Below are 288,358 nucleotides of genomic sequence, written 5' to 3'. Positions count from 1 at the left end.
AGAATGATTGTTGCACAAGACTGCAGCAAAAAATGTGTGCCAGCAAAGCAAATCAGCACTCTAGAAGGCAATTCTAAAAATGGGGGTAACCAGAATTATATATATATATTAGATATAACAGACTGGCTGTTCTTGCTCTGTGTCAGATTTGGGGAATCGTGGGAGAAAGGTTTCTGAGTTATGATTGTTTAAAAATTGAAACTGTTCCCCCATTCAGAAACAGGCAACCCTAAACATCTTCAGAATTCATTTGTTTGAAATGTGTTGCTGGAGGATAGCTTGGCAGATACCATGGATTGCTACAATGACTAACATGGAATCTGGCTTTAAATCTAATCTAAATCAAAATTATCTAAATTAAAATTGATGTCTTTAATTATGAAATTGGCCTTATTAATCTCTTGAAATTATTATTGGTCAATTATTATCTTATATGATAATTAATGACAGTGAAGGGGAAATTAATATACCAGTTATTATGGACAGAGGAAGGTATGGTGCTGGTGCAGCAGCAATTAAACCCAAAACAATGGGGGCCAGATGGTTGAAGGCTGTCCTAGCTCTGTTGCCAGCGACCAGAATTGAGGTAACTTGCTCAGCCAGCCCTCCACTCTATCCTTGATGCTGTTAAATGCCAGATTTGCTTTAGGTAAGGCCCAGCTAATCCAAGACTTGATCTTGGATGAAATAGCAGATCTGGCCTGTATTACTGGGTGGGCGCAGAGGGCGGTGTAGCCCTCTCATTAATTTGCACCTCATCAGGCTCTCTGCCTTGAGCATCCCGGGCCTTGAGACCCTTCACATGTTGGTGGGGACCAGGGATGGATTTGAGATGGTGCTGATTTACCATGCTCCCTGCGACCCAGCACTCTCCTTTCTAGAGCTAGTGGACTTCATCTCGGTGGCGCCGTTGAGGTCCCCCAGACTAATTGTCCTGGGTGACTTCAATGTCCATGCTGAGGTTGGGGCCACAGGAAACTATTGCTTCCTTCTACATGTCCCAATTTGTCAACGATCCCACCCATGTTGTGGGTTACACATTAGACCTGGTATTTTCAACATGCCAGGGAGAGTGGATCGATGATGACTGGCTCGGTATTGGTCCCCTTGTCATGGACGGACCACCACCTAATAAAATGTAATCTCCCAGTAGCACTCCCCCCCTGCGGGGTGCAGGGACCCATTAAGATGGTTCCCCCCCCCTCAGGCTATTGGATCCTGTGGGTTTCCAAGATGCAATGCGGGGGGATACTGGCTGATCTTGTTGGTACCCCTGTCAATGCTCTGGTGAATGAATGGTATGCGGCAGCCTCCAGGGTGGCTGACAGAATCGCTCTTAAATGCCATCTCAATTCTTGACCCCAGCCAGCTGCCTGGTATGACCATCAGCTGCGGGGAATGAAGCGTAATAGGAGGAGGCTAGACAGCATTTGGAGACAGGCCCTAATGGTAAAATGAATGAATGAATGAATGAATGAATGAATGAATGAATGAATGAATGAATGAATGAATGAATGAATGAATAAATAAATAAATAAATAAATAAATAAATAAATAAATAAATAAATACCATCTGGCTGCAAGAGCTAATCAAGCCTGAACTATTTCCAGAGACAAAACTATTGAAACTGAGGCTGTCCTGCTTTGGGCACATAATGAATTGGCAGAATTATCTGGAAAAGACAACAATGCTGGGAAAGTTTGAAGGCAGCAGGAAAAGAGGTGGACCAAATATGAGATGGGCTTGACTCTACAGGTGCTGAGCAGGGCTGTTTAGGACAAGGTATTTTGGAGATCACTGACCTCCCTGACTTTTTTATTTGGAAAGAATCTATGCTGCAGGAGCCGAAATGTTGATTAGAGACGGGATATTCATATTCGTGAATGAATACCAATATCAAGGACCCAGGTAATTGTGTTCCCTAGTCCCACCTCCATGAACCAACCTATTCACTTATGGGTTGCTGCGCAGCATGCATCAGGCCAAGCTCCGACAAAGCCCAGCTGCCACTTCTTGGCCTTCCTGCTCTTCTGGCCACTCAAGCCAGTGGGTGGGATGACAAATGAACTGGTCGATTTGGGGAGGAAGGACTGGGGATCCCAGGCACCTGTGCCCGGGATATTCATATTTGTTCACAAGTAAGAATATCCCATGTCTGATGCTGATCCTCAAAATAAGTCTTTCAAAATTGAAAAATAGCCACTTTGTTAAAAGAGGAAGCATGTGTGGTACAGACTTGGGAGCAGGAGCTTTGTGAAATGAAACATTGTATAAATTTGTATCGGGGCTGGGGGAAGGAAGTATTTCAGTAAACCTTTTCACAAGATTTCTGAGACCAAACAGCCTCCTCACATAAGTTTTCAAAGGATAAATCAGCTTCATGTCTGGGACAATCTGAATGTTTGGCTCTATCACTCAGGCAGTTAGCTGACTCTTAGCTAACTTTTAAACTCCATCCTGGCCAAATAGGCTTATCAGAATTATGCTTGCAAGGGGATTTTGTGTCTGGTTGTAAAAAGATATATTTAAAAATACAGATATTGAAAATATTGTTAAAATGTTTTTAAAATAATATAAAACAAATATTCAGAAGTTTGTTTAAGGTGCGAAATTACTATTTTTTTCTTTGCGGCTGGGGATTATTTTACTTTATGTTAGTAGAGCTTTACTGTCTAAGTCATAGTCTCCATTCCACCCATCTTGTCACTATACAACTGCTTGGTAATTTAAAAAAACTCAAAAGATGTTATGACATCAAATTCATTTCTGATGTGTGTGATAAATATATGAGTTAATGATCTCCTAAATGTCCTGTCATTAACAGCTCTGCTCAGATATTGCAAATCAGCAAATCACAGCATCTAATTTTAGGTTGTGCTCTCTTCTTCCCTTCCTAGCAGCCTTGTTTTTTTCCAGTAAATCCTCCTCAGATTTTGCAAACAGCAGTAGATTCTGTTCTTGAGTCAACCCATCTCAAGTAAGGTCTTCCTCTCTTCCTCCTGACCCAGACATAACTTTTCCCTGAAACATTCTTTTCCAATCAGGTCTGTATTCTCATTTTATGTGCAAGATAAAATAGCTTAAATTTACTCCTTTTCGCTCTGGTGAGAATTCAGACTTGACTTGATTGAGTACCCACTTTTCTGCCTTTCTGACTGTGGTATTTGTAAGGGTCACCTCCAACATCATGTTTCAAATGAGTTGATTCCCCACCCCCAGATCTTTCTTCACTGTCTGTTTTCTCTATAGTATCAAGAGATTGAAAAAAAAATGAGGGATCATATTTTCTGTTTCTCTTCTAGAAAATCAGACTTTGTAGTCTATGCCTAGGATGAGCTAATCAAAAGGGGGGGGGGAATCCACTGGTTATTAGAAGACAGCAAACACCTGCACCTTATCTCTGTGAGAAAGGAAACTTCAAGGCTAGATGGAGCTCGCCCTTTAGTACTGTGTTAATGAGCAGAATGGTTTCAGCTGAGTGACAGGGGGAGGAAGAAGTCATTCTCTTCTTCATGAAAATGCTGTGAAAAATGACACTTAATTGGCAGATCTTCTGGAAGGGTCTAAAAACTGGAGTGAGACTGGACTGAGAGATAAGTAGGCTAAACTAAACTTAGTTTAGCCTACTTATCTCTTAGGAGAATGCTATGTTCCTCTGCTGTTCATGACTTGCACTCTGTAAATGCTCTGGAACATTCAAGAGGAGGAGACTAAGGGCCACAGGTGGGAAGTGAAGCTGCATGTCCCAAGCACAAAAATCGCTACTTATTGCTCTGATCAAACATTCAGCCATCTTTCCTTCTTGGACTTTTCCCTTCTTTTGCTTTAATCTTCCAGTTGCTCTCTACCTTCACCATCAGATGGCAAAAGTTCTTAGCACTCATCCCCACCTTGATTCACTTCCAGCTCTGATTCACATGTGAGTCAACCTGGAGAGATCAGATGCCATGTCATCTTTTGCTGACTCATCCTTTTTTCCCGCTTGTGCTATGACAGGGTTACTGCCAACAACTCTTAATTTCTGTAATGCTGCCTGTCTCTCTCAACACAAGTTCATCCTGGCAGCTGCACACTACAGTATAGCCAACTCTTTACCATTTATTTAGTTTAGCTCATCTCTCCAGATCATCATGCACTCATTGCATAAGGTAAACATCAAACGATTGGTGAAGGGTGCCTAAAAATAAACACTGCTTGTGAGTTCTCACTCTAATTTAAAATGAGCAGGGAATGTCAGATAAAAAAATTTCCTCTTTCTGATAATTCCTCAATACACACTTCAGGTATGATCGCATGGGCATATAGCTTGCATTTTGGTCTTGTAACATGGTCCACAAGCTATTTCTGAGCAATCACATGACATACAGGAAATAGCTCTGCAGTTCAACCCTGATCTGGGCCCAAACTAGACCTTTCTGGTCCAGCAGTAGAGCTGCTACTTTGGGGGGGGGGGGAGTCTGGAGCAATTTCTTGGGAGATGGGAGGGTCACTTCCAGAGAGACTGCTGCCTGAAAAACACATTTCTGGTTCTATTAGATGTGTTCCATTCTCTCCGTCTGATCACACCCTTAATGCTTGGGTGATGTAAAAAACAGAACAGTCTGAGATGCAAGAGAAACATCTCTGAGATGGCTTTTAATCTTTCCATAAGATTGTATGGGTGTGCTCAATGAATGGCTGGAAGCATTTTAGTTGATAAATCATAATCACACATAAATATCTATGGGGCAAAATCTTGTTGCATAATGTTACACCAGCATAAATCAAATCCAGTAACAGAAATAATTTATTTGAACAGATTCAAAGCTTTCTATCCCCACCACCCCCTTTAGGTTCCGAGGCTCTTGGGGGCTCCCTTTTGCTCTGGGGAAACCTTTGGAAGCTTCAGGACAGAGGGAGGAAGCTTTAATAGTAAAAAGAAATTGCTGCCAGTGGTCCTGATCCAGCATAACTTTATGCAACAGGATTTTCCCCATTATAACCAAAGAAAAATTTTAAAATGTAAATGCACTTTGGATTGACAAGGGTGCAGTGGCACTGCAAGGGTAAAAATTTTTACAGTCTCTTCTCAGTAAGCACATTGTAAGTGTTCCTACATGCTTTTTTATTCTAACGTCCAGCAAAGGGGGGAAAAAGCTGTGTGGCCCCTGTAAGAGTTCTAGAAACAAGGTTGGCAATATCTTTAGTGGATCACTAAGATACTAATCAAAGATGTGTGTTCAAACTCAACAGGACCCTTCATTAGGCTGGCCAACACTGATAGTTAAGAATTAACTATCACACTAGCATAAAAGAATTGATGGCTCAAATCAGTTGTGATGGGGCAGAGAAGTCTATGAATCAATTGTGAAAGGGCAGCTGCTGGGCGGCAGCAGTAGAGGAAAGTTACACTTTCATAACCAATGGCAGTGACATTCATGCTGGTTCAGTCGAAAATAACATGGCAGAAGAAGGCAATGGTAAGTATGGTAAGTCACTTCTGAATATTTATCTCCAACCCTATGATGGAGCCCAAAACAAAACGAGAGACAGTGCTGGAAGATAAGACTTCCAAGTCAGAAGCTATTCAATTAATTTCTGAAGAGCAAAGGCTAAGTACAAATAGTGCCACTAAGGAAGCAAATGGATCAAAGCCAAGAGGGCATCTAGTTACTGATATGCACTGGGGGGGATCCAAGTCTGAAGCTGTACAACACATTTAATTTGAATGATTACAGAAAATACTATTTTGGAAATGATGAACCCAGAAGAAATTGTGTAGCCCCAATAGTGAGGCAAGACAAGCAGTCAGTGGCTATAATATTAAGTCTGATCAAACGATATCAAACAAACTTCATGGACAGCCTACCAAGATAACCATCATTCATCTCTATGCTCCAACCCTAAATGGTGAAGAAGGAGAACTGTAAATCTTTATCCACATATCCAGGAAGAGGCTGATCACACACCAGAATTGGATGGACTGATAATTGTAGGTGACTAGAATGTGAAAGGACCAAAGCACAGAATTCTATAAAGTCAGCATTTTGTTTATCTGAAATACATGTTTCAGGTACCTAACAGAAAATTGTACACAAAGACATCACCAGATGGCCAATACAGAAACCAAATAGACAACATATTCCAAGCAGAAGATGGAGAAGCTGTGTTTTTTCTTCAACTACATGACAAGCTGGCAATGGTATAACTCAGCCATGAAAATCAACAGGGTTAAGTTCTGGATTTATGAAAACCCTTTTCATTTTATTAAAAGAGGCATAAATTTTAATGTGCAAAATTTACTGTTGTCTGCATGAAAATATGTTTTCCTCATGAAACTATAGAATAATAAAATAAGAAAAATATATGTTTAAACTTGAAGAGGTGACAAGTTGTAGAATCAATAGAATGAGTATATACAGTATTGTATAACACTGCTGGTGGCTTCCTACAGTTAATTTTGTTGAAAGAGTCTCCAGGATTCCAGTAAGACCTAGAAAACGGGTTTGTAGCAGATTGTGAGGGATGACTTATTCGTCTCTGAGAAGTGAGGAGATATTTACCGCGCTGCATGACAAGCAGGAACTCAACAGGGAAAGCCATTTCCCCGTCTAGAGTGTCTCAAGGCTGAGCGACTGCAGTTCCATTCTTTATACCTCTGCCCAATGACTCAGCTGCTTTAAAAAGACGGGGCCGCGTTAGAGGGCGGGTAATCACATTTGGTAACGACGTAAAATATATACCCCGATTTCTTCACTGAAGGGGAAGGCGTGAGCATGAGCGAGCTTGGCAAGTCATGTGACTTTGGCTGGCGTCACATGACCAGAAGGAAACGAGAAAGGAGAAGTGTCTGCTGCTACCCGGGGGTTTTGCAAAGGGCTCGGGTCGCGCCATGCTCTCCCGGCTGCTGAGAGAGCACCAGGCAAAGCAGAGCGAGAGGAAGGAGTTGCAAGGTGAGCGCGGCCTGGTCCGTCTTTGGAAGCCTCGGGCTGGAGTTCCTCGACTAGCTGTCGTGATCCCTGGGCCTTGCTCTCTGCGCATCACCGGAACAGCCTCCGACTAACAACGGGCGTAAATGCCTCTAGGGTCAACTGTGGCCTGCGGTCTTTAACCCAAAGGCCCATTAATGGGGAGAAGGATTTTGTGTGTGTGTGTGTGTGTGTGTGTGTGTTTGCGCGCGTGCGAATCCAACCGATCCCAAAGGATTCCAAGCGCCTGACCGATCTCCCTTAACTCCCTTTCTACTTACTCCGCGTATCCTGTACCGAAGCTTTTCCTAGAAACGTTTTGCAGCTGTGCCCCCTCGCTCTTGCCCAGGGTGGCAGGCGGTTTCCTCCTGGGGCAGGAGACCCCGACGACGTTAGCAGGGCCCCGGGTTCTCCAGACTCAGCCCTTGTTTATAATCTGCCTGCACGTTTTTAAAAACAGATTAAGGGCGGTGTTGAGCATACATGCGAGTCCTTGAAAAACGGTGTGCTTCTGGGAAGAACTGCACAGTTGTAGGAGTGTTCACACGAAATGTGTTTTGCCCTGGTGCCCCTTGTTCACATGGGCACTATATGACTATACAGTATTAGGCCCTGCCTAATGGTAGTTTCTGATGCTGTCTCGCTGTTTTTTTTGTCCTGTGTCCACGTCCACTAGGCTGTATGAAAGTACTGAAGTGGGTGGAAAGGTACATTTGAAATATGTTGAGCACATTTAAGGTTTACTGATAACAAGAATGCCAAGAGGCAGCAGCGTGTAAAGCCCTCCCATCCTGGACTGTGAGGAGAACTACTGTAGTAGTGTCCATAGGTGCATTTGGTGGGGACATGGGTGAGGGCCTTCTCTGTTGCTGCACCCAGACTCTGGAACCCCCTCCCATAGGCATTTTTAGTGTGGTACTTGTTTGATTTTTTAAAAAAATTGTATACTTACAGTTTTTAGCTTTTGAATACTGCCTTTTAATGATGTGAGCCACCTTGGCTTCTTTTTCAGGAGAAAGGCAGAGTAAAAATACATTAAATAAATTTGTGCTTTGAAAAGTGTTGCTATCCCTGATATAGATGCATCCTAGGTTTGTACCACTCTCAGAAATCTGTTAAACTTTAAAAATACTGAAAGTCCTTGTTTTGTTGTCTAGAAAGGCGCCGGCGAGAGGCTATTGCTGCAGCTACTTGCTTAACAGAAGCCCTGGTTGACCACTTAAATGTGGGGTAAGTGATACTGTGCAGTCAAGTATGGATGGGTGTTACTGTCCCAGCTTGTCAGTTGGGATTGAACGATATCTTACAAGGGAGAGAACAGTTATGTTTTCTATTTTCCTTACTGAAAAATAAGCATGGGGAATTACATCAGGATCCTAGAATAAGGAAGTGTCTGTCATAGTAACAATTGTATGTCATTAAATTAACTCTGGAAACCTTTCCAGGGTATAAAGTATTCAAAAGTGCTTTACAAGTGCCTCCTCTTGAAGGCTTTCTTCATTTATGCAACTCACCCAAGGCAAAGAAGTGACATGGCTCATAACTCCATCACCTTGCAGTGATCTCCTCTGGCTAGTTTTACAGATGTTACAGGCAGGATTTGATCTCCTTGCCCTTGGGCATTCCAACCTACTAAGCTGTAGCAGAAGAACTGTAACCTTTTCTCCCCTACTGTCCTCCCTCTCTAGATCATTGTTTCTGATTACTAGTTGCTAAGGAACATGAACAACAGGATAATGTTGCCCATTATGTTGTGGTTAGGCCTTATCTTGAGTACTGTACTGCATCCAGTTCTGAACACAGCACTTCAAGAAGGATGCCAACAAACTGGAGCAAGTTGGGAGGAGGGCAACAAGGGTCATCAAGGGGCTGGAAAGAGCCTATGAAGAAAGACTGAAAGAAGTGGGCATGTTTAGCCTTGGGAAAAGAAGAATGAGGGGAGATATGAGAGCACTCTTCAAATACTTGAAAGGTAGTCATACAAAGAAGGAGGAGCATCTGTCCTTGATCATCCCAGTGTGCAGGACATGCAACAATGGGCTGAAGTTACAGGAAGCCAGATTTAGACTGAATATCGGGAAAAACTTCTTACCTGTTAGAGCAGTACAACAGTGGAACCATTTACCTTTGGAGGTGGTGAGTATTCAAACTCTACAGGCGTTCAAGAGAAAATCGGACAATCATTTGTCAGATCTGTTTTGATTTGGATTCCTGCATTGAGCAGAGGGTTAGATTTATAGGCCCCTTCCAACTCAATTATTGTTGTGGGTTTCCCATAGATATTTGGTAACCCACTGTAAGTATGGTTGCAGGACTATGTAGCCTTTGGATTGAACCCTGTTCCCATGATAGAGCCCTGCACATTTTTGTTGTCTAAAATGATCTGTTTAAAGCCATGGATCATTTTTGGTAGTGCAGACTACAGATGGAGTAGAAGGAGCGTTAACTTAGGCTGCGGTAGGAGGTGAAGGATTAAAGATCTCCCACTTCCTACTAGGCTTTTGATTTCCACCCTTACTTCTAAGTAAGGAGGAACAGGTGCTGGTGCTGCCTGTTATGTCAGTAAAATAATATATAATGTAACTCTTATTTCCCTCCCTCTGGGAATTAAAGGAAAGTATAATAGCTAAGAGTCTTAAATTGTGGGCCAGATGTCCCCAATTAAGTCCTATTACCACCAGCTTAAATTTATTATGTGGGATTTGATGAGACCCTCAGTCCCCCATTCACAATACGTATGGCGTTTCTAAGTATTCCTGGGAGAGCGTATACAAAAGGTTTTCAGTGTTATTGTAAAATATGAATGCTAGGTATCACTGTAACTCTTTGTTGCTTTGCATATGGGTGTATAATTGTTCAGTCCATGATTAACTCAGTTTTGCTTCACCAAAAGGATTGGGCTGTTCATTTACAAACAGGAAGAGACCCACTCCTCTTCTTGTGATCTCTCCATTAGTTCCCTCTAACTCATCACCCCAGGCCAAAGATCTTGAGACACAGCAAAAAAAAAATGATATCAGTACGCAGCATGAATTAAGACATTTAGCATCCAACTCGGCAGTTTTTGCTATCTGAAATAAGCAACTAGAGAATCATGCTATCATGTGGCGCACTCACAGCTCCTCTGTGACTATAATTGCAACAGCTTGGCTGCAGTGGGGTTTGGGGAAAACCTACATTTGCATTTTGAAAGGAAAGCCTATGTGCAGTCAGAGTTGTTGATTTGCTTGTAACTGCTGCCGTTTCCACAGCCAGAGGCCAGTTTCTGCAGCAGCTCCACTGTTTCATTGTGGGAGTTGCAACAGGAAAAAATACTGTGAACTCTCGGGTTTTATCCATGGTTCCCTTGCAAATTACTTTGAGTTATCTCTGCTCTTGCTGGGCCACACACCAGTAGATGTGGATTTTGGAGCAGTGGGGCTAGAGGTAGGCTTCTCTCAGTTGTTGAGCTTGGATGGTGGGTAAACAAACTGGAAGGCAACGACTGTCTCCTATCAACAATGCAGTCCTCCCAGACCAGACCTTGCCAGCCAGAGCCCTCTGGGAAGCCCAGAAGCTCGATAGGAGGACATGCGCCTTCTCCCAAGTGATGTTCAACCCTGTGGTGCCTCTGAATGTGGAGTTGCACATTGGCATCATGACTAGGTAAAGGTAAAGGTCCCCCTTGACATTTAGTCCAGTTGTGTCCAACTCTAGGGCGCGGTGCTCAACCCCGTTTCCAAGCCATAGAGCCAGTGTTTGTCCGAAGACATTTTTTGTGGTCACGTGGCCAGCGCGACTAGACATGGAACGGCGTTACCTTCCCACCGAGGTAGTACCTATTTATCTACTCACATTTTTACATGTTTTCGAACTGCTAGGTTGGCAAGAGCTGGGACAAGCAACAGGAGCTCACTCCGTCACGTGGATTCAATCTTACGACTGTTGGTCTTCTGACGTTGCAACACAGACACTTCTGCAGTTTAACCCAAAGCGCCACCACGTCCCTTTTGGCATCATGACTAATAGTCATTAATAACCTTACCCTTCACCTTCAGTATGTCTCACCTCCTTTTGGATCCCTCTAACTTGTGACTGTCAGGACATCTTGTGGACGGTGACTTGCATAGAAGGAGACATTGTGTCAAATGAAGTACATAGATGATGCATTCCTTTTTTTGTTGGTTTATTCTCTCACTGTTCACGCTCAATGGGACAACCTGGGGTCCTGGGACTAAGAGAGAGAAAAAAGAAACGTCTTCTGTCCGCTCTCTCCACACCACCTATGCATAATTTCATAAGCCTCTTTTGATGTTCCTTTACTTATTGTTCTTCTATACTGAAAATCCCCAGACATTTCCTTTTCCTTGTTGCAACCCCCTAATCATTTTGGTTGCCCTTCTCTGAATCTTGGTCTAGCAATGCTTGATGTCCTTGTGAGAACTATTAAACGTCATGTTTCCATTCCTACATGTCGTGACAAGTCTTGGAAGGGTAGTCCCAGGTCAACAAAACAAAAGGAATAATTGCCAAGAATAACAAAAAATATACCAAAAATATATTTTAAAGTTGGATGGAGATTTCAGTAACCAGGTATCTGAACCACTCAACTCCCTCTGTTCTGCTTTTGTACTATATTTATGTACATGGAAAGTAGACAGTGCTGGCGTGGTAGTGTTTATATCGATTGATTCTTGTCCTTGACTAGGTGTGTCCATGTCTTGGGTATTGGCACCATCCAGCTCTGTGGTCAGCAGATGGACAAGGGAAGAAGCTGCCTTTGCCATTTCCTCCTTCTGCCTCACACTTCCCTGGGGGATTTCATCAGCACTGCCAGCCTGTGGCCATTATGGGGAGTGATGGGAGAAATGGCTTTGGCCAGCCTTGCCTACAAGGCCTTTTCCTGGGTTGTAGCCAAACGATGTATATTCAAGACAGAAAAAGAACCAGGAGTGCTTATAAAAAGACCCGAAGTAAATTTTGAAATATTATTACTGCTACTGCAGCCAAAAGAAAAAAAAAGCATGCACGCTATTCACTTTCTTGTTTCTTGTCTGCAAGAATCACATGACTGCTCCTGGGGAGTTGCTGTGTTTATATGCTCTGGGAAAGTGACTGGTGCTCCAACTGCAGGTTATAAGGACACTGCTTTGGCCAACTAGTCACGTTGCCTCTGTTGGAAACTGGAGTAGCATAAGCAAATAGGGCTTAAAATCTAAATCTGCCACCATCACCCAGCCACACAGAGGTGGATGGGGCTCTTTGACTCTTAACATCAAGAGATGTTGATAGGGGGAAGAATTGCCAGTGCCTGTAACGGATTTCCTTGACCTGGTGCCATCTGAATGTATTGGATTCCAGTGCCCATTGGCCATGATGGGAACTGTTGGTAAACGCAGTCTATGGGGCACCCCTCTTTTCTTGTTCTCAACCAGTCCTTTAAGAGCACAGTTGAGAAAAGGCAGCTTCAAGAACCCCCAGGATTGCTGGGAGGCCCAAAGTCTCTCTGGTTCCACCCAGAGGCTCACCAGATTATATAGATTGTTGATGCTTAGAGGCTGAAAATGCAAACAGTGAAGTATGTAAGGTGGAAAATTTCTCGCTGGAAGAATATCCGAAAAACGCCAGTCTTAACTTCCTATGGACAATTACCTGCAACAGAGACATTACAGTCCTGTTTCCCAGATTTAATCCAGTTCTTTTGCCAAGTGTATACGTATAGTCATTCACCTCACAGTAGAAAGGAAATGTGTCAGCTTGGTTCTCTGTCTGGCCAGGCAAGAGACATCTGTCGGTGAGGCTGGGTCTGGCTGATAATAACCAGGTTCGACACAGCCCTGGCATGAACAGATACCACAGGCAGCCCAGGAAGGCTAGGAAGTGAGATGATGGCAGAGAGGCCCTTGCTGCTGTTCTTGCTCCTCTACCCACAGCCTCCTTTGGGGCTGTAGTGCTGATACAGACAAATCAAGGGAGTGTTGGTATGAGTGGCCTCTAGAGGCTTTGCAAGGGTCATGGAGTGAGGATGACACCTTTTTCTTGGAGGCTGTGTTCGGTTTGGGGAGGAAAGCAATTTCTAGCAGCTTACAATAGAAGACAGAGTGTGCTGAGCATTGGGGTCCCAGTGTTGTTTCTCTTAAATTGTTACATGATTTGTATTCTTGAAGGCTTTCATGGCCAGCATCCGACGGTGGTTGTAGATTTTTCGCGCTGTTTGGCAGTGTTCTGGAGGATGTTACATGATTGGTTTGTCCATTTCCCCCTCTCCCCAGCTCCCCATACATGCCTCAAGAATGGGCAACCAGTACCTGCCACAGGTTTTAGACTGCAGCTCTGTAGCTTCTGACCATTAGCCAAGCCCTGCTGGACAAAGCTGAAGTTGAAAACATGGGAGAGCACTTGTGTTTCTACTGACCAGACCAAGTGAAGGGTAAAGATTCAGGTATCCGAGAATGAAGGCAGCTCCCGGAAGCAGAATAGGGTATTCCTACCTCTGCTGGCTCTATACAGCTGGAATATAGAATAGTTCAGATTGCATTTCATGAACCACTTGTTTTGGAGGACAGAAAGTCTCAAGCTTGTGAATTGCACAGAACTATCCTTAAGGCAGGAAAGACTTCTTTCTTTGGCACCCATTCAGCAGCTAATCTTGTGGCTGCTGGGCGGTTTTTTTGTTTGGTTTACACCTCTTCATATTTTTGCAAAGTGGCTAGCTTGCCCTCTTCAGGCAATTCTTTTGCCTCCCTTAGTAAGGGAAATCTCTTGCGCATCCTTCACCTGCCTTTGCCTTAATAGCGATTGGATCCAGATGTTTCCAGTGCTTCATAATGATTGCCAGATGTTGCTTAGCCACTAAATCCGCTGCGGCTTGGGAACTTACCCAGCTACAGACTCCCAGCGCCTGCCTCTGCCCCTGGGGTTAGTTAGCTTACTCTGAGCTGGGAAGAGCTGAGCAGAAAATGCAGTGATGGAGAGAAACATCTAGGGTTCCTCCCCTGCTCATTCCAGTTAATTGATGAGCTTTTTCTTCCCCCTCTAGGGTGGCGCAGGCCTATGTGAATCAAAGGAAGCTTGACCATGAGGTGAAGACGCTGCAGATCCAGGCTGCTCAGTTTGCCAAGCAGACAGGCCAGTGGATCAGCATGGTGGAAAACTTCAACCAGGCACTGAAGGTCAGTGGGGTGCTAACATGAATGGGTGGGGGCACATGCTTCTTCCACAGTAATAGCAGATCATCCCACAAAGAACAGCAGATTCTCTAAACAGGAGAAACTACCAGCGGGTTTATGCAAAAGGAGATAAGGGAGATTAAGCATGGGTTCTGTTTTGTCCCCCATGTTTTTTTTAACATATACAGTGGTGCCCCGCAAGACGATGTTAATTTGTTCAGCGAAAATCGCTGTCTTGTGAAAACATTGTCTTGCGAAATACGGTTCACCATTGGAATGCATTGAAATCCATTTAATGTGTTCCAATGCGGAAAAATCGTCGTCATTTTGCAAAAATCGCCCATAGAGAAACCGTTTTGCGAAGCGCGGATCAGCTGTGAAAATTGCTGTCTTGCAAAAAACGGTCCCAAAAACACCCGTTTTGCAAGTCGCGGACTCAGCTGTCAAAACCGTCATCTTGCGAAAATTGGTTAAAAAAAAACCCCATCTTGCAAAGCACGATCCGAAACATCGTCCAACGAAAATTGCCCATAGGAAACACTGTTTTGCGAAGCGCTATAGCAATTGCAAAAACTCATCATCTAGCGAATTAACCGTTTTGCGAGGTAATCATCTAGTGGGGCACCACTGTACATAGTTTCTCAGGTCTGAGGATTCCTGGAGGAAACAGAAGATTTAGCATCTAGATTGGGGTTGGTGGTGTTCAGAGTGCTTCTGCATCCTAACTGTGTAACAAGAGTTGGTTTTGTCCATCTGGACTTTATTATTTGGAGAGCACGGCTTGCAGTTACACCTGAGCTCTGACAGAACCCAAACTTTCTAAAAACAGTAAATAAATCACCAGACATGGACATCGTTCCAGGCAGAAGAGCCACTGCAGAATGGAAGAGCATGTTGCTCCCATCCATAGTCTGGGTTCCTGGTGGATGGGCAAAGGGCATCAGGTGTTCTTAGTTAGTCACTGACTTCTCATCCATTGATCCTCCACAGTGAACTTGCAAACAAACTGATCAGTTTCCTCATGCTCCTAATAAGAGTGTAGTTTGTTGTGTTGAGTACTGGAACCCTGTAACTTTACATAGACAGGGGGATACTCCTTCCCATTTCATGTAGGATCTGAATATGGTCTTTGTGTGAATTCTTTGGAATTCTGTGCGAATTCTAGTTAGGAGATGAACTTCTCATTGCATTGCCGCTGCATGTACCAATTTCATGACAGCACCTTCTCCCTCTGCACTGGAAGAAGAAAGAGAGTGCTTAACTTGCTGGCAAAGAAAGGATGAACCTTCTCACTCCTCCTCCAGGCGAAGTCATCCTCTCTATAGGACACTAGGCAAAAAGTAACAGGCAATAGGTTTATTTGACCACAAGGCTTCAGGAGAGGCTCTTGTGAGCCTAGGCAGTTTCCTGCCTAGGTAGCAGTCAAGTCATCTGGAAACGTGAAGAGTAGAAGTCAAAAGGCATTAACATCTCTTGACAGGAGACATCCCTTCTGTCTTTTTCGGTGGGACCAAGTGTCAGGCTGTCTCTTTACCATTTGAGAGGAAACCAGGAGCTCCAGGTATGGAGGCAGAGTGAGAAGGCCCCGGACTGGAGCCATGAGCTGGCTTGGGGGTAGTGGAGGAAAAGTTGAACACTCTGAGAAAAGCAAGGTGTATGCTTTTGATATACAGTGTATCCCTTTTCACAGCTGTTTGTTTTGTTTTGTTTTGTTTTGTTTATAACAGTATAGACACCTTGGTGAGATAATTCCCATGGTAAATGAGCTTCTTGCAGCTACATGTGGCCAGTAATCCTGACAGTAACCAGTTGGAGAGCACCATCTGCTGGGCAGAGGCTGCCCAAAATTATAATGTTGAAAAAGAAACTAACAAGCCTGTGTTGCTCCCCCAGAATGGCTCAGATGAATACAGTACATGTGAAGTTTGTACCTGTAGGTTCTTCGGGCCTAGGCAGGATATATATGTAGCAGTGCTAATACCATATATAATATAAGGTAGTATGGCATAATTTACAGATACAAAGGACACTAAGGGAGGATGGGCAGAAAAGTTTTATTCTATTATAGACCTTATTTTCTTAATGCTTATTCTTCTAATTCTCTTGACATTCAGATGTTCGGACCTAACTAAATGTCTGGGACAAAGACCAAGCTTGGTCCATGCACATCTGCGTACCATGGAAAAACGGAAAGACTGATGGTGGGTTCTTCTCTTTTGGGCAGGAAATTGGTGATGTGGAAAACTGGGCACGCAGCATCGAGATGGATATGCGGACGATCGCCACAGCCCTGGAATATGTCTATAAAGGCCAGCTGCAGCCTTCCACTTCTTGAGATGGGCCCTTGCCTGTTGAGCCTCGGCGGCCACATAACTTAAGATTCCTTCTCTCGTTCTGTCGTGCCAGCTGAGGGCAGCCGTGGCGCATGTTTCCCTGCCTGCCAGCCTTTGCTCAGCTTCTGTCGCTGCAACGTGCGGCTGCTGTAAGAGTCACTGCTGGGCCTTATCTCTGGCCCCGGCTGTCTCCGAGGAAGTGTGGTTCTTTCCTGTTTCTGGGGAAATAGAAGCAGCCTGGCATGAGGCGAGGGGGAAAAGGTCCTCCTTACCACATTGAAAGGAGAAGGGTTGTGCTTTTTCCAGTGCAGCCCTTCGGGGATCTCTGCTGTGAAGTTAAGAGTGATGGATTAAAAATAAAAAACAGAATTTCCAAACAAACTGCAGATGTTGTGAGATCCACTTACGCGAGCCAGGTGTGCCCAGCCCCACTTCAGAGAGTACAAGCACGGGTGGCTTTCTTCCTTCTCTGGCCCAAAGAAGCCAGCCCCATGGAGATGGGAGTCCTTCAGAGTAGGCTTGGCCGGGTGCCCATTAGGTCTCCCAGCCTGGCCTCCTCATCCTCTTTAGTTCTTAAATCCCTCTCTGAAGGTCTTTTTCAAGCCTTAACAAAGGAACCCTTTCTCAGGCTAGTTTGTTTTTAATCTACTGTGATTCAGCCCACAGTACACGCTTGCTCAACAGGGTAACGTAAAAGGAGAGGAGGGTTCAGCCCCATGTTGTAACCTGCCCCCCTTTTGCTGCATAGGAAACAAAATATTCTGATATGGTTAAGGAGAAACTGTTGTTCAAGTAAGCTCTCCCATCTCCTTCCACTCTTAATTCTTACCAGATGCGTTACTTAATATGTCGTCTTCCAGCTTCTTAAAATGGGTGTTAGCTGGCAGGATTTCCTGCTTCCCCTCCCTTGTGTATGTGTGTGCAGATCTACCTCCCATCTGCTTCCATAGTTACAGGGATGAGGAGCTGTTGAATCAATAATGCCTTTTCATTGCATTTCTTATGGGCAAGAGCACAGAGGGTCACAAGATTAGGAGGCAGAATTTGGCAGTGAAATCTCAGCTTTTAAACACTCTCCTTCACCCTTCCTATTCAACTGTTTGTCTCGTTCATTTGTTGCAGCCGCTTTCTTGCCAACCCAGAAGGCTCCACCCCATTTAAAAACAGGGACATGGTGTGTTGTTGTCCTTTCCATTCTAGTTCTTGCAGTTCCCAAGAAGTCAAACTATGATGTTAGAGGGAGCGCATCATTTCAAGCTGGAACCTCTTTAGTGTTCCTGAGACATGATTATGGCAGACTTTCATGCCTTGAGCAGTCATACTACAGATGAAACCCATGTTCACATTCTGATGAAAAATTATACAACAAAGCTGGTTATTTTGTAAGCTACAAGGAGGCATGACAATCTTATGCCATGACACTTGTTCAATACATAACAAATGCTCTCTTCTAAGGATTTTCTGTCTTTAGCATGTTGTGGCAAATTTCCTGTTTGTCACTCGGTACTGCAGGAAATGCGTAGAAACCAGTTCCTGTGAGAAATGGTTGAAGGAACTCAGCACATTTAAACTGGAGGAAAGGGAGAGGTAATAGGATAGACGTGATGTGGCAACCAGGTTTTCTGCAGCTCCAGAAGGTAGTGGATTTAAATTGCAAGAAAGGATATTTCACTAAACATTAGGGGGAACAGCCATTTAACAGCAGGATGGATTGTTTGGGAGGTAGTACGCTCTTCTTAATCTGAGCTTTTAAAAAAAGAGATTGGATTGCAGGAGATCTGCAATCTTGAGGTGTGGATCTCCTTAATTGGTAGAGGCTTGGGCCCTTGGAATCCTCTCTGGCTGTACAATTCTAGGCAAGAGAAGTCTCAATATTTGGCAGCAGAATTAAAAGATGGAAAGTGTTGCTGGCTAAAAGTAGAGGAGCCCTTTTGTTTCTTTCAACAGACACCTGTATGATTTTCTTTCTAGTGTGTGGATGTATCTTTACTCTAAAGAGCATTGCTGAGCTGTTCCTCTCCCATTTTGGCACCCAGTTCATGAACATGTATTGTAGGACATCCGTGTACAGACAAGGTACATGATACATAAAGAATCTGACATTACTCAATGTTTGTTCAGAGAAAACGTGAGCACTCGGGCATCTTCCTTTGAATCTGGCAATGTGCTGCTCTGAAGCACGAAGGGGGCTGTTTTTCTACCACAAAGTCTCCTCCCTGCCCTTCACCACTTAAATGGAAAACCACTTCGGGAGTGGTCGCTTCCTCTGTGCTTCTTGCTTGATCGTGCCTCACAGATTGACTAATGAACAAACCAGAAGCATGCCAGCACCATCCAGACATGTTAGATGAACCACTCCCGTTCTCTGGAAGGTACCTGGTTTGAGAAAGCCTGCTGTGTGTATGTACGTATGTATATATGTTTATATGCCACTTTTCTCCTAATGGATCTTCGGTAAGTTAAAGTATTAAAAAGCAAAGTTAAAAGCTAAATAATAAGTTACAATATTTAAAACATTTTCAACATACTATATTAAAAACTCACAAATAAGAACAATATAAAAAAACACAGGTAAAACAAAGGAATAAAAACAATCCTTGAATAAGCTGACTGAAGAAGTTATTTGGATGAGCAGCAAAATGTTTAAACCTAACAAGAAAGAAGTCCAGTTGCCATGATTCAACTTCCAGAACTCTTTTTTAAAAAAATACACTTGGTCATTTAAAGGAAACTCTGCCTGAAGAGAAAGGTCTTTGCCTGCTTGCGGGAGGACAGCAAAGATGGGGCCAGCCTGGCTTCCCATGGGAGGGAGTTCCAAAATATGGGAGCATCAACAGAGAAGGCCCTCTCCCGTGTCCCCACCAGACGTATCTGTGAAGGTGGTGGGATCACGTGAAAGGCCTCTCCTGCTTATCCTAATACCCAGGTAGGCTTATAAAGGGAGATACAATCTTCTCAACAGCTTGTACCAAGCCATTTAGGGCTTTATAGGTTAAAATCAGCACTGGGCATTGTGGAAATGGATCAACAGCGGTAGGTGTTAAAAGACAGTGATTTTAAAATGGAGCTATATATCCTTACATGGATTCCCAGTGTGGTGCAGCAGACAGAATGATAGTCTAGGACTCTGGAGAACTGGGTTTGAATGTCCACTCTACCATGGAAACTCACTTGGGGGGACAGAACTGGTAAAACCACTCCTGAAATAGCTCACTTATCTTGAAGGCCCTATTCTGGTTGCTCTAAGCCAGTTCTAACTTGATGGCACAGAACACACACACATGCATCCTAACAGAGGAGTACTCTGCAAATATTGGGAAGCAATCCAAATACTGAGCAGCACCTCCTCAACCTCTTGCAGTGGTTCCTAATAGCCCCTGAGAAGAGCTGTGGTATACCATTCACCATGCCATGAGGGTAAAATCCAATATATCTTTTCTCAAATCCTTAAAGTGGCATAAAGTAAAAAGGAATTTCTTTTCCTCTCCTTCAGATGATCCCTCACCTCTATAATGAAACAGAAGTATAAAGGCCATTCCAGAAAGACAGCTCTGGGAGACACATTCAAATAAGGGGGAAATAGCTTCTGAAAAGAAGCAGTAGAAAGCTGACCTAAACCTAAGGGTAAGAAGTTGGCAGGCGGCCACAGAATCCTGTTGAAGGTATGCCTGAGTTCTGCATTTTATAAGCATACGTATCTACTATGAATAAACATACATATCAAAATAAGAACAACCCTCCTTTTCTGGAGTGTTGTTTTTAAGTCCCCATTTTTTACACCTGTATCTTAGCAGACATTCCATCAGACCAATCTGCACTAAAGGTGAAGAACCCCTGGGTTAGAGGTTGGTTTAGGGCTGGGAAAGTCTACCAAGATAGGCAGCTGTGAATTAACAGCTCTGTGAGTACAGGCTAGTTCCTGTCTCTCAGCCCGAACCTGCTACCTCTCAGGCTTGTTGTGAGGATCACTGGTTGAGAGGCAAACCATGCCTATGGTGGATGGAATATAAAGAGGAGTGAAAAACTCTCCACTGTTTCCAGATTGCATGGTTTGACCTCGTTTTAGCTTGCTGTGTGTGCCACACACTGTTTCTCAGGCAGGGTTCAAGGAGACTTGGTCCCTTTGTCTTGCTTCCTAACACATCAGTTTTTTGTTTTTTCAGTCAAGTGATCATTCCCTACTTCTTCACACAGACACACCTCTTGTTTTTTTCTTGGGCTCTCCAGACTTTTAATCGGAATATAGATGAGTGGAAATGGTCTGAGCAGATTTTCATTCAGCCGGCACCAAGAATTAATGCTAGGCTGAGTTCCTGCCCCGGGTCTCCGTCATCAGGGAGCTGATTGGGGAGGGCTCTGGCCTCTCCCCCTCCGTGGACTTTGGCTAAGAGCTGGACTTTTTTCCTGCTCTGTTGTGCAGCAGCAGCAGCAGCAGCAGCAGAGAAGCAGGGTATAGTGCCCCAAGCACAAGCGTGAGTAGCTGCTTTTTTTTCCAGGGTCTGGTTGAAGCTGTTGAGAAGGTAAGGGAGACCTGTGTGAGCGGGAGGGCGAACACTGCCCTGTTTAGTCCTATCCATTAAAAAGAAAAACTACAGCATGATGGGTGTGGAAGCTGGGCAGTAAAGAATGCTGATAGGAAAAAAAACCTGATTCATTTTACATGTGGTACAAGAGCTTTGCAGATAACCTAGATCAGTGATGGCGAACCTATGGCAGGTATGCCACAGCTGGCACACGTAGCCCTTTCTGCCGGCATGCAAGCCATAAGTCGCCAGATTGCTACTCCCCCACCCCCCGGCAGCCAAACCTGAGTAGGCAGCTGCAACCGCGGTACTGGTGCCCGGACAGGTGGCAGGTCAGGATCCAGAGCTGCTGGTGCTGGCTGCAGATCTGGAGTCGAGTCTCGAGGCACCTCAATGCTCATTCATGAGGTCACCATCAATTGGGAGTGACTTGATGGCACATAACAACAAACAGCATTATCTGCCTCTGCCTCTGCCTCTACGCTTGCAACACTGTGATCCATCTTGTGGCTGGGAAAACTGAAGGCATGATAGTCTGGTTATAGTTTTGACATCTGAAGAAGCTCTTCATTATTCAGATCTGCCTGAGGAAAGTCAAGTATTGTGTACTGAGAGCCTTGTTAGGAACAGAAGCTTGGAAGTTACAGCTAAAGAAAATGAACTATTGCTGATTAATTTTTATAAAAGCTTGATATTTGAAACCTTGGTGTGTTTTTTTCACACTTCTCTCATATGTCTCTAACTCATCCTATTATCATCTGCTGTGAGGTTAATGTATATCCACTTAGAGGCGTTCAATGTATTCACGAAGACTTTCACGGCTGGGATCTGATGGTTGTTGTGGGTTTTTTGGGCTCTTTGGCCGTGTTCTGAAGGTTGTTCTTCCTGACGTTTCGCCAGTCTCTGTGGCCGGCATCTTCAAGGACAGCCCCATTAGTACTACTCCCCTTGTGCTTGATTCTACACAGAGTGCTGTCCTCTGAAGATGCCGGCCACAGAGACTGGCGAAATGTCAGGAAGAACAACCTTCAGAACATGGCCAAAGAGCCCCCCCAAAAAACCCCACAACAACCATTATATCCACTTGTTTGCCACTTTGGAAGGACTTCATGCTTGCCATGGGCTGAAGAGCTGCTAATCCTCCAGTTGAGAAAGCAGGCAGACTGCATGCTGAGAGTTGTGTACAGTATTCTCTTTGACAAATCCCAAAGGGGTAAGAGTTGCAATGCTGGACTTGGTATGTGAGGGGGCGCAGAAGGGTGGACCCTTCAAGACAAAGGTTAATCAGCAGAGTGAATAAAGATCTCCGGTTTTCCTATTGCACTCCCCCCCCCCCATCTGAGTGTTATTCTGCATCTGTGATCTGGAGACTGTCTCCTTCTCCTCTATCTCCTTCTGGAGACTGTCTCCTCCTTTGGGGCAATTTGCTTCAAAATGACAATTTTTGCACAAAACACACTGATGAATGACAAGCCTGGGTGGCAATCAGGAGCCTAGGACTGCCTTAGGCTGTTACAAACAACACTGTGGCATCTTAAAGGCTAAGAAAAGGATTATAAATCTCATGGGTTTGTGCTCCAGAGACCACTTTGCCTGCTACCGTTTCTCTTTTCTAAATTGTGCTTGATCACAGTCCAAATATTTGTATTTATGCAATTTCTATGTTGCCTTTCTCCGCAGGGGACCAAAGGTGGCTCACAAACAATTCAAAATATAGAATAGTACAGTAGTGGTTAAAAACACCTAGGAATTATCATTAAACAATTTTTTAAAACATTTTAAAATAACATTATTAAAATCTCTAAATTTAATAAAGACAGCATTCCTAAAATCCTCATGTATTGCTTAAAAGCCTGCCTGAAGGGAAAGGGCTTTTGCCTGCTGACAGAAGGACACGAGGAAGGAGGCCAGCCTGGCTTCTCAGAAGCAGTGCCTTCCAAAGCCTGAGAGCAGCCACTGAGAAGGCCCCGCTCTCGTGTCCCCACCAAACGAGCGTGGGGAGATGGTGGAACTGAAGTAAGGGCTTCCCCAAAAGATCTTTACAGCTGAAAAGGTGCATATGGGGTAATATTGTCATTAGATAGCCTGGCCCCAAGCTGCATAGAGCTTTATGGGTCATAATCAGCACCACAAACAGTCACAGCTGGCACAGGTACTCGCCACTGCCAAGACCCTGTGTACCCTGGCTCAGGTTTGAATCCAAGAGCACACCCAACTTGATTTTTCTGGCAGAGTGTAACCCCATTCAGCACAGGCTGAACCACTAGCTCCTGATTTACACTTTGACTGACCAAATGCACCTCTGTCTTGTCTGATTTAAGTTTCAGGTTTTTGCCTTCAACTAGTCCGTTACTCATGTAACAGACAATACCTTCCTTGGAATCAGATGAAAAGGACAGATAGAGTTGTCTGGAAGTTGAGTCATGGCAACTGGACTTCTTTCTTGCTAGGTTGAAATGTTTCACTACTCACCCAAGTAGCTTCTTCAGACTGAAAAAGCTACTTGGATGAGTAGTGAAACGTTTTCAACCTAATAAGAAAGGAGTCCAGTTGCCATGGCTCGACTTCCAGATAACCACACCAGGATGACTGAGAATCTTCACAGAGAGGTAGAGTTGGGTGCCATCTGCATATCAATGGCATCAAACCCCAACACACTCCCAGCCATTTCATGTAGAAGTCGAGTAGCAGGGGGACCAGGACTGAACCCTGGGGGACACCCAAGTCAATGACCAGGGAGTTTGAACAGGACTTCCTCACCACCACCACCACCCGAGTCCAGCCATCCAGGAAGGACTGGGATTACTATAAAACAATACCTCCCAAACCTATCCCAGAAGGATACCATGATGGAAATCTCAAAAGCCACAAATAAGTCCCGTGTCCACCAAGGACATAGTTCCTCTGTTCAGTAACCAGCATCGGTCACCCACCCAGCTGACCAAAGACATCTCTAATCCACAGCCAGGCCTAAAGCCATATTGAAATAGACTTAGATAACCCACTTCATCCAGGAACTCATGGAGCTGAAGCACCACCACATGCTCCAATGTCTTACCCTGAGGATTTCCCTTGTTCCAGGAAGGTCTTTACTGGATCACCTGTCAAGATAGCAGAAAGCTCTCCAAGAGCCATCAGGAAACCACTGGGATCCATCAGCCCTCTAAGAGTGGGGCATCTTAATTGGTCCCCCCCAAAAGGGTGGGGCATCTTAATTGGTCCCCCCCAAAAGCAGAGTCTCCATTCCAAAAGTATAAGTCCCACCAGGCGGTGCTCTGTCCATGACAATGGAAGTGCAGAACACTGGTTCAAGAGCGTGGTTTGCAACAGGAGTGGGGCCAGATGCCACTTGGGACAGCCCTGTCATTATCATAGTTGACATGGAAGTCCTGAGCTGCTCCAGATAAAATGGCCTCTGCATGGATGTTGATGTCCCCCAGCATGATCCACTGAGGCAACTCTAGTACCACACCTGAGAGCGGCTCAGTCGGCTCAGGAAGGGAGGCTGCTGTTGTGTAGCAGGGGAGACAGTGCACCGACAGAATCCCTATTCAGTCCCAGGCACCCACTCTCCGATGTGAACACCCAGACCCAGCAGATGATGGAACAAGACACCCAGTGAGGGAAGTGGGATTTCAATAGATTATCACAACATTGCTTCCTCCCCAGGCCCCACATCTGACCTGCTGCTTTACAGAGAACCCAGGTGGGCAGAGCTGAGAAAGATTAGCTCCTCCTGCTTCATCTAACCAGGTCCCTGTAATATGGGGCAAATAGACACATAAGCGCTCTCTCTCTCTCTCTCTCTCTCTCAGATCATTCCTTTAATGTCTCCTAAAAGGAGGACAAACGGTTAACATTCAGGTAATATTTGACCTGCTCTACACATGCAACAGAACTTGCTGAAGTTTTATATGTAGAATGGCCATTTGGCAAGCTTAAACACCGGTGAGAACAAGATGAGTGTTATGTCTAGGAGGTGGATGAATGCACACATATTTAATGCCATGATGACAAAGTGCCTCAGAGGTGTGACAAGCCTATCAGAAATTTCCTAATCTTAATATGAAAGCTGCATAACTGAGGCTCATTTCAAGCTAGGGAAAACCAATCAATGTTTCCATCTCAGACTGATCTGATCTATGCGGGCAAACTAGATACAATGGAATTATTATTTGGTTATGTCAATGAACCCCGAATACTCTTCCCCCCCCCCGGACTTTGTAAACTGGATCATATGTAACACAGGCCACTCAGCTCCTGTCCCTGATTGGGACAAGGCCAGTTATAAAACTGGGTTACGAAACTTTCCTTGATCCTGGAATTCTGAAACTGGGAGATAATCCATTAATACCCAACCCTGAGAATCTCAACAGCAGGGACTCGGCAAGCATCCATGTGAGAGAAAGTGGGACATTGGTTTCCCAGGGGTTGCGTGGGATGTAATAATCCACTGCCGTCCTCTACAGCTCAGATGGCGGGTGTCAAAGAGATGCCACATGAGATGTTGAGCTGGTTCAGATTTGCGGGTCAGAGGCAAATGCGAGAACTGTTGAGACAGAGTTTTCAAAGGACCTAACCCCTTTGCTGATTTGTCATCTTGAACTTCCATGAGAATGAGCTAAGCAATGCAACAGGCAAGAGGCTATATTTTGGCCTTGATTTTCTGGTGCTGGTCCGTGGATTGGGCAGGGGATGGACAGAAAGACCAGGCCACGTTTGGAAGCACAAAGCCTTTGCATTAATTAGACTAGACTAGTCTCTTACTTTTATTTTTTGAATTTGCTGACACTGGTTACAATACCCCCTTTACTCATTCACATGCACTCAAAGGTGGGAAAATCCATCTACATCACCAACTGCACCATATCCATTGTAAATGTGAGGCCTAACACGATACCTGTGCTCTGTGGTATTCATCGGTCCAACATTTAGGTCTAAGGGTACACTGAGCAAATGGCATGTGGACACGAGCACTGGACTGGCTTACAAATACATGGCCGATGGAATGGACTCCCAACTTGTGGCTCGGAAATTCATTGAAAGCCTCACAGTTTGCCAAGAAGCCACTTGGGAGGCACAGCTGAAGTGATTTGCCAGCCTGTCGGCATTGGGTTGACCAGGAGTATGGTGAATGGGGAAGCCCCACCATATAGATCAACAGCAGAGAAAACCCTAAATGCTCTTTGTGAAGAAGGCCTAACCAGGGACTATCCTCCTGGGCCTATCTAAGGGACTTCCCTTAGATAGGCTGTTCAGTCCAGGTCTGCTTGAAAGATGAAGATTTTATAAGGGGAGATTTTGGGAATTAACCACGGTGAACACTTGGGAGAGCTAACCATTTCAGACACATCAGTCACTCAGTTTCATTTCCCCCTACATGAGATATTCTGTTTAAATTATTGAAAAATTATTTTCTGTTTTTGCATCTATTCTTATAAATTAGGATGGGCCTCAGTTTTATGGAAATGACTTTCCCCTTTTGCCTTCCTTTTTGAGGCTGCGTAGGCGGCCACCCTAATTAGCAGGCAGACCTTCATAAACAGGAAGCCATTTTCACAGAGTTGTGTTATAAAACACTCATTGCTCCTTATAGTGCAATGTCTGATGTGAACTAAGCTCAAAAGGAAAAAGGATGTTTCTCTGTTTATTATGTTTACAAGCTAAATTTCCTTATAGGTACTCAAGATGGTTTCTACAGAACAACCCCTTCCCTCTTATATCCTTATAATAAGGCCACCCAATGAGTTGGGGAAGGGGGCCCAGATCCTCAGCCTTCCCAACCCTTCTCCAACACTCTGACTGTTCTACTTTCTTCAAGGCTGTAAAGATTAAATAGTAATTAATCTGAATTGCCTGTTTTTTTTAAAAAATGGATAAAATAATTTCTGCATCAGATTTGTCCTCAATAAATAGCAAGACTCTAAGCTGCACATTCTTGCTTGTTTGAAGATCTAAAACACAGAGCAAGACATTTTCTCATGTAATTCTTCTCCCATTGTCTGCAAAGCATAGTGGGACCTTGTGGCCTTGTTTAAAAGCAAAATCTGCTGCTTATATACTGACCCATAGTGCTTAAAGCACTCTCTAGGTGGTTTACAATTTAATGATGATGGTTATATTTTCCTCCCCTCCCCCTGCAAGCTGGGTATTCAATTTAACAACCAAGGAAGGATGGAAATTTGAGTCTACCTTCAGCCAGCTACCTGAGCCCATGGGGATCAAACTCGGGCTGTGAGCAGGGTCTTGGCTGCTGTACTGCAGTTTAACCACTGTGCCATGAGGATCCGAGTTTAAGGCATGTTGGCATGCCAACCATGGACAATCCAGAACATGAGAAGGAAGTAACACGTGTAGCATCCCGGAGTGGTGCGACCCACCTAGGGCTGGGACAGGTATTCTCCCATAGAGGAAAACTGAAAGAACAAGACCTCTTGGGAAGAGTTCAATTGCGTCTATTAGCGGGAGGTTCTGTCTGGATAAGAACAGAAACCGAGCACTGCTTGCCTGTCTTTACAATGAGGTTGGTGAAACTTTGATGGCATAACTGTGCTGAGGACCCCCAGGTCTTTCCGTGCCTTGGATCCATTCAAAGGTTCCATTCAAAGGTTCTAATCTCTTGTGAACACGGGGCAGTAGAAGGGGGCCCTACACATCTAAAGTAGCTTCACCTCACATGAGTTTCAACTCTTTTAGTTCTTCCTTAGTGAAGAACGTCATTCCTTTACAGTGCTAAACCAGGAAAATGGGAACAGGGGTTGGAAGAGAAGCACCAATTGAGCATTGCGTATTTGCGTTACTGTTGACGATAGTTTGAAAGGACTCAAGTCATTGGCAGGACTGGAACAGGATCTTTGAAAAATGCGGCAACCCCCGCCCACCCGCCCATGCAATGGTGGAGATCAAATTTAGGGTACACGAGGCAAATACAAATACACAATGTGCTGTAGTGGATTGACTGATGGACTAGGACTCAAGAGGCCTGGGTTCAAATCCACACTTAGGCACTGCAGGTGTGGAACTGGTAAAATTGCTCCTTAAATATCTCCCTGGCCTTGTACTTTATTAGATTTGCTACAAGTGAGATGTGACGTATTAATACATAACAGCATGGGCCAAATGCGTACCACCCTTGTGTGCCTGAACTGGAGGAAAGGAAAGCAGCACAGCGTGGTGGATTGGAATTATACTGGATGGGGAGACGGGCCTTAGTCCTTTGCCCCCATCCCAGCCTGATCTAAATAGTAAGGGGGAGCATATATGCAACCTGCAATGGGACAGGCAGATGGCATCAGCAGCACCAATGAGAGTTTTCCTCCAGTTGCAAACCACAGGCGCAGCTCACCAGCTGGATTCAGTTTCAAAGTCTTATGGGGGAGAAGAGTCTCTATCGCCACGTGACAGTGCCACTCTGGTTTAAACCCCTTCCTCCCTCGTTATTTTTAAGAGCCAAATATGGTAACAATGTCAGTAATGCCACGTCTGAAAAAGTCAGTCTTTGGAAATACCAATATTTGGATAAATCATGGGATAACACACGAAACAAGGTATCTAATCACTTCTGAACAGCCCCTTATAACCTCTTCCCGAGGTGCAGGAAGGACAACCTTTCAGGAGTAATGAACACATCTGCTGAAATAGAGCAGTGTCCCTAGAAGGGTTTGACAGGGAGCCCAGAACCTACTGAGAACAGTACGGCTGATGTAATGATTGGAATGGATGGATCCCGTTCATGCCTTTAGGAGCCGCGAGAGGTCAGGAGGAGTCCTGGGTTCTCGACTTACCTGGCCAGTCTCTTCTCTCTCTCCCTGCAGGCCTCCAGCAAGACGTCAGGATGTGGTGCTCCGTGCTGCTCGTCAGCCTCCTCTGGATTGTGATCTGGTTCATTCGTGACCGTCAGACTTTAAGTTCCTTCAAGGATAAGTATGTTTTCATCACAGGCTGCGATTCAGGTTTTGGGAACCTGTTGGCCAAGCGGCTGGACAAGAAGGGCTTCCGGGTGTTAGCTGGTTGCCTGACTCAGAAAGGGGCCGACAACCTCCAGCGGGCCAGTACGCCCAGCCTGCGCACCATCCTGATCGACGTCACCAGTTCCGAGAGCATCCGCAAAGCCGTGGAGTGGGTGAAGGGCGAAGTGGGCGATAAAGGTGAGTTTCGCCCCAGCAGAGGTCACAGGAGGAAGTATTTGTTGAGTAGTTATTCATCCATCATATTGACATAGTAGCCCCTTGCCACCCCACGAGAATACCCACAAGGAAACATACCAAGGAAAAGATAAAAACCTTCTTTATAAAAAGGTGAAAGACAATTTTAAAATTCGTTTATCCTGAAAAAAAATCAAACTGAAAGCCAACATTTTTTTAAAAAATCAACCTCTTTTAAAATCCAGCTTTAAAACTGGTGAAAAGAGCTTATGATAGTGAAAGAACACCATCTTGGCGACAGCCGAAAGCTCACCAGGGAGGGAGCCAGTCCGATATCCTTTGGGAAGAAGCCCAGCAGGCTAAGTGCTGCTATGGAGAAAGACCTCTCTTTTATACTATCCACCAGCTTAACTCTTCTGGATGGGATGCACCACAGAGCCCCTGCTGGGGTTCTCAAATTCTGGGCAGACACACATGGGAGAAGGTGGATTTTCAGATAAGAGATGTTTAGGGCTTTACTGGTAAGAAGCAGCATCTTGACATGAGACTGGATGCAAAGTAGAATCCAGTGCACTTGCTAAATAGTGGTGATATATGGTCTCCAACTGTCTGGCTCCCACATTTTGCATAAGCAGGAGTTTCCAAAGACTTCTCAGAAGCCAGGATAGAGTCACAGCTAGATGTTTATGACTCTAACACAAGCTGCTAGGGAAAGGGGGCAATGTGGTACTGGAGTCAGAAGTCCACTGGCTGAGATACATCTTAATTTTAAAATAAAGCAAATGGTTAGATAGCCTTTCCAGCTTTGATTGTAGGATTGAAAACATGGCCAATATCTTGTAAGCCTCAGAAGCCAGACTTATAACCAAATAAGATTTTGTTATCCATTGGGGTGGAAAGGAACTCGTAAAAGGATTCCTGAAATAGCTCACTTCCCTTGAAAACCCTATTAAAGTTGCCATCAGAAAATGAAACAGCACTGAACTGACAAGCTATGGTATGCAATTGAATTAGTGCTGTATTACTTTAGTGCTGTAGTGCTAAAATAAGAGAAAAATAATTTGTAAAGTACAGTCTACAAATTGCATTGCAGTTATGGTCTTTACGAGTGCAAACAGAAGGCAGGCAAGTGGAATAAGGTTTGCTCTCAGACCATGCCCCACTCTGTGCATCATCAGTGATGTCATCTAGACACACCCAACAAAGGTCCTAAAGACTGATACAGGTGATCACCCAAGCCAAAAGTAAGATAAGATAATGTCTGTGGAAACACTAACAAGCAAACAATGCCCTGCCATGCAAAAAAAAAAAAAAAAAACATACTACCTATTTGTGCCAAAAGTTCTCATCTACTCACAATTAGTGTTAATGTCATGTAGTCAACAGACTAATTATCTGAAGGAACAGTGAGAGAGGTGGTACCAGCAACAGGACAAATAATTATCTAACTGCTTCCTCCTATGCTTTGAAAGCCTTACCAGGGTCACTCTAACTTGGTTGCCACCATGCAATACATAATGAAAATATCCTAGTATAGGGATAGGTTGCAATAGGTTGCAATTTCGCCATACGCAGAAAAGGTCTCAGACTCAGTCTTTGATATGTGTGGCTAAAATAGGAGGTAAAGCTGGGAAAGATCTCAGGGTGAAATTATGAGGACTTGTCACAATGGAAAGAGAGAGGAGTAAGCAGCCTGGTTCTCTCCAGGTGTTTTGGACTATAGGTCACAAAAATAATCACTGTTGGCTATGTTGGTAGGAAATTACAGAAACTGCAGTTGAAAACACTTGGAAGGTTCACATTGCCTACATTGCAGGAGTTGATTTGCTATTGACATAACTCAAAATAAAGTAACCTGATCTGATCTTGTTCTAGAATCCTCTCCAGCAAGTTGGAGAGACACCATATTAGTGTAAAGGAATGCAAATTCCGTTTTTGCCTCAGTTATGTCCAATATACAAGGAAGGAGAAAAGGGGACAGAGAGGTACAAGTGCCCATGGGGATCCCAGAGAAGGAACTAGAGGCACAAACAGCAAGCATTCAGTTGAGAAAGAGCAAGATGGGTTGTCTCATGTTCCCTTACCAAGTGGTCTCGATTCCTCAAGGGCTTTTTGGTCTGGTGAACAACGCTGGTGTGGCCAATCCAATTGGCCCAACAGAGTGGATGAATGTGGATGATTACCGCAAGGTCATGGCTGTCAACACTTTTGGGGTGATTGAAGTATCTTTGGCCTTCCTGCCTCTGCTGAAACGAGCACGTGGCCGTGTGGTCAACACCTCCAGCGTCTTGGGTCGCCTCTCAGCCAATGGTGGTGGCTATTGCATTTCCAAATACACCATCGAGGCCTTCTCTGACAACCTCAGGTAGGAGACTAGGTAGGGTTTCACTTGTGTTCATTCTTTAATTCCATGAATCCTGTACATTTTCTATCCTAGACTCATCTCTTAAATTCTTTTGCTTTGCCATCCTTCTAGTCTTCTCGTCCGTTCATTCACTTTTACCCACCCCTGTCTGGATTTTCTTATGTTTCCTTAATTCTACGATGCTTTCCCTCCTCCACTATTTGCATCTTTTCGACTTAAGCAGCCAGTCTCTCTTTTCTTTAACATCCTCCATCCTCTGCATTTCTGTTTCATCCTTAAGCTTGTGTTCCCCTTGTTGTTGGGAAAACTTGGGAGGTAGAAGAACAGGTTCACTCAACTCCTCCACCTGTCAGTGGGAAGAAAGTAATCCTTGCTTTTCCAAAAATAACACCATTCTGAATTTGCTAATGGTTATATTGGCAAAACTAGATGGTACAAAAGGGGGAAGGCAAAATCATGTAGTACAGTTGGACCTGCCCATAGCCACGGGATTGGTATCTATAGTTTCACTTATGCATGATCTGAAAAAAAATAATTATATATTTTAAGACACCCTAGAAATACTGTATGCATTTCTGTTATGTAATTACCAGAACTGGCCACTAGAGTCAGAGATAATGCTATGTATATAGGGTTTGCTATTATCCATGGTTTTTTGCATGAGAGGATATTTAAAAGCCACAATGGTGCTTGTCCCCAGCTTAAATTTAGAATTTTGGGTCAAAGGTTCACAGCAAAACAGAAAGAAAGATGTAAACTATAACCTCCGACTCAACCTTTCTCTCTGGAGGAAGAGGCACTTAGGAGTTCAATGTCTCTGAGGACAGCCTTAAGGTGATCAGTCCTTGGTCCTTGACTTCACTGAGCACTCTGTGCATGCATTCCCGCTTTGGTAGTCTGCTTTTACAGATAACAACGCAAAATCCTATCCACAAATACATGATCAGTTTTATGGGCCTAATTGCAAGGTCAGAAATAGCCCTGCAATGAATGGAAAACAGAGAGAAACACCCATGATTTCTCTTGTATTTAGACAAGTAAAAGATAGGGTCTGGAATTTGGCTTTAATGGAGAAGCTATCAAGACAAATACCTGCTAATTCAACTTCTCATAACATGTTATTTAGCAATGTGGTTCCCTTTTATCCATCCTCTACTTAACAACAATGCTTGATATCCTTCCTTACAGCCCTGTGAAAGCACAAGCACAAAGAAAGTCGTTGTTTTTATACCAGTCGTTTGTGACCACTCACAGAAAATTTATTCATAGACTTCTGCGAACATCGTGATCGTCTCTCCAGTAAATTCCACAATTTAATTAGCTGCAGCATTCTAGGCCTGACATGTACCATCCTAGTAGAGCTGTATGCTAATTTAACTAGCAGTTTTAAAATACAGTACTGTACAAGGGAAGGGGGAGCATTTTAGTCCTTCACTTCCTGGTGATTTAAAAAGGTTTTCACAGCAAATCATTATGTGTAACTGTAAAGAGTTTTAAGCCCTCAGCCTAAAGGCAAACAAGCTCTAGAAACCATGGGAAGCTGCTTAGGTGCTAAGTTGCCCTTTTTTAGGCTTGCTATCCCAGGGCACAACAGGCAGGAATGTAACACTAGTATTTTTTTAGGTTCCTGAGCTGAGATGATGAGGAAGGCATGATGTTGCCAATTAGTATGTTATGCAGGTGTTAGGAGAACCAAGATACTAGTCAGTAAACAATGTTGGAAGTCCCCCTCCTTGACAAACCACATGAGAAGATCACTTGAAACAGGCAGTAAAAATGCCCGTTAATAATTAAAAATTAATTCAGCCACAAGCAAGTGTCTGTGTTTTGCAACAGAGGATCACGTGTGTTATGCCAATGTGCAAAACAGGTTTTGCAGAAAGACTTGTCCAGACTGTATGGGTCGAAGGTGGTTCTAAAGTTTATAACGATGAATGTTTTGAATGCCTTCTTTTACCAGGAGGGACTTGTACCATTTTGGAATCAAGGTCTCCATTGTGGAGCCAGGCTTCTTCAAGACGGCCGTGACCAATCTTGACTCCATAGAGGCTTCCTTGCGGCAGCTCTGGGACCGCATGGATCCGGAGGCCCGACAGAGCTATGGAGAAGACTTCTTTTCAAACTGTGAGTGCTACGGCAGGCGCAGCTGCTAAGAGTGGAAAGGGTGGTGGTGGTGGGGGAGGAAACGCAGAGGTCTGGCTGCTGAAAAAGAAAGAGCCTTTAGATGTACAGTACCAGCCATTATCTTTATTAAAAAGATACAGGGCGGGGGGGGGGAGCAGTAAGAACATCCAATTTCTTAAATTAAACCCTTCACATTTTCCATAAGTCTTATAGCAAAATCTAGCTATCTTTGTTTTTGTTTGTTTCTTTGTTTTTGGCCAACAATTGGTAACTTTATTATGTACTAAGCACTTCAGTCCAAGGTATAGCTTTTGGACACTTTAACAAGGCAAGCCTTGCCTCTGTTCCATCTTCACTTTATAAACTGTTGGGGTTTACAAAGCACCCCCCACCCCCAACCGCACATACATACATATGTATATACTGTATATACTGAGAACTTCAGAACCTTCCACCATCTCAGGCTAAAGGGGGGCATCCTGGAGATGGGAGATGTCAGGCAGTTTCCTGTTTGGCTTACAAAAGAAGCCTCAAGTGTTGCTGCAACTGTCTTCTTCTGGTCATGTTTCCTTTCCTACCAGAGGTTGGGCATGTCCATTTTGACTTTGGAAGCAGTCGCTCTGAATGTTTTGCATGAAAAAACAGTCCCTAAGCATCTCCAGCCAATAAGTCTTCTGTCTTTCCTACACTTCTCCCTATTTAACCTGAATGATCAGGTATAACAATATGTATTTTTTTTTCCTTTCTCGTTACTTGGCCAAAACATTCTAGTTTTCCACATTTTACACTTCATGATTTCTTGATCTTTATTCATTTGCTTTAGTACTTCTTTGTAGACCACTCTCTTGATCCAATAAATGCTTAGCATCCTGTGATAAATCCAGATTCCAAATACTTTTAAAATAGTAGTCTGTTTTAATATTCGCTATTTAATGCCATACAGCAGAAACAAGAAGATACAACACCACGTAAAGGAACCCTTTTTCAATGCTCATTGTTATTTAGGTTTTTGTTGCATTTCCCATTCTTCATCCTAAGAAAGCTGCTCTGGGCCATCTCTATTGTGGCCTTTCTTGCATAGCTGATCCCTCAGTTCATTCAGCCAAATTTCAAGGTTTTTTGCTTTTGTCATCATGCGGGACATGCACATTTTGGATCTTTAACTGCCATTTTTGGAGGTGCTGGCTTTTTATTGATTATCCTGAACTTGGTTTGCTTCACATTCACTTTTAGACTGTTTCCATTGTTCAATTAAGACACCATCTACATTGTCAGGTAGTAATATAGTATCATCTGACCATCAGATGTTGTTGATAACCTTATCGTTGACAATAATACACTCATTTGCATCAGAAAATGCTTCTCTGAAGATGCTCTCAGGGTACAAATAGGAAATTAGTTCAGATGCAGATACCTTATTTAGAAGTACGTGCTTAGTAGAAACTGTCTCTTGACCCTTCGATGGAATGGGGAAGAGATAGTTCCTTCTTTCTAAACTATTTAAATATTTATGCTAAGAGTGTCTTATTAACTCAAAAAAGGGGAGTGTCATATAAATTATCTTTACAACATAGACTAGGTTACCAGAAATTGCAGGCAGTATATAAAAGCTTGATTTTGTTCTTCAAATGCAAGCTCTCCCTCTGGGTACAACAGTCCCTAAACAGAAACATTTAGAGAGAGAACGGTGGATAGTATAAAATGTTTCTTAATGACTTCAACTTCCTCTACCTGTCCCACAGATCTGAAAGTTCAGAAGTTCATAATGAATATCATCTGTGATCCAGACCTTAGCAAAGTGACGAACTGTATGGAGCATGCGCTGGAGGCCAAGCATCCTCGCACCCGTTATAGTGCTGGTTGGGATGCCAAGTTTGTATGGCTGCCTGCCTCTTATCTACCTGCCTTCATAGTGGACATTGCTCTGGCTATCATTCTACCAAAGCCAGCCCATCGGGTGCGCTAGACTCCAAAGGCCCTCCTTTTACCCAGGACCAAAGTCAGTGGGTCCAGCTCTCAAATCGGCCACATTTCCCAAGAAATATGGAGAAATAAAGATGATGATGTAATCAGCAAGAGAAAGCTGTTGCCGTCCGCTCCTCTTCCACAGGTTTATAGGGAACAACCAAAACTACCCATTTTATAAGAAGCCACAGTATTATAGATCAGGACTGGGGAGTGGGGGAGGAAGGTGGGTCATAGTGGGATGTGCAGCAACAAAGGTTTTAACTCCTAAATGGGTTAACAACGGCAGCAAGAAAATGATGTGCCCAAATTAAACTGTTGGAATGAAGATTAAAGTAACCAGTAGTCTATCTTTGTGTGACTTAATTGTGAACGACACTCATCCCCCCACCACCCCCGTCCTTTTGTCCTTCTAAGGAGCCTGCATGGAGGATATATATCCGGGATTTCCTAACAATTCTCCTGAGAATGAAGAAGCTACTTGGATGAGTAGCCAAATGTTTCAAGAAGTCCAGTTGCCATGAGTCAACTTCTAGAAAACTACACTCAGTTTTCATTCTCAAAACAAATTCCTGGGCTCAGACTTGTGTAACTCAGAGTGTATTTTTGCATCGACCCCTGGTCAGTTGTTGCTGAAGTTTTAGTTTGTTTTGTTTTCTTTCAGCAAATCCCTGAAGGTGTTCCCACATCAATCCAAGAAATACAAGGAATTGTGTTTCTAGTGAGCCTAGTAGAAGCAAACAATAAGTAGGATCAGAGGGGGCAATAAAAAAGAATTTGAGAATGATGCTAGAAAATCATAGCTACAGCATCCATCTGAAACGCTACAAAAAGGAAATCTGGACATTACATGGCAAATTAATAGTAGGAGGCTATACCAAGCCCGGCCAAAATGGAAGCCATGGGCTACAGGTTTTCCCCAGAGAATTTCTCTACCCATCTCATGGGCCTTTCTTTTCTTTAGCCAAAAAAAAAATCAGCTAATTCTGCTCCTTGAAGCATTCAGGGGCAACAAATTTTGAGGCGCTGAGGGGTCCTCCAGTTCCCCTAATCAAAGCTGATTATCACTTCCGGACAGTCCTGTCCCCCTGCCCTATTCTTGGCCATTTCAAGCATGGCTTAGTCCATGGCAGACGCTGCAGAAAAAATGGGGCTCCCAGACCTGTCAAAACTGGATGTGGGAATGTTGCTTGCAAAGCAGCATGACAGCAGCGACTATCTTAAGCAAGTTCTAATAGTTTGACAAGGCAGTACAGTACTGAACTGTGATAGTGAAACCACAGGGAGAGGCCCATAAGAATAGGAATACACAGTTGCGGGAAATACCAAGAGTGGCTATGGAGAAGGTAATTCAGGAAATCTTGTCTGCCTCCTTCTTCATTGTTGAGCCCCAAAAGCCCCTACACATTTCCCAAGAAATCACTTAGGAACCTATATCTTGTACAGTGAATGCAAAAAGTGACCAGCACTATTCAATGGAGAAAAGAGAGGACTAAGAGTAGTTGGTGAACATCTATAAATGCTGATACACCTGCAGTTTGGGTTAGAGGAGCAGCTTAGGCTCTCTCTATGCATAGGCCTAGTCCACATCCATCACAACTAAGCAGTCAGATCTTGCTATGTATCCAGAACCAGGAATAGTTTTTAGGTAAAATGAAGCCCCAGAGTTTGTCTCATATATGTTTTTGCGGACTCCAAGAGTTAGGCTGTATTTCAGCCACCATGAAGCTCTGTAAGGCATAGGATGCAGGAGAGGTATCAAACTGCATTGAAGAAATAGGATTTTGCAAAGGTGCAAACCACCCCTGGGATCATTGGCCCTACATCAGTGGCAAACCTGTCCCAGGCGTGCTTGCTGGAGACAAAGGTAGGCAAGTCCACCATCGTGTGGAAAAAGACAGGCTGATTCTGCACCTGTGTCAATGATGGCCTAAAAGTATAAAGTGGAATTTCTAGCTTCCATCCATTGAGAAGCACTTGCAATTATTTGCTTTCATGCAGTTGGGTGCACTAATCCAGCCATTCTCAACCTTTTTTTAGCCATGACCATAAACAGAGTATGAAAGAAATATAGGCCAAAGCAGGTCTCTATACGTTGCATAATGAACCTTATAGGGTGGTGTTTGAAGAACTGTTTCCTGTCTGTGGCCCCCTTCAAATGTGCCAAGGGTCCCTATAATTTCCCAAATACAGTGGTGCCTCTCTTGACGATAATCCATTCCAGCAAAATCGCTGTAGAACGAAATCGTCGTCAAGCAAAAGTAAAAAGAAACCCATTGAAATGCATTGAAAACCAGTTCAATGCGTTCCAATGGGCGAAATACCTCATTGTGTAGCGAAGATCCTCCATAGGGTGGCCATTTTCCGGTGCCTGTTAAGTGAGGAATCCATCCTAAACACAGCAGGGAGCCATTTTGAGAGCCGCAATCAGCTGTTTTAAAATCGTTGTTTAGCAAAGAATCAGTTCCTGAAGCAGGGAACTGATTGCCGTAAAGCAAATTTTCCCAATTTAAACACCGTTTTGCGATCGCAATAGCGATCGCAAAAATGTCATCATAAAGCGGATTCATAGTGGAGCGGGGTAATCGTCAAGCGGGGCACCACTGTACACAAGAATCTCTAGCAGTCCCAGCATAAATGTACTATTGTGTTCAGCATCCGTTCAGAAGGAAGGCATGACTTCTCGTCACATGATAGAACAAAGCCTGTCTCCTGCACAAGTTTACATATTGCAGACACTGAAGGGGAAAATGAAGAAGTACTCAAGAGTGAAACTAAGAGTGAAAAAAAGCTTACTGTGCCCTCCCACCACATAGCTGCCTTTCCTGTGACCTCACCACAGGATGATTTCTGCTGTACACAAGTTTCCGATTAGAGGCTGCGAAGTGATTCAGTCACTTACAACCCAGCCCAGTTTTATCAACCAAACTAAACTCCAGGATGGCAGTATATTACGTAGTGTGGATGAGTCAAATGTTTACAGCAGAAGGTGGGAAAGCTGCAACGCTAGGGGAAATGAAGAGGAACAAGGCTAGTCCCACTGATCTTTGGAAGAATTTAGAAGAGGGGCAGGAATTTATGGCCCTCCATCTCTCAAAGTACATAAGAAGAGCCCTGCTGGATGAGGCCAAGAGCCCATCTAGTCAAGCTTCCTGTATTTCACAGCGGCCCCATCAGATGCCTCTGGCAGCACACAAGACAACTAGATACCTGTCTCCTGATACCACTCCCCTGCATCTAGCATTTGGAGGTACCTTCCTTTTAAGCATGGAGACTATACATCCCCATCATGGCTTGTAACCTGCAATGGACTTTTCTTCCAGAAATCTGTCCAATCCCCGTTTAAAGGCATCTAGGCCAGATGCCATCATCACCACATCCTGTGGCAAGGAGCCCCACAGATTAACAACACATTGGGTAAAGAAATAGTTTCTTTTGTCTGCTCTGTCTCTCCCAACACTCAATTTGAGTGAATGTCCCTGGATTCTGGTATTGCATGAGAGGGAAAAGAGCTTCCCTTTATCTACTTTATTCATCCTCTGCATAATTTTATAGTCTCAATCATGTCCCCTCCCCTCAGGCCCCTTTTCTCTAAAGAGCCCCAAACACTGTAGCCTTTCCTCATAAGGGAGGTACCCCAGCCTAGTCATCATTTTAGTCGCTCTCTTCTGCACTTTTTCCAGTTCCACCATGTCTTTTTTGAGGTGCAGAGGCCAGAACTGTACGCAATACTCCAGGGTGTGGCCTTTCATCATTTTGTACAATGGCATTATAATGGCTGTTTTGTTTTCAATCCCCTCTTTAATGTTACCATCATTACCACTACCATCATCCTTCAGTATTGGCTATTCTGGGTAGGAGTGATGAGAACTGCACTCCAAACATTATCTGGAAGACTACAGATTGTCCGTCTGAGACAAACAAAACAAAGGGTGCTTATAAACCCCACCCTAGCCCTTAAATCACTCTCTAACAACCATTAGATCCCGGCCGTGAAAGCCTTCGCGAATACTCTCTGGGTGGTTTAAAATTAAATTATGCAGGCTACACATTGCTCCCCCCCTTCCCCCAGTGAGCTGGGTACTCAATTTACAAAACCTCGGAAAGATGGAGTGAACCTCGAGCCAGATATTTGGCACTGAACCTAGGCCTTGAGCAGAGTTTAGGCTGCATTACCACAACTTACTCGCTGTGTCACAAGGAATCTGTGTCAGTACCAGACAGCCCAGCCAACACCTGAGGCAGATGTTCTCCCTTCCTGCCCAGTAGATCAGTAGATTTGAGGCCACTTCCTACATTTCTCAAGCAGCTTCCACTTGGCTATATCCCACACTGCTCAAGTACTGTGCCATACAAACCAGTCAGAATCCCTGGGAGAAACAATGTGTCTTTTATTTTTTTCCCAAACAGCAATTTACTGGCTTAAAAAAAAACACCATCAAGCCCCACATGGCCTCTGAAACAACCGTGCCTGCTTGATTTAAGAGCCAGCTCTTTTTCAAAAGGGAAAAAGGAGTAACTCCAAAGCAGAGCACGGTCTGCTTTCTACCTGTGTGGTGTCAGGGAAAAGGCTGCAGCCTATAAGTCTTTAAGGAGTGTGAATCTGTGGAAATGAAAAAATCAAGGATGGTTGCTCAGACTTATCGAAGGCATTAGGGAAAATCTGCAGGAATACAAGAGCAGCTTCTTCTCACACGATGCCCACTAGATGGCGCACAAGAAAGGCATCGTGGGTTTTAAGGATGACGAGGAGGACTGGGGCTATGGAGCATGAAACCATGGACTCGGCCCATTATTATAAGGGCGAAGGAAGAGAGATAAGGCAACTTGTGAACCCTCTGAAGGCAGCATATATTTTCAAGAAAGACAACAGAAGAGGAAACATCTACCCAACCCTGATCCAATGGCATGGGATGGTCAGTTGAACCCCCAGAAAAGGAGACAGAAATATTCCAGAGTCCAGAGTGATTGCAGCTGCAATAATCAGGTGTAAAAGAAGAGAGGCGGCTACATAACCTCGTAGCCACTGCGGATTCCTTTCATCAGGCAGCAGGCAAATATGATGCCCAGGAGCTGAAAAGCAGTGACAAAAAAAAATGTTATCAGACAAATGACTTCATTTGCAGTTTGGCTGACCCCTGCAGGATACAAAACAGTTTGGAGATGGAGCCTCAAGCTAGTTATGCAAACATTACTTCTACCTTCCCTGGAGATGTAACAATTCTGTCCTCACTAGATCTTCTTTCTTCCTTTTCTAACTGACATGCCACATTTCCATCCAAACCTGGGAGCCAACCAAAGCAGCTTAATGATACAATTTATAAAACAGAATTAAAATGCACTGGCTGAAATCTTTTGTTTCTAGCTTCAACCAAGTCAGAACTTCCGGTCTGTTTCCTTCCTGGTAAACAAAGAACCCTGCCATGATTCTCAAAAACATGCATGCATTTCTCCCCGCGCACCCACCCCTGAATCATGGTAGGGACACCTTGTTTACCAGAAAGGGATAGACTGGAAGTTATGACTTGGATTTCAGCTACTGAGTTACAAATATAACACAATTAAACCTCTACTATTATTAAAATACAATTTAAGCTCAGACACTTTAAACTTTGTTGAAATACTGGTCATAGTTTTCCTGAAAAAGAGGGAGAACCAGCACATGAGCTAAAAATCTAATTATCTGGGGTTATTAAAATTAATAATAATAATAATTGTGTGTCATCAAACCAATTCTGACTTTGGGGCCACCCTTTCCAGGGTTTTCAGGTACAGAGTACTCAGAAGTAGTTTATCATTCCTTTCTTCTGGGGGCCTCCTGGGACTGTGCAGCTTGCCCCTAAGGCCACACAGGCTGGATCTACTTGCAGGAGGTACAGTGAGGAATCAAACTCCCGGCCTCTGGCTCTGTAGTCAGATATGTAAACCATTGAGTTATTCAGCCAGCTTACCAAAATTGCTGAAGCCTAAAAAGATCTTTGGCTAAGATGACAGGTAGGAGACAGACCTAGCCTTTCTTGATAAAGTTCAGAGCTTTGAAGTGGCCATGGAGAATGGCCCCTCCAGCAGATCTCAAAGCCTGGACAAGCTCTTAGATATACCACCCCTTCATCTTTGCTTGAATCCTCCTCTGCCATAGCACAACTGGCAAAAATTACGCTGGTGAATTGCCACAAGAAGTTACCAAAGGCATTTACCAAGTTGCACTCACAGCAATGCTTGAGCTAATTTCTTTGTTTGCAGCAATTTGTGAGTATGATTTACTCCACCTGGATCATGCCATTAGGTATAACTAATAAATTTTGGAATATATAAAGTGCATAATGCTTCATTTCATTACGTCAAAGCAGGATCCCTTTCCAAACTTCCAAAGATCATGAGTGAAAGAAAATTAAAATAAAACCAACAACTTCAGTCAACCAGTAATACAATGTGAAGACATACACTCCTTTGTTTCTGCTGAAGACATTTTTGCAGGAAGTTGTAATGTGGGAGGATAAGGGGATCCACAACTATAGACCTGCTCAAGTCATTCCGAATGTATGCAAAGAGTGCTCTCACCCACATTTGGGAGAACCTGGGATTATACCAGGGGTATAATCTTCTAAAACCACCACCACCCATGCCACCCAAATTGTTCAAGCCTGTAATAAATACCCTGCTGGTCTCTATATTGGAGGGAACCAGGTATGAAGACCCCCAAAGTTATTTCCATCGATTCACAACATAGGTGTGCCCTCTGGGAAACGAGCCACTGTTTCCGTGGACAGTTTTCATGCTCTCAGCTTTGGGTTTCCATGCCAGGAGCACAATCAATCACTCTTGAGATGGCAGCGGGCAGAACTCACCTCTCTTCCATGCAAGCTACCTGCCTTATGGAATCAAGCTTAGGCTAACACACTATTTAACCTTCTAAGGCACTGGTGGGAAGCATATACTCCCTAGAGCTGTATTTAGGCACCCCTGTCCCTGCTAGATGCACCTCTATTTAAAAAAACAAAAAACTTTCTTTACAGCTGAGAAAAAAGATAATCCAGAAAGCCCTCCCTCCCCACCCAACAACAAAGTGATGACTCTTCTTTAAAACAAACGGCAGGATCTCTAAAGCACTGCTTTGCCCCTTGAAAAGTTTTATAAGTGAACATATGACTAAGCCTGAGGGTGGTGGGGTTGCCAGTGGGGCCCTAGAGTGGGAAACTGGCATTTGCTCCCCCCTGCTTGGTAAGAAAGGCTTCAGATTCCGTGTTCGGAAGTGGGACTTGGCAAACTAACAATGTTCCTTGTTTTTTTAAAAAACAGGTAACTCATTACTTGCGCATAACAAGTGATAACATTGCACTATTAATATGTTATTGCCAACAAAAATGAATCACTAAAAATGGTCCAAAATGGCCAGTTCTGCAAACTTCCTCTCCCCATTTACCCTCAATAAATGTTACTCCTCATGCAAAACTGTAGGACTTTGTCACTCGCATTAGTAACTATATTGCCTCTTATTAAATAGGGGAAAATGGTAGCATATTATGAGTGATAACATCACTTATGCTCTGTTTCTTCCAAGTTTTGCTTAGGCAAAATTCTTAGCTTGGTCGAAGTCACTCCTGCTGTTTAAGAAGTTGTAGACTAGTTTGGAAGGTAGCAAAAACACTGTATCTTTAGGTAAATAGGTCAAATTTAACATCAGTGCCAATACAGAAATCAACTGCACCTGCCCAGATTTCATTTTGCTGCTGTCCCTTTCACCACCCCGTCCCATTTTGCTGCTTTGGGCAGACCCACACAGACTACACAACTGTTTAACATGCCCTAGAATGGCTGTTTGCAGCACCAGTACTGCTACTTTTCCACTGCAATTCAGCAGGGATGCATATTACAATTTGCTATAAATATGAAGCTGCTTACAAAGAGCAGACATTTAGTAGCCAGGAGCCAGATTTCAGAGTCCTGGCTAGCTCTTTGCCCTACCCCATTGATAACAGAAAATAAAATAAGGAGGCCATTTAACTGAATTATTTATCACTCATCTGGGTTCCAAATGAACTAACATTTTCAATGTGCAGGACCAATTTTGTTTAAAGCATGGAACACACAAAGACCCAAATTACTAGTCTGCCAATTTTAGGAATAACTTGTTATTAATTAACCTTGAATCCATAATCCGTTAATGCGTTAAATATCAATTGTACAAATATGTTACTTTATCAGTGTCAACATAAATACCTCCAAGATCTGACTTTGCCCCAGCAGAATAAAATGAGACAAATGTATATGCGTGCATGCACACACACAGTATCCCCAAAGGCTATGATAATGTTTTGTACCTCAAAGAAAGCAATGCCCAACGCCACTGCAGCCACAATTATGATGTGTTTCTTCATCCACAACTCTACTTTTTCTACACAGCCCTGTACAGAAAAAAATAAATTAGCAACAAATTAGTGTCTTAGAAGGTCATCTGCCAGTAGAGTCAAGCCAGGAGCCCTGGGACAATGCCTTCCTTTTTCCAAAATCCCCCCATACCAACCTTATTGTGGACATTTTCTGGAGTTGGGTTGTTGGTGCAGTTCATGCCAGCATTGCAGCATGACGGAGGTACCAAATGGGACTTAAACCTGGGCACATCGAACCAGTCTGTGTAGTTAAAGGCTCCACAGCAGTTATACTATAGTCAAGGGGTAAGGGTAGGAGAGGAGGGAACAAAGAGAGAGAAGTGATGATTTTCAAGAATGACTGGGTTGTTTTGTTATTCATCATTTTCCTCTCACCTTCCAAAATTTGCAACACACACACACACACACACACACACACACACACACACACACACACACACACACACACACACACACACACACACACACACACACACACACACACACCTCTACAAATATTCTGCACAGCAATCCCATTATTATTCCCATTCTATAGAGAGGAAACAGAGACCAGCCATGGCAAACTACCCAGCAAGTGAATGGACCTTGGTGAGATTCCAATACACTTCATGAACACAGTTCATATTGCTCTGCTGAGGGATGAATATTAAGGATATTTCTCTGGAAGAAGGTGTAGTGGATTAAGGTGGAAGGAACTGGACAGGACAGACAGGGAAAGACAGCTTCATGCAACACATGATTCATAGAATGTCCTGCAACCAAGAGGTAAAAAGTAGTAGAAAGCATTCTTCTGTGGACAACTATCCATAGAAACCTTTCTACATCATATCCCTGACCCTGGGACAAGCAGTGGCATTACCTTGATTGCCCTGTTGTAGGCTTCCCAGATATATCTGTCTTGCTGCTGTTAGATACAAGAGGCTGGGTTAAGCCAGTCCCCACTCTGAGCTAGTAAGGTGTTGCTAATCCTTGACTGCTTGAGTGGTGTAGCAGGTAAAGCTGAAGAAGATAACTCGGAGATTACAAACTCCTAGAAGCTTCACCCTACACTGCCAATGGTGAGGGACTGCCAGGACTGGTGGTCCAAAACAACTGGGAGGGAACCAGTTTGCCTGCATGATCTTGGACTAGTTGCCTTCTTGCAGCAGGAGTAACTGAAGATAAAATGAAAGAGGAGCCCGTGTTCTGCAGGTGATGGGTGGGGCACACAAAAAATTAACTATTATGTGGTCCAAATATGACTTTTTGAACTGGAGGCATTTTCAAAAGCACTTGGCAAGCTAAAACGGGACAGTGTGGGTCTGCTGAGGAACAAAAGCCCCACCAAAGCATACAGAAGACCTTGAGCATTTTTGAAGGTGTTCTTTTGAGTCCTGGCTCTCATTTGATTATTCCCAAACTCAGAATAACAGGATGGATAATTGTACAGGAATGATACCTTACCCATTGCCACCACTGCTGGTACCACAAAGCAAACAATCTAATAAAGGAAGCACAACCCCTTATGTTTCACTCACTTTTTCCTGCAAGTCATCCAGAATGTGGGTAACGTCTGTGTCATTTCCGTAGACCCGCATTTCTTCTTTGATTTCTGTTTCAAGCACTGCTCTGACCTGAGGGGGGGAAAACAGGCAATGAGTTTATACAGGACCTAACACAAATAAATAAGCATCGCTGATGAAGGCCAACCTTTTGCGAGTACAATGCCAGCTGATTGATGGCTTCTCTAACCATCATGCTGGCCACCAATGTAAGGGTCAACCTAGAGATCTCCTTATCAGCAAGACTGCCAAGGCAAGAACCACAGAACCTCACGAGCCATCACTTACCTTATCCTTGAAGACATAGCCAGCAATGGCAGCGGCAATCTCGAGCAGGAAGATGAGCGTCAGCAAGACAGCAAACTGTAGGATGAAATGAAGCGTTTAATGCCGAGGAGAGCCCAACAACCCCAAGCTCTAGGTACTCCCCTTTGACTTGGGTGATGTGGGTTAAGGAGCAGAAGAATAATCTATGGCCACTCTGACACACAGGTCCTACTTTCCAAAGCCAAAAGCTGCCCTTGTTCGAGCAACAGCCCTGGTCCTGAACACACCATCTTGCTCAAATACTCCTCTTCAGTTTCAGCATCCTATTAAGACCTGCCCATAAACAGAATATAGCAACTACCCCCCTCCCCTCAAAGGCTAGCACACACTACATGGGCTCTTTTGACTCATCCTTTCTTCACCCTCACATCTCATAGCATCAAAGCACTATTGCATATTCCTCCACCCCACCCCAAATCCACCAAATTCCCCAGTTCATAGTCTCTATTCTGCTCCCACAGTCTTGGGGTCATCGATATTCCTCAGTGGTGTTTTCCAACCTCATTCCCAGCCAAATCATTCCTGCTTCTCTTCTTACCAGAGAAGGAATTGGGGCTCTGGCTGTCTTCCCCTCCTGATGAACTCAATAGTCTTGCCCTCTGTGTTGAGTTCTGTACCTAGTCTTTACTCTTGTGATAAGAGGCCCAAAGGCATGGACAGTTGTGGCGGATATCCCAGCAGGGTGGGATGACTCAGATTCCCAACAGCCAGAGTTTTTCTTTGCTAGATGCAGTGGCAGCTGGCAGCCACTGTGGTTGATGGGGCAGAAGACATGATGGGGGAAGACAAGGCTGTTAGGTTACTGCCACCACTTGCTGATGCCTTTCCTGTTCTCCCTCTCTTTCTCTCCCTCATGCATAAACTGACACTCATACACCTACATAGAAGATGAGGCTGTTGAGTTCAGCAGGAGGGGAACACCAGCCAGATCCTCAATCCCATCTCTGGTAAGAAGAGAGGCTGGAATGAAGTGGTTGGGAATGAGGTTGGAATATGCTGCAAATGGCCTGATAGACTAGCCACCACTGGCCAGATGCGGTGCTCCCAAGATGTGGGGTTCTTAATACTGTCAGAGAACCCCCCCCCAAAAAAAAACCCAGACTCCGCTCTGTGGAAATCACAGGTTCCATCTTGATTCCACCACCACCACCACACTCTCAACAATAAATAAATGTGCCCATGCATGGCCACATTTCTGAGAAGGCCAAAACACACCAGAAGCACAAAGCCTAACATCTGTTTGGGGCACTCAATTTATTATTAATATTTCCTAAGTTACAGAAACAGAATAGGACTGTGTGCCATAGCTGAAGTGCCTGGGTTGGATGAAATGTTAAGTGCTGGATCTGGATCAATCTGCTATACCAGTTTGGTTCTCTCTTTGACTGTAACTTTGCCTGTCCATCCTGCCAAGGTCCATTTAGCAGCTCCCTGCTCTTTTGACTCCATTGCCCAACTCACCGTGGTGACCATGCAGTAGTTCTCTTTCATAGCTCCACAGCAACCAAAGAAGGAGATGAAGAAAACTATGATGCCCACAACCAGGATGACGATCGGGGCCCCGGAAGCAGAGGCAGAGGTTGTCACCAGTGTTTTCCTGAGCTCAATCTGCACATAGATCCCCAAGGCAATCAGCGCAATGCCACAGAGCTGTGCAAGAGAAACAAATGAACCAGTCATTAGTACTGCAAGGATGGGGAGAGGTGAATCTAGAGGATTAGCCTTGTGTGATGAACCAAAGCATTATGCCTATGAGCCTGATTGAGTTAGTTGCATTTAAGAAAACATGCAAACAGTAAAAAAAAATTCTCTTATCCTCATGCTATACAGCAAGACACCTAGAAAGGAAGTCTTCTCATGAGTGTGGCAACTTGCATATCATAATTATTACAGTATTAACATTTTTATTCTATCTTTCCTCCAATATGCTCAAAGTGGCACACTGGCCCCTACCCTTTATTCTCAAAACAGTCATCTGAAATAGGACAAGCCAAGATAGTGGGACTGGCAAAATGCCACCCAGTGAGTTTCATGGCTCAGTGGGAACTGCACCTGGAATCTCAACTCAACACTCTAACCACTATATCACCTGGCCTTCTGATTAATTCTCTGTGACTGGGCCACACTTTGGCTTAAGCAATTGGATGTATAGGGTAAAATGGGATCAACAACTTCCAGTTGCAGCTGTCTGGGTAAAACTCCTAACCTGAAATTCCCCCTGGTTATGTGAAAAAAAGAAAAGCCATCTTGAAATTACCTGGCAGTCTTATCTTTTGTTTCTTGACCTGAGAATGATAGCAGGTACAGGAAATCTCATAGATGACCTACACTACCAGCTGAAGAGCCAGTGTGTATTATAAACATCCCACCTGAAGTCTACACTGGCTCAACTATCATTATAACTGGCATGTTAGCAGCCATTTTGGCAACACATTCCTTAAGGGATTAAGGGATGCTTGGCTTTCCTAAAATGCTCTGCTGTGGTGCTTCCTTTGCTGAGCACACTCTACCCTGACACAGATTTGCAAATACCAGAATGCCTTAAACTCAAGTGTTCATGATCCATCTCTTACAACAAGAAGAAAGGGGATACGCTATGGCAGAAATCCAGTAGTAAGTCGCAGCTACAGGAGGCTCACTGCATCAGTGAAACTTAGGGAGGAAATGGTTCACCAAATTCCCAGATTCAATTGGCCTACTATAGTTGCAATTTACTACTGGTTGTCAGCCAATGTCACTTTCAATAACAGTTGAACTGCATCTACTTGAATTATGAAGGCATTTCAGACTTGTCTTCTTGGAAGAAGTAAATATCAAGTCTGGATTAGCTACCTGTTGAATTGGGCAAATTAAATTGGGGCTGTTGGTCCATTCATCATAACATTGGGGCAAAATAAGACAGGAAGATATCAAGGATTGGAACCACATTATAATCATGAGCATCACTCATATTTTAATCAGGGCTGGTGCTACCAATAAGCAGAGGAAGATGGTTGCTCCAGGAAGCAAATTTTGATCATCATGGAATGGCAGCATATTATTCATTATTGTGACAGCATCTGTACTGCAATGAACGTGGAGAGGTGTTTGTGAGACTGTTCTGTTTTAAAATAATCAATAGTACTGGGTACTGTATCTTGACTTTTGGAGAACACAATTTGCTGTTCCATTTCAGATGGCAAAGTGTCTCAAGCTAGCCCCTAGTTCAATTGAACACCAAACTTGTGGGGGGGGGATCCACTTAAAGCCTCATCATTGATAGACATTTCTTTATAAAAAACCAAAAACATCCTTCACATTTGACCATCCTCAAGCATTATGTCACTGGTTATCAAAACTAAAGTAGACTGACTCAATAAGCTTTACACAAGTATTCTATCACTATTCAGCAATTGATTTCATGAATCTACTCTGGCTGGGACTCGAATTAATTTTAAAAAATCTACTTGTCTCTATCTTCTAGTGTCCAGATGTTGTTTCCAGGATGTTTAAAAAAAACTGAAGGCAAAGGCTTCCTCTGGAACAGTGGTACAAAACTGTTTTAAATAACTAATCAATAAGGCAGGGGTGTTCAAAAAAGCCTTCTGTCTTAACATGGTGAAACTTTATTTCAAATGTTTCCTACTTAAAATGGTTAGTGCTCCCAAGAGAAATGAACAATCCAATAAACATTTCACACACGTGGCAAGAGAACGCATGCCCTCCCTCCCTCTCTGCCTCAATGCCTGCCCTCCCCTAATCTACACAATACTAGGCAATAAAATGCTTTCTCTGCTCCCAGCTCATGTATTCATTTACTTTACAGGAAGTTTGCTCTTAAATAGCTTCCAAAGTCAGTGACACAAGAAGTAAGCTGACCATGAGCTGCTTTTAGTAGGGAGTGGGGGGGGGGAGGGGCTCGGTTAATCTCACAAAGGATCTGGTTACATCCCTTATAGAGCTCCACTTCAAGGAAATTCAGCAATATGATGAGAACAGGTATATATGAAGGAGACGGAAGAGAACCAGCAAATGTGTTTTTTGCATGTAGCCGGAGCTGCCCTAGTCATATGGATTTAAATGTACACTTGTTCTTTTGATTATTAAAAAAAACCCCAAATATAATGCAGTTGTGGCAACAATTTACCATAATTAAAAGTTATTACAATTACTAACTGCTAATTACATGCTAATTACAGTTATTAACTGAAACCCCCCTCCCCACAGTGTATAAAACAGCAGATGATGGAGTACATGGCTGCTTCTTCATATGGACACACATGCGCTAGAATTAAGTGTCTCACAGCTACTTAAAAAATGACAACAATTTGGGATGCAGACAATGAGAAAAGAGACAGAAAGCTGAAGAATGCCAGCTGTTGCAAAAAAAAAAAACTTTAAAAGGTAAGAGTTAGTCTATGGCCAGTTATGTTTATCTGCTAGGGAGAGGCACTCCTGAAGTCAAGGCTGACCATGATAAATGGTGGTGACCCCTGGAACTTACGTAAAGCTCTCACAACTGACAAGGCAAAGTGGCAGACATGAGGCCAATGGGTGGCATTTCCCTTCCAGATCACAGAACCACTTTGCCTATCCAGCCTGTCTCACCACCCAGTTCCCAAACAGTTTGTGTGCTCCTTGGAGTCAGTATTTACCTTGCTCTATCATAGCAGGGTGTGGAACCACCCAAGGCAAAGAGACCCAGCCTATGTCCAGGTGGCATATAGTGCTTCCTCAGAAAGTTAGCCTTGAAAGACAGGTCAGTAGAGAGAGAGAGAGACCTATAACCACCTCTGCTACTCCTGATGTAAAATGAGAAAGGGCAGGTAGTCTAGTAGCTCTCTGTATTGAGCCAATTCAAGGGTGAGATGAATTCCAGTGCTTGTAAGTGGGTGGAACAGGAAGGCAACCCAAAGAGAAAACTATAAAACTTTCTTTTTAACATGATTGCTCACAACAGCTTCATTCGTTTCTTTTTCGTGGAGCAAACTGTCTTCCAACCTCTTGTTAAGGGTTTGAGAGACTTCACACAAAAAGGGCACCTACAAGGAGCAGGAAGGCTAGGGTCAACCACAAGAAGGGTCACAGCCAGTTTGCCTTACAGGAGTGGTTCAGTTATATACGTCCATTCTTTCCTTGAGTGTCCAGGCCAAGGGAAAAGTTTTGTTTACCCCACATGGACAGGGAGGAGAAGAGTAAATTGATTTAAGAACTGTTACTGCTCTTTGATGGCAGCCGTAGAAAGAAAAGATTTATAGGGTTGCTTCCAGCCACAGAACAGAGAACCCTTCCTCTCTCTCTCTTCACTTCCAGTGCACTGCCATTTATCTGGCTGTTTAATGGGACTGGCAACTATCACCAAGAGAACGAAGGATAGCACCAAGTACTCCCATTGCTTGATGTCATTTTGCAGTATTCTCCGCTTGCACACACATCCCACTCATTCTGTGAAGAAAGACACAACCTGGAAATAATCATAGACACAATACCTTTGAAAGGTTTTACTAGAGCAGCAACTGCCCCTGGAAGTGGGAACTGCTTAATCTTTGCCTCAAAAGACTTCCAGCTAAAGCTTTTTGCTCCTTCACTTTCCTCAGATTCAGGCAACATCAGGCTGGGCATTAAGCTGTATAATTTTTATACTATGAACACAACTGGGATTGCTTTCACAATCAATACCAAGTTGTTTTTCAACACACACACCCCGCTGCCCCTCCACAAACATTGGGGAGTTCAGAGATGGCCTACTTTGCCAGAGACATAAAGAGTTACCTTTGATTGCCAGGTCTATCTATCTATCTGTCTATCCCCTTTCATCCCAAATACATAGGAGGGCATAAATGCTTTCAAAGAGTTGCTAGAAAAGCAGGCAGGGCAAGAGATACAGTTGTAATGTGGTGAGACAGATATAAAGTAACCCAAGTTATAGTGTGACAGGACTTTCTTTCTACTGATGAAAAAAAAAGATAAAGTACTGTACAAGAAATAATCTTGAACACTCAAAGTGATACTGTAAACTACCTGTTGTAGCGAGGCAGCTACTCCAAGTGATCCCTACGGAGCTGGATTTTATGTGAATGAATACTTTAGCTGACTTCCAGTAAATGAGCATTATTTCAGTCCTTGCTTACACCCCCCTCTTTCTTTTACATAGTTACCAGAGGAAGACACTGCTCTGAAAGATCCAGCTCTAATCTATAAAACGTCACCCATAAAAGGTTTGTTAGTATTTAATGTACCCCAGGGTTACTTTTTGGTATCGTTAAAATAAAAGAGCACCCTAGGAAACAAACAGAAGCTACTTTTGTGCTTGGCCTGCACAGACTATTTCTTATTAATGTGTTTGGGGGAACATAGAGCACAGGAGCAGTAAAGCCATATGTGACCAAAAAAATGTTAAAAATGTACAAAATGGCTCCATAAGGGCATGACATCACTTCCTCTTATACAGATGTTCCATTACATTCTACGCAGAGATGGAAAAGAGGCAAAACCACATTTTCAGTTACTTCCTGATAATATTGCAATGCAATCACACTGGGAGGTGGGGATAAACTTCCACACCACACAGCAAACTGATAATCTTGGGTTTCTCGGAGTGTCTATATATTTTATTTATTTATTTTATTTATATCCCGCCTATCTAGTCACTTAAGACCACTCTAGGTGGCTTACAACAAGCGTGATACAATATAATTAAAACAATTTTAAAAAGGGGACAAACTTTGGACAAGATGGAACAAACACTAAGAGAGGAAAAAAGAGGGAAAATCAGGAATTGGTTGAGGGGAAGGCCTGCCAAAACATCAGTGTAATTGTTTTTTTAAAATACCCAGCGAGGGAGCCGCGCGAATGTCAGGGGGAAGGTTATTCCAGAGGCGAGGAGCCACCGCCGAGAAGGCCCGATTTCTTGTCTTTTCTTTCCGGGCCTCCCTCGGAGTTAGGCTCCTCAGCCTCACCTCCTGACTCGCGTGAGTGACACGGGTAGAACTTGGTGGAAGTAGGCGTTCCGCCAAGTATTGAGGCCCTAAGCCGTTTAGGACTTTATACGTGAGCATCAACACTTTGAAGTCGATGTGGAATCGGATATATATATGTCTTTTTTACAATTTAAAATCTGTACTTTTAAAGCCTACCTTTACAATGCAGGTTCCTACATATGGCAATGAAATTTCAAGAGAAAAGCAGGATTATTTGTTATTATTTTTAGTTCTAACCAAATAGGTCAAAACAAATACCTTCCTGTAACAAATAGCAGAAATCTGGCACAAAAAATTATGAATCATATATATCCAGTACGATTCCTACTATCTTACTATAGATAGCGTTTGTTTTCTTTTAATGTGTTTTATATGGTTTAAATATTTTAGCTATATGTTTTATAATATTTTGAAAGCCACCCAGAGTAGTGACATGCTCAGTAAATGGGTGGGGTATAAATCTAAATAAACAAAATAAATAAAAAGAGACCTCCAATTTCTTATGAAATATTAACAGAAAGAAAGAACTCCCGCACAGTCAAGGTTTCTGCAGAATATACTCATTGTTTTGCAGAGTTTTGATATTATTATCCACAAGTTGATGTCACCAAAAGGTAAATGGGTGCATCCATAAAAATCTGAAGAACTGCAGCTATGCCATTAAAATAATTGATTTTTGTTTAAGTTCATGTTTTTAATATGTAAACTTGGACCAGAGTAATATATTACTATAAACTATTTCAAATTCAGGAGCCCAGATGGAAACTTAGATTCTCCATCTTCATCAGGATCACATACAGTATACATCTGCCCATTCATAGCCAGGTGACTCACATTGAATCACATTAATGAAGAAGACAGGAGAGCCTGGTGTGCTTCGGTCCATGGGGTCACAAAGAGTCGGACATGACTTAACAACTAAACAACAAGAACAAATGGAGAGAGTAAACAGAGGGCTAACTTGGCTTTTTTGTGGTTGGCAGATGAAACATCCACAAAGAAAGGTATTTTTGTTTAGCCTGCCTGCCATCTTACCTATATATAATACCAGAGCTGTAATTTTTAAAAAGGTAACTGGGGAAGCAGCATGTGGAAGAACACCAGTGAGAGCACAGCCCGCTGCAAAGCATCACTATGACTTAAGTACATAAAAAGGCCAAGTTCAGTCACATTCTGAAAAATAGTTTCTTCCACTTATCTAGTCTAAGCAGAATGACTCTTCTCTATTGAGGAGATCAGTGGGTTAGTTACCATCTGTCCAGTTTTCCCTATCAAAAAGGTGCTGAGGCATTACCTTGCTGATAATGATGGGAGGAGTCTGACACGGCCTGTAAGACACTCTTGGGAGGAGTCATTTTCCAGTGCAGTGGACAAAACCAAACACTGCTATTCACTGGTCCTATTTTAAGAGTAGGGACTGGATAACTTCAGAGGGTCTGAAAGACAGTTTTTCCTACCTCAGTGATTCCCCAAATATGGGGAAACTACATACACACACGCACGTGCACACACACAACAAAAACTGGATGCTTCTGGAAGTCCACTTTAGGCTTTGAAAAAAATGGATACTTTTAGAGGCTGGAAACTGTAGAGAGCCACTGCAACATTTAAAAGGTGGGTGGCTATTGCTGGAGGTTTCCAAGAGCAGCAGTCTTCATTTATCTGTGTATTTATTTATGCCATGGAAAATCATTTTGGGGCAGGCAAATGTAATTGGGGTCAGAGACCTCAAAAACAGCTTTGGGGGCATAAGTGACAACAATGCTACACTGGTGGAGAAAGGATCTTTGGTGACACCTGCCCCCCCCATTACAGCACCTCCCAAAAAGGGAGAGGCAAGGGTACAAGTAGGATTAATTGTAATAGAACTTGATGATGAGAGATTCATAAAAATCAGCATCATCCTACAACTGCAGAGCAGGAAGGGAGGGACCCTAGAGATCATCGAGTCCAGCCCCTGTCGAGGAGGCACACAGTGGGGGAATTGAATTCCCAACCTCTGTCTCCGCAGTCAGAGAACAAAAACCAGTGAACTATCCACCAGTTTGTGGAGCAGTGTTTACTCTGCCTATCGTAAGGAAGGCGAGTGAGCCATACACTGGCTATTCCAGTCAGCTTGATTATGATGGCAAATATAGGTGGGTAAAACAATTCTGGGATTAGTCACTGCAGTAGGAATGGACAGAGGAGGTCTGTGATTGATCCCTTTGGAGATCAAGAATCCAGCCACCCTGGCCCTCAGCTTCCATTCTATAAACCTGTAGACAGAAACCCCTCACTCACTCACCCACCTCCATCCTTCTTAAGAAGCCCTCATTCCCAAGGACCTGTCGGGCTCCTGGCTAGAGTGATAGGTGGAGCTTTGTTACCCAGCACTTCAACCAGGAAGCAGGCTTTGTTTCTTTGCCTCATACCCTTTACAAGGGGAGAGGCTGGAGGAAGAAGTTCTCACACTGGGCACTTCCAGGAGCTCCAGGAAGTGCTGGTGAAAAGCAGGAAAGGATCAACTGTGGAATCTCCAATCAGTGTCTGGGGTTGTAGGATTCCTTCCCCCGCTCAGGCGAAGAGTGCTTCAAGATGGGGGGGGGGCATGGCACCTCCCTCAGACTTGAGGTTTGTCTGCTGCTTTGACCCACACAGGATTTGTCAGAGCGTTGGTGGGTGGAAACAAAGAAACCAAGTTTGCTTCCGTTCTTGAGTAACAAGGCATATGTTATCTTCACAGAATTATGTGTGACTGAATTACGTCATTAGGAATCCACATTAAGACTCTGAAGCCGCCGCCCCCCCGCTACAACATCTGTAGGAAGGGATCAACATGGTGGTCTAGCTGGAAGCAAATGAGGCCCAGAACGTCAGTATTCTCACTACACTGGTTATATTTGGCAACCTCCTTACCCAAGACCAAAGTGAAGTCGTCTCCAAACTGTCAGTTCAGTTGTGGGTTTATCCTTCCACTTCTCTAACGTCTTTGAGCCATTGCTACAGAATTTACAAAAGTTGGCTAAATTTGCATTAGGTTGACAATAAATAGTTAAGTGGTTGCCACACATACCATACTAATGACGAGAAGTAAATGGCTAGCAATACCCTTGTGAGTCAAACGGAAGCAACTTTTTCTAGACATACTGAATGATCAAGGTAGATTCAAAAGTTTATACTAACTCTCCATGAACAGTAACACCAGCATCCTACCCATCAGCCTCCTCCTGAATCATCCTGACAAGGGGAAGGAGTTAACATTACAAGTATTTAATCAGTTTGTGAACCAAAGAGTTACAGTACCTCAAGTTCTGCAAGGTGAAAGCACTACATTTACTATTTTGAGAAGCTTAATACAGGAAGCATAAAGACAAGTGCCTCAGATTTTATCATCTACACAAGAAGTCCTAGAGATAAGCAAAAACAAAAACAAAAAAAATCTAGCCTAACTCAGCAAAGGCACACCATTCTGAACAATAAATATAAGAAATTTATGTGGATACTTAAGAAAATCCTGTTACTTAAGGCAAACGGCCCTCTGGAATACAATCAAGCAAAACATCAAGAAAAGGAGGTAAGGATCAGAATTCAAGCCACTTGTTATAGGCAAATTAAACAGCTTCCTGGCCAAACAGGGATTAGCAGCAACAAACATACAGTACTTCAGTATTTTGGTGGGAAAAAGGAATCTGACTTCACTTTTTTTTTCAGGAACTAAGGTCTCCAATAAACTTACCCAGAAGATGAAATTGAAGAAAAAAACCAGGAACTTGACACACTTCATGCCACCTTCGACTCCCATTCTGGATATCTGTCCCTGGGGGGTTAAAAACAGAGGAAAAGTGGTGTCATATTGTTGCAGGGCTAAAGGGGAATTCAAGGGAAAAAGATGGACATTATCCTTTAAGGCCCGGTGTGGGGAGGGAGAGGCCTATTAATTTCAGCGACTGGCGGCAGATTTTTCTCCAGGAACTAAAAATCTGCTTTTTAAAAAGACGCCTAAATTGATAGACAGATATAGATCGATACACACACACACACACACACAGACACACACAAATACGTACACACATACCCTCAAAATAAGATCTCTTTCTCTAAGGCTGTTATCAGGAAGCAGGGCCAGTTTAAACCCAGCGGTAGAACAGGACGCACGTACCCAATTCCAAGTGAATTTCCCAACGCCCCCAGGCCGTGACTACGCACAACTTCGCGGTTCCCCCCGTTTCCTCGACACCCCCCCCACTACCCTCCCCGGAGGCGAATCAACCCGGGGCAAACTCCTCTCCGCCCGGCCACTCACACAGACCTGGGAGTTTCGGTGGGTGGGAGAGGAAGGAAGGAAGAAGAGCCCCTTCCTTGTACCAACGGGGCGCAGACCCACCCGAGCTTTCCTGAAAGCCGACGTGCCCAGCAAATGCTTTTGGCTCCTGGGGTCACCTCACGCGGCCGGGCTCCCCTTTCCCTATCGCCACCCTCGCCTCAAACGCCCGAGCCCCTTCCCGGACCGAAAGGCGTGGCGGGGAGAGGCGCGCGCGGGGGGGGGAGGAAGAAGAACACCGCGAATCCCCCTCAGGAGCCCAGCAGGCCCTGAAATCGACCCCCTCCCCTTATTTTTACCCCCTTTTGAACTTTGATTTACGCCCTTTTCCTTATTCCGTTGTTAATATAAAAACGTAATACTTTTCTAATGCTTTAAAAAAATGTTTGCACTCTTTAAGTGTTTTAAATTTTGTCTTTTTAACGCTGTGAGCCGCCTTGGGTCCTTTTTAAGGGGAAATGCGTGGTGAAAGATATTTAAATAAGTACGAAGGACATAGCTTCGCCCCACTCCTTACCACCACCACCACCCGCGGCTGGAGCAAAGGCAACCCCAACTTCCTCTCCTCTTCCCTCCAACCACCCCTTTCGGGCTCGTTTACCTTTCCACTTCCTTCTCCTGAGGGCGCAAAAACACACAACCCGGTCCCACGGGGCAGCAATGAACAAAGCGCCGCCCGCGCTCCCTCTTATACCTCTTCCCCCCCCTCGCCCCGCGCGCGCCTTTCCCTTTCGCCTCCGCTCCGTCCAACGCGGCGCGCCCCTCCCTCCTCTCCGCCCGCGTCACTCTGTGCCGAGTCCCCCCCCCCGGGCGCGCGCGCTCTCTCCCCGCCCCAAGGTGTGCAGCCAGCGGGGAAATGGCCCAGCTGCTAATCATGTGATGGCAGGGAAAAGCAGCGGCGGGGAATGACTGGGCTCAGCCAGAGGCTGCCCTGAGTCAACAGGAAAAGGGGCGGGGGCGGGAAGGGAAAGGACAGGACCGGGCGGGGGCGGCCGAGACGCCGAAGATAGCAGCCGCCGAGAGCACCAACTTTCCCCCGAGGATTTGCTCGCCTTCTCGACCCCACGCAACTCGCTTGCGGGCGCTTTCAAACCCTGCCAGGTTCTCCGTGGTATAAATGGAACACCGTCCACTTTCCAGAGGCAAGAACACGGTGTAATCCTCAACGGCAGCCATTGCAGACCGGAAACAGGGATGGGGTGGGAATGGAGAGGGTCGAGGTTAGGGGAGATCAAAAGGGAATGGCACCGACTGGCTAATGATCTCCACCTCCCGAACTTCAAAAGAGCCTTGCAGCACCTTGAAAACGATCAATGTTTTAGTGTGACATAAACTTTTCTGGACCGTGGCCCGTTTCGTCTCGTACCGCAATGTCATCTGCTTGGCAGTTAATTAGACCTACTCTTTGATCGGAGTGGAGTGCGAGAGAATTGTTAAACTACAATCCGTCATAGTAGCCACTGACAACCAGTAGTTGGGAGGCAACACAGATTTCCTCGCATGGGTGGCTAACACCAATTGAGATGTTAAAAGCTGTTGCTCCAGTTCGACCCACAAGAGACAGAGCAGAACCTCTCGATGTATTCTTCTCCAGTCGCTTCCGGATGAACTTTGTGCTCAAAGTTCTTCATTTCAAGAACGCCACCTCGGAGTTAGAAGAATTCTGCATCCCAGACCAGTTGCTTCCAGCCTTTGACCCTCTAGATTGCGGGCCTTCAACTTCCAGAAGCCACAGCCAGCATGACTAATGGTCAGGGATTTGGGAGTAAAAGTAAAAACGAAAAGAACTCACAAACTCTAGAGAACCAAATAGTGAAAGCTACTGCCTCGGGATACTTAGATTTCCCCCCTCCTTTCCCCCATACACTTCCGGTTCCTACAGCATTTTAAAAACATTCTAGCATTGCATGGTTCCTCAGGAGTCAGCCACACTGATTTCAGTGAGATTTATTCCCAGCCTAATGTGTGTAACATGGAAATCAAAACTTTGGTGATGATTATAAATATGGAACTAGAGTCTTTAGTTCCAGTTAACAAATGCAACCTTTGGAGGATCAGAGGCAATGGTTTCCGTACATTTAACGGTTGTGAAGAAACAAGAAATTTGACGGCTGTTATGCAACTGTTAGTATTACTGTATTTATTTGGATTTTTTTTTTAAATGCTGCTTTTTCTCATAGACACTTTAAGGGATTTATAATAAAGAATGTAAACAAGGTATTAGCGGACTAGATGATTTCAACACTTTTTTTCTTGCCAGCAATTGTTATGTGCCATCAAGTCATCTCAGACTTATGGCAAGCCTTTAAATGAGTGATATCCAAAATATCCCATCCTCCACTGCCCTGTTCAGCTCTTCTACATTCAAACCTGTGGTTCCTTTAGGGAGTTACTCCATCTATTCCTCTTTTCCTGCTGCCTTCTACCTTTCAAATCATTATATTTTCCTTTTTTACCCTGCCAGCAATAGCACCCCATTTCTTTACCAGAGAATATTTGCCAGCAATAGAACCCCATTCACACAGTTCTGGACTTAATTATGCTTAAACGGTAAATTACATTATTTTGCTCATTTCAGAATATGAAAACCAACTCTCTTCTCTTGAGTGGATGGGTGTGTCCTATTAATTATTTTGACAGGCATCCTGTACTGTCTACCTATATGTTAAGCTCCTCATATTGTCCAGTGTTTACTGGATCTTTTTGCTCTGTTCAAGTTACTCTAGAGCAGTAGCTCCCAACCTTGGGTCCCCAGATGTTCTTGGACTAAAACTGCCAAAAGCCTTCTCCACCAGCTGTGCTGGTCAGAATTTCTGGGAGCTGTCATCTGAAAACACCTGAGGACCCAAGTTTGGGAACCATTGCTCTTTAGACTCCATTTCCAGTCTTGCCAATATTCATAGGAATCTACAGTATTCAGAATTCTGTGTTTTGAAAAGCACTACTTGCTTTTGAATACAGTGGTGCCTCGCTAGATGATGATAATCCGTTCCACTGAAATCACTGTTTAGCGAAATCATCATCTAGCAAAAATCATTTCCCCATTGGAATGCATTGAAACCTGTTTTGCGAACCGCTGATCAGCTGTTTAAATAGCTGTCTTGCGAAGCTTAGGTCCCAAAAACACCCGTTTTACGAACACGGAGGGAGCTGTCAAAATCGTTGTCTAGCGAAAATCGGTTTGCGAAGCAGGGACCAAACATTGTCCAGCGAAATTCCCCCATAGGAATCACTGTTTTGCGAATCGCTATAGCGATCGCAAAAAGCCAATGTCTAATGAAAAAACTGTCATGCGGGGTAACTGTCTAGCAAGGCACCACTGTATGGCAGTCCTATAGTCCTCTTTTGATGCTGCAAAGTAACATTTGTAGGTACTGTAGTATCTTTTCACGACTGTAAAGATGCTGTGCCCAAAGTGCTGCCCTTTCACCATGGCTGAAGTAAGATTCAAGTACTAATCAGTTCGGCTTCTGAATGTGGAATACATGGTGGTTGTGATGCCATCTGTTCTTTTCCTCAGACAGCAAAATGCCTTCGGCTAGTATTTTGGTCCGTTCCCCCCCCCAGTTTGCCCAAGGAGTATATGGCACAATTGTTAGGAGGGGGTACAAAGGCTACCCCACCAGCTGCATAGAAAGACGTTCACCCATTCCGGCTGATATGCTAGCTGGGCCAAAAAATGGAAGAGCTCTTCACGATAGGATCTCAATAGGCATTTTGAAACTCTTTTGATGTCAATACAAGAATTATGTGGTGCCTGGGGTTTATCTGGGGCAGTGACAAGACTACACAGCCCCCTTATTTTAATAAATGGTTGAGGGCATCTGCCCCTTCTCCCCTGCATCTATGCATGTGAAAAGTAGAATACTACTATTAAAGAAGGGTTCCTGAGCCACACTTAGAAGTTCCTGCTTAGAAAACTGTGTTATAGCAGGCCAGACTGTTTGTCCATTTCAACTGCCTATTTTGGTCAGTGCTAGTTTTCTAGTGAGATCTAAGACAGAAGCTTTACTCAAAACCTGCTATAAAACCTGAACTGAAGATGTCACAAGCTGAACCAGGTATCTCCAGCATGCGAGTTAAAACTGAGGTACGTTCCCCCACCCCTAGCAGTGTGGAACGGCTATTCAAAAATGTAGATACAGCAGGATTTCATCCTCTTCTTACTTGAAGTTGTTCATCCAAAATATTTACTTCTTGGCCCCATATTCAGAGTCCAGTCTTTTTGGATTTATTATATTCCTAGCCTAGATATGTAATGAAGACACAATGATAGCAGCTTGGGCATACATATGAGACTGAGTAAATTGATGATTTAAGAGTCAAAAGAAAAAGAATACAAAGGCTAAAGACCTTTCTTTCAGTCCTAACACCCTCACAGGTGCATTTGGTTGAGACCAACGTGCCCTCAAATTTTCAGCCCCTTTCTCTCCCCCCCTCGGTCTGGAACCAAAGGGCTGAATGTGTAGGGGGGGCAGAGACGTGTGCACCTTACAGGGAACCTTTGTGGGGACACAGGAAAAGGCCTTCTCTGTTGCTCCTCCCAGACTCTGGAACTCCCTCCCACAGGAAGCCAGGCTGGCCCCATCTTTGCTGTCCTCCCACAAGCAGGCAGAGACCTTTCTCTTTAGGCAGGCTTTCCCTCAGCGATTGACTGACTGGGATACAATAAACAGGATAGTTTATATTTTATTGCTTCTAAATCTGTTGGGTTTTCTATAAAGCTTTTACCTGATATTTTTAATACATTTGATATTTGAATAATTTGCTGTTTTGAGCTTTTAATATTGTGTTTTTAATGATGCCTTGGGGTTTTTTTAAGGTGAAAGATGGGGTTAAAGTATGTTGAATAAATAAATAAAAGGGCGGGATGTAACAAGGAAGTCAGGAAACCACTTTTTTATTTGGCAGTGTATTGGGACAGTGAGTGGGTAAACCAGCCTGACCAGCATGTAATATTATCCACCACTGCTTATCTTTTGTTTAACAAAGCTTACTGACCTGTTTAATACAGTATTTGATGTCTTTTTTCCTAGCAAAAGGAAGGATGTCAGTGAGATTATCAGTGTTCACAGGATTTATCCACGAGTAAGGCACCCACTCTGTTAGCAAGGATCTCTGGACACACTAACATAATATTATTCCTGTATTCTATTTTTGAAAAATCAGACAGATTCTTAAGGCTGGCTGATTTTTAAAAATATTATCATTACAACTCCATCATGCATATTCAGTAGATTCTAGAAAGCTTATATGATTAAATTACAAGCATAAATATCAGCTTCCTGTTAAAGTTACAACAAAATAAGCCGCCACAACAGAACAAAACTTAAAATTCCTGCTAGAATCAGGAGCCAGGTATTGTCACTTAGGGGTGGTCTCACTTTTGTTGCCAGCAGTGTAGACATTAACGGCTGTGTGTTATGCTATTTTGAGGGCACAGCACATTTACACTGTTATACAAGCTGTATACTCACTGCTTTACATTGTAGCCAAGTTTCATTTCTTTAGTGTTGTCATATGAAAAGATATACTAAAATATTCATGAAATCAGGTGGTGTACTCACTTCTGTGATATACTGTATATTTCCTTTATTATCCACTTAAGTCTCAAAGCAAACTAGGTTTGTTTGCTTTTTTAGGTATGCAGGTCTCTTAATCAGGTTTGCATTAGAGAACTTTGGGATAAAACACGAATATCCAAAAATCATCCTGGACGGAGATGTAAAGGCCAGAGTCTCTTGGTTTAAAGTGAAGCTCCAGAATACAGATGGTTACTTTGTACAACCAGCTTAAGGTTTACTTTAAGGAATGTCTTTCCCCATTTCTATAGACAAAAGGCAACCAGTCATTCAGCTTCTGTCCCATGCTTTGTGTTGAAGTTCACAGCTTCTATTTGGCTGGTAACAGAGGCATCCAGAAATATGCCAATTCCCATATCAGAAAAGTTGATATGCATTATATTTAGGTCAAATTTAGCTTACATACCAGTAAAGGATATTGCTAAGTTATGAGTATTACTGTATCCACTATTTAGAGGAAGATACAGTCCTCAGATGGAGGAACCAGCAATTCCTCATTTGTGCTGGACCAGAGTAACCCCAATTGCAACATCTTCATGGCATAACAATTACTATAGTCCACCCTTTGAAATCCTCACAAAATTTGAAATTCTTAATAATGGGATTTAAAGCCTGCCCATGGAAGTCTTAACTGAAATTCCTTATAATGTGAAAGCTGCTCAAGGCTGCTGTTTGAAGCCATGAGTAAACTCTAAAGAAAGAAAAGGAAAAGAACACAAAACTAAAGTCAGACTTTAACAAATTTCTTTTTACACTAAAAGGAGAAATTTACGCCTGGGATGGGTCAAACTGTGGCTCACCAGACAGTACTGGACTGCAGTTTCCATTAGCCCTAGGGACTACTGTACATCTAAAAGCAAATAAGCTTGTTGTTATGTACCATCAAGTTGCTTCTTACAGCAATCCTATGAATTAGTACTGTATATTAAGAAAGTCCTATGCTCAACATCTGTGATCAGCTCTTTCAAGCCATATGTTCCTTTATTGAGTCAATCTACTTTTTTGCTCTTCTTCTTTTCCTGTCACCTTTTCCTGTCACCTTCCTGTCACCTTCAGCTTTTACTAGTTCCTTCAAAGCCATCCTACCAACTCTGTTTTCTCTTGATTTCTTGGCTGCAGTCTCCATTTGCACTGGGTTATTTTAATTGTAAACACTAATATTTCTTCTGTAGACATTTTTGCTTTAATACTCAACTGCTGTTTTTGCATTATTTCACCTTCATTAGTAATAATGTCGAGTTATTGCTGCTTTCTGTCAGTAATATGGTGTTATTTGTGTATATTTTACTCAGAGGTCACCAACCCCCAGTCCACGGCCCAGTGCTGGTCCGTGGCCTGAGCCGGACTGGGCCGCGGAGACATAACCCCAGCCCCCCCGCATGCACTCACCCATGCACAGCTAATTTGTACATGCACGCACGCTCCAACGCGCCTGTGCAAGCACCGCTCCACCATTTGTGCAAGTGCGCATGTGCTCATTTGTACATGCACACAAGTGTGGGGGGTGCCCTGCCTTCCCCAGCCGGTCCACAGGGTGAAAAAGGCTGGGGACCCCTGCTTTTACTGTACTGATGTTTCTCTTCCTTCAAATTAATCTAGCCCAGCTTTCTGCAGGGTGTGATCTGCAAACGGTTTGGACATGAAGATAAAATATACCTTTGTCAGACACCTTTGCTTATGGGAAATCATTATTTTTCGTCATATTCTGTTCTAACAACAGCTTCTTGTCTAGAGTACAAGTTAATCAGGTAACTGGGATGATCAAATGTTGAGGCACACCCATTTTTTTAGATCAGTCTATAGCTTCTTATGCATTAAATTGTGGTGCTGGAGGAGGCTCTTCAGAGTCCCATGGACTGCAAAGAGAACAAACCTATTCATTCTGAAGGAAATCAACCCTGAGTGCTCACTGGAAGGACAGATCCTGAAGCTTTGGCCATCTCATGAGAAGAGAAGACTCCCTGGAAAAGACCCTGATGTTGGGAAAATGTGAAGGCAAGAGGAGAAGGGGACAACAGAGGATGAGATGGTTGGACAGTGTCATTGAAGCAACCAATATTTGACCAAACTCCGGGAGGCAGTGAAAGACAGGAGGACCTGGCATGCTCTGGTCCATGGGGTCACGAAGAGTCGGACATGACTTCACGACTAAACAACGACAACATAGCTTCCTATGATCCACACAGTTAAAGGCTTTGTTGTAATATGTAAGGCAGAATGATTTTCTTCTGAAATTTTCAGTAGCAAAAATATAATTGCAAAAGGATCTCTAGCACCGCTCCTTTTTCTGCATCCAGCCTGTACATCAGCATTTCTCACTCCATATAGGGTAAACGTCTTTGTTACAAATCCTTAAGCATCACTTGGTTTGCAAGGGAGCTTAATGCAATGGTTCTATAGTGACTATACTCTTTGGAACTCCTTCTTCAGGAACTGGATTGCATAGCAAAAGGACATATGACCAATAGCAAAGGCATCTGAATCAAACTGTTGCTCCTCTTATTAATACAGTGTCTCTATCTGAAGTGAGAACAGGAGCCACCTGCAGATGACCACTCACAAGCTCAATTAGCATCTGCCTGTTTTTGAGCAGCAACATGGAATACCTGTCAACATAGTCCTCTTCCTTTGGCAGCAAGTCAGTTTGAGGCAGTGACATAAACAGGGAACATTTCTTGTTACGTTTATTTATAAGTTGCATTTGCATCCCAACTTTTTTTCACTGGCGCTAGACTACAGTGCACATGGGGCTTTTCTATCAACTGTAACCTCATAGTCAGCATGTTAGGTAGATCAGGCTGTGACTTACCTACGTTCACCAAATGAGTGTCACAACAGAGTGGGGTTTGAATCCATTTCTCAAGATTCACAGCGAAACATTTTTATTGTTAAATATTGTCTCTATTATGCACCGTTGGCAAGGAGAAGAGGAAGAAACATTGAAGATGCACGTAAGGTTCAAATTCTGTATAAAAGTGGAACTTTTCTTTGCCTGTTACATATTTTGAGAAAGACATATCTCAGAAAGAGAAATTAATAATACAACTATTCCCCTCTCCCACAACCAATATATCTTACTAATTTTATAGGGGGTATCAAACAGTTTTGGTGACTGCACTACCTATTCTGGAAAAGAGAAGAAACTGCATTCAAGAATCCACAATACATAAAAAGGAAAGGAGAGGGGGCTGAAAAGAGGGGAACAAAAAGAACAAAAATGAAGATGTTTTCCTCCACCATGAATCTGCTTGTCTCTTGACATCTAAGAAACTGCTCCTTTCTTCACCTCTGTATGAAATACATTGTGAATCAGAGACCAAAGTTTCTTTGTGATGATCCCAGCCTCTGGAATGTTGAGAAAGACAAGTTAACCTGTCTCTATCACTGTTCACTTTTTGTTGTTGTTATGTAATGTCAAATCAGTCTGGACTTAGGATGACCCTATGAATGAGCAATCTCCAAAATGTCTTGTCCACCATTGCCCTGCTCAGCTCTTTTAAATTCATGCCTGTGGTTCCCTTAGGGAGTCAGTTCATCTCATATTTTGTCTTTCTTTCCCTGTCACCCTCAACCTTTCCCAGCATTGGTTTCCCCCCCCCCAGAGAATCCTGCCTTCTCATAACGTGCCCAAAGTTGGACAGCCTCAGTTTGAACTTTTTTGCCTTGAGAGATAGATCAGGCTTTTCTGATCTAAGATGCACTTGTTTTTCTGACTGCCCAGAGTCTCTGCAAAGCTTTCCTCCAGCACTACTTAACTTCTTCAACTGGGTTAGGATTACAACTAAAACTAATCCCGGCCAGGAGCAAGGTAAGAAAAGAGTTTCCATTAAACGTCCTGGCTTGTTGAGAGTCAGGCTCCAATGATAACAAAGCTATACCCCATGGGTCTGCCATGCCTTCTTGCCCAGGGGTCTTCCTAGTGGTTGGTGGAAGACTGTCTGTTTAGGATTGGTCCCATGGTGAGACCCATTTGGTTCTCTGTTGTGAGCTTCTTTTTCTCTCTGTTCCTGCTCTTTCTTTCTCCTTACCTCTCAGCCATTTTGCCCCAGTATGGAGGTTTACGCACCAGTTTGCTTCACCATTCTTTTTTGGCTACCTCTCGGGCACCTTAAGTTGGACACACTCCCCAGTCCAAGGAACCTCTTTTACCAGGCAACCCAGTCATGTTCAGGGAAGTCTGTTCTCAATATCCTTTTCTCTTTCCCTTTGCTGTCTCACTCCTCCACCTTACTCTTCTGACCAACCTCCAGTCCATTCTTTCCCCCTTTTATCTTACTTCTCTCTGACAAAACAACCTCCCCCTAGCAGTTTCTCAATTCCTGGGTTTTCCTCTTCCTTCAGTTTAGCAATCCCGTGCATGCCTTTATTTATGACACATCTCCTTCAACATTTCTGTTTCAGGAGATAGCACACGGATGGGAAGGGTCTCCTCCCCATCCCTTTTCTCACATGGTGTCATCTGAATATCTTAAATTATTGATGTTCCTTCCACCAATTTGCACCTTCCTCTGAATCTAGTCTGGTTTCTGTGTGATATGTTCTGCATACAGACTGAATATATGAGGGTAAAACGCTCCCGTTTGACTCCTTTGGCTAGAGGAAAACATTGTCTCTTTTGGTATTCTGTCCTAATGGTAGCTTCTTGCCCACAATACATGTTACTTATCAGACCAATCAAGTGCTGTCATAGGCATTCTTCAGTCTTGAGAGACTATGGTAACGTGTTCTGTATGGAGGACTTCGACGCTGTATGCAAAGCTGGAATGTCCTCTCCAGAGCACGAAGCCTGGGTAAAACAATATGGAGGATAGGCTGTTACCCAAGCATCAAGTGCTGAGGCTCACTCATTTCTTCAGAACTCAGTTTCTCACAATAAAAGGCTTTGCTGTAGTGTATAAGGCATAGACTGATCTATTCTGAATTTTTTTGTGCTCTCCAGTAGCCAGCAGAAATCTGCAATATTATCTTGAGCATCCCTTCCTTTTCAGAATCCAGCTTGAATATTTCTTTCTGCATATAAGGTAAGAGCCTTTGTTGAAACACCTTGAGCATTACTTTGCCTGCATGGGAAATTAAAGCAATGGCCCTATAAATACTGTACTCCTTGGCAACTCCTTTCTTGAGGATTGGAATGTATATTGAGCATTTATGTGGGCCATTATATTGTTTTCCATGTTTGTTGACATATTCTTGTTAGTATTTTGACAGATTCTCTGCAGCTTGAAAAATATTCTATTGGTATTCCATCTACCCTGGTGATTTATTTCTCCCTAGTGCTTTCAAAGCAGCTTTCACTTCACTTTCTTGAACTTCAGGTTCTTCATCATAGGATTCCTCTTCAAAGGAGTCTGTCATCCTTTTTTCTGTATAGATATTTCCACATTCTTTTTATTCTAACCTGGTCAGATAAGTGTGCTTTCCTGTTGCTCATTCATTAATTTTTGATCTAGACTTGAATTTCCCTTTAATTTCTTGGATCTTCTGGAGCAAATCTCTTTTTTCCCTTTTGTTGTCTTCCTCTGTTTCTTTGCACTTGTTATTGTAGTAATTCTCTACTACAGTGACAGTCGTTAGTAACCTGTGTTCAGAGTTCTGACCCTACTTCTGTCACCTTTAACTTTTGCTCCTCATCCGTCCTTTGTTACTTCAATCATCCATCTAGGTTTTTCTTTTCTTTTTACTACAGGAACTGCCTTTTTGCTTTCTTCCCTTTCTGTTTGTTGACTCCTAACAGAGCCCAGCAGAGGGATAAAACTGAGACAGATCCCAGGGAGCAAGCAAACAAAAATTTGGTGGTGGAGGCCCCTAATTTTTTTCTAATTTAGTTTCAATCTGGGCAGTCTAAATGTTCTGAAGTATTCCATACCACAGTAGGAAAATGGGAGAACTTCTGCAAATCACAAGCAACTAGCAAGTTACCTTGTTAAATTAACAAGGAAAAATTTTATCAGTATTTCAAGAAATCCTGTTGTTCCATAACTTTATTTTATTCTTAAAAACTGATTATTCATCTTTCATTGTGTGCCACTTACTCAATATCATGTTAAATTTTTTAACTTGTTTTAGTCCCCAAACATGAATACATACTGCATACACACACAGATAAGGCTGTGACATCACTAATGCTATCAAATGTGACTCAAATATGGTTTATCTTCAGTTTCTGAATGAATGGGCAAAGAGATAAGTCATATTCAATCATTTCCTCACTAATTAAAAAAACTATCCATAATTGGTTGTCAGAATCAACAAAAACATGATTCCTAATTTGATAGGGAGACAAGTTTTTGTTGTCTTCTATTGCTGGTAGTTGTTAGAGGTATGACACAGTTTATTGTCTTCTTCCACTTACAAAGACCTTTGAGTGCACTCATCTTCAGAAAGAGACAGCATGCCACATTAAGGCACTGTATGCATCTTGTTTCCTAGCCCTTCCAGTAAAGTCTCTGGGGGGATGTTCCGTATTGGTACTACTCTGGTTTTGCAGTATAATACAGTGGTGCCTCGCATTACATTAATTCGTTCCAGCGAAATCGCTGTAGAATGAAAACGTTGTAATGCGGGAAAAAAAAACCCATTGAAACACATTGAAACCCCTTCAATGCGTTCCAATGGGCTGGAAACTCACCATCCAGCAAAGATCCTCCATAGGGCTGCCATTTTCAGAGGCTGTCTTGCGAGGAATCCGTCCCAGAAAACAGCGGGGAGCCATTTTATTTACCCGGTGGCCATTTTGAAACCACCGATCAGCTGTAGGAAAATCGTCATTTTGCGAAGAATCGGTTCCCGAAGCAGGGAACCAATCATCGCAAAGCGAAAAAACCCTATTCAGACCATCGTTTTGCGATCGCAATTGCAAAAAGATAGTCATAATGCGGTTTCGTCGTAATGCAGGGGAACCGTAAAGCGAGGCACCACTGTATGCAGTTAATTTTTTTTTAAGGTACCATAATTCAAGCATGCTTAGGCAGCACAACTTCAGATTTGGAACCCTTTTCTCCTAAAATATGCAACTGAATAAAGTTTGGCAGTACAGTATTTATTCAGAGAAATAGAAACATATTCCATATCTTACGTACATTTTGTCTTTCAAGAGGATGTTGCGTATGGAAGGGCAATCTTTTCAGGAGTACATCACAGGACAGGTTTGCTACAGTTGCAACACTCACATCAACTGTTTATGCATACTGGAAGACTTTATAAGTAGCTGTTAAGTAGACCTTTGTAAGCCACTGCTTAAGTATTTCTGGAACTGTTGCTAGTATTGTCTCTCCGCAATCATTGTCCTGGCACACACATTGCTCTCTGTGTAAGAGAGAGCAAGAGAGTACATTTCCATACATATGTACAAATGTCTAAATATGTTTTTTTCATTTCTAGAAAGTTATCAAACCCATTTCATTATTGTTGTCATTTTTAGTCCTAGATTTGATTCACATTAGCTGTACTTTGCACAAAAGGCAATGATATTCAAGAGAGGGTCCTTCTGGAAAATGTGGGCAAGGAGGAAATCTTTACCAGAAAACTCCACCAACACCTTGCATTTTCAATGGTGCTCTAGTTTCCACAGCAACTCCTTGGCAGGCACAAGTGGAATGCAAAGGGAAGTGGGAATCATGAAGGTCACTGTCCTGCCCACTAAATCCAATAGCAGCAAGCAATGCTATGCAATCTTGCAGCCCATTATTACTATGTTTCTTTACCAACAAGTCTCACCGTATTAAGTAGGATTCATTTTTGAGAAAGCATGAATAGTGGTTTTTATACACTTTTACAAATATATCTAACTACAACAAATAACTACATAATGAAGGAAAATTTGTGGCAAATATTTCAAAACCAAGTGGGATGAAAAATGCACAGACACAGGGATTCACTGATTCAAAGTTTTAATGAATGAAAGCAAGGTACACAATTTAAGTGCACTCATAAAAAGTGTTCCTCATAAAAAGAACAAACAGAAAAAGTCTGTCTCTGCATCTTGAATGCTTCATGAGTGCAAGTATAGACATTTATTTTCTTTACCAACAACAAGAAAAGAACTATATACTTACCAATCTGCCAGGTTTGAAATTAGCTCTCTCATTTTCTGGTACCACTGGTGTCTGCAGGACTACATAATTTGTGTTCATATGATCAGAATAAGGTTAAGGGCCCCTTGCGGTATCTGAACTAACAAAATACTTCAATAGTTGAGCTCACTGTGGTGATAAATATGAACTGCTTATTTATACTATGTAGGGTTATTTACAAAAACAAATGCACTTCTGTATCAACAGCTCCCCTCCCCCAAATTTAGAAAACATAGTTTTGAAATATGATCAGCACAGTGATACATAATAGTAATGAAATGCCTTTGGATGAATTACAGCAGCTATAATTTATAATTGTACTGGCACTCATAGTACCAAGACTGTAACTGTGTAAGTACTTAACTGTAAAGTTATTAGTTTATGTGAAGTGGGATCCCTCAACCCAAGGGGTATAACCAAAAACTGTATCAAGTCATGTTCCTACTACTTCACATAAGATAACAATACACTCAGGTGCCCATGTAAGCTTGGAATCCTGGTGACATCTGCATGAACACAGAATCATTATCATGGAACCTTCCTTAGAACCAGGAGAATTTAAAAGAACTTGCTACAACCTAAGACATACATTTCTTTTGCAAGTAAATTCTTTTAAAAATACCGTATTTTTCGCTCCATAAGACGCACCTTTCCATAAGACGCACCAATTTTTTAGAGAAGAAAACATGAAAATAAAATGGGCTATGTTAAAGAAAGTGTATCTTGCTTTTTGAATGTTTATAATTTTTCTTGCAGGTAAAAAGTATGTTAATCTTGGGCAATATATAACTTTTCACAGGTGGCTCAGGTCAACAAAAGCACAATATTAAACACAGAGTACTGATAACCTTACTCTTGTGACCTTACTATGCAAAAATGGAAATGTATAGAGATGCCAGTGTTTATACAGTATGACTCTTGACTTCTAATAAAATGAAACCAAGACATACTATAAAACTCAATTCCTACTTGTCCATCAAGGGGCTAATAGTGCTTAAAAACAGAGTAAAAATGTGTCGATGGCTAAAATCCTGTTGCTTTGTGTAGTAAGTTGCACTAAAGTAGGTCTCCTGAATCAGTGAGGATTTTGTGAGTCAACTGCTCTGCAAGGTCCAATGATTCAAATGGGTCTACTTTACCTGCAACTTACTTTAACGTAGTCACAAGTAGAACAGGTCCATTTGAATCACCTGCACTTATGGAGAAGGTGATTCACCAAATCCCCAGTGATTTAGTTCAGTGGGCATATTCTAGCACAGGGGTCAGGGAACTTTTTTACCTTTTACCCCCCAAAAAATTTATATACACCGACATTACCCCCTTGATTTGAAAGGAAGGAAATCATACATTATTTGAATTCAAAATATTATTGAATCTACACAGGCTGTGTACCGGACTAGCAGGATATATCATTTTTTTATTTGATTTATACCCCGCCTATCTGGACCGATGGACCACTCTAGGCGGCTTCCAATATAAAATTAAACAATAAAATACAACAGATACACAGCTAATACAAAACAACTAGAATAAACTAAAAAATAGGAAAATAAGAAGAAGAGAATCAACAATTGGCTGGAGGGAAGGCCTGAATAAATAACCATGTTTTTAATTGGGTTTTGAAGATGCCTAGTGTAGGGGCCGCGCGAATTCCCGGAGGGAGATTGTTCCAAAGGCGAGGAGCCACCGCCGAGAAGGCCCGGTTTCGTGTCTTCTCCTTCCGAGCCTCTCTCGGCGTCAGGCTCCTCCACCTCACCTCCTGACTCGCACGGGTGATCCAGGTAGACCTTGGTGGAAGGTCTATCAGTATCAATGACTGCCAGGCTATGTATCAAAATAGCAGGATGCACCAAATTTAATAAAGATGTGCACTATTTTTGCTAGAACACATTGCACTCTAGCCATGGGGTGGTATAGGGAGTAGTAAGGTGTCCAACGTGCCTAGCAAGTTGCATTAAATTTATACTAGTTCGCAGAAATGGGTGCCAGAGTGGTGCTAGCAATGACATGCTTGCTAGAGACTGCCAAGGCAGTTTTGGGGGGGCTTTTCCTACCACTTTAATCATTCTGTGTGTGGTGTGCAAAAAGGAACAAACCAGGCTAAAGGTCATGTGACCCACCCTGGTGCAACAGCCCAATATCAAAGGACCAGTGCGTTATTTTTTTTTAAATCACCATCAATGGAAAACTCAGAGGTGGCCAAAAGATTGGAAAAGATCAGTCTACATTCCAATCCCAAAAAAGGGCAGTGCCAAAGAATGACCCAACTACTGTACAATTGTACTCATTTCACAGGTTAGCAAGGTTACGCTCAAAATCCTACAAGGTAGGCTTCAGCAATATGTGAAGAACTCCCAGAATATGAGAACTCCCAGAAGTACAAGCTGGATTTCGAAGGGGCAGGGGAAATTTCCCTCCTCCTGCCTGTGGTCACCTCTGGTGGAAGCAGTCATTCACAAGTTGGATTGACTGGCCAGGGCTGTTCTACAGCTGTAACCAATTAAGCCACCTTATCTCCAATCTCTAAAAGAACAAAGGATTTACAAGTGCCACAACCAAGGAAGGAGGGAGAGGTGGTTTCCAGTTTGAGGTTCAGCTGTGGGGGGTGGGAGTGGGGGGTAGCACTCTGCTCATTACCCCCAGGATTTTCATTTTTACCCCATTTGGGGTGATTTACCCCTGTTCCCTGACCACTGTTCTAGCAGAATTACCTACACTAAGCAATAAGATTTCAGCCAACATGTTATCAAATAAATGTAGCTATATTTTAAAGCTTAGAAGCATTTTCACCAATGTCATGTATCTATAAGCATGACGCAAACAAAGCTTGTCTTTCACACCTAATAACAGAAGCCAGTACCGCTTACAGGTGTGGCCTATACCGAAAGAAAGGATAGCATATCTAAAACCACTGAAATAACCCATGAAGAAAAGGACATAATTAAATTCAAGTAAAAACAGAAACTAAGTGCTAGCTTAGCTCTCAGTCCACCAAAGCTACTTCAAACAGGAATGCTTTAAGAGGCATTCTAAAGTTGTTTGGGTGGGTGTTTTAGCAAGTTTAATGAGGGAAGTTCCATTACTATGGTGTAACTACTGCTGTCTGAACACTGTATGGAAACAGCATTAAGATGGAGATTTTAAATGAACATGAGTGGCAGCAGTTTCACACATTTGGAGAAATTACTGGTGTATAAGAGTGCACCAATATAATTCAGCATTCCATGTCAAGTCAAAAAATAAATCCCCCAAACAAAAAATGGTAATTTTGAAACTGGACCTCAGACCAGCAACAAATTGGGCACTGATACGGCATCTGCTCTTGCTCTGAGCCAAATCTGAGGTTGTTTGGACAAAGCTTTCCAAGTTATGATTTTTTAAAGGTACACTGTTTTACTCCTGTGCAGACGCTGGTGAACTTTTGTACCAGCAATTTAAAACAGACCAAATACATTGAAAAGACCAAACATGCTTACCTTGAAAGAGAATGGTGAGTCCCAGCCCCCCTCTTATTTAATTTGGAAGGAATTCAGGCATCCAGGGCTCTAATACTGACTTTGAAAATACCCATTTTAAATGCAGAGACAATCTGAACTTCTGGGCTTTCGTATAAACCCCAACATTCTAACATCAACAAAAAGCTTAAGGGGCTTGCTTTTTCAATGATGACCAAGAGAAAAACGTTTAACGTATTCCTGGCCGAACAATTAACTCCTTCCCATAAAAATATTTAAGTTTTTAAAAAAATATTCAGAAATGCATTAATTTAAACTGAAATTAGTGTTTTTTTGCTTTGTGGCTGTGGATAGTCTGCATCTGTATTAGAAGCTTGGGTGCCTATTCCACTCATCCTGTCACTATACAACTGTTTGGTAATTAAGAAAAAAACTCTAGATGCTACATGCTAACAAGTCATTTCTGATGTGTGACTATGAGTTAATGACTGCCAAAATGTCCTATTGTTACCAGCTGTGCTCATATCCTGCAAACCAACAGCATCTCACGTTAGGTTGCTCTCTCTCTTCCTACTGCCCCTCGTTCCAAACAATATTGTCTTTTCCATCACGTTCTGCTCAGATTTTGTAAACTAAGAGCTGCGGCTTCCTGTATTGAAACAACCCATCTCATGTTAGACCGTCCTCTTTGTCTATTGCTCCCCCCCCCGCCCTTTTCTAAGCAATATAGTATACTGTGGTCATTTCTGTATTTCCATTATATGCACATGGTGGGATAGGCTCAGTTGACTCATTTTTGCTCTAGTAAGAGTTCAGGCTTCACTTGACTAAGCATGCACTTTTCTGGATGTATTTAGTATCTATATATTTCTCTTCCAACTCCACATTTTAAATGAGTCTTTCTTCACTATCTTTCACATAGCTAAGATGATTTTGACCTTGGCTTCCAATGACATTCTTTCTAAACTCCAACCTCTTCCTTTTTTATTTCAGAAAGCAAAGGGACAGAAGCCACTGGCAATGGTGCGGCTAAAAAATATTGTAAATAAATAAATATTTTGAAAAACAGGCATACATGTTTGTAAAGCTTTTGATCTGATACACTCTTTCTTCTTCAGCTTAACCTTCAGGCTGTCCTTTGCTATGTAAAGCTTGGCATCCTTTCTCCTACAGGCAATGCCCGCATGATACTGTGCGGCAATATTGGCCCATTTCCTGGCTTTTTGAATTGTGGGTACATAAATGCAATATCCCACATTCATAAAATGGAAAGGGTGTTTTTTGTTTTGTTTTTTGAAGAATAGACTAAAAAAGGAACACCTAAGCTATGGGCGGTATATTGTTATTACATGCTGTCAAGTTATCTCTGACTTATTGCTACCTTATGAATGAGTGTTCTCCAAAAGTCCTGTCTTCAACAGCCCTGCTCAGTTCTTACAAACTCAAGCCTATGGTTTCCTGTAGGGAGTCAACTCATCTTGTATTTGGTTTTCCTCTTTTCCTGCTATCTTCAATCTTTCCCAGCATTCTTTTCTTTTCCTGATATTCTTGCCTTCTCCTGACACGTCCAGCCTTTCATTATTTTTGCATCTGATAGGTCAGGCTTCATTTGTTCTAGGATACACATGCTTGTCTTTTTTGGCAGTCTGGGGTATCCACAAAATCTCTTCCAGCACCATATTTCAAACAAATCAGGTTTTTTGTCAGCTTTCTTTACTGTCCAGGTTCCACACCAATATACAGTATGGTGTGGGTCTTAGGCAGTACATACATTACCTGAACTGTTTAAATGACTCCCAACAGCTTTTATGCGTTCCTTTTAGAGGTTGTTAGGGAAATATTATTCAGCGAAACTGACTAGACACAGCAGTAGCAAATCAAAAATACAGAGACATGCAGTTCCAATAAAACAAATACATTTTTGTACAAACCACCAGTTTCAGCAAAAAAACACTGAAGAAACATAATATACATAAATAATAAGACAAAGAACACTTGACACCGAGAGCTAGCTGAAGAGTGAAGAGACTGTCTAAAATAATTTCTACTCTTTAATGTGTAGAAATTCAAGGACCAAGATTTAGAGTAGCAAGCATTTGATGTCAATAATACTAACTGTAGGAAAAATGGACTCATAAGCTGAAAAGTTGTTGATTGGTGTCTGTAACAATTACTAAGAAGCAGCAGTCCACAATATGCAATAACTCCTGCTGTTAATGGCATAAATACAAACAGTATTTTCCCCCAAGCAACCTTCTTCAAATGCTCTCCCAGTTAAAAGAAATGAACTATAGTAGATCTGAACAAAATGAAATCATCTTAAAACCAATCTGGTTGCTTGTTGCAATGCCCCTTTACTTTCTAAACATGAGTAAGTGTATATTTCTTAATTTTTGGTGTAGTAAGATTTGATCACCTATAGATCACCTATGCTCCATCCTTATGTACTAACATGGTATTTGTAGTACAGGATTTCAAACAAACATCAGGTACTTACAGATTAAACTAACCTGTACTGGCAATGCTGTGGGATTTTTCTTCTCTACCAGTAAGAAGCAAATGCTGAAATTCTGCTGCTAGTCAACAAAAACATAAATTATATTAAACCAAAAAGGAGCATAATTCATAATTTTAAGTCTTAAAATTTCAAAAAGCAACCCCCAATCTCACACTTATTTGAATATATATAAAAGCAATGTCCAAGTGCTATGTTAAATTTCTGAAATAGACTTTCTGAATCACTATGGACTTTTAAGGGATGAAAATTAAGTGACTAAAATTGTATTAGTGAAATTCTGACATTGTTTCTAAGAGATTCGTAAATTCAACAACACTGTTGTGCTTAATAGATTTGGTTTATCAGAAAGAGAGGAAATTCCCTACTGCTTGCTGTCCTTTATTCTATGCAACTTGAAAATCTGCTCTGAAGGGCTGCGGACATTTTTAGCCTCCATTTGAGAAGGAAAGAATCACCCCACTGCTTTTGTGGACATCCATTAGCATGACACTGGGAATGCAAATATAATGAAGCCCACAACTAAATTACTAATGAGGAAAAATAAAATATCTGGAATTAAAAGCCAGGGGTAAGATAAATGGCTGACTTAGCTATTCTAAGATTCAGCTTAAGAATACTGTTTTACACTAAACTTTCTAACTTTTATCCTCAGAACTGTTCAGCACAGTCATGGCATTTTAAAAGCAATTTTTGCTAGACAGAAATCAATGATACCTAACTGACTGGGAAAGTGTGTTTGATATTTCTGAAAACAAAAAACAAACAAAACAACAACACTATGCTCAATGCAATTTTGACACTCATCAGAATACTCCATTGCAAATCCATGTTATCAGAACAGAAGTGTAGCAACTTCAAGTAAGATACACAAATTAATTAAAAGGACAGTGGTTCTCAGTCTCCAGTTCTTGTAAATAAAAATCAGTATGTTTCCCAGTCCAGCATGGGTCTTCTAAAGTGGTCTCTCAGGATAATGACAACAAAAATGAAAGGGGGGGGGGAAGCTAGCGTTCAGAATTCACTTTATTTTGAGAACAGTCCATGCACAAAATTTATCTCTCAAAACTTTAAGGCAGCATAGGTATTTTTTTTGTATTTGCATTCCAATAACACATATCTGATTTACTTTACTTGTATCAGTTTCAGGGCCAGCCTGTGCAGCCTTCAGCAAGCTGCACACTGCTGAAATGCCACCAGAAGGGAATGCTAAACTATTTTGGAGTACTTTATGCCTTGGAAACTCTGGCACAGGTCACCCGAAGTCTGAATTAATTTAGTGACATATGAATGTATTATTAATGCTGTTCATTAGGGGGAAGATTTCTATGACATGTCACTTTTCCCCCCCTGCAACCTATGTTTGAGCTTATAGATGAGTTTGAACATGTTTATGAGGAGTCTGGTGAGAAAGGCTCATAAACATGTTTGAACTTGATTATGGGTTCAAATGTAAGTTGCAGAGAAAATGTCAAATGTTCATTTTTATAGCTAAGAGAGATGCTGTAGCATATTTAGAACATTATCCTCCAAGATCTTAGATTTTTTAATGCTATGCAGTGGCTCAACATTTGATAAATAATTTTACAAGCTGCATTGTTCAATGGCTAGCCTTAACACAACTACAGCTTAAATGTAACATTAGGAAAAAACAACATTGTTTTCATCGGTAAAGTGACTGTGCAGTTTAAAAAGGGCAACATATATCCATGTACATGCAATTCTAAAGTCAGCTGTGTTCCTTTCAAACTGAAACTATATTTATCTAGTCACTGGTGAAAATCAATCAAGCTTTAGATTAAACAATAAATTAACTGGAAGTATGTTGAGGGTACAAACTTCTTATATTGTAATTACTGTCCTTAGATCTATAAAGGAAGAGTATCATACATAAGGTTCAAACAGAATAGTTACTTCTAATGGGAGCAATCTGGGCAAGGTGAAAAAGATTTCTTCCCAATTTCAAATGTATAAACGTGTCGTCACCTGTAATAATTTTTTTTCCTATCAAAAATTATTGGAAAGTTGTAAGATTCCAAGACTAAAATTTTAACTAAGATATGCTTTCATGACATCTAGGTACAACTGAAACCTAAACAAGTATTTCTACTGTACAGCTAATTTCATAGAAGTCTCAAACCATGGTTTAAAGTACTTTATTGAAAGATCAATTTGACAGTATGCTCTTAAAAGGGAAATCGGAGGAAGGAACATTATGTGATAATAACTTGCAATTCTCTTCCAACTGCTGGTGTAAACTTCACACATACACACATTTTTCCACATGACATTTTAGATATTCTGAAACTCTGAGTCTGTCTAAAATTTGGATAAATACATTTCAAGTTATGACTCAAATCCTAATTCTAACATTTTAAAATCTGAAATCTGGTAGCACATTTAATTTCATAATCTACAATGACAAAGATTCATCAGTGAGGCTGCAAGGAAAAAAGGAGTATAAACTCTGTCCTGGACAAATGCAGAGAACAATCCGGAGAGAGAAGTCAGTCACTAGCACCAAGGACAAAACAATGAAACAAATTTTAAAAATGTTTTAAAATGGTTTACTAATTCCTGTCTTTGGAAGTGCAAAGGGAAGATTTAGCTCATTCCTGGATAACTTTCTCTCTCTCATGTTGTGTGAGTGACAATCAACATCCCTAGAACCACAAAAAATGCTATTACTGAAACCTACTCAAGGTGTGGAAACATTCTTTTTGTTAGAACGCAAATTTATATTAGAGATTCAAGTATCAAAATCAGGAAAAGCATAGCAAATTAAAGTTCCAAAACTCATCTGGATATGCTCTGCACAAGTGGGATCAAATAGTTATATAATTTTTGGCTGTACTATTATTATAGATAGCACCAACATTTCAACATAAAATGTCTCTCAGTTCTCATTACAACCATGATTTTTGTTTGGAAGCACAGGTCATAAAAATGGCTACAGGTTAGTAATGTGTCAAATCACAGGCCTAGTGTGGGCGAAAAGGATATGCAATGCAATAGTTTGGGTTTTTTTTTTTTTTTGGCTTCTTCTCCTATTTATTAATTTACCTGAAATCATGTACTTAGATTAAGACACAAATTTTGCATCCATTTTATTGTGTGGTGCTAGTAGAGGCATTCTTAAGAAATCACTCTGAAAATAATTTTCTCGGGGACATTTAAATATACAGGTAACCATGAGTATAACTTCCATTTAAAGTCTCTTGAGTCAAACAGTATATTTAAATATTAGTGGGGGGGGGAACACAATGAATTAACACAGACATTTGAACAGCACAGAAGATTAGCTTTGATTCCTTTTGCAGAGTTATCTTCACTATTAATTGTCCACGGTTACATGTTAGGTACACTGACACCAACACTGACTAGTAATTTGAAAGCAATTAATTGTCAGATATAAGGCAGTCACACTGAACTTTCCAATTATAAGCCAGGATAATATGTTCTGCATAAAATGAAAAATTCTGCATGTGAAAAAAAAATGACAGGGAACTGACTACGCTACTGAGGCATGATAGTAAGAGTGTGAAACATTCTATAACGTCCTTAATGAAAACACGAGTTAGAGGTATCACAGAAAAGCAACTGAAGCTTAAGAACAGAATAGAACTTTGATGATTGTGAGGGAGATGGCTAGATAAGATGAAATCATCATTAGTTTACTCATGTTTTCCCTTTATGGAAAAGTTGTCATGCCAAATCCCCAAACTTTAGAAACCGTTAAATTTTAAATTAAAAACAGTTTGAGGCTCTGCAAGGGCAACTCAATGGGTCTACCAGAGAGTCTGGGTGACCATGCAGATGTGATGCACTCTTCTTCTCAGATGGCAACTTTATAATGTCACTGATGCTGTGCAGACACAGGTGCTGAAGTCTGGCTGGAAATCTTAACATTCCTTAGAGTCTTACATCTTACTTTTTTAAAAAACATGTAAAATATTTTTACATAAACTCAAGCAGGAAGCTTGTTATTAAAATAATCAAAAGCAAAAGCCTACAAGTATTTATTTATACTCCAATACAAATATTGTTTACTCTTAAAGACAGGCTGATGAAAAGAAGTTTCCAGAATCCTATTACTTATATATACCGTATTTGCCCGCGTATAAGACTGGGCGTATAAGATGAGCCCCCAACATTTCCACTCAAAATATAGTTTGTTATATACTCACCGTATAAGACTACCCCCTCTTCCGCACACCTTCCACACACCAAATAAAAGGTGCTATTCATTGTCACCATTGTACGGCCGCAGCATGACCACAGTGCCTCTGGCCCGCCCCTACATCTCCCTGTGACTGGCACTAGTGCGCAAGTGCGCATGTGTGAGCTCTGCGTAGACAAGGGGCAGGCTGGAGCGCCGCTGCTTCCCGCCGAGCAGAACGGGACGGTCATGTCGAAAAGGCTGGCACCCCTGTCTCGCTGCTGATGCTTGCCGCGGCCGTGCTGGATACCACGCGATACTGGACGGTATGTAGAATGAGGTGGGCAGGCATCGGGAGGCTACTATGGACACTGGGCGAGCATCGAAAGGCCACTATGGGCAGCTATGTCTATCCCAACTGAAGTGCACCCGGCATATAAGACGACCCCCCCACTTGGAGGCATGTTTTTCAGGGCAAAAAAATAGTCTTATACGTCAGCAAATACAGTATATATGCCAATAAGTCAAAAGGTATAAACTTGGAGCAGCAAACTGACATTAGTTAAGAAGGCAATCATTGTGTTCCTCATAGTGTGCCACGTCACGTGACCAGTATAAGACAAGGAATACGAACACTCAGTTCTTAACTGGCAGCAATGTATGCCATTTCACATGCCAACATCTGTAAATAATAGGCTTCTGACTCATGTTTCCTACTGAACATTAAGCCCAGTTTTCCATCTTACAAAACTCACATCTTCAGTTTTCTCCACTCTGTAGGCTCTACATTAATATTTATGTATCATAAACGAATAAAAATTATTTCACTTAAATTTAGGTTAAACAGATGTAATTGATTCCAACTATAGAGGAATAAACTAGTTTTAAAACAGATGTTTTCTTAACATTGCTGAAAACAGGCAACAAAACTCTTAACTTTCTTAAATCATGATACCATTTTAAAGACAAGTAATTTCAACATTAAAAGATGGCATCAGTGACCCATATTTTGGAGGGAGTGGTGACAGTGGAATAACTGAACAGCAAATGCTTGTCCCATTTGAAGATTTCTTAATCCTAGGTAGTAAACTGAAAACACCAAAGCCAGCATATCAATATTAATATAGAGCCCATCCAAAGATTATAAAAATCCTAAATTAAATTAAAGATAGGAGCCTTCACCAAACTTGCTGCAAGTTTGGGGACATGAATATCCAACAGCCATAAAGCTGTGAAAGCCCCTAGAATGAATAAAATAAATCCCACTTGCCTCAGACTGAACAGGGCAACACTGAGACTCTGCCTCAGCCTGTCCTATGGCAGGGCTATAGGAAGAAGAAAAATTTAAATTTTAGAAAAACAGAACCCAATTAAGTTAAAAATACATTCAATCAAAATTAACAAAATCCCAATTATCAAACAAAGCTTTGGTCTCAGTATTTTAGCTCCACATAGTACCATATATGGAATCTCCAAAGTAGAGTTAAAGTTTGGGGGAAATCCAACTAGTGTGTTCACCTCATGGTTTGACCATAGATACAACACTCAGTAGATAACTGGTGTTTCCCCTATAGGTAATGGAATACTCTGAATGAGTTTTTAAAAACATTACATGAAAAATTCATCTTTTATCCAGGAACACCACACTACTCTTTATGAAGTAGCTAGACCAGTACAATTATTAAGACAAATTGTTGAAAATATTCTCTTTTTTAAATGCCCAGACTACATGTTTGTGAGAATATTTATACTTCAAAGTTAATATCCCATTGCACTTTTTACTATGGCTGGGTTCACACAATGAAAGTAAACCACGTTTCCCACTATGACATCTAAATGTGGCTTTACATGCACTCTTCCAACATTTTTTCACAGCAACATTGTGATTCTGGTTTTAATTAAATGATTCTTTGATGCCAAAATTCAGGAGGCTATGGTCTGCTGGGAAGCAAGAATTTGAAACCATGGTTTGATTCAAGCTTGTTCTCATTTATATAAGCCAACTAGCTTCTCAAGTTCAGACATCATAAGAAATTGTGCTTACTTCAAAGATTAGAAGTGGACACTTTTGATCTACTTCTTTTAGACACAAGAGGAGATGTAATGTACACAAAACTGAGGATCACTTCATAGTGGGAAACCATGGTTTCCTCATTTTTTCTGAAACCAATAAATAAGCAAAACAATGAAAAAACAATTTATGATTTTTGCTTCCATAAATACCTTGATTAGACTCTAAAAATATAATTATATTATAGCTCTCATATTGATTTCAAATATTTATCACTCTTCAACCTACAGAAAATAATCAGATTCTTTCAGTGAAGGTTCAAAACTGGGTGATGCTTTTCCCCATTTGAATAGCTCTGTCTGGGAAAAGATGGAATGGTCTATTGGTGTCATAATGCTCTTTTTCACTGTGAAACAATCACAGCAATTCAAACATACTGCACAGAACTCTCTAGGGTCCCTCTGTGGGATATAAAAGAGCAGTACCAAGCTATACAAAACTGTTATACAAAACAGTTTTCTAAACAAATTCTGTATGTGCTACTAAGTAAATACTATATAATTGTTTAAAAAATTTTAAGTCATTGATACTAGTTAAGGGCTTGCTAATGGCTTATGAGACATGAAGCACGGAAGCAGAAAAATTCTCAAAGATAAATGAAGTAAAAATAATTTTTTTTTTTGCCATAGGTTCTTCAGAAAAATAATATTAAAATACTACTAAAATGAGTAGTAGCTTGCCTCTTAAATACTGGGATCTACTGTAACAGTAACAAAACCTTCTAGGCATGCTCACCATTTTAACCCAAGTGAGCATGCAAGTTATTTGGATCAGGCAATTGATATGTATAATTGCATGACAGCTGTACCAAAGTGCAAAAATAAGCCACTTGGTAAAACAAGGTGTAAAGTCACCCAAAGAATATCACTACATATTTTAAGAGTATCTTGTAGAAAACGGGCAGCTAACCAACAAAGATGCATATTTAGAGCATAAATGATACTGCTGCATGTTATTTAGCAAAATAAATTTCAGAAAATAGGAGAGATCTGTGAGAACTAAAAGGTATGAAGATGATAAAATCTAAATTTCAACTGTCAGGCAGAACATAAGCAAAATGTTTGAACTTGGAAGTACATGAAATTTATTTTTAACAGCATGTATGGAAAGCAGCAGAAAATGGTTAGCCTGAACTAGTTTTCAAGAATCAAGCAACAGAACTTAAGCAGGCTGTTTAAAACATTAGTTAAGTAATAGTTCACAGATTTACAGATAGACACATTAACAACAAAAATTGTTGGGGGAGTTTATTTCAATGACAGAATTTGCGTTCATAATCAAGCGAGGAAGCAAGAACAAAACCTAAGTGTGTTTTGTTTCTCCCATCTCTCATGCAAATACTTGGCCTTGCTAGTATCCGGAAGCTATTAAAAAAAGCTATGAACTAATAAATACAACACAAAAGAAAATAACATAATTTTTTCAGGCAAAACATCCCAAACATACAGTTCCCTTCAGTTCATAGTACTGTACTTGCTATCAATCCAATGAAAAAAAGAATCTTGATTTCCTGTGAAGTTTCATAAATGGGATTCAGCCTAGGTAAAATGACAGCTGAAGATTGCTCTTCACTTCCCATATCCTTCAACAGCCTCAGTGTTTTTAGCTATTTACAAGTAGAAATGCTTTTTCATGTCCTAAACCAAGGACAGGCTCAGAATGAAATTAATGATCTTATGGTGATTCTCATCAAATAAGTACACTACAATCATGCTACTAAATAACGTAGTCCAAATCTACCTGTTAGTCCCATTCAGAACAGGCCTGCTGAATAATTCAGATTTACTGAAGTGTTGATTTGCTATTCAGCAACCGATTCAGAATGACGAGAGCGGAAAGTGGATGTAGACTAGCTTGAGGTCCCCACCTTAAAACAAGGATGGTTCTAAGAGTCCAGTCAAACCAGAACAAGAAATGTGCTTTGCAATAAAATTTACTTAGTAGAAAGACATTAATGAACTGGAAACACAGGACACCAATAGGATGATAAAATGAGATATGAGACAGCCTAGAGGCTGCAATAAAGAAAGCTGCACTGATAAACAGAAAAAAAAGAAAGTTCTTTTAACATCATATTCTTCAGATTCTTTTGCTGGCAACTGGTTAATAAATGTACAGGTCTATGCCTACTTGATCACAAGTCAGCTACAACAGAAAGTAGTGACTTTTTGTTTAAATAACTCAGTATATCAAACAGCATAAGGATATTTGTGTTTATTACACCACAAGCTACCATTATGTGCATCAGTACAAACCTTCAGGGAGTTGTCCACAGCTGGTCATGAATAAAAAGACAATTTTTTTCTTTAATTTTATTACAATGAAGTTGAACAATACAGAAAGTCACATGAACTTAGTGGATCAATTTTATAAACCCTGCAACAGGAGAACTCTAAATACACTAAATATTGTTACACGTTCGGACTTAAGCATACAAGTAGATGGTAACAGTTAAAGCCCTCACCAAACTATTGTTGGGGACGTGAAGTCCAACAGCACCTGAAGTGCTGTGAAGGCATCATTTTATGAACAGCAACGTAAGGTTACAGAACTTGCCTTTAAGATGGTACGTTCATGTAATTCCAGCGCCTTCACAATTTAACGAACCATATTTACTATACTTCACTTCTAAAAACCTAGATGAAACATGAAAAAGAAGCCATACAGTGTAAATTGCAACATTAGGGAGAGTTCTGTTTTAATATTCTAAATAAATTTTCCCCATGTAAAATAAGAACGTCCAACAGTTCCTTGTATGTGGAATTGTTTTTTTTCCTAAAAGTCACAACGAAGTTTTAATTGATGGAAGCTTGGCTATATTAACAGCACAAGATGAGAAAAGGTTTAATCTCCAAACCTATTAGAGCGCTTGCAGTAGCATCAGTAGCGGCCACCTTGCGACATTACTGGAGGTCTCATTCCCATCGGTGGTCGGGGGGGTCCACCTTGAAAAGGAGGCACCATTGGGGGTCCTTGGCCATATGGAGGCATACCACCAGGCAGGTATCCTGGCATGCCTTGGTGATGACCACCATACTGACCTGTAAAAGAAACATTTGAAAGGAAAAGAAATAAAAAATTTCTTTAAGCCACTTTTCCTTTAGCTATGGTTTTAGAAGTTACTTAATGGCACGAGTAAACATCTTTCATAAAATTCTGAACAAAATTAATGGTAGTATTTTATTACCATGAGGTGGCATTGGTGGTCTCATTCCTTGTTGTTGTGGGGGAATTCCTGGCTGTGGTGGCATCATCCCTCCAATTGGTCCAACAGGTGGATTGCCCATGGATGCCTGTCCTGGTCGAGGGAGATTACGCTGATATTTAGGCAACTGTGCTCTTCTTTCTTCCTACAAAATACATGAAAGAGATGCACAAAATTTCATCAATATGAGATTTGATACAGTTCAAAAGCAGCATTCAAGCTACAGTACAGTATTTAATTATAATGTAGAAAACTCAACAAGATTCTTTGTTATATTAACGAGACTGAACAAAATATGAGCTCAGAACAAAGTAAAACTACATTAATATTTCCTAAATTCAGCTAAAGGGAAATTTAAAGACAGTGTAACTGCATGCTATCATATATATACAGAACAAGCAATGTAAGAAAGTGAGACTTAATGTCAACAGTTCTAGGCTTTGAAAGCCATAAAATGTTTAAAACTACTGTACAAAATGCATCAATTCCAACATTTTAGTCATACTGACAAAATGTTGAAGCAAGTGACAGAAGAAGAGCTTCTATATAAGCTATGCAAAAACTTCTGTGGAAATAAAAAAATTACACTAAAACAGAAATCCTGCTTAACTTACCAATGATATATCTTCATCTGGATGGATCAACTTACTGGTTGCGCTGGTTGTCGTAAGGGTAGCAGGCTTACTTGTTATAGAAGTAGCAGGTTTAGCTGCAGTACTGTTTGTTGTACTAGTGGTCGAAGTTGTAGACTGGGTGTAAGCAGGGAATGTAGGTTTGGGGGGTTCTGTGGTAGTTGCAGGCGCATTGTTCAAAGGTTTGAAATCTGTACCAACTGGCCCTGGAACAGCTGCCTGAGCCTGTAAAATACAACATTAAAATATAAAAACAGCACTATTTGAAATAAATATTAAACTTTGTATCAGTATACTCTACTAGCAGAGCCCAAAGTAAAAATTCAGCCTTATCACATAAAAAAGTGAACTGAAGGGAAAAAAGCTCAACACACCAGAGACTGACCAAAACAAGAACTATAACAGAAGCAAAACAAAGTGTAGTATCTATTTGTTGATGGGCTTTTTTATCATTTCACAGAAAACAATGTTCTTCTGATCTGTTTTACCACAAAACAGTACAGTGGTGCCTTGCTTAGCGATGTTAATCCATGCAGCAAAAATCGCTGCTAAGCGATTTCATCGCTTAAGTGATTTTAAAAAGCCCATAGAAACGCATTAAAACACGTTTTACGCATTCCTATGGGCTTCAAAACTAACCTTATGCGAAAATCCTCCATTGCGGTGGGCATTTTCGGTGCCTCTAAAGTGAGGCAACACAGCGGGCGGCCATTTTGTTTTTCCAGTGGCCATTTTGAAACCGCTGACCAGCTGGCCGAAAATGGGGGCTTTGAGATGATCGCTTCCCCGCGATCATCGCAAAGCGAATTTTCCCAATAGGAAACATCGCTAAGCGATCGCTCTTGTGATCGCAAAAACAGCGTTGCTAAGCTATTTCGTCGCTATATGGAGCGATCGCTAAGCGAGGCACCACTGTATTTTTGCCACTTAATCCAACATGTATTAGTTTATTTTAGAACTGTATTAGGTACATTAGCATACAAACAGAATTAAAATATAATTTTAAAAATACCACTAATATTGCACCAAATGAGTTCAAAAGCATTCTCTGCATAAAAACACACTGATGTTGCGACAAACCTCAAATAGTAATTTATATTTCTGACCTATACCCACTTCCTAAGAACTATGACACTGGATAATGTACAGTGGTGCCTCGCAAGACGATTTCAATTCGTTCCGTGAAAATCGTCGTCTTGTGAAAAAATCGTCGAGAGGTTCCCTATGCATCAGTCTCAAAAAATAAAAATTAAAAAAGTCTTGCGAAGCTTTGGTCTTAAAAAAAAAAACCACAACGTCTTGTGAAGCACGGTCATAGAAAAAACGTCTTGCGAGGCACCATAGTGATCGCAAAAAACAATCATCTTGCGGGTTTTTCGCCCCATGAGGCAATCGTCTAGCAAGGCACCACTGTATTTGAATACATCTTGAAAGATTTTAATTGTGTACATAAAAAAGCTCCCAGTCTGACTTATGAGAGAATGCTTTGGAAAGCAAACAGCATGTATTTTGAGCTGATTACTGAAGTCCAAACCAAAACTTATAGGATGGGATCTAGCACAATGCATTTTTTTTTTAAAAAAATCCTTACATTTATCATGATGCATCAGACTTTGGCAGCATAAACTATGAAAAATAAACCATGCATCAAGTAAATCACTGCCCACTAAAATGCACTTAGCTGCTTTCATGCTCTCTTTTTAACCCTTTAGAACCACAATGTAGAATTTTTCATTTCTTTTGTATTAATTCAATTCTGCTTGTGGCTTGTAAAAATTTGAAACAATTTAAAATTGGAGCGATCAGCTAAACATAATCAGGAATCTATAATTATCTGAAGATGTTTAGACATTTTAAAGTGTACATAACAGTCTAAAGGGTTAATCAGCAAAGTGATTTTAACTGCAACTTCCTGCGTACTTGTGCTGTGCTAGGAAACAGAGCTTTAGAAGGTGCTGACAGTTCTGAATTGGATGAAGCTGTACTTGAGCTTGTGACAGGTGTCCCCATCTGTAGCATAAAAGAAAGGAAACAGTAAACGGTCTCCAAATAAATGAGTGAAAAATAACTATGAGGAAGGATCTCAGATCAATTTTTGTAAATGAGTATTTCCGTGCAGACGTTCAAAATGCATTAATACATTAAGAAGAATTCTGCAACATGCTTGCAAATTATACAAGACATATTCATTTACAATGAATTTAAAAAAAAACCTAGAGGACATGAAACTCTCAAGCACTCTTGTAAAATTAACAACTCCCAGTTGAACCATCTATAAATTTTATGTTGTAACTGCACAGGACTTAATTTCCCTCCTACCTGAATTACCAAATAACTCAAAGTTTATTTTTGATTAATAGGGGGGAAAAGACAGGACAAAATTCACTTTAAAAAAACCACAGATTTTAGAATACACCCTTTTCCGTGCTTTTTGATTTGTTCTTACAAGAACAAGCATTCATAATTTTCACAATGTTAAGATGGCTACTAGCTGGTTATAGGAGCACAGTCCTAAGCATCAGCTAACAAAGATCACAGTGATGCTCAACTCTTCTTGAGGGGGGAGCCACACCCCACAAATTTCTAAGTATACGGTTGACAAAATTATTTACATTCAGAAGATGAAATACATGCCAAAATACAATGAATAAAAAACCTTGGGTAAGGATACACTGTACAGTAAAATCACCTGTGATGTACAAGAAAATAACAAGCAATGTCCCCTAATAACTTCAGTGTACTAATGTTCCTATGCTGAAATCAATTACTCCAATATACATATGAAAATAAAGGAAAACAACACACTAAAAATTTTTAGACTATGAGTGTAAAAAACAACAACACATACTTGTCCTGCACTGGGAAAAAGTGGTTTAGTAACTGGAGGCTGAGGGGTTGGTGCTGCAACAACAGGAGCTGGAGGTCTGTTCAGAACACCTTGTGCAGTCACAGGTTGTGCTTGTGTCATCGGAGGCAAACCTGGGCGAGGACCAACAGGTGGGGGCATACCTATAACATAAAAGATTTTAGTGTTGTTATTTTTAAATTGCTACTACATGTAACCTTTTCTCCAGGCATTCCTTTATCCTAGTGTTTTTACTTCTATGGCTGCAGACTCCAGCTGCCTGCATTATGCAGAGAGGATCAAGGATAACTAGGAAGTTGCCCTACTTTATACTATGAGGCTGGCCGGTCGTACCTTGTTTATCAGTTAAAGAAGGGCCACTATCAGAAACCTCATATAAAAACTTTGCACCTAACAATAAGTATTTGGGCTTATTTGCTTCCTCTTCACCATCTTTTCTTTTAGAAGGAACTTACTGTATTGTACTTTTTAGATTGTAAGTCTGATGGTAAGGAAAAGACTGTCCTATAAATCTTCAGAAGACTTTTTTTTTCAGTAAAGGAGCATGGAAAACATGCTTTACACAAATCACCTATTTCTTTATTAACATCAAGTAGTGAGAAGTTTATGTATGTAAGGCACAAGTAGCTAGTGTTTTTTTTTTTCTGATTTTTAGAATGGCGCCGTATTAAGCTCCCTTTACAACTGAAGTTTTGCTTTACAAATTATCTTTTGCTACACCTATTTAAAAATGGGACAATCTAGGTATTACCTAATCTGAAGAACTGGTACCTTCTTTCTTCTCTTCCCCTCAATTTCTTTTTCTGTTCTTTGTATGAATAGAATATACATAGTCACAGTGGTTTATACTTCAGAAGAATAAGCCAGCAACTTGGTATATGAGATTCAAGTTATTTAAAAAACTACTTTTGGTGGTGGTGCGGTAATCTTGTGTGGAATGACGTTGCTATGTAACAATGTCTGATGACACTTCCAGTTCAGAGTGTAACAAATAATTCTGTATGCTTTAAAATATGAGCTTCAGCCCTATTTTCAATCACATCCCTTTACTCATTAGCAGTTACTTGGAGAGAACAAATACAGTAAATTTTTACTCCACTACATTTCTTGCTTAATGTTTGTTAAATTTTACTGGGGACAGATGTTTTGAATCACATATTAGACCATCATTAATTCTGAAAGCTTATGTTGACACTGTAATCCGATAGGGTGCACTGTAAATTACTGTGGCCAATTCTGAAATCAAGAATGTAACCAAAAGTAACAAAATATACACAATAATGTATTGTATAAGCAAAATTAAGACAAAATTACAGTTAAATACTGTAAATTCAGACATAGACAAATAAAAGGGTTTTTGGGTACTGAACAGTATTTCAGTACAAGCAAAGAATGATTACAAATAATTTATTGTTTCATCTAGAAACAGGTCTGTAGTGCATTTACAGTTCATGTTTTAGACAGATTTAAAAGTATAAGCAAAAATGAAGGCAAATTTGGTGAAGAATTTGTAGTTTTTGCCTATAGGGTGAGAATACAGATTTCATGGCACAACTGGAAGTTTTTCTATGTTTCCATGACATATGAATGCAGATATTTTGGTACCATCATGGTATTGGGCAAAAAAGGCTATTATCCAAGTGACACATTTCTGTATACCAGTTGCTGAGGAACTCAAGAAGCAAGTGCAGTTGCAGTATGTCTCATTGGCAGGCTACCTATATGAAAATTACTGGCCACTATGTGGAGACAATTCTGGCAGAACTAGCATGGCTCTTTTTATATTCTTTCTTTGCCACTCAGGAAGACATCAGCCAAATCATAGATTTAGGTAAAGGATCCCCTTGACATTTAGTGTAGTCGTGTCCGACTCTAGGGCGCGGTGCTCAGCCCTGTCTCCAAGTTGTAGAGCCAGTGTTTGTCAGTAGACAGTTTCCCTTCTCACGTGGCCAGCTCGTCTAGACACGGAACGCCGTTACCTTCCCACTGTGATGGTACCTATTTATCTACTCGCATTTACATGCTTTTCAATTGCTAGGTTGGCAGGAGCTGGGACAAGCGACAGGAGCTCATTCCGTTGCGTGGATTCAATCTTACGACTGCTGGTCTTCTGACCTTGCAGCAGAGGCTTCTGCGGTTTAACCCGCAGCGCCACTACATCCCGAGGAATCATAAGTTTAGGAGACTTTATAGCATTGTTATCCTGACTCAACAGGAGATGAAAATGTACTGTCAATAGCTGTGATCAAAGGAAAAACTGCAAAGAGACCCTCGTGAATATGATTAACTTCAAGTAACCATCTTCTTTAACATTTGTATTAGGAGTTTTATTGGACACCAAATTTCATTAATGCAGTGTGGTGTGGCATGCAATTATGCTTGATATCAAGAAATCTACAGCTTAGATCCACAGAAGCACTTCTCTGCATCCCAGCCAATGTTACACTTCCAAAACTATATTTATATTAACATCTGGGATAGAATTGTATTTCTTAATTCTGAGCAATAAACGTAAGTTTGCAATTTTAACTTCTGCTGTTTGCCATTTCAATTACTTTACCCCTTCAATTACTTTGCCCCTTGTATTTTTAAATTCTACGCTAGCCATTGGTGTCATAGGCAAACTTTACTTAGGTCTGTTTAGCTATTACTTCCACTGTTATTGGTTGATGGTCACTGTCCACCTTAGGATGTACAGTAGTTTCTCCACTTACGAACATCCCTATTTACGACCATTTCGAGTTACGACCAGGTCTGGCCACAACATTTTGCTTCTACTTGTGACCAGAGCTTCCACTTATGAACAGAAAAAAGCACGGGAAAAATGCAGAAAATTCAAACTGCTAACTTTAGGTGGCGACAAGGCTGCTTCTTTGTAGCTCTTTCGCCCCAGCAGTTAGAGTGTGTGTGTTGGAGGAGGCTTGGGACTGCCTCCTCCTGCTTCTGAGAGTGCGTGTGTGTGTGTTTGCAGGGAGGCTTCGGGCTGCCTTGTAAGGTAAGGTGCTATTTTCTGCTTTTTAAAAACTGTTCTGTGTGTTTTTGCAGCGTGGTTTTGAGCTGGGGGGATTATGCTTCTGTGCCCTGATGGTTATTGGGGGGTTTGTTTGTTTTTTGGTTCTCCCCCCCCCCCGTTTCCAATGGGTCTTGGGGTTTTTTGTTGTTTTTTTGGAGTGTTTTTCCTATTTCAAATGGATCTTGGGGGGTTTGTTTGTTTTTTGGTTCCCCCCATTTGCGATGGGTCTTGTTGGGTCTGGTTACTTTTGGGGGGTTCCCCCCCATTTCCAATGGGTCCTGCATGCTTCCCTTGCTTTTTCCTTTGTTCTCTTTGCATTTCCAACCTGCCCCCTTTGTTTTCTGTGCATTTCCAACGAGTTTTGCACGCTTGATTGCTTTTCTTTTCCCCCTTTTGGACGGAAGGGATTAAATGCATTTCCAATGACTCTTGCAGTGATTTTTTGGTGATTTTTTCCTTCAGCCGGAATGAATTAATTGCATTTCAATGCACTCCTATGGGAAATGGTGCTTTGACTTACAACCATTTCGAGTTACCGTATATGCCGGCGTACAAGACGAGTTTTGGGGCCCCCAAAACATGCCACCAATTGGGGAGCCCATCTTGTACGCCGGGTGCCAGGAAGGAGCCGCCGCCGCAAGAGTGATGCGGGGCCGTGCTGGCCAGGGAGGGAGGGATGGAGGAAGGGAAGCGGCGCACGTTCGCTCGCCACCCGCGTTTCCCCTCTTCCTCCTCCTCTTCCTCCTGCAACCTGGGAGGAGCACAGGCAGGCAGGCAGGCAGGCAGATGGAGGGAGGGAAGCGGCGCACGTTCGCTCGCCCGCCTGCCACCCGTGTTTCCCCTCTTCCTCCTTCTCCTCCTCCTCGAGGCAGGCAGGCAGAGGGAGGGAAGCAGCGTGCGCTCGCTCACAACCCCCCTTTCCCTCTTCGTCCTCCGCTTTCCCTCTTCCTCCTCGAGGCAGGCAGGCGGAGGGAAGGAAGCGGAGCACCCTCTTCCCGGCGCCGCCCCCCAAGCCTCTTCCCGGCGCCGCATTTTTTGGGGGGGTCGTCTAATACGGCCCGTCGCCTAGTACGGCGGCATATACGGTATGTCCATCTTCTGGAATTGATTATGGTCGTAAGTGGAGGTACCACTGTACAGTTATACCAGAAAATAAATTAACAGAACCTCTTGGAACACAAACGTAATCTAGCATACTCTCTGACCTTTGGGAGAAATAAGAATAAGGGTATGGTGATCTATTATCATTATTTCCTAATATTTGCAGGTCAAACATATATGTTAACCTAAATATGTTTACACTTGAACAATTTATCCTTAAATCCTGTGATTTCCAATAATTCAAATACACAGAATCATCAAGAATCCCACATTTTTCTGCAACTTTTGACAGAGTGTTTCCAATTCTAGTATTAAAATCACCCAATAAAATAGGCATTGCATTTGGAAACCTTATACTCAGTTCTTCTAACAGGAGTTCCAGGTGTAACCAGACATCAGATTTTCACTACTGGGATGAAATTGGTGGAATATACACATTTACCAAGATAATCATCAGTTCTTGGGTCTTGATCTTAACTATCAGTACATTTTAGCTGATGCAATTGTCTCAGCAATGCTACCCTCCCATCCTAGATCTTGCTTCAGTAGTACCGCAAAACCACCTGTGGCTCTACCTTTCTCATTTAATTTCTCTGCAGGTTTTACCCAAGTTTTAAATCCTGGCACCATTAAGTTTTCCTTATCTAGGAGCCATGTTTCTTGAACTGTTGTTGTTGTTGTTTAGTCATGTCCGACTCTTCGTGACCCAATGAACCAGAGCATGCCAGGCCCTCCTGTCTTCCACTGCCTCCCGGAGTTGGGTCAAATTCACGTTGGTAGCTTCGATGAAGTGTTAATATTGAGTATTTAGATAAAAAGGAAATCACCTTCGTATTGTTTCCTCTCGCCTTCCACCCAGCTGTGTTCCAAGAAACAATACCTACTAATTTGTTTGAACAATCTGATTTGGAAATGTAGGGCTTTTTGGTCCTCCATGTAGAATTTGCTATTGGGGCACCATATGGTTGTTCAGCCATATCTAGCTCCCGAGGTATACTCAGTCAATTTGAAATCCTTTGAAACTCCCTCTGTTCACCCCTATCACCCACCTCCATCTCCTCCATAATTTCAATCAACTCTAATTGTGGGTTTACTGTGCTAACATTCGGCATAACGGGGAACCCTACATTTCCTGCTTAGAATTCATCATTTCTCACTTTTGCCACCAGTGTCAGTTCAGTATCCTCTCTATCTCATTTCAGTCCATGATTTAACGTTTAAGGGTGTGGGATTTGCAACTAAAACTTTGGGTGCTAGTACATTTTTATTACTTTTTAACCCATGGGATATCTCAGCCATAACTAAACATACAGGCACACCACGGTTTACGAATTTAATGCATTCTCCGGAATGTTACATAATGTGAAAAATTTGTAAACCAAAATGTGGTTTGCCATAGGAACAGGGGCGGCGCTATAAACCTCCAGGCACAATGTATCCAGGGGAAACTTCCTTCGTACTGCGGAAAATAATCTTAAACTGAGCCATTATTTTCAACAGATTTCCATTCGTAAACCAAAAATCATGTTAACCGAGGCGTTCGTAAACCAAGGTATTACTGTACTTGCTTATCAGACAATACCTTGTAGTTTCCTTTGTCCTTTTCATTATCTGCTGTTGGCTCGTTTTCTTGTGATTCAATTTTCTTTTCCAATTTCCCTTAAATAAGATCCTTCTCCCCCAAATTGAGCCACCTAACCTAACTGCCTATTTAATAATAGTCCTTTTAACGACAATAAATTTGTTTTGCGCCATTAATGGCAAAGCACTATAGGAGTCTATTAGAGCTATTGGGGCACAGATCAATATAACAGCTGTTGCTTCTACAGCAGTTATAAAATAGCTGGCCAACGTAAAACAACTGCACTAATATGAAAAATATTTAGCAGTCCCAATGAAAATGCTGCATAGAAAAGCATACACATGTTTACAATTCAAACAAATGGATACCATGGTGAAATGGAGTAGGTTTCAAGGTATCACCATTGAAGACAGACTGTGTGTTTGTGGCAATCCAGTCAAGGATTTGGCTCATTATATGCTTGACTGTCCCATATATACTGATATAAGAGAAAAATATCTACAGCCTTTTTTAAAGAATGTGAAAAGTAGGAGTGTCTATTACAATCACCGAAATTACACATAATAAACAGAGTTGCAATATTTGCAGTTAGAAGCTGTATTAAGAGATGGGTTATTTGTATATATGAATATCCCCTCACAGATGCCAATAATGAGGGTCCGGCCCCCTGGGGCCAGACTGACCACTCACCTGTCCGCCGCTGCACAGGCTCTGCAAACCCTTCCTATCACTCCAGAGTTCACGATGGATTAGTCACTCTTCTACCCAGCAAAAAGGCTCATCATCCCACTTTCTGCCAGGAGTGGCTAATCCATCGCAAGCTTTGGAGTGATAGGAAAGGATTTCAGAGCCCGTAGCAGCAGTGGAATTGTGAGTGGTCAGTCTGGCCCCAGGGGGCCGGACCCTTGTTATCTGCACCTGTGGGGGATATTCTTATTCGTATACAAATACCCTCATCTCTAGCCTCTATATGTAGATCCAAGTATTTGGAAAGTATTTGTATGTAATTGTACTAAAATAATATATTTGCTACGATCTCTGGATTAAGCAATAGATTCTGATTGTACAAAATGCCATAAAACAAAGCACAGTACCACTGCACCTAAGTGCCACTTTGCCTTCTGTGCAGAATTGTAGCAACCCCAGATCCAGATTAAAAGCATAATTAAGTAACTCTCACCACAGTAGGGATTCGTCATTCCTGACCTACCTGGTGGCATACCAGGCATGAGAGGTGGGATTCCTGGCCCTGGCGGCATCATGCCACCCATTGGCATCATCCTATGAAATAAAGAGAGCAGAATGAAAACTGAGCGTGCCATAAAGATTACTGATTTAAGATATTAAGATTACTTAAATAATTTCATCAATTCAGAAATAAAAGTTCCTGGTTTCAATACCCATCCATCCATGGCAGCCCTATCTGATCATTCAATGAGTAGAGGCAGGAATTCAGGAGAACCGAGAAGAGAGTGATCCTGCCCATACTGCAGTTCCTTCTGCAGAATCCTAACCTAAGGCCTTAAGGGCTAAAAATATTCTGGAGCTGGTTTTCAGGTGATGTGGGAAGGCAACAGGCCTTAAGAACAGACAAAACTTTATTGGAAATACATAATCAGTATCACTGGAAATGCAGTATCTGCCAAAATGTTAATATATGCAAAGCTATTTTAACTACTGTTGAGCCTAACAGTTTCTGCACTTTAGCAACATTGTTTTACCATATGAGTATGTAACATGTAGAAACAAAATGAACAAATATATCTTCTAAATTGTTAAATTATTAGAAAAGCACTCTATAATTATTGTGCAACTTAAAAAAAGTTCCCATGGGTTTAACAAAGATGTGAAATTATAGCATATGCTTCCTTAAGTATAAGTCATACTAACTGTATTTAACTACAGCTTATATTTACCCAGGTGGCATTCCAGGCATCACTGGAGGCATTCCAGGCATCATGGGTGGAACACCTGCCATTAATGGTGGTATACCTGGAAGTCAGAATGCTTGTTTATTGATAGTATACGGAAAAGTGACCAAACCAGCATTTGTAGTAACACCAATTAGTTCTTCAAATAAACTTTTCACATGTTAAATCCAAGCACAGAGCAACTGTTTATTAGCATGATCCACAACATCATAGTAATCCGCTTCTCTAAATGTAGCACAGCCAACTGTTTCTATCTTCTTTCATTAATGACAATACATATACCAGTTTGATCCTTGTACACTTTCTCAGTTTGAACCAGGGCTAAATGGATTTCAAGCTGCAAGTTACTTTCTTTGGAAAACACAACAGGGTTACTGGGTTGTGAAAGGATTTTGTTGCTAACAGAATCAGCATGGTACCTGTCACTTTATTAAATAATTTTCTGCCTGAGTGGGACATGCCTTAGCATAAAATAAGAATTAAAAACTGATTTTGATACCAAGAACAATTATCCCACTTAAAAAAAGTAAAGATGAGAACAACAGTCCAGACTAGTTGTTAAAAACCTAAGATAGGAGAGGACTGACTTTGCTAAGCTTTGAAGATTTCATATTTCACTACTACTCTTATCTTTTCAGGGCAATTTGTCTCCTTTGTCTTTAAAATTACTGGTTTTGCAGACCTCAGTCTAGTAATATGAGCATATTCTGTACACAACAATCTGATATTACAGAAACTGGTCTAAGATGGAGTACTAATCACAGTGATGCACTAGAACTCAAGAGAACTGACTCTGAATTCCTGCTCAGCCACGAGGCTCACTGGGAGATGGCCCTGGTAAAACCACTTCTTACTTATTGCACAAGCTTCAAAAACCCTATGAAGATTACTACAAGTCAGCTGCAACTTGTTGCCATAGAACAATGTAACATAAGGTTACTGTAAACAGTATCCCGCTATACGGATTCCCCTTAGTATATGAAACAATCATATCACTACTGTATTTCTGTTTTCAACAGCCAGCCAGATACCTGGAGGTATTCCTGGTGCGCCTGGCACAGGAGGCAAGCCTGGTTGTGCCATTGGTGGTATATATCCCTGCTGGGGTTGCACAGGTTGTGCTTGAAATGAGGTTGAAGCTGAAGATTCATCGTCATCATATTCATCAGAGTCATCTTGTTGTTTCTTTTTCTGGCTTTCAGCTAAAGAAGTTTTTACATTCAGATTAATATTAATTATTTGGTATTAGATCAATTCTATATTGACATAATTCTACTTACAATTTGAACTGAACACAAAATGTTCTCTTATTTGGCACACAATCATCCTTTTTAACACCAGAAATTTCAGCTACACTTAATTATTTCTCACAAATATTTTGAATAGTTCTGGAGTTTTGTAATTCCTATTAGGCAATGTTCATATTTTTGTGATGCTCATCCTCAACAACTTCTCACACATCCCACCACATTAGACAAGTTTTATACAAAACAGGGGAGAGCCCCAGGACTGAAAACCAGTAATAAACATATCAAAGTCTGACAGCAATTGCATGCACCACAACCTTCTGTGAAAACTTAATATACTCTAGAAATCAAGGCACAAATGTAAAATAAAACAAGGTCTCCAAAGTCCAACATCAATCATATATACAAATAATATAACTTAAAAAGTTATAATACAACCATTGGGCGGCAATAACACACAGTATAACTGACACTACTTTAACGTCCTCCAATCAGGTATGAAGTTCATGTGTGCATTGTGCCCATATTTACCACAGACAGAAGTGCAAGTGACCCAACAGGCACTGCAGTTTTAAAACAATTTTAATGAGATAGGAATACAGTAAAAATGTTATCTGTAATCTTTAAATTTGTTTCTGTTGTTCACAATAAAACATTATGAACTGGACAGCATTATTATGCTGAAATAGTTAATATATATATTAATTTACCTTGAGTTTTTTGTTCAAGCAACCTTCTCCTTTCATCCATGTCTTTTTCTGGAATGCCCTCCATTCCATAGATTTCCAGTTCAATGTCAGTTCTTCCAGGTATAGCATTTGGAACTGCATCTATTGTTTCTTTATGTACCTACATTAAAAAGTTTCATGTTAAAAACATTAAAAATGTTATTTACTAACACTGCAGTACAATTCTATATTTATTGAGAAGTTCTACACAAGGGATGTGGTGGCGCTGCGGGCTAAACCGCAGAAGCCTGTGCTGCAGGGTCAGAAGACCAGCAGTCGTAAGATCAAATCCACGCAACGGAGTGAGCTCCCGTCGCTTGTCCCAGCTCCCACCAACCTAGCGGTTCGAAAGCATGCAAATGCAAGTAGATAAATAGGGACCACCTCAGTGGGAAGGTAACAGCGTTCCGTGTCTAAGTCGCACTGGCCATGTGACCATGGAATATTGTCTTCGGACAAAACGCTGGCTCTATGGCTTGGAAACAGGGATGAGCACCGCCCCCTAGAGTCGAACATGACTGGACAAAAATTGTCAAGGGGAACCTTTACCTTTACCATTTACAGTGGATCACAAAATGAGGAATATGAGGTTTAAAGCAGCGGTTCTTAACCTTTGTTACTCGGATGCTTTTGAACCGCAACTCCCAGAAACCCCAGTCAGGACAGCTGGTGGTGAAGGCTTCTGGGAGTTGCAGTCCAAAACTCCTGAGTAGCCCAAGGTTAAGAACCAGTGGTTTAAAGTCAGGAGCTCACTAATTCTGGTAGAGTTCAGTAGTCGAACATTTTCCATTATGTCATCTACTTACTAACATTTACTTACAAGTAAGCAGGACTGCAACTATACATGCAAACACATCTTTAAGCTCTTAAAGAACTAGATCTAGATCAGAAACTCAAATAACTCTATATATCAAGCAACAGGGATATCTGGCACCGTAGGCCAAAAAAGCAAGAAAATTTTATCCAGAAAGCCTTACATCAGGCATTTTATACTGAAGCAATGTTCAAGTCTTGCTTTGTATGATCCAAGGAATTTGAAGAGAAATCTATTTACTGTAGTTGTTTTGAATATGTATCCTCCACCTTTTGACTTGTTTACATAAATGTACCAAAGCAATTCTCCAAATGGGAAAAAATAAAAACACACAGCAAATCAATTGATTAGAATCAAGCTACCAGATCTTTATTAACACCTGTTTCTACAATCTGACAGTACTATTTGCAAATACTGGAGGAGATCATTAAAGCTTTACTGTCCAATGCTACTTAACAAATGTTAAGAAATGGCACTATGTTCATTTGTAGCACAAATTTATTTATTTAAAATATTTTTATCCCGCCTTTTTTCTTAAAGAGAACCCACAGCGAATGATTGTTAACACAAAAAACGGTGTTTTTACAGACTTACCTGCATACAGTGTATAGCTAAACCAGGTCCAGTGTATAGTTTCTTATGACATATATGGCATTTAAAGTGCTTTGCTTTTTGGTGCTGAATAAGAATTTTCTCATCATCAAAATCCCTGTTACAATACCTATTCCAGGTTGTTAAGGGAAACACTTGAATCACAGCCCTTTTACTAGAACAAAGTATTAATAAATCAACAAATTATACATTAAAGGTTTTCTAACACAAAAGGAAGAAAGTCATAACTTGTTTATTAAAACAAAACATAATACTCTCAACTGTATTACTATAATTTATCCTCCGTCAACCTGGCGAGATCTAAAAGTATAAGAAGTACACCACCGACTAAGACAGCAGGAAATGAATCGTAGAGGCCTTGGTGGTTATCTGGGGAAAAACCACACAGCCCGGCCTCGTCTTCCACCATTAAGAGAAAGGTAGTATACGTAAGTAATTTACGCAAACATACATAAATACGCCTCACGCCTATACATGGAGCTATTTTTAAAGGCGTCGCTACTATCGAAACGCAGACAACCAGGGATGGATTGAAAAAGGCCTGCAAATGGCATAAACAGGTGGGAGGGGGGAACCACAGGCAAAAAAACCCGTCTTTCTTCCGGATTTAGAAACCCACTCTTGCGTTCCGATACGGCCCCACGGTGTTGTAATTAAATGTTCCAAGTAGGCCCCAAAAAAGAGCAAAGGGCCGGCAAGCCAAGTCTGCAAGTCAGTCGGGGGGAGGATGAAAGAAACTAGGCCGCTTGCGCGCTCTATTTCCAGAGGAACTCGGAAGCCAAACCAGGTCAGCCAGCCAGCCGGCCGGCCTTCCCGCTTCAAATCAGAGGCAGCCCGCCCCACGGAACAGAAAATAAGGATACCAGCACCAAGGCTTCAGCTGCTTCTTCTTCTTCCTTCCCATGACGACGGCTCAATGAGCGAAACTAAAAACGTCGACAACGCGGAACCCGCACCAGACCCTCGCCAACGCTGTCCTCAGGCAGACATAAAATGGCCGAACCCTGGGCTTCCAAGAATGCAATGCGCGGGCGCGCGGTTCGCTAGGAGAAACGTCACGCATTGTTCCGTCATGCGCGGCTCTCCTCCCTCCCACCCTTGCTCGAGAGTACCCGGCGTGCAGCGCGGCAATACTTGGCCGTGCAGTCAAGCTCTCTTGCCTTGTATTCATTATATGGCGGGGTTTAGCGCTGAGTTCAGTTGAGTTGTCGGTTTCTCAGCTGCTTCAGAGCGTTCGTTCGTTCGTTTAGTCGTGTCCGACTCTTCGTGACCCCATGGACCAGAGCACGCAATCTTCGGCAAATACAATTTAGGCCTGCATCCTGTTCCTAAGTATTATTTATTTGGAAATCGCCTCTACTGTGTTTGGTGGGATTTATTTCTCCAACAAAAAACAAAGCAGTGTCTCTTCATGCAAATTTTGGAAGCAAAAATGGATGATAAATTTATCGTTGTTACATGAAGGGGATCTCATGAACAAGCAAGTTCCGAAATGGCCTGCCTTCAACAGCCTTGCTCAGCTCTTGTAAACTCAAGTCTGTGGATTCTTTTAGGGCAGTGGTTCTTAACCTTGGGTTACTCAGGTGTTTTTGAACTGCAACTCCCAAAAACCCCAACCAGCACAGCTAGTGGTGAAGGCTTCTGGGAGTTGCAGTCCAAAAACACTTGAATAACCCAAGGTTAAGAACCACTATTTTAGGGAGTCAATTCATCTCATTGTGGATCTTCCTCTTTTCCTGCTCTGCTTTCCACATTTCCCAGTACTGTACTGTATTGTTATTGTTTCCAGAGAATCCTCCATGATGTGCCCAAAGTAGAACAGCCTCAGTTTCATCATTTTATCTCCCAATATAGTTTAGGCTTGAATTGACCTAGGACCCACTTGTTCATCTGAAGGTGAGTAGGTATTGAATAAAGAAAAGTAGTAAAAACAACATATACATAGTAACATTGTGCCAAATGTAGCTAACTTTAGCTGACTTCCACTCCTAGAAACAGATAAGGCCTGCCTGACCTCCAAACACATTGGAATGTTGTAAGATGTTACAGGGGAGGTGTGAAGAGGCCCATTTACAACACAACACATCCTCAGTCTTCAGGAAGAGCAACATCAACACGTAGAGACAGAATACACATCTGGGGTGCCAGGATATCTGGAAATTAGACCTGCAATGGGGGGGGCATCCATCATTCTCCATTCCCTGTCAAGAACCAATAGGTCACCAAATAACTGTCCTAACACCAATTAGGGCGAGGATCCAAACATGTTGCAGATTAAGCCCAATCAAGGTTTTGGAGTTTATTACTCGCTAATTGTAAATATTATATATGCATCTGACCAATGTATGTTTGGGGCCTTCTCACTCTTCATGAGAGAAGCCCCAGCTGTCTGTTTTGGCATATTTTGTTTTCTCAATAAAATCGTGTTGTATCACAGCTGGCTCTGTCTGATCCTCTGTTGGAGATTAGCTCAAATTTCAAGGTTAATGCATCTTTTTGGCCCTCCACTGTATCCACAAAGCTCTCCTCCAGCACCATATTTCAAATTAATCGGTTTTTCTGTCAGCATTTATTACACCACTAAAAATTACGACCATAATCTAGCTTTCAAACTCTGAAGATCTTCAGCAGGCTGAGTACCACAGATTTGTATGTGCTACAGAAAAAAAAAACACCAGAAGGATCAATAATTATGATCAGATGTCCATGCCAGGCTCCTTGGTAGCAATCAAGATTCCATATAGCCCCTTGCAGATCTAGGTGAGAAGTACAGGTTTCAAATTTTACCTCTGAAGTGTTTGAAGCACAAAGTTTTAAACCTCATTTTACAGTTTACACACCAAAATCCGGCAACAGCTTTATTTAGTAGGTCGTGTTGACCTATGACAGGAAACAACAGTTAGAACTATGGAACAACTGATGGGTTCAAAATTGGGGAAAGAATACGACAAGGCTGTATATTGTCTCCCTGCTTAATTTATATGGAAAATACATCATGCGAAAGGCTGAACTGGATGAATCCGGAATTAAGATTGCTGGAAGAAATAACAACCTCAGATATGCAAATGATACCACTCTGATGGCAGAAAGTGAGGAGGACTTAAAGAACCTCTTAATGAGGGTGAAAGAGCAGAGCGCCAAAAATGGTCTGAAGCTCAACATTAAAACATCTAAGATCATGGCCACTGGTCCCATCACCTCCTGGGAAATAGAAGGGGAAGATATGGAGGCAGTGACAGATTTTACTTTCATGGGCTCCATGATCACTGCAGATGGGGACAGCAGCCATGAAATTAAAAGACGTTTGCTTCTTAGGAGGAAAGCGATGACAAACCTCGACAGCATCTTAAAAAGCAGAAAAATCACCTTGCTGACAAAGGTCTGCATAGTCAAAGCTATGGTTTTTCCAATCGCAATGTATGGATGTGAGAGCTGGACCATAAAGAAGGCTGACCGCCAAAGAATTGCTGCTTTTGAATTGTGGCACTGGAGGAGACTCTTGAGGGTCCCCTGGACTGCAAAGAGAACAAACCTATCCATTTTGAAGGAAATCAACCCTGAGTGCTCACTGGAGGGACAGATCCTGAAGCTGAGGCTCCAATACTTTGGCCATCTCATGAGAAGAGAAGACTCCTTGGAAAAAACCCTGATGTTAGGGAAGTGTGAGGGTAAGAGGAGAAGGGGACGACAGAGGATGAGATGGTTGGACAGTGTCATCGAAGCTACCAACATGACTTTGACTCAACTCCGGGAGGCAGTGGAAGACAGGAGGGCCTGGTGTGCTCTGGTGTGGTCCATGGGGTCATCAAGAATAGGACATGACTAAACAACAACAAAAATTGAATTCAATAGGGTTGATAAAAGGGACGTGGTGGTGCTGTGGGTTAAACTGCAGAAGCCTCTGTGCTGCAGTGTCGGAAGACCAGCAGTCATAAGATCGAATCCACGTGACAGAGTGAGCTCCCATTGCTTTTCCTAGCTCCTTCCAACCTAGCAGTTTGAAATCATGTAAATGTGAGTAGATAAATAGGTACCACCACAGTGGGAAGGTAACAACGTTCCGTGCCTAAGTTGCGCTGGCCACGTGACTACGGAAACTGTCTACTGGCAAACACTGGCTCTACGACTTGGAAACAGGGCTGAGCACTGCGCCCTAGAGTTGGACACGAGTGGACTAAATGTCAAGGGGAACCTTTACCTTTACTTAGGGTTGATTTCAGAAATCAGATTTGTGGTGACTAGTATGAGTAAGCTTACACTGCCTCTTTGCAGATGATGCAGCCATTGTTGCCCACTCTGCTGAAGACCTCCAACAACTCATGAATCGTTTCAGCAAGGCCTGTCAAGACTTTGGACTAACAATCAGCCTGAAGAAAACACAAGTCATGGGCCAGGGCGTGGACTCACCTCCTTCTATTACCATCTCCACACAAGAATTGGAGGTTGTTCATAACTTTGTGTACCTTGGCTCAACCATCTCTGACACCCTCTCCCTGGATGTCGAGCTGGATAAACGCATTGGCAAAGCAGCTACCATGTTCTCTAGACTCACAAAGAGAGTATGGCTCAATAAGAAGCTGACGACACATACCAAGATCCAGGTCTATAGAGCCTGTATCCTGAGCACACTCCTGTACTGCAGTGAGTTCTGGACCCTTTGTGCACGGCAGGAGAGGAAGCTGAACACCTTCTATATGCGTTGCCTCCGACGGATTTTTGGCATCACCTGGCAGGACAAAGTTCCAAACAGAGTAGTCCTAGAACGAGCTGGAATATTCAGCATGTATACATTACTGAAACAGCGACGTCTACGTTGGCTTGGGCACATCGTGAGAATGGCTGATGGTCGGATTCCAAAGGATCTCCTGTATGGAGAATTAGTGCACGGAAATCGCCCCAGAGGGAGACCACAGCTGCAATACAAGGATACCTGCAAGCGGGATCTGAAGGCTTTCGGAATAGACCTCAACAGATGGGAAACCCTGACATCTGAGCGTTCAGCCTGGAGGCAGGCAGTGCATCACGGCCTCTCCCAATTTGAAGAGACCCTTTTCCAGCAGGCCGAGGCAAAGAGGAAGTCACAAAAGCAGCAAAACCAGGGAGCTGGACAGGGGACAGATTGGATTTGTCTTCAGTGTGGAAGAGATTGTCACTCTTGAATTGGCCTCTTCAGCCACACTAGACGCTGTTCCAAGTCCTCCATACAGAGCACGACACCATAGTCTTTCGAGACTGAAGGATGCCTAACTAACACTGCAAATGAAACAGAACAAAAATTAAATGGAACTTGGCAGCCCAAATGTTCACCTACTTGCTTCCAATTGTGTTCAGTGGGACTAACTCTCATGTAAGTGAGTTGTAATGTAGCCTGAATTAGAGATAGGTCCAGAGAGATTACAACTTTCCTAGGAGTAACTCCATTGAATGCAGTGGAACTTTTGAGTAGATCTGATTCTACTGTGAATTAGACAGTGGGGCATGTTGACACCAGCAAGTCAGGATACTCATGACTCCATTAATTTCCATAGGAATAAAATTATGTTCAAACCAAAACAATAAAGAGTCTCATTGCACCTTAAAGATTAACAAGTATTTGGCATATGCTTTCATGGACCGTCGCCCAATTCTTCAGAAGGTGCTACAACCCTTCCCCCCCCCTTCCCGTTTGCAACAGACTAATATGGTTTTCCTTCTAAAACAATATTCTGGATTGAATATTTTGGCTTGGATTGAATCTCGGAAACGCCCTTAAAGAGCAAAGGCGTAGAAGTGAATACTATTGAAGAAGCAGCAAGAGGAGACGTCTTCGTTGTGTCGCCTGCGGGTCCTGGGCGCCGGCTGTAGCGTGGCGGGGGTCGGAACGTTTGGGCAGGGCGAAGTGGAGGCACGGAGGACAATACGGTGTTGCACTCCCTCTACACGGCCCCGGGGGGGGGAGGAGCGGGGTGGGGGGTGCGGCTGTTCCTGACGCCCGGCCAAGAGCAAAGATGCTGCCTTCCCTTCAGGAGTCCGTGGATGGGGACGAGAAGGAGTTGGAAAGCAGCGAGGAGGGGAGCGGCTTCCCGGAGGAACGGAAACCGGAGCGCAGCAACAGCAACAGCTACTACTGCCTTTACGGCTACCAGGGACGCCGGTGAGGATGGGTGGGGGGGCGGCGGCTAGGCTTTCCCGCTGGGTGTCTCGCTGGGCTACGTGTCTCCGCTCTGATCCCATCAAGAGACGCCAGCCCGCCCTTCCCAAATATCCTGGGTCTTGCCAGGCATGAATCCTTATTTTACACTTCTGGTTTCCCTGTCTTCCTTTGTCCCACAAGCTCGTAAGAACCCGCTTTCATGCATTACTGGATCTTGCCAAATTCAGCTTAATTTCTGTAACCAGATGTTAGCGGCTTCTCAGGAACCTCCGCCCAGGATGTGCCATTCAGAGATAACAACCTGTCTTTGTGCCTGGAGGCTTTGTTTTGGCTGTTGTGGCTAAGGATTTGCCAACAACCCCGCTCCTCCTTTAATTTGCCCTCGTGTTGTTGTTTTTTTGTGGTTTAAAAGCAGGTGACAAGGATCTTTGCACCTTGAGTTACTAAACTCAGATAGCAGAATACATAATCCTAACTTCAACATTTTATTAAAATTAGCGAAACTAGGGCCAAATGTCATTCGCGTCATTTAGTTCTTGCACAGTTGTTCTGTGGGAGCATGGGGGGAAAGTGACTGTAACAGTGGTTCCCAACGGTGAGTAACCCAGATCCTTTTAAAGGACTATTGACTGTCTCCCAATCCACTCTCTAAATGCTGGGAGGAGTGAGGAAGTAGACAGGCAGCCTTTTCACTGGCCAACAGTTAACTGAAAGTTCAAATTTTGCACTTTCCCTTCCTCCCACGTGGTTTTTTTCCGTTCTTAACTCAAATCTAAGTATGTAAGTGTATGTGCATATGGTGTTTCAAAAATGGTTTGACTTTCTCAGGTTGCCCCAGGGAGTTGACAGTGATGATGGGAGTCCAAGCAGTACCTCAGCTGGAACTCCATCTTCTGATGATTTCAGGTATGCCAGCATGGCCCAAGACATTAACTGGGTGATGTGTGAATTCAGATTTGTATCCTTAAATGTCTGGAGGTCCAAAACCAGGTAGTACCATCCTAAAAAGGGTGCAGGGCTTTGTTTTTATTTTTAGTAGTGATGGGCCTCTATTGGAGGGCTTCCAACATGTGATGAGGTAGAAGAAAGGAAAACAGGAATCCTTACATTATGGAGTAGAAGCTTGGGGGAATTATTTTATTTTATTTGAGTGATGATGGCAAAAAACTGAGTGAATCTGATTTTAAAAAAAGACCTGAGTCCATTGGAAGGCTTATTCCATGGCAGTGGTAGCAGCAAAGAAGACATTATTCTCTGCCATCTGCATGGAATTGGCCAGCGGAGCTTTTTTGAATGGTCAGGGGCCTGCTACATGCTAGCCCCCAGGTAGCTAATGCAAACCACACTGTAGCTCACTGTGAAAAATTTGCAGGACACTTTGCAGGCAAAATTGCTCAGATCCTCGCTGACTTGGATACTGCAACCTTTTCAGGTCCTGTGAATGAAACTGTGCCCTCTGCTCCCCCTGTGTTAATGGATGTGTTTCAGTTGCTGCAGCCTGATGATGTGGTCAGGATACTTGGGGAGATGAGAGTTACCACGTGCCTGTTGGATCCTTGCCCTTCCTGGCTCATAAAAGCTGCCAGAAAGGGACTGGTTGATTGGGTAGGACGATTGGTGAATGCCTCCTTGCAACAGGGTAGGATCCCATCATGCTTAAAGGAGGCAATAGTAAGATGATGGTTAAAAAAGCCCATTCTTGAGAAAGATACTAGAGCAAGTTGTAGCTTCTCAGCTCCAGAGGTTTTTGAATCAAACAGAGTATCTAGACCTATTCCAATCTGGTTTCAGGCCTGGTTATGGGACAGAGATGGCTTTGGTCACCTTGGTAGATGACCTACAATGGGAACTGGATAGGGGATCTGTGTCCCTGTTTGTTTTTCTGGACCTCTCATTGGCTTTCGATACTATCAACGTCAGTATCTTCCTGACCCGTCCTTCTGGAATGGGACTTGGGGGCACTGTTTTAGGGTAGCTCCAGTCCTTCCTGGAAGAGAGAAGGTAGTGCTGGGAGACTCCTGTTTAAAACCTTGTCCACTGACCTGTGGAGTTCCTCAGGGTTCTGTTTTGTCTCCTGTGTTATTTAACATCTGCATGAAACCACTGGGAGAGATTACCCAGAGTTTTGGGGCTCAGTGTTACCAGTATGCGGATGTTACCCAACTCCTTGGCACCTAAATTCGAGGAAGCTAGTTCGACTCTAAATCAGTGTTTGGTATTAGTAATAGAGTGAATAAGGGTGAATAAATTAAAACTTAATCCAGATAAGACAGAGGTGCTCCTGGTCAGTCAAAAGGCAGATCAAGGAATAGAGATGCACCCTGTACTGGATGGGATTACACTCCCATTGAAAAAACAGGTGCACCGCTTGGGAGTGCTCCTAGATTCAACCTTGAACCTGGATACCCAGGTCTCAGCAGTGGCCAGAAGTGTATTTTCACAACTAAAACTAGTGTCCCAGCTGTGTCTCTTGAGAGTTCTAATCTGGCCAATGTGATACATGCCCTAGTTACTTCTTGGATGGACTACTGTAATGCACTCAATATGGGGCTGCAAATAGAAAGTGTCAGGAAACACTTTCCATTTGCAGCAGCCAGATTGCTGTCTGGGGTTGGTTACAGGAATCACATAGCTCCTGTTACAGCAGCTCCACTGGCTGCTGATCAGTTACTGGATACAATGTAAAGTGCTGGTTTTGACCTACAAAGCCCTAAATGGCCTGGGCCCAAGCTATCTCAAAGACCATATCTCTCATTATGAGCTGGCTCGAGTGTTAAGATAATCAGAAGAGGCCTGTCTCTCAGTCTTGCCACTTTCACAGATGCATCTGATGGGGACACGGGAGAGGACCTGCTCTGTTGCTGCTCCCATACTTTGGAACTCTCTCCTACTGGAGGCCATGCTGGCCCCATCTTTGCTATCCTTCCGCAAGCGGGCAAAGAAATACCTTTATCTTCCCTCAGTAAACCAGCTATTTGCATGTGATTTTTAGATAGATTAATAAATAAATAATAAATAAATAGATTGTTATACATTATTGTTTTGAGTGGATTTTTGTTCTACTTGTGTTTTCTGTTTTTGTATTTTACATTTCTCAGAATGACTTTTCTGTATACTTATTGATCTTTACCTTAATATTGCCTGCTAATGTTGTAAGATGCCTCCTTATTCATTGTGGATAGTTCTGCATATTGTCTTTTAGTGATGTATGTAAACCACCATTTGTATATTCATTGCTTTCAGCTTTAAATATTGTCTTTCATTGTAAGCCACCTTGGGTCCTTTTTCAACAAGAAAGGCGGGGTAAAATATTAGGAAGGAAGGAGGGATGGATGGATGACCTGTTATAATTCTTGGACTTAATACAAAAAGTGTTTTTATAAATAAACACAGTGGTAGAGTCTGAAGCCACCTGCTAAGTTGGAAGGTGAACTTTTTTCCTTTGGAATTCCTTGCAAGTAATCCCAGTTACAGACAGGCTGGTTTTGGTAATGGTATTGGTGAAATAATTTGTTATAAGCCTTCTTTTACTCAAATATGTTTGTTTTTCTTTCTTAATGCACAAAAGCCTCTCTTTGGTGGACACTAACTTGCCTGCTGAAGCAGAGATGGAGCTACGCAGTGGTATTGCCAAGCATCTTGTGAAGGGACCCTTTTTCGAAGGGATGGGCAATGTTGTTGGTGTGGAACTGAGGTAAGAGCGCACAGGTGTGTTGAGTCCTTCTTGGAGGTGAGGTAGTCTTCTGAGTTGAACTACTTATCATGGTTGTCAGGGGTCTAGCACCAAAAGCAGCAATCTCTTCCTCCTCCTTTCATTCCCACTTGATGCGAGAGGAGGGAGTGGTGGCAGTTTTCCAGTATTCATGATCTCCCTTCCCCCATCCCGAGGTTCCCAGAGGCTTCTCAAGGCTAAATCTCTATAGAGAGTCTCAGAACCTGAGGGAGGGAGGGATAGGAAGTTAAAAATACAGTAGGACCCCCCTATCCACTTAGACCTGTTACAATAAATGTGATTTGTTAGTCACAAATAACCAATTTATATCTGATTAATTTCACCTGAGTTAAATCTGATTAATATAAGTGGGTTGGCATAAGTTGGAAGTGACAGCACATAATTGATCAGTTAATTCATTGTTCCAGGTAAGCTGATAATACAGTACCTGGTCTTGGATTTACCCATTAGTCAGTAATATTTTTATATGTTGTCAAACTTGAGAGCCTGTCCGGGGTCATTTTCTAGAGTAAGCCCCATTTTCCTAAGCCCTCTGGCTTGCTGTTGGCCAAGCAGAAAGTGTGGAGATCGGTATCCACTCCCTTGGATTTAACCTATTTTTAAAAAGTTCCCTTCCATTGACACTGAAGAGAGAAGGAGAGGGAGAGGGAAGGAGCTTGGGCATGTTGGGAAGTGAGAAAACTTTGCATCTGGAAATCCCTGTTTTCACCCCAATCTCATGTGATGCAGCAGAGTTTCCAACCCCACCAGCAAAGAGAGCTCTCTCTTGTCCCCAGGTAGGGAGTGTGCAGCACCTGGTGACCCCTGAGCTGCCTGCCTGCCTTGGAAGCATAAAGTTGCATCCTTCAAATGGGTTTTAATCCATTAGAAGGACAGTCTGTATATGTTGACTTGCATGTCTGTCCCATGAGGCACAGTGGGGCTTACTCCCAAGTGGCTGAAGGATTGCAGTCCAAATCAAACTGCTTTGAAGGGAAAGACACTTTGTTTTTTAAGACTGTGTGTGTAAATGATACAACAGATGCTGTTTTGAACAGACATTCTCTCTTGTGTGATAGAAGCAGGTCGGAATGAGTTCAGAGGGACTTACTGCCATGTAAGCAGGTATAAGGCTGAAAGGAGAAATTCTTCTTCTAAGGCAGTCCTTGGTTTTTGTCATTTTTAAAGTACATAAACAGTCATTAATATTAAAAAAATACGTAACCTGATTAATCAGGGATGCTTTTCTAGTTGATCGTAGGGATATTTAGTCTGTTCATCAACTAAATGTTGCACAAATCAGGACTTGAGGGTGAAATGAATCACCCCTACTTGCAGTATGGATGATGAGCCATTCCATGTACTCCACCCTTCCCATCTTATCTATGCTATCTGTTTCAACTGCTCAGAAAGGAGATTCCCCTTGAGCATCTGTCACTCACTGCCTTTAATCCTGACAAGCTTTTTTTAAAAAAAAGCATGTGAACAAGGAAGGATTAGAGTGCAGTTACCTCTTGTAAATACAACTTCAGACTCTATCAGCCTGATGTCCTCCAGCAGCATTGCAATACAATGGAGATATTAGGAGGTCTAATGCATAGGATGACAAAGTGAATGGAAGCAGAATGGGTGCTAGTGTGATTAGCTGGAATGAGAAGCTCACTCCATCTTCTGAAGCTTATCGATTTTTTTTAAGTGCTCAGTATATAATGTGATCAATAATACAGATTGCAGTGTCAAATACAGAATACAGTTTAACTATGTGATTAATTCATTGTTGCTCTTTCAGTGTACCAGAAGGTCGACTTGGTTGTTATTACTGCCTGTTCCAGCTGGAAAAATCTTCAGATACAGCAAGCCCAGAGTCGAGCAACAATCTGCTAGACTATGTGATCTGTTTTTTGGGAGGCTCTGAGAAGGGGCTTGAGCTATATCCTTTTGCTATACAGGTATTTGCAAGTATGCATGGGAAGACAGGCTGAAAGATTTGAAAAACCATCTTGGCTTGTAATTCCTGGCCACTGTATAGCCCACTGGGCAAATGTGTTCCCTGTTCTTTCCTTCAGAATGCTGAGAGTCCTAGTCTTGTATTGGTTTGGTATGTTCTAAAAGTGACTGGAAACAAAAAAAAAATATAATCCAAAGTAAGTTTACAGGACTCAGGATTCCAGGACTATATTGGAAAATCACTTGAAAAAATGTATTGAAAACTAGGATGAAGTTAAAGGAAAAGAGAAGTTAAAAGATATTATTTTTGCTAAGTTAAATAAAGGGTTGTTTTGTAGGCTGTTGGTTATTATAAGGCCAAAAATTGTCTGCAAAGTCGAACATTATTTCTCAGTGTCAATTTTTCTGAAAAACTCTCCAAATTTTAGGAATGCACATGGCTTAGTTTAAAATGCTTCTTATGGCTTACAGTTGAAGATGTTAGCTGTTCCATGTATTCAATGGTTTATTGAATTAAATGGCATTTGGAGTGCATGCTCATAATTTTCTAGAATGGTTCTAAAATCTATAATATAAATGAGTAGCTCAAAAACATACAACTGAGTTATGTAGTTGTCACCTCAGTATAAAAAGTATAAATACAAGCCTAAGCAGATGTATGGCTTATTTCCTTAAGAGCTTACATTCAGACTTGAGCTTGACAGATATGTTCAAGACATGAAGATTAACCTAGATTCAGAGGTAAATGTTGATTGCTGCTACCAAAAGAATTAAGATGACTGTTTTATTACATGTTGGCTGAAATCCTGTTGCTTAGTGTAGTAAATAACAGCTAGAGTAGACCAACTGAATCAGTGAGGATTTGGTATGTCAGCAATACTGTACGTTCCACTGATTAGTGGGCCTACTGTAGTTGCAACTTCCCGTGCTAACCAACAGGATTTCAACTATTTTGTCTGTTTGTAAATGATAGTCTTTTTTTAAAAAAAGACAATAAGTTGAGAAAAACCCTCAAATAAGAACAGATTCAATGTATTCTGTACTTCCTCTATATTATCTTCTGTTCCCAAGGCAGCTTCTACAGCTAGATGGAGCTCAATGCATATAAATATTGACATATTGGTCACAATGTTTAAATTCTATGTAAATAGCCCATTCACCAGCCTATTTTTTTAAAAAAAGTCCATGCTGCAGGAATACAAATTGGGATTTACTGGCTGAAAAAAAAATGTATGCGAGTTGTCTGGGTTCATAACTTTCATTTACTGTCACCCGTACGCGTGGAAAAAAGAGCTTGGCTTGGTTTGCTTATCACATCTTTGCCTTCCTTGGGTTGTCAGGGCCTGCTGAGGAAGTGGGGAAGGCTGACTATTTATTTATTTTTCAAAATAATTTTTGGCTTTTTGCATCCTGGGACTCTTAAAAGAGATCTTGGTTAGAGCAGCCTCTGCTTGCTCCGTATGGATGGATGAGCTGCAGGCCTGAGTCCCATTTACCATTTCTTGTTGACAAGGTAGAACAGGCAGGGGGTGTATCAGTTTCGAAACACAGTAATTTTTGTCCTAGTTTTATAGACCTAAAAAGTGCTATGTAGGGGAGATATGCAGCACAGCCCCATACATTACACCATGGCAAGCTAGGCAGAGAACCCGGGCTTCAGTTTTCGACTGCCTTTCCTTCTGTTACATTTATGTTTTGGTTTATGTTAAAATATTTTTAGCCTGTGTGGAGGAAACTTACCAGTAATACTGTGCTGTGTGAAAGACACATTGACAAATCTCTTTTGGTTTTGAATTTGCCATTTCTAAATGTTGCTACTGCAGTTGTAAGAGTGACATTTAAAACCTGGCGCTTGCATCTAGGTAGCATTTACAGGTCTGTGAAATGCAAGGGCTGAGGTCAGAGTTGCTTGCAACATCCATTACCAGCACTAATTGAAATGTCCCGTCCGGCATTTCAACAGCTGCACAATACTTTCTACGTCTTGTGTTTCTGGAGCACAGCTCCTCATGTGGGATAAGGCCTGGTTGCACCTGGGGCAGGAGTTCAGAACAGCCCGTATAAAACAAAACATGGCGCTTCAGTGGGTGCAGGGGTCAGTTTTCTTCTCCTGGCACCATTGGAGGACGGGCACACATGACATAGAAGTTTAACTCTTCAGTTTGTTGCAGCAGAATAACCTGGAGACCTGCATTAAACCCTTCCTCAAGACCTGGTTTGAAGATTTGGTGTGCCCTATTCAGAGGGTGGTGCAGCTTTTCCAGGAGAAACTTGCCTTTCTGTTACATGCTGTGAGTATCACACAAATCCATACTTCCTGAGTCTCTTTTTCTGTTTTGTTTGCATTTGCTATTCTAAAAGCCAAGTAGCAGTAACAACAGTTTATTGTTACCATGTGGTTGTCTTGGCCAAAGAACTTTGACACTTGGAATGATTGGCCTTCTTCTGTTTGCACTTGTGTAAACACTGAGGATCTGCCGAGAAGGCATTCCTACGAATCCCATTGTGGTGGCTGTGACGTACCATCCGGTTGCTTCAGACTTAGGGTGACCCAATGAATTAATATCTTCCGACACTGCTGGATAGCTCAGCGGTTGAGACATCCGGCTGCAGAGCCAGAGGTTGGGAGTTCGATTCCTCATTGTGCCTTCTTGATAGGTGGACCCAATGATCCATAGGGTCCCTTCCAACTCTGCAGTTCTAGGATTTTTATCTTATTATTAAAAGGTTCTCACATTAATAGCCACCTGTTCCAGTCCAACAAACTAAGAGCTGTAGCCTCCCTTTTTGAGTCAATTCATCTCATGTTGGGTCTTTTTATTTTTCTGCTGCCTTCAACTTCCTAGCTATACAGTGGGGTCTCTACTTAAGAACTTAATCCGTATTGGAAGGTGGTTCTCAAGTTGAAAAGTTCTTATGTTGAATCTGCATTTCCCATAGGAATGCACTGAAAACCATTTAATCCGTATCTGCTCTTTTCCGTCCATAGAAACTACAGTGGAACCTCTACTTAAGAACTTAATCCATTTTGGAATGGTGTTCTTAAGTTGAAACGTTCTTAAGTTGAAGCAAAATTTCCCATAGGAATGGACTGAAAACCAATTAATCCGTTCTGGCTGTTTTTTTGTTATGTAGAGGTGCGTTCGTACATTGAAGCATTAGTTCCCATAGGAACTAATGCAAAGCTGGTTAATACGTACTCTACCACTAGGGGGAGAATTTTTTTGTAACCTAAGATGACCTAAGGTTAAAAAAAGAGCAGGAAAGGTTTTTTTTTCCTGTTCTTATCTTGGATTTCTGTTCTCAAGTAGAAGCAAAATATAGCAAATGGAGCTGTTCTTAAGTTGGATTGTTCTTAAGTAGGGACGTTCTTAAGTAGAGACCCCACTGTATTGTCTTTTCCAGTGAGTCTTGACTTAATGTACAGTAGGACCCCCTTATTCATGGGATCAGTATCTGCTGATTGACTTATCCACAGTCTGAAAATATTTAAAATATTAAAAGAAACATCCTAGAAATATGTATTTCTAAAGGTGAGGTTACCAGAACTGGCCAGTAGAGGGAGGCAGAGTATATTGAATTTGCTAATGAAATATATTTTCATTATGTCAGTACCAGAACGAGCCGCTAGGTAAGGTAAAGGTTCCCCTTGACATTTAGTCAGTCGTGTCCAACTCTAGGGGGCGGTGCTCATCCCATTTCCAAGCCATTTGTCCGAAGACAGTTTCCGTTGTCACGTGGCCAGCGCGACTATACACGGAACACTGTTTACCTTCCCACCGAGGTGGTACCTATTTATCTACTGACATTTGCATGCTTTCGAACTGCTAGGTTGGTGAGGAGCTGGGACAAAGCAACGGGAGCTCACTCCATCGCATGGATTCGATCTTACAACTGCTGGGCTTCTGACCCTGCAGCACACAAAGGCTTCTGCAGTTTAGCCCGCAGCGCCACCACGTCCCTCCTAGAACGAGCCACTAGAAGGAGCCAAAAACAATGCTATATATAGTGTTCACTATAATCTGCATTTTTCAGCATCTGTGCGGGGGTCTTGGGACTGAGCCCCCACAAATACAGGGGTCCCTGTATACAAAAGGTTGGTCATTTTAGCTTCTAATGAGATTTCAAGCTTGATACAATCTAGAATCCATTTTGTCTTCCTTCTAATGGCCCATCATTACCTTAAAGCTCTCCTCCAACATTACATTACAAATGAGTCTTCTTTTTTCTTGTCAACTTTCTGTGTTGTCCAGCTTTTATGTCTGTACATCATAATAAGGACAACAGTAATACAGATGGTCATGGCCTTACACTTGAGGATCTTTTCCTTCGTAGGTCTTAGACCTGTTCTGATTTCTTAGTTGCTGTCTCCATTAGAGTTGACAACTGAACTGAGGTATAGAAAATCTTTAACAATTTAGTATTATTTAACTTTTCTGCAGTCAAATTTTTGTCTTAATGTTCAACTGTAATCCTGCTTTTGGGGCTTCTTTTCTTTATTCTTCTCCAGATGTTGTTTCAAGTTGTCATTGTTTTCTGTCAGTGATATGGTGTCATCAGCATTATCTCCAACCACCTTTTTCTTCTCCTTCTTCATTTGAATCTAATTTTGAGTGATATTCATAGCTTTTCATGACTTACACAGTTGAAGGATTTGCTAGAGTCTATAAAAGCATAGGCTGGTTTTTAAAATTCTTTAATATGCTCTAGTAACCAACTTGTATTTGCAATAAGATATCTAGGGCTTCTTCTTTTTCTGAATCCAGCTTTAATACTTGGTATTTCTCACTTGCTGGATGAAATGCTGTTGTGCCGTTATGTGAAAGGCATAAATTTTAGCAGCAAATATACATTTTCAGAACAAAAAATTTGTAATTATATGATTGAAAATATCCTGTTCTAGTGCACTTCAGTTTGCTTATTCAAACTATGCAAATATTTATATGTTCCATCTCTTGTTTCACAATTTTGATTTTACTCCGAATCCTATTTTCAGTATTGAAAATTCCAGTACGTTGCACAGCTTAGGAATTTTCTTTGGCGTCTGTGCCCATTAACAACAAATATCCTTTCAGTTTCATCAAGTACAGCACTATTTACACTTATCATTAGGTTTTCCCTTGTAGTTGATTGACTGTGTTTCAATCTGAGAGTCTCGTGTTCCAGAACTATCTGTTTTTCTGTGTTGAGAGGTCCCATCAATCATTTCAGGTATTGAGAAGTGGTTTGCCATTGTCTTCTGATGCACAGTACTAACAAGAGTCAGCTTGAGTGTCACTGCCATTGCCTGTGAAAGTTCCTGTGACCGTGTTGCTTTCCACCCTGATGGTTGTCAGTAGCTGCCTTCCAAGAATTTTTTGCCCCCTCCCCCATCACTGACTATCTTGTTTGCTGATACAACTGTTGATTCTTGAAGACAATTGATGCATTTTTCTTGGTATCTCAGCTGTGAGATATTCCACTTCAAATGACCTTGCTAGGAATTTAGCTTCCTGATGGTCTTCTTATCTGCTTTCCCAACACACTCAAACCTGTTCACTATGTTGTATGGGTATGGGTGTGAGCATGGGGATGGGTGCCACCCCTGAGTGTGCCACCATTGGGAGCAATATACTGTTTGGAGACCTTCTGTTGTACGATACCTGAAGAGGAGATCTTCTGTTGTACGATACCTTGATTGTGGAATGCCCTGTCCTAGAGTTACTCTGTGGGCTTCAATTTGGCACCAAATTGAAACAGAGCTGTTCACCTACCTGTTTCAGGCACTGTGACCATGGATTAATTTGAATCTATTGTTTGTCTGTTTTTCTGTCTGCTTGTTCTTTGTTCTTTTGTTACATTGAATTGTTTCAGCCTGTTTGGATTATTGTTCTACCTGTCTTTGAAAATTCTTTTTATTTTTATTGTTTCTGCTCCACACTAAGACCTCTGCATATGGAGTAAGGATACAAATGTTTTAATAAACACAGCATAATACCATAAAGTGCACTTTAGTTGCCAAAGAACATATAGACAAAGCCTCCATCTGTGAGAAAGGGGGTGGAAAAGCAACACTTTCCACCCACCCCCCACCGAATGCTGCTGTCGCCTCTACCCTGGAAAGCAGAGGAAACAACTTGAAGTCGTTTTGTTAACCCCCTTCCTCTCCCCGACTTTTACATCATTAAAACACATTGGAAGAGGTATGAAAAATGCCGACAAGTGCTGAAAACAAATGTTCTGCTCGGTGACAAGTCCTATGCATATCTGCTGAGAACATGAATGTCATGACATTCCAGTTAAGTGGGATGTGATCGTAGCTTAAACCTCAGTCCTTATCTAAACCAATGACATTATATATTTCCTCACTTTCCTATTTCCAGGCTCTAAGCTGCACCCCAGTCGAAGTGAAGGACTCTGATGAAAGGACAAAGAAAGATATCAACAGGTAAGGGAAAATTAACATCCAAGATGACGTTTAGGGCAGTAGCCAGATGCTGTTTCGTAAAGCGGTCATTGCCGTGCTGTCTTCCTCCTTCAGCTTAGCAAATTGTAAACTGTGAGCATCTATAAACAAATCCTTGAGCATTCATTTTCTTTTTCAGATTCCTTAGAGCGGCAAGCCTTCAAGATCTGGTCAGGGAGACCACAATGACTTCCTTATGTGTAACCATGACAGAGGAACACAAGCCAGTAGTAACAGATTGTAGCGGACCTCAGCCTCAGTTCCACAATGCAGGTGAGCTTGCAGGCATAGACATGGGATTCATCTGTATAGAATGGTTAGGAATAGGAAATAATGGATTTAACACACTTTAAAATGGCATTCATGGCTGTTTCTAGAGGGACAGTATCTGTAGGATGATGTTACAACAGCAGGCTTATGCCAACAGAAGGATCTGGAGTATGGGGCCAGCTCTCTTATACTTCAGATCATAAGACAAAACTCTTAACATCCTGTGAGCAATACTGTCTTCCCTTCTTGTCAATACTTACTGGCAAGTATTATGGATGTTTTCACTGAATTGTTTCATGTACTGTTGTATTCTGAAGTTGGAACAGCCAGAGCCTAAGACAGAATACTTTAGAAAAGCAAAGCTTGGTGCTCTCTCTGAATAAACTTACAATACCAGCCAGTATCCTCTTATGCAGCTCTATCTATGCAGCAGGGATGGCATCATTGGCAGTGATGGAATGCTGCTAATTAAACACCTTCTTTTTCAATTTTGGGATGGTTGCAATTTTGTCTCATTGCATGAGAGCTGTGTGCACACCAAAACTGAAAAAAGGAACTCCAGTTAGAGCACAGTCTGCCACTGCCAGTGATGCCATTTCTGCTGCACAGGCATTGAATGCTGGGGGTGGAGGAGAGAAAGGATTCTTCTTGATAATGCACTTCTGGCTAAATCACATCAAAAGCACAGGCAGACATACTGGCCATAAGAAAATCCCAAAACACATTTTAGCTTTATACCTTTCTTAGGGCAAGTAAAGATTCAGAAATGGATGGGAATCTTGAAAGCTCACTTATTTTTCTGCCCTTTCAGTTGTCTTAATAACAGTATTGCACTGTTCTATTTTTGTAGCCATAGAAGTTCATAATCTCAGAGCCAGTAGCGAAGAAACTCGTAGTTTCTTTGTTGCACCTGTAGGGTCTGAACACAAGAGGAATCCAGCTAGCTCAAACCAAAGGTCTGCCTCCAAGAAGCCTACAAACAGCTCTCCTATGTTCTTTTTCCCAGCCAGTGGGATCCTGTGCCGTATATAACCAGTCCCTACATCTTCTTCTGGTTGCACATGTGCCAGAGAAGCTTTGCTATTTACTTGTATCTCAAGAACCTAATGGTCTAGCTGTAGCACCCTACAGTTGTGTATTCTGCAAGCTGCAAGATCACCCTCTTGTCTCCATGCTGTTTTCTTTTTTGGAGAAATGGTTTTATCCCTGTTGACCATCGCAGGCTGATGCATGAATAGTCATCAATGCCTTTTTTTCCTGTAATTTTCTGCTACAGCCTGTGGTACCTATTGCTCAGCTACTTTAGCGGACTTTGGCCGTAGGGATATTTAGTCATATTGTAAGACTTCACAGCCCTCCTTTTTGTTTCCAAAAATACAACAGGGAGTAACAAATTTTGTGATGACTGGATGCGAGCATTTTTGAGTGGCTCTGAAGGGGGGAATCCGTTTCTGTTCCGGCAGATCCTGGAGAACTTCAAATTGAAGGTAACCCACTGCCCTTTTTATATGATTGGAAGAAAAGACAGACATTTGAAAAATTTCACTGTCTATCCAAGAATTGTGGTCTTTAACAATGGTTTTTAATGTTAGGATGCCAGTTAGGGTCAAGCTCCGATGACATTTTAACATTTAGCATTGTGTTGGTGGGCAAGAGACTCCCATCCTGCACTTATAGTTGGTAGAAATGTTCAGACATCTACTTTTGGCATGAGTTCAGCCTGTTATCCATTTTAGCTAATTTTCCACTCTTGTCCTGTAGTTTAGGATGGGATTGAGAATATTTGACCCACCAGACATTGATAAAGTACAATTCCTATCATGCATCACTGTAAGCCAAGGTGGTGGGAATTTGAATTCAGTAACATGCAGAAGGCTGTGTGTTTTTGCCACTGACTTCCTCGTGTGGGACATCAGTGGCAACACCGATAGGACCTATCCCCCTATTTGAAGTCAGTAGATTGAGCAGAGACATCAAGCGCTCTGTCCTGTCTGATGAAGTTCACTCACTTTCAGCCGGTGACGTCACTTGAGGTTGACAAGGTGTTTGACCGCTGTCGTGCCACCACCTCCTCTCTTGACCCTTGCCCAGCCTGGCTAATCAAAGCGGCCAGGCCTGTAACAACTGAATGGGCCACTGCTATAATAAATGGGTCTCTCCAGGAGGGCAGGGTTCCCCTTGCCCTCAAGGAGACACTCATTAAGGCCCATGAGGAAGAAACCGAGCTTGGCGGCGGACAACATTGGCAATTATAGGTGTGTCACCAATGTTTCTTTCCTTAGCAAGGTAGTAGAGAGGGTGGTCGCCGATCAGCTGCAGGCTCTTTTGGATGAGACCAACGCCCTGGATCCATTCCATTCGGGCTTCAGGCCATGCCATGGCATGGAAGCGGCAGTGGTCGCCCTGCTTGATGACCTTTTGAGGGAGGCCGATGGGGGCAAAATGTTCTTGGTGGTTTTCCTTGATATCTCAGCCGCCTTCCATACCGTCGACCACGGTATCCTCATGGGGAGGCTCTCTGATTTGGGGATTGGTGGCCTAGCTCTCTTGGCTCCAATCCTTGGAGAACCATTCCCAAAAGGTCCAGCATGGAGAGAATGTATCAGCCCCATACCCCCTCAATTTTGGGGTGCCACAGGGATCAATCATCTCTCCAATGCTGTTTAATATCTATGAGGCTGCTGAGTGGGGTCATCAAGAGGTATGGCTGCATCTCTTATTTTCCAACAGCAGTGGATGCCATTGTGCCCCCTGAGTGCTGCCTGGGGGTCGTACAGCAATGGATGCAGGTAAATGGACTGAGGTTGAACCCGGACAAGACAGAGGTCTTGAGGGTGGGTGCCCCTTTTATCAGTGGTTGGGGAAGGTCCCTCTCTTTTTGGGGGGGGGAACTCTCACCACAAAGAGTGTGGTCCGCAGCTTGGGGGTCCATTTTGACCCAGCACTTACCATGAAGTCCCAGGTGGCATCTGTGGTCCGCTCCACCCATTTACATATTTGGCAGATTACCCAGCTGCACTTCTATCTTGATGTTGGGTTGCTCACCACTCTGGTCCATGCGCTCATAGTCTTAAGATTAGACTACTGCAATGCGCTCTGCATGGGTCTGCCTTTCAGACTGATGCAGAAATTTCAAATTGTGCAGAATGTGGCGGCCAGGCTATTAATAGGGGTGAAAAGACACCAACATATTTCTCCCACTCTGGCGGCCTTACACTGGTTACCCATTCATTTCCGCATTGATTTCAAGGTACTAATGCTTACATGTAAAGCCCTAAAAGGATTAGGGCCTCGATACCTGCCAGATCACCTGTTCCCACCTAGCTTTACTCGGCTCACTTGATCAAGCCAGACCCGATGGCTGGAGGGCTTAACTCAGAGAGATAGCCAGAAGGAGAGAACAAGAAACTGGGCCTTCTTGGTGGTGGCCCCTCCTCTTTGGAATACCTTACCACCGGAGATTTGACTGGCACCCTCGCTGGGAATTTTTAAAAACAAGTTGAAGACTTGGTTCTTCCTGCAGGCCTTCCCCCCCTCCCATTACATAGCTTCTTTTCCATCTTGGATCCTGTTCTCTTTATCGAGTTTTGCTCTTTGATCAAAGTTATTTTGATGTTGTTTTTATCTTTATACTCTGTAAGCTGCCCAGAGTAGATTCCTGAATCTAGATGGGCGGGGTAAAAATGGAACAAACAAATAAATAAAACAAAACATTCCAGTTGGTGTTAATAACCCCTTAAGTGACTCTTAGTGATGAGATATAGTTGAATTGTGGGTCAGTCTTTTGGACTGAAAACAAACCAAACAGCCTGATGCTTCTCTGAGTTGGTAAAAGGCTCATGTTTAGAGATGGGCACAAAGTGATTTGTCCTGGTTCATCCCAGCTCATAAAGGCATCCCCGCCTCCTCTGGCTCAATCCAGCCACTCACCAGGCCCAGTATCTTAGTTCCATGCTCACTTCATGTACCTCCTCAATTGATCTTCCAGCCCCGGCAACAGTTCAGGCTTCTCTGCCCTGCCCTCTTGGCTGATCTCCCACTCGGACAACAGGGCGCAGCAGAGGAGTCTGTGCTCTTGCTCGTGACTGGGAGACGAGCCGAGGAGGTGGAAAAAAAACAAGCAAGCTGGGCCTGGTGAGTGGCTCATCTGCTGCGGAGGCCGGGGAGGGGAGCAGCAGCACCTCTGCTTCCGCCTTTACACACTGGGACAAACCAGTTTGTGCCCATCTCTAGTCACGTAACATCTGTAGTAAGAATCAGAGGAGCATGAGATTTTGGAGTGGCAGTCTATGCACTCCAAGGGACTTTAAATTGTTGATAATGACCAAGGACAAGCCAGCGAAACCTGGGTGGCTACAAATTTTGTATACACATACCAGAGTAAGCAGGTGATTGGTTCTCTTCCACTCCATCAAGGGGAATTAAAAGTGCCTAAGCCTAAACTGTATCACACCCATTCATTGTTTTGGAGGTCAAGGGTTTTAAATTAAGGGTAAGGAATTCCTTGTAGAGAACGTGCCTTTTACTGTTTGCAGTTTGTACACTGCCAGTAGGCCCTTGGATCGAGAGTGTGTAAGTGCATGTACTGAGCTCCAGCTGGGGAACAGTTTAGCTATCATGTCTGTCCGTGGAAGAGAACCCAGTACCTTTGTCCCCCTTCCTGGGCAGCTGATCTGAATCGGACTGTCTGGGCAGTGTGGCTGCAGCGCCCGCGAGCCTGTTGGGGCAGCAAGTGGAGGCACGACACCTGGTCTACAGCAGCCATGTCTTAGCTCCAGATCTGTCTCGCTGCTCTGCTTCTAGGCCATCCAAGACATCAACAACCTGAAGCGGTTTATCAGGCAAGCAGAAATGAGCCATTATGCTTTGTTCAAGTGCTACCTATTTCTGAAGAACTGTGGCAGCGGAGACGTCCTCTTGAAGATGGTGAAAGTCGAACAGGCTGAAATGCAAGAAGCCAAGAGTGTAATCTGTGTCCTGGAAGAATTCATGAGAGAGCCAGCTTCTCATTTAAATGTGTCCCCTGAACACAGGGGAGCTTACACATGGCAGAATTAATATGTATCTGTGTGTACTCTAATCACATGAGGAGGAGATACGAAGTTGTTGTTTTTTTTTAAGTGTGCTATAGAGAGTTGCAGTTGGTTGCAGCTTGTTTAAACACATGGCACGCTTTGAAATATTACAATATGTCATGTAAATACTTTGTTTTGCTGGAGTCAAGGAGCTCACTTGAGTGTTCACCCTCCTCTCTCATCCTCCTCTTGCTGTGTCTGACTTGTGAGAAGACTTTTAGTGTATTAAATCATGCTCTTCCGTGATGCCCAAACTGCAAAACTGTGGTTTTAAAGTGTTCCGTAAAAACTATATTCTGCTTTGCTGCCCTGGTTCCGAGGGAGTGCTCAAATAAATCATGGTTTGGGCAACACAGAGAAATGGGTTTAGCAAACCAGGAACCTGGGCCTGCAAGGAGAAGGAAGTAGGGTGGTGGTGGGGGTGGAATACCTGAGCTTGTCTCTGCTTTAGCTTTCCAGTCTTTTGGCTTGGGAACATAATATCTGGACTTGGCAACTGGGTGCCTAAATTCAACTAACTAATTTGGAATGCCCAGAGTGACCTTTTGGTGGAGAAATAGTTTGACATGCGTAGTGTAAAACAGTACCTGCTGTTGTGTACATTTTTATTATTTAGGTAATAGATCAACTCTTACTTTTTTTCATTTTAGGAAATATAGTTTATTGTGTGAAAAGTGTTTTTTTTTCCCCTGGCTTTGGGAATGTTTTTCACAACTGTATTAGGGTGCATTTGATGTCAGTGACAAAATGAGCTACCTAGTGGATCAAACTTCATCTTAAATCAGAATAAGATTTAAGAATATGAAATTTTATGAAATAATTGATAGAAGAATTACCATATATAAGCTCTGTTTTTACATAAAGAAACCATGCTGAGCACTTTATTGGGTGACCTAAGCTTTTCCTGCTTGGTTCCTCATCTACACATCATGAGTTAACAAACGATTCAAATTAACGATGACTGTGGAAATTTGTCCTACATAATAGCTGTGGCTGCAAGGCATTCAAATCAGGTATATGGCATCTGCACGTACTTTTTTCATGAGGCCTTTTCTTTGCTTAAGAGCACCTCACAGGAAAATTTACTTGTCAGTGTAGGAGAGGAATTACTGCATGGACTGTGGGCAGAAATTTCAATGTAGAAGACTTGCATCATATTTCAGCTCTGGGACACGAGGATTATTTAAGCACTACTAAGAGACAGAATTTCTCATGCCAATCAGAAATATTCTGTATGAGAATATTTTTCACAAACACCACCTAATTAATTAATCAATCAATCAATCAATCAATCAATCAATCAATCAATCAATCAATCAATCAATCAATTAATTAATTAATTAATTAATTAATAATGATAATATTATTGATATTAAATGCTTGGTACAGAAGGCAGGATATCTGTAAGGGAATGATTCGAGTCCCCCACTCATCCACTCAGTGGAGGCATAGTTTCTTAAAATGCATTAGAAGTGCATTAAAGCTACTGAGGAGAGCACACTACCATGCTGGTTTGTCCATAGTTCTTCATGCAAGCTCCAGCTTATCTCAAAGGGAGAAGTGCCTTTTATCTAGCTTGGGCAGGATGCATCTGAAAGCTGCTTTGATTCTGGACTTTGATTTTGAGCTTTGGGTATTTAATTCTGTTTTCCCATTTCTTTAAAATTGGGTCAGTTCTAGTTCCTACCCTCTTCATCCTGCAAAAATCCAGTGTTTCAAAAGCCTCAGTCCAAAGGTGTTGTAGTGGGCTGCATCAATAAACAAAATGATAGGTTGTATCCAGACTTAGTCATGGGCAAAATATACGCATTGGAATTAATTGTACACAGGTTTATGGCTAACCTAGATCTGGTTGGTTTCCGTGAAATGGAATGTGATTAAGTCTGGATCCAACTCATTGCATATACATATATACAGTGGTACCTCAATTTACGAACTTAATCTGTATTGGAACGTTGAAATGTTCTTAAATCGAGGCAAAAATTCCCATAGGAATGCATTGAAAACTATTTAATCCATTTCGGCTGTTTTTCATTCTTATGTCGAGGCGCTGTTCGCAAGTAGAGGCATTGGTTCCCATAGGAACTAATGCAAAGCCAGTTAATCTGTACTCTACTGCTAGGGGAATTGTTTTTATTTTTTTCTTCTTTTGACCTAAGATGAACTTAGGTCAAAAAAAGGGGCAGGAAAGTTTTTTTTGTTCGTAAGTCGAAGTTCCGTTTCCAAGTCGAAGCAAAATTTTGCGAACGGAGCCGTTCATAACTCGAAATGTTCATAAGTAGAGACGTTCGTAAGTCGAGGTACCACTGTACGTACATATATGTAATGAACAGAAAATTAAAGTTGGCTTTGACAGGAGGAACTGGATTTGCCTGCCTCCCCAAAATAGGTGAGTGGTGCTGTCAAATGCAACAGTGCCAGTTGTCTTATTTAAGGATGTGTGTGCAGATCTGAATCAGCCCAGAGTGGCACAATTACAACTTTCCATTAAGAAGCTGAATTTCCCATTGGATGCATTGTCTTTTGCATTTTCAATGCCCAGCAAAGCAAGAAGATCCGCATACAGCTGCCTATGTTAATGCACAAATTGTGTCTGGAATCAGGACCAAAAAAATTAAGCTGGACCCATGGTTGAGTTCAGCTCTAAACAAGCAACACTTCAGTCAAAATAGTTCGTAATATTTAATTTTAGTTCTATTTACAAAATATGATTCAATTTTTCCATGTGGTGTGAGGGTTTTTTTGGGGGGGAATGTTTATATTGACATCATTTTAAGAAAAAAAAAAGAAGTGAAAGAGTAAATTGTGAAATCTGTGCACAAATCATTGTTCAAACAAGACTATACAATTATGTACACAATAGAAAAATATTTTGACATTTATTATAGCGTGCTAATTTGCAAGTACAGTGTTTGCTCCACTAGCCCTTTATGGGAAAGCAAATTCTGTTCAGCATTTTCTTTAAGGCAAACATTATTCCATTTGGTGCTATTATGGAGGGAGCAACCAGGAAAAAAAAGAAAAGAAAGCTTCCTAAGCCTAGCATTATTTGTAAACTTTACAGACCTTGTGAAGAAGCAGGATATTCCCAGTGACAAATATCTATTACATTTGGTGAGATGTAATGTAATTTTTCCTGCTTAAATTCAGCCTATGGTTTTTGTGAATCTTAAAGCACACTGTGATACTAATTTGTATTATGTTTGGGGTATCTGAGGAACCTCATTAGAGACCTTTCTTCATCTAGAATCAGCAATTAATGATGGCATTAAAATGCATGTACCTTCAAGTAAGTTTGTACTGCTTGTTTATTACTCTACCAAATGTTTGGATCTGAACTCATAGTCTCCATTTTTCTGATATGTTTCTTCAGTCTGTGCAATATAGGTTAAAAAGACGCTTGCTATAAGTAGTGTTAAGCGATAGTGCCATCAGAGCAGGATGTAGGGACATTGGTTCAAGTCCTGCTCTGCGGAATTTGCAGTAGTACCCCAAATGCAGCAACTTTTTGAAGCAAATGAGGACCTTAAAATGTAAAGGAGGAGCCCCTGTAAGAACATCAGTTAACCAACTTAATGTCTTGTTAAGGTGTGTCTTGCAGTCACATAGCTTGCGGAACACAATCAGAGGACCTTCAGGGTTTGAAAATGGTTTGGACTTCAGCTCCGAGAGGCCCTGGGTTCTATGGGGAATTAGGGATAGTGAGAGCTCTCGTCCAAAACCTCAGGTAAGCCAAGGGTTCCTTACCACTACTGAAGGTAGTAGACCTGAAGAAGAGGAGACAGTAGGCCTGAAGCATCCTCAACTAAACTTTAAGCATCGATCTAAGTCATAAACACTGATCTGTGGGGAAAAGTGGGCCTAGGACTTCAGGAATGGATGCACGCATCAGTCTACAAATGAGGCCGCATTTGAGAGACATTTGTATGGCCAGAGAAGCTCACACAAGGGCTCTAGGAAAAGAAAAGTATGTATATATATAGGGAAGAGCTAGACCACAATGTTAGAGTGCTCAATTTGATCTCCTGGCTTAGGGAATGTATGTGTAGGGTCAGGGGGAAGATTACTGCAGGCAAGTAATATTGAAGACTCCCATCCTGTTCTTATTTTCAAGTCTAGTCTGAAGTCCTCTGTGTGTAGTTCAGGGCAAGATCATAAGGCTTTAGATTTAAGGTAAGAAGCATGTTTGTAAAATCAGTTGAGTTGGTAACTGCAGAGTTCAAGCACAATTTGTGTGATCACACGTATAAAGCGTAAGCTTGACATCCAAGTGTCCAGTCTGTTCTGAAATGAAAGATAAGATGAGCAGCATGGGTCTCTGGTGGAGATTTCAAGGTGCACTTTTCCATTTTAGTGCCTCTAAAATGTAATGGCCCTTTAGAACGAGGTCTGTTGGAAAAGATTCACCTGTTTTTAACACAGCTCACAGTATACTGCACATGATTTTAATAAAGAAACGATGAGGCAGTCACATATCCACTGAAGTGCAAGGTCACAAGCAGGTTCTCTTAATTTTACTTTCAGGTTTTGAATGGACAACAACCTAAATTTGGCTCTCTTTAATATTGACCAGCCCTAGGTGGTGGGTGATACTCAGAGCTAATGAGGTATGTGGTGTAGTGACTAGAATGTTAATCAAAGACCGAGGAGATTTCTGTTTCAATCCTCATGGGCCAAGAAAAGTAACTGGGAGATGGCAGTGGCAACCATTCTTTGAACATCTCATATACTTGAAAAATCTCATTAGGGTTTGTTGGAAGCAACTTGATAGAATATAACCGGAAATACAAAAGAAACCACATCTGTACAGTGTGGAACTCTATTGAGGGTTACAGTTTGGTCAGAAATGCAGATGGCATGTATTCAGAAGGCAGCTTCTGCAGGCAAATCTCTTTGTGCTGGATTAGGGCAAAAATTTTCAGAGATGAGAAGAAGTTACATTGTTGAACTACATTTTTCTAGAGATAATAAAAGTTACATTTTGGTTACGTAATGGCCATATTGCCCGGCATATTCTTGGAGTTACAGGCCAAGTGGGTTGGATAGAATTAGAGAGAAAGAGAAAGGTTTTTCAAATATCTAGATACAATTTCCCACTGTCTTTGATACTTACCACATTCTGGCTGAATCCTGTTGTTGTATGTTACACCACGTAAGTAACTTACACAACAGGATCTCAGCCTGTGTGTAAGAAATTACAGTTAAAACAATGGAAGGACACTCTGTAAAATCTGCATTGTACCCATAAGCTTAGGTTGCTGAAGAAGTGAGCTGTTTTGCAATTCAGCTGTTAAGATTACACCAAGTACATTCACAGGAATCCTTGTTGTACCTGCAGCATCTCAACAGTATATAATTATGCAAGTGTCGCTCTTGAATTGTAGATCTATTGACTCGTGTTTGTGATAAAATAGGCCCAATTTGGATAGAAAACTGGTTTTCTGCTGTGAAAATGAATAGAGATGAAGCTTAGAAAATCAGTGCATGTCTACGCACACACCCCTTTTCAACAAACCAGAGTTAGCTTTGTTATCTAGATTCTAAACTGGACCAAGAATGGGCAATGCATGATTCTCTATAGCACTGGTTCTTAACCTTGGGTTACTCAGGAGTTTTGGACTGCAACTCCCAGAAGCCTTCACCACCAACTGTACTGGCTGGGATTTCTGGGAGTTGCAGTTCAAAAACATCCGAGTAACAAAGGTTAAGAACCACTGCTCTAGAGCAGTGGTTCTTAACCTTTTTGAAAGAAACGCCCCCTTGAGCCATTGAGGAAGTTATCATCGCCCCCCTCTTATTTCTTATTATATCTTATTTATTTATTTGTTTGTTTGTTTGTTTGTTTATTTATTTATTTGTTTATTTAAGACACTTAAATCCAATGACCCCTGAAAACAAAATTCAATTCCAAAAAAATGAAATGCCCCCAAAAAGTAACATTTAATGATTTAGTTGCAAGCGAATTTTAAGACTCAAAAAGAAATATAAAAACGGCATAAAATGCAGGAACTAAAGATTTCAAGACAAAAACTCTGAAACTAAATTAAGATAGGAGGAAAATATATATTCATGCACATTGTAAAAAGGCCGCAGCCATCTTCACAGGTTTGGCTTGCTGCAGCGCCCCCCTACTGCCTCCTTCTGCTCCAGCGCCCCCACACCGCCCCTTTTCGTTCTACCGCCCCCCTGAAAAATGAAATCACCCCCTGGGGGGCATTATCGCCCAGGTTAAGAACCACTGCTCTAGAGAGTGGTGCCCAACCTTGGGCCTCCAGATGTTCTTGGACTTCAACTCCCAGAAATCCTGGCCAGCAGAAGTGGTGGTGAAGGCTTCTGGGAGTTGTAGTCCAAGAACATCTGGAGGCCCAAGTTTAGTGGGCACTGCTCTAGGATATTGCTAGTTTACAGCTCTCATCGTCTCAGCCAGGAGGCACACTGGATTCTTCGAGACCCACAGGTTCCCTAAGTATGGGTATGTGTACCAGAGAGGGGGTGATGACAAAAAAAAAAACACTGGTAAACTCTAGGAATGTCAGGCAACGCTGATCCCATATGTGGGAATGACAGATACAGTGGTGCCTCGCTTAGCGAGTGCACCGTATAGCAATGTTTCCGTATAGCGATCCCTTTTTCGGGATCGCTATACGGAAACATACCCGATCTTTGCAATGGGGAAAACCTGCATTGCGAAGATCGGGTATTGCGGCGGCCATTTTGGAGCCGCCAAACAGCTGTTCGGCGGCTCCAAAATGGCCGCCGGAAGCCCGGAAATGGCTGCCGGCAGCCGTTTTCACGCCCTGCCCTCGCTTAGCGAGAGCGCGAAAATGGCTGCCGGCAAGGGGAATCCTCGCTGAACGGGTAAGTAAGCAAGGTATTGGAACGCATTAAACTAAGTTTAATGCGTTTCAATATGTTTTCCCTACCCGTTTAGCGACGATTCCGCATAGCGAGGGTTAATCCGGAACGGATTAACCTCGCTATGTGGGGCACCACTGTACAGCAAAACAGAACAATGGTTTCCTGTTTCAGGACCATGGACAGTCCACGTTTTCAGTAGCACAGACAGGCTCAGAAGCCCAAGTCTCCATTTCTCTGCTGCTTAGCAGCTCATTGGGTGATGTATTCTGATTTGTAGGTAAGATACAGGAAGCACCTTAATCCTAGTTCTGTCCCACAGCAAAACAGAACAATGGTTTCCTGTTTCAGGACCATGGACAGTCCACGTTTTCAGTAGCACAGACAGGCTCAGAAGCCCAAGTCTCCATTTCTCTGCTGCTTAGCAGCTCATTGGGTGATGTATTCTGATTTGTAGGTAAGATACAGGAAGCACCTTAATCCTAGTTCTGTCCCACTGCTGCTTTGGGCAGAAAATCTAACACAAATACACACCTTGACAAGAAACTGGCCGGGGCCAAAGATCTGGTGGGGCAAAGTAGCCCCCCCCCACACACACACACACCACATAATTGCTCCCCTGCAAATAGCATTCTTAGGTTTTCACTTCAAAATGATCCCTCCAGACTAGATGCTAAGGATGGAGCTGGGTTCAGGTGATAGTTTCAGCAACCTCCAGAGCTCTGAAATATCATGCAGATGCTGAGGCATGCTTTTAATTTATGCAGCGATTCTTTCCTGCCCACAAATGTGAAAAATCTCAAGCCAGATCCACTATTACAAAGATGTCCAATAATCACGGCTGTTTCCCTTCATGAGAAAATGAGATCTATCTATCTATCTATCTATCTATCTATCTATCTATCTATCTATCTATCTATCTATCTATCTATCTATCTATCTATCTATCTATCTATCTATCTATCTATCTATCTATCTATCCATACCCCACCTATCTAGTCATTTTGACCACTCTAGGCGGCTAGATTAAATTATAGGTCATTACAAATCTAATCTAAATTTTGTGAACACTGCCTTCAGAAACCTTAGCAGCATAGCCCTATATTGGCCAGCAGAGGTCCCTGCAGATACTGAGCAAACCTATCCTTGCCTCTCCATAGTCTTTAACCTCTGTGCTGTAGTTCTTCATTTAAAAAAAAAAAAGATAAGGACAACTCTGAAGGTGCTCCTTGGCCCTGTGCCCATCCTGCAAATGTTTAACTAAAGAGAAGATTGGATTTAAGCCCATGTTTGCTTGCATTTCAACCAGTGCATGATTGCTTATTGATAGAATCTTAAAGATTCTTCAAGATACCTCAAGGGAGGCTAAGACTATATCCCAGAGATTCTGGCAGGAACAGAGTTAAACCTAAAGGCTGTTGCGAAGAGGCTAAGACCTACTGCAAGATACAATTAATCTACAAATGTCTGCGGCAGCAGTGCAATGTTGTAAGCTAGCAAGGACATCTGGAGGTAAGGGAGAAATTTATCCTCTAATCACTCTTTGGAGCAGCAATATCCCAGAAGGACTGGGTGGCTTTCAGAGGCAATTTAACTCAGAGCTACCTCCGTCTTGGTTGATTTGACTAGCAAAATGTCTAAGCCTTATATGGCTATTATTTAGAAATCTTGTCAATATTGCTATTTGTCAGGGAGGGGAGGAAGGCTTGTAAACTAGATCAGTATTACTGCACTGAAGAACTTCCACAGACCGTCCTCTGGGATTGGATGAGCTCAATGAAACGTTCGCTGTATTGTCCTTGATCCATAATGGTTGCCCTTTGCTAAGTGAGAGATTACATTGTGGGGAAGCAGATTTCTCTTCTAATCACTGGCATGCAAAATGTTCAGCCCAGTCCAGAGCTGGATTACAGAGCAAGTTCCCATTTGCTGTAGCATTAAGGCTGGGTTTCCCCATGAAACAGCAGATTAAGGACACAAACCTGTTTCCTTAATGCACCACTTCAGATTGCAGGTAAAGATTCGGTAGACTTGAGGGTCAAACTAGAGAATACGCTTGTCTTGTGTTTAGAAGTGCTGCTCCTTAAAGTGACAAAGACATCCTTTTTAAAAAATGCTTTAAAAAAACAACAACCATACAACCCTGCTACTTTACATTCAAGCTATTCCAGTGTACCTTTTGTTTTCTGATTGGTAGCTGGAAAGTAAACCCGGGCTTAATTTGCAAATCTGAAGCAAGGGTCTGTAGAAATCCACTGTTGGAAGAAAAAGTAGGAGCAGAAAGGTAAGAGCATATATCACCACAAGGAAATCCCACTGTTGAAGGAAAAAGATAAGAGTGTATCTTATCCATTCCCAATCCTACTGTTTAGAAGAAAAAAATGATACTGCGATCTCCCTAACAGATTCTCTCTTGTTTCCATTGATTGTGATCAATTAATAATAAATGATGTCCCTGCCGAAGAAAACTGGTATCTCAAGAATATTCGGCCAGAACCATGGTATTCACAATGGTCAATGGGGCACTTTCCCTTCTGGAATCCTAAATTTGTTATTTCAAAGTACACAGGCAGACATACTGTGTTGTAGTGATGCACGGTAGGGATGTAAACTATGCTAGCATGTTACTGTGCAGCTCTCATCCCCAAATTCCTGCAGACATTTAGCCTGATTCTCTTCCCAGATTGTAGTTATATGCTGTCAACATGTTTGGTGACCTTAATATGGTTTTTGAGGTTTAGGAAATGTTCACGAACTGGTTTTCCACTGCCACCCCTCAGTGAATTTCCATGGCTGAGTAGGGATTTAAACCCCTGTCTTCCAAGTCCTAGTCCAACACTCTGACTAGCTCTCAATCTCCAATGCTCTATGTGGATTTAGGATGATGGATGCTGTGCGTCTCTTCTTGCAGTCTCAAGCAGTATAGTCCAGAAACTGGTTTATCTCATCTTCTGTGTGTAAATAACTAGAGCCAAGGTCCAGAATTCAAAACTGCATATGTGCTGCTACCCTCTCTACCTCCTATTTCAGAGCAGCATTCATTAAATGAGCCTTGTACGTGCAATACGAATGAGTGAGCTGCAGTACAGTAAGTGGCCCCACGAGGGGGATCGTTCCTGAAAATGTTACACTCTTAACTGTTCCAGCTTGCCCTGAAAAATATGTATATGTGGAAAACATGAGTTCAGAAAAGATCATTGTACCTTACGTCAGCTCACTCCCATCTGTGCATCTGCAAGAGAGATGCATCAATTTGTGATCATTCTCTTGGTTACGTAGATGACAGTGAGTGCCATGAAGCTTGCAGTTTTTGTCAGAAGGCCAAGATGACCTGACTGCACTGCCGTCTTTATTAACATCTCATACCAACAGCGGAATTTCCTGCATGATTTTAACCTATCTGCCATATCCTACATAAAGTGGAGTCACATCAGTATGTGGTTAAGTTTAAACAAGTTGCAAGCTGAAATGCTGTCTCACAGTGCCTTGTTGCTCAATGCTCCACAAGGCACACTGTCAAGAGGCTGTGACCCTGGAAGTGCCAAAAGAAACATCTGTATAATAGTTGTGGAGGCTCCATGTCACTCAACCGGCAATAACAGCTGTCGCTTAGTCTAGCTGTGTCATCACCACCTGGTGAAACAGCGGCATGTTGAGGTCTTCCCTGGACCTTCAAGCTTCATTGTGTAGAGCAGTTAGTTATTCTGCACACACATTAAGGCATGTGAACACACATACAGAGGAAGCACCCAATCTAGGAGGAAAAAGCAATATATAAGTATATTCCATCTCTGAGTTCAGTTCTGCACTGCTTTAGTGACATGATCTAGGGTAGAGGTAGTAGTCTTGTCCCCTTTAACAGGCTTTGGTCCACCACCTTCATGAGCTCCAGCCAGCACGGCCAACCAATTGTCAAAGCTTGCAGATGTTGTGATCTAAAACTATTGGAAGGCACCACATGGTCTACCCCCATGTTTTAGGGGGAAAGAGAAACAGACACCAGAAAATAGAAGTTCACATGGGCCCAGTTAACCCAGTTTCCTCTACTAAAACACATACCATACGTGAAAAGCTCCTGCAAGTACTGCCAAGTGGAATGGGGAGAGAGCACCAGCTGAGGTCTGATTTAAAAAGCAAATCAGGTTAGTTGACAAGGGGCCCTGAACCTTTCCTGTTCCTGCTGCTGGCTTGTTCCTAGCTTCTACACAACTTATCATCCAATACAGGTCACTTCCAACATCAGAATGGAATTAAGAGGAAAGACAGTGGGGCAGCAGGAGAGAGACAGATTGTGGAAAGGCAAGCTGAGATTGGGATGTAATGGAGAATGCGCGCTCTTGTGTGCATGCTTCATGTGCTGTATCCACAGAGACCCTGTCCCCTTGGTCTACAAGAGAGGAGAAGATCTGCCATCATTAAAGGGACAAAGGAAACAGACTGTTAGCTGGGACAAACGGAAGAGAGGGCTGAATGTGCTTCCTCCACCCCAGGTGCGAGAGACGCCAAAGACAGGCAAGGGAAGGTTTAGCTGCAAGTGCGTATACCTCTTTATCTAATTCTTGGCCATGTCTCATATTTAAGTGAATGGCTTCCTTTCCATCCTATGGGAAACCCACAGCCCTACACTTTTTTTGGGGGGGGCACTGCTGTAGCAAGGGCAAAACAGTCTCTTCTCCCCAGACCCCACCCCACCCAGCCTGCTCTGATTGACAGCTTCTGCTAAAGGTCGCTTCACAACAACAGAGACAGAGAAACACGTCCCCACCTGCTCCCAACTTGAATCTCAATGTATATTTCGCTCTGAAAAATAATCTGTTTGGGGACAACCCACGCTGTCACCGGAGGAAAAAAACTAGATCATGTTTATTTTCTTCTACCTACAAAGCAATTGTGCTCAAATATTTGAAGCTCCAGCTTAATAAGGGGAAAGGCCTATGACAGAAAAATGGGATTTGAAATAAACTCATTGGATTAACGAGACTGGTGCCAAACTGTGTTCAGATCACTCAGAGGGCTAAGCTTGTCCATGGCAACAGTATGTCAGCTCATCAGGAAGAAATCCAAACATTTCTAGGACAACCTTGGAAGCCTGCTTTCTTTCTTGCACCTTTGGGTCAGCTCTAAACTGTGTAATCCTTGCTTCTGATTTAATGACAGCAAGGAATCATTCAGAAGCACTCCTACGCACTCCAGGCCTTCTCTAGGCCAATTAAATTTCTCTCTATGGTTCCTGCCCCACCCCCGCCCCGGGACCTGATAAGCAATATGGGCTTGGCTCTGCTATATCTCTCACACACACAGAGGCCATCCGGCCTATTTAGTAACATCTTGTCTTCTTTTCCACGTATAGAGGCTAAGGATACCACTGAACCTACCAGCTTATAATACTGGGGCTGTATTATTATGAATCATGAATCAAGTGGTATCTATCCCAACTTCAACCCACAAAGTTCCCCTTTGGCTTATAAAGAAAGATGAAATCCTAAGCATGTGCATTTCACAAACCAGGTGCCAGAGCTTCTGCACTGCAAATACCGATTCAAGAGCTCTTCAAAAGTAAAAGAAACACATAAATAAATGTTATCAATGATCTTTTCCTGGTTACTATCTCTCATCCCCATCCAAATTCGAAAGGCAGTTTAGGTGTGCTTCTTTTGAGATGCTAATGGTTGAATTTGCAGGTGACTCTCTCTGCTACAACTGGCCCAGGGGATGATAGGATAAGGTATCCTGACTTGTTGGTGTGCATGCACTGAGAGTATAAGTCAATACAGAACTCGTAGAAAACATAAAGGTCCCAGCCCCTCCAAGTGATTAGTAGAAACGCCTGTTTACTCAACAGCTCATGAGCTCATCTTTGGGAAGAAACCAGAGAAGAAACAGAATAAAGCCATGTAGAACCATTTGAGAAGAATAAGACTGAATATGTATTGAACCTTAATAAAAATGTTGAGAGGAAGAGGAAAGGCTAGCAACCTAGCAGAGGTATGGTTCTCCATTCTCCTAAGGTTGTGTGTTGTTGACCCGATAAGGCCAATTGTTTTTTGAGGGTGTTCACTATGCTATATCTGCAAACTCGGGAAAAACAGGTTTGTCTGCATTGTATGCAACAGTATCATGCTATCCTAAAAGGTTCATTTCCTGTGTGCTTTGCATAAACATGAGCAAGTGCTTTAATTACACTAGCTAATTCAGCAGCCACCATGTCCAAGTAGAAGCACCTAGCAGGGACATATCTGCTCAGGTTGCATTAGTCTGCTACAACTATAAACGTAAAGGTATGTGTTCATAATCACATTTTCAAAGATGTGTACCTAATATTGTTTCAGTGCAGGAGTAAGAAAATTTTAGCCACCCAGATGTTTTGAGCTGTAGCTCCCAGAAGCCTCAGCTTGCATGGGCAATGGGAAAGGATTACAGGAGTGGTAGTCGAAAATATCTGGCGAACTCTAAGCTCCCTGCTAGGCTTTGGCCTATGCCAGAATTGTAAAAAGTAGTGCAACAAATGTATATTAGACAAATATACCTGACAAAGGTCAGATGCCACTGAGCCATGAAACTCACTGGATTGACCTAGGGCTCAGTCATTCTCTGCCTGACCTACTTCACAAGGTCGTTGTGATGACAATGTAGGAGGAAAATAGCTAAGTAGAGGAAAGGTCAGGTAACAGAGTGAATAACAAATAAGTAAGATAGAATACGTTGTGAGTATTTTGGGAAATAGATGCAGCCCTAATTTCTATATTCAGCAGCCAGGTAGGGCTTACATCCAGGAACAGGAAGTGGTATTTCTTAGAATGTGCCAATATAGATGTAGGTATAAGCCTAGGTTTTTCTTTTTGTTAATTTTCAGGATTATTTGTAAATGTACTTAGGTACTAAAGGAGAAATACCAGAAAGTGCTACTCTTTGATCCCTGAAGAACATTCCTTTTGCAGGACACCTGAACTCTAAGGACTGGTTCTGTCTTACGTGGCCAAGCTGCATTTGGGCTCCATCACAGCCCGGAATGTCCTCAAACACCATCACCCCTCCCCAATTCCACAAAGCAAACTAGTCAGCAAGGAGAAAAATTGTAGTTTTGCCTTGTCCCTGACACGTAATTTTTCTCCTATGGTGGTTCCTGGCCCCCAACCCAATGGAATCCTTGAGTTATGTGAATTCCCCCCTGCTGTCTGAAGAGGCACTACCTCAGATGTTCTCTATATTTCAGTATGAAGGTCCCCCACGTGAGGTACCATTGTGACACTAAAACGCAGGTATGCAGGGTACAAGCTGCCTGGGACTCCCAAGCACAGACCAACCCTTGGACCCAAACTCCCCCCTCCCCTAGTTGTTGTTTTTTTTTAACCTCCACTTCAAGATCTTAAATTGTGTCTCTCACAGATCTCCTGGCAGAGGATTCACTGTTTTTGAACAAAAATAGTTTTGACGGAGTGTCAGGGCAGTCAAGAGACAGTTGCAGGTCTTCTCCTGGAGAAGACAAAATAGCCCTGGGAACTTGGAAAGCTGCTGAGCACTGCATTCAAAGATATACGGAAGATTTTCAAAGCAGCATTACAACCTGGTTGGCTACGTTCCAAATAACCCAAGTAAAGGAACTGCGTTTACATTTTTCAGACAAGAAATGAGCAAACATTCTTCTTAGGGAAGTGCTTGCCTGCTTCTCCTGAGTGTTGCAAGATCAACATGTCAAAATTAAAGGGGGCTGTAAAGATAAATCCCTGCTACAAGAGAGCTGGTGAACCACAAGTCAGAAGAATATTATTGTGTGGGATGTGAAGTTCTGGAAAGGCATCTTTCAAATTAAAAACTTGGCAATCCTTTTCCAGCAGGGCCAGCCAACAACATTTTGCTGCCTGAGGCAAAAGATTCCTCTTCAGCTGCAATTCTATGTGGGGGATCTGACTTGACTGAAGTTAAATCTTAACTTCAACACTGGCAATGGGGCAATATTTATCACTGCATAGGACGGCAGCAGGCTTATTTAGGGGGTACAGGGAAGGCTGCATGAAACATATACTGTATGTCTCTCCCTCAACACCTCACACTAACCTCCTCCCCTCCCCCCCCCCACAGCATTTACCTCATAGTACAACCAGGCCTGATTTCTAGTCATGCAGCTGCTGTTGCTTTAAATATGCAGGAGGAAGAAAATAATTATAAAGGCCAGAAGTAAAGAACATAATTGTCAACAAAAAGACAAAACATTCAAGCAGTCTGCTCTAAGAACAAAAAAACCAGTCAAAAACTGAAAGACAAATTAAATTATGCAGTTGTATTTAGCAACCAAGGTTAAAGCACCTTCAGGGTTTTTTTTTCAGTGCAATTTGGTTTGTCCTTTAGTTGAAAAAGCAGCATGTATCGCAGACCATGAATGGGCCAACATAGAGTGAACCCTTTCTAGAAGATTCTGTAAGGGAGCATACCTTTTAACAATTACAGATGTGAGGAACTGCCAAGTTCACTAGGGCAGTAGCAATCGTATGGTGAGAACGGCCTGCTCTGCCAGTTAAAAGCAAGCCAAGCAGCCTTTACTGAGCACCTTTTTAACGTATCCATCGGTTAAATGGTGGATGCCTGTAAAGCTTGTACTTGAAGCAGAAGACAGACCTGGGAAAAGACAGGCAATCCAAACAAAATTATGCATCAGCATTCGCCAGTAGGTGTGGTTGCAAGTTAGCTCAGTTAGACAGACAGAAAACTGAATCATCCACACTTTCTCATGAGAGCAGCACCAAACTACTGGCATGAGCAAAGGATATGAGGCCTGGCTCCTACGGAATACTGTGATACCTGGAAATCTGCATGCCCAAGCTTCTTCCATTGTTGTTTTGATGGATCATTCTTTAACTTAAAAAGTTCACACTTCTCAACTAGTTAGTATAGTTTCTATTCAACATGTGCTGTTGTTCCAGAATATGGGTTCGCTTACATCCTGTAAGACGGATACAAAAATAAATTCTCAGGTTTCATATCTTTCCCTCAGTGGAGCTGGCAGATGATAAGTCATTCGTTTGTCCCTGATGGTTCCTCAGTCCAGGCCCTCATGGAGGTGGAGGTAGTTTCAGGTCCAACAAACTATAGGCAAAAATGTTCCAGAAGATGGCAAAGAGAACAAACACCACGTACATGGAAATAAAGATCCACCACAAGGACTGGTCTTGGAGTCTCTGCTCATAGTTCCTAAGGATGACCACACCAAGGGTGATTCCAACAGCCACGCCACCCAGGTGGGCGACAAAGCTTGGATGCGGGCAAGGAGGGTAAGCAGATGGATAAAACCTCAGCCACACAGCTCTTCCAAATTCAAAGCTCACTGAAAGAGAAGGGAGTAGTCACAGTAAAACAAACACACCCTTTTGATTTATGTCCACCTTCTCACCAAGGTTGGTGTGACAGCAATCAAAGGCAGGATTGGCATTCTGTGTGCCACAGGGCTGTTGCCAAAACCAGGACCCTCTGACACATTCCCACTTTCCGTAATGTGTAACCACATGTATCCCATGTTCGGATGTCATCATGTTGTATGTTTCCCTGCAGACATGACAACAGTGACGTGATTAATGCTGTGAGATTAGGACCAACGTCATGTGTCACAAAGTGGAAAGGGGAGACTGTAGTGTGGGGATGCTGTTATGACCGGAAGGCTATGATGGTACATCTGTCCCTGTAAAGCACAAAATTATGAATAGAAGATCTGTACTTTACTCTTGTTGTGCCCTTCGTGCATGAATCAATGAGAGCAATAATCAATAGTACAAGTAGGATCATGCTTTCCCATCTGTCACCCAAAATTCTGGTTACAGGGGCTGTTTATCTGAGGAATGAAAGGGAGCAAAATAACAGTAGTTGTAGAAGATAAAACTTTAAAAGAACTTTTTAAAAATGTGTATCAGGTTATGTCAACCATCAGGATACTTACTACAAATCAAGGCAACAGCCATGCGCAACAGCTTGAATTGGCACTTCATTCCAGACCAGTTCTGGGAAAGGAGAAGGGAAAACAACAGAAACAATCCCTAATTAAGCTTTTCACATACATAGAGTTTGGAGGCTGTTTTGAATATATCAAGCAAATGGTGTAGGGCCACCCCTTCTTCTTCACACTCCTAGTGGGAACCACCAAGCTCTGCTGTGCTTTTCTGTAACCTCTGCTATGCTCTTGATTAACTAAGCTTCAAGGCAGGGAGACAAAAAAACACTAAGGATTAACTTTATGAAGTCAATCAATTCCTTCTGCTTGTTTAGTCAGCAGCAATGCTGGCCAGAAGAGGGAGATGTTTTAAAAACAATCAGCACGATGGGAATCCTAGTTTAATTCCCCTGCACCATGCAAGAGTGCATAATCACATGGATTTCTAAACGTCTTTTCTTTTCACTGTGAAACTCAACTCTTGTTTTTCCCCCCAAATTTCTAGTTTGACAGCTGAGTAAAATATATGTGTGGGGCAGAGCCTGGAAATACTATTTTTGGGACTACAACTCACACTATGCTGACTAGGGAATGCTAGAAGTTGGTAGTACAAAAGAATAAAGTTGCCAAGCTCTGACATTGGGGTAGAAAATGAGAACGACTGATCAGCCAAATGATACATTGTCACATGTCCTCCAATGTTTTAGGGTGCAATCAGATGAGCAAATTGCTTGCTATTTGGTTTAGTTTTGGTGTGGTTTGTTCTATTTTCCAGTGACCCCAAGTGTTTTAAGTAAGAGCAATCCTTGACACTCCTTTTGTGACCTGTCCTGCTCTTTCCAGCAGAGTGCCGGGGTTGCAGTTTACTTGGTGTGATTAGGAGCACTCCTGATTATGCCATTTTGCAGTCTGTGTGGTTGCTTGTTCACTTCCAAATAGAGCTGTTGGTGGTGTCATCTTTGGTGACAACCCTGTGATATGTACAGTGGGCTATGACAACAGAAAGGGTGATGGAGAAATCCTCTCCTCTCTTTCCTTTTCTTATAATTTTCTAATTTATATAAAATTATAAGAAAAGGAAAGAGAGGAGAGGATTATAAGAAAAGAAAAATATAAGTGATGCAGCGCTATTTCACATATAAAGAGTATCCATGTTAGGTCACTGTATTACTGCTGCGCTATGCCACTTACTAAATTAAACAACAAAAAGGGAACTTGCTGCAGCCTGCTCAATGACAGCCATGATGAAAGGCAGGAAAGGGGGAAGGGGACATCAATAATCAAAAGGAAGTAAATTAGAACAATCTGAAGTGCTGTAAATTAGAACAATCTGAAGTGCGGATCTCACATGAGAAGAAAGTTTCCTGTGTGAATAATCTGCACCAAAGAGCCTTTTAAATGCAATCCAGATCACTCCAAAGTCCCATTGAGTCATGTCTTTCTCTGTACAGTACTTTTTAACAACCTTTTCTCTCACTCAGGGAACTCAGGGAACTCGTATACCTCAATGTTTGAAATTCCTGTCTGTGGAACCAGGTGCTGGGAGTTCACATCCCCTTCCTGGGAGAAGGGCTAGCCAAGATCACTAAGAGCATGTGTGGCTGATTGGGTTACGTGCCCTGTCACCCATGTGGCCTTTGGAAACTGCACAATCCCAGAGCCCCACCAGGAGGGTTTGGTAAATCAGTTATGGATACTTTGTAGCTGGATCAATGGAATTAAAAATCAACTTGATGGCACAGAGCTAATTAATTATCCCATACCTAAAGAGTACTGCTGGAAGCCTTCTATTCAGTGTGATACGTGCCTGAAGACTTATCTTCAGGGACTGTATACTATATTCTTGCATAAATTTTGCCTCAAATAGACTGAAGGATGTTAAACTAGGCAACTAATGCACAAATGGGCAACCCAAATGAAGAGGGTCAAGCTACCATGTTTGGTACTTTTCATCATATAAAGAGGGCGGGGCAGCCCATAGTCCAAGCAGGGGAGCAGTCTTACCCTGAAAAGGCAGGGTACCCCCCCCCACATTGAAGTACAAAGGCATTAGTGGTGGGAGTCATGATAAGTAGTACTAGTCATAAACAAAATAACAGCATAATGGTCATTAGGATTCTGTGCCTATAATTGTCGCTGAGGCACTTTGTTCAAATATAATCATAGAGTCAATATTGTGGACTAAAGTAACAACTGAAGTTGATTTACGGAATTCATTCTTACCCAAGAGAGCAACAATCCTAATCTTTCCAGACTGATTGGGTAGATGAACTTTACTACAAATCTGTCTTGAGCAGCGCTAGTAACCTAAATTTGTCAGCTATATACACTGCTAGCATTTTCTTTTGGGCAAGTCAGCAAAAATTTCTACCCGTCAAAAATGTCTGGTCTCCTCCGGGTATTAAATATCACATTGCTCAGTGCCTGACTGTTATATTTAAATCTCATACACCTTTTCTCTAGGCCAGTGAAAACAGGTCCTGGCTGTAAACGACAGGAGGGAACAGGGCTTCAGTTGCTGCTACTCAGCATGCGCCACTGCATTTGAACATGCTCAGTAAAATGTTATTGTAGAAACACAACAGGTACAGTGGGGTCTTGACTTAAGAACGGCTTGAGTTAAGAACATTTTGACTTAAGAACCACTCTCATAGGAAAATATTGACTTGACTTAAGTACTTAGATTTGAGTTAAGAACTGAAAAAAACCCACGTGGGAGGCAGGGAAAGTGCAAAAAGTGAACTTTCAGTTAACTGTTGGCCAGTGAAAAGGGTGCCTGTCTGCTTCCTCACTCCTCCCAGCGTTTAGAGAGTGGATTGGGAGACAGTCTTCAGACTGCCTGGTACTGGACTGCCTGGACTGTATTTTCCCTGCCTTCCCTGAACCTTTCTTGACCTAAGAAAAAAAGAAACAAAATATCCCCCTCTAGTGGTCGAAGGCGGAATAGCAGCTTCCCATTAGTTTCTATGGACGGAAAAGAGCAGATACGGATTAAATGGTTTTCAGTGCATTCCTATGGGAAATGCAGATTTGACTTGAGAACTTTTTAACTTGAGAACCGCCTTCCAATACGGATTAAGTTCTCAAGTCAAGACCCCACTGTAGAATGTATCCATTGCTGCGTTGCTGAGTGCTTATGTAAATCCAACTCGGCCCAGCTTTGATCCTTATGAAGGTTGCAACTAGGCTAGCAGTCTTTGTGACTGACTGTAAGGAAGACAAGGCTTGGGATTCCTGTACCGACTGGACTGCCCCTACTTGGATCAGTCTCTGCACGAGTTGGGGCTGTATGGGAATCCTTCTTTCAATGATGCCAACTGTTTAAAGCAGTCCACTTCAAAGATACAGTGGTGCCTTGCAAGACAAATGCCTTGCAGGACAAAAAACTTGCAAGACAAATGGTTTTGGCAATGGGGTTGATGACTCGCAAGACAAATGTTCCTATGGCCATGCTTCGCAAGAAGAATGTTTTCCATTTTTTGTTCCTGCCTCACGTTTGCTGATTTTTAAATGTTTTTCTATGATGTTTAAAAAGTTAAAGTTTTTTTATTGAAATTTTTGAAATCATCTGCACAATATGTATGGCCTTAAAGAGCACTTAATAAACCCTCTGTAAACCAAATTTGACTTTGTTCTGACTTTCTTTTCCCATAGGAACACATTAATTAGATTTCAATGCATTCCTATGGGAAAACGCGTTTTGCAAGATGAATTTTTCGCAAGACAACATTAAGCGCAGAACAAATTAAATTCATCTTGTGAGGCACCACTGTATTAGGAAAACTTTTCTTCCTGCTGAAAAGACTCTCTTCCTGAGTTCTTACAAAATGTGAAGTCCTTGGAGAGATGCAGGAAAGGATGCAGGGTAGAACCATTTCAGCCAGCCTTCAGATGTTGTTTCTTTCAGTTTCTTGTCAAACACCTCTTAAAATGCCCTCAGAAGTAACTACATGTTAGTCATTACTTAGATGTTACTTGTTACATCAAAAAAACTTGTAATTACTAATTATATTAGTTGACACTCAAAAGTAACTAGTTATAGACAATTCGTTATTTCTGAGCTCTAGAATTAGACAATTCTTATTCATGCAACTGTTAAATTATCAATCAGCTTGACGCGAAATGTCTTCATCTTCGCATTTCTTTCAAACTGTTGATTGTTTAAAATGCATGGGAAAATCCTGCTTTAGTTCCAACCCCTATTTATCACAAAATGTCTTCCCAACCAAGGTTTCCTACAGTCTCTAAAAATATTATCTGTTCTATTAATTCTTCTCTCTTTTTTAAAAAAAAATTCTGCAGACAACATGTACCAAGCAGTTTTAAAAACAGCTTCGTACCGCACGCAGCAATTCACTGCAAGAAGTGTGATAAATGCCACATCTTAAGGCTGCTGAAACTCAGTTCTGCTGTAGAATGCTGCTCTTTTGGAAAACACTCTTCTGTGCTACAGAATAATGAACAGTGTAATCGTATGCATGTCAGCTCAGAAGCAAGTTTCAGTGCACTCAGTGAGATACAGTTATAACAGATAGCTATACCTGACTTGTTATACTGAAGATGTATTGACCACTATGATAAAAATCAGCTAAATCCAGGACAGTAGCCATAATACATTCAAAGTTCATGAGCTATGGACACATTCTTTTTTCCTTCACTGTTCTCTTGGGTCTTCATTCTTGCCAAGAAAGACCCCCTGATCACAACACAAACTTGTCTTCCCCATCATATCAACGGGCACTGTAAAGATGAGCAAATTAGGTTTTAGAAAACATAGTTTTATTGGATCCTACATCAGGCCTCAGAAACACATATGACTTAAAACCCTCTATGTGGAAATCAATCTGTGCCCAACATAGTCAGAGATGCAAAAGCACAGAGACATCTATAAGAAATAATATTTAGGTAGGCTCCCTGCCTCTCTTGCTGTTTATCATCTTTCAATACACATATGGTGAGTTGTGAAAATCAAAGGTAGCCACGGCAGCACAAGAGACAAGATGCTGGTTGCTAAGGCAGGTACAGGGTCTTCTCTGATCACTGCTAACAGTACTCCTACTGCTAGTTTTTCTTTTCTTCTTCTTCTTTTTGGTGTAATGATAAAGCAAAGGCTAAGACAAGGGCGTGGAGTCTCTGGTCCTCTAGGTCAGTGGTCCCCAACCTTGGGCCTCCAGATGTTCTTGGACTACAACCCCCAGAAGCCTTCACCACCACCTCTGCTGGCCAGGATTTCTGGGAGTTGAAGTCCAAGAACATCTGGAGGCCCAAGGTTGGGGACCACTGCTCTAGGTGCTTTGACCTACAACATCCACTCTTTTATCATTGGCCATGTTGAATGAGAGTAAGGGGAGTTGTGGGTGACAACATATGGAGAGCAAAAGGTCCCCCTCCTCTGGGCTTAAGTGGAAATCTCTCTCTCTGTCTGTCTGTCTGTCTGTCTGTCTGTCTGTCTGTCTGTCTGTCTGTCTGTCTGTCTGTCTGTCTGTCTGTCTGTCAGTACATAAAGCAGCACGTGTTATGTATTTTATATGCTGCCTTTCTCCCACTAAGGTTCCCCATCTGATTCCTCCCATCTACTTACTTTAAGCCTACCACTTCTCAGCTGCAAACTATCATGTCTGGTAAACCATGAATACCTCAATAGAATCACCAGCACTGAATCTTAAAAAGGTTGTTTTATCCCAGAAGGCAGACCCTGTTGATGGAATCACATTACCCAATTTACTTAGCTTGAGGTATTGCTTGTCATCTCTATCTACCCCTCAAATAAACTCATAAGACATGATCATCCTTTTCTTCCACTCACATGCTTTGCAAAGGTCAGAGTCAGTCCTGACAATTTCAAATAAATTACTGCTGTGTTTGAGTGCTTTTAGTACTCAGGTGGTCACTTAAGAGCCAGAGAGGACATTGAGGACAGCTCCTCCCCAACCTGCCCTAATAATAATTACATGCAGTCAAATCGATTCTGATTTATGGCAAATCTTTTGGAGGGTTTTCTAGGAATAGAGCACTCAGGAATATGTAGTTTATTATTCTCTTCTCCCTTGGGCACTCTGGGAGCGTGTAGTTTACTCATCTCTCAAGGGGTACAACTGGGAATTGAACTCCCAACTCTGGCTCCATGAACAATGATAAATAATATGGAAATTGCTCTGGGATTGGGATGGTCACATTCCTATTGTTTTTCATTGACTACGCTATGTACAAGTCAATGCATACACACTTCCTCTGCCCCAGGAGAGATGCAACCCTAAGGCTTCTAGTCTGTCGACAGTAAATGCATTTGCATCAGTTCAGGTGATCTGATGGCTTGAGCATGAAGAAAAGCAATTGGAGCATGTGCAAGGGGGCTGGTGGATGGTGGAGTGGGGAGAGAGGAAGCAGAGGGGTACTTGTGAGGGTGTCAATTCCCCTCAACCAAGCACCCTTAGTCTCCAAATTAATTCTTTAAAATAAAAAAAAAGCCTTCATGACAGTGTTGGAACAAAGCTGCCCTATAGCATCTAGATGACAGATAGACATGAAGGTTAAAACACCTAACTAATAAACCAACTAAAAAACAACAGCAAGAGAAAGAGGAGGTAAAATTGTTGGCAGAACTTGTTTGCAGCTCATTAAGACATCTCCCCAATTATGCCCCCCCACACTAATGATCTGTCAGCTTTTGTGCCAGCTTCAAGGTGATAGTTTTAACATATAAAGCCCTAAACTGTTTGAGACCTCGGTCCCTGGCAGAACGCCTTCTTCCAGTGAGGACTGCCCATCCTACTTGCTTATCCCAGGCTGGACATCTGAGGGTGGTGGGGGTGGTGGGGGTGGAACTTGGGCCTTCTCGACAGTTGTACTCCTGACCATGGAATCAACTACCTCTGGATATCTGCCTGGCCCCTTCACTGACAACTTTTAAAAAGGTTTTTTAAAAACTGTCTGTTTTGACAGTAGTTTTATTCTGTTTCATCAATGGAATCGCAATGAATGTATCAACCAGTAAGATCACTATGCTTCTATTTTAAATGCCTATATATTTAGATGTTTAAATGATGTGGTTTTTTACTGTGGTTTTTATTGTGTCGCTTTGTTTTGTCTCATGTTGTAAACCACCCAGAGTAGCCCTTGGCTAGATGGGCAGCATATAAATTAAACAAACAAATAAATAATAAATATATTTTCCAATCCAATACTCATTCAGGCTTGCTCACTCTCTTCCTCCCTTATGCCAGTTCCCCATGCCAGAGTGTAACTTCTTTGGACTACAGATCACAAAATCTCCCAGCCAGAAAGTTAGTCAAAATACAACCTATCTAGTTATCAGTGGTATTCATTCAAAAAAAGTTTTGTTTCCAGTTTTTACTGACTTAGTACAAGAGTAACTGTCATTCATTCATTCATTCATTCATTCATTCATTCATTCATTCATTCATTCATTCATTCATTCATCCATTCATCCATCCATCCATCCATCCATCCATCCATCCATCCATCCATCCATCCATCCCCCCACCTTTCTCCACAAGAAGACCCTGGGAATTTCTTTGGACTACAATTCAGTAAATGTGTAATCTATCCTGTTACTTCAGCTGGGAAAATCATTTGTACTGTACCTATGCAATATTTCATGCTTCCAACTCTGACTAGTTTGGTAAGAGGTTTGTAGCACTCAGAACCCCCCAGCCAGCATGGCCATTTGAAATACAATCTGCACAACATTTACAGTGTGGGCCTCTATCGCAACCATACAACTTTTCACATTTCTGTCTCCTAATGGCTAGCACCTTGTGGCAAAGTTCCATGTGCAGAAAAGGAACAAAATAATCAGTTGATTAAAGGATTTTTTTTTTGCATGCTAAAAGTGCATATAACTTGTACGCAATGCAGCAAAGTTGTGTGGATCCCAAAATCACCAAAGAAAGCCTTTAATCAGTGGTAATTTGATAATTGTGTCATTCCTGTTGAGCATGTAGAACAGGATTTCCACCACTATTTCAGTCTTTTGGGAACAAATAAACAAACTGACTGACTGACTGACTAAAATCTGGTTTCATTTCAATTACTGTACACTGCTTTAGATGCCTTCAAAGATAAGTAGTTTATAAATGAAATGAAACCAGTAATGGTTGTTGTGGGTTTTTCAGGCTTCTTGGCCGTGTTCTGAAAGTGGTTCTTCCTAACGTTTCGCCAGTCTCTGTGGCCGGCATCTTCAGAGGACAGCAAACTGTGCTCTGGGTAGGCTAGAGAGTGGGTGGAGTATTTATGGCTGTGAGAAGGCTAGTTTGTGAGGTAGGCTATTGTCCTAATCAGGAGATGGTTGATTAATGTGTTTTGTTGTGGATGTATTGTTTTGATGAGGAGGGGAGATTATCTGTCCCTGTGGTTGATGGGTATACATTGGAACCACAAAATGAAGCATCCACACCAGAATCAAAGAACATGAGACTGGCGAAACGTTAGGAAGAACCACTTTCAGAACACGGCCAAGAAGCCCGAAAAACCCACAACAACCATTAGATCCTGGTCGTGAAAGCCTTCGCGAATACATTGAAACCAGTAAATTGCCATCAACTCATTGCAGATCCCTTTTTTTGCTCACAGACGCAAACACTGTGAATCCCCAATGACTTGCTTTAGAGATTTGCTGGCAGGACAATGGTCAACTGTCCATAATAATTTATGAAGTGTTTTGTCAGTCCCTGAAGTCCTGTAACACTTAAATCATTATAAAAAATCTGTTCCTGTGTCACTTAAAGGGGGGGGGAGAAATCATTTTCAAAATGTGGAGAGAGAACCAAGATTTATTCTAAACAATTTCAGATACATGTTTTTTATTACAACCTCTGGCATATTTTCTCAGAGACCAAGGCAATGTCTAGTTGTTTGATAAAATATGTTGCTGGTCCCCAAATCACTGCATATTGCCTGATCTCTGCAATCCATTTCTGGGTCACCTAAAGATGAATATAAGCCTGGCCAGAAGCGTTCATCCATTTGCTTGGGCTTGTTTGTTGTTCAGATTTTTAACAGAAAACTTCACCATAAGTGTTTTTTTAAAAAATCATTCCTATTTTGAGATATCCGTAAAGTTGTACTTTGCTCTTTATATTGGTGTGTAGGTCACTGGTTCTTAACCTTGGGTTACTCAGGAGTTTTGGACTGCAACTCCCAGAAGCCTTCACCACCTGCTGTGCTGACTGGGGTTTCTGGGAGTTGCAGTTCAAAAGCATCTGAGTAACAAAGGTTAAGAACCACTGGTGTAGGTGACCCGAGATTTTCAAAGGCCAAGATGAAAAGGCTTTGAGTACAATCCCATAGCTGAATTATGTGCTTGCTGTCCAAGGACAAGTCTAACTTAATGTGGCAAAACCTGTCACCAGAAGCTTCGTCACCAGGTGACAAACTGGCCACAGCCATTGTGAACTCAATTAATGGTCTGTATCAAGAGTATGGAATACTTGCACTGTTGAAGTTACAGATATTCAAGGCATCTGAGGTGTTCCAGGTACTATTTTGAGAGGGGGATTTATTATAGCAAGTTTGTCTCACAAAATGCCCTAGAATATATCTTGAAGGAATGCCTGTCTCTATAAGGGTCCAATCTAAAGAGAAGATGACATCTCATGTATGAAAAAGTTAGGCTTATTTATTAAAAGAGCCATCTGTGATTCAGCCAGCTAATTATTTTGTTGCCCTCATAAATGGCAATAAAGTAAACACCTACGGAAATATCTGAAAAACTGTTTACAACCAGCTGCTTCTCTGTGCCCCTGAAGAAGATGAAAAAAATAATTAATATTCTTCTAATGAAGAAACCTGATTTTTCATATCTTGAGTCCTTGTCTCTCTATTAGCTTGGATTTACTGGGTGTTCCCAGTATCTTTTTTTTCTTCTCTCTCTCTCTCTCTCTCTTTCTCTCCGAGGATGTACCTTGCCCAGTCAGTGAGGCTGGTGGCCAAAAAGAGCAAAGGGATGTTTTAGTAGCAGTGTCCCCATTATGAACTGCCCTCCCAGGAGAGACTCCCTCTTCCCTTTTCTCTGTTTTGTCTTAATTTTTTTTTTAAAAAAAAATCTCCCCCACCCCCCCAGTCATCCTACAGAAAGGAACATTTATGATGTCAGCTAGAAGGCAAGTAAAGTCTTGTAAATCCAATGGATCTTGAATTTAGCACCCCAGGAATTTCTGTTTCTATTTGTACTTTAAAGAGCCTCACAGAAAGCCACCTACCCAAGGAACTGAACTTGGAAGGGGAAACAGATTGGTTTGTTCACATTTGGCAGAGAAGAATGGACCCGCTCCAGGATTTCCGTTGTATTTTCGGATGAATTTACTTCTGTGCTCATTTTATAGCAATGTCTGTTATCAACTATATTAATTTCAATATTTCAACTATATCAACTATATTAGTGGGCTTAGTTCTAGGGTTATATCAGAATGCATTTTGTGTCTGGATTAAGCACAGAGTACACACTGCCTTAGCAAAGGGGCAAGAGTTAATAATTCAGATATGATAATGATCATCCTACCATTGCAGGTATTTTTCATCCAGTCTCTCATTAAATTTAAAGGCCCCTAGTAGACGCCTACATCCTTTTGAATAAAGTGCTGAGAGAGAGATACAAGGAACAGCCAAGCAAAACATTACAAGCCAATGGATTTGAGCTTAAAAACTCAGGAACAAAAAAAAAAAATCAAGAAACTCTATGCACTGCAAGTCTGTATGCTTTATGTATATATTACATATATCATACTGTGTTTGGTGTGATATGCCCATACACATGTACATTAATTTGATGGGTTCTGCAGTTCAGCTTTGTTTATTGCAGAAGCCCTGACAGTGTTACAGCTTCATCCAGATCCTCTCACCATTTTTAACTTTCCCTCGAGAGAACAGTTTTCAGTTTAGGAAAGGTATGTGCAAACGCAGGTGAAGATGAACAAGACCTATGTGTGGAGGCCAACAGAGATGTAACTGTTCACTGAACTCAGTACACATAATTGTGATTTATAATTACAATTGATAATTACAATTGATAATTATAATTGATAATTTAGCATTAACTGTGGGCAGTGTTGTTAGCTGAGATGACCTCTAGCTGCAGGGGTTGACCATCAAGCATTCTACCCATTAGGTGCTTGCACTGAATCCCAGTTTGGTGCCACTATTACACACTGGTTCCAGTTCAAGCAAAAAACAACAACAACCAACCAAACAAACAAAAGGTTAGGTAAAAATTTAAGCAGTTGTTTTTAAACCTATGCAATTCCAGTTAATACAAGGACATTTGAAAATGATCCAGACAACACTGCTGCCTTGCATAGTGGTATAGCAAACCAAGGAGTCTAGGACGCTTCCAAATGGACCACTTGTTCTCTATAATGCATTTGATTAGTCCCTGTTGTTCTTGATATTTTTCCCACTGTACATGCAAAGTAAGATTTGTTTTGTTAACTATAGTGACAAAACGCATGCCCCTTCATGATTTTCGTATCCCTTGTGAAATCATGGTTTATTTTGTTCTGTGATTTGTCCCTGAGAGCAGAGCTTGGCTCTATGGCATTTTCTCTGAAGTTCTAAGAGTTTCCTGATCAGAAGATTTTAGTTAGCTTTACACTGGCAGAGAAATGAACAAACAAACAAAGGCTCTACAAAAGAAACTTTAAGAGTGTAATGGACGATTTTGGACATTTATTAAAGGATGTAAAGAAAGGCAGTCTCTCTTGAGAAGTGACTTTTGAAACTGAATTTGGAAGTGGATCCTGGTAACCATCCAACTTATGATGAAAGGGCTATGCTGCTTTTCCTGCTCTGGAAAAGCCAAAGTTTAACTAAATCTGACTGCTCTTTAATGTTAGATTTCACAAAAAAAACAACAACTCAGAATTTGATCACTTACAAACAAAATATCTATTAGGAGAGATGATGTTTAACATCTATAACATTTGTACCTAACGTCACCCATTAAAGAAGTAGGAGGAGGGAAACAAATCAGGTCTATCTTAAGAGTTACAGCATTTGGCAGTGTATCTGCCCTTCTCTGGTTGCAGAATAATGAAGTCTAATGTTATTTCTAGATATAATTTTATCCCATGGAGATTAAAGACTATTATAGGATCAGGAGAAAGGATTTGCTAGAAACAATGTTGCAAAACAGGCAGTTATACTCACATGGAGTGTAGTTGCTCCTGTATTAAAAAAAAAATCTTTCTATAGCAGAGAGGGGAATGTAGTGTGTGGGCTGCCTGCACCCTGGAGGCATTTCTGTGTCCCCCAGAAAAAAGTGCACCCCCTCCACAAAGGCAGTCCTGTTGTGACCATCGACCTTAATACTTAGATAATTCATCTTCTAATGATGGTATATCCAGAATGCATAGTTTTGCCTTGACCATCAAGGCTGACTGAAAGACTCTGCTGCCTGAAGCAAGAGGCAAAATGACTTTCCTTCCCCTGTCCTTCCTACCGAGGCTGACTGGACTGGCAATTAAGCCTTTCTTCCCCAGTAGCATTAAGACAGTGCCCGCCATGTCTGAAGCAGAGGATTAATCTAAGGGACCAAGGGCATGTTGTGTGGCGTACACAGTTCTGTTCTCCAACAAAGGACACAAGCTGGAGAGTCTATAAGGAAGAGCTGAGGAGGTGCCCCCACTGGTGCCACCAGCACCTCATGCCTTTGTCTAATGCTAGGACTGGCCTAATCTCAGAGCAAAGATTATGTGAGCTAAGTTGTTAGTGAACAGGTCCGTCTGTATTTTACATGGCTGCCTGTGGGGTTTGTCAGTAAATAATTCCAGAGCTGAAAAAGAGTCACATTTCAGAAGGAAAAATAAACTAATTTTCCTTTATTCAGTTCTCCACAGAGAGCAGCAGCAATGCTTGGGAGGCTGGTGTTAAATATTGCATTTTCTCCTGTACTCTGCAATGTCATGCATCTTTCTTTAGTTTACTTCCCACCTCTATTATTTCCCAATGGGTGAAATGCCTTATTGCTTTCTCTTTATTTATTTACAGAAACATTTCATTCTGGAGGCAAAGATCTCTCTCTTTTTCTTTCCTTGCAGTTGCTTGGAGGCACACTGGAAAGCAAAAAAAAAACCTTCCAAAGAAAAATAAAATATAACAAAAGAAGTGAGCACTGTTGTGAATGTGGTGCAGTGGCAAATGCAAAGCACCATTTTCACTATGCAAGTTCATCACCACCAGTGAGTGAGAATAAGGATACTTTAAATCAGTGGTTCTTAACCTTTTTGAAAGAAACGCCCCCTTGAGCCATTGAGGAAGTTATCATTGCCCCCTCCCCGCGGTGATGATATCTTTTTTATTTGTTTGTTTGTTTGTTTGTTTGTTTATGTATTTATGTATTTATTTATTTATTTATTTATTTATTTAATTAATTAATTAATTTAAGACACTTAAATCCAATGACCCCTGAAAACAAAATTAAATTCCAAGAAAATGAAATGCTCCCCAAAAAGTAACATTTAATGATTTAGTTGCAAGTGAATTTTAAGACGCAAAAAGAAATATAAAAAGGGCATAAAAACAAATGCAGGAACTAAAAATTTCAAGACAAAAAGTCTGAAACTAAATTAAAATTGGAGGAAAATATATATTCATGCACACTGTAAAAAGGCTGCAGCCATCTTCACAGGTTTGGCTTGCTCCAGCGCCCCCCTACCGCCCCCCCTTCTGCTCCAGCGCCCCCACACCGCCCCTTTTTGTTCTACCGCCCCCCTGAAAAATGAAATCGCCCCCTGGGGGGCATTATCGCCCACGTTAAGAACCACTGCTTTAAATCACCAGGACTCTGTAGCAAGAGAAAATTCTGCAGATACCTACTATAGCCTCTTGTGACAGTCTAATTTTATCTAGTATAAATTTTCATGTACTGTATGTTTGCTCTAGACAGTATATAGTCAAAAGACTACATGAAAATACCACAAACAAACAAACACACACAAACACACACACACACACACAAATACAAAACATACTCACACTGCTCTGAGGTATTTGAGGCACAGAATGGTGCAAAAAACCTCATTCTGCTCCATTTTAAAGTTTACCTAAATCCAGGCTTCCACAGAGAAATTTTAAAAATGTATGGCTGAAATGCTACACATGCAGAAGTAAACAACATAACATTCAATTGCTTCTAGCTGGTAATTGATGAGTCACTGATCGGATTCTCAGGGCACAGATACCTGGTAGCTTGGAATTCACCGAAGAATCCTAGAGGGGACTTTTTAATTGCCAGCTAGAAAGCACTGAAAATTGCAATGATTGTTTTCTGCCTGCCTAACAAAGCAACAGTATTTCAACCACTTTGTAACAATTTGGAGTGTAGCTATTTGTATAGCTATTTAGAGTCATCATAATAGTTCAGTTACAATGGAAATGAACTTATGGCCAATGAATGGCATCTTCCACTCTCAAATCCAAAATGTATCACTACAAAAGCTTAGAAAAGCTAGATTTGGACTACAGTTCTCAGAATCGCTCAGCTAATGTGACTCAGAGTTGCAAACCTAAAAAGTAATTTTTCCAAACTCTCATGCATGACTACTTCCAGTGCTTACCATTACTATGTTGGCTAGGTGGGCAGATATGAGAGCATAGACTCCTCCAGATGAGCCCACGACAGGCGCAGTCATATCAGCAACCGATACGGCCAAAGAACCTTGGAGGAAGGGGAAAAAAGAATTATGGCAGTATTGTTCTAATCAAAACTGCTGATCTTTGCCCACCTGTTCTAGGCATGAACTGGCAAAGTGACATTTATTTTAATGAGGACACTTTCCTTGTAAAATAGCTGCACCCTTGCTGAACAATTTTGGAGGAGGCGTGTGTCCTGAAGGTAAGAAACATGCCTTTTTCCAACACAGAAATGGCAACCTTCCTGCTGAAGGCTTTTGAAAAGAATTAGACTATCTCACAGAAGACTGGGCTGCCCAGGACAATAGCCCAGTGAAGCAGCCCTGCTCAGAAGCACTCCACCTCTGAAGATTGTATCCCCATGAGCTTCGTATCTTGTCTCTGGAATTCTTTGAAGCCACAGGCTCAAAAACCAAACACTGGACTAGATGGGCCTTGGTGGGATTTGTCAAGGCATGCCTTCCACTCTTAATGTTAAGCTTGCTGGGAAAGGAAGAGCTAGCTTCAGGACAAAGAGCACTGGGGGGCAGCGAGCACCCCTTCTTCAAAACAAACAAGCAAAAATCCCAAGCCATATTTGCAGTGTAGCTTATGCAGACTTACAGAGCCCCAGTTGAAGCCCTGGTGCTTTCTCTCTACAACAAATGGCATCAAATGGGAAATAGGAAAAGGAAGCCGTACCCAAGAGTCCAAAATGATTGTGAAAAAGGTCCAAAACAATGACTTCTCTCTAACCCTGGAGCTCATTGAAGAGAACGCAGTCAGTGCACACCCAGCTTAGCTCAGCACCAGACGGACCTGCCCACACTAAAGGCCATGCCCGGCTAGGGATATGAGGAGGTCTTCCAGTCTGACATATTCAATGGGACCTTTTCTTTCCAGAGTTCTATGTCCATTCACACCCACCTCTGCCCAAAGAGAGCCACTCTTTAAGAATACAAGGAGCATTGTGCTGGACGAGAGCACGAAACCTTCTGGCCCAGCATCTCTTTCCACAGTGGCCCACCAGATCCCTCCACTAAGCAGGGTACGAATCAATGGTGATATTGTTGAGCTATCCATTTATGCAAGCGAAATATAATTTCATTCATTTGTTTAGAATTGTATTCTGCTCAGACGCAACGCATTTGAAACAACGCACACAGAGCTAATGAAGTAGTGTCTTTGCAGATGAGAGAACTGACTTTGGAGAACATAGGCTAGAGCTCCATTCCTCCGTACCTAATCCCTGCATTCCGATGACCTTTTAAACTTTGCAGTATCTTTACTGTGTTGCAGCATAAAGTAAACTTTCTAAGGAGAAATAGGATGTGCACTTTCCGTGCCTGTTCAAGCCCTAGGCAGGCAATCGAACTACTACTGTATATGACAATCATATTTCACACATGGCCCCACAATGTGGGAAAAAAGATACTGGAAAAAATTAATAAGTCTCACATTAAAATATAATTGTAAAGTTTTAAAGTGTCGCAACATTTTATCTGTTGTTAGTTGCTTTTTTTGTTTTTGTCTAATATGCTGGTGATTTTGTCTAACATGACTTTGAAAAAGAGAAAAAAGAGATGCAAATAGAAAGCAAAAGGAGAGAAAGATTAGACGTATGAGATCAACTGCTTTATAAAGGCCAGTTAAAAATCATGCATGAATATTATCTGATCCTTCCGCCCTGTCTACAAGCTATTTGCACCTATTTATTTAATAAGTACAGACATACTGATTTTATACCTCCTTTCTCTCTCTGTGTGCGTGGTGCAAACACTTTGCAACTATTAAGCGAATTTTCTCACCCCCATGCTGGGAAATAATTGGCTGATAGCAAAGACATACTTTCTGCCTGTGATCTTTCCCTGGCAATGTCTTTCCAGGACTCGCTGCATCATTTAATGAGACTCCTTATCCCTTTTCAAGTTCAGTATTTCCTTTCCTCAGTCGATCTGACATAGTTAAGATGAGCAAAATCAGCTGACAGAAGGCAGAATATGTAGGATGGAGAAAGGTGGGAAAATCAGACATGCTAAATGCTAGACTACTGAATACCAGTCCCACATAAGAAACAAATATGTATGTATTTTTTACAAAATGAAAGAACTACTCTCCAGCCTAGAAAGTGTCTCCCAGGGTGACTCACAATTTGCAACATTTTAAGAACTTTAAAATATCCTTACACAGCAAAAACTAAGAGAGAGAGAGAGAGAGAGTTAAAAACAACAGAAAACAGTGTTAATGCATTTTCAGTCATTCAAAATTCCATGCACCTCAACCTAATAAGCAGATACTCTAACCTCCCTAGGGAGAAAATTGTGGGAGAACATACATGGACACAAAAAACTCAGGCAGGAAAAAGGCAGTTGATTTGCAAAATATCTTATATATGAATGTTGACATTGGCGAATGTTGAAGATGGAAAAGGAAGAGAATGACAAGGGTAATGGCCAAGAGGGAAAAGTGAGGATGGGAGACTGAATTATAGAAAGGAATGAATGTAAGCAAGTGCAGTCGTGTTCACTTCTCCCCATTTCGAGCCAAATTCTCACTTAGTAAACTTTATGTCTGGCTTGCATCTGAAACAGGAACATGATTTAATGCTCCAAATAGACTACTTCAAATTGGAAAGCCCTCCCTCAGCTCAGAAATCAGAGTAAAATCAAAGCTGACTTCTTTGCTAAATAGGCCATCACACTTTGTTAAAAAAAAGTAACTCCCATCCCTCTTCCCCTGATTCAACTATAAAGATTATACTTCCATGTTCATGTTTGTTTTAATGGCATAAAACACATCTGTACCAGAATGTTACTGGTAATTCCAACCAGAGTAGACCCAACAAATCAATGGGATTTAGATTAACATGCCTTGATTCATTACAGCTTACTTCTCTTACTGCCTTATTTGTTAACTATAGCAAAAGTTAAGTTATACTGTACTAGTATTCACAGCTAGATGATTTTATTACTGCCCCAGCCTCACTGTGAATTTTAATTTTTGGTTGTCTCTTGTTCTCTGCTCTTGTGTCAATTAAATCTTTATCTAAACTACTTTCTTCAATTTCAAAATGTGAAAGCACAATACATGAATTTGAAAATGCAATACAAATACTCAGTCAATCAGATCAGGATGGTTTAGATTCACTTGTTTGGCCCTAGCCAGAAACTCTGAGCCAACAAGTACTGAAAGCACAGTAAAGGGAGATCAATTGAAAATACAGATTAAAAAAAACACACACACACATGGGATTCTTTTTATCACAGGAAATGTCTTTTGTGATGACAGAGAGAGTAACCTGTCTCAAAATGGTTGTATTTATGGTCTTAAAACTGAAGCTTACCAAAAAGAAGTTTCAGCAAACAGTGCAATAAGTATTAGCTCTTCTCTTGTCATAGCCCTACGTATGCATGTTTGGTTATACTACTGTTTGCTCCTGCACTTACTATATAGTACTACTGACAAGTAAAGCTAGCACCAGAAAAACTAGTTGAAATATTATCTGCCCTGCACGGAGATAACGTCTAGGCCCCATAGACATAACTAAATACCTCAAGTCCTAAGGAACCACAGCTGAAAGATGGTTCAGTTTGCATGGGAACACTACGAGAGATGAGTACAGTTTATGAACACATGTGCTCTTCTGCATAATCTGTACATGTTGGTTGCATGCAGAATCCAAATACTGTAGTTCAAGGGTCATTAGAAACAAACCAGAGACACCTCCCCCTTTTTTGGTGGGGGTTTACGAGCTGCACAGTCTCTGCAGAACTTTCTCATTTGTGGCAACCAACAGAAGCCGGGATATATGAAATACCAGACCTCCAAAGGAGAACCACCTGCACAAGTTTTGATGAACTCTGAGCTTGGTGGGCTTTTGCTTCCACAAAATGTTATTTTCTAAACTGCTACCGTCTTATTCATTATTTATTTACTTATTGGATTTCTATCCTGCCCATCTAGGCCAAAGGTCTACTCTGAGCGGTTACCATTTTTAAGGAAGACTCTTGCGGTAACATCAGATCAACAATTCTAGGGTTTGAAGAATTAGGATAATAGAGCAAAGACAACAGAGAGAGAGATCTTCCCAAACAAAATTGTTCAGCCATCTTAACTGAGGCAAATGTTGTGCTCTTTCTGACTCCATTCCTCTCACAGACTGCACAGCTATGGTGATTGAGTAGTTTCTCCCTTTACTGAATATCATCTGCCACACTTACCTGCGACAACTCCAGCAATGTAGACAAACCCAATCCTTGCTGCACCATGCACCATTTCAAGGGGAACTCCTACCAGAAGCTGAAGAACCACATTGAGTCCTAGGTGCTCTATCCTAAAGGGAAACAGTGCTCATTATTTTCATTGTTTTAACTCCCCTTTGCTACCATAGGGCAAAGATAATTCAGAGCCTCAGTGAGCCACCCAACAGGTCTCAGAGTCTTATTTTTCTTTGGATCTGCCACCACTTTTTTTTCTGTTCTAAAGGGGAGCAAAATGGTGTGATTCAGGTTGGCAAAAGATGTCACAAGCACAGCTGTTAAGAACATGAGCTAGTCTCTGTGCTGCCTCTGAATGGCACCCATCGCAGGAGGAAGAGCTTTGAAGTGGCAAACACCTGTTTGGCCACTAAGCAAACTGGGCATGCATCGCCGAACTAGCCTTTTGTGCTCATATCTAATCACAGGTCATCCATGAAGTGACTGGCTTTCCTTAGACAAACCACTATTCTTTTAACTAGAAAATGACCCCCAAATTTCCAAGCGCTACCCACTATTCTCTGGAACATCATGTAACCTAGAGACATATCAAAGCAATGGCATTTCAACTAGACTGCAATTAAAGGGTTCTGGGTAGTATTCTTTTCTCTTTCTTTCTTTTTTTTTGGACTTATATACCGCCCCATAGCGCTACAAGCACTCTCCGGGCGGTTTACAATTTAATTATACAGGCTACACATTTTTCTTTATTTTGAGTGATATGTTTTTTCTTTATTTAGAGTGATATGTTTTTTCTTTGAGTGATATGTTTTAATTTCTGTTGTACTTGTTTTTTCTTTGAATTTTACTGTTTTTACCTGGCTCATGTTATTTTGGCAGAAAAGAGGGTTTGAAACTTCTTAAAAGACATGGGGGCACTCACTACCTTAGTACATGCACTCGTAATTTCTAGATTAGACTACTGTAACGCGCTCTACGTGGGGCTTCCTTTGAAGCTGATGCGGAAACTTCAAGTGGTGCAGAATGCGGCGGCCAGACTCCTTAGTGGAATGAGAAAATATCAACATATCTCTCCTACTCTGGCCATGCTGCACTGGCTGCCCATCTGTTTCCGCATTGACTTCAAAGTGTTAATGCTAACATATAAAGCCCTAAACGGTTTAGGACCTCGATACCTGGCTGAACGCTTACTCCCAACTGGCTCTACCTGTGTCACCTGCGCGAGCCAGGAGGTGAGGCTGAGGAGCCTGACGCCGAGGGAGGCCCGAAAGGAAAGAACTAGAAACCGGGCCTTCTCGGCGGTGGCTCCTCGCCTCTGGAATAACCTACCTCCAGAGATTCGCGCTGCACCCTCGCTGGGTACTTTAAAGAACCAACTAAAAGCGTGGATGTATAGATAGGCCTTCCCTTCCAGTTAATTCCTGACCTCTTTCCTTTTTTTCTCTTTATTTGATTTATTTTGTATTTTTCCCATTGCAAAATCATTTAATTAATTAATTGTTATAAATTTTTCTTGAACTTGTTATGTTTTACGTTGTAAGCCGTCTAGAGTGGTCGAAATGACTAGATAGGTGGGGTATAAATACAATTAATAATAATAATAATAATAATAATAATAATAATAATAATAATAATAATAATAATAATAATAATAATAATAATAATAATAATAATAATAATAATAATAATAATAATAATAATAATAATAATAAATATGAAGAGAAGCAAAACAAAATGAATTTGAAGAACAAATGTAATAATTTAGTAATAATAAAAGTAATAAAAACAACAGGTTAAGTGTTGCTACCTACACCAGGAAATATGAACTTAAGACATCTGAATTCCTGATCCCAGGAGTTTAGGCATCTGGCTGCAATGGCAGAGGCTGGGAGTTCAATTCCTCACTGTGCCTCGTTGACAGAAGCCGGTCCCTTCTAACTCTGCAGTGCTAAGATTATTATTATATTATTAAGTGTCACCTACAAGGATTACTGTACAGAGGAAGGGAATCTGAAGAGAAGCTGGATGAGTTTTACATGTACAGTATTCAGACTTCATTGGGGAAAGATTCTCAGGAGATACTGAATCATTCTGTGTGAGGAATGTACTTAAGGAGATTTATCCAATAGAGGCATCAAAGGATGATGTTCGGGAGCTAATAATTAACAAATTACAAATCACCACATCCAGTGGTATTTACCTAAGAGTACATAAAGACTCTGCTAGTGAAATTACTATCTTTTAACAGAAGCAGGCAAACATTAATTAAGATTAAATGCAGGAAGGCAGCCAACATAATTATCTGGGCTTTTGTTTGTTTTAATAAAAGGGAAACCCAGGGAGAATCCAAGAAATTACAGACTTTGTCATCCTAATCTCTTTCCAAGGAAAATAGATCAGAAGCATTATTACCGCTGTAATGATAACAGGACTCCACACACTTGTGGCACTTTGGGCTGAGTATAACTATTTTCCGTTCAGAACCTCTTTTGAATGATCAATTCATACAATACTGTTTAATTATACACATGGTTCAAGTAATGACTCTCATGGATTGGCACAGAATCTATTAATATGATCTGCAGCAAACTTTTATGACAGAGAGAGAGAGAGAGAGAGACAAAATACTGCACTCTGAGAAAGTAGAGTGTAATTCATGAAAGCTGACAATGTAATAAAATCTGTTGGCCTTTAAGATGCCATAACATTTTCTGCTTTTATTTCATTTTTTCCCCTTACATGTAAAAAGCAAAGGAAGCATCTGGGTTTCTGCCAATCTTCCTAGAAATCTAATTCATGCAGATGAAAGCTGAAATTCAATTGTTTGTCCCAACCAGACTAGATCCACCGAATCAATGGCCACTCGGTAAGACATTAACAGAGGTTTCATTGATTCGACAGATTTACTTTCCTTGGTACCAACAATTACATTTAGGTGTAAACTTCCAATTATATGTCTACTTATGTGACTTAAGTAGTATTTACTTTGTATAGATTCACACAGGGCCATGTCATTATTGTTTTTAAAGGAGAGTGGAGAGAGTGCATTGGCTGGAGTGCTGAGCTGCCCAAATAATGCTTCTCCTCCTCCTCCTCCTCCTCCTCCTCCTCCTCCTCCTCCTCCTCCTCCTCCTCCTCCTCCTTTTTGCACTAGTGGCATCTGGCTAGGGGCGCGTGGGGTAGCCTAGCCACCCTCTGCAATAAGAGTAGGAAAATTCTAACTTCATGTATATTGAGACGCAAATTGCCTGTCCAGATAAATAAAGCCTTCAGTTTGTGCTGCACTTCCTGAAAACATCATCTGAGAGTGCAGCACCATTGAAAACTGAGAAAGAGCAGCACAGAGAATTACTAGGAAATAGGCTGAAAACAAAACTGCCAGTATAATAGCACTTCCATAAAAATCTAATTTGCAGCTACATTTAGATTACTGAGTGCATCTCTGGTTGCTCCATCTCAAAAATGTTTGGAAAAGAGCAGCTGACAATCAAGACTACCCTAGTAAAGAAGTGTGAAGTATTTCTGGCTTTTTTTCTTCTTTCTTCTTTTGGTACAGGAAGCAATACATATACATTTATCTGGGAGTGACTACTCTGGGACTCAATGTGACTTACTACTGATGAGCAGCTGTGTGTAATTGTTAGGGAGAACACAATATACTATCAATGTGGAATTTTCTTAGGGATTGTAGCTTTGGGAAAAATAGATTATCCTTCCTTCCTCGCTCCCTCCCTCCCTATTTATTACTGTGAGATTATTTGAACTTTAAAGTTACAAGTGTTAAATTCACTGGAAATATTGTAATTATGTAAGTGATAACTTTTATTGTCGTTACTCTAAGCTGCTTTCAAATAATACTGTATTAAGATGTAAAGTCATATACAAAAACAGATATCATCATGATGGTGACAACAGCAGGCATGGGCAACTTGTCACTCTCCAGATATCACTGGACTACAACTCCCCTCATCTTCCAGTAATGGTTATGTTAACTAAGTCTGATGGAACTTGTGATCCAACAGTATCCGGAGGAACTCATATTCTATGGCCCTGTTCTAATACAACAAATTACATATTTCCATACAATGCCAATGGAACCGAATGCACTGGAATTTATCCAAGGCACCATTCCCATGAACAGAAGACCGCTCACCATGGACTGGAATACCTCACTTCTGCCTCTTTCAAGATAATGAGAAATGTTTCTCAAGAATCTGTTCTTATACCGCTACTCTTGTTTTTAAGCGTATTTGTAAGCCACCTTAACTGTTTTTAAGTGTATTGTAAGCCACCTTAAGTCCCACCAGCTAGCTGGATAGTTCCATGAGAGGTATCTGGCTGCACAGCCAGAGGTTAAGGGGTTTGGTTCCCCACTATGCCTCCCAGAGAAGAGCTGGCCCGCGTGGCCTTGGGCAAGCTGCACAGTCCCAGGGTGCCCCCAGAAGAAGGGACTAGGGTAAACCTGAGTATTTTCTACCCAGAAAATGCTGAAAAGGGGTAGCCATAAACCAGAACTGACTTGATGGCTCATGGTTATTATTTTTATAAGTTTGCTCAAGGGAGAAAAATAGAATTCTGAATGAAGAAATGAAGGAATGTCTCCTTCCTTCAGGATGCTGATAAAAACGCACAGAGGGTAATCTAAATACAGTGGGGTCTTGACTTAAGAATGGCTTGAGTTAAGAACATTTTGACTTAAGAACCACTCTCATAGGAAAATATAGACTTGACTTACATACTTAGATTTGAGTTAAGAACTGAAAAAAACCACGTGGGAGGCAGGGAAAGTGCAAAATTTGAACTTTCAGTTAACTGTTGGCCAGTGAAAAGGGTGCCTGTCTGCTTCCTCACTCCTCCCAGCGTTTAGAGAGTGGATTGGGAGACAGTCTTCGGACTGCCTGGTACTGGACTGCCTGGACTGTATTTTCCCTGCCTTCCCTGAACCTTTCTTGACCTAAAAAAAAAAAAAGAAACAAGATATCCCCCTCTAAGTGGTCGAAGGTAGAATAGCAGCTTCCCATTAGTTTCTATGGACGGAAAAGAGCAGATACGGATCAAATGGTTTTCAGTGCATTCCTATGGGAAATGCAGATTTGACCTGAGAACTTTTTGACTTGAGAACTGCCTTCCAATACGGATTAAGTTCTCAAGTCAAGACCCCACTGTAACTATGTACCATTTACAAAAAGAAGTTAGGACTGAGTCTTACCACTCTACGACCGCTTCTTCAAGAATCACTATTTAATGTTTTAAGAACCTGATTACTTTCTATCCTTATGGACTGCTTCCTTTTCAAAAATCTATTGAAGCCAATTTTTAAAAAATGATCTTAACAAAAACATCCAAGAGTCTATTTTAAAGTGGGGAAAAATTGTGGGTGGGGAAACTAAAGAGAAATTTTTTAAATCTACTTTTTGTTATATAAAAGGAAATATAATTAGGTAAAGATTAACACCTGGGAAGAGTCACGGGAAGGTGCTCAACTTTATCTAATTTAACTCTCTAGTAAACATCTCTTGGGGAGCAATGATTTATTTCAGACAGGGAGACCCTTGTCTGCATGTTTGATACACGCCTCTTCTTTCAAAAATTTGTATTCAGGCAAACTTCTATTGCAGCCAAGAGCGTTGTAGCACCATAGTCAATAAGCACCCATAAAACATAATTAGCTTTCTCCTACTCTGAATGTGTAATTCTTTAGATGACAATATAATTGATTTATCAAGGCCTCACCTTCTCTGCAACTAAACAAACGGGGGACCTAAGAATCAATGCAAGTCATTAGTTATGGCAGCAATACAAATGGGTAGGCCCCATAGATAATTAACGTCTACTTGGCTTTAAAGCAAAAGGCTAAAATTTACAGCTCTGCCTTCTTGAAAAGCTTTTCTCCATCAGAAGTGAAACTGATAAATAGCAGACATTTTTGGGGAGCTCTCAGGAAGCCCAGCCAGTCACCCTTATCAACAGCCTTTTCCACCAATACCTTCTGGCTGTTATATTGTCCCATAAAAAAAAGCAGATGAGCACAGTAAATTAAGAGCTTCAAATTAACATGTTAAAGTCACAGCAGGAAGTGTGACAACCAAAGACTTTGCCACTTTTGTATTTGCTTGCCCTTTTGGGAAGGAAGGCTGAAGAGAGCAGAATAATAGTCTCTCCATTAAAAAAGGGGGAAAAAGGATTATTACTTTCCCCAAGATTTATTTTATTCTGTGGATGTGAAAATAATCTAATGTGAGTAAGATGGCTATAAACGACTGTTTAGTTACCTAACTCTTGTAAATATTTTATCACTGTAAAAAAAATTACAGCAGGAGTTGCTTTTCAAGCAGTGAATATTTTGGGGGGCTTTGATAGTTCACACATCCAAAAGATTTAGAACCGACTGCTGCAAAAAGTAATAAGCCGATGCCAGCAAAGTCCCTGATATTTACAGACATGAATCAGTGGATATAGTGCTGTATCTTCCCTAAGAGTTTCCTTTGGAAACCAGTCAAGAGCATGAAAGAAAGGCAATAATTAAAATATTCAGCACATTTTTCAAGTGACACAACAGGCAAACAGCAACGATACTTCTCAAGGCAAGGCTAGCATTTTGTACAAAGCCTAGTGCAAAATCTTACAGTCTTTTAAGAGTGCGAAGCCGATATGCAACACTGAATCTTTTTATTTGATCCTACAATAGGTAAAGGTAAAGGTTCCCCTTGACATTTTCAGTCCAGTCGTGTTCGACCTTAGGGGGCGGTGCTCATCCCGCTTTTCAAGCCATAGAGCCAGCACCTGTTCGAAGACAGTTTCCGTTGTCACGTGGCCAGCGTGACTAGGGAACGCCGTTTTACCTTCTCACCAAGATGGTCCCTATTTATCTACTTGCGTTTACATGCTTTCGAACTGCTAGGTTGGTGAGGAGCTGGGACAAAGCGATGGGCGCTCACTCTGTTGCGTGGATTCGATCTTACGACTGCTTGGTCTTCTGACCCTGCAGCACAGGCTTCTGCGGTTTAGCCTGCAGCGCCACCACGTCCTTACAATACTTCGAGGGCCAAAACAGGTGTGGTGTTAACTGTGTGAAACCAACATATGTGTATGGGGGAAGAGGATCAGGACTGTGGTGGGAAGGAGGGAGGAACTTAACGGCTCTTATTGTGGTTGCAACAAATATTTCCCATAGCTCCTATGGAAGTTATGGGAAATATTTGGAAAGTCTTTAAAAGCCTTCTAAAAGATTCTTGCTAATTCATTGGGAAAGGGCAGTGACCACCATGCAGAGAAAACAGTAAGCCTGCGGTTCAGGTCAGGAAAGATTTCTCACCTCCACTTTGCTCTTCATGTCTATTACACAGCATTATTTTATGCACAGTTTTCAAGTCACTTAAAAAGCAGGCCCAACTTTAACACTCCTTTAATGGGCAGATCCAGATGAACACTGTCTCAGGGACTGGACACTAGAAGTCCTGGTTGCCATTAAAGTTCTAGCAAGCCTGGGTGCCCATTACAGTAAAGTTTGAGAAACCATTTAATATGAATAAGCCATTTTAGGAAAACTAGGATCTTTGAGCATTCTTCTGACCTTTTTTGTGTTGCCTTAGGATCAATTCTTTTTTCTTAGAAAATTGAAACAGTACTTACCAAGAATTTATTGAGAACAATGGCAGAAATCCTTTTGAGCAGCTATGACTTATGCAATCCTTGTTGTCTTGGCATAACACCCAGCAAGGTTGTGCCTGTGTAACTTCATTTTACATAGCAATATGCAGGATTCCAGCCAATAAGTTAATCTATACTCTGCTTTTCCTCCAATGACTTCAAGAGTTTGTTATCATGGCTCCCCTCCTCCCTACCTTCTATTTCACAGAAAAATTGTGAAGTAGGTCACCCTGACCAATTGTGACTAGCTCAGGGTCAACCAGTAATTTTCATCGTTTATTGAAGATACCAACCCAGGTGTTATGGCCCCTACATCACATTGGCTCTTCAACCAAATTTGACACAGTTTGATTTGCAGCTCAATTACTTGCCTTTAACTTTTCACATGGCGTGTTTTTAGTAGAATAAACAGTAAAATAAGTAAAAAAAAATCCCTATTGTGTAACCTAAAGGCAATGCTCCAGGAGGAATCTTTCTGGGATGCACCCCATTCAAGGCAGCTTCATAGCTGGCTGTGTGGGAGAAACAAAATATTCCACCCAAGTGTTTTGGAATCAACTCCCGTATAATCATCTCCTCACCTGCTCAGAGCCAGGTACAGCTTTAAGGGGAGGCTGGACAAAGTGGAGTAGGCTACTGATGCTGCTGCTGTTGGACACCTAGCAGGAGTGACAGGCAGCAGTGCTTCAAAGAGCTCTGGGTGGCTGCTTGAATCATTTTACTAGTGCAATACTATACTGAGTCCATTGTGGGAACTTAAAATGGAAGCTAGATCTTCCAGCAACAGTGCTGGGCCCTGCCAGCTGACTGGGGTCTTAAAGGCTGCCCAAGGATTCCAAGCGCTGATGGCTGCCCTGTCCTGCTCCCCCGCCCTCCACAATATTATGCAAAATCTGAAGAATTGGTTATTTTGGTATTTTCTTCAGCACTCACCCTGCATGCATGAATATGTATGTGAGGTACCTCCAGGCCTGGGCACGGAGCTGAGGATGATATAACAAAGGGTTCTTCAAATATAAGGGATGGGTGACTTGCAGCACAAACCTATCTAGTACCACTCCATTGTAAATAAAGAAGGCAACCTAAGAAAACAAAGAGATTCCACAATTAATCACAAGCCATTCAAGGATCCAGATGACAAAATATATTTCAGATCATGTGTTGAAGAAGACATCAAAGGCTTTTGTTTTGTGAAGAAAACAGCAAAAACAGATGAGACTGAAGGTTGTGTTGCAGTACATGACTGGAGGAGGTAGCAGGATTTCCTCGCTGGCCCTGTCCTTTTGGTGCTGACCCATCAGCCTGCCTTACCTCCAGCAGACATGTATTTGTTTTCAGTGTGAGCAGGAGGCCTAGAGGGGTAATGCCAGTATGCCCATTAAATGTGCTCACGGGAGCCTAACATCTAGCCAGACAGGGTTCTTAGCCCTGTAAGGAAGGCACCCAGCACTAAAAGACGTTATGTTTCTCGGCTACAATTACCAGTAACTCCCAGCCACCAAAGCAAGCAGCTAAGCACATAGGTGGGTTTTCTCAGAAGTATAGTTCAAGCTGCACAGCCCTATACACATGTGACAGTAGCACCCTCTCCTTTCATACTGATGTGAACTACAGTATGGGAGGAAAATAGGGAGGAACATAGAAATCCATGACACACGTCCATTTCCCTACTAACGGCACACTTCCTCTTTCAATATGTTTCAGATCAACACCACATATTTCTATGCGATTTAAGAGTAACCATTGTTCAAATCAGTTTGTATAAATACATCACTGATTGTAATGCCAACTGGGCTACAGCTCTGATAATAGGGCTATCATTGACTATGCTGACTGGGACTCAGGGGCATTTCAGTCAAACAACATCTGAGGGAGTCAAATGTTCCCATCTGGGCACCACAAGACACATAGCTTTTATGTAAATGCCTCTCTCTTCCCAAAGTCCGCCCCAACCGTAGGAGTTCTACATGAGCTAAAGTTTCTGAACCAGCATTTGCAAAAAGGCTGCTGTTAGAAATACAGTTTCCAGAATCCTCCAGTCAGCCATGTTTGCAAAGCTACAAAATAGTAGCTTTTCCAGACTGTGTCTCTAACTCTCTTCAAGAGGCACCTCCGTATCTGACTTGTGAGATAAATGAAGAATGAATTTCACTGGGAAGATCATCTAAAGGAAAGGATCTACTTACTACCCTTACCAAACTCCTCTAGCCACAACTGCAGCCTGATGATCACCCAGGAGCACATATTCTCCCCCCACCCCAAGTTGTGGACCTGATCCGCCATCAGGGAGAAGGCCTCCAAGTAGAACAGGTCAACACGCCTCCCCCCCCAATCCTGTCCTGAGGGCAGAGACGTGCCTCTACAAGGGTGATGGCAATCATGAACCAAGGTGGAGGACAGCAGGTGTAACTGTCGTAGTACCACTTCCGATCTATCTCACGTGGCAGCGTCTCATAGGCCACATGCCGGATCAACCTCTGGGAAAGGCTAAGTCCCGTCTCCTCCAGCAGAGCCTTGCTGCACAGCCTCCTGTTCCCTTGCAGAATGGCTTGGCGAAAGCTGTTGGACCTTTTGTTACTCATCTGAAGAAAAAGAGGAAAGGAAAGGGAAACATTAAAATACAAAGGCCAGGCTCTTACCAATAGAGCATGAAAAAGTGGCTAGACTGGACAGACTGAGCAGAAATAGATAAATTGGAATCCAGAGGTGCTTAACTTATAGCCCTTTCTCTCTGCCATATCCACACTGCAAAAACTAGAACTGGCAGGACATCTCCCAGAAGCTTCCATAATTGCTTTGGAATTCTAGGTATTGTAGTACAAAACAAAGCAAAGGAAAACAAAAGGAAATTTTCTAAGCTCTACCATATCCAGGACTCATTCCAGAAGAAACAATTCACACCAAATGTATAACATGGTTTCTGCTCTGTCAAAAATTTTATGGGGGATGAGTATGTCATTTCTTCCAAGGAAGTCACTGGAACAGATTGTGTTAGAGCCAATTTTTCAAACCTCCAGATAAGAAAGTCGTCATTTACTTTTCATCCAAAATCTAATTCCGCACAAAGCAAAATAATGTGATCTATTAATCAGAGCTGGAAATTCTCATGTTTTATTGTGAAATGTAGACAAGCCACTAATTTATTTTTTTGAAAGAAGCGATGAAGAGATTTGTGATGCATTATACCCAATAAAGATGGAGATTAAATTTAGTCAAATGAGCCCAGAATTTTTCTCTCCAATCCATGTTTTTTTAACTCCACTACTTTGCCTTCTCCTCTTTTTTTTGAATCAAATGCATTCACATTGATTCAGATAGTATAATCACTGGAATCAAAGTGGACCCTATGTTATTTAACATCTACATGAATCCACTAGGAGAGGTTGTCAGGAGTTTTGGGGTTTGGTGTCACCAGTACATAGAGGGCACCCTACTCTTATCTTTTCTTGCCATCAAAAGCTGAGGAAGCTGTTTTGGCTCTAGATAAGTGTCTGGTGTCAGTAATGGACTGGAGGAAGGCCAATAAATTGAAACTTAATCCAGAGAAGACAGAGATATTCCTGGTCAGCCTAAAGGCAGATCAAAGAACAGGGATACAGCCTGTGCTGTATGGGGTTACACTCCTTCTGAAAACACAGGTACACAAGCTGGGAGTACTCCTGGATTTGTTTCTGAGCCTGGATGCTCAGGTTTTGGCACTGGCCTGGAGTGCCTTTGCATAACTGAAACTATTGCGCCAGCTGCACCCATTCCTGGAGAGACACATGGTGTCACATGCCTTAGTTATATCCTGTTTGGATTACTGTAACACACTCTACAGACCTTTCAACATCACAGTAATCCAAGTTTATGCACAAACCACCCATGCTGAAGAGGCTGAAATTGACCAATTCTATGTAGGCTTACAACACCTTCTAGAACTGACACCAAAGAAAGATGTTCTTCTCATTATAGGGGATTGGAATGCTAAAGTAAGGAGTCAAGAGATAAAAGGAACAACAGGTAAGTTTGGCCTTGGAGTTCAAAATGAAGCAGGGCAAACGCTAACAGAGTTTTGTCAAGAGAACAAGCTGGTCATCACAAATACTCTTTTCCAACAACATAAGAGGCAACTCTACACGCGGACATCAACAGATGAGCAATACCAAAATCAGATTGATTATATTCTCTGCAGCCAAAGATGGAGAAGCTCTATACAGTCAGCAAAAACAAGACCTGGAGCTGATTGTGGCTCTGATCATCAGCTTCTTATAGCAAAATTCAAGTTTAAACTGAAGAAAGTAGGAAAAATCACTGGGCTAGTCAGGTATAATCTAAACCTAATCCCTTATGAAAACACAGTAGAAGTGAAGAACAGATTTAAGGAATGGTTGTTGTGGGTTTTTCGGGCTTCTTGGCCATGTTCTGAAGGTGGTTTTTCCTAACGTTTGGCGAAACGTTAGGAAAAACCACCTTCAGAACACGGTCAAGAAGCCCGAAAAAACCCACAACAGCCATTAGATCCCGGCCGTGAAAGCCTTTGCGAATACACAGATTTAAGGAACTTGATTTGGTGGACAGAGTGCCTGAAGAACTATGGATAGAGGCTCGTAATATTGTCCAGGAGGCAGCAACAAAAACCATCCCAAAGAAAAGGAAATGCAAGAAAGCTAAGTGGCTGTCCAACAAGGCCTTACAAATAACAGAGAAGAGAAAGGAAACAAAATTCAAGGGAGATAGGGAAAGTTACAGAAAATTGAATGCTGACTCCCAAAGAATAGCAAGGAAAGACAAGATGGCCTTCTTAAATGAACAGTACAAAGAAATACAGGAAAGTTATAGAAATGGAAAAACCAGAGATCTCTTCAAGAAAACTGGAGATATTAAAGGATATTAAAGGAACATTTTGTGCAAAGATGAACATGATAAAGGACAAAAATAGTAGGGACTTAACAGAAGAAGAAGACATCAAGAAGAGGTGGCAAGAATACACAGGGGAATTATACCAGAAAGATTTGGATGTCCCGGACAACCCAGATAGTGTGGCTGCTGACCTTGAGCCAGACATCCTGGAGAGCAAAGTCAAGTGGGCCTGAGAAAGCATGGTTAATAACAAGGCCAGTGGAGGTGATGGTATTCCAGTTGAACTATTTAAAATCTTAAAAGATGATGCTGTTGCTACACTCAATGTGCCAGCAAGTTTGGAAAACTCAGCAGTGGCCAGAGGATTGGAAAAGATCAGTCTACATCCCAATCCCAAAGAAGAGCAGTGCTCCTGAGAAATCTATACGTGGGACAGGAAGCGCCAGTTAGAACTGGATATGGAACAACTGATTGGTTCAAAATTGGGAAAGGAGTACGACAAGGCTGTATATTGTCTCCCTGCTTATTTAACTTATATACAGAATACATCATGCGGAAGGCTGGACTAGATGAATCCCAAACCGGAATTAAGATTGCCGGAAGAAATATCAACCACCTCAGACATGCAGATGATACCACTCTGATGGCAGAAAGTGAGGAGGAATTAAAGAACCTCTTAATGAGGGTGAAAGAGGAGAGTGCCAAAAATGGTCTGAAGCTCAACATAAAAAAAACTAAGATCATGGCCACTGGTCTCATCATCTCCTGGCAAATAGAAGGGGAAGATATGGAGGAAGTGACAGATTTTACTTTCTTGGGCTCCATGATCTCTGCAGATGGTGACAGCAGCCACAAAATTAAAAGACACTTGCTTCTTGGGAGGAAAGTGATGACAAACCTAGACAGCATCTTAAAAAGCAGAGACATCACCTTGCCAACAAAGGTCTGCATAGTCAAAGCTATGGTTTTTCCAGTAGCAATGTATGGAAGTGAGATCTGGACCATAAAGAAGGCTGACTGCCAAAGAATTGATGCTTTTGAATTGTGGTGCTGGAGGAGACTCTTGAGAGTCCCCTGGATTGCAAAGAGAACAAACCTATCAATTTTAAAGGAAATCAACCCTGAGTGCTCACTGGAAGGACAGATCCTGAAGCTGAGGCTCCAGTACTTTGGCCATCTCATGAGAAGAGAAGACTCCCTGGAAAAGACCCTGATGCTGGGAAAGGGTGAAGGCAAGAGGAGAAGGGGACGACAAAGGACATTCAGTTTCACCACCCTCACAGGTGTGCTTGGTGGGAATATGGGAGAGGGCCTTCTCTGTCACTGCTCCCAGACTCTGGAACTCCCTCACACAGGAGCTCAGGAGGGCCAGCTGTTTGCTGTTCTTCTGCATGCAGACGAAGATCTTTCCCCTTAGCAACTGGCTTTCTGAAAGGGGTTTTAAAAATGAGATGTGGTGCCTTGTTGCTTTTAAGTGTGTTCTTAGTATTGAATTTATAATATTTGTTTAATTGTTTTCAAATATTTGTATATTTACTGTTTTTAACTTACAAATATTGACTTTTTAATGATATAAAGTGCCTTGGGTCTTTTCTTAAGGAGAAAGGTGGGGTAAAAATATTTTAAATAAAGAGACAAATGAATAAAACTGACGGTCATTTAACTTTATAAAGACCTGAATCATCCAGGGATAAGCTGCTTGACAACATGCTGGATGCAGACCCTGGCTCCAGGATAATTACAAAGCCTTTTGTTTTGTCATGTGCCCCTTGGCATTCATGCACAATAACCTACAGCAAGTATGTAAGGTGCTTCAAGTACACAGAGAGGCTATGAAAGTTCTTGTATAATTGCTAGATCCCACTCTGAGAGCCCTTTGCTCCCAATATGCGCCAATGTTTTTGTTGACATCTGTTTCCTGAAAGCTTCCAGGGCCTTATTCAGTATGAAAGATAAAGCACGGCAGCATCAGCATCGCAGTTTTTGCTCTTGTTTTTATTTGTGGGGGAGGGAAAGGAGTGGGATCATTTTCTGGTTTTGGCTCATATCCACAGGATTTCAAAGCCTGAACCTTCCGCTTTTAGACATACAATGCATACCGGGTAATTGCTACAAGCAAAGCCAAGCTGCCTAAAACAAAAATCCTAATCTTTGCTGTGAGAGCATCACATTCACACTGTGAATAAAAATGAGTGATCTGCAACATCTGAGAGACAGCATGGCTCTGTATTATTCATTATTATTGATTTAAAAAAAAACTCCACCAGGGTGGGGTCTGACATTCACCGTATCATTCCTCCTCACTCAGTGCTTACCAGTGCAGGTGAAGCGGGGCAAAGAGGAGTTTCTTTTTCTTAGCTAAAGAAACAAACAAACAAACAAAAAACCAGTTGTATGTGGTGGTGGTAGCTGGAGAATTTAAAAGTAACTAGATACAAGCAACAAAGTTTACTAACTAGTGAATTTGGGGGTAAATAGTAATATAGCTAATAATAAAAAACAAACAAAATCATGTTGCTTTAGTATAAAATCCAAAAGCAAGGATGGATAATACTGGTTTTGGATCAGTAGAATACCAATTAATTGTATTTTAAATCATATATTGTTTAACTTATCTTTTAATATTTAATTTATTGTGTTTTTAAATTGTGTGAGTTTTAATGTTGTGAGCCGCTTTGGGTCCCTTGTTGGGAGAAATGTGGCATATAAATAAAACTAATAATAATAATAATAATAAAACAGGTAAGCTTTACAGTGCAGCTTCTGGGTTTTGGTCATCTGTTTTTAATATTTTAGTTTCACCATAAGGGTATTTTCCAACATGGAAGTGACAAAATTACTTCTAGAATTTAATCACAAACACGTAACTTATTTAGTGACAACAAGTACCACCTAATTACTTTCAAAAGTTAGTTTTAAGGGTACTTTAAGCTGTTTCACATTCTTCAGCCTTTTTCATAGGCAGACAGGCAAGATATAAATTAAGCACATACCTACCTACCTACCTACCCACCTACCCACCTACATACATACATACTGTACATACATACATACATAACTTTTTAGAGCCATTCTGAAGATACTTTCTTTCAGGCTTTATGCCAATCTTTTATCACTCCTAAGCAGCAAGGGAAGCAATGGCAATGCATTATGGTAATAATATGCAAACACAATCAGATACTTGTGCTATTGGCACAATGATAATGATTATTGCATCCTGGTTCCAGGAAATAATGAGGAATGCACCGGGTTCCTTTCAAAACATCATGTTCCAAGCCCTGGTAAGATCTCTTCCATTGCCAAGCTCCATCTGAGCTAATGCCAGCACTTGGCTGAGCAGCCTGTGTTGCATGACTCAACTTCTTTCCTTAAAATCCAAAACACATTCCCTCTCCTTCCTGACACTGGTCGGTAACCATAGATGGGAGTGAGAACAGAGCTCAGTTAAGATGGTTCTGACATGGTGATTTCTTCTTCTTAAAAGAAAGAAAGAAAGACAGACAGACAGACAGACAGACAGACAGATTCAATGAGTATCAATATTGGTTGGCAAATTGTGGTGTATATGCACACCAAGGACAGAAATCAGCAACAAAAGGGACAAATTGGCAGGGCGGAAAGTTAGACAAGACATGGGGAGCAGTTTCAGGGGACAAATGGCAGAGCAGAGACCATAATGTTCAGGGCACCCTTGGGACCCAGCAATGTCATCAAATCATCTTCTTCGGTTTTACTAGAGTTGCCAAAGGCCATAACTGATACCATAGGAAAAATGGTGCCTTGGACATGGAGCTACCCACCCCCTGCACTCCATGGCTCATACACTGGGATGACCCACATACACAAGTCCTGGAATTTTAGGAACACCAAAACCAAGGCCAAAGGGTGAACCCTTACGATGCCACAAAAGCAGGGCCAGCAAGTGTTGGCTGAGCAGAACTGCTTCTGGACCAGCTGTCGATGAATATAGACATGCTTGTCATCCTGGTAAATAACCCCAGGATCCAGTTAAAATCCAGCGAACTAGGTAGTATGACAATACAGAGCCAAGAAAATGACGATATTTTTTAGCAACCAGCTCAGTGACAAAAATGAGCCTAGCAGTCATAGCAGTTGCTGTCATTCCCACAGGGACTAGCACTCCACACTGCCATACCTATAGAACAGTGGTTCTTAACCTTTGTTACTCGGATGCTTTTGAACTGCAAGTCCCAGAAACCCCAGTCAGGACAGATGGTGGTGAAGGCTTCTGGGAGTTGCAGTCCGAAATTCCTGAGTAACCCAAGGATAAGAACCAGTGCTATAGAAGATGCATGACACGGCTCGGATTCTTCCAGGCTCTGCACTGCTCTGTTGGAAGCACATTGCCAGTCCACAGGGCTCCCCCTCCTCCCCCATTCCTGCACTTCTGCAGCCAAGGCTTGCACAATATGAAAGCTCACATGTTTGTTACACACTAGTGCCCCACCCCTTGCTTTCCTCTAAATGCCATGATGGCCTCAGATAAGGTGAGACTAACCTGGTGCTCTGAGGGCCTGGCAGTGATAAGAATGTGGGAAACCAGGCTAACCAACATTTTCCATTTTCACTTATGGGAATATTCCCCCCCCCCATCTCATTTGACTGCAGGGGTGGTTGTGGAAATATGTTTCAATTCACAGAGGGTATACAACCCAAATTCACCCTCAACCCTACTATTTGCATCCCATTCAACTACCCCTCTGTGTGTGTGTGTGTGTGTGTGTGTGTGTGTGTGTGTGTGCGTGTGCGTGTGCGTGTGCGTGTGCGTGTGCGTGTGCGTGTGCGTGTGCGTGTGCGTGTGCGTGTGCGCGCGCGCGCGTGCACACACACATACACACCAGTTTTTGTGTATTGCAGCCCACTTCTTCAAAGAGTGCAGGGAATACTTATCAAATTTGTAGATGACACAAAATTGGGTGGGACTGCTAATATCTTGTAAGACAAGAACAAAATTCAAAAAGATCTTGAAAATGAGCCAAGTATCCTCCATCTTGAGCACTGGGCTGGAAACAACAGAAAGAAATTTAACAGGGGTAAGTGCAAAGTTCTACACCTAGGCGGGAAAAATCCAAATGGAGTTACAAGATGGGGGATACTTGGCTCAGTAATACTATGAGTGAGAAAGTTCTTGGAATTGTTGTAGATCAAAAGCCGAACATGCGCCAACACCACAATGTGGCTGCAAAAAAAAAAAAAAAAAGCAAATGCTATTAGTCTGCATTAACAGAAGTATTGTCTCAAAACCCCTTGAGGCACTAGTCCACCTCTATTTGGTACTGATTATGCCTCATCTAGCACACTGTGACCAGTTCTGGGCACCACACTTCAAGAAGGATGCTAACAAATTGGAACAAGTTCAGAGGAAGGTGACAAGGATGATCAGAGGGCTGGAAACAAAGCCTTAAGAGGAAAGGCTGAAAGAATTGGGCATGTTTAGCCTTGAGAAAAGAAGAGTGAGGGGTGATATGATAGCACTTTTCAAATATTTGAAAGATTGTCATATAGTGATGATCTGTTCTCGATCATCCCAGAGTACAGGACAAATAACAAGGGGCCCAAGCTACAGGATGCCAGATTTAGACTGAATATCAGGAAAAACCTCTGATTGTTAGAGGAGTACAATGATGGAATCAATGACCTTGGAAGGTGATGAGTAATCCAACACTGGAGGCATTCAAGAGAAAATTGGACATCCATCTGTCAGATCTGCTTTGATTTGGATTCCTGCACTGAGCAAGGGGTTGGACTCGATGGCCCTTTGGCCCATTCCAACTCAATTATTCTATGAAACCTGAAAACTATTGCTATTTTTCTTTTTAAATCTGAGGAACTCAAACAAAAGCTGCTCCAAACAGAAGCAGAAATCAAGGCATGCAAGAGATGAGATTATCGTAGGGGAGCAAGCATAAATTGAGACCTGCCTGAACTCTATGTTCCATTCATTTTATGAAGGATGGGGAACTGTTTGCTTCTGATCACATCTGCCTGATACAAACACTGAGAATCATTTAAACTGTTTCAAATATTTCACTTCCCTTATACAGAAAGCATTTCAGTGTTAGAAAATCTGAAATGCTTCTGTGCACAAATTCACACTTCTTCCTTATATTGGAAGCTCTACTGATACTGAAGTGGCACTGTCTTTGAAGAATTCCTCAGCAAATATGCAAAGCTTACAGAACTCTCTCCAAGAAAGAAAAGGTGACAGATTACTGACTTGCAGTTAAGCCGCTCTGTGGCAGAAATGTTGGTCAATAAAGCTGTCAAGACTCCCTGCAATGAATCCCGAGAAGGGCAGCTTAGTAAAGGCACTGGAGTCCCCAACTCCCTTTACAGCAGTGGTCCCCAACCTTGGGCCTCCAGATGTTCTTGGACTTCAACTCCCAGAAATCCTGGCCAGCAGAGGTGGTGGTGAAGGCTTCTGGGAGCTGTAGTCCAAGAACATCTGGAGGCCCAAGGTTGAGGATCACTGCTTTACAGAACTAGTTTCAAGATGTTCTTGAATTTAGGTTAACTTCTGTTATGGTCATCTTCCCACCAACAGGTGCTCTGAAATGTTCTGGTTAACAGTCCTCATCAATAGCCATGTTGGTTGGGGGTAACTGGAGTCATACCTCAATCCATTAGAATGGCATTAGTTTAAGGAACATTTTGAGAGAGAGAGAGAGAGAGAGAGAGAGAGAGAAGGTGTGAAGTAGTAGAAGAAGTATAAAAATCACAACTCCAAAATGTTAATTGACTCAATCTGTCCCTGAAGAATAAAGAATATGGGTCTGTTTGCTTTTGGCGGTTTTGTTCTAGGTTATGTGTGTTCTGAAATTTCTCATGAATGTTGATGCGATGGTGCTACCTAGGGCTGAACCAGATGCCGGAGGCAAGAGACTGGTTTTGTTCTTATCTCCACATTCCGAACTGCCTTGTACTTTTGTCATGATTTATGTGAGCACTTCTATGCTGATGCCCCCCAGGCTAAAAGCAATAAAGAAAATCCGGATTTACTGTCTCTGTTGGCTTGTTCAGCTCTTGGAGCTCTGTAAAGGGAAAGAGAAAATAGTCAAAAGTATCCTATTTTATACTGAGTCCCCACTTGTGATATCAACACCTAACATCACATAATCATTTGTACTGGTGGTGTGTGTGTGTGTTTTTTAAAAAGGGGGGGAAATCCCATATAACACAGTTATCTAACAGCATTTTGATCAATGCTGTTCCCTTCAATGGACCCTTTCCCTGGAAACAGCTTTCCCCTGTAGCCCCTTGAAATTTTGCTCTGGAGATTCTGAAGATCCAGTGGAATGGAAGAAGCAGCAGGAGAGCTGGGGGGGGGTGGTGGCTGGTGATCAGCATCTGTCCCCCTGCCCCACCAGCAGGAACCTCCTCTGGATCCCAAATATTTCCATAAAAAGAAAGCATGTCAGGATCTAGGACTGACTGACTGCCTCGTGGCGCAGTGGTTAAAACGCTGTACTGCAAGCTAAAACTGTGCTCACGACCTGGGGTTCAAATCCCAGGTAGCCGGCTCAAGGTTGACTCAGCCTTCCATCCTTCCGAGGTCGGTAAAATGAGTACCCAGCTTGCTGGGGGGGGCAATGTGTAGCCTGTATAATTAAAAATTGTAAACCGCCCGGAGAGTGCTTGTAGCGCTATGGGGCGGTATATAAGTCCAATAAATAAACAAATAAATAAATAAATAAATAAATAAATAAATAAATAAATAAATAAAACTATTTAAATAAATGTGTTCTCCATGTGGGCCTCATTTTCTTCAAAACCAGTAAAAAATGTCAATCCCAAACAAAGGTCTATTTTATTCTTGCTTTCCTCTAAGATAATTGGTTAATTCGGATACAATGGCATTATTATAAATTTTATTTGCACATGTGGGTTTTTGTGTGTGTGTGGGGAGATAAGATATGCATATATGCTTGTTAGCTCGTACTTATTACTGTACAGTACATACAAATACTGTATTTGCTTCTCTACTGCTCAAAACGTTTCTCAGAAATTTCCTATTGCTATTCAACATCGACCCTTTTTAGCATGAAAAATGACCCTGTTCAGATAGAGCTGAAAGCAGGAAACAGATTCAGAGCTTTTTACATGCCAACATGGTGTTGGTCTGCATGTATGCACAGAGGTATAGTGGAGCCAGGGCTTGCAGCATCAACGTCCTGGGACTTTCTGAGTAGCAAGGACTACAACATCATTTGACACACACACACCTCACTAGGCTCTCCTGTTTTCTCTGAGCTTTGCTGCAATCTGCATCCAATAAGGCAGAAATGGTTTTTCCCAGGAAGAGCATATTCTTGCAACTTATACTTTTTATAATTAAACATTTTTAGGGGCAGTCTTGAATTATTAAGAACCATTAAATGCACAAAAGTCTGGTTCTCACCAGTTGATATGAGCCACAGTTGCCTACATTTTTGGACTCTCCTTATAGGAGATTGGGACCCTCATTATGTGCTTCCAAATTCACCACAACAGCACTATGTACGCATGAATGCACACATGCACATACACTTACACCCAGGCTGGTGAAACAAAACTGAATCATAATTAGCATGAGTGCAAATTTCACAAAATGACTAGTTTATGTGAAATGGCATCTAATCTTGAAAGCAAATTTTATCCTGGGCCTCTTTATTCGTTAGTATTTTAGCAGTCAGATGTTCAGAAATATGACAAACAAGCACATGAAAAGTAAATGTGTTTCACAGGCACATTTTTTTTCAATAAGCAGAGGTTGGTCATTGCTCTTTGTCTATGATGTATATGTGGTAGCAAAGCCAGGTTTGTTTCTGTGTGATGAGGGAAGGACTGAATGGATACCATGCAAAAGAGGTGAAATGATTTGCCATCTCTAGAGATCAAAAAGCATGTCTTCTCTACAATTCCCCCCTCCTCTATGGACACAACCTACTTATTTGATTTCTGGGGTTATATAAAATTGGCCTGTATAAATCAAGCATTTAATTGTTAGCTGAAAGAACAGAGACTCTATTATGGCTGGCACAATATTTCCAAAAATATAAGAAAGGCCACCCTGCTTTCTTCCCATGCCGCTGATCTGTGGCTTTTTTTTTTAAATAAGCAGGTTTATTAAAGCCGGAGGCAGATGGATAGAGAACACTCAAAATGAAAGAGTGAGCAACTGGGAGAAAATACTCTCAGATTCATTAAAGCCTCATTCTTCCTAAAAAGGTTTATTGGATTATTCAACAGGCATGGAACACATAGGCTCACATTGCTTGCTAACAATACACTTGCCTTCTTCCAAAACACAGTCCTAAAGATATGTACTGTACAGATATAATGTGACAACTGCAATATGTATATTTACTAAATTCAGCTATGCTGCTGAGTTGTTTTTTTCTGAGGGGTTGGTTCAGGTGAGATAAATGAATTCATCATGACCCACATGACTTTTTACCTAAATAGCTGTGACTTGCAAGATCACTCCAGTGTCTTTAAACTGTAATACAATAAGTGACCCTGTGAACTGGGACACAGAAAGAGGAGAGACATTCAGAGAAGCCAGCTTCAGAAGATCACAGGGTTCAGTAAGCGAGAATATACAAGTACATGAAGATAAAGAGCAGAGCTCAGAATATTGTACTTTAAAAGGAACTTGTAGTAATTAGTTGCATCTAAGAACCCACGATGCTACTATAGTCTCAGAAACTGCGCAAGTAATCCATTGCACCAAACATTATAAAAATACAAAAGAGCCAAAGAATGGCTTATCACTTAGGATTGGTAAGAGAATGGCATTAAAAAAATCCTTTCAAAGTCCATCTAAAATACCTCAAATGCCCTTGTAAAGTTAGCTTTTAAAGGTAATTAGTTTATTTCATAATTACCAGTCACATTGCTCTTATCTAAAAAGTAACTACATTGCTTGGAACTAGTTACTTCGAAACTGTGATAAAGACAACTGCTACCCTGTTAGTCATCTGTCTGTCTCTCTTCTTTGTAGAACAGTGATTCTCAAACTGGGGTCCCCAGAAGTTATTGGACAAAAACTCCCAGAAGTCTTCAGCATTAACTGTTGGAATCCAAGAACATCTTGGGACCCCAGGTTGGAAACCACCGCTGTAGAGGAAATCAAGGCGACTTACACAAAATTGTAGCCATTGATACTTTTGTCACAGGCTGTTCCAAAGTGTCAAGATAAGCACATGTTTCCTTATGAAACATAGTATGTTTACCGGGAAAGACTGGCAGCATGCATGTCTCTGTGCATATCAGCTGCAAACTTTTCCCTCAAACGCATGGCACTTAAGCTGAACAAGACATGGCTCTGTACCATCTCAGAAGAGGCACACTGCCTCCCTGTTTAGCTCCTGGCAGCTTGTTAAAACCCATGTTATACAAAGCCCACTGCATCATTTCTTACTGACAGAAAAGACTTTCACACTTATTCCTTCTGTTATTGACTTAGCTGCTGTTATTTGCAGAACCATCTTATGGTGCTTTTGGCATCACATGACCTAACAATTTGATTTATGTATCTGGAGGGTGTGCTCCACAACCAATATGAGTCTAGATTTCAATTTTAGAGGGTGGAAAGTTTATTTAATTCTTTAAAAATTTTGTCATATATATAATTAAAATTGCTATTTTAATTGACATCTCACTTATCATGTTTCATCATGGAGAAGGAACATTTTATTGCCAAGTTTTGCTTTAATAAGCATAAAGATGAGTTACCAGACTCTCTCCTACCATTGTGCCTATAATTATTTTCAGACGTATTGGAGGTGATAACCAAACGGAGCACACGAGTTCTTGTTAGTGGATTTTAAGATTGTTGTCGGCTGATACCACCAGGTTGCCTCCAACATATTGTGGCCTTATGAATGAGTGAACCTCCAAAATGTCCTATCATTGACAGCCTTGCTCAGTTTCTGCAAACTCAAGACTCTGGCTTCTTTTATGGAATCAATCTTGATTTCAAGATCTCAGTCCTGTAAAGAAACAGCTCATCTCCTTTATTCAACATGTCAGAAATGGCCTGCTACAAGACTAGGAAGGAGCTATTACTCTAGGATAGATCACATGCTTTGCATGCAAAAGGTTCTGGATTTAATCCTCAGCATCTCCAGGTAGGAAAAGGAAAAGACTCTTTTCTGAAGGACCACTGCCAACCTGAAGGGACAATATTGAACCAAATGGAGCAATGGCATGATTCCATGGAAGGCAGCTTCTTACATTTCTAGACGGGATTAATGGGAAGTTGACACCATACCAGATAAAATATTTTGTGTTCCTCCATGTATGGGCAGGAATCAAAATTGGGAAAAATGTTCTGATGAAATAATGATTGTGTGAAGGACAACTACAGGTTCCGTGAAAGAAGGGCTTCACATTGTCTTGATCTAGACATCCTGTCTTACACAGAGACAATATAGGACATAAGCTGCATCCTGCAACACAGCTACACTCAAGCCACTTTGGGGGGGGGGGAATTAGTACATATATACTGTCAGTGATGCCTATGGCATGTCCCCAGAAAATAATTCTCTCTCTTACATCTTGCTTTCCCTTCCACACTAACTCAACACATCACTCTGAACCCACAGCATAGGAACTCTGCTAAATTCATAGAACTGTTAGGAGTCTGACATATCTACAACTCCAGGCAACTATATTTAGTATACAGAAACACAACCGGTAAATGAGTCTACTCAAGCACTTGCAAGCTTAAAGTTAAGTACTTTCTTGGGCTTCTGCCAAAGTGTTGGATAAAAAACCCAATGTGTGGCAACTTAAAAACTAACTGCTATATTTTAAGTGAGCTTTCATGGAACATATCCACTTCATCAGAGAAGAGTTAGAACACAGAGAATACAGAAGAAGCATCTCCTGAAGTGTTAAAAGTTTCCTGGTTCTCATTGCAGAAGCTTTTCTGATTTCAAAGCAGTTCACTTTGTTTTGTGATTGGTCAGAAGGAATGAAGAAAAATTTTCATTTGCATTCTAATTGTTCAGACATGGAACCTCTGAGTAGATTGCAGTGCTTTCTTCTCCTACTGACACACTAACTCTACAACATGTTTTGACCCAGACTGCCTTCTTAAATCAAAAGCCAAGACCTAGAGTATGTCATACCACGTCCAGGGGTGGGAATGATTAATGGCTGGCAGTGGCAGAGGTGATTGGGAAGCACTGAACAAAGCACATTAAAACTATCAGAAATCAAGCTTTATATGCAAAACACCTCTCCAAAGTATGTGAGGTTCCTACTTCCTACTCTTTGTCATTATGTTCCTGCAGTCCTCCTGTTCTTTCTTCTAGCACAAATATACATTACAACATTTAATTGCTCTTCTCTACTAGGACAAACTGCCAGGGCATTAAAAAGCTAGCACTAGTGCTTGAGAGCAAGGCATGGGAGGTATGATTTATGCCCTTTTAAAGCCGGCACTGCAAAAGTATTTCTAAGCACTGTAAAAAAAAAAAAGGCACAATTTATATCCCCCTCTCCCTTTCCTCGTGATCATAATGGCAGATAGATATGGTACATAACTCCTTAAAAACCCTTCCCACAAAAAGATAATAAAACCGTCCTAGTTATATTTAATCCACAAAATAGAAGTGCAGAACAAGATGAAGTGTAATGGTTCCCCCGCCCCTCTTTATTTATCATAGCATTTAGTTTTTGTTTAAAGCAGTTCATAGGCTTTCCCCATCTCCCCTCAAGCCAAGCCAAAGTATTGATAAGAATGAGCAAGTGTCAAACATGGCAGACATTCATCATCAGAGAACAAAAATGTTACTTCTCTCTTGAGCTTTTATAGATGGGAGGAGAAAGGCTATGTTACCTGTAGCTTTCAGAGGTTGAATTTTAAAGGGTCGAGTGGTGCATTCACTGTTAATATAGTGCTATGATTTCCCAAAGACCAGAGGGAGGAAAGAGAAACAATGAACTCATAAAGAAGACTACAAGCAATACGACTGTGGTTCAGTGCTTAACTGTGCCATCAACTAGTGCCCGTGCTATTGTTTTAACATTTATTTGCTCACTTCTGCACCAGCTTTCTCCCAAAAAGGGACACAAGGTGATTCGTCCGACATGTGCCTCCTAACCTTGCCTTCGGATTGCCTGATAAAGATTGGAAATTGTAGAGAGAGCAGCTACTTCCATGTCATGGAATGTAATGAGAAGGACTGTAAGGAGCAACATTGTAACTTCCCCGTGGCAAGGAAAGCCAGGACTGACAAAAGTTAACTTTTGAGACTACAGTATTTCGAGAATTTCAGAGAGCTCTAGAAGTTGTAGCCCAGAAAAATATGTTTCATAAACTTTGGGTGGAGTGCATACTGAGAGAAGACTCAGAACAGATATGAAATCAGGACTGGTGCTACAAAGTTAGGGATGATGGTCAGACGCACATTGATCCAGCTAATGCCATCAGTATGTGCACTGCCAACTCAACTGTATGCTCATTTAGTGGTCATTTATTCATCCAAGTATGCCTCTCATTCCAAGTACTGTATTTGTTTGCTCGTGCAAAAAGGTTGTGTAGCTCCTTATTAGGCGCATTAGTTGAGCAATTCCCTTGAAAATCCCACAATATGATAGGTTGTTCACCAGTTAAAAAAATGTAAGCTACACTTACTTTGAAATTGCAGCGCTGAAGTGCCCATTCTAAAGGCCATTTGGTCCAACACCTGGTATGACGCTGAAAATCTAGAGCAAGGGAATCCCAAATAGATGGCTAACCATTCCAGCCTCTCCTTCAACAGTTCAGTAAAATCCATTTCTGTAACTTTCCAGAGCTATATCAAGTGCAATGCAAGCTGGTCAGGTAGTCAAAGCATTGCATAATTTGTTCTTTTTGCATCTTCTAAGCTGTGCACAGTCGTATATTGAATCAAAAACTGGGAAAGGTGCAGAAAAGGGCAAACAGGAGGATCAAAAGGATGGAGCAACTCCCTTATAAGAAAAAGGGCATAGCATGAGGGCATTTTAACTACAAAGATGTCAAGGAAAAGAAAACAGGATAGAGGCATGCAAAATTACTCATGCTGTAGATAAAGAGGGAGATTTCCACCCCCCTTCCTTTTCTAATACTAGGATCTTGGATCATCTGTTGAAGCTGATCAGTGAGAAATTCAGCACAGATAAAAGAGGGAACAGTTCAGCTGTGGAAGACAAAATAAGTAACATCTTAGTATCAACAGCAACCACCTTGGGAAACTTTAAAAGCAGTTCAGATCAATTCACGAAGGCTGAGGTCAACAACACCTACCAGTCAGGACAGCTATACGTGCCTTACATTATCAGAGTGTGTACCGAACAATGTGAGACTGAGGGTGCTCTTGCTCTAATGCTCTGCTTATGAGATTCCCAGAGGGCATCTGCCCCTCCAGAAAGAAAATGTTGAACCACATAGGCCTCTGGTTTGATGCAGAATGGCTTTTCATAGGTTCTTAGCCCTCCTTTCTCAAACCAAATATTGGGTTTGTTGGCAGGAGCTGGCCCTTGCCATTGATCTCCTCACAGCTCTGTCAGGGGAGCAATCTGTAGCTCCCCTGACAGAGCTGCGAGGCCCACCACCTCTTCCTTAAGAAGCATGACAAGATGTCCATTCATACAAGGCAAGAATGATATGATCTTTTTCAGATATCAAAATGTTGTGACCTATTATGTCATGGAATTAGCCGCTGTATCTGTATAGTTTGGAAAGCAGGGAAAGCAAACAGACTGTTATTATGGCTGTTTTCTCTCTTTGGTGCAAGGGGCTAAGAATGGGTTTTGTCTACTGGACAACTGCCATCAACATATGACTTCAAAAATATGCAGAAAGAAAGGGTTAATGCATTTCCTTGAATGCATTTGCTCTAAAAAACCCTAAAAGGAACCCTTTTTTTTTTTTTCTAAAACCAGGATCCAATATCTAACTGCAAAGGCTGTCTCTAGGCTGCAATAAAATATCCATGCCTGCATAGCAAATTGTTCCCTGAAGCCAAGGGAGAAAGAGAAGCCAATCCAAGTTTCATACAGGGCAATATAGCCCTAGATAGCCCAACTCCACAGTTCTTGTTTCCTAGAAGACCTGGAGCCATGGGAAAGGATACCAGTCTCCTCACAGCTTTTCAGGCAAATTGCATAACGTCTGGTAGCTTCAACAAGATGCTCCAAAGAAAGTGAGAAAGAGAAAGTGAGAACATGCACCGTTCCATTGCCCCCATGGCTCTCGAAGGGTCAAAACATGTGTTGCAGTGAGCCATTCGTTAGATGCAGAGATCCTCTAAAATGTTGAATCCATTTGCATATTCTAGTGCAAGTTGCCACTTGTGTTTGGTAATTGGCCATAAGGAGATAAACATAGGCTTCATTTGCAAATAAAGGGTGTGGATATGGCAACATCAAAAGAATTTTGTCTTTGGAGGGAACCTTTGATCCCAGACATACAAGCTGGTCCCTCCACTCCTGTGCATTTCACATAAAGGAATACAGGCATCCACACTTCATTTGGCTAAGCTGTATCTAAAGTGGAGATGGCCCAGCACTGATGTGTACCTGGAATTCCCATGTACGTGCATGTACACAGGAAAAATACCAGCATGACTGAAGCTTCTATTAACATGGCTGTGACCTCATCAGCAAGAATTTCCATTTCTTTTCGCTTAACCAGTTCTGACAAAGAATTAGAATAACATAATTTCTTGCACTGAGTGTATAACCAATATCACAAACATCTCTAAAATGGAAAGCCTAGCCACTGTACTATTTTCACATACTAAGGGGACAGACATTACAACGTTCACGGTTTTAAGAAGGTATGAAGAGTAGATCCCAGTGAAGGTCAGACCATTTCATCACTTTCAAAGGCTAAATATCCAGTGTGATCTGGTGGATAGAGTGATGGGCTAGGACTCAGGAGACTTGGGTTCAAATCTCCATCTGCCATGGAAACTCACTGGGGGTGCAGAACTGGTAAAGCCTTAAATATCTCACTTACCTCGAAAGCCCTATTAGGGTCATTATAAGTCGGTTCTGACTTCATGGCAGATAACAACAGAAGCTAAAAGAAGTACCTCTTCATCAAGGCAGTCAAAAAGGAAGGATGTACTGGTGTCCCCAAATGCTTGATTATTAGTAAATTGTTTGGTTCATTTATTTACCTAGTACAAAACCACATCATAACAAGGCATCGACTTGGGGTAAATAGACATTATGTAATAAGAGAACTGGTTTAAAATAAGCAATAGGCTAAGCTTCCAAAAGACTGTATCACCTTCTAATTGTTATGCCTAAATATTTGGTTTGGATAAAGAGAGCATTTAGCAGATAATCATGTTGAAGGTTGTTTCCTGGAGCCTATCCAAGATTTTCCAATTGTCAAATAACACTTTCCTTCCATGGAGTGAAATCTTTCTTCCACTCAGTTTTGGTCTCCAACCATCCTCCACTAGATTAGACTACTGTAATGCGCTCTACGTGGGGCTACCTTTGAGGCTGCTGCGGAAACTGCAGGTGGTGCAGAATGCGGCGGCCAGATTACTCAGTGGAGTGAGAAAATACCAACACATTTCACCCACTCTGGCCGCATTGCATTGGCTGCCCATCCGATTCCGCATTGACTTCAAAGTGTTGATGCTCACATATAAAGCCTTTAAACGGTTTAGGACCTCGATACTTGGCGGAACGCCTTCTCCCGCCAAGATCTACCCGTGTCACTCGTGCGAGCCAGGAGGTGAGGCTGAGGAGCCTAACGCTGAGGGAGGCCCGGAAGGAGAAGACAAGAAATCGGGCCTTCTCGGCGGTGGCTCCTTGCCTCTGGAACAACCTACCTCCCGAGATTCGCGTGGCTCCCTCGCTGGGTATTTTCAAGAATCAATTAAAAACATGGATGTTTAGGCAGGCCTTCCCATCAGATAATTCCTGACGCCTTTTTATTTTATTTTATTTTTTCCTTTCCCTTCCCCTTTTCCTTTAGTTTCCTATTCTGTTTAGTATTTTTGTTTATGTAAAATTGTTTATACACGTATATTTATTGTATTATTTTTTAATGTTAGCCGCCTAGAGTGGTCCTGACACGACCAGATAGGCGGGATATAAATTAAATAAATTAAATAAATAAATAGAACTCCCCTGTATAATATTTATCATAGGAGTAGTGTTTACATTCTGAATCTCTATCCCCTCTCATTCAGACCATCTCTAAACCCAAGGTTTGATCTAGGAAAATTCAAATTCTGGAAAGAGAATGATAGTCATGAAAGCACATGCCATATGCCTATTAGCTATTTTTGCCTCAGGCTTCTTATTAATCTGAATATTCTGTAGAATTTGAACTGATTTTGGCAAACAGCAGTAGGGCTGCAAAACTGGGAAAATGGGAAGAAGAGCATGCTGGTGGGGTTTATATGGACAAAGATAGCATGGCCAAGGGCAGAGAAGGGTAAATCTGTCTTTTTGGCTCCACTCCGTTTCTCAAGTTTCCCAACCTTATGCTTAATTTTTACAAAAAATTATGTTGGGGGCTAGAAACTTTGGAAACCTCTACACAGTTAACCTCTGGAGCCTCTCACTTATGCTCCTTTTCTGCCTTGTTTCTGCTGTCATTTCAGCCTCAGGGCTACCACTCCCAAGTAGGAGAGTAATAAGCAGAAAAGGGTGACAGAAAGACTCAGAGACTCCATGGCCCTCACCTCCTAGGCAGCTGCACAGATAGGATCTGTGGGAAGCGAGGAAGCAATGGGGGAAGAGGAACAGTGGGAAGGGGAGGGTGGCATCAAGGAAGAGGACTCATCAGGGGCATCTTACTTGAGAGCGCCTACAAATCCCTAACACTTGAATACTTGTGTCCTTTGCAGATACTTCCCCTTTAAGGGGAGCCAAAGGACCATTGGACCAGGGATGGGGTGGCAAGCAAGGAAGGCCTGAATTGCTTTTTAAAAATGTGTGAATCAATATTCCCTGCAGAGCAGTCTGGAGGGGTTCTCCTAGCCACAAAGAGGCAGGTGTGCTCACCTTCTTAGCCTGTGATATAGCCACAGTGACATAGTCACAGGGGAAACCTTTTTTAAAAGAAAGAAAGAAACTCCAAAAAAAAAAAAAAATCCCGACCAGATAGGAGGAATATAAATAAACAAACAAACAGCTCAAGAATCCACCACAGGTGTCAGATTACAGACCAGTTTTGGAAATAACAATAACACATAAGTGTGCATGTCATCCAATTAAAGTATATCCTTCCTAATCTTTGTGAGGTGAAGAGGATGGAATTAGACTTGGCAATATTCTCATATTACAACTCTGGGGTGTCAACAGACAGATTGGAGGATGGAAAAGCATCCCCCCCACTTGCAACATAATTGTACTCTCCCCGGCTTCACACCTGCTTCTCCCCTAGGTCATATCAGGAGGCAGGCAAGCAGGTGGCTCTCCGCACAGCCCGCGACAGGAGCAGCAGCTACTGTCTCATCCTTTTTTCCCCTGTCAACCCAGGCTGAAGGAGAGCCTTCTGGAGTTGGAGCAACCACAGGGTCATCCTGCAGAACAATGCCCTCTCTCCCCCCCCCACCTTTGTTCCTTAAGGGAGAGAATTGAGAAGAATGCTTGACCTGGAAGCCCAGACTCAGTTTCGCCAAGGGATCTCGACACCCTGCTGCTCAGGCTTTGTTAGATTTGTGCCGCACTGTGAGAAAGAGGCAATCTGGGCAGCACGGCTGCCAAAGGCAAGTGATGATGGCCCCCACCAAGAAGCCCAGTCAATAATGCCCCTGGTGGAATTGGCTCCAGTGCATCCCAGTCATCCAACAGTAGCAAAGTTTGCTTTAATAACTTGGTGCTTTATCTCTGCCCACAGCTGCTGCTGTTTGCTCTTCCCTCCCCACCAGTCTCTTCTGTGGAGAAGATGTGTGTGTGTGGGGGGGAGGACACCAAAGCCCCATGCCATGCAATAGAAGCTAATGAAAATGCACTTTTGCTTTCCCCAGTGTTTTTTTCTCCTTTTCCCCCAGAGTTTCCAGAACAAAACATGTACTCTTTAAGCCATTTTGAAGAGAACAGCAAAAGAAAGGGTCTTCTTTTACAAGCAAAATGCATGTGGCACAGAGTCAGGAGCATCCTTGACTCATACAGAGTGCAAATTTCATGCAAACATACATGAAATAATTCAAAAGGCACCATTTTTCTAATGGCGTCTCTCACTTTCTTCTGGCAAACCACATAAACAGGATGCATTGCTTGGTTTATTGATGAATATATTCATAGTTACATTCACTGAATAATTTCCTCGGAATATGTTGTCATCTGTTTCACCAGCTGGTTGTGCATGGACATGGGGATAACATTATTTGCTGGGGAAGAAACAATACATAACAATTATTCTTTCCCCCAAAAAAGTAGGAACTGGTAACAAAATTTTCCATATATTTTTGAGGGCTAAAAATGCACGTATGTGGCATTTTGAGGATATCTGTTTCGATTTGGGGTTTGGTTTTTTTGCTTTTTGCCCCATCCCCACAATAAGGAATGCAAAATTTATAAGGTGCTAATTGACAGTTGCTAATCGCATTGTTAATGTTATCTGGAATGGCTGTCTGGTGCAGGGTGTCTTTACAAGTTAAGCAACAAATTACTTAAGCTTTCAAAGCTCCGGTTTGAAACAGGCCTTCACTAGGGCTCTTAATGCTTTGTTCCTTGTTATCTCTTGATACCTCTGTGTGTCCTGAACATCCATCCATCTTATGAAATGGTCTGGTTAATTTTTTAAAATGCTAAATGTGTGTATGAACAGCCGTGCACTTATTTTGCTTCGCTGAAGATGTCCAAATTAACTTTTAAGAAACTGAGACATCTCAGGGAATTGGGGGTAGGGAGGAAGAAGCTGCCAAGGTTGTTTGAGGTCAGAAACACACATAACAACTTTGGAGATAAATGGCATGTATGTGGGGAAATTGCTAAAGGGGTAGGTGCAGATACAACCATTATTACCAGAGAAAATCATACTGCATTGAACAAAGATGTATGGGAAGATTTTCTTTTAATACTGTAAGGTGCCTTGGATTCTTTAGGAAAAAGGTGACCGACTGAACCAACCAACCCAACCATTACAAAGAAACACTGTGTGGCTCATAGCTATTGACAGACACTGTAAAAAAGTTTGAATCCAGGTGTTACATACAGCACTGATGGTACCTGTCTGTCATGGGTTTGGAGGGAAAGTTCCATCCTATGGGGAGTGGAAGGCGGGACATCAGGGGGAGGAGCTGTACTGTATATATGTTTGGAGCTGATGTGAAGAGTAAGGGGTTGGAGTCTTTGTGTCAGACTGAGTACAACTGTGTGTCAGTTTGTACATACCTGATAGGTTCAGGTTTCTTTATAGGTAGCCAGAACTGATAGGTTCAGGGTCTGTGCTTTACTTTAAAGGGTTCTGTGTGAACCAAACTGTTGTATGTCTATGATTGAGACTACGCCACGTTACAGTATCTTATTTACTTGATCTTTTTATTTACCCTGTTTGTTATTTAAATAAACCTTGTTCTTTTGTTTGTTAAAAATCCATTCCTGGTCTGTGTGACTCCTTATAGAGAATGGTTGGTGGCAGCTTAATTATAGTGTGGCACACTCCAGTAGGTCTGGGGTTGTCACATTGATTGGTGTCCAGCGTGTGGGATACGACTGGTCCAGTTGTCCAGTGGTCCAGCAAAGCCTTGGCAAGTGTGCCCAGAGCAAGGGGGGGTCTAGTCAGGGACAATCTGAGGGCGCGTAGGTAATCTTCTAGGCTTACCTCACGGGGAGGTACGCTAGTGGAAGAACGTGCCAACTCAGATTGGGGACTAGATTAGGGAGCTCTGAGGCAACCCGTTTTGGCGGGAAAGAGCTGAGGCAAAGCTGTGTGAAGTAACAGTGATCTAGCCTGTCTGCTGAGAGGCCTAGCAGAGGGAGTGGATTCTGCCTGGCAACAGTAGCAAGTTAGTGCTGAAGGAACAGCAGCAATCTATAGAAGGCTGTTCCTGAGGCAAAAGGAAAAAAGTCGTCGCTTTATTTTGAGGCTTGACTTTTGAAGGCAGCCTGTTCTGGGGGGGGGATTATGCCCTTGACTCGAAGCCAAATGGCAGAAATGGGGGAAGTGAGAGAACCACAGGGTTCTGAGGAGGAATTTGGCTCAGTGCAGGATGAGAACACGGGAGAACTGACCCCAGAACTCAGAAAAATGCTCCGAGCCCAACTGCATGAACTGAGGGTGAGGGAACTGGCGTTTGAAAGGGAAGTGAAACAGAGACTGTTGGAAGTAGACAAAATGGTGTTTGAGCTGAAGAAGATGGAAATAATGAGTAGAAATAGGAATAACAATAATGGTGAAGGGAAGCCCTCAGACATGAAACCACCAAGACCTCAGATTTTGGAGGGAAAACCAAAACCAGATGAGAAAGACTCCAAGTACAGCAGAAAATGTTATTTCTGTCAAGGAAAGGGCCATCTAATCTCAGAGTGTGAGAAATGGAAGCAGCTAAAGGGAAATTTGCCTCATGATTTGAGTGGAACCAAGCCAAAAGCTGTGTTCCGTGTCCAGAAAGAGCAAAGCTCCTTGCCACTGAGGGAGCCTGTTGCCATGGCTACTCAATCTGGAACAGTTACATCTGCTGATCAGGCTGGGGAAAATGGTCCTCTTGTGGAGGTCAAGCGCTGCTTACTAGTGAGAACAGATTCGCAGTTGTTTGAGACCGCAGGGGTGGACGTAGGAATACTTGACCATCAGTATAGGGGGCTAAGGGATACTTGTTCCCAGGTGACCCTGTGCCATCCAGACATTATTCCTAGGAAGTATATAATCCCAAATGAGAGCTTGAAGGTGGCAGGGATTGAGGGGCAGGTGATCTCACTGCCAGTAGCTGAGGTGCCTGTGAGCTTTCAAGGCTGGAGGGGAGTTTGGCGGCTAGCGATTTCATCGACTCTGCCAGCAGCCGTGCTCGTGGGAAATGACCTGGCTGAACATGTGAAACGGGTGCTAGTGATTACACGTTCACAAGCTACCACGGGGACAGTTCAGGGGGGTACTGAAGAGCCCGAGACGGAAGCAGATGAGGGTAGTCCCGAAGCTGTGGTAGAAACCTTAACCACAGACAGCAAATTTGGCCAAGAGCAAAAGGCGGACGCCACTCTCCGAAAGTGTTTTGAAAAGGTGACAGACACCCAGTTAACACCTGAAACCACAGCGAGATTTCGTGAGAAAAAGGGAATTTTATATAGAGAGACCCTGATGAATATCTCAAAAGGGGGAGATGGGATCAGAAGTCAGCTAGTGGTACCTGAAAAGTATCGCCCCATGATCTTACAAAGGGGGCACTCTGACATGTTTGCTGCGCACTTAGGGGTGAACAAAACACAACAGAGAATCACACAAAATTTTTACTGGCCTGAAATAGGGAAGCAGATCAAGGAGTTCTGTAAACAATGTGATGTGTGTCAGAGGCAGGGGAATAACCGCGACAGGACCAAAGCAAAGTTGTGCCCTTTGCCTGTGATTGACACCCCGTTCAAATGTATAGGAGTGGATATTGTGGGACCTTTGCCCAAGGCCACAAAGAGGGGGAACCGGTTCATTCTCACCATTGTGGACCATGCCACGAGGTACCCCGAAGCCATTCCCTTGACTAACATCGAAACTAACACAGTGGCAGATGCCTTGGTGGGGTATATGTCCAGGATGGGATTTGCCTCAGAAATAATCACAGATTTGGGCACATCATTTACATCAAAGCTCATGAAACGGTTATGGCAAATCTGTGGAATTAAACACAAGGAAACCACTGCCTATCACCCCGAAAGTAATGGGTTAACGGAGAAGTTCAATGGGACTCTGATGCGCATGATTAGGGCTTACTTGGCAGAGAATCCAAACAATTGGGACCAGAAGCTGCAATCCCTTTTGTTTGCTTATCGATCAGTGCCACAAGCCAGTACCGGGTTCAGTCCGTTTGAACTTTTGTTTGGGAGAAAAGTGAAAGGTCCACTTGATTTAATCAAACAAAATTGGGAGCAGATCACCCAGGATGACCCACAAGACGTTGTGACATATATAGACTCTTTAATGAATGACCTAAAGAGAAACCTAGAGCTAGCAGCAGAGAACCTGCAAGCTCAGAAGGTTAGACAGAAAACCTGGTATGACCAGAAAGCCAGGGAGAGGCACTTTAACCCAGGGGAGGAAGTGCTTTGGCTTAGGCCCTGCAAAGAGAACAAACTGCAGCTCAAATGGGCAGGACCATATAGGGTCATTTCCAAGATGTCGGACTTGAACTACCTTATAGAGCAGGAGGAACACCAAGCAAGGAGGGTGGTACATGTGAATGCCCTGAAACCCTACTACAGAGGGGAACAGAGGGTTTTATTTGCAATAAAAGCAGCTGAGAGTGAGGAAGCTGAATTACCCTTCTGGGAGGGTAGAGGGGAAGTAAAATACAACCCAGATGAGGTAAAGATCAGTCCTGCACTCACCCAAGACCAGCAGCAGAAACTAAAAGTGCTGCTCAGCAAATATCAAAAGGTTTTTTCAAATAAGCCGGGGATAGTGAAGGGAGTGATGCATCGGATCCACACAGGGGATGCACCCCCACAAGCAGTATCCCCATACCGAGTGACGGGACCCTATAGGGACAAGGTGCGGAAGGAGCTGGACGAGATGCTTAGGGAGAATATAATCGTCCCCTCTTCTAGTCCTTGGTCCTCTCCGATAGTCCTGGTAGACAAGCCTGATGGGAGCATTAGGTTTTGTGTAGATTACCGGAAATTAAACCGCGTAACCACTCCTGATGCCTACCCAATGCCCAGGCTAGACAACCTGATTGAAACCATAGGGGGTTGTCGGTTCATTTCATCATTGGACCTGGTAAAGGGATACTGGCAATTAAGGATTGATCCCAGGGATCAAGAAAAGACCGCATTTTGCAGCCCTTTCGGTCTCTATGAGTTTAGAGTCCTGAGTTTTGGTCTCAGAAATGCACCAGCCACATTCCAAAGGCTGATGGACCAGACCTTAGCAGGGCTCAGTGACTTTACTGTGGCCTACATTGACGATATAGGGATCTTCAGCAATACCTGGGAAGATCACCTGAAACACCTGGAGATAGTGCTGCAGAGGTTAAGTGCAGCAGGGCTAACAGTAAAGGCAAGCAAGTGTCAGCTGGGTAGCCCAGAAATAAAATACTTGGGTCACATAGTAGGGGGAGGAATGATCAAACCCCTAGAGGCCAAGATAGAAGCCGTTCGTGATTGGCCCAGGCCCAACACCAAGAAAAAAGTCAAATCATTTCTTGGGTTGGTGGGCTACTACAGAAAGTTCATCCCGAGGTTTAGCGAGATAGCGACTCCGCTGACCGATCTGACGCGGAAGAAGACTGATGACCGCATCCCGTGGACCAGCGACTGTGAGGAGGCGTTCCGGAGGTTGAAGGGGGCGCTCATCAATTATCCAGTGCTGCGTGCTCCAGACTTCGACCGGGAGTTCATCATCTACACCGATGCGTCTAACAGCGGGGTAGGAGCAGTTCTTTGCCAGGAGGATGAAAATGGTGACCAGCATCCAGTGTCCTACCTGAGTAGGAAACTCCAGAAAGGTGAGAGACATTTGGCAACCGTGGAAAAGGAGTGCCTGGCCATAGTCTACGCGATTCAGAAGGCCAAGCCTTACATCTGGGGAAGACATTTTGTTCTGTGCACTGACCACTCACCACTGCAGTGGTTAAAGACAATGAAAACCCATAATAGTAAACTTATGAGGTGGGCTTTAAATCTGCAAGATTATGACTTCGAAGTGAAGGTGGTCAGAGGGTCAATGAACTGTGTTGCTGATGCCTTGTCAAGAAGACCCGAAGAGTGAAGACGGCGAAGAAACATGGACTATGTATATTTTGGTGACCAAAAGTTAATTGTACCTGTTTATTGATCAGTTTTGGTTTGTATTAATAAAGGTAACTTAATGTATTGTAAATATGAATGTTTAAATGCATAAGTAATATGTTTAACCTAGAGTGTAAGTATGGGATTGTATGTTATTGTATAACTGTTTTTGTGTGTTTTGATCCTGGTTGTTTTTTGGAGAAAAGCACTTTAGCTTTTCCCCTGCAAAACAACTTATAAAGAGGGGAGGTGTTACATACAGCACTGATGGTACCTGTCTGTCATGGGTTTGGAGGGAAAGTTCCATCCTATGGGGAGTGGAAGGCGGGACATCAGGGGGAGGAGCTGTACTGTATATATGTTTGGAGCTGATGTGAAGAGTAAGGGGTTGGAGTCTGTGTGTCAGACTGAGTACAACTGTGTGTCAGTTTGTACATACCTGATAGGTTCAGGTTTCTTTATAGGTAGCCAGAACTGATAGGTTCAGGGTCTGTGCTTTACTTTAAAGGGTTCTGTGTGAACCAAACTGTTGTATGTCTATGATTGAGACTACGCCACGTTACAGTATCTTATTTACTTGATCTTTTTATTTACCCTGTTTGTTATTTAAATAAACCTTGTTCTTTTGTTTGTTAAAAATCCATTCCTGGTCTGTGTGACTCCTTATAGGGAATGGTTGGTGGCAGCTTAATTATAGTGTGGCACACTCCAGTAGGTCTGGGGTTGTCACACCAGGTTTATGGCTTTTAGAAACAAATTTATGATGTGAATTGATTAAGAATATGCTTTTTATTAGCATCATTTATGTTCTTATATACTGGCGGAAATAAAACCACATATCTTAAACTGCACTGTCATCCTCTCCTCCTTTAAAAGAAACCACCTAGCTGACCTTTTTAATAGTGCACGCATGCATGCATACACACACACACACACAAAGAGAGAAATAGACCTGTGCTGTCCAGTGGGTACAGGCTAGAAACAGATTCACTCTGAGAAAGAATAAGTTGTGCCCCAGGAAGTCCTAAATTGAACACTGAACTTTTACAGCTTGGCTTCAGACAAACAGCTTTCTTTGCCTCACATGTTTTGCCTTTGTAGCTGTAAGGTTCATTGAGATAATGCATGTCACGTATTTCAGAGTCTCTCTTAAGTGTAGGTTAAACACAATATATTGTTATAATATCATTTATTAGCAAAACGTGGCAGGGATCAAACTCTGACTACTGACCTCCAGATCTCAGGTCACGCTGAAAGACTAAGTTCATTAGCCAGATGTTCACTTCAGAGATCCATAACACGCACACTTGAGCAGCACAGCAATGATATGCACCTAAAGACAGGAAGCTCCACAGCAGTGACACCCTTTTCAGTACAAGCCCCTCATACCATCCAACAGGCACCTAATCAAAATCAACAACCAGCCATAGATGCAGGGTAGACAATGGCTCTTAAACTAGCACAGGCTTTCTTGCTGGGTGAAAAGACAGAGATCTTTCAAAAGCAGAAAGATGCAGCTACAAGCTCTTCAGATTTAGACCGAGGAAGGTTAGCAGATACTGCATGACTGATTTTACCATCTAGAGAAATGCAGCTTGGTAAGCTGAGGGCCACACTCAGACGTACTCAGAACCAATGCCAGTGGAGTGTTTCCAAAGCCTGTCATCATCGTCATCATTGGACTTCAACATGCACAGCATCTTATTGGAATGGGAGAAATGAACTAAGCCAGCTCTGTTGGGAGCCACTGTCTGAAGGCCACTGGTGTGCCTTGAAGTAGTGGGTCTTGAAGAAGCAGCTCCCTAGCAATAAACCTACAGCTACTCTGAAGATGCATATATCCACATATGAATGTGTGTGTCTGTGCATGGAAGAATGAATGAATGGATGGATGGATGGATGGATGGATGGATGGATGGATGGATGGATGGATGGATGGATGGAGTACATGTAAAGGAGTGCCTTTGACTTTCTCCACTCTGGCTGTCCAGTCTCTGGCATGCTTGCAGAGAAGAAAGGAGGCCTTTGGGGCAAAAAAGTCCCACAATTCTATTTCGAGATCAGATTTTTATATCTTGCATAGTGATCCATGACATACAAATGGCAGTACTGTTCCAGTATGTCTGAAACAAAACAATAAAACTCATAGAAGGGGCAATGTTCTAATTAAAATTCATTTAATGGAAATAAAGTCCTCAGAACTGGGCACAATAGCCCAATTTAGGGTTTGCTTTTATTCTTTTGGATTACAATTCTCAGAGTCCTTCTGTGGGTATAGCCTCACCTCGGCATCTTCCACTGCTGGGGATGCCATACCATAAACAGGTGTGATCACCTGTTGGAAAGTGCAGAATGATGAGATCCATTTTGAGCAGAGTTTTGAACAGATATTCTGGCCTGTACACATCTCCCTTTTATGGCTACTGGTAACTTACACCAAGAGTACCTTTCCTTCACAGGTACTTTATACTAATGGCTCTATCTTTTTCCTCTTTGAAGATAAGGCATGCTGTATTTATGAGCTATTAATCAGTTCCAACCCATTTGCCAGCTTTTAGTATTCAGGAAAAGGAAAGGTATGTCAACCTCTTCTGGATGACATGCTTGCTTTATTTTAATTTATAGTCTTGCTAAATCTAAGGCTTGGGGCAAACAGCATCTGCAAAAGAAAATTAGCTCAGTGATTAATTGCTCACCATCTAGGAATGCATCCCTGACTTCTTCAGGGTCTCAAAAAGCAGTCAAAAGTACTTTGATAAGACTCCAGACGAAAGGGGTTTTATTGCGGTAAGGTAAGCAAAGACTGCTATTTAAACAAGTCAGCTGCCTTGACAGTGTCAGACAATGGACCTTCCGAACCCTTTAGCTGGGATGGAAACAGCAAAGGAGGAGACTTCAAACATGTCAAGTTTGAACAGTTTAGCACATCATGTGCCAAAAAACAGACTCTGATATGCCTGCCAGACAAAAGGGAGTAGGTGCTGGAATGGTGGTAAAAATATACAGTACTTCTGGTGACCACATCTTCCCTCCTTCACCAAAACGTTTGGGGAAATAAGCAATAAAATGGGCCTTGAAGCACAGTTTACTGGGCAAGCACATAAAAAAAAGGTTACCTACCTGTAACTCTGGTTCTTCGAGTAGTCCTCTGTGAATTCACTCTAATGGGTTAATCTGTAGCTGAGCAGAGCAGCCTTCGGTAACTTCCACAGCTTTAAGCACTTAGTGCTGGGACCTCCCCTACACCTGGCTATATAACTCCGCCTCTGGCCCAGTGCTTCAGTTCTTAAAGAACCGACCGCCGCTGCCCAATATGCCATGGCACACGTGACGGACAGCGGGGAGGAGGGCAGGACGTGTGAATTCACAGAGGACTACTCGAAGAACCAGAGTTACAGGTAGGTAACCTCTTTTCTCCTTCGTGTCCTCTGTGAATACACACTAATGGGTGACTAGCAAGCTGACTAACCCAGAGGAGAGTCATCACGAAAGTACAGAAGCCAGGAGAGCTTGCCCTACTGCAGCCTGAACCTTAAGCTGGGCAATCAGGCGGTAGGGCAAGATGAAGGGAGATGGAGTGGCGCACCTGTCAGCACGGCAGACATGCATGACGTCCACATGACAGAGAAAGGCCATTGAGGAGGCTACCACTCTAGCAGAGTGAGTTCTCACTGATCTTGGAAGAAGAGTCTGTGCCAAACCAAAGGGAAGGCAGATCGCCTGGACCATCCAGCTAGACATGGTCTAAGAGAAAGCCGGTGCTCTGAAGGAGAGCCAGCAAAGGTGACAGAGAAACGTTGTGAGGCCTGAAAAGTGGTAGTGCGATGCACAGAATATGGCAAAACACGCTGCACGTCTAGAGCGTGCAGAGCTGTCTCCAGCAGTGAACATGGTGTGGGGAAGAAACCAGGAAGGAAAGCTGGCTGGTTCAAATGGAAGACAGAAAAATACCACAGGCAAGGTAAGAGCTGGCTGCTACTGAAGCTAGTCCTCCAGCCCTGCAAGTTAAGGATACTGCCAGGAGAAAGGCAGCCTTGAGGGTTGCCAAAGAACTAACTGGAGGGACCACTGAGGTGTCAGTGGCCCATAGGCAGGGCGCATATTCTCCAGGCCACAGAGAAATAGCTTGCAGGTAGAACGGGCCAGAGCCAGGCAAAACAAGTGAAGGAGAAACTGAAGGAGAGCGTCCAGAGACGGTGGCCTAATAGGCCAATGTCATCTTGATGCAAAGGGATAGAACATCTGCCCATATCAGGAGTAGGTCAAGGTGGTAGAATGTATGCCAAGATGATGGTGCACGTCCATTACTGTCGGGGAAGACTCCCAGCCAACAGGTAAGGGAAACCGACACTTGGTTGAGCCAACTACCCGTGTCCTGAGACCGTGAGGGACCATTTTCAGTGTGATGTATCCTGCAGGTACCAGGAGCAGGATCTAGCAACACAACCAAGCCAGACAGTTGCGCACCCATGGTGGGCCCGAACGACTGACCCTGAAGAGAGGAAGGGCGAAATCTATGTAGGGGCCCCCATGCCCCTAGGTTAGGGAGGCACCTTCTAAGAAGGTGCAGCCAACACCAGCTCAGGAGCCAAACACGGCACACTAAGAGCCTTGTGGCACAGTGGCTAAACTACTGCACTGCAGCCAAAACTATGCTCACGACCCGGGGCCCAACCCCAGGCAGCGGCCCAAGGCTGACGCAGCTGTCCACCCCTCTGAGGCTGGCAAAATGAGTACCCAGCTCGCCGGGGGGGGGGCAATGTGCAGCCCACATAACCAACCTGTAAACCGCCCAGAGAGTGCCCGAAGCACCAGGGGACGGCACACAAGCTCCTAGCACACACTCTGCTTTGCTTTTGCTTTACTACTCGTTCGATCGAGATGCGAAAGCATCCCTGTCTGGAGAACCCCATCAAAGACAGAGGCAAAGAAAGATGCAACAGTCAAGGGCCCGCTTGTATACAGCCACTGGATAAATGCGGCGAGTATAACACCATTCCGAAGAAGGCGTAACTAGAGAGTGCCGCCCTGCGTGTTCATACAGGAAACTGCAGTGGTTTAGACTGATGTGACCTGGACCATCTGACTCCAGACCAGGGACTCAGAGGCCGAATAGCCCTTAGTGAGTGCTAGGAGCTTCAGCACAATAATATACAGACTGGTTATCGTCATGGATCAGCGGGCAAGGGCAACATGGTGGCGTAGGCAAGCCCCCTCACAGCCTAGCGAGCTGGTATCCACTACTGACCAAACTAAATGGGTCAGGAGATCAAAGGGTCTCCCTAACTGTGGTGTGGGGGAAGCGTCCATCACTCCAGGTGTGCAACGACTTTCGGAGTCACTGGGAGCAACACAGAACGGTGATCACAAGGTACATGAAAGAGAGGAAGAATTTAGGATTCAAGGGACTGCAGCCTCAGTCAAGCAAGCTGTTCCACAGCTGCAGTAGATGCCATCAGTCCAAGGAATCACTGGACCTGTAGGGCAAGGAACCAAGCGCCTAAAGAAAAAGAAGCACAACAGTCAAACATTGCCACAAACTTGTTCTCAGGAGAAAATCCTGCTAAAAGAAAGCATCCAAAGGCATATTAGTACAATTCACACCATGTGTAAGGTACAAAGTCAGCTTACTATGTTGACCTATAGCAGTGGTTCTTTACCTTTGTTACTCAGATGTTTTTGAACTGCAGCTCCCAGAAACCCCAGCCAGCACAGCTGGTGGTGAAGGCTTCTGGGAGTGGCAGTCCAAAAACACCTGAGTAACCGAAGGTTAAGAACCAGTGACCTATAGTCCTCACGCTGACAAAAGGGACAGTGCCCAGGATGTGCGCTCACCAGCCTGTGGTTTGGATTCCGAGACCAGGAGTCAGTGAGCCAACCATGGGTAAATAGTGAACTGAAAACCTGAGAGAGCCGTACAGTCCAACCAGATGCCCGCATGAAAACGAGCATCTTACGATAAACCAATCCCATGGACGTAACTAGTGGATAACAGAGTCCAAGGAAACCAAATTGGAACTGCATAGAGTTATAAAGAATTCAGGCTCCAAAATGAAGGATGGGCCAGGGCCTTCCATCCTTCTCTCCCCCCCCTTTTTTTTTGGTGGGAGTGGGGGTGAAGGTGGCTATAACATGGCCTGTGACAGGGGCATATCGAAGATAGTGGCAAAACTGGTAGCTACGATAGAAAGTACTGGTCAACAACATAGAAGTGAAGGGACCAATTCTGCCAGTCAGGGCACTGCCTGCCCACATGTCTAGGGGCGGTGGCTGGTAACTTTGGGGTTGAGACTTTAAACGTTCCCGGAACACCGAAGGCTGATCGGAACATCTTCAGGCTCTTGTAGTTGTTACAGTGCAAAAGACTGTGTTGCTTCCTAGAGCCTGAGCAGGTTATCAAGAATAGCAACTTTTTCCTGACAAAGCCATACACCAACAAACGGCAGGTCCAAACTTGTCAATTGCTTAAATGCTGGTTTTAAGGCGTATCGAGCAACAGTGCACTCGTGACACAACTGCAACAGTGCCTCCCAGTGATGTGGAAGGCCTGAACTGTAAGCGTGCACATGAGCTACCTGCAGGGTGGACAGAACCAAACTCCATAAGTGGTGATAAGCCCCCATGGCAGAAGAGTACATGGCTACACGGCGACCAAAAACAAATAACACCGACCAGAGAACTCCTCATCTGTTAACATTAAAGGAGTGTGACCATCTGCAACAACTGAGAGGGGTGTGGGAACATTGATTGGAAACTCTTCCACCCCCCAACGATTAATGCAAGTCCCAAACCTGAATGGGTTAACAGCAGGTTCGGTCGAAGCTGCAAACATTATGCTACCGGAGCTGAGTTCAAGGGAGCAGTACACCTGTGAAGCGTATGTGGAGGCATAAAGCACTCCATAGCCCATGGCTCAGAATGATGCCAGGTAGAGCGGAATGGCGATGGTGGCCGAGAGCTCATAGCTCCTATCCCAAACAAGAGGGACTGGTTCTACTCAACCTTGTCAGCGTTACAGGACCTACCTGAGGAAAATTATCCAGACTTACCTGACAGAAGCAGGGTTCTCGGGTGGATCCTTGTGAGTCCTTTCCTTATGAGCCTATGCGGGCACTGGCAGCTGAGACAGGGCCGCAGGCTACATTGTGGGTGAGCCCATTGATAAAGAGGGCTGTTTTGTGCCAAATTAACAGCCACCAGGAGGTGCTACCCCAGGCAGAAATATCACCGACTAGCAGGGCTAGTGGTGGGAGTTGCAGCCCCCTCCCCTTTCAGAGGCAAACTAGGGCTGTCAAATGCTGCCAGAAAGCTTTTGCCTTGGCACCAGGTTTTGGAAATAGCAGCCACGTGAACAAGGCCTCTGATAAATCAGGCCCAATATACCAAACACCCAAGGGCGTTACCCCAGACAGGCAAAGCACTGACATGCAGGGCTAGCCGCATGAGCTGAAGGGGCCCATTGTATCCCCAAAGAGAAACCCAAGCCTTACCATATGTTGCTGGCACATCTACAGCCTCGGTGTGCAGCTCACTCCAGAAGTCACAGCTACATGAGCAGGCGCGCGAAGGAGGGTTGGTGTGCGGCACTCACACACAGAGGCACTTCCCTTGTCAGGAGGAATCACTGACAGTCAGGGAAGGTGACCGGGGCAACAGGAGGCCCTTCTTCTCCTAGGGACTGGGCATACAGAGCCCATACTCCTGTGCAGCAAGAGGCCCTTCTTCTCCTAGGGACAGGGTGTACAGAGCCCTAACTCCTGCACGGTCAAACAGCTGTAAGCGCAAGCCCCTTGAACCAAGAGGGCAGTTCCACACCAGCCTCCGAAGAGGCTGTAGCCCACTGAAGTAGGGGGCAGGAGCTAGGAAGCTCTCCTTTCAGGGCTGCCCGCTCACTGCAACAGCTGTAAGAATGAGCCCCTTGAAACAAAAAGGCTGTTCTGTGCCAAACTCCGGAGAGGTTGTAGCTCAGGCAAGCTGAGAAGCTGTCCTCTTCTATCCTGCTAAGAGAGAAAACTGCAAACAGACAAAAACAAACCTGTTGCTTTCCAGCCTGGGAGTAGTTATAAAGAAGGTAAAAGAGATATTAATTCTTTAAGAGAAAAGCCCTGAGGTCTGAAACCCCAGCTTTGTAAAGCCTCAACAAAGAACCACTAATGCCAGCTACTACTATATCCCCCAGGCAAAAGAAACAGCTTGTTACAAGTAAATAACAAGGGGAGGTGAAGGGAAAGAAAGAAAAAGGCAAGAAAAAGATTTGTTTCTACTTGCAAAGTTCCAACGAAACTGCTGTTACAGCAGCAGTCAGAAAAAGAACTGAAGCACTAGGCCGGAGGCGGAGTTATATAGCCAGGTGTAGGGGAGGTCCCAGCACTAAGTGCTTAAAGCTGTGGAAGTTACTGAAAACTGCTCTGCTCAGCCGCAGATTAACCCATTAGTGTGTATTCACAGAGGACATGAAGGAGAACCTTGTTCCTTCACTTTCCCCTAAACTGCAGGTAAAGGGGGCAAATAATTGCAGTTACTTGTGTATCCAAGAATGGCTTGGATATAAAACATTTCCACAACATAGACAGCATTTCCTTAACTACCCTCTCATTACTGGGCTGGGAAAAGAGGTATACAGTATCACAAGCCCCATGGCAAAGCCCCACTCTCTCACACCAGGAGAGAGACTCCACTGTGACCTCAACTATGAGCCAGTTGCTTCTAACTCTCGGCAACCTAAGAACAAAAATAAAAAAATCCACTCCATTGAGATGAGATAGCTGGAATGAAGAAAGCTGGGGAAAAGGAAATCCCCGGAGTGAGATTTATCAAACCTTCACAAGTTTCTGAACATATCCCCACACTTTTAAATGAAAACAAAGTAGATCTAGCAAGGTTGACACTTGCCTCATTATACCACTGAACACTACAAACTGGTATCACCAGATTAAGTATGTTTGACTGGCAAAGTAAAAGAAAGGGGAGGAAAATAAACTTGCAATCGCAGGTACAGGAATAGCAAAAGGAAGGACTAGTTTTAACAGAAGATCCAACCTGGACAATTGACATGCCTACAAGCTAGCAAAATGGGATATACGATTGCAAGCTGAAATATGTCAGTGAAAAATGAAAGACAGCTTTAAAGAAGAGACTGCAGTCCTCCACCTTTCCTCTGCTCTATACCATTTGACAACTTGTCCCATCTGTAATGACAATAGTTGTCACTTGATGCCCCAATCATCAAGTAATAAGCTTGCTTATAAATCAAGTCAAATCTGTAATTTAAAGCTTTGTTATCTGTTGACTGAATAGAAAAGCAGAAATGTAAATGAATGGGAACAGAAGGATAAGTGTAATAGGAAATCAATGGTTTCTTGCTGCGTTTGCTCAATAAACAGACAATGATATTTTCTTGTTTACAAGAGCGATCATCTGGGTCAGAAACTGCTCATATAATGTTTTCCTTTTACTGTAAAACCTGTCAGGCCTCTTAAAGTAGGGCATACACACCAGGGTCATAGTGGTGGCAGATGTCAGAGCTTTCCTCATCTATTTATTTTTGACAGGATAATTATACTGCACATTCCCAAAAGTATCAACTGCTTAGGGCTCCAGGTTTTAGGGGTTCTTTGTGAATGTCCGTGTAAAGGATCTGTTATAGACCTGGGGCATTTCCCTGCTGGTTGATCCGTTCCTTACAAGGTTGTCCAAAGAGAATTACTACTGGGTTGTTACCACAGGCTAATTCTTGCCAGAACACTGGATAAGCTGTTTAGCTGTTTGGGGAAATGCTATGACTTATAACCAAGAAACCTTTTTTTTCCCTTCACTCCAGCTCTGGAAAGAATAAGCTTTAGGACTCTTTTTTTCTCCTCAAAGTCCAGAAAATACAAAACTTACAGAATTCTGAGAATACAGAGTGTTTCTTAGCAACCACCCAGTCTTGCACACAGGAAGGTTTGGGGGCTAACTTTACAGCACTTCTAAATCAATGCAGCCAAATGTCTAAGTATCTAAAGAGAGTTTATACAAAGGGAATAGGGGTAAAATGGAAGAGCTAGAGAAGAATTTGGAATAAAACCAATGGCTTGTTGGTATTTACACAAGACTTGCGTAACTTGATGCAGTTATTTGTGGCGAGTTGTCAAGGTGCCAGGGTACATCTCAGTTGTGCAGTCAAGTTAAGGTCCGTTGTGGATGACGCAGCTCCCTAACAGGAAAATGCGAGATCTATGTACGAAGGAGGGGAGGACAACCAGAGCAAAAGCAGAGGATTTGGGCTGAAGGAAGATCATATGAAGCTGCTCAGGAGTAGTCCTTGGTGGACTGCAAGGCACTCCTCAGAAATGCCAAAGGGAAACTGACCTGTCAATCAATTAACACTCATTGTCTGAAACCCTGTTGGTTAACGTAGTAAGAAGCACTAAAGTTAGCCCACTGAATCAGTGGGAATTTGGTGAGTCAACTCCTCTGTAAGCTCCACTGATTCAAATGGGCCTACTCCAGTTGTGGAGGACAGGTGCCGGGCAGGTGGGGCTCATCAGCCTTGGAAGGCAGCCCATCTAGGAGAAGGAAAACTCAGATTTCAAGCCTCCAGTGTCTTGTGGCTATATCCACTGATGGAAAAGGAGTTAACCTCGAGGCACAATCCAGAGCCGGAGTCCTGGAGGCACTTCGTGTCATTCTGGCAACTCCTGCGACATTGCTGGAATTGGCTCTTGCCTTTCCCTTGGACTATTTCAGTGATGAGGAGAGGGGGGATTTGCTGCTTGGGTAACAGCTTATCCTCCATATTATTTTACCCAAGCTTCGTGCTCTGGAGAGGACACTCCATCTTCGCATACAGCATCGAAATAACATGGGAAGTAGCAGTTTCCGGTTATGTCTTTGCTCAATTGGCATACAGCATGATGCCAGGGGCCAGTTCCAATGGTGGGAGAGGTCATTGCACCTCGTCACGGTCTGTTAATCTCACGGGGTGTTTGGGGTTTAGGGCAAAAGCCGACAAGCAGATCGATAACCCTGCACCATGCAACAATCATAAGAAAACTTATGCCCTAAAGTTGGGCACCTGGAATGTTCGGACAATGACTCCTGCCTTTTCTGATGACCTGCAGGAAATAGACAACGTGCGCAAGACAGTTGTCATCAACATGGAACTGAGTAGACTGCAGATGGACATTGTTGCCCTGCAAGAGATTGCCAGATATGGTACAGTATCTGTCAAAGAAAAAAATGTCTCATTCTTCTGGCAGGGAAAACCATTGAATGAGACCAGGGAATATGGTGTTGGTTTTGCAGTCAGAAACACTTTGCTGTGATCCATTGTTCTACCTACTGTGATGAGTGAAAGAATCCTGTCTCTGCAGCTCCACTCATCAGTGGGACCGGTCACCTTCATTAGTGCACATGTGTCATGTTCCCAGGGAGTTTCAACAGGCAAAAGTCCAATAAGCCAGTCCAATATCAAAAGTCCAGAAGATGCAAAGCAGATACCAAAATGCCAAAGCCAAAACACAAACCATAGTCAGAAGTCAGAGTCCAAAACCAAGGGCCCAAAGAACAAGATACAAGATAAGCAAGAGCGTGGATGCAAGCCACAGTGTTGACTTGCTGCTTCCACAAACTTCCAAGTCTCTGGGTGCATATTTTATAGCAGCAGCAGTCATCTAAACACTTCATCCTGCTACAACTCAGGGCTGGTTGACCTGATGTTCCCATGGGAAGCATTCATTCAAGCCTCTGATCTTTGTGTCATGAGTCTTTGCCGAAGCTTATCCCTCACTCTAGCTAGTGGAGGAGGAGAATCTGGTGGTGATTCAGCTGTCTGCGATTCTGATTGCCTAACATTTTCCTCAGCTGTAATTAACCCCTCAGATTCCAGATCTTCTTTGGCCGAACTCATGACAATATGCACCAACACTGTCGTCCACAACAGAAGTCAAAGACAAATTCTACGACAATCTGGCAGCTACTATTTAAAAAAATCCCTGAGAGAGAGCCACTGTTCATTTTCGGAGACTTTAATACTAGAGTTGGTGCTGATCACAATTCTTGGCCCACTTGTCTAGGCCATTTTGGCACTGGGAAGATGAACGAAAATGGCCAACGCTTGCTGGAGTTTTGCTGTTATTATGGTCTTTGTGTCAGCAACATGTTCTTTAATACGAAGCTTCAACACAGAGTTTCCTGGAGACATCCAAGATCCAAGCATTGGCACCAGCTCGATCTGATCCTCGCTAGGCGTTCTAACCTTCCTAGTATTATGATCACACAGAGTTAACAGAGTGCTGATTGCGATACTGATCACTCCCTGGTGTGTAGTAGAGTAAAACTGCCAACAAAGAGATTATATCACACGAAAAAGGAAGGAAGACCACATATCGACATCAGCAAGACTTGCAATCAAAGAAAAGTGGAGGAATTTGCCCAAGCGCTTGAGGAAACTCTTCCAGGTCTGGCTGATGCAAATGCACCTGAACGATGGGAACATTTCAAGAATGCTGTGTATAACACCGCCTTGTCCACCTTTGGCAAGAAGACCAAAAAGACTGTATAGTAGCACAATTTTGCTTGCTTGTAGAAAAATGCAAATACATAGACAACAGACAGGTGCTAAGTTCAGTTTGGGCAAAACAGGCTGTGTTCAGAAACAGCTGAACTCACAAGTGACAAAACTGAGACTAGAACTCCCCTTGAGAAAGCCTGTGCTGTAACTCTGCAGAGAACTTCATCTTTATCTTCATATGTCTACTTGAACAGCCAGTGCAGTATAGTGGATAAAGTGACAGACTAGAACTCAGGAGACCTGGGTTCAAATCTCCACTCAGCCATGGAAATTCACTCTGGGGTGACAATGGTAAAACTACTCCTTAAATATTTCACGTACATTGAAAGGCTGATTAGGGTTGTCATAGTCTGGAAGCAACTTGAAGTATTTGGAAGTAAATCAATTCAGTATGCTTATTCCCAAGTAATTACGTACAGGGCTGAACAGTAAATTCTACTGAAGTCTTCAGGGACTGTAGTGAATGACTGCAGCTAGATAGGAAGGGACCCACATTTGTTCTACAGCTTGCCTGACCTTCTGTGAAACATTCAAGGCTGCTTCCCCCCCCCCCAAAAAAAACCCACACAAATCAATGTGTTCCAAAACTGGTTCTGTGCTATTATGCAACACAGGCTACTACAAGAAAACTCCAGCAGGACCCGTCGTGCACACCAAGAATCATCACAACATCATCAGACAAGTGTATAAAACTATAATGACTTAACAATGAAGTGAACTGGCCACCTCAAATATATATCCATTTCACAGATGGAAGCCAAGTATCAGATTGACCCCATCAAGTAAAGACACACAATTATGTTTCTCTCTTTCAGCAACTGCAGTTACCATGACTTAATCATTATTCATATTTAGCTCACTAATCTTTCATGAAGCCAAGGCCAATTTGTATTGTTTAACCTTTGAAACACAGGACAGATTTAAGAGAGCACGATTGGCTCACACTTTGTGGCTTGAGGGATCTCAACCTACAGATCCACAGTTTATGTCCAGTATCCAGTATATCATCATATCGGTATACCATTGCCACCACTATAATAATTATGTGCCCTCAAGTCGATTCCAACCTGTGGCAACATTTCCCAGGGTTTTCTATCAATTTGCCAATCCCTCCTTCTGGCAGCGCTCTGGAACCACTCAGCTTGCCCAAAGCCACACAGATTGGCTCTTCTCACTGGAGACATAGCTGGAAATCAGTCTCTTGAACTGTGGATCTGCATCCAGATGCTCCAGCCTCCTTAATCAGCTTGCCATCATGCTAGTTTCTTTTATTAGTAACGTTTCATACACCTGGATGTATGTGCTGGCTGACAATGTCAGCTGTCTCTGCTTGTTATGAACTTTCTGCATCTTGAATACCACATTGTTGGTTTGGTATGATTTGTAGGCTGGTGAGGGGACCCATTGCAGCTCACAATTTATTTTATTTTATTTATTTATTTATTTAATTTATACCCCGCCTATCTGGTTGGTGAGGACCATTCTAGGCAGCGACAATGTCAAAGCAAGTAATACTAAAAGCACCATATATCACAGCAATTAATTTATTGTGCTTTAAAAAGCAGCTAAGTGCAATAATTAAAAATCCATTCATTAATGGAAAAAGCCTTTAAAACTTTACAAATAGAAAAGTTAAAAAATATATACCACAACAAGTACCCAGTCATAGTTGCTAAAAGCCTGCCTGAAGAGGTGGGTCTTCAGCTATTGGCAAAATCAATATAACTCCCTGAGGGAGAGCATTCCACAACCTGGGAGCAGTCAGAGAGAAGGCCCTCCATCATGTTCCTGACGGATGAGCCTCTGATGGCAACGGGACCTAGAGAAGGGCCTGATCTGAAGACTCACATGAGGATATTCAGTTCTTCAGGCAGCCTGGACCCAAATCTAGCAGGGTTTTATAGGTGATAAGGAGTACTTTGAATTGTCCTTGGAAACAGGCTGGTAGCCAGTGCAGTTGCTGTAGCAGGGGAGTTATATGCCGCCTACAATTAGCCCCAGTCAGCAGTTTGGCAGCTGCATTCTGAACCAGCTGAAATTTCACAACTGGCTTCAATGGCAGCCCCACTGAAAGTGTGTTACATAATCCAAGTGGGATGTACCTAAGGCATGGATCACTGTTGCCTAATGACACATCTCAAGGAAAAGGCACCGCCAGTGGACCGGTTTTAATTGTGCAAATGCACTTCTGGCCACCTCCAAAACCTGGGCATCCAGGCTCAGGGATGAAAAACTGTGAGAGACAAATACTGTAATTGAAACCCATCAACTATAGATTCAAGGCCAGCATGTAAGCAGTGTAAATGTTCTGTGTCAGGGTAACCCACATCTTTGCATTAAGCTAAAGCCATTAACATACCCGGTGTGGAGAGAAACACCTTTCTACAAGATATAGAAAGAGTATGTTTCTAGGCTTTTAAGGCCTTTTTTAAAACATATATGAATTTTTTTGGAAATAGCAAGTGGCTAGTTGGTCGCTTCTGGTCCTCAAAAAAAGGCTTAGCACATCCAAGGGGGGTGACGTTTGGATATACAACGCAAATCACTTTCTAGGAAAGATAAAAGCATAATAAGTCTAGGTCAGTTTTCAAGTGTATATACACCAAGGCATTGTGTTCCACCTACCAGATATAAAAGCATACTTCAGTTTATACAAAATGTACCCCTGAGCTTTGGTTTCTTTCAGGTTGTTGAATGCTGATAGCTTTTGTAAGAAAACCTCACCTTGAATGCCAGTGACTCTTAGAACAGAACTACTAAGAACGACATTTTGAACCTGAAGTCAGTTAATGGAATGCTCCAGAAGTTTCCACACATTCTCCAATCAACCTGCCAGGTACCACCGTGTGGGCAACTCAACACCAGACTGCCAGTCCATAGATACTGGAATGTCTCATTTAAGGGGCCAGTTGAGAGACACATTTACCATATTTTCAGTTTGCCAGCACTAAGGACTTTTAGCGAGGAACTTAGAAAATCCCCCAATGTAACCTGCCATCTGAACAGAACCCCTTACCAGGTTGACAAAGTCTTGGTAACAGATCTTCCCGTCGGAATTGTTGTCTGCCAAGGCCAAAAGCACTTCCAGTTTATGGGGATCCAGCTCAGAGCCATGTCTTTGGAGAAGATTTCGAAATTTCTCAGTACTAATGTAACCAGTGTTTTCAGGGTCAAACTGAATGAGAGAAAGGGAGGCAAAAGACAATGGTGGTCAGTGTATTAGTACAACATGTACATCCAACTCTAACAGTTGCAGGATCTTCACAATCCTCCAGTCCTATCTTGCCCTCCATCAGACTGGCTTATAATAGCTATTATGCTGAAGAGTCCAGTGTGCAAAGATTACTTTACTCATAATGCATGTAACTCAAGCAGTATGAATTAATGGAGCCACAGAGAACAGGAAAGGGAGAAGAGAGGAAGGTGGAATCCTGTTGCATGGCATGCAAACTGGGTAGATTCCCCAAGCAATAAAAAACCATTCATGAAAATCCTGCTCTTTTACCAGAACTACTCTGTGTGGCGTACAACGTAAGAAAAATACAAGTCCAGCAAACACAAAATAACAAATGACAGTTGCTATTTTGTTTCATTTTTTAAAAAACCAACTTTGCTTCTGTCCCTTTGAACCTACAACAGACAGCAAATGTAAATGAATATTAAACAAAACTCCCTTCACTATTCTCTTCTTTTCCACAAGAGACTTAATTGCATGTCTCAAATGGGAGATACATATTCAAGTGGATTACAAGAGTAAACAATTCATCAAAGCAGCCATGGTAAGATTCAAAAACCTTTCTTATATTGACATCTTGTCCTTTCTCAGAGCAGAGATAGTGTATCTTTTCCCACTCTAACTTGATGGTTTTTTCTCTTTTCTCTTCCATTCAGGAATACTTTTGGTTTCCGAAAGAAAAACATTTGTCTTGCCTAGAAAACTTCCCATCCTGATGACATGAGTGACATAACCTCGTAGAGTACGTTTGATACTCTCTGTCAAAGTTCAGAATTTATTCTGTTGTTTCATTTTACTCAAGGGCTCCTGTTGTGTGGTGGGTTTTCTAAACATTTCTAGCTTTTTTTTAAAAAACCTTTAAAAAACTGTTATGATATTTATATGTTATCTATAACAGGTTGCAAGAGATGAAGCTGTATCAGCTCAGCAACAGAACTGTTGTGCAGGCTTTCTCAACCTGTTATCCTCCAGATGAACTGGGCTATAATTCGTAGAATGCATCAGTCAGGACAAGCAGAATACTGTACAAAACTGAGATACAATCAGATGTTTCCCTGTTTGTAATCTTTTGAAAATGGGACAGTCCTTGCAAGACAGTCCAAGTATGATTTCTTAGGAAGATGATTTCTCTTTTAAATGTATGGCAAACCTAACAGGATATGTTCAAAGAATAGTTTACCATCATCACCTCTACTGAATTTTCATGGCCAAGCAGAGACTTCAACCAAAGTCTCCTGAGCCCAGCACTCTTTTCCTTACACCACACTGGTTTCTGTTATACGTTAAATCTTTTTAAAGGTCAAGTAAAAATATCTGCTCAACTCCATTCTAAATGTATATGGAGGTTTTAAATATGTTGGGTAATATAGTTTCAAGGAATTTTATCTCTGGTGACTAAAAAGAGAATATTCAACTGAAAATTTGTGTTTGTGTTCGAAATAAATGCTTACTATAATTTATTCCTCACTTAAAACAGAACAATTCTCAAATAAAGTCAATTTTTTTTAAAAAAAGAGAGCACTTCTAAAATTTACTGGGTGATGAGGATTAAAAAGAATTTCTTTGCAAATGATTTTACTTCTGTAGTAGCAGGAGTGATGAATGAAAAGATACAAATCTGCTAGGGAGCAACATGTAGTTTTATGCTAAGAAAGAAAGAAAGAAAGAAAGAAAGAAAGAAAGAAAGAAAGAAAGAAAGAAAGAAAGAAAGAAAGAAAGAAAGAAAGAAAGAAAGAAAGAAAGAAAGAAAGAAAGAAAGAAAGAAAGAAAGAAAGAAAGAAAGAAAGAAAGAAAGAAAGAAAGAAAGAAAGAAAGAAAGAAAGAAAGAAAGAAAAGTTCAAACCAGCATCAGACTGAAGACATTTTCTTTTATAAACTCAAATCCCCAAAGAAACGAAGTGGGTTTTACAGTAAGTCCAATGAAGTAAGGTCTTGGCTGGATCTCATCTGGGGGAAGATTTCCCTTTGATCTCACAAACTTGGCCTGCCAGCCTCCAGTTGCCAATAATAATGATATCAAGCTTGTCAGCTGGATTGAAAACCAGAAGAAAAGAAGTGGGGATTTATGAGAGAAATTTCAACCCAGGAGGGCACCTTTCCATGGAAACATTCTGTACATGAAAAAAGGCAGTTTGGTAAAACGACCAGAATCTCTCTTTTTAAAAACCCTTGCTGTTTCTGACACTTAACAAAAGGCTACATTTTTTTTCTGCTGGGACTGATTGGATGTCAATAACAGACGAAAAGCTGGATTGGCAAGCAGCCCACAAGGGACAGGGTTGGGGGCGGGGGAGACAGCAGCTTGCCAGCAGCTAAATCTGGCACAAAGCTCCATCAAGTAGAGCAACTGAAAGCATGTCTACAGGATAACAATAGCCCAAACTGGCATAAGGGCAAGGCCAGCTCTTTTGCTAAGCCGACATGCCTATGGAGCTTCTAAAGGTTCAATCAGGGCACCTGAAGTCACTGTGCATGAACTTCTTCTGCTGCTTAACTTTTAAAGGAGGAAAAAGAAGCAATTCTAAGAGGCTGGCTGGATGTGCACGTGTCTAGCTCATTGTTCTCCACTTAATACCTTCCAAATGTGTTGGTCTACACCTCCCACTATCCCTGGCCACCATATCCAGAAATGGTCACAACTTCTAGAAGTCACCAGGTTGAGACAGACTGCTGTAGGCTGCACATGTCTGCTCCTGAAACCGGTCAGCCTGAACAGTGGTTCCCAATCTTGGGTAACCTAGGTGTTCTTGGACTGCAACTCTCAGAAACCCTGGCAGCATAGCTGGTGGGAAGGCTTCTGGGAATTGCAGTGCAAGAACATCTGGGTGACCCAAGGTTAGGAACCAGTGAGCCAGAAGATTTAAATAAAATTCCTGAAAAGTCAGAGCTTGGGAAACTCAGTTTTTGGAAAAACAACTTCCAGAATCCTCGTACAGCCATCATGACCAGCAGCTACACTGCCTGGAGGATTCTTGAATCTGTGGCCCCCCAAATAATTTTGGCAACCTCTGCCTTAAGCAGGATACAAAGGCCCTGTGCTTCATTAATTATTGGCATCCAAGCAACCAATATGCAAAGCCCTGCTGATGCTGGAGATTCTATTAAGCTATTACAGCTAACAGCAGTTGGTAGGTCTATCCTCCATGAATTTGTCTTATCCCCTTTTAAAGCTATTAAACATTACCATACCTTGAGGCAGAGAATTCTATAAGTTAATTACAGAATGCCTCTGTGTGTGAAAGAGTGCTCCCTTTTTGCCTGTCCTGAATCTGCTGCTCATCAGTTCCATAGGCTGACCTCAAATTCAGATTACTGTTTTTTCTAACCACTTTCTCCCCAAATGCCTAATTTTCATAAGCTTCCATACAATTCTCTTTTTAAAATCATATTCTTCCCACCCCTAATTTAAAAAGCCACAAGCATATTAAGTCTTTCCTTCCATTCCAAGCAAGATCATTCCATCCACGCTTTGATTCCCCCCCCTTTTTTGGGGGGAGATCTTATGATCTTTCTGAGATGCAAACAAAAGCTAGGACTGTATCTCAGATGTTCCTGAGCAAGAGACTTCTAGAAAAGCACTACACTATAGGCTCTTTTATTCTGAGCCTGTTTCCTAGGAGTTCAACTGGCATAGCAAGGGGAGGGGAAGAAGGCACCCCCCCTCTTGGGTGGAAAAATTTCCACACAAGAACTGTGTCTCCTTCACTACCACGGCTGCTGCTGCTGCTCCACCCAGAGCTGATATTTCTATTAGGTTACTGCCATGGGTCCAAGACCTCTGTCTTCTTTCCTGGTTGGTCAATAGCCACTTCAGACTCTCAAAGGATATGACAAGGGTTGAGCAATGTGCAGCTCTCCTGATATTGCTTAACTGCATCCCAGAATTCCTACCATGGGCTCTCCTGGTTGGGATATCTGGGAAGTTAAAGGCTAAAGCCACCATTCTCAATGGAGGGCACATGGCCCACTGGGGGACCCTGGCCCATTTGGAGGGGGCCATAGACCAGTAACAAGTCTTCACATACCACCTTATAAGGCCCGTTATAGGACGTATACAATCCTGATTTGGCCTATATTTCTTTCATATTGTGTTTATGGGGGAGACAAAAAAATAGGCTGAGAATAGTTTGTCTGAAGCATCTGGAAAACCACAGATTGAGAATGATGATGTTGCATTTCCCATATTCTTTCCCTGCATTAGTCACTGTGATCAATGCCTGTGTTCACTTTTCATAAGGTGAAATCTGCACTGTGACCTTTTAAGAGTATAAAATGTATTTTAAATGTAAAGGGCATGCTTCTAAAGAGAGGTTCTTTAATAAGTACTGTAGAGATCTATGAATATAGTGTTGCCTTTGGAACACACCATGTCAGACCTGAGCTATTGCTGCTTTTGTTCATTTCACTTGATAAAGACTTTTTTTCCACGTTCCTCTAAAGAAATACTGCTTCTTGATTGCATGACTCTGACAACTTTTTTTCTAGCTTGCTCCTGACAGCAAAGCAAGCAGACCTACACTCTGGAGTTCTCTACAGTATATAAATGACTGCAACTGTTTGTATTACAAATGAGACTGCAGGCAGAGCTGTTGAATAAGAGGATCAGCTGCTGTGTTGGTATGCACTGCTTGGAGCAAGTTCACATTACTGTATATGCATTCAGCACTCCATTATGACAGTCTCAGTTGATACATCTGCACATGTAAATGAGCCATCACAGGCAGCACTTCATCATCTCCTCACATCATCTCAGGAGTGATGCTTCCAGACCGAATTACAACTTTTTTTAAATGTGTGTATAAGAGGAAACACAAAGTCAACATAGTTAATAGTAGTTTAACTACAAGCTACTGTGTATGACATTTCCATGACTAGGAGCAAAACCAACACAGCAGAGGAAAGACCCCCATTAAGCCATGACTTCTATATTTTCTCTTGCACTCATCCCCTGAAAATAACAGGATTCTGACACAGTGTGTAGGGTGTTTTAAAAATATATATATTAAAGCAAGTGTACATGGCCCAAATTTGGATTGAGATCGTCACACATACAGAAGTTGGCATTAAAACCACCCCTCCCCCAGCTATTTCTTATTTCCACCTCTGTCCCAACCAATGCAGGAACAAAAAACAAGAGGGAAGGGCTCCGTGGGGACACCTAAAAGGGTTTCACCTTTTTAAAATCTCCCATATGGGATGGGTCTGAAAGGGAGAGCATCTGGCTTTCTCCAAGACCCCAACAAACAAGCAGGCTCCATGCACCTGGAATAAACGAGGTACTCTTGCAGCGAGAGAACAGGGCCCTCTGCATTTCAAACTCATGCTACCTAAGTCCTTCATAAATGATATGGCCTTGTAGCCAGATAGGCAGTATAGAAGTCAAACAAAAACAAATAAAGGATCAGGAGCTAGGGTGTGAGCAATGAAGTTGGCCAGGTTTACAATTACCAAATTATTCAGGAGTGGTGAAGATCCAAGCAACTTGCAAAAATGTCCAGAAGACTCCTTCCAAAATAAACCAAAGGGCAACAAAACTGCAAACTGGAATTCAATGTATGTAGATATAAAATGATGGAAATTGGAGCTACCCTCTCTCATCTCATCTCAACTATACACCTTTGATACTTGCTAACATGGATCACACAAGAAAAAGAGATTGGAGGCATGGTAAACGGGGTGTCCCTTGGGGAAACTTGCTCCCCAGGAATCTCTGATTTCCTAATTTAGGAAATGAGATACTGTGGCAACGCTGGCAGCAATAAGAGCAAGATATTGCATCTGCTCAGAGTCATTCAGCAGTCAAAGCCTTTTGCATCCTACCACACGAGAGGAGAAGACAGACCACTCAACAACCCACTGTGAACAATCTGCAGAACATTTGGCAGGATATGTTTAGACTTTGATGCTGGATCTGATCCAGTTCCCACAGAGGTAACTTTAGCTCCTACTTTTGCACTTCTCTTCAATACAAAAAAAAGAGAAACTGCATTCTCCTTCGTGGACATTTTACCTCCCACTGAGCTGGGGCACTAAGTAGTAAGAGCAGGAGAACAAGGGAAGACTGCTCACTGCCATCCTTGCCCCTTCATTAAGAAAGAGAAGGAGAAATGGTGTGGTCCCAACCAGTACTGCCACCATAGCCTGAGCAGATTTTTAAAAGGTGAGACAAGTAGGGCAAAGCCAGGAGGGGAAGCCCCCCCCCAAAAAAATCTAGTAACACCTCTACCAAAAAAGAAAAAAACATAACACCATAACCGATTAGCTGGTACCTGGTTATAGTTACACTTCAATAAATACAGAACAATTCATTTGTCCTAGGCATAAGTATTGGGAAATCAATTCACACAGATAGCAAAACTATTCTCCAAAACACCCCTGTAATCTCTTTGCAACTTTGGACTGCCAGTGCTTAGTTAGATGGAAACCCTCCCCTCCCCTGGTGATACACTTCCATATATCCTTTGCTGCATCAGCAGATGTACTGTGTGATGATGAACTGATAAGACTCCCACGGATCAAACATCTGTCCTGTAAAAAACCTACCCAAATGTTTAAACTACAAATTCTCTGTCTTTGAGATGTTAAATGGCTTCTTTTAATAAGTCAAATACTGGGATCTAATTCAAACGCATGCAAATTAGAAGCTATTTAATCTAGATATGGCTGCTGCTAAAATGAAATTTTCACAGTAAATATACATGATTTAATGTAAGACCCACATGCAGAAATGATTCATGAATAGTTTCAATTTGCTTTTCTTAAAAGAATAAATAGAAGGCACAGATTTCAGAAGATTTGAGAGGCTCTTTCCAAATAATTGATTCCTTTTTTTTTCTGTTTTAGAAATTTACAGCTATATATTTTAGCATACTTCTGACAAACACACACCCCTACCCCACATGAGGGTAGTGGGGGAGAAGGGGAGGGAAGAAAGAAAGAGAGAAAACTGACCTTAAAGAGGAGCTTGGAGCATTTATCCATTACTGAGTTATGAATGGGGGGACTGCCAATGTATCGAGTTTCATTAAGAGGTCAAATCAGGACTAGCTCCTGAGTCCCTTGAGTTCTTAGCCCCGTTTAGAACACAGCCTCAGATGAACGCTATCATCAAGTCAACATAATGGCTTCCTATTTTAAGTTCAGTTGTGTTACTCCTGCCTCTACTTTCATACTTCAGTGAGCAAAATGCAACCAAACTGCTTGAGGGTGTGGACGGCTGGAAGCCCCTCCAACAATAGGCCACTAACGGTAATTTCATGCAAGATTTCCTCTGCATTTCAATCACAATTGCCCTTAATTCCCTTGATCCCTCCAGCAGCCTCTTAAGCAAAAATGTAAATATGTTGAAGGACGTTAATCACAACCCTACTTGAGACTGAATTCTCTCTACCTATCATGAGCCTTAACAAAGTTTTTAGATTATTCTGCCAAAATTAATATACATCCCTAATGAAACAGTTAAAAGGGGCAGGAAATCATCCAGGAACTTTGCTTTAACACTGGAGAAAGTTTTTTGAGGTCTCCTCCTCCCACGGAATCAGAAATCTCAGATTGTTTTGCTGCTTTAATTAAAGGCACATTAGCCATGGCTGAATTCACAAATAGGGTGGACCAAAGCCGCACTGCTGTTAAACAATGGCCTGATATCTGGGGAAATCACAGCACTACTCAACCCAGTTTTTTCCCCATTTCAAATCGGATCTCATTTGAATGAAGATGAACAAACAACTTTGGGGCCAATCAGAGCAACCGAAACAAGACGAGGCCACTGCCCAGCTGAAAACAAGGCAGAGAAGCAAATGTGATACAATTCAGCTACCACATGAATAGTACTTCTCTGGGACAGGAGCCCCCCTCAAATGTATTTCTAAGTAAAAAGGTGGTCGTATCTCCACTGATACTGTATAAATGCTTCACAGCAATATGTATAGAGTGAATATCATCTGCAAGTAATGACAATACAAGAAACAATAAAACAACTGCAACATCTAAAAAAAAAACCCCAACAGATCACAGGGTCATTTGAATTTATCCTCCCCCTCCGGTGCTTTATTGGGGTTGAGGGGGGAATATAAGAACTTAATTTCTACTGATATTGTTGCATTGGTTTTGCTATCTGTGGGAAACTTTGACCCACCAGACATTGTGGATCATGATTCCTATAATCCCTTTATATCTGCCATATTGTCAATTGGTTCTGAGAGCTCAAATTCAAAACATTGGGATGGCTCAAAACTCTTTACCCTGTCAATCAGCAAGGATTCCAGTCCTTCCCGGAAATGTCACTGATTGAACTTTACATTTCTTCCCAAATAAAATAAAATAAAATGATGAACCTCCTTCTCCTGACTTCTGTGCTCTATTTCTCCCCTATTTTATTTCATTTCTTTACTAGACAAATTGGTGGAGAAGAATTTGAAAGAGATCAGTGGCTTTTAACAATGAGAATCTGAATGAATCCTCCACATCAAACACTGGATGTAAGCCATGACCTTGCAGCTATCATAGCTGCATGATCCACATTCAAAAGCAGCAGGAGTGCCAGAAGGATTCCTGGGGATAAACAAGCACAGGGCACAGCTCTCCCCATGCCTTAATTTCCAAAATATTTGGTGCCCACTTTGGGAAACACAAAACCTCTTTTCTTCATCTTAAAAGAATAATCTATTGGAAAGAGGGGAACTGACAGAAGCCACAATAGAAATTCAGCAGCATTTCCCTAATTTGACCTTCATACAATCCTAAAAAAGAAAGTACTGGGTAGCAAGAAGATGAAGAGATGGGTGAAGTGCCTAGGAATGCCAACTTGATAGGGTCTTCCTCATCCTGATTCCTTCACATAATAGACGAATTTCTCTCTCTTTCTTAAATGCACACACAGAGAGTCACATGCACTCTCCTGATACCACTCAAGGGGGGTGGTATCAGGAGACAGGTATCAAGTTTTCTGTGTGCTCCCAGAGGCATCTGGTGGGGCCGCTGTGAGATACAGGGAGCTGGACTAGATGGGCCCTTAGCCTGATCCAGCAGGGCTCTTCTTATGTTCTTCAGCTCTCCCCCTGTAGTATGCTCTGCAGACAGCCCATAATGATTAAATACCACCCAGCCCTATGTTTCACATACTTTAAATTGCTTTGACCAGAGGTGAACCCAAGGGCTAGAAGTAACAACTCTTCTCACAAGAAGCCAGATCACATTCAAGTGCTGAAGTAATACTGTATTCCCAGTACTGTAAATCACTTAGTCCTCCAGCATGCTGGACAGCTCCACAGAAGGGCACCACCGGCTTTCAAAGGAGCTCTATTCTTGAGCAGTTTCTGTTTTGAAGTGTGGAAAATAAGCAAAAGGTTATAATATTGATCAGCAAGTAGTCAGCGAAGATTCTGGTTTTGTTTTGCCCTTTCCTAGAATACTTTAATTTGGGTAGTATCTCAGTTCTGCCAGCCATATGATACAATACAGGCAAGGAAGAAGAAAAAAAAGTTATAGGAGATCACAGGACACTCTCCAAAAGCTATCTGTCAATTTAAGCCAGTGCTACCTATCTGGAGTGGCAGCAGGGGCCAGGACTGAAGTTCAGTGGCAATTCACATGCTTGTATGGAGAAGGTTTCTGGTTCACCTATTTAGCACTTTTATTGTCTCTGATGAAAAAGAGGAACAGAGTTTGGTCTTATGAGTACCCAGCATGGTATAGCAAATAGAGTCACAGACCTAGGTTCAAATTCAGGAGACCGAGGTTCAAATCCCCACCTGTTCACTGAAACTCACCAGGCATGTGGAACTGCTAAAACCACTCCTTAAATATCTCCCTTATCTTGAAAACTCTATTAGGGTCACTATAAGTCAGTTCTGCCTTGATGGCACATAACATACATACGCTGAAATCCTGTTGCTTAATGTAATAAGTTGCATTACAGCAGCCATTGACAACCTTCCTTTGGACACAGTCATAAACAGCATATGAAAGAAATATAGTCCAAGTTAGAATTGTATAAGTCACATATGAGGTGGTGTGTGAGGAATTGTTTCCAGTCTATGGCCCCTTTCAAATTTGCCAGGGTCCCACAGGGGGCCATAGGGCCCCTGTTCAGAATGGCTGCTCTAGAACAAAACAAAGTCAGTGGCCAAAGCCTCACTTAGTCCATCATCCTGTTTCCCACTATGACCAACTAACCACAAACATGAGGAAGGCCACAAACATGGAATGAGGGAAGCAGCCCTCTCTTAGCTGAATTCTCCAGTGACTTCTGTTAAGATTCTGATAGCCAAATTAATACCTGGCAGCTCAGTGGTTTAGGTATCTGGCTGCAGAACTAGAGGCTGGGAGTTCAATTCCTCGCTATGTCTTTTACAAGTAGAGCCAGGCTATGCGGCCTTGGGTAAGCTGTAGAATCTCAGGATTCCTTCAGAAGAAAGGAATGGTAAACCACTTCTGAGTATTATCTACCTGGAAACCCCTAAAAGGGTCATCTTAAGTCAGAATTGATGGCGTATTATTATTATTATTATTATTATTATTATTATTATTATTATTATTAGTAGTAGTAGTAGTAGTAGTAGTAGTAGTAGTAGTAGCAGCAGCAGCAGCAGCAGCAGCAGCAGCAGCAGTAGCAGCAGTAGTAGTAGTAGTCGTCGTGGTCGTGAATAACAGCCATTAACAGCTATATCCTCCATGAAATGTGTCTCTGTGTGTTGCCAAGCAGCTACATACCTACCAATTTGTATCTCACAGGGAGAAGCACAGAAGTACCTAAATAAAATTAAAACTAATTCTGCTGTGGGGTCGCTGGCAATAAAACAAGATGTAACACTTAAAAGCAAGTTGGTTAGCAGACTGAAGGGAAGCAGGAAATGCCCAGAGCTTGGCTGTTTGTTTTAAGATTAAAGAGTCTGTTTGTCAACCTAGCCCTTTCCAGCTCCACCACTTCCTCCTCTATTATTTATGCAAGTCCATTAAAACTAATGGAAAAAGGAACAGCGTGAGACCTACAACTGATTTTAGCGTCCAAGATAGAAACGTAGGTTTTCATCTCCACCATTGCTTGACAGCTAGCAAGGCATATTCAAGGCTGTATTCCATAAATCTCAACTTTTGCAGCTTCACATGTGTTTAAACACACACACACACACACGGACACACAAACACACACATGGACACACACACGGACACACACATGGACACACACACACACACACACAGAGGAACAGGACAGTCAGAAGTAATGCAGGGACATCCAGCTTGATGCTGCGACGAAACAGCAAGAGGAGGACAGAGCTCCGTCCCCTGGGCTGAATTCTGACCTGTTTGGGACCCCCCAAATCATCCCAAATAGGTGGTGAAATGGGGGAGAAGCCTGTTGATCATAGGGGGAACAGCAGTTAGCCACATTTGATCCAGGAAACTCCCTAATCAAACAGCGGGCAGATACAAGCAGCTGAACTAACTTGCTTGCAAGTCGTCAGCAGCCAGCAATGGAGAGGTGATAAATCAGCCTAATTAATACTGTATCATGTTACTACTGGGTGAGAAATTTTTTTTAACTGTATTGCTTTACTATCCCTGCATGAGACAATTCCTACAGTAGAAATAGCATCTTCTATCCCCCAGCACTGACTGAGCAGCGGTGAATCTGGAGAGAGGATGAGACACAGGGGGACATAAGGAAAATAAATTGGATATTAATTAGACATTTAATTATATTTCAAGGAAGTAAGTCTGGTATTACTTGGTCATTATGAACTTAAGAATCTTTCTCTTGAAAACATCATTGGCAACAACTCTGGGAAACTAAAATTTGTTTATGCTACTTGTAACAACTATCTAAGATGTTGGCAAAAGCCTAGAATCAATGACCATGAACACTTTATGGTTGTTTGGCATTCCTTTTCTTTTTGAGAATGGAACTAAACTACAGATAAATTAACCCTAGAAAGCCCAATTTAGCCAAAGTAGAACTTCTAAATTGTATCCTGGGTTCTGAACTTGAGCCTTTAGGCGGGGAAAACTCTCTATGTCTGAAACTGGATTCAAGCTTAACCCTAAAGATGATCAATCTATTAAAGTGGACCTATGGAAGCAAGTATTGATGGAACAGGACTGATTACTTTAAGCATCTGGATAACTTTCACTTGGAATACAATTATTTGACATCTGGGACATAATGCCACAAAAAGGACAATTTTGGGATGAAACAAAATCTACTCTTCAAGCAATTTTACAAATAGTGAGATCCCATAACGAAGAGGTGAAATTATTCAAGGAGCAATTGAAGAAGAACTATAGTCAACAGGAGACAAGGAATAATGAACAAGGAAATGAGAGGGTGGTGGATGATGCATGCCAATCAAAAGAGGGGCTCAAGGAATTATAGGAGAAAACCTAGGAGATTTAACTCTAACTCTGGAGCTGAGGAGAATTTTAGGTGTGCTAAGGGAAGATAAGGGGAGAGAATAAACAGATCTAATTAAAAAGAGCCTAGATGATCTATTGGAGATAGATCAGCTGTATAAAATGTTCTCAGATGGCACAACGCACAGCAGAAGTTTTAGAGAGATAGAAACAAGAACTGGGAAAAGACAAATAAGAGGAGGAGTTACTTAGAAAGATGAAAAAGGGAAAAAATGTGGTGGCCTTCAATGTGGAAAGCATGTATATACCTAATTTCTGGAATTGTAAGGGGCATATCCTGTATATTAGAAAAAGGAATTAAATTGAAATAAGGGATCACTAATCAGGGTAAAGGCATAACACAGTGGTTCTTAAGGTAAATTGAAGCTAGATATAAGGATGAGATAAAACAAATAGTAATTAATGAACATACATTAGATATGATATTGATATAGACATGATAGAAAATTATATAAAGAAAATCAGTATAAAATGCTTTAGATAACATCTATTATGTCTTAGGAACCTATTCAGTTATTACTGCTATAAAATACAAAGTTTGTCAAAGTTTAAATCACCTCAAAATTATATACATTTGGAACTGGAATTACTTTTATTAGGTTATTAGAGGACTTTGAGAACATTGTATACTATGAGAGCAATATTATGATAGTAGCCAATATTGTATACTAAAATATACACCTGAATGGATTAAATGTTTTAAAATGTATAGATTTTGAAGGGACAACTAAGAAGACACCAAGATGCAAAAAACAAATAATTATAAGCAACCCATGTAACACGATGTTTAACAAGCACAAATTGAATGTACAGTAGATAGATTGAAAAACTAATAAAATGTTTTTTTAAAAAAAGAAGTAATGCAGAGAAGAGCTTTTTAATAAAAAAAATCTGCTTCAAGCAGACTTCCTGCATAATAGGAACTAGCAATTCAGAAACTAAATTTACAGTGTTCAATACCCATTATGCACATCATCCCAGTTATCCTTACTGGTGCAGTGCCTGATGGGCTTCTGTTGCACAATGAGAGGATGTAGCTGAAAAAAAAAGTCTTAGGGATGGGGGGAAAAAGGCTTGGGGTGAAATCACATTTGAATTTGGTACTTCCAAAACTGCACTCTTAAACTACTGCTCAGGGTTAATTCTGACCCTTTCACTGATGGATCAGGAAGAACACACCAAAGTTAAAACTAGAAACCTCAACACAGTGCAGAGATGCATCATGTAATGATTTAGCTGGGCTGCAATATAAGGCATCTTCTTGACCAGGGCTGGTCCTGCCATTAAGCCAGGTGAGGAAGGTGCCATAAGTCACAGATTTTGGTTGTGAAAAAATTGCAGTGTTGTTAGCTACAGCAGGACGTCTGCATCCACTGTTTCTGTTACTGAGGTCTCACATAAACACGGCTGACCATGCCTGCCTCTTTGAGCCGGGAAGTGGTGTCACATCCTCCCAAAGGCTGTTTTGAGGGATGGAGCTGAGTCCTCATTTTCTCCAATGGGACACGGTTGCCAGCAGCACAAGCACTACTCAGTGCCTTTCTCCTTATCGTCTGATCACTTATCATTTGCATTTGGAAGACAGTATTATCTATTTCAGGCATCTTCAGGGGGGGCATGGAACCTATCCTCCATGGATATGGGGGTCCTATTGTATTTTATATTACATTATTACAACATTTAAATCCATAGTGGTGGGTTCAGTTGGAAACAGTTTCTTAATCAGCCTTTTAAGAGAAGGCAAAGAAAAGGGTTTTACATATCATTGATGTAGCACATCAGCGATACATCTATCTATCATCAAACATTTTTTCACTTCTCCTATCCTCTGATGAGCAGGGGAAGTGATTAATTTGCTTATTAAGCCACTTCACACTATTGGCAGGAGCCATTCCTGTGTGCATGATCACTCTTTGGTTCTAATAAAGCCTGACTGTTCCAAAGCAACCCACACTAGCCCACTTCCTGCTGCTAGTGTAGCCACACTCACAGTTTGATTTGGTTTTGAAGCATACTAAGCTTCCCAGAACAAGGATAAATATGGGGAGCAAGATAAGGAATGTCCAGGAGAGATAAAGGACATGCTAAGGATATTCCTAGAGGAATCAAGGGAATGATAGAGAGGAAAAGGTCTGCCTCTGCAGAATATGATGCATTCTTTCTTTTGATGTAGCAAGTGATTCATATTAATGGGTTGGCTTAGTCTGGCACACCATACATGGGCATGGAGGTACAAGTATGTGTTCTGCCAGAGACAGGAAAACATGACATGTGTTTTGTCTGAGATGTGGACATGTATGTATGTTCATTTCTTATGTGTGATTCTCTAAGCAGCATCACTTTGCTTTCATGGAATGGGTTTGCTTGTGGAAGTAAATGTGTGACTTGTCAGAATCTCAAAACTCTGCCTTCACCCACTTTCTTCACCTGCCTGCTTGTCTCTGAGTCTCTCAGGTTTCCTTCTACAAAACGGGTGTTGGACCAGAAAACTGGCTCAAATTAGTTTGTTTTGGAGCTCAGATCTGCTATCTTTTTTGTATCTGGGTTCTAGCACAAATCATTTTTCTTTCAGTCATGATCAATTTGCCTTCCAAGAAATTGTTGTTTGTGACTGACATCTCTGCTTGGAGAACTGGCAAGCAGAGCTGGGCAACACATAGTCTTCCAGAGGTTCTCAGATTTCAGTTCTCATCACTTTCAGCCCGCACAGCAGCTGAGGAGTTGCAGGCCCACAACGTCATGAGGGCTGCATATTCCGCAAGTGTCCTTTAAGAAGTTCAATAACATGACATTTAATTACCTGTTACCATAGGAAGGAAGTTTAGTGTTACTGGTTAAGTGGATCTCAGAGGTCTAGTTCAGGTACCATTTTACACTGAGAGTAAGAATGATCTCCTTGCAGTATTTTGAAATAATGACTTAGAAACACCAAGAACTTTGAACCTAGTCTAAAATAAGACCCTGGCTTTGCAAATATGAAGAATTATCATATTGTTCTTTAGAGACATTCTCTGCCTAACAAAGGACTTCTCCAAGCGGGCAAACACCTTTCTCTTCAGGGAGGTTTTTTCTTATTGACTGGCTGTCTACGAGAGGAAGTGTGTTTTTTTATGGGACTGTTTTGTTTTTATTGTCACTGTTGTTTTTAACATTTTTCCTACTGTTTTTGTCTACTAGTTTTAATATTGCATTTATATAATTCTTTTTAATATTGTAATAATTTGTTGTTTTAGCTTTAATATCATTGCTTTTTAATTGCCTTGGATTCTTTTTAGGGGAAAAGTGGTAAACAAAGAAACAAAAGCATTGCAATTGGTTCTAGAGACTCACTTGGATTACCATCAGTTTTTACATTTATATTTTATATATTGTCAAAGGCTTCTAGCAAATACAAGGGCTAAACTCCAAGTGTTCTGTATCAGAATTGGTGGATAGCTCTGTGGCTTAGGTATATGGCTGCAGAGCCAAAGGTTGGGAGTTTGATTTCCCACTTGACAATAGCTGGACTTAGTGATCCACAGGGTCCCTTCCAGCTCTGTAGTGCTAAGATTATTATTCTAAGAAAAAAAAGTTAACCTCTGAGCTAAGGAAGAATGCTGCATCAGCCAAAATTTTGCACACTGTATTGTGAGCAGAGTCTGTATTATTTTGTTATCTCCAAGGAAATAAGGAAAAGCTATTATTAACTGTTTTATAGGCATATTTGCAGGGAATGTGATCTCCCATAGCTCATCTGATCTCCATAGCTCAGCAGTAACACGTGTGCTTTGCATACTTCTTTCTCTCTGTAGCATCTCCAATTAAGAGAAGCTCAGCTGACAGGGCTGAGGAAGACCTCCGACCCAATGCATAAAGCTGCCAGCTGGAATCAACAGTACTTCAAGAGACCAATGAACTGCTTAAGGTAGTTTCCTATGAGTTTCCAACAGTGCCTGTCCCTGTAAGGGAACAATTACTCTGCTGGAAGGCAACTTTACAAAAGTCCCCTAACCTGCATTTCATTGTAGTCCAGCAAAGTAACTTTTTCAAATTCTGACCCAGTTCTCTTTCATCAAGTAGGCAAATCTCCTCACAAGACCCTGTAAGAAAAAGTAACCTGCCCTTTCTGAGAAGGCTATGCTTTCTATTGAATGCTATCAGCGCTGTGCCTAAAGTGGCTGTAACTCTTTAAGGAAGGAGGTCTGGTGCAAAACTGGAACAGGGTGTTTTAAGATCAGGCAACATCTTTGTTATCACAGGCAAAAACACTACTAAGTAGTGCTGCAATGATTTTAAAGGGTCAATATATGTTCCTCTGAGTGAAATGTTCAACCAATGTGACAGAAGGCAGCCAGAAAATCATTAGGTGAATTTTAATCAGCTTTGATGAAGCAGTGAAGGTCTTCAGTATGTGCTATTCCAAAAAGTATAGGCTGCTTTTCTTAAATCTTGCTCAGCCCGACACAGGGAACTGAGGATCACCCTTATTTGTGGCTACATATGAGGATAAGCCCAAGATATTTTGATGCCTGAGGCCGCACCGCAAAGTGCATGCACATTCATGGACATACACAGACACACCTGCTAAAGTCTAGACAAAAAAAAGCACCTGATGATAAACAAACTATTTTAGTGCATGAGACAGAAGATTCTACTCCTTCTCTTGAAGTAAATGTAACAACAATAACTAATCTAATAGCTAACAATTTGCTAAAAACAGCAACCAACCAAATAGCTAATCGTTTGACAAGCCAAACCTGCTGTCTGAGGTAGTTGCTTCGTTCTTCCTAATCATAGGGCCAGTGCTGATGTGCGTACAGTTTGACAATAAGGGAACAAAAGACCTACCAATGCATAAAGCTTTGATTCGTGTGTCTTTCCCTAAGATGTGATATAGGGGGCAAGCCAGCAGCGCACAGAGATCTCGAAAAATGGTTTAAAAAAAAAACCCACACCCCTGCTTGTATCTTTTAGATGGAAATGAGTTTGGCAGAATTCGATATTAGCTTAGTTGGAAACCATCCCTGACAGGGCTGAAGATAAAATCAATGAGAGGACCGGTAGTGGCCACCAGCAGGCACAGGTCCTCCTTCCTCATTACTTTCTTGAGTACTGTGAGGATGGTGACAGCAGTCCAGGTGCCTCTGTCGGCAAGGCCATCTCACCTTCACCAGGACCTGTCACGGTCCAGACCATGAGCTCCCCAGTAGACCTGGGGGAGACTGAGCCAGCAGAACACTCTCTAGGGCAGGGATTCCCAACCTTGAGTAACCCAGGTGGACTGCAACGTCCAGAGATCTCAAACACTGCAGCTGGTGCTGAAGGCTTAAGGGAACTGCAGTCCAAGAACACCTTGGAGCAATGTTGGGTACCACTTCTCTAGGGGAACCTAGATGGGAGGAACCGAGGCAACAGGAACATGGAACCCAACCAAGGCCCTGGAAAGAGTGGCATAGGCTAAAAGCCTTGACTCAAAAGGAGTGATTGACGGTTGGATTCCAAAGGATCCCTTGTATGGAGAATTAGTGCAGAGAAAGCACCCCAGAGGGAGGCGACATCTGCGATACAAGGATATCTGCAAGCGGAATCTGAAGGCTTTAGGAATGGATCTCAACAGATGGGAAACTTTTGATATCTGAGCACTCAGCCTGGAAGCAGGCAGTGCATCACGGCCTCTCCCAATTTGAAGAGACACTTGTTCAGCAGGCCGAGGTGAAGAGGCAGTCCTGAAAGCAGCCAAATCAGGAAGCTGGACAGGGGACAGATTGTATTTGTCTTCAGTGTGGAAGGGATTGTCACTCTCAAATTGGCCTTCTCAGCCACACTAGATGCTGTTCCAAGACCTCTATTTCGAGTACGTTTCTATAGTCCAGTGGCGGTGAACCTTTTCGGGCCCGAGTGCCCAAACAAACAAACAAACAAACAAACAAACAAAAACCCAACCCAGTGGGTGGAGTGCCATGGCAGTGGTGGCAGAAGGGGGAATCCCATGCACGGAGGTGCCTTGAGATCTCACTCCGGATCCGCTGCCAGCACCAGCTGCTCCGGATCCTGGCCCACTGCCTGTAGAGGAATGCCTGCTAAAGGAGTGGGGCTGCATATAAAAGGAGGATCCATGAACAGGGATGTTTGTCCAATTCAGGGTACCCAAGGACCAGATAGAGAAGCACCTCGAACTCCAGCCTCTCCCTCATCCCTCTAACTGGGGAGAGGAGTAAAAGGAGAAAGAGTGACACTGCACTAGTCAATCTAGTCCTCAGGAGCCAACTGCTACCCAGCTGAGATGCTGGCAGAGCCAGTGCCACAGGGCATGGCAGAACCAGCCCTACCAAGGCTTGGGGGAAGAGTTGGGTGAGAGACAGCATTGTTACCTTCAGTGTGGACATACCAACACCCCCTGCTGAGGACATTACACTTCAGGTCAGCATAGGTCACTTCACTGAAAAGAACTGGTCTGGAAGCCCTTCTTTTTTGGTGTTTGACTGGAAGGTTAGAAGAAGACTCAGACTCGTTGGGTGACTTGGGGAACAAGCTCCCTGTCAATGCAGGAAACTATCCTCAGAAAGGAAACCCTAACTCTGTTTATAATAAACTTAGTTTGGACTGAATCACCTGTGGATTCATGGGTCACAGAATGGAAGTCTTGGCTTTCCTGTAGTTCCAGCTGAACTGTGCTCAAAATTTCCAGAACTAGCTTTTCAGAGCTTCTCCTGAGACATGAAAAAACTACTGCAGCAAAGCTTGTCCTACAATGAAATTCAGAAGACTTTTTCAGAAGTATTTGTGGGCAAACAGGACTCACAAGTGCTTTTTTTTTAGCAGTTGGAATGTTTTCCATTTTTAATGGAAATTTTACTTATTTATTTAATTTTAATTTTTATTTTGCCCAATGTATAAAAAGAAATCATTTTGTTTCCCATCATGGCTGAAAATAACTAAAAAATCCTCTTGAAGAATTCTGACTGTCTCAAAACCCATGGAAATGGGAATCCCCTCCTGTAAACAATGAAGACCCTTTTCAAAAGACTGCTGAAATTCAAATATTCCTCTGTCTAAAGGGGCAGCTGCAGAAATTAATTCATAGGTTCCCTCAATTACAATCAGCTTTTGTTTTGTAAACCAAACATCTGAAGAGGCAAAACTTTAACTTATTTATTTTAAATCTGGCCTGCTTTGCTCACTTTTCCAGTTTTTGTCACATCGCCATATTGACATGGAAGAAGGCCCTGTTTGAGGTTTGAAACGGATAGGTGGCTTTTCTGACAACTGTCTTTAATAAAAATAAGCTGCTTTATGTCTTCTTCTTCTTCTTCTTCCCAATCCTGCTCCCTCCAAATGCCTCTGAAATGTTCATTCAGCACACAGATTGGAGTGGACAGCTTTTCTGTCCGAGAAAGAAGTTCTTTGATCAAATATACAACATGTAAATCACATTGACACTTCCATATACTTACAAGACTTCCTAAGGCTCTTTGTAATAAAAGAGGATATATGGAACAAATAATCATCTCTTTGCAAAATAAGAAAGACATAACATGTTACACGAACGTGAGATACTTTGGAAAAGTCTACTATGTTTCATTACAGAGACAAAACTCTGTAGCTATAGTTTTTCACACCCCAGAACAAGCTCTGAAAACCTAATTCCACGAATTGTGAGCACAGTTTCAATGGAACTACAGAAAAGCCAAATCTGAAAAGTGCTTACTGGCTAGTGCATATGAAGACACCAACACAGTACTTTCACCATTCCCCACAGACATTTTTCCAAAATGTTGTGATTATTATCATAAAGCTAAGGATGAAAAGACTGCTTAATTTTTTTTTCTTAGCACCTAGATTCCCTGAAACATAGCTGACTTTTCTTTGAAATGACACAACTGTATATAGCATTAAGTTGTGCAGCCATTACCAAGGGAAGAACTCTGAGATAACTGATGAAGCGCTCCTTTCATTCCCAACTTCAGCAGGGCAGCACTAACACAGCATGATTTGGAAGTGGCTGTCCTTTCAAACCACTGACATTAAAAGCATGTTGAGATTCATCGTGTTTTCTAATAGCAACAGCTTCTCCCAGCACCTGTTTGTCAGTTTATCAGTAATCCAAAAGAGCAAATCAAAGAGAGGAGGAAAAACTCTGGAGACATCTAATGTGATGTTATGATCAAGGTGTTAGATTAGAACCACATAAACCACATTGAGCTTAGTGAAGGCAGGATATAGATAAGTAGCTAACTTAATAACTAAATAAATAAACCCAAAGGGTATGGAGGGATTTGCTGCAATGTTTATCTTGTTTGCATTGTCCTCATCCTATATATTATTAGCCTGACCTTTGGCAGGAATGAACATTTGGGTAAGACTCGGGGACGGTGCCCATGTGGTCTCACACCCTCCTCTTCCCCACTAAGGCTAAATGATTCCTTGAATTTTAAAGTAAACCTTCTAAGCTTACTTTAAGAATCAGCTACAGTTTTCCTTTCCAATAACTCTCAAAGGTATAGCCATGTATAACCTTGAAGTGAAAACTACAGAGTCCTATGATCTTGCATGCACTGTAGTCCATAAACATTCATACTGTAATAGATTTTTTTTTAGCCCTAAGTTCTACTGCTCTAGTCCCAAACAGAGTAAACCTATTGAAACAACAGGATTTACATACATGTTCACTTACAATTCAGGATTTGTAATTGGGACTTCACAAACTAGATGGATTCAGGCTATAGTCTTTCAGGTGGCACAGATCTCTGCATTTTGGTATGCAATGCCAGTGCTATAGCCCAAATCCTCTTGCCCAGTTATACTGGCCTAACACAAATTGAGCAACTTTTGAAAGAGAAATGAGTTAAGAAATCACTGTAGACATTATTTGTTGCTTACTGAATTGTGTGACTCAGCATGCAACTGATAATGTCTATAGTGATTTCTTAACATGAGGCAATTTGCCTCCACAACTTATGTCATTTGCGTAACTACGTAAGTGTGTATGGACTGAGTATTTCAACTGCCAATCTGTCAAGGGCCTTTTTCTTTCTTTCACCCTTTATTTTGCTTCAGCAGGAAGTGGCAGAAGAAATGAAGATGAATGAAAACTGTCCTATAAACCATTTACTATTCTGAAATCTGTGTTTAAGATTCACAAATGATTAAATTAAATTATGGCACAAAACTAGACACTTGTCACAATAGTTTTAGTTAAGCATACATACCTTGTTTGGGTACCTCCAGACTTTTAACACTTTCACATTTCCAACAATTATTAGGCAGGAGAATCCATTTAATTATTTGCTTAAGACATCAATTTTGCACTTTAATGCAGAACTAAAATTACTTTTTTTGTTGTTTTGAGGCTGGGAACTGCTCAGGGCATTGGCACACACAGAGACATATGCACACACGGATGCTGGAACATGCCCACCTGCATTGGCACATACATATTTGATTTATATAGCAAATTCCATATTCATACCAAGTCACTTCCATAAGATCCCCAATCATATGCTGTCATGTTGGGGCACTTTTCGTTAGAAAACCTTATTCAGCATATTGCAATAAATGTAGCCCTGTATTGCAGGGATCCTGTCGGATGTTGGATGGGGAAAGCTTGCAGCCTCATAACCTGTTGCCTATCAAAAGTTAGATGTTTGAGGGGATGTTAAAGAAGACAAAGGCCAAGCCTATGAAGGAGACGAGCCCTTTGATTGGAGAGACTGACTGTGGGCCATGAATGGAGCAAAGGAAAGCAGGGATGTGAATGGGCAGATGATGGGACGAATGGTGCTGGAGGCAACAAAGTCTTTCAAGGGGCAGGCAGCAAAAAGGAAAGCTGAATGGGGGAAGAGTAAAAGAAAATGTTACTTGAATGGAAGTCCAAAGAAGAGAGGCTAAATGAAGCAGACAGGAAGCAGAATGGCACTAAGTACAATTTTAGGGACAGAATGGCATCCCACATCAGTCGACATGGTTTTCAAAAGGACAACAAGTGACACAGTGTGAACCTTAATCCAAAAGCAAGAAAAGCCGTCTGCAACAGACTGTGTCACTGTCTTACAGGCCCCCTTCTTAATCCCTCTGCCCCGGACACCTTCTCCGCTCTCCGTCACTAGGTTCTCATGAACCCTGAACAAATACAGCCTCCAGTGAACTTGTGCCAAGAGCCTCGCCCCCCCCCCCAAGAAAACAACAAAATACTCCGAAGACAAGATGCAGCACAGAGAAAAGCAGAACCATGTGAGTTGTTCCCAGCCTGGCCTGCAGCAGCAGTTTTCACAACGGGACAAACATTGTTAATATAATAGGGCCACAGAGAATATTCAGACAGCAGGGCAAGCCAAAATTCGTTAAAGTTAGGCAGAAATCCTAATCAACTATGTATGAGAGTTGCAAGCACTTTGCCTAATCTTATTATTTTAAAAATGCACATGCGCACGCGCACACACATAGGGAAAAAACAAAAGTAAGAATAGCCATGTTGGCACAAAACAAATTCAAAAAAGTCATGTGGATATCTTTATTAGACCAACCACCAAATATAATGTGGGCTTTCAAAAAAAAAAGTGCTATTTGATTTAGCATGTTTGGATTGCGGTTGAAGAATGTTACCAAACAGGGAAAATAATATCCTGTATCAGTCTGATCCAGACTCAGCCAGGAACCAACTGAATTCTGCAAAGGAAGGGGTTGTGATATCTTATTTTTCAGTTTCCCCATAGGCAACTGAGCACTAGGGTCTGGCAAGGCCTGCTTTCAAAGAATAATGCATAAACTTTATATCCTATAGTTTGCCCATCTAACACGACCAAGTGCAGTACAACAGCCCAAATAACAGTGGATGAATGCAGACATAAATGTGTTGAAAATTTCCATGGTAAAATGTAACATTAGAAAATGTCCCAGAAGTTTCCCACTATGTCCACATCTTTGACCACAAAGGCACTCAAAAATGTGCAAGCTTTCAAAGATGGCAAGATGCATTTTGCATTTTGGTGCATTTCTGCTTGTCCCAATAAAGGTATGATTTTTCTAAGTCTTGAGGAGGCAATCCCTCTGCCAGGAAAAGCCAACATGAATGGCTGAGCAATATGTACCAGCACACTTGCTTGTTCACATTAAGGTCAGATTTTAAAAGAAACTCAACATCTGGCTTACCACAAAGTGTAAACAAAGCATTCCAATATAACAGCATTCAACAAGCTGGTCTCAGGTTGTGACATTTACAACACAAGCTGAGGAAATGTAACACAGATTTCTTCAGCAAAAATAGCATCTGCTGAATGGTTTCACACTTCTGTAAGTACCTGCTACTCTTCTTGATCTGAGGGAGGTGGTTGTTCTGCTTTTTAAACAAGAAAGATCCCAGAACACAACAGGTCTTTCCAATGGTAGCACCAATCCTATGAAACCCCCTTTCTACAGCAATGCAATAAAGTTTTCTGTATACCTTCTGCTGTTCATTAAGAAAGTTTTTATTTTTATTTTCTTCATTCCTACCCCAAGGCACTTATTGGCTAGGTCTTGCTTTGTCATTAAACTGTTTTATTCAGTGTCCCCCCCCCTTTTCATTGTGCTGTTCTACTTTTGCAATGCTCTTGTAGGTAAGGGCACTCCATGATTTCCATTTTCATGATTATGATTTTTTTAAAAATCTGTTACATGCCGTCTTGAGTGCCCACAGCTGGAAAATTATCTGGATCAGAGATTCCTAACCTTGCATCGTTCCAATTTTAGTATATGTGCTGCCAAAGCGAGCACACAGATTCCCAACCTTGGGTCACCCAGGTGTTCTTGGACTGGAACTCCCAGGAGCTCTGGCCAGCACAGCCAGTGGTGAAGGCATCTGGGAATTGCAGTCCAAGAACACCTTGGTGACCCAAGGTTGGGAACCACTGACCTAGATAAAATCCCTATATATGAAGTGCTCTGAATATTATAGGGTATGATTCTATCCTGTAAGATAGACAAGACCAAGATTTCCCAGTAATCTTCAGACCTCAACAGGGGTTTCCTTGCTGTACCTTCTCCTCTAGGTCTTAATTTATGAATGCATTTATTGTGTACTAATAATTGCAAATTGAAAACTTCTGACCAGGAAGCTGAGACTCCAGACAGGTAAAGTACCAGATCACAAATTTTGCCCTCCACAAAAATAAATCAACTTTTCAGAAGGGAGAGAAAAACATGAGCTATCATGAATTTGTACCTCAACACACTGAGAAAAGCCTTATGTCTTCTGGAAAAAAAATACCAGTAATTTCAGTGATAAAAATACAGGTTGGTGGGGAAAGGCCCTCTCTGAAAGCCCCATTATGATTTATTCATCAATCCACTGCAAATGGAGGGATACTGACTCTGAGAGACAATGGCTTGTCTAGGGCTGCCTAGCAAATCTGGATATTACATCTGAAAACACTCCAGCTTATAGTCTTTCTGACTCCCAGTGGTTTGTATCTGGAACATAAAAATAAAATTAAAAATAAATAAAACAGTTATTTTTAGAACACACAGAAAGCCAGCTTCATTCCACCTGTCTTCCTTTTTCTGCTGCTGTGGTTATGCGCCACCAAGTTGCTTCCAACTGATGACAACGCGATGAATGAGAGATCTCCAAAGTGTCTTGTCCTCAACAGCCTTGCTCAGGTCTTGAAAACTCAAGCCTGTAACTTCCTTTCAGAGTCAATCTATCTCATACTTGGTCTTCTTCTTTCCCTGCTGCCTTCCACCTTTCCCAGCAGTATTGTTGCCTTCTCATAAAGTGCCCAAAGTAGGACAGTCTCCATTTCAACATTTTCCCTCCAGAGATAGTCCAAACTTAATTTCATCTGGGACTCATTTATCTTTCTGGCCATCTAGAATATCCACAAAGCTCTCTCCCGGCCCCATATTTCAAATGAATCAGCTTTTGTTTCCATCAGCAATTAATTGTCCAGCTTTCACATCCATACATGATGATCGGCAATACAAGAGTTTGAGTGATTTTCCTCTAAATCCCCAATATTGCATAGTGTACACTTGTACACTATGCACAACAAGGGTTAGGGAAAAGGTTTAGAAAATACTTCTAGAAAAAGGGAGACAAAGTAAAGGGAGCTGGCATTGTATTTGTTCTAAGAATGAGTTTCAAACCATTTGGAGTCAGAAATTTTCATGATTGTAATTCTGATGTAGCCATTCTGAAGAAGCATATCAGACTGACCAACCAACCAACCAAAAGAATAAAACTTCATTTTTTCTGTTTGTTTGATATGGAGTCATACCTGAAGTCTAATCTCCACTTTGTGTTTCCTATATTCTTGTATTTGCAGAGAAATGGCAGATGAATGCCACACTTGTTACAGAGGACCAGCTTACTCAAGCCAATTATGTATCATTACAAAGAGTTGTCTATTATAAACACATAACTGTGGCGAACTGCAAACAATAAACACAAGGCTAGAACTATAGCGTGGTACGTAAGATAATGTTATCAGCATAGTGGTAACTAAAATATGGTTTCCAGAGTCCAGGGCTTGAAAAAAGTGTTGTTGTTACAGTATTTACTACGATTCCCAGAATCTCCCAACTAGGAGGCACTATTCTACTCTGGGAGTTGTAGTCCAGAAAAAATGACTTCACCCAGTTTTCCTCTTATATCATTGCTGCAATTTCTGAAGGATGGTGGATTCTGGTGGATAGTTGCCACGCGTGATCAGTGTGTTTGCCTAGAAGATGCAAGCTTTGAAAGAAGGCACGTAACTGACTCCTTCCATTATGGGGTCAGACTGCCAACACCGGCATGCAAGCAGCTATGTTGAAGTGGATCTCACATCACATCCCCAAAGCTAAAAATGAAGTTTTGAAAAGTTTAAGGGTACAAGTACAAAAGAATTTTACACACACACACACACACACACACACACCAGTGTGTTTGGAGTGTTCTGCTTGCATAGGACTTCAAAGGAACTCATAACTCATGTATGTACTCTGTTCAAGTTTGGTAAGTTTTATTTCCACATCACTTTATTTATTCCAGTTGTTCTTGTCAGAGCATCCATAAGGCCAATTGTTACTCTAAAAGCAAGCATTGATTTATGGCAGACTTTGCATTTTACTGCCATTTTCAAAATGCTCACATGAACTGCATCTACCCTAGGAAAAAGAAATTCAGTTGCACGGACAGTGGTATCAAAAAGAAAAAGTTTACAATAGACATTGACACTGTAGAAGAGAGGAACAAGAAGCTGAGATAAAGTAGAATATCCTGTATGATTTATAAAGAAATTCACAGGTCAGGAAGCAGAAAATTTTATGTGAAGCAATGGTGAATTTAAAGGGGAAGAGCAGAAAGAGGAAGAAACAGAAAGAGATGGATACTGGTAAGGAAGTCTGGAAGGCACATATTGCTGAAACAGACACAACAGAGAGGTGAGCAAGCTAACTAGAAATCATAATTGCAAATGTAACAGATTCCTCACTTTCCATCTGCTAGTCGGAACATAAATATAGCATGTTACACAGGAAGTATAGTGCAACAAGAGGCTGAAGAGATAATAGGAATAATGGTTAACACTGCAAATGAAGGGATGTTTCTGCTGTACATCTTTTGGTACTTTGTAAGCAGAGCACTAGGAGACAAATCGGGTCATGAAAATATGACCCTTTATTTATTTATTTCCCTTGAACAGGAAGCAAGACAGGAATACAATAGTATTTCATAATATTTTCTAATCAGAAGCTGGCCCAACTACTTCTGTATCTAATTAAGTAGAATGATAATGATGCTGAAATCATGAGGACAGAATGAGATGTCACTAAAAAAGCTGTGATCTGGACATGGAATAATTACAATGGCATTAAAAAAGATGGAGAGCGTGCTATTGTAGAGGAGGAAGGCAATCCGGTGTCTTTAAATATGGGTATTAATCGTGCCTAAAGCAGCAGTGGGTGGGTGCAATATGAAGCACAAAACAGGCACACAAGCCGAGGATCTTCTCTCCTTGACCTTTTCTCCTTATCAGTCTGGTATCAAAGCTCAATGAGTGCAGGTAAGTGAGGAATGGCCTTGGGCAATGGTCTGTAAAAGTGTGCGTGGAGGGGAGGGAGGAGATTGGGGAGGACAGGAGAGGAGGCAGAGAAACAGAGGGAGGGAGAGCTTTCTACACCAAAGGTGCACAAACGTTCTTTACACTTCAAATTATATCCCACATTCCTCTTAAGGGTTTGAATGAAGCAGAGGAAAAAATTATTGGGACACATTGTCCACTCTCATGTTCGACAGGTGGGTGGTGCAACACACACATGCCCTCCTTCCAAGGATCTCCCCCTCCCCATGGTTTTCTTAGAAAGTAGAAGAAAGCCACTGGGGAGTTCAGAATAAAAAACTATTTTTAAGAAAAAAATATTTTGACTGGGGAGTTGCAGGAACAGATGTGACTCTCCAAGGTCCAAGAACAGGCATGCAGTCCCTGGACATGAGGAGAGAAATCAGAAATGTTTTAGTGTTGAAAAATTGCCATGGCTGATGGCATCATCATCATCATCTCTATGTGGCATAACTGTGAGAAAAAGATTTTAGCCAGTAAATCTGAAATTATCCTTAAACTAAGTATAGGTTTCATGAGCCTGCTTGTCAACTGAAAGAAACCTGTGAGAGTAAAGAGCAACCAGCTACTGAAACCTTGTCATGGAGGCTCGAAAGTTTATACAACCCAAACGGGATGCTCTACCTTGACTAATCTCCAAAGAAGGGCAGACAAGATTATCACAGGTTACCTGGGTCAGGCTGTGTGTAAATCTCCCAGCTTCCCGATATATTTCTGTTTTGGCATTACCATCCAAGGGGAAAAGAACACCAGAATCAAGGGGCAGCAACTACTAAATAGAGGGCAAAATTCAAAGAAACAAAACAAGACAAGACAAGACAAAAACACTGTGGCACCTTTAAGATGAACAATTACATTTTAATGTGAGCGTTCGTGGACAAGTCCACTTCATCAGACATATGGGGGAAAAAATGAAATACTGGATGAAATGCTAAACGTCGGCCTCAGTAGATTGCATAGGCATTCATAAAAACAACAGGAATAATAACTGAGACACACTGCTTTGAAAATGCTTTGGAGATCTCTCATTCATAGCGTTGTCACTTTGCGATACTGAACAGTGCTACCTCTGGAAGCTTGATGTTGCATATCAGATTTGGATCAGGAAGGGCTTCGAAAGGAGGAGAGGAGGAAAGGGAGAGGAGGCCACACTAGGAGACTATTAGCATATTTTATTGGGGCTGCCAAAACAAATGCTCCAGTGCCAGGGATAATAATTAACTGGGATTGTGAAAAGGAGAGAAACATGAAAAACCCTCCCTCTGCAGGAAGGATAGATGGGACACAAGCCGCATCTGTTGGAAACTCTCCTTCCCTCATTTATCCCTTCCCCCTCCCCCTAGAGAAGCTTGCCACCACCCCACTCTCTAGCCCCTATGAAATATCATCATGTGCAGGCTTTGTATTGTTGCACCCTCCTCAAACAAAACAGAGTCACCTCCTCTTCGATCCTGTCATGCAAACAAGACCCTTTCCCACCCACCAACACTGCTTATGAATAGGGGCAGACTGGAAGAAACCCTACTCACCACCGGCTGGTGGTCTTTTTGTTCAAGACCTTCAGCATATCAAAACAACCCCAAAACCATTCAGAGAAAGAACATAAATGCACCAGTACTGGCTTTTAAAGAAAAGCTCGCAGGGCGACTGGGTAGGAGGAGGGATATTAAAATACAGCCTATTTGATGCTAGTGTAGGCTGCAGTACATTCAGGGCTCTGATTCACAATACAAGGCATTCATTTCCATTGTGCTGGGGGTGTCCAACAGTCAAGGCCTTCTAGAGCAAGAGCTGGACCAAAATTAAAGGCATGGCTTGGCTTCTAAGATAAAGCAGTTTAAGGATGTTCACACCAAAAATTTCCTCTCCTCTCACTATATCCTGTGGAAAGCCTTTCTGGAGGGCATATGTGGGGAATGATGTGGGATGGCAATATAAGAAGAGCCCTGCTGGATCAGGCCATCTAGTCCAGTTTCCTGTCTCTCACAGTGGCCCCACCAAATGCCTCTGGGAGCACACGAGACAACTAGAGACCCGTCTCCTGACACCCCTCCCCTGCATCTGGCATTTGGAGATACCTTCCTTTTAAGCCTGGAGATGATACATCCCCATCATGGCTTGTAACCTGCAATGGACTTTTCTTCCAGAAATCTGTCCAGTCCCCGTTTAAAGGCATCTAGGCCAGATGCTATCACCACATCCTGTGGCAAGGAGTTCCACAGACTAACAACATGCTGGGTAAAGAAATATTTGCTTTTATCTGTTCTCACTCTCCCAACACTCAATTTGAGTGGATGTCCCCTGGTTCTGATATTGCATAAGAGGGAAAAGAACTTCCCTCTATCTACTTCATCTATCCCCTGCATATTGTCATTTTATACGTCTCAATCATGTCCCCCCCCTCAGGCGCCTTTTCTCTAGACTAAAGAGCCCCAAATGCTGTAGCCTTTCCTCATAAGGGAGGTGACCCAGCCCAGTCATCATTTTAGTTGCTCTCTTCTGCACTTTTTCCAGTTCCACCATGTCTTTTTTGAGGTGCAACGGCCAGAACTGTACGCACTACTCCAGATGCGGCCTTACCAGCGTTTTGAACAATGGCATTATAATGTTGGCTGTTTTATTTTCAATCCCCTTTTTAATGATACCCAGCATGGAATTGGCCTTCTTTACTACCGCCGCACACTGGGTTGACACTTTCATTGAGCTGTCCACCAGCACAAAAAGATCTCTTTCATGATCCGTCATGGACAGCTCAGATTCCATCAGCTGATAAATAGAGTCTTCAATTTTTGCCCCAATGTGCATTACTTTACATTTTCTTATTTTGAAACACATTTGCCATTTTGCCACCCATTCTCCCAGTTTGGAGAGATCGTTCTGGAGCTCTTCACAATCCCTTCTGGTCTTCACCACCCAGAAAAGTTTTGTGTCATCTTCAAACTTGGTCACCTCACTGCTTATCCCTCTCTCCAGATCATTTATGAACAGGTTGAAAAGCACCAGTCCCAGGACAGATCCCTGGGGCCCACTACTCTTCAGCTTTCTCCATTGTGAAAATTGCCCATTGACACCTATTCTCTGTTTCCTGGTTCTCAACCAATTCTGAATTCATAAGAGGACCTGCCCTCTTATCCCCTGACTGTGGAGTTTTCTCAGCAACCTTTGGTGAGGGACAACGTGAAACGCCTTCTGGAAGTCCAGATAGACATTATCCACTGGTTCGCCTGCATCCACATGCCTGTTGACCTTTTCAATGAATTCTAAAAGATTTGTGAGGCAAGACTTACCCTAACAGAAGCCATGCTGATTTTCCCTCAGCAAGGCTTGTTCTTCTATGTGTTTTAAGATTTTATCTTGGATGAAGCTTTCCACCATCTTCCCTGGAACAGACATTAGGGTAACCGGCCTGTAGTTTCCTGGGTTCCCCCTCCTTCCATTTTTAAAGATAGGTGTGACATGTGCTATCCTCCAGTGCTCTGCGACTGTGGCCATTTTAAGGGACAATTTGTATATTTTATTTTAGTTTAGCAACTTCATTTCTCAGTTCCTTAACAATCCTTGGGTGGATGCCATCCAAGCCTGGTAACTTACTGATCTTCAATTTATAGAGAGATTACTAGAAAGAGCAGGGAACAATAAATTTCCCTTTATGAATATCTTAAAATCCCACCTAGTCCTGCAACATCCTATCCAATACTGTTCAGGAGGGGCACTGACTTTCCGGAGAGGCTTTCTACACTGCTGCCAGACTGCAAAGTGCAAATTCCTTTAGCAGACCACAGCAGAGTTGTGCTGAATGGATGGCAATTCATCAGGAGTAACTACCTCACAGAAGGTTGTAACTGAATAAAAACAGAAAATGCATTTATGGCTTCAGAAAATCATTTCTGAGATACTGCAGAGGAAAGAAGGTAAATTTGGTTACAGCAGACGCTATGTGTGAAGATCTGCTCAGTCCTTATAGAGAAGCCACGTGAGTCGGCCTCTCTTTAGCTATACAAATAAGAAGCAAGAAACAGCTTCAGAAAAAACTGGAGGATGAAATAAATAGAATAGGATCAATCTAGCTATAGATGTAGAAAAAGACAAGAGGATAAAACGCGTTGCTCTGCGTATCTGCCTACTTTCCCATCCCCATTCCATTCAGAGCACTTTATACATGACATGAACCTCCATTTCCATTAGCTAGCTATAAGGGGCAGAAAGGGATAGCAAGCCTTTCTTCTAGGAACTTTGGTAAGGCCCTGATCACATGAGGCAAAGGTTCTTTAGTTATCCTCCAGTTAGCTTGTTTCTTTTTTTCTTTTTTCTTTTTTCTGGTCACACGATGCAGAGACAAGATTGAGATATTTTCCTCCCAGCGGTATAACTGCAGAACATTTCCCCATCACCAGGATGATTGTGTTATTTTGTGTCTTTGTTGTACCAGTGCATTCCTTACTGGGACTGCCTGTGTGCATGACCTGCCCTGCTTCATTTCAGAATTGAAGCCAGGAAGGTGGTTGCCATTACTGCGGCACGTACATTTTTTAAAAAATTGTGCCCGATACAGCAATGCATTAGTAAAAGCATGTCACCTCTGCCATTACATTATTGGTGAGTAATATATATTTTTAAATTTGATGGGAAGATACATTGAAATGTTGGTATACCAATGTCACTCCGGGTGGGGGGGGATGTGATTGCTGTGTGGATTACCAAGTTGATTTTGTGCAATGCATTTCTGCAGGAGCAGCCAGTACAACAGAGGGTCACTTTGCTAAACAGAAACCACTTTCCAATCAACATTCCCTCTTAATTTCCACCATACATACCCTGTGTGCAATGATTCAAACAGGAGGAAATAAATCGGTACTGCTAAAAGTTCTTGGGACGTTCATCCCGGAATATAAACAACACAACCATGATTCAGTACAACAGAGGTATGGAAAGTATTGGAAGAACTAGAAAACATTTCCCTTGTGTGATCAGGGCTTAAGTTGTTTTGTCTTTGGATCCCAATCACAGCAGCCTGCTTGCTCCTTGAAGATCTTATGATGGCCTTTTGGGGGATTTTAAGATCCTTGAAAGCCAGAGTTCCTGTAAGGCGAGCACTTGAAATATTGAATTCCAAGCAAAACGTCCACAAGCACTTGAGCATGCATTATATTTTAAAGCTATTGCCCCACCACCATTACTTCAACATCAGTTATCTATTCACAGGCATCCAATTCTATTTATTAATGGATCAGTCATCCTCTGTAGGTAGCAATTTACATAGCCAGCCTGCAAGCTGCTGTGGGGGGCAGGGGCAAGAAACAAGAACTACAGGAATACATTAATCCCTAAAAGTGAAATTACCATCCAGCCTATGTCAATTTATTCAGCAGAACTTGGGCAACTGGGCAGAAAGGTGTCTGGAGGGAGAAGTAAAATGAGGGCCCCCTACGGCTTCGTGGTTGGGCTGGGATTTCAAATCAGGTTCCCCAAGGCTTGCACCCGGCACTTTGTTCACTGAACCACACACAACAGGCTCAGTCTGCTGCGCTTATTCATGAAATGTCACACTGCCAGGTCAAAGAGCTGTGCAGTCCCAGACCCTGGAGTGCATCAGACTGCCCAGCTCCCTGACTTCATCAATGGCCATCTGTCCCTTTGGTTACCAACTGATTGGCAGGGAGGGGAATGATCAGCTTATTCCAGTGCTTCCCCAACCCCATCTATAGCTCCTCTCTCACATTATAAACATGAAGGGGGCTTCCCAAGATTAAGGGGAGTGGGGGGACATTTACTTAGTTACCATTTGTAATATTTATATCTGCCTCTGTTTGAGTGACGTCAAGGCAGGATATATGGCTCTCCTTTCCCCCCCCCCACTTTATTCTTACAAATATTCTGGGGGATTGATCAAGCTGAGAGTATCTGGCTGGCTTAAAATTATCCAATGAGTTTACATGGCCAAGTGGGGATTTGAACCTATGTCTCCTGAATCCTACTACATTACCCTACTACAACAACATAATGGCCATGGCATTGACCTGACTCCCATTATTGTACTCACACACATTTCACCCCTCTCTTGAGCCACTGCTGGATTACAGTTCAGGAGACCTGGGTTCAAATCCCCACTCAGCAATGAAACTCAAAGAGTGACCCCAGACCAGTCACAGACTCTGAGAGCCTGACAGACATCACAAGGTTGTAACAAAGATAAAGTGATGGGGGGAAACAGAGCCATGTACTTTGCCTTCAACTAGAGATGGGCATGAACCTCGGTTTGGAAGTCCAGCCCAATTATTCACCGCACTCACAGAGGTGTTGTGGAGGCATGGCGCTGTCCCCTGTACACTTGCCCATTCCTCGTGTGATGCACACTTTACTCCCTGCCTCCTCAGCTTGACTGAAAACTCACCTTTTGCAGCATGCTCTTCTTCTGCCTTCTCTATCTGCTGGCCACTTAAAGGCAGCACTACATAAATCCCTACTCTGCCTCCTAATTTGAGTGGGTGGCTGATGGAGGAAGCAGAAGAGGGAAGACCATGCTGCAAAAGATGAATGGATAGGCACACTGGGGAGGCGGGAGGGAAGTGTGTGTCACCCAAGGAATGGGCAAGTTTGCAGGGGAGGGTGCTGTTCTCGGAGAACACCTGTGTGACTGCAGCGATGAACTGGGCCAGACCTCTGAACAGAGGTTTGTGCCCATCTGTCCCTTCAACTCATTGGATGAAAAGTGAGATATAAATACAACAAATAAACAAACCAAGTCTGAAAGTTTCTATACAACCTGGAATACAAACTGTGCAAATTTGTAAATCATTCAGAGTTCTACACCTGCCAACTCTTTCTCTTCACCTGTTGACACTCAAGGTTATGGGACTAAGAAACACATGATATTGGAGATGGTGCCAGCAAAAAACAATCATCCAGATCCCCATTCAAATATATTGGCTGCTAAAGGCAGCAGATCTGAGAACCTCAATATGCTCACATGAAAAACAGTCCCAGCTGTTGAGCCTATGACACTTCGCTGTTATCTGTCTAAAGTGCAACTACAGAATGGGGAAACAAGAGAAATGGAATGAAGGTTGGCTTCTAGAAAAGTCAACATCATGCTAAGTGTGTTTGGATAAAGTACATAAAGTACATAAATGCTTGGGATTAATGTATCAATATGCAACAATGTGTGATGTGTAATGCAACAGGAATTCATGATCAGAAGTAAAGTGAAAGTTCAAAGCATTACCCCCCCCCATAAGCCTCACTGCTTTATGCATGTACAGAACATTGGGAACCTGTAGCAATTTTAAGCTTAGGAAGATGCAACGATGCCGTGTTTTAGCCCTTCCACAAGAATTTTATTTATTTCATAGAATCATAGAATCACAGAGTTGGAAGAGACCACAGGGGCCATCGACTCCAAACCCCTGCCTTGCAGGAACTCCATCAAAGCACTCCCGACAGATGGCCATCTAGCCTCTGCTTAAAAACTTCCAAAGAAGGAGACTCCACCACACTCTGAGGCAGCCTATGCCACTGCCGACCGGCTCTGACTGTCAGGATGTTCTTCCTGAGATTCAGGTGGAATCTCTTTTCCTGTACTTTGAAACCATTGTTTCTTATCCTAGTGTCTGGAGCCGTGGAAAACAAACTTGTCCTTTCCTCGGCATGACATCCTTTCAAATATTTAAACATGGCTATCATGTCCCCTTTTAACCTTCTTTTAGTAAGGCTAAACATTCCTAGCTCCCTAAGCCGCTCCTCATAGGACATTAGCTTCCAGACCTTTGACCATTTTAGTCACCCTCCTCTGGACACATTCCAGGTTGTCAACATCCTTCTTGAATTGAGGTGCCCAGAACTGGATACAATACTCCAGGTGAGGTCTGACCAAAGCAGAATAAAGTGGTACTGTCACTTCCCTTGATCTAGACACTACACTCCTATTGATGCAACCAAGAATTGCATTGGATTTTTTGGCAGCCGCATCACACTGCTGACTTATGGTCAGTCTGTGGTCTACCAAGACTCCTAGATCCCTTTCACAGGTACTGTGGTCTAGCCAGGTGTCTTCCATCCTACATCTGTGCAGTTCATTTTTTCTCCCTAGTTGCACTTTTCTCTGCTGAAATTCATTTTGTTAGTTTTTGCCCAGGACTCTAACCTGTCAAGGTCATTTTGAATTTTAATCCTGTCCTCTGGGGAGTTAGCAACCCCTCCCAATTTGGTATCATTTGCAAATTTAATCAGCATACTCTCTACTCCTTCATCCAAGTCATTGATAAATATGTTGAATAGCACAGGGCCCAGAACAGAACCCTGAGGCACCCCACTAGTTACCTCTCTCCAGGATGAAGAGAAGCCATTGGTGAGCACCCTTTGGGTTTGGTCAGTCAACCAATTACAAATCCACTGAACAGTAGCACTGTCTAGCCCATATTTTACTTGCAAGAATACCATGGGGAACTTTGTCAAAGGCCTTACTGAAATCAAGATATGCTACATCCACAGCATTCCCTTCATCTCTCAAACCTGTATCAAAATAAGAGATCAGTCTGGCATGACTTGCTTTTAAGAAACCCGTGTTGACTTTTAGTGATGACAGCATTGCTATCTAAGTAATAACAAACTGTTTAATGATCTGCTCTAGATTTTTTTTTAGGGGAATTGATGTCAGGGTGACTGGGTGATAAGTATTTGGGTCTTCTTTTTCCCCCATTTTTGAAGATAGGGACAACATTTGGTATCTTGGATTCTCACTACTGCCCACTGCTCCCAAACATTTTGCTAAAAGGCAAAGATAGAAAGATGCAGAATCTGTTAATCATATATATGCAACGCCCCTTAATTAAAGAGATATAGTTTTATGTTAATTACAGTCATTAATTGTATGAGGCCCTTCTAGTGAGATTTTTTATATATCTAACTATTAATGTTAGGTAAAGGTAAAGGTTCCCCTTGACAATTTTTGTCCAGTCGTGTTCGACTCATCCCCGTTTCCAAGCCATAGAGCCAGCGTTTTGTCCGAAGACAATCTTCCATGGTCACATGGCCAGTGCAACTTAGACATGGAATGCTGTTACCTTCCCACCGAGGTGGTCTCTATTTATCTACTTGCGTTTGCATACTTTCGAACCGCTAGGTTGGCAGGAGCTGGGATAAGCGACAGGCGCTCACTCCATCGCGTGGATTCGATCTTACAACTGCTTGGTCTTCTGCCCTGCAGTACAGGCTTCTGCGGTTTAGCCCACAGCGCCACCACATCCAATATTAATGTTAGTAAGCTCTTAACTACCATAAGGACAAAGTAAAAGTGACATAACTTGGTTGTATTATATAAACAGTCCTATTACTTCAGACTATATTTTTACCCCAGGTACTAGAGCCATGACAATTCCTTTGCATCATATGTCATCAAGATAAGCATCTTTTAATAAAAATGCAGCTAATCCAACTAAGACACAGGAGGATGTTATAAAGGTTAATCGGATCTAAGCCACTGGGTCTCTTCACCCTGCTGCTGTTTATTTAGTGGCATACTCAGCAAGCAATGCTAGCCCACGCCTAAATTAAAAGCTGAGAATGTACAGAAAGTGCATTCACTTACTGTTGAGCCCAGTAGCACACACAAGTGGCTTTCCTGCCCCCAAAAGGAGACTCCAGGCAGCCTGGGAACATGGTGTGTGGTCTCTTGTATTGAGATCTTCAAAGCCAGTAAGCTGTCAGATGTAACACAATGCACCACAGAATGCATTTGCAGCAATGTGCCACCCTGCTACCACGCAACAACAACCTGCTTGTTACTTTTGTGAAAACCTAGGCTCCCTATACAACGATAGTTCACTGCTTGCTGAAACACCAGGAAGAATGGATCCCAGAGAGGAGTCTGTAAGTGGACATCAAAATGCATTTCAGAGAAACTACTAAGTGCAACACGTCTCAAGCTCGGATGCACAGGAAGCTATTTCTATTTGTCTGTCTAGCCTAGCCTTGCCTGATCTGAATGGCACCGTCTTTGGAAGAGGTGATTCTCATCACCAGCTGCTTGATCCTTTCTTTCAAGGGGAGGTGCAGGGGATGAGCCTGGGCTCTTCTTCATGCAAAGCATCTGTTGTGCCACTAAGCTACAGTGTCTCATCTAAAAAGGAGAGTGGATGCTCTCCTGAGATATCAAACTTGGGTCTCCCAGACAACTTGTAGGAACATGATGGCTTGATGTCTGTCACCAGGAGACAACCAGTGTCATCTATTCATTTGATTTACCCAGTATTCACTCTTTTAGACTAGCTCTTTAGCCTGGCTTTATATTAAGAGCTGAACTTGACTTCTTAAGAACAATTTAAATGTTTTTCCTCATCAAAATAATTATTTATCTTTTATATTCAGACTTATCATAAAAGGGTAGCTTTAGGCTATATTAGGAACCGAGGAGGCAAACAACAGAGTTTTGTCTTCTTAAGTGATGTTCAGAAACATTTTTTTTCTAGTAGGGAAAGGTTTTCCACCCCTCCAGCTTAAAGCTAGAGACAGTTCTTTGGTATATTCTTTTTAAACAAATGCTTCGTATACTTTTTGAAAAGCATTTAGGCATCCACTTGTATGTATGTATACATATACGTGGATATAGATATTTGAAAACCTCCAGGTGTGATCTTTTGGCATTACCAGGATGGTACAAATGTTTCACCAAGGCCATTCAGGAGCTCCAGCCCTCCTCAACACCATTTTGGAAGTTACAGTTTGTCTACGCAGTGATGCCATGTATCAGGCACACCACTATAGACTGCTTCCCTGAATCAGCTGTTTCTCTGGAGGTGGGCAAAGGAGAGGATGCTTCTGCCTCTTTCTGCCATTCTCAAAAGTACACTTCACCAGAAAGACAATGTATCCCCATATTCTTCTGCACAGCTGTTTCCTGGCTCTCCAAAAAAGAAAAAGAAAAAAGCAATGCAGCCCACTTTTCTCACAACACTCTTGACTCTCCACAGAGTTATTCCAAATATATTCTCAACTCCTTTTAGATTCCTTTTCTTACTTACTGTCAGCAGAAAGAGCTCGCTGACACTCACCCCCTAAGCCAGATGGCATTTCACTTGATAATTTTTGCTACGATGAACCCCTGGCTTTCCAGATTGTGATGAACGTTTTCACTACCTCTCACCCCTGTCCAGGTTGGCCGATGGGAATTGGAGCCCATTTGTATCTGGAGGGCCACAGCTTTCCTCAGACTGAACTGAATTCATTATGTATTAAACAGCATTCATTACTGTTCATTGCTGAAATACTGCTATTGTGAAATACTGAGTATGAAGAACATGAGAAAGTGGTTTAGGAAATAAATGATGATTGTTTTAAATTTGTGAAAGAGGCACAGACAAGAGACTCCTGAACTGTTGTTTCAACAAGGGTTTGGGTATTTCCCCAATGTGAAAAATATTCTATACACAGAAAGGTAACACACCAAGGGGCTACGGCCCTTTGTAGCCTATTTCAAGCACTGTTCACAGCTCCCACTCAGCACAAGGAGGAGTGCAGGACTACACCCCTAACTCTCCTCTCTTCTGCAGCAAAATTTATAAAAAAATTAACACAGGGTGTGAGGACCTGTAGCTTTTTAGATGTTAACTGAACTCAATTTTCTTCAGCCCTGGCCAGTCTGGCCAATGGTAAGGCATGCTGAGTGTTGAAATTCATTAATGTCTGGGCTACCAAAATCCCAACCCATGCATCACCAGTTAAAGAGAATATATGCACACAAACCTGTGCGCACAGTCTCCCTTTTACTTGTTATCCTGATGCTATGCTAATGTTGGACAACCAAGAAGAGAGGACAACCCAAACTGGTAGGCCTCACCAATGGGTAGGATCCCTTTCTTCTTTTCAGGCTTGCCTCCACCCTGGAGAGGAAGAGGTGAGCTAGGCCTTGATCTTCACCACTGTCTGACATAGCAGCCCCATTTGTTGCAGCTTCCTGAAAGCAAGTTAAACTAGCCCAGAGGGCAAACCATGTGTAAGAACTGTGGTCCAGTTGAACGCTCATTAGATATTTCCGCTACCCCTTTGCAGTCATGCTTTGTGTGTAGGGATGCAACAGGCTCATGTTTGTACAAACCCTAATCATTATAAATACCCTTTTCCTTGTGCAGTTCTGCAGGAACTAATGTCTTGCACACAGTGTGTTGACTTTTTCAGGCTATTCAGGCTATTCCAGCAAAGCTCTTTTATTCTTTTCAAAGTGGAACTATATGCTGCCTTTCCAAATGTGTGGTCTAAAATGGCAAGACAACATGGAAACAAAGGACAGCCGGGGTTGGTAGCTGTTGGGAAGAACTCACAGATGCAAAGAGGCAGTTTCCTCTCTTTCCATACCTTTCTTCTTTCCCAGTCAGACTTATTTCCCCTCTAAAAGGCTGGCAGATGATAGGCATCCTTCAGTCTCAAGAGACTATGGTAACATGCTCTGAATCGAGGAGTGTCCTCTCCAGAGCATGAAGCCCGGGTAAGGTAATATGGAGGATAGGCTGTTACCCAAGCAGCAGATCCCCCATCTCCACATTGCTGAAATGATCCAATGGAAAGGCAAGAGCCAATACAACTGGTTCCAGCAATGTCGCAGGAGTTGGCAGAACGACACATGCTGCCTTCGGGACTCCAGCTCGGGATTTTGCCTCGAGGTTAACTCCTGAAGCCTTTCCATGAATGGATATAGCCACAAGGCAGTGGAGGTTTGAAATCGGAGTTTTCCTCCTGGCAGATGAAACATGGGTTTAAAACACACTCACACAAATACATCGTCGTTTAGTCGTTTAGTCATGTCCGACTCTTCGTGACCCCATGGACCAGAGCACGCCAGGCCCTCCTATCTTCCACTGCTTCCCGGAGTTGTGTCAAATTCATGTTGGTTGCTTCGCAGACACTGTCCAGCCATCTCATCTGCTGTCGTCCCCTTCTCCTCTTGCCGTCACACTTTCCTAACATCAAGGTTTTTTCCAAGGAGTCTTCTCTTCTCATGAGATGGCCAAAGTACTGGAGCCTCAGCTTCAGGATCTGTCCTTCCAGTGAGCACTGAGGGTTGATTTCCTTTAGAACTGATAGGTTTGTTCTCCTTGCAGTCCAGGGGACTCTCAAGAGCCTCCTCCAGCACCACAGTTCAAAGGCATCAATTATTCGGCGGTCTGCTTTCTTTATGGCCCAGCTCTCACACAAATACATACATAGCATATTTTTCCATGTATATGACCCCCCCCAATGTATATGACGACCCCCTAATTTTGACCCTTGCTGGAGGTGGAGGAGTAGTCAATGGGCAGTAGCAAGAGGCGGCCAAGCGCGGCTGCTTCTTTGCTTCTATCTCTATAGAGTGGTGCTGGAGGAGACTGCAGCAGCAGGAGGAGGCAGAGATGGAGGTAAAGAAGCAGCCCCGCTCAGCCACCTCTTGTGGCTATCCATTGACTGCTGTGATCATCTCTTTCGGGCAGCAATAGTCTCTTTTGTGCAGGGGATAAGGCAGCGATGTGAGCTGGAGGTAAGCCCCGGCAGTGGCGCTGAAGGGGGTGAATGGGCGGCGGTGGTGGCAGCCAATGGGCAGCCTCAGTATCCATCTCCTGCTGCTGCCTTCCACGTATAAAACAACCCTCAATTTTTCCTCTAATTATTTTAGGGAAAAGTGTCGTTTTATACACGGAAAAATACGGTACATTCTACCTTTATTGTTTCTGGCCATAGGCCTTTACAAAGGCAGACTTACATAAAAACGGTTAAAACAAAAGGATACCATAGGGGTCAATAAACCCATTCTGGGAATGGTGGTACAGTGTATAATATCAAAGTCACTATAGTCAACATTTATGTAATATTATGAACCTTAACAAACTGAAGCCTCAACTCCTTAGCTGCCAGAGCAAATTGTACAACAGAGTACGTAACATACGGCTGTGTATCAGCGAGTAGTCTTACTACTATTTCCATTGAGGTTCAGTGGGGATACAGTTGAATAATGGGAGACAAAAATATTTCTTCGGGGTTTTCATAGAGAGGACAGAGACATAAGTAGCGAGTTAGGTCCTCAAACTGATTGCAGCCACAGGCACATTTCCGCTCCTCCGCTGCAATTCTTTTATACCTCCCTCCAAGATATGCTGTGGTCATCTGCCCAAATGTAAGTTCTGTGAACGCTTCAGAAAGGAAAGGCTCCCGGCGAAGACATGATCCCTGCCGAAGTCTTTGCTATTGACATTCTGTGGTGGTCCCCTATTTTAGCCAGTCTATTCACCTACATTAACAATGCAGGAAATCTCCCTACAGGCTGGCAAAACAGTATTGTGGTGCCAATATTTAAGATAGGTGACCCCCTATACCCCAGCAACTTTAGACCCATCAGTCTTCTTAATGTGGCTTCCAAGCTTTATGCTAAATATCTCTTGAATAGGCTTCTAGTTTGGGGCAGCAAACACTTGATCATCTTTGAAGAACAGGCGGGCTTCAAGAAAGGCAGGAGTACAATAGATCAAGCCTTTGTCCTACATCATGTAATAAGCAAATACACCAAACTACCTTACAAATATTTTTATATTCATTGGTTTTTCATCAGCCTTTGACCTAACAGATAGAGATCGACTAGGTGTAAAGTGGCTAAAACAAACATTGACAGGAGACTCCTGCAGCTTATAAAGCAATCACACACAGAAAATACGATGCAGGTGCTTATTGGTCTACAAGGAGCTCTATCACAGCAGATCTGTATTAGCCATGGGGTGAAACAATTTCTTTTCAATTTCAATTTCTATATAAACAGCTTGATCCAGCAAATGGTTTCCCCCTCTTTTTTCTCCCCAACCATTGGCTGTAGAAAGATCTCAATGCTGCTTTATGCCGATTACCTGGTTTTGCTATCCCTGAATAAAACTGGCCTTAAAAGAATGCTATCTAAATTTGGGCAGCTCTGTAAAGAGGAACGGCTAACTGTCAGCTACACTAAGACAAAGATCATGGTCTACTATGGGAAGAGAGCCCCTAAACATCACTGGATGGGCATATCATTGAACAGGTACAAGTCCTTTAAATATTTGGGCATCCACTTTTGTGAGGAACTCTCTTGGAAACAACATCTAAATGCCACTATATTAATTGAGCTCCAGATCAACAGGGCAACTGAAAAGTTCTTTTTATAGCAGAGGCAGCCAAATGATAAATCCTGCACTCAAGGTGTTCACTGTCAAAATCTTATCACAAATGCTTTATGGGGCAGAATTATGGGGAGAAGCAGCTAAGCCAAAATTGAAAATTCTGCAGAATAAATTCATGAGGCTGATACTGGGGCTCCCCCCAGGAATTCCCTTGGCTCATCTCAGAGCTGAGTCAGGACGTCCCTCAATTGCCGCTAAAGCTGACCTGGCCTATTTCATGTACTGGTACAGACTGAACAACCTAGAGGACCTCTCCTTGACAAAGTGCTGCTGGCTAGAACAACTACAGTTTGGTGGATGGGCACAATAGTGCTACCAAAAACTAAAAGCCTATAATCTCCCACTGGAAAAATTCTTCAGTCTAGGCTCCTGGGACCTTAGCAACTGGATTCTCAATTTTGATGTCAGTCAGCTGTTATTGTTGGGTCCCGTTTTTTCATCTGGTACCCCCAACTTCAGTTGAATCATGCAAGACCAAGTTACTTTGAGTCATTGACTTTTCCTCTGATTCGCAGAGCGTTCACACACACAAATGCATGCAAGGGAGTGCAAGGGAGATCTGCAAAGGAGAAGATGCATGTATACCCTATTTTTGTTTTATAATACATTATAGTGTCCTTAATCTCAGTTTCCTACCACCTCCTGTATCCGCACCATGTAAGCTACATTATCACAGAAGCCATGCCATCAGTTCTTTATTTCTGATTGGTTCACTTCTGATTAATCCTACAATGTATCTATAACAGCATCTGTGTGCCTGTTGTTCCATTTTAAGCACATTATCCTTTCTTAATGTGGATTATTCTCCTTAAAGTTCATGTTTACCGGTGCCCAAGTAAATTATCTGTGTCCTTTAACCAGGCAGAGAGTTTTCTCTCAGCTAAACCCCTCTGCTCTATCAGGGAACCAAGAAACTTTGATTTCTATATATAGTGAACACTTTGATTAGCTATATTTTTCAACGATTATGCTTCCTATGACTGACTGCTGAGCTAGACAAGCTGCACAAAATTGTTGTATTATTTACTTCACCCATAGAATAATCTTGTGGAATAATCTTGTCCAAACTAGAGATGCTTACATATACTAGGTATTATGACACAATATCCTATTTCAGATTTATTAAACACATTTAAGATTATTACTATATGTATTATAGACTTCCTGATACTCCAAAAGAAAATATATAAGATATCTCAGTAGTTTAGGCATGTTGCTGAGGAGCCAGAGGTTGGGGTTCGATTCCTCACTCTGCCTCCTGATTTACAGACCCAGTTAGATAGTCCTGAAAGGTTTGCTGAGAGTTCATGTCTTTTCACCTAATTCTGCATGGCTGCTAGCTCTGTTGTTTTGTCCTCTTGAAGAAAAAAAAAGTGGATGGATGGATGGATGTCATCTGTTTGACAGAGAGGAATTTGGCAGCAGATATAGATAAACGAGTGGCTGAAAGGGCAGAACTGGGGCTTGGGCTGGAGTTGCAGGACCTTGGAGAGCTCCAAGCAGACTGGTTCCTTTGACAGGCATTGGGGGTCTGAGTCTGGTGGTGACAGAAGGATGTTTGGATCAAGGATTGGAAACCTTTCTTTCAGAGGGCTGCATTGCTTCAGTGGACCTATGCTGATCCCTCTGTCTATCGATATCTGTCTTTCCCTGCCAATGCCTTCTCTTCTACCGTCTCCCATACCACCCAACAGTCTATGTACACACACACACACACACACACACACACACACAGAGAGAGAGAGAGAGAGAGAGAGAGAGAGAGAGAGAGAGAGAGAGCAAGGGATTGTGGGAATTGTAGTCCAAAACGTCTACAGTCCAGTTCTAAATTAAGCTGACTAAATAAGGGTAGGAAAGGAAGGAGACCAAAAAACTTAGTATGGAAGTCCAGTGAGTTGTCCATGTGACAACACATTCCTGCACTATGCTCACAAATTTTCTCATCCTTGATTTTTTAAGAAAGGGTGTTTTTTTTTTTCAACAAAAGAAAGATTTGCATCCCTAATTATGTCACTTAAATAAGCCATACAACACATACGTATTGCTTTTGTTCCACTGTCAACATTGGTCAAATAGGTTATTTGGAAACAATACAAAATCTTGGAAAGTCTTGCTTATCAGAGGTAACAAGTTGGAGAGACTACACACATAAACCATCTGTTGAAAGTAACTTTAGCTTTAACAAAAGCAAACCATCATGTCTCCAGGTTACTTCAAATATGTGACTGGCTGAAAGCAGTGATCATGGCTAGCTACACAGCAGAAAAATACAATGCTGACAAACACTGTTCACACACTCATGTCAGAGAATTTTGGGGATTTGGAAATACTGCTATGATAGCATATTGTTACTATGGAAAGAACAGAAGGTACAACACAGGGCAGTTAATATGCTGTCCTCCTAGGCATAAAAAATGGCCTGCAAAGAAAAAGACATTGTTTTGACTAGCTAGCCAGCTGGCACTCCTCCTGTAGAGATAGGACTCTCCCCTAAACAATAGAGTATGGGATTTTAAACACATAGCAGACTGACATAACAATACTTGGCCAAGATGTGGTCAGCACTTCCAGACCTCCCTGCTCCTGGAATATGTGCCCAAACTTTCAAATTTAGTGTTGCTTTAAATAGAGTGGCACAGGCAGGATGTGGTGCTCTCAGAAATGCATTAGTAAGAGCACATGACTGTGGGGGAAATAATGCAGCATATTAATCTAAAATGGAACGTCATTACAATATGTGCTATCAGAAAGACACAAATTCCAGGTCCTGCACGTAGAAAACATTGGGAAGTCAAGTCAACACAGCAACATCATGAAGAGCATTTTGATTTAAATTACATCTAATGCCATCTAATTTGTTCTTGCAGGCCTATTCTTCATCTAGAATTTATTCCCAAGCACTTCACAGGCCAAATAGAGAGCAGATGCACATATTTTTAATGGGAATAGAAAAGCCACTAAAATCTTTACAAACAGGAGGTGGAGGACACAGAAAATTACCCAATACTAAACTTAACTCTGTGTTCTTTCTCTCATACAGGAATGGTCAAGTTCAGTAAATCTACTGCCCAGTACCACCTGACAGGAACCACTATGGGCTGCTGTTACAATTTTTCTTGAAATCAGGAGTTTTCCCCTAGTTTGCTGCTAGAATTCAATGGCAAATGGCTACACGTCACTTAAAGCAACCAAAGGGCATTGGATGCTTATTTTAAATATGGCTTCCCTAGCTTGCCAAAAAGATTCAGTGGAAGAAGCCTTGGGGAACTGGAAGAACAGCCCTGGGGTCTGCCTGGGATCTACTCTTGCTCCATTGGTTCCTTGCAATGAAGACATATACAAGCTACTAGCAGACAGAGGCAGCTCAGAGATTATCTTACACTCTAGGTACTGCATGAACCTCTGCTACAAAGTACAGTATGGCTAAAAACACTCACCTTAAGAAATGAGATCAAAGAAACTTAGGTGATGATTGTAGCCATTTCAAAAGGCTACAACAGGATGTGCTATGGTGACACCTCACGAGGATTTCAGAATAGTTGAAAATATGCAAGAGAAAGAATTATTTAAGCTAGAGAAGGAAATTGCTGCTACCTCCAGCACAAGATAGCCACGCTCAGGAGCAGATTTTCACATGTGTTAACAATGCAAATTTGGTTCCAAATCAGTCTGATAGGAAAGAGCATGAAGCTAAATATCACCTCTCTCTCGGGGGGGGGGGGGGGGATGAGCATTACAGCAAGCAAAATGTCTCCACTAATGACATAATTAGAGGGCATCCGGAAAGCCCTTTGATCCAAACAGAAGAAGCACAAGACATTTTGCTATCTGAGGTAAAAGACATGACAGCTTCCCGCTCCTCAGTCCAAATATGGACGCTGACTAGTTGAAACTTACTTCAACATCAGCAATGCTATAAGTTCCTCTACCCCAGCTAAAGTAGCAGGCAAGTTCAGGGCATACAGAACACCATGCATACATGTCTATTTCTTCCAAGAATGAGAAAGCTGGTGCAAAGTAGCTAGAAGGCTACCATCACTGCCTACTGCCTAGTTCTTGCTGCCTGAGGCAGTCCCCTCACTCTGCCTAATGGTAGGGTCAGCTCTGAGTCCAAACAAAGGATTGTATAACAAGCCAATGCTGGGCTCACCTATACTGGCTCTTTTGGAATGGGCTGGTGGAGGTGTGATATGCCATTTGGTAGGATCCTCACATCCAAATGGCACGTCGGAGTTCAAGCGATCCTTGAATGTTTTTAAAGACTTTGGTAGACTATCACTGAGGCAATGCATCTTTTTTTTTTAAAGGAAAAAGAATATATTTTTGCTTCTGCTTAAAGGACTGGTCAAGAAACTGCCTGCAGCCAAATCTGTGGAGAGAAAGTGCCCTATTTGCCAATGTCCTGAAGTGGCTTATTAAACCAGTTTACAGTATCAGAAATTCCAAGTGGATGGGGTCTTGATGAGTGATCCAAAGGGCCACTGGGCCCCTTCTTGGCGAGGGATGCCTTTTCCATGCCTGTTCTTATGACCTAACATGCTAGAAGAGATGAGCATATAGTAACGTTTCCCATGGGCTGAACTGATGGAAACAGAACTCAATTTCGTTTTTTAAAAAATCCAATGATCCATATACAGTATATTACTTATGTACACACATAAACACAGAGCCAGAACTGTCATCCCAGCTATTCAGAAAAGCTGAACAATGCATATTTGTAACTTCTGTAGCCAGGTCAGAGTAACATAAAATGTAGGCAAGAGCAGGCATAATAGCAACAGCACTGCATCTCTTGAGCCTGCAGCTGATGTACAGACCTGCTGGGGGAAATTGCCAGAAAGGAAAAAGGGGAAAGCCTGGCACTAATAGGAGAATGCAAGTTCAAACCAGCTTTCTGAATCATTAAAGAATGGATCATCACCACTGGAGACCATGTGGGCGAAGTTCAGCAACACAGCCGACAGTCTGCTCCAGCTCAAAGCAAGCTGCTTCTAACTGGTGTACTTTCCTGAGGCAAGCAAGGAAGGAGTGCACTGACTTGAGCTGTATAAAACTGGCCTCACAACACTCATTGCTTTTTTTCTGGCCCAGTTCTTTATACCGCCAACACTTGAACTCCTGGAAGCTGCCACAAAGATATTAATTACACCAATAGTAGTCACCATTCTATCAGGTGGAGGGAGCAAGAAGTAGGATGAGCACCATCACTAGTGCTCCTGAAAAAGTCACGCCATTGGGAATTTTCTCTACCAAATGATCAACCAGCAGCTGTTCCAGTGGATTTAAAAAAAAATTATATTAATAACTTCAGTCAGAATGTTCTCGTTTTCCTTTTCCTTCCTCATTCTTTCTCCCTTTGTGTAATGCCTCTTCAGACCAGAGGCCTTTATGGCTCTGTAAGACCCTCACAGAGCACTCTCATTTGTCAGACATGGCATAAGTGCTATAAGTAAGTAAACAAACAGGCACACAAACAAACAAATGCTATAAATGAATGAATGAATGAGTTCCAATGCTAGAAGAAAGGTGGCATATAAATGACATTATATAAAAATAAAATAATTTCTGTCTACCTACGACTTTCTCTCTTCAGCTATACCCTCATGCCACTAGTCAGTCACTAATGTCTTTTCAAGGCCTAGTTCCCTTCTAAGGCAGGGCATTTTATATAAAAGGGATTTCTTTTCAACCTAGTGTTGAAACTGGAGAAGCCAAAGGGTTAAAGCCATGCAACAAAGGTCAGGCACAGTGTGGGGAAGGAATCAGAAACAAAGGCATTGTGGCCTGCTCAGACAGTGCCTCAATGTTTCCTTCAAACTCCACTTGAGAAATGCAGTGCCATGGTGGCTGCTGGTAAAAGAAAAGGGAGAGGATCGAGAGCCCTACTTAAGCCTCTCGGCCTTTGTCGTTTACAATAGGCCTCCTCTGTCTCATTAATCGTGTGTTCCACGGACCGAGCACCTCAAAAAGCAGCAAATGGCACTTGCCTCAGCCCTGGCCCAGCTGTCATTCCCACCCCCTCCCAAAGGTACCAAGGCTAGGGCAGGTGTTTCTGGTTCATCTACACACCCTCCCCTCAGCCCCACCATCCTAGGTCAAAGCCTGTCCTGTCTCCCCCGTTTTCCTCTGCCCCCAGAGTCTCCAGCAGAACACGCTGACAAGTGTAAATGGGATTAAGATCTGGGACAGATGCAAACCCCCCTCCCCTTCTATCCATACACATCCATCTCTACCCGCAAATTAACTTTCCCAGCTTTCAAGTCCTCAGGCCTCAATACTTTAATGCTCTTCTTTCTCATTTCAGGGGAAAGAATTAAGGGGTCGGGGTGGAGTAGCGAGAGAAAAACTTTTTTATAATTCTTTCAATTGGCCAGAGAGAGAGAGAGAGAGAGAGAGAGAGAGAGACAGACAGACAGACAGACAGACAGACAGACAGACAGGAGAACAGAAGCCTTTTCTCATGGCTGTGTGTAATCCATTGGCAGAACTGAGGGAAACTATCAGTAAAATAAGCAGTGTATCAGTATTTTCATGTTGAGCTGCCTTGGAGACTCTGACATTGGCCATTAGACAGGATATTAGGCAACATATGAGGCTGCAATGGGTTTCTCAACCACAAATTCCATACACAAGGAGACAATTTCGTGACCGTGGAACAATGATGTGTGGCTCGGCCTTCTTGAAGGCTGTGCTGGCAAGGAAGCTGCACTTGAGGGCAGACAGACAGGATTAAAATTAGCTGGAAGGACTCCTGGCACTGAAAGGGTACAAAGAACTTGAAACCAAGCCAACCCATTTATTAAGCAGAATACTTGCAGGCAATCTGGGCTTCTCCTAGCCACCTCAGCCATTTACTTTTCCTCTGATTTCACAGCCAGGGTATTGTGTTATTCTCTGTCAATATGTTTTATTCCACAAGTTACTATGCAGTACAATACCAAGCCCCAAATGAAGCAGAACAGAGAGAATGGTGGGATGAGGACAAAAAAAGTACTATTTCCTTTTCCTATTCTTTCTTTTGAATACTTAGCTTCAAGGATATAAAAGCAGATGTTGGGTTTATTTTAAAACAGAGTCATATATATGTTACCAGGAGTTGTATTTGAAATCAAGTGATTATATAGGTAATATTTTAATTATTTCCTCCCATGGGAGGCAAGATTGGCCTCATCTTTGCAGTCCTTCCACAAGCAGGGAAAGACTTTAGGCTGAACCATATTTGTGCTAGCTACTGCCTATGGCAGAGTTTTTCCTATTCCCATTTCCACACAGCTGGGGAGACAGTCACTTGCCATGGAATCCATGACCCCTCTACAAGCTGTGACAAAAATGCAGTGATGGAAATGTGTGGAGCTGAACTAGGGTGCCACCTTATCACCAAGCAGCTGCTGCAGTGGGAGCCTTTGCTGAACAAACAGACAATTTCCACAGTGTTACTGATGAGCTGGGGCCAAGAGCTATCCAGGTACACATATGACATCCACTTTGTACGAACAACCTACATAATTAGATGCAACCCAATACCTGGATAAAAATAAGCTAGGATAAACCAAATATTTTTTTACAGTAGCTGATAGTAGTGTGTCTAGAAATCAACATGGCTTCAGATCAAACAATGCAGAAGCTGGCTTTTTGGGGGGCAACACAATGGCTTCAAGAAGAAAATTGAGAACATATACAGTATATCTTTTCCTTGTCCAACAACGAAATGCATTCATCAAACCAAAGCTTACAGAAGTTTTTTTTTAATAGAAAACTTTCAAACAACAAATTCCTAGTCCTCAAGGCTCTCATGTGGTGGGAAGACTACATTGCTCAGAAATATCAAGGCTTCTACGTGGAGGTTTCATTTGCTCCCCTAAAATGGGTATCACTTGACCTCTCAACTCCATCTAGGTAATTTGGTCCTTTTACTGATCTTCCACTGCTTCCCTACTTGCTCAAATGCAAGCTTAAGCAAACAAGAACACACGTGTGAATCTGACAAACTGATGATTTTCTGTTTGCTGATTTGTTTTCATCTATCTAAAGATCTAGTAAAATAAATCTCAGCCCAATGTCTTTTTCTCTCCCTGATGTAGACAAATTCAGTCCACAATGCCTTTTCATCTGAGCCCAAATCAAGTCTGGAGTGATCAACAAGGAATCAATGGCTCCATGTCCCTATTCTGTAATACTGGCATCACTTAAAGGCTCTCCTGCTGCTCCTTGCCCTCTGCCCCCTACAATATGGATGCGTGTAGAGGGCAAACCAGCCCTGGTTCACCGGTTAGATTTAATTGATTACATGCATTATTCATTATATTCTAAAAAATCCCATACCAGACTTCCCCTGACTTGGTAGAAGTGGAAATCACAGGCCAATAAACTGCCTCAGCATCTGCCATAACTCCAAATCACAAGGCGCAGTAGCTTTTAATTTTGAAAAGGCATGGCAAATAAGACAGCAAGAGACATTAGCAAATCAAAATGAAATGCTTAATATATATCCTTCCCTGCTTTACCCAGTCCTGGCCCAGAGACAGCCCCTAAATGTAAATGTGGCTATGAAGACTGCCCCAGTCTGTTCATTAGTGATATTTGTGTGCTTTAGACACATAAGAGCATTGGAAGCTATTTACAAGCTGTATCTAAACAAAAAGCTACCCATTTTCATTAGAAAATATGTGAAGAAAACGGTAATCATAGGGCATTTTTAATAAATATATTAATCACTTCCACACAACTTAAATCACCTCAGTTCGTATTCTACAAAGACACAGTCCTTTCTCCAATTAATTTCAAATTTTCAAAGACTTCAGATTTCCATGTTCCAAACTGGACATGAAACAAGCTTTAAAAATGGAAAGCAAGTGAAGAGAAAAGGGTAGTTCATTTGAAGACTCGGAGAAGGGAGCAAAATGCATTTGTTTCACTCAGAACTGGGTTTCTAAACTGAGGCGTGTGTGTGTGTGTGTGTGTGTGTGTGTGTGTGTGTGTGTGTGTGTGTGTGTGTGTGTGTGTGTGTGTGTGTGAGAGAGAGAGAGAGAGAGAGAGAGAGAGAGAGAGAGAGAGAGAGAGAGAGAGAGAACTGGGGAACATGGTGCAAAGACAATTCTCATGAGAGACGACAGATGTGGAGTGAAAATTGTACAATCACATGCCATAAGTAAGAACAGAAATACATTTGAAACTCTGCTGCAAAGCCATTATTATTGCACTAGAGTAAAAGAAAAACAAAACGCAGAATAAAAATACTTCATGAAGCTGCCCACATGACATTTCATAACCTTGATTTCAAGAAGCAGCCAAACAACAGAGGTAAGGTGGTCAAATGCAAAAGAGGACAGAGTGCATGCACCTTTAAGAGTTGCTTAGATGAAGGAATCTGACAGCAGTTTTAGCTTGTCACGCAAGCTGAACCTGCTGAAATCCACTCCTTTATGCAGCTACTCAGCAGCCTTGCCCCCTTGGGTATCTGGCTACCTAGATACAGAAGAGAAGGAATCTGTTGAAGCAGAAGAACTGGTGTAGCTGTCCCCAATTTGATCCAAATGTGTCGGCCTACAAATCCCATCAATCCAAGCCAGCATTGTAGAGGAGCTGAATCTAGACTTGTGTCCAATTCTGTCAACCAAGAGAACTCAGAAGCAGCTACAAGCTTTCTCCTCCCGCTGCCAAGCCCTCTTTGGGTAACCAGTTCACAATCAATGTTTGGGAATGGCATGCTGGGTGTCAGGTCTGAAAACTACTTCCTTTAACATTCTCTGTCCTCCAAGATAGAGGCAGAACCACCAACTAATAGTGGGCAGCCCTAGAAACACTGGCCTGATACGACTGGAGATACCCAAGTTCCTGCAGTTCCAGTCTGACAATGCCAACTGACAGACAAGAGTCTCGCTTAGGTACTTGTTACACCCCTGGGCTTGCTGTCATTGCACAGTAAAGCAGGGACTCCAGAGTTCTGTGGCACAGCACCCATTTTATCTCTATGTAGTCCACACAGATTCCCAATGTGCTGTAGTGGATAGAGTGACAGATTAGGACTCTGCAGTCCAGGGTTTGAATCCCTACTCAGCCATGGAAACTCGTCGGGGGAGGGAACTGGCAAAGCCACTACTTAAATTTCTCACTTAAATTAAAATACCTATTAGAGTCACTCTAAGACAGTTGACACCAACACACCAGTCCTAGGCACAATCCCCATTATCTCTAGCTAAGGAGCACGTTGGATAGAAGGGCTGTGAAAGAGCCTTGTGGCTCTTAGCTTTGCAAAGCTAAAGAGTCACTTAGCAATGTACTCTGTGTGTGCATGTGTGCACAAGCACATAATTCAGCCGAAGCAAATTAGGTCAGTACAAGGCATCTGCAAAAGGTCCAAGCTGAAATTCTGCATTATTCAATTCTCAGGAAAAACTAGGCTCAGATTTGGAGAATCTAGATTCAAATTTCTGAAGCTCAATGGCTGACTAGTCTAACCCATCTCAAACAGTTGTGCAGACATAAGTACATAGATATGTCATGAACACTTGGAACAGAATTTTCATCAAGGGATGCAGTTTTGATAAAGATGTTACAGCCACTCCAGAAAGACTAGACTTTGAGTCACAGTAAACAATATTTCATTTATGCACAGACCAAATCCAATAGGCTTTTTATCCTAGTTGCTAGAATTTAAGAGTGGGAGGAAATCTTTTCCTCCTGCAGGCAATAAAAGCTTTAAGAATGTGTTGAAGACCCAGGGGCCAATTTTCATGAGCTGTGCTCTCTGTGCTAAAAAACACCCCAGAGGCAGATCAAATTTCAGCCCTGACTTCCATCTCAAGAGAAGCTAATTTTGTGACATATCAGCTCCTTTCTTGTCCATCCCAACTGAGTATTAGCATAGGGACACTAAGCCAGCAAAGGTGACATACTTACACCAAGATCTAAAACTGTATGACCTTCATTGTTTGGTATCAACCAACTGAGGACCAAAATAGATCTGGGTAGGAAACCAAAGCAGTAGCACCTCATCCCCATTTGATCCATGGAGTGCAGTGGGGTATAATTTATTTTATTTATTTATTCAATTTATATGCCACCCACACTACCCAGAGGTAGTGCAAACAGCTTCATTTAGCATTTAGGTTTGCACATGGAGACCCATGAACATTCTATTTCCTCTTCCATCACCATTATTTTGGCAGTGAATACAATGAATCCTCAGAGCCCAATTCCCTCTCCCTTCAGGTCACTTCCCCGCCCAGTGGATGTACGTGAGTACCTGGGCATGCCATCTGCTGTCAGTAACAGTGACACAATACCTAGTTATCTGGAATGGCACTGCCTTGATTCTATGCCTACCATCTGGTATGAACTAAGAGCTCTCTTTCCTTGGAAGTGTATATTTAATTTAAAAAAAAACCTGCACTTATATTACATTAAAGGGAAATGTGCAGAACTTTTTCTGCCCCATTGCTCAGTATGAAGTCATTCTGGCGAGACTTGCCAGCTTTCAAGCTGGTCAGTAGAAGCAACGATAATGACCAAGGGAAAACAAGCAAGCAGCAGAACTTTAATTATCAAGATTCTGGCAGTGCCTTCTTATAACCTGCAGGTGGTGGGGCCCTAGTGTTTGCAGCCTGAGAGCTTCCTTCTCTTTTTTTGGGGGGGGGCACTCTTTCCACAAAGAATGAGGTTCCCAGCTTGGGCATACTCGTAGACCCAGTGCTATCAATGGAATCTGAGAGAGAAAGCCTGTGGTCTGTTCTGCCTCTTTCCATCTAAGGCAGATTGCCCTGTTGCATCCCTGCCTTGACAACGGGTCTCTCACCACTCTGGTTCATACATTAATAGTCTTGAGATTATGTTGGGAAAGTGTGAAGGCAGGAGGAGAAGGGGACGACAGAGGATGAGATGGTTGGACAGTGTCATCAAAGCAACCGACATGAATTTGACCCAACTCCATGAGGCAGTGGAAGACAGGAGGACCTGGCGTGCTCTGGTCCATGGGGTCACGAAGAGTCAGACACAACTAAACGACTAAACAACAACAATGCTTTCTACATGGGGCTGTTACGGAGACTTCAGCAGGTCCAGAACTCAGTGGCCAGATTATTGAGTGGGGTAAGGAGATATCAACACATTTCCCTCACTCTGGCTGCCCTGCACTGGCTACCTGTCTGTTTCCATGCTAGCTTCAAGGTGATGGTGTTAACCAGTGGTGGGATTCAAATAAATTAACAACAGGTTCTATGTCCGAATGGCAAATAAATAAATAAATAAATAAATAAATAAATAAATAAATAAATAAATAAATAAATAAATAAATAAATAAATAAATAAATAAATAAATAAATAAATGCCCAGGACAGTGGGATCCAATGAGAGTTTCTTCTACAGTGGTCTCCCTACTGCCTATCATCACAACTACTTCTCACATGATTAAGATATCTGGATAAGTGTATCTGTTTGGGCATGCCGCTGCTGTTAACCTCACCATGGGCATGTGCCAAACACACACACACAAACACACACCTCACAGTGGGTGCTTATGACCAGGTTTGACAGAGAACTGACACATCTCTTCTTCCCTTTACCTCCTATTTCACCCTATAGCTCACCAGTAAAAATTGCTTCCATCCCCTTTCCTGCTCCTGAAATGACTGATAGCCCTGCTTGTTGTTACCTGGAGGCTGCCTTTGCACACCTGTTGAGGAGTTCTTCTCCCTCCCCCCCGCTTCCTTCTGGCTTGGAAGATATGGTCTCTTTTCAATCTGTTGCCACTCCACCTCAACCCCACCACCTCAATCGGTCCAGAACACTGCCAAAGAGCCCGAAAAACCCACAACAGCCAATATCAACAAATGCTTGATTAGTATGCTCTCATGTATGTCTTTTCTGGAGAATGCTGCCTTCTCATGATGGTCCCTCCCCCTCGGAGTCCCTCTGGCCCCCACCCAACCCCCATGTTGACCTGTGGTCAAGATGCATCTGAATGTCTGGAGAGAAGAGTTTCAATTCCTCTTATCTATTGATATGTTTATGTGTTTTCCTTTCTTGGCCCTGGATATATGGCCTTCAAGAATAGTAAGTCTTACTAGTGTTAAAATACTGATAGCTGTCTTCCTCCTTCTAACAGAGTGGGCCATCTCTGTGTGCCATTTGTCTCCCGAAATTGTCAGTTTTGGGGCAGGAGGAAGAGTTCTTTGTTACTCTAAATGAGGCTTGGAGGTTTCATCTCTTTGTGGTGTGAGTGACTTTTCTATTGCATACCTTGCTTGCGTGGATCAGTGAGACTGTCACTGGTTCATGCATTGGATATTCTCTGGGATTTTAAAAAAACTGTTTCTAGGCAGAGCAACAGTCTTATGTGGTACCTTTAACTTGAAAAAAATCATAGTAAAACGAGGACGGTTGTTTGTTTGATTGAAGCGGTCTCACCCCAAAACTTTTTCCCTCTGTGTCCTGCCCTCATGCCTTGTCAGTCACACACACCCTCTGCCTTGAGGCCATGAGCTTTCCTCCAGTGACATCAAGGATTCATCCTCCCCCCTTTTCCCCCAGTGACACCTCTGCTCTTTCCAGGGCTTTATCTCTCACACCCATATCCCACCTCAGACGGCTCAGTGTGGAGTGGGAAGGGAGGCAGTTAATTGTGCCCCCTCCCCTTCGCTCGTCGCTGGTCACCTGGCCCCTCCTCCTTCATTCATCTCAGGCCAACAAACGGTTCTAAGAACCAATAGTACATTTAGGAAGCGGTTCTATAGAATAGGTGAGAACCTGCTGAATCTCACCTCTGGTGTTAACCTATAAGGCCCTAAACCGTTTAGGATCTTGATATCTGGCAGAACGCCTCCTTCTGACTAGATCCTTCTGACTAGATCTGCCCATCCTGTAAGATCTTCTTAAGCTGGGCAGTTGAGAGTTCTGACCCCGAGAGAGGCCTGGAAAATCACGACCAGAAATCTGGCCTTCTCGGTGGTCGCTCCACAACTCTGGAATAGTCTCCCTGAAATTCGCCTGGCCCCTTCACTGGGAACTTTCAAAAGATTACCCAAAACATGGTTGTTTAGACAGGCCTTCCCAAACTGTAGAACATCTTAATACAGTGATGCTTTTAATAATTATACATTCAACCCTTCCCAATGCATTTATTATTTTAAGTATTTCATTTTCGTTATTGTTACACTTTGTTTTAAGCTGTTAATTGGTTATACTTATATAGTTGTTTTATAATGATGTTATTTGTAAACCGCCCAGAGTGGCCTTGGTAGCCAGATGGGCGGTATAAAAATCAAATAAATTAAAAAATGATGAAAGGAAATCCTTCAAAATAATGCTATTGACATGTTAGGATTCATACAGAACCATAAAAACATGGAAATGAAACAAGGGGTACCCCAGCAAGAAAATTTCCAGGGTTAATAGTAATACCTCCTTCTTGGTTGTTATGAACCACCAAGTTGTTTCCATCACTACAAATGATCTCCAAGATGTCCCTTCATTAACCACTCTGCTTGGGTCAAACAAACTGAAGCACTATTCTGAGTGGTTAGCAAGCAGTTGAAACCAAACCAAACAAACAATAACACTAAATGACAACATAAATAGCAACAACATAGCATAAAAACATAAACACCAGCAGCACTAAAAGAGGTTTTTATAATAGAGCAGAACAGGAGTTAAGGCATTCATCTGGGGTTAAAGTGAACAGCCTCCCTGAAAAGTAACGTTTTCAGCTGCCCCTAAATGAGTACAGGGAGGAGGCCTGGCAGAGGTCCTCTTGTATCTGATTCCACAACTTTGGGGCCACCGTAGAGAAGGCCCTACCTCTAGTAGGTGACTTTTCAGCCTCTCTCAGGTTGGCTACATGGAGGAGGCCTAAGAAGATCTATTGGGTCAGACAGATGACATTGGGGAAAGATGCTTCAAAAGGTAACATGGGCACAAATCATGAAGGCTATATGATTAAATATACATGAGTGGTACATGAGTGTCAAAACGTTGAACCTGATCCAGGACACAATGGGTAACCAGTGGTGACTGACCAGAACTGGGGTGATGTGATCAAACTTGCTCATACTAGTCTGGTCACTGTGTTCTGCATTGATGTCGTCAGGCCCAAGGGCAGCCCCATGGAGAGAGTATTGCAGTAGTTGATCCAGGAGATAACCAGTACTTGCACCAACATCCCAAGGGAGCCCTCATCTAGGTAGGGGCAGAGTTGGGCAATAAGCCTAAACTGATTAACAGCTGATCCGGACATGGCTGCAATCTGGGAATCCCAAGAAAGAGTCGGGTTCAGAATAACACCCAAATTACAAAATGGGAGGGCAATATCATCCAGTCTAGGATTGATCCCCCAAACCTTTTGGAGGGCCCCCCAAGAAAAAAAAATCCCAGGTTTGTCCAGATTCATTTTAGATCTGTTTGCTCTGGTCCATTTTAGTACTGAAGCCAGGCATCAAACAAGCATCTGAATGGCCTCTACTGCAGAGGTGGTGAAGGAAATATAAAGCAAAGTTAAAAGAGCTTAAACCACTTTCCAGGTGGTTTACAAGTTAATTATGTAGGCTACACATTGCCCCCCCCCCCCAGCGAGCTGGGTACTAATTTTACCAACCTTGAGCCAGCTACCTGGGATTGAACCCTGGGTTGTGAGCACAGGTTTGGCTGCAATACAGCAGTTTAACCACTGCACCACAAGGCTCCTTAGAGTTGTGTGTCATCAGCATACTGATGGTACTGAATCAATCCAGCTCATGTTCAATCTTCCACTCCTCCTACTGCTTCCACTTTTTTCATCTGGATTCATTTTTCTGGCAAGTATCACCATATGGCCAAAATTATGACAGAACTGGTGTAGTCAGCTTCTACTGAGAGTGGAGGCTTTATTTGACCTAGTACCAAGTTATTTCTCTTTCTAACATCCTATACTATCTGTAAATCTCTCCCTTAATACCACACTTCTTTTTTGTTGCTGTTACTTTCCTTCACTGGTCCAGATTATAAATGAGAGACAAAGTTTCAGGATGTAGAAAATAGAATCTAGTTCTTTAGTCTGTATTCTTTAAATGGGTAGTTGAAAAGCTGTGGCTTAATGCATTTTGGCGAAGCCTTCTTCAAGAGCTAAGCATAATACAAAACCACGTGTTAGATATCAAATCATTCACATTTTCTTTTGAAAATATATATATACTGTACACCAGTCCCAAGCTAGGTGTATTATGCTTAGTTCCTGAAGAAGGCTTTGCTGAAACGTGTTGAGCCAGAACTTTTTAACTACCCATTTACAGAATACAGAATAAAGAACATGATTTTATTTATTTATTTATTTAGTAGATTTCTATCCCGCCCTTTTAGACAAAGTCTATTCCGGGCGGGTTCCATCAAACATTATAAGGTAAAACAGTTAAAAACAATTAAAAACAATTCTAAACAATAGTAATTAGTAATGATTAGTAGTGCTCAAGATGGGAAAACAGAAAATTATAGTAAAAATATATTAAAAAATGATTCTTTTGTCTACATCCTGAGACTTTATGTCTCATTTATAATCTGGACTTCCGTGGATGTACCAGTTCCTTTTGTTTTGTTTTCCTTTCCTTCATTGCCCAGCTTTCAAATTCATCCATACCTCCCGCTACGCTCAACAAAAATACACTTGCCCATCTTTCTGCAACTAGGAAATAGCTATGGTAGAAGATGGCAGGAGTTACAGACACATTTGATGAGGCAGCAGGAACAAAAAATTAACTTTGTTAGTGATGTAAGGCAGATTCATTAATCAATCATCATTGCAGAATAGATGAGAACTATTGACTCCTATAGAAAAACCAAGTACAGTATGGGCTGTACAGCAAGGAGTAAAGCACAATTTATTTGTGTGCACGTGTGTGTGTTTGTGTATGTTTGCCTGATGGAGCACTTAAAAATTTGGAAAACCCACTTTTAAAATATCTCCAGCCATTCTTTTTAGAACTGCAGATGAGGGGAGCATGAGTTTACAAATAATTTCCCTGTGCAGGAAGGAAATTCAAATTTAAACCCTCAAATAAAAACATATATATTAAGATTATATAGAAGATTCTTATGAAGCTAGCAAGTGTCTTTTTGACAACAGCAATATGCTTCTATTCTGTCTGGGTTTTTCCCCCCTTATTATTTACCATGTTATTACCCAGTCTTTCCACAAAAAACAGGTCTCTAAGAATCAATATTAAAACTAGACTGAACAGCAAAAATGATTTGAGATATAATCATCAGCATAATTAATCAGCATCGCTGCACCATCAACACGTGCTGACAGAGTTTTTAATATTTTGGAGAAGCATACCTTTGTTTCCAAAATACTTCTAATAGCAACAAGGATGAAATTAGTCATGGAGCCCTCTGTGAATAAGGAGAAGTTTCAGAATGACCAGACAAGCTGAAGCAGAAAGATCTCTCTTCCAACTCACAAAGGCCCCCGCCACAACTGATAAAATTCATTGAAATGGGTTGCAGAACAGACACTGATCTGTCATTATGGCCATGTAGTCACATGATTCAATCCCACCCCAGATACATACCGTGCACAATGAGGAACACTGCTCACCCCAGATTTATGGGCTAAATATAGAGACCAGCTTACCGAGTTATAAACAGACACTCATCACCACCGGCAGCAAGATTACTTAGGGAATGATAATAAGCCATCTCTGAGTGTAGGGGAGCATCTCATTGACAAGGCAGACTGCTCTGGTAGTAGTTTTGTGGTTTCACTGCACACCAGACTCAAAGCACGATACTGCCTCATAAAGCAACGGAGGCTAGCTTTCACTGGGGCTAAACACCAACTAATAACTTGCAGTTTTAGAAAACACTAGCCATGCTAATCTGCTTGACAAGTAAGAACTGTTCACTTTTCCAAAAAGAAATATTTACATGTACACTCAAATAGATGCAACATATTAAGGGAAAGCATGGCATGTCAGAAGCAAACCATAAGAGCAAAAACTCTTGGACAATGTCTCTCTTGACATGGAACTGCTTCACATTCCCTCTAACCATATATTTATCTCTTACTACTGTATTAAAAATGAAAATTGGGTGGATGGGTGAGCAAATGGAAATGGAAACAAATTCAACCTCAAAATATTACTTTCCCCCACATATGTATCTTGACACTCATGTCTGAAATAGACACACAGAGCACTTGAATATTCACAAACTGTAATGGCAGTTCAGAACTATATATTAAACACATTTAATCTAAAAGCATTGTCATGTACATAAATGAAAACAAAGCAAAGTGCAAGCTACAAACCCACATTGCTACCTAACATCTTACAGGCATCAGCGGATATTTGAGACTTGCTAGACTAACCTGCTCAGTTGTTTTTTTAATCAATTATTGCCATTGTTGTGCACTAGTCCGATGAAGCAACAGGAAACACCAGCAAAACTTTTAACCCTTGGCCATAATTTAGATCATAGCAAAAACTGCTTCAGGGGAAGAAATATTTCCAAAAGGAGTAAGATGACTAATGTAAAATACCAAATGCATAGGCCTTTAGGCATTAAAGTCTGAAGCTGACCATGCACATGATGTCATTATTGCATCAGATGCTCTTGAAAAGCAATTAGCTACATAAGATGTTCTTTTTAAATTAAGGATCCAGCTCTCTAGCTGTCTGTGTCAGATCTCTCAGAAGCCAATACACATGTTGGGGTACCATTTCCAATTAGAGGTGTGCAGAGGTACTTTGCTCTTTCCAGAAAATGTTTGGTGTGTCAGTGTTTTCTAACATCCAGATATGCATCACATTGCATTTCGAACACAAGTCCCACAAAACTGGCTTTCAGTAGCCAAACCCTCAGAATCAGATAGGTCCCAGTCATTCTAGGTACTCTACAGATTAACACATGTGCACCAAGTAACAAATCATTCTCACAGTAAAATTACACAGTGGGCTAGTCATGGTAAGCCAGAATAATTGAAGAACAAGATTGTGTGAGTTAACAAGCATGCTGGTTCCTGTTACTTGATCTCTGCTGCTTGTTTCTTCCTACCACCTTGAGTGGGTAAGCAAAGTGTGCATGGTTTCTTTATCATTAGGTCCAAACTGGGACCCTTGGCTTGTTACTTTCCTAACAAGCTAAAATCATAAGACAAGGGCATGCTCTATGCTTGTGACTTTGGCTTGCCAGGAAGGGAATCACCCAAAGATCCTGGTTCAGATGCAATGCAATGCTAACCACAGAAAAAGCAGCCACCACAAGGAGACAATTGGTAATTAAGCACCCTCACACTCATGATGTTAGTGGGGGTGTCTCCAGTCAAACTGACAGGGTGCAGACACCACCATCCTAGTTCAATCACAAGATGCCTGTATCAGTGTAAGGGCAAGCAGATCCACATCACATCAACAGCACATTGCAACCATCTATATGGCACACAAGGACTGTTCTCTGTTGGAATAATAGATATTATTTTCTATGGGTATAGGTCTTAGAGCAAAAATGTCTGAATTTTGTTCACATACCTGATCGAACAGAACTTTCCAGTGCTGTATGAGAGGCAACGCATAAAGGAAACAAGAGGGAAAGGGGGGGAATAAGTGTAAGAACACAGAAATTCAATTCATTCCATTTAAACAGACAATAAATCAAATGGCAAATATAAAGAAGGGAACACTTGTGGTCTAATCTTCCCTCTGATGGTGGTCTACTCTGAAACACAGTATGCTTTCTCAGAGGCACAGAGTACCCATAGCTCTTTAAAAGGGGCAGTCCTTGCCCCCATAGTGCTGCAGATGCCCCTATGGTTATATACACTTTTAATTTTTTGCATGTCACTCTATAGAACAAACATTTGCAACAAGGCCTGGTGACATTGCTGTTGTTTACAAGTCTTTTGACAAAACTACCCAAAATAAAAAGGCCATTCCAATGCAGAAGAAGCCTAGGAAGGACCGCAGACCCAATGGCACAGCAAAAGCTCTTGGATGCCTCATCCACCCATTCACTCCCAACCAAGAGGAGCATCTGAATATTGCAAGACGTCTGGGCAGGCACTTAATATAGACTTTGCTGCTGTTCTAGAAATCAAAGTGTATTTGCACTAATTGTATTGTAATACTGTAATCAAAAAATCTTATCATTTCAGTGCAATCGGATGCCTGTCCTTGTAAGCACCATTCTGCAATGTGGGGTTTAATGTTTGTCAGTTTGAATCTCTGGTCAGGTCCAGCATTTAAAAGAAATGTTTTTTTTAACCTTAGGAAGGTCAGTAGCTGTTATCAAATTTCCTACAGACCACCTGAATGGAGCTTGGGCCCGTCACACTCTGAAACCCCAACTCTATCTCATGTAAAGAACCACAATCCCTGCTAAATATGAAAAAGCACATGGAAATCCAAGATTCATTCTCACACTCCATCACAGATAGAACCTGGCAATTATTGCATGAAACCTTTGACCTGTCACTGCAATTCTTTATGACTGGCAGTTGAATCCCCTTTCTAACCTGCATGGCACCTAAACTGCTCTCTCTCTCTCTCTCTCTCTCTCTCTCTCTCTCTCTCTCTTCATTTTCACATGGAATAAAATCATGAAAAAGACGTTATAAACAAACCAATAATGACATCTGGCTGCAAGGAGAACCAAAATAAGAATTAAACCAAGATGAGATGTCAAAAAACTCCAACATACCTCTTACTCTCAATGACCATCATATCTTACCAATCACACATCACTTTACATGCTAGACCCACCCTCTACAAGCTGCTTTAAAAGTCCAGAGTCTACATGTTAACTCTCTGGAATCCCACTGAAGCAATCAAGTCCTTTCCAGAGTGAATATTCATTTATATAAAAATCCCACGTATCACTACAAATCTGCCCAGTGATTTAATATTCCATTCCAGCTTTTTTTAAATGTGATTCCAGATGCTGCCAGACACAACAGCTACATTACATCCCTAGCAGCTGAACACCAGGCTGAAGAACCTTTCTTTGCAATAGTATGTCCTCTGCTTCTTTTTGTGAATATGCTGCCACCGCCACCACCACCATCAAATGCCTTCCAAGCTGGTTCTCGACAAGCAATACTGCCTTGTCAAGAATTAAAATACAAAAAGAAAGAAACACCTACACAAACCACTAGATATCCATGTACTACGATATATGTCTGAGTAGAGCCATCGCTCAAACCATTAATACCTAAAATATCTGAAACTTTCAGGCAAGCTCATGTCAAAAAAGGTTTTTTTTTTAAAGGTACGACAACGCTTTGGCTTTTCTTTTTGATATACGTATTGAAACAGACTAATACAGCTACTGAAAGCCTGTCAGGTACAATAATTAATTGATTAATTGTTTTTAATTTATGAAAAGGTATGGGATGGTTCAAAGTCTACAAAATGATTTTTAGTCTCTAGAGATGGCAAAGTTCTCCAACAGGAGCCTTTGCAATTGTTCATACATGCAGTTATTAGGACAGTGTTACATTCAGCTACTTTTCCTCTGTTGGGCATGGAGGCCATTGGGTATATACCATGACAGACAGCTTGTTTAGGCAGCCCAATAGCTGTTTGTTAAAACTAGGCAGGCACAATGCCTCCAATTCTTACAGATGCCTAACATTGCTCAAAGGTGTCAGCATATCAAACTTACAAGCTGACAAAAATCAATTACTTCCACTAGTTAAAGTTCTAGATGTATTTCCAAGTAACTGATCATTACTCTGCTAAGTCCTATCAAGTACCCCCACGATCTTTTCTCTAGACGTCTGATGTACTATCTGTTATCTTGAATTGTATCTGATTCCAATAATTAATTGTGTGCTGTCAAGTCAATTCTCACTTATGGTGACTCTACTCATGGTTTTTTAAGTATGAAGTAATCAACAGTGGTTTAACATTCCCTTGTTCCAGTGCGTGTGTGCTCTGGGAGAGTACAGCTTGCCCAAAACTACACAGGCTGGCTCTTCTCCTACAAAGTACAGTAGGGAACTAAACTCCTGCCCCCTGCCCCAGCAGCTGATACTCCCTCTCACTGAGCTATCCATTGGATTCCAAGCCTACGATGAATTCCAAACTACAAAGAGGCCCAGTTTAAATGAACTTCTCAATGTGTCCACCTTTTCCCTCTAGAATGAGCAAATGGCAAGGTAGAAGGCATACTGTTCCTGCTCCAGTCAGAAGGGAGCAGAAGAAAGGATTTCAACAGGAGCAAGGTGGACAAGGTGAGCTGCCTAAATATCATTGTTCTCAATGGAATCGTTGTCTTCCTGTGCATCTGGCTAAGTCTAAGGTCCTTTTTGTTACATTTTAAAAGTGAAACACCCACAGGTAAAAATGCAACTGATAGTGATATCTATAACACAAAATCTAGACTTTCCAGTCCATGAGGCACATAATAACATTTTAAACAATACCCACCCAAAGCTATACCAATGCTTTGACTGCTAGTAGGGAGGCATGCAGATATGTATTTAAGGATGTAGTTGGGTTAGGAAAACAGGCAGAGAGGCAATCCAGTGAGATGTGAAACTGGCCCATAGCTTTGCAGAGGCAAGAAAAACAACTAAAAGCCAGGAGGTTTGGGTGGAATCTTACTGCCCCTTGTGTCAGCTGATGCATACTGTGCCAGGAGCTGCCAAAATGCCTCTTCCGGTCATCCATAGCAATGGTATTGATGGGTAGTAGAAAATGAGATGCCAGGACAAAGTCAATAGTGGGCAAAATATAATCCTCTGGTTATCTCCTAGAAGTTTAGAATATGGACTGATCTGAGCAATTGGTGTAAATGTAGAAACTGATATAAATATGAAAGACCCTATAGACTGTGACAGAGCCCATGCCTGACATGGAGGAGGTTGCAGGTGTGCTCTGCATCTCTAGTCAAGCAGGTTCTCAGGCAGAAAGTCTAAGAAAAGAAAGACCTCTGCCTGAAACACAGGGAAATTGCTAGCAGACAAAGCAGGTGTTGGAAAAGTTACTTGTTGGACTACAGATCCCAGAATCGCCAGGCAATGTGTCCAGTCAGACTAGACTGCGTAGAGATCCATGAACTAAATGGACCATTTCATCACTTCATATATATATATACACATATATATACATATACACACACACATATATACACACATATATACACACACACACACACACATATATATATACATATACATATACATATACATATACATATACATATACATATACATATACATATATATATATATATATATATATATATATATATATATATATATATATATATATATATATATATATATATATATATATATATATATATATATATATATAGTCACCTTGCTCCATTCCCTATTACTTCAGATATACAAATAACAGCATGTCAGTATTTGGTAAATGTGTGCCCTGTACATGCACAATTGCACCCTTTTCAAGAGTGACCTCATGCAAATTGAGCTTGATTGCAATTCCTGTGTGATCATCATGATTGCACATGTGTTAATCTTTAAATGACATTCAAAAAACAGAACTGTCATCCCCTTCTACTCACTGGATGCTTGTTGAGGAAGCTGCAACAGAGAAGAGATACAGGGTGGGGACCCAGATTAGCCTTCCGGAGCATGTGACCTCCTTCTGTCCATGGCAGTCTTTTGATTGGAGGATGCCATAGGTCCTCTGGATGTAATTCAGGCCCTTATGTGACCCAGAATAATGGATAATTTCCACTTTCTGCAGCCTGAATGTGTGGGCAGAATCCTTGGAAAGGGGACAGCCACCATGTGAGCTGGAAACTCACTGTGTCTGGTTTAAAAAAGGAGTGTGTGGGGGGGGAAGACTGGCTAAGGGGCAAGGAGAATAACAAATACAGTACTTATTTAATTAAGGCAAGGTTCTGGCATGCTCAAGCGGGCTACAGAAAAGGCCTCTCTGAATCCCACTATATTGGATAATGTAAGTTTCATGTTTGTCCAGAACAGCGACATGCCACTGGATGGACAGTATAAAGTTTCATTCATTCATTCATTCAATCAATATTGCCCAGCCTTCAATTCCTGGTACTCAAGCAATGGATAGCTCTCAGTTCAAGGGGTACCTGGATAAGATGGACTAGATTAATTTTAATTGGGCTTTAGGCCTGGGTATGGGACACAGAATGCCTTAGTCACCTCAGCGGACAAACTACGCGGGGAACTGGACAGGGGGAGTTTGTTTCTGTTGGTTCCTCTGAATCCTGTGGTGGCTTTCAACACCATCAATCACGGTATCACTCTAGGCCATCTCTCTGTGATTAGTATTACAAGCATTGTTTACAGTGTCTCCAGTCCTGCCCAAAGGGGTAAAGCTCAGAGGGTCATGCTAGGGAACTCCTCTTTGACAATGGAAACACTGGGACAGACTGACTAGAGTTTTGGGGCTAGGCATGTGAGTGACAACCCACTCTGTTTCACTTTTCCCTCCAAACTCAAACAAGCTATTTCAGTTCTACACCACTACCTGGCATCAGTTATGGACCAGATGAAGGCAAGGAAGCTGAAGTTTAATCCAGTTGAAGGTCAGATCAAGGAACAGGGATCCACCCTGTGACAGATGGGGGTTACCCTGACCCTGAAAACACAGGTTGAAATCTTTAGTGTGCTCTTGGATTCACCTCTGAGCCTGAACGTCCATGTGGCCAGGAGTGCATTTGCACAGTTAAAACTAGTAAAACCTTCTGCACCTGCTGCTGGAGATGTCTCATCTGACCACCGTGATACATGCTTCATTGACATTTCAGTTACTGTAATGTGAACTACGTGTAGCTGCCTTTGGAAACTCTTCATAAACTTTCAGGGGCCCAAGATGCTTTAGCCAGACAGGTGAACAAAGCTGGCTACAGGAAGAACAGAAACTCCTTATAACAACATCTTTACTGCCTTCTGGGAAAAAATTCAAAAGGTTAGCTATGACCTGCAAAGCACTAAACCATTTGGGAACGGACCATCTGAAAGGGAGATATCCCTAGGTGAGCCACCCCAGGTTTGGGGTGGCTCACCATCTTCTGAGGAAGTCTTTGTCTGTGCCCGACTATCCTCACAGACACACCTGGCAACGACACAAGCAAAGGCCTTTCCTATAAGCTGCAGCAAGGCTGGAGAACTTCCTCCCAGAGTGATCCACTTCTCTCTGTCCTTCCATAGGTAGGCAGAGACCTTTATCTTCAAGCAAGCTTCTGGCAAGGAACTGCCTACTAATGAAAGGGTTTTAATGGAAGGGTCCTGTATTTTTAAATAGCTTTAAATTGTTTGATTCAGTTGTGCTAATGCATACTTGATTGTTGTTTTTCTTAATATTGTGATTGATCGTACCTTAAGTGGAGTTGTCTTTTTACAATTTTGTAAAGTGTCCTGAGTCACTTTCTTAGTAGAAACGTGGGATACAAACAAAATGAATGAGGAGAAACAGTGGAATGCGAGTTGGTGGAGGAGATATTTGTTATCATTTCCTTCTTCATCCCCTAATACTGCGCCCTTCTCCAAATCTGGCAAGAAAGGTGGATCTGGGGCTGCAAGGAGAAGAATCACACACACACACCCATCTTCCATCAGCAGAAGTGTTTTAAGTGGAATTGTGTTCAGACGTCACTACTGGAACCACACACTTGAGCCATCCCTTGTGGTGCAGCTGCCAAGAATTCATTCAATTCTGCAGCTGTGCTTCAAAACAACTCAATGTGCAAGTATTAGAGGAACACAGCGCATCTCTCCGTATAAATGCAAAAGGCTGCAGCCACTTATTTCTGCACATCCATCTGCTATTAAAAGCACTGGAGCTCTGCCTGTTTCCTTTTCCTTTTAATGGCAACTTGGCAATTATAATGAGTGCTTCACAAAATCAGTCTAGCTCATGACTTAATTCAACCACCAATAGTAGTAGGAAGTACCAGCTTATTATTTCAAGGCAGGTGAGACAAAGGAGGACACACATACCTCCCTTCCAGGCCAAACAACTCCAAGGAGCAGTTTAAAATGAGATTTTAACGGCTAAGCATTTGGGGAGCTATAATTATGGAGAGTTAAAAGTCTGTTTTGTTTCTGGAAGAGTAGTTCCGGTCTCTAGTGTAATATTAAATGCAGCTTGTCCTCTCTAATTACATGTATTGCTAAACATAGCTTTCCCAGGTAACAATACCAGGTTTATCATTACTCTCTGGGAAAGAAATCCACAAAGAAAAAAAAGGACTTAAATATTAAGGATGGGCACAGGGCTTAAGGAATCTGATACTTCCCCCTGTAGTCTTGCACAATGTCTTCCGTTCCCTAATCACTATGTGCCTAATAAGCTTGAATTCTGAACTCTGTGGGGAAATCACCCAGCAAGAACAGCAGGGCAACAGAAATAGCTTGCAGTCGACACTCAAGTATCAGAACTCCTGATCCAGTAAAAAGCAGGAACATGCAGCCCGGGCCTCCTCACCTCCTGCCGAACACTCTAACAAGCTTTTTTTCTGAGAATTTGGGAGGGTTGCTTGGGGCCCATTGGTTTCTTTCAGGTGAGACAGGGATGGGTATCTGTGGCTTTCCAGATGTTGCTGGACTACAACTCCCAACATCCCTCAGCAATGGCTATGCATAACTAGGACTGATGGGAGGTGTAGTTTAAGAAAACCTGAAGAGCCACACACTCCCCACCCCTTGCTTTAAGCTCTTCTGCTACCTGACCTATACTTACAATTACTGGCCTGTATGAATACTAATTCTACCCAACTACCCTTCGATACTGGCATATAAATTAAGATGCACATGATCCTACCAAAGACAATCAGTTCTCCTCAATGTTCTGGAGACTGGCAGCCATGCACTACTCCATAGCTGTTCTGAGGTCAATCCCACTGTCCTTGGAATCTCAAAACCTCTGATTATGATGCTCAGTCTCCCCTTCTTGCCACTAAACCCGGTTCCCTTCTACTGGGCAAGAAATACCAACAAGAACAACAGAGCTCAGAGAAGCTCTAAACTTATAGGGCAGGGATTGGAACATCTATGACTAGTGGTACTTAACTGCCTGCCCCCCCCCCAAAGAGTTGCACCTTCCTGCTAACACACAGCCAAACTCTGGGAACAGCCACAACAACGCCACATTTTCATTTAAGTAGGGCATTGGGGGGGGGGAACTGCACACTTTACTTTTAAGCCAAACTGTGCTTCTGAGAGGCCACTCTTCTTTTCTCACCACACCAGCCAAATCTGGCAGTGTGGCAATATTTCTGATGACAATGGGGGCTACTGAAAAGGGTGAAGAACAGTGGCAAACATTTGCCCAACCTTATGACACCACTTGATTGGGAATAAGCCCCACTGGAATTTTTGGATCTTTCTTCTGAGCAGACAAACTGAAGATTACACTGCACATTTCTGGAGAGAATTTGTATCACCTACAGAGGCACACAACGTTTTCTCACTCACACACGCTGCTCACAGCCCAGCTCTTTCTTTGTCCCATTATTTCATAGGGATACAATTTATACTGGCTACTGCCTGCGGCAGAGGTGGGGAACCTGCACTCAAAATCAGCAGGTGAATCAAGTCTGGTCCTTTCCCTGACTGGCACATCATCTGTTAGTTTAATTCTGTGTCACATCTGAAACCTTGCCAAGGTGTAAATCATATGCTGCAAATAGTCTTGGAGCTCCCCTGCCAGCCAAACAATCATTCTCCCCACTCAGCAAATGTGAACACACACTTCCTTCTTCATGTGCATCACCAAACTGGAAAACAGAGCAACATGATGCTAAGCTACTTCCCCTGAGTCGGCACGTACCTTTCTGGCATGCTTCTGCACTCTGACTGTGCCACCCTGTGTTCTGGACAGCAGAGGCTGATCTGTGGGGAGCTGGTGGCTGGACAGCTTTGCCTTTGGGTAGCAGGTTGGAGTAGATGAACTTTGGTTCCTTCCAATGCTATGGTTCTATAAAGCAGGAAGTAAGGGGAGGTGTCGATAGTAGGCAAGAATAAGCAAGTGGACTGTGCACCCACTTTCTGGCACCCTTAGCATAGGCTAGCTTGGACAGAAATACAACACATTTTGCATTTTCAAAATAGGTCAGGAACGCAATAAATGCATAGGTAAAGGTAAAGGTTCCCCTTGACAATTTTTGTCCAGTCGTGTTCGACTCTAGAGGGTGGTGCTCATCCCCGTTTCCAAGCCACAGAGCCAGCGTTTTGTCCAAAGACAATCTTCCATGGTCACATGGCCAGTGCGACTTACACACGGAACGCTGTTTACCTTCCCACCAAGGTGGTCCCTATTGATCTACTTGCCTTTGCATGCTTTCTAACTGCTAGGTTGGCGGGAGCTGGGACAAGCGACGGAAGCTCACTCCGTCGCATGGATTCGATCTTACAACTGCTGGTCTTCTGACCCTGCAGCACAGGCTTCTGCGGTTTAGCCCACAGCGCCACCACGTCCCAATGAATGCATAAACAACCATTAAAATCCATTCATTCAAAGTATAGGTTGCATGATCAGGTTTTTGCTCTCATGAACAGAGAGAACAGAAATATTGCTGAGATTTTCAGAGGAAAGTGATATATCTCACACACTGCTGTTCAGATACATGACAAGCCATGTGATGCAGGTACCCAGCATGATGTAGTGGATAGAAGGTAAGACTAGGACTCTGGAGAGCAGGATTTGAATCCCCACTTCACCATGGCAACTCACTGAGGGAGTGGAACTCATTAAACCATTCCTTAAAATCTCACTTACCTTGAAAGCCCTATTAGGGTCACTCTAAGTTGATTCCAACTTGACAGCACATAACTAACTATTAATGTGATATAGAGGTAAGAGTGCTGGGCTAAGACCTGAGAGATGCAAATTCAAGTCTCTTCTGAGCCATAAATCTCACTGGGTGACTTTGGGCCAGTCTCTCTCTCTCTCTCTTTGCCCCACCCTAATCAACCTCACAGGTTTTTAGTAAGGATAACACAGACAGGAGAAGAGTGGCCCTGAAGTCACTGAAGGAAAGACAGGATGCAAATATAGTAATTAAGTAGCTAATCACTAAATAAAATTTTACTGTGCTGAAGTAGCAACTGGACAGTGAAGGACACTGTCAATCCAAACTAGTCACAAAAAAACAGGGCAAGGAAAGGTGTGGCTAAAACTATATGATGCAATAGCAGCCCTCAGCACCATTCCAGATTGAAAGCAATTATCGTTAGACTTGCTGTCTGAATTCCAGTGTCACATCAAGCAGGAGCTGCAAAAGATCAGGAAGAGAAGTGGAAAGGTTTTTGCTGTTCTTCGCCATTCATGAAGAAATACAATAAACTGCACCTAAAGTCAGCTAACGACAGCTGATTGTGTGATGTTTATTTTATTGCTACCAAAACATTGAAGGGGAGTATGCGTTTAAGGTATGAAATTGTTAGAGCACATCTACATTCATTTAAAAATGTACACCAGTTTCAAATCTGCACACCTGCCAAGTCTTTTGACCAAATGAACTCTTACAAGAAACTACAGTTCCTTGAAGAACCTAGAGGTTTTTCATAACCAATCCAGATTTGAGAAATGCCATAGGATATGAAAGACTTTAACCAGTTTTGCAAAACTAAATTGCACATAATGACATTACACTATACACTATATTACACTATACAGTGTATAGTTATGTTCTGTGTTTTGATCAATGTTTCTTGAACTGCATAGGCACATCTCAGAAAAGGCCACCTTCCCTGTATCTTTTAAGCACTCTGGAGAACATTTTTTAAAAAGTGCACAGATGGCTTGCAGGTGGAAGCGTGGGATGAGGGTTTGTACACTTGGATGACCCTGCCTCAGGGCAAGACTTGATCCACCATTGCCAAACCTTCCTATATCTTCCCTTACAACACTCAAAATATAACTAACCAGCTGCCTTTTGGGGGGGGGCAATGTTCCCACCACTAGTGTTGAAGAAATATTGAGCTGCCAGTCTTGCCAGCTTTTGTGCATGGAATAAGAAAGGGTATCATCATTCCTCCCCTCAGACTGCAAAGAGGTTTGGATTGGTGCTGGGAGTTGAACAAGCTTCCTGGCCTTCACAACATCTCCATATGAATTGATTCTCAAACCCACCCCCTCCAGCTGTTTTGGATGTCAACTTCCAGAACCTCTCACCCCTGGCCATGCTGTCTGTGGCTTCTTGGAAGTTGGTCCATACAGTCTTAATGTCTGCAGTTATGACCAAACTGGTCTTCCAGGGGAATCTCTCTGGATGTTATTACTAGTTAGCTAAGGTTGGTCAATATATTCTGTTGCTTGAAGACAAAACCTGAGAAACAAATATTTCCATCTCTGGTAGGCCCTGATTTCTACACAGAAGTATTGCCCCTTTCATGACCCCCACAACAGCAGCCTGAGGCAGCTCAGCCGAGGCTGACTATTGTCACCAAGAAACTCCCCACGAAAGTTCCAAGGACTCCCACTGTTTCCACTCCAAAAATTGCCTTCAGACAGTTGGACTAGATGAGAGAGAGAGAGAGAGAGAGAGAGGGAGAGAGAGAGAGAGAGGGAGAGAGAGCATTTTGCTCATCAAGCCTTGGAGAAACAAACACACACACACACACACCTCCTTGCAACAGCCAGATGGAGAGGAAGCAGGCTGTGTCTTCAGAGGAAGATGTTGGACTTGGTAACTAATAAGGTTCACTGTTTAAGAATCTTTAGAGATTAAGGCTTACAACTAAGTTAGGCTGCTTAGGAAGGCTGGAGGTTTACATTTAAAGTACTGTGTACACACTTAATGAAAATGAAAGTACATGTGTTCACATCCCAGACAGGCTGTGGGATTCAGACCCAAATGTGCCGACTTGTAAAACTACTTGAAATAACTACAGCGGCCAATGACTTCACTGAAACCCCTTTGCTTTTATTTTCGTCTTCCCAACATTTAGTGCCTGTAATAATTTACAAAATGACCAAGGGGCAAGTACAAAACCATACTGGTATTCCTGCCAACCATTCTAAAATTGCTGGAAAATAACACGTATGTGTGTAAAAGGATGAGCCAATGCTAATTATATTTTCTTCCCTTGAAGTCCACCACAGAAGTTGAGCTGTTATTTTGTGAGGGTAAATAATTTAGAAGATCCTGGGACACTTACCACACTCAAGCCTTGTTCAAATATAAACCCTGCAAATTACATTGTGCTTTACCACAAATTCCCTCCCATGTGGCCACAAGAAGTACAGCGGGAGGTGGGTGGCAGACTACTTATTAACCACTGCAGGATGTAGTAAGAAGCAGTTGCTCAAAGAGGAGGCATAGAGGCAAGGTTGCTGCTGGTAAGCGAGTAATTACCCAGCACAGAAGCAAGCTCTAAACTTTACACACACACAGCACTTTATGCTATATCATAGAAAAGTGAAGTTGGAAAGGGGCCTACAAGGACATCAAGTTCAACCCCCTGCTGAAGGCAGGAATAAAATCAAAGCATATCACTTTTTATCTCTTAATTATGTCAAACCAAGGGACTCAGGCAGCAATCTCATTTTAACAACGCAGGAGCCTTGCATGATGATAGGTTAGCCTGAGAGATGACCACTGGCCCAGGGTTACACAGGGTGGCTGAGTCGGAACTCTTTGGGGCCACAATCTTCCTTTCCTCCCAAGGGCACAGTTTCATGCAGTTTCTCTCAGCTTGCTCCCTGGGATGACTGGCAGCATCTGTTTCAGCTTGTAGGAATGCAACCCACCAAGGCATAGGTGAGTCCCTGGTGACCTCCCCACACCAAATTCGCATCTCACTCTCATGCTGCTGTAAGACTGCCTTTCAGCATTTTGAGAACATTGCAGAAAAATGAATTTTATCTAAGAAAGACTTTGCTGTGTTGTCTTTGTAGAGGACAAGCCACCAGGAATGCTATTTGGAGTTTACACTAAAATGTTAAGAAAAGCCTAAATAACTCACTGTCTACATAACCATGTTCCGTTCACGACTGATTAAAAAAAGCGCCAAAAGTAAGAAAAATGAACCAGAGTCCAATCTTGTGCAGGTTCACTTAAGAGGATGAATCAATTCATGCAATGGATTTGACTTTAAAGTAAACCGTCACAAGACTGGCTGCATAAGATCACTTAGAAAAATGCCATGAGGAAAAACTCGGCATTTCTGTTCCTAGAAAGAACCCAACCTCCCCTCCCCACTTTAATACCAAAGTTTATTTTTAAAGAGCTTGATCCGATTAAACCCTACTGGGTGGGGAGGGGGGGGAAAGGAAAGCGGGCAGACCCAACGAAACTTACGTCCTCCGAAGCCATAGGGAGCCCATCCTCGGTTTCCAGGACTTCGATCGCTTCTGCTTCGGCGCTGGCAGCCACCGCAGGCGACCGGTTGGTCACACGAGCTGCCTCGGGCGGCACCCCGTCTCCCATGCTTGGGGGAAGCCGCCGGCTCCTCCTCCCCCGCCGCCGCCCTCCACCGTTTCGGTCGCTCCTCTCGAGGCGGGCGGGGAAGAGAAGCAAAATCAATGCCACCTTTCCCCCCCCCCGCGCTCCACCGCCCTCCCCCAGCCACCGCCACCCCCGGGAAGACCGCTGTTTGGGCTAACTTTCTCAAAGGCGCCGCCAATGCCCGAGCCGGCGGCCCCCGGCCTCTTTCATCCTGACGCTTCCCGGCGGGAAGGCGAGGGAGGGAGGGAGGGACGGAGAGGGGGGGAGTTTGCCAGCAGAGAGGGCTATCCCTTGAGAGCGAAAGGCAGGGGGAGGTCTCCGGCAACGGGCATGATCCGGACGGGG

General features: G+C 42.2%; 6 protein-coding genes and 3 long non-coding RNA genes across 24 annotated transcripts; 4 read left to right on the top strand and 5 right to left on the bottom strand.

The window, feature by feature from the left end:
- The first annotated feature begins 6,701 nt into the window (after positions 1–6,701).
- BLOC1S1 (biogenesis of lysosomal organelles complex 1 subunit 1) lies at positions 6,702–16,810 on the top strand. Its single transcript, XM_020783338.3, has 4 exons — positions 6,702–6,933; positions 8,106–8,178; positions 13,967–14,099; positions 16,321–16,810. Exons 1-4 carry the CDS (start codon positions 6,873–6,875, stop codon positions 16,429–16,431), a joined length of 378 nt encoding a protein of 125 aa, XP_020638997.1. The 5' UTR covers positions 6,702–6,872; the 3' UTR covers positions 16,432–16,810.
- Positions 16,811–20,809: 3,999 nt separating this feature from the next.
- On the top strand, positions 20,810–35,900 carry RDH5 (retinol dehydrogenase 5). 2 transcript variants are annotated; one of them, XM_020783360.3, is made up of 5 exons: positions 20,810–20,901; positions 28,767–29,099; positions 31,203–31,461; positions 33,422–33,585; positions 35,328–35,900. In XM_020783360.3, the coding sequence occupies exons 2-5, from the start codon at positions 28,787–28,789 to the stop codon at positions 35,549–35,551; spliced, it is 960 nt and encodes a 319-aa protein (XP_020639019.3). In that variant the 5' UTR covers positions 20,810–20,901; positions 28,767–28,786; the 3' UTR covers positions 35,552–35,900. The 2 variants fall into 2 exon arrangements, with proteins under 2 accessions (XP_020639019.3, XP_020639010.3); XM_020783351.3 differs by having other exon boundaries at positions 20,849–20,949.
- Positions 35,901–39,919: 4,019 nt separating this feature from the next.
- Positions 39,920–57,837, bottom strand: CD63 (CD63 molecule). Of its 4 annotated transcripts, none has more exons than XM_020783371.3 (8): positions 57,672–57,837; positions 56,486–56,566; positions 47,270–47,458; positions 45,770–45,844; positions 45,458–45,553; positions 44,075–44,212; positions 43,872–43,955; positions 39,920–40,623 (listed from the first exon to the last, which is right to left on the bottom strand). In XM_020783371.3, exons 2-8 carry the CDS (start codon positions 56,549–56,551, stop codon positions 40,558–40,560), a joined length of 714 nt encoding a protein of 237 aa, XP_020639030.1. In that variant the 5' UTR covers positions 56,552–56,566; positions 57,672–57,837; the 3' UTR covers positions 39,920–40,557. The 4 variants fall into 4 exon arrangements, with proteins under 4 accessions (XP_020639030.1, XP_072847049.1, XP_078241300.1 ...); XM_072990948.2 differs by lacking the exon at positions 57,672–57,837 and adding an exon at positions 57,134–57,257; XM_078385174.1 differs by lacking the exon at positions 57,672–57,837 and adding an exon at positions 57,059–57,159.
- A 7,666-nt stretch (positions 57,838–65,503) lies between these two features.
- On the bottom strand, positions 65,504–70,572 carry LOC144586637 (uncharacterized). The gene is made up of 2 exons (XR_013541565.1): positions 69,732–70,572; positions 65,504–67,438 (listed from the first exon to the last, which is right to left on the bottom strand). It is a non-coding gene; the product is annotated as an uncharacterized LOC144586637 (long non-coding RNA).
- A 2,054-nt stretch (positions 70,573–72,626) lies between these two features.
- On the bottom strand, positions 72,627–83,047 carry LOC144586638 (uncharacterized). The gene is made up of 3 exons (XR_013541566.1): positions 82,898–83,047; positions 82,124–82,178; positions 72,627–76,752 (listed from the first exon to the last, which is right to left on the bottom strand). It is a non-coding gene; the product is annotated as an uncharacterized LOC144586638 (long non-coding RNA).
- A 1,109-nt stretch (positions 83,048–84,156) lies between these two features.
- ZNF207 (zinc finger protein 207) lies at positions 84,157–101,712 on the bottom strand. Of its 8 annotated transcripts, none has more exons than XM_020783397.3 (12): positions 101,519–101,712; positions 100,638–100,764; positions 99,212–99,350; positions 98,286–98,456; positions 97,240–97,315; positions 96,504–96,604; positions 89,610–89,770; positions 88,682–88,771; positions 86,744–86,986; positions 86,112–86,274; positions 85,782–85,965; positions 84,157–85,560 (listed from the first exon to the last, which is right to left on the bottom strand). In XM_020783397.3, exons 1-11 carry the CDS (start codon positions 101,557–101,559, stop codon positions 85,805–85,807), a joined length of 1,473 nt encoding a protein of 490 aa, XP_020639056.3. In that variant the 5' UTR covers positions 101,560–101,712; the 3' UTR covers positions 84,157–85,560; positions 85,782–85,804. The 8 variants fall into 8 exon arrangements, with proteins under 8 accessions (XP_020639056.3, XP_078241296.1, XP_020639048.3 ...); XM_078385170.1 differs by having other exon boundaries at positions 96,534–96,604; XM_020783389.3 differs by having other exon boundaries at positions 84,157–85,965.
- Positions 101,713–106,564: 4,852 nt separating this feature from the next.
- Positions 106,565–124,919, top strand: C2H17orf75 (chromosome 2 C17orf75 homolog). The gene is made up of 10 exons (XM_020783449.3): positions 106,565–106,788; positions 107,617–107,694; positions 110,357–110,482; positions 112,290–112,430; positions 113,131–113,188; positions 114,619–114,738; positions 118,810–118,874; positions 119,032–119,165; positions 120,546–120,649; positions 123,966–124,919. Exons 1-10 carry the CDS (start codon positions 106,643–106,645, stop codon positions 124,218–124,220), a joined length of 1,227 nt encoding a protein of 408 aa, XP_020639108.3. The 5' UTR covers positions 106,565–106,642; the 3' UTR covers positions 124,221–124,919.
- A 14,430-nt stretch (positions 124,920–139,349) lies between these two features.
- On the bottom strand, positions 139,350–288,141 carry RHBDL3 (rhomboid like 3). 5 transcript variants are annotated; one of them, XM_020783483.3, is made up of 10 exons: positions 287,867–288,141; positions 283,393–283,539; positions 275,140–275,163; positions 212,803–212,961; positions 169,858–170,082; positions 168,434–168,582; positions 159,854–159,966; positions 155,579–155,679; positions 141,018–141,078; positions 139,350–140,411 (listed from the first exon to the last, which is right to left on the bottom strand). In XM_020783483.3, the coding sequence occupies exons 1-10, from the start codon at positions 287,993–287,995 to the stop codon at positions 140,140–140,142; spliced, it is 1,380 nt and encodes a 459-aa protein (XP_020639142.2). In that variant the 5' UTR covers positions 287,996–288,141; the 3' UTR covers positions 139,350–140,139. The 5 variants fall into 5 exon arrangements, with proteins under 5 accessions (XP_020639142.2, XP_072847063.2, XP_078241294.1 ...); XM_072990962.2 differs by having other exon boundaries at positions 139,350–140,912; positions 287,867–288,120; XM_078385168.1 differs by lacking the exon at positions 275,140–275,163 and having other exon boundaries at positions 287,867–288,120.
- On the top strand, positions 191,660–200,300 carry LOC144586635 (uncharacterized). Its single transcript, XR_013541563.1, has 2 exons — positions 191,660–192,501; positions 197,969–200,300. It is a non-coding gene; the product is annotated as an uncharacterized LOC144586635 (long non-coding RNA).
- Positions 288,142–288,358: the final 217 nt, after the last annotated feature.

Source organism: Pogona vitticeps, chromosome 2, assembly GCF_051106095.1.
Source record: "Pogona vitticeps strain Pit_001003342236 chromosome 2, PviZW2.1, whole genome shotgun sequence".
Classification (NCBI taxonomy): domain Eukaryota; kingdom Metazoa; phylum Chordata; class Lepidosauria; order Squamata; family Agamidae; genus Pogona; species Pogona vitticeps.
This window is presented reverse-complemented; position numbering and strand designations above follow the sequence as displayed.

Bases quoted from the DNA above. Each gene is read 5' to 3' on its own strand.
- BLOC1S1 (XM_020783338.3), top strand. From the start codon at position 6,873: ATGCTCTCCCGGCTGCTGAGAGAGCACCAGGCAAAGCAGAGCGAGAGG. The intron at 8,179-13,966 runs GTAAGTGATACT...TTCCCCCTCTAG, and splicing joins GTTGACCACTTAAATGTGGG to GGTGGCGCAGGCCTATGTGA. The intron at 14,100-16,320 runs GTCAGTGGGGTG...TCTTTTGGGCAG, and splicing joins ACTTCAACCAGGCACTGAAG to GAAATTGGTGATGTGGAAAA.
- RDH5 (XM_020783360.3), top strand. From the start codon at position 28,787: ATGTGGTGCTCCGTGCTGCTCGTCAGCCTCCTCTGGATTGTGATCTGG. The intron at 29,100-31,202 runs GTGAGTTTCGCC...CGATTCCTCAAG, and splicing joins GGGCGAAGTGGGCGATAAAG to GGCTTTTTGGTCTGGTGAAC. The intron at 31,462-33,421 runs GTAGGAGACTAG...TTCTTTTACCAG, and splicing joins GCCTTCTCTGACAACCTCAG to GAGGGACTTGTACCATTTTG.
- CD63 (XM_020783371.3), bottom strand. From the start codon at position 56,551: ATGGGAGTCGAAGGTGGCATGAAGTGTGTCAAGTTCCTGGTTTTTTTC. The intron at 47,459-56,485 runs GTAAGTTTATTG...TCTCTTGCACAG, and splicing joins TCTTCAATTTCATCTTCTGG to CTCTGTGGCATTGCGCTGAT. The intron at 44,213-45,457 runs GTGAGTGAAACA...CCTTGACTATAG, and splicing joins TGGATGACTTGCAGGAAAAA to TATAACTGCTGTGGAGCCTT.
- ZNF207 (XM_020783389.3), bottom strand. From the start codon at position 101,559: ATGGGAAGGAAGAAGAAGAAGCAGCTGAAGCCTTGGTGCTG. The intron at 100,765-101,518 runs GTATCCTTATTT...AACCTGGAATAG, and splicing joins CAGCTGAAGCCTTGGTGCTG to GTATTGTAACAGGGATTTTG. The intron at 88,772-89,609 runs GTATGTGTTGTT...TTTATGCTACAG, and splicing joins TTTTTCCCAGTGCAGGACAA to ATGGGGACACCTGTCACAAG.
- C2H17orf75 (XM_020783449.3), top strand. From the start codon at position 106,643: ATGCTGCCTTCCCTTCAGGAGTCCGTGGATGGGGACGAGAAGGAGTTG. The intron at 106,789-107,616 runs GTGAGGATGGGT...TGACTTTCTCAG, and splicing joins TACGGCTACCAGGGACGCCG to GTTGCCCCAGGGAGTTGACA. The intron at 118,875-119,031 runs GTAAGGGAAAAT...TTTCTTTTTCAG, and splicing joins ACAAAGAAAGATATCAACAG to ATTCCTTAGAGCGGCAAGCC.
- RHBDL3 (XM_020783483.3), bottom strand. From the start codon at position 287,995: ATGGGAGACGGGGTGCCGCCCGAGGCAGCTCGTGTGACCAACCGGTCG. The intron at 155,680-159,853 runs GTAAGTGTGGCA...CCTTCCTCCAAG, and splicing joins CATTGCTGGAGTTGTCGCAG to GTTCTTTGGCCGTATCGGTT. The intron at 140,412-141,017 runs GTAAGTATCCTG...CTTCTCTTTCAG, and splicing joins GGCTGTTGCCTTGATTTGTA to TGAGCTTTGAATTTGGAAGA.